Source organism: Netta rufina (genome assembly GCF_964035555.1).
Source record: "Netta rufina genome assembly, chromosome: 5".
Lineage (NCBI taxonomy): Eukaryota > Metazoa > Chordata > Aves > Anseriformes > Anatidae > Netta > Netta rufina.
The window spans coordinates 59,216,212-59,502,091 of record NC_140128.1 but is presented as its reverse complement, the minus strand read 5'-3'; the positions used below and the strand labels follow the sequence as shown (position 1 = coordinate 59,502,091).

General features: G+C 44.1%; 7 protein-coding genes and 1 long non-coding RNA gene across 10 annotated transcripts; 4 read left to right on the top strand and 4 right to left on the bottom strand.

The window, feature by feature from the left end:
• Positions 1-13,430: 13,430 nt before the first annotated feature.
• Positions 13,431-38,573, bottom strand: LOC311209788 (protein SIX6OS1; the record flags this gene model as incomplete). The annotated part of the gene is made up of 17 exons (XM_084287313.1): positions 13,431-13,633; positions 14,770-14,827; positions 16,247-16,382; positions 16,911-17,068; positions 18,125-18,195; positions 19,317-19,381; positions 19,480-19,565; positions 20,981-21,060; positions 21,540-21,679; positions 24,784-24,878; positions 25,421-25,541; positions 25,955-25,997; positions 26,446-26,633; positions 30,512-30,601; positions 35,193-35,319; positions 38,138-38,194; positions 38,525-38,573. 17 exons carry the CDS (start codon positions 38,571-38,573, stop codon positions 13,431-13,433), a joined length of 1,767 nt encoding a protein of 588 aa, XP_084143439.1.
• An 11,923-nt stretch (positions 38,574-50,496) lies between these two features.
• SIX6 (SIX homeobox 6) lies at positions 50,497-51,970 on the top strand (the record flags this gene model as incomplete). The annotated part of the gene is made up of 2 exons (XM_084287434.1): positions 50,497-51,068; positions 51,802-51,970. The coding sequence occupies 2 exons, from the start codon at positions 50,497-50,499 to the stop codon at positions 51,968-51,970; spliced, it is 741 nt and encodes a 246-aa protein (XP_084143560.1).
• Positions 51,971-80,711: 28,741 nt separating this feature from the next.
• On the bottom strand, positions 80,712-83,812 carry SIX1 (SIX homeobox 1). The gene is made up of 2 exons (XM_084288417.1): positions 82,995-83,812; positions 80,712-81,991 (listed from the first exon to the last, which is right to left on the bottom strand). Exons 1-2 carry the CDS (start codon positions 83,552-83,554, stop codon positions 81,703-81,705), a joined length of 849 nt encoding a protein of 282 aa, XP_084144543.1. The 5' UTR covers positions 83,555-83,812; the 3' UTR covers positions 80,712-81,702.
• A 3,698-nt stretch (positions 83,813-87,510) lies between these two features.
• On the top strand, positions 87,511-91,641 carry LOC311209507. Its single transcript, XR_014618423.1, has 3 exons — positions 87,511-87,541; positions 89,966-90,050; positions 90,217-91,641. It is a non-coding gene; the product is annotated as an uncharacterized lncRNA (long non-coding RNA).
• A 9,358-nt stretch (positions 91,642-100,999) lies between these two features.
• SIX4 (SIX homeobox 4) lies at positions 101,000-112,790 on the bottom strand. Its single transcript, XM_084288080.1, has 3 exons — positions 111,569-112,790; positions 109,357-110,048; positions 101,000-106,845 (listed from the first exon to the last, which is right to left on the bottom strand). The coding sequence occupies exons 1-3, from the start codon at positions 112,756-112,758 to the stop codon at positions 106,049-106,051; spliced, it is 2,679 nt and encodes an 892-aa protein (XP_084144206.1). The 5' UTR covers positions 112,759-112,790; the 3' UTR covers positions 101,000-106,048.
• A 650-nt stretch (positions 112,791-113,440) lies between these two features.
• Positions 113,441-233,623, top strand: MNAT1 (MNAT1 component of CDK activating kinase). Of its 2 annotated transcripts, none has more exons than XM_084288421.1 (8): positions 113,441-113,581; positions 147,583-147,735; positions 149,411-149,484; positions 158,505-158,608; positions 162,777-162,917; positions 168,071-168,196; positions 197,275-197,396; positions 232,395-233,623. In XM_084288421.1, exons 1-8 carry the CDS (start codon positions 113,493-113,495, stop codon positions 232,513-232,515), a joined length of 930 nt encoding a protein of 309 aa, XP_084144547.1. In that variant the 5' UTR covers positions 113,441-113,492; the 3' UTR covers positions 232,516-233,623. The 2 variants fall into 2 exon arrangements, with proteins under 2 accessions (XP_084144547.1, XP_084144546.1); XM_084288420.1 differs by lacking the exon at positions 113,441-113,581 and adding an exon at positions 147,277-147,444.
• Positions 233,624-235,025: 1,402 nt separating this feature from the next.
• On the bottom strand, positions 235,026-239,431 carry TRMT5 (tRNA methyltransferase 5). The gene is made up of 5 exons (XM_084287627.1): positions 239,402-239,431; positions 238,189-238,838; positions 237,677-237,801; positions 235,549-236,203; positions 235,026-235,243 (listed from the first exon to the last, which is right to left on the bottom strand). The coding sequence occupies exons 1-5, from the start codon at positions 239,404-239,406 to the stop codon at positions 235,179-235,181; spliced, it is 1,500 nt and encodes a 499-aa protein (XP_084143753.1). The 5' UTR covers positions 239,407-239,431; the 3' UTR covers positions 235,026-235,178.
• Positions 239,432-239,702: 271 nt separating this feature from the next.
• Positions 239,703-284,466, top strand: SLC38A6 (solute carrier family 38 member 6). Of its 2 annotated transcripts, none has more exons than XM_084288400.1 (16): positions 239,703-239,811; positions 239,929-240,044; positions 240,730-240,803; positions 244,948-245,000; positions 248,036-248,075; positions 259,025-259,103; positions 264,019-264,101; positions 264,572-264,630; positions 269,379-269,444; positions 269,662-269,715; positions 271,446-271,525; positions 272,242-272,342; positions 276,631-276,755; positions 277,620-277,764; positions 277,883-277,977; positions 279,130-284,466. In XM_084288400.1, exons 2-16 carry the CDS (start codon positions 239,971-239,973, stop codon positions 279,208-279,210), a joined length of 1,209 nt encoding a protein of 402 aa, XP_084144526.1. In that variant the 5' UTR covers positions 239,703-239,811; positions 239,929-239,970; the 3' UTR covers positions 279,211-284,466. The 2 variants fall into 2 exon arrangements, with proteins under 2 accessions (XP_084144526.1, XP_084144527.1); XM_084288401.1 differs by lacking the exon at positions 239,703-239,811 and adding an exon at positions 241,590-241,749 and having other exon boundaries at positions 239,983-240,044.
• The last annotated feature ends 1,414 nt before the right edge of the window (positions 284,467-285,880 follow it).

The window sequence follows — 285,880 nt, the reverse complement described above, 5'->3', positions numbered from 1 at the left end:
GATTTCCACCTGTAGTTCTTGGAGCAAGCAGCCTAGCTCAGCTTTGCTGTATTTCTTACCAGTAGCCTGTCCTATGAATGTTTGTGATATTTCAGGTATAGAAAAATGTGTCTCTTCAGTACCCTGATAAGGCATGAACCTTTTTTCATTCTCATTTAAAAGAAAAAGAGAAAGGTGGAAGTAGAGAAGTGCCTCTTTGCAGGATGCCAGGAGATGCACACAGCGCTTCTTTTGCTTTTGTGGAGACCCTTTTAGGCCTTCTTGAATAACTGGCCTTAAGATTAAAAAAAAAAAAAAAAAAAAAAAAAAAAAAGAAACAGAAGCCCTTGTAGTGGATGCATTCTCAGAAACACATCCCGGGCATAGCAACCCAGCACTGGCATTGAGAAGCACTTGTCATGGTGAAGTTACAGTGTCCTAAGGTGACAGGGACCGTGTCTTCCTAGCCAGGAGTAGCTGTTCCTCCTCTGCCTCTGCTGCGATTCCCAGCCGTGGTCAGAGCATCCTGTTCCTCTCGTGGAGAGCAGATGGGAGCAGCACCCAGGTCAGATGGCTCGCAGCAAGCTTCATGCTGAACTGAGCATACATATACCTGAAAAACCTAAATGTTTCTCACAATGCTTCACCAAAAAAAAAAGCTGATGGGCAAGATAGGAACTGCTTTCCTCCAACACAGGAGAAAGGTTGTACTTCAAATGTCAAACCCTGTCATAAAACCTTCCACCAGGAAGAGGAATGGAAAGAGACAAAGTCAATGACAAGGGCTGGACATGACAGTGGAAAAGGCGGGAGGTGGTGTATGGGTGTGTTTTCACTTGGAGTCACACTTATGTATTGCTAAGATCACAGAATCACAGGATGGTTTGGGTTGGCAGGGACTTTACAGCCCCCTGCCAAGGGCAGGGACCCCTCGCAGGCTGCCCCCAGCCCCATCCAGCCTGGCCTTGGGCACTGCCAGGGATGGGGCAGCCACAGCTGCTCTGGGCAGCCTGCGCCAGGGCCTCACCACCCTCAGAATGAAGAATTTCTTCCTAATATCTAATCTAAACCTACCCTCTTTTAGTTTAAAACCATTACCCTTTGTGCTGTCACTCCACCCCCTGGCACAAAGCGCCTCCCCCAGCCGTCCTTTAGCCCCTTTAGGCCCTGGCAGGCCGCTGTGAGGTCTCCCTGGAGCCTTCCCTTTTCCAGGCTGAACATCCCCAGCTCCCTCAGCCTGTCCCCACAGCAGAGGGGCTCCCTCCTCTGAACATCCTCGTGGCCTCCTCTGGACTGGTTCCAGCAGGTCCCTGTCCTTGTGCTGGGGCCCCAGAGCTGGGTGCAGGGCTCCAGGTGGGGTCTCAGGAGAGCAGAGCAGAGGGGGACAATCCCCTCCCTCCCTGCTGCCCACACTGCTGCTGGTGCAGCCCAGGACATGCGTGTCTTTCTGCAGGCACACGTTGCCGGCTCATGTTGAGCTTCTCATCCACCTCCACCCCTAGGCCCTTCTCCTCAGGGCTACTCTCAATCCATTCTCTGCCCAGCCTGGGTTTGGGTTTGGGATTGCCCCAGCCCAGGTGCAGGAGCTTGCACTTGAAAGCAAAATGTAGCTAAGTCAAATTATGATAGCTTTTTTTTTTTTTTTTTCTTTTCTGAATCATTCAGTCTAATAAAGGACATTACTTCTTCTTATAGACTTTTTAGCACATAAAAAATACTAATGACAGTAATGTCATTATTAACATGGTAATTTTGATCCATTGAGAGTAGAGACGCAGGAAAACTGACTTGCCCAGAAACGTATCCAGTTCTTCAGAGGCTTAATAAAACAAATACATTTGGAGCTTGACCATTGAATTTAATAAAATAGGACTGGCCCAGAAATGGTGAAGCTGCATTTATGGTTGCTTTAATTAGAAATGTATTTAATGGCATAGATACACAAGGATGATCGTGGCTTTCCCTTCATTCAGCAGTTTGTTTAGTCTGCACTAGTGCCAGGCTTTCCTACATCCCCATGTGCTTCAGAAAGTAAGAGGCTGACAACTGAAGTGCGTATGCAAGAGGGAATGTATTGCTGTTTGTTTGTGTACATGAGCCTGCGTCTGCACGTATTTCGTTTATGGAGATAATGTTCTTGCTGCTCATGAATGCTTGAACAGCCAGGTCTGCCAGCCACAGCAGCGTGTGAGTGCTACTTATACCATGCTATAAGTATGGGCAAGAGGAACAAAGCTGAAAAGCAGTTTGTCCTTGCTTTACTTTCCAAGGCTTTGAGAAAGTACTGGCAAGCAATGTAAACCAGACACAGCTATCACTTGGTTTATTACAGAATAAACACATCATCATGTGAAATACGATAAAAAACATTGCCACTTTTGGAGAATCCTGACAACAAACTTATTTTCTTAAATCAGTTGGTACCTCTGGAGATGGTGAAGTGAATTCTGAGTCCATGAGACTGGCTCCATCCATCACAAAACCCCAATGATGCACACATCCTCCGTAAATGATGCTCTGAGTGTCCTCACATTCCTGACAGTACATCCAAGAAGCTGGCCAGACACAAGTCCTGTTCTAACGGTGTGCAAGCAGCTCGCACACAGAAATCAATTTTAGCAGAGCCTGTCAGGCTGGAGCAGCGCCTCGATCGAGTGCAGCCCACTTCACTAACAAAGAGCAGCCACTTTGGTTTGCTCCGGTCAACTCTGCAGAGGGATGACCCTGGCATTCTGGAGCACTGAGGCACAATGTGGGGCATGAAAAGATGCTTCATGCAGTGGTCAAGCCCGGCCGTGCAGCGGGGTGTGCCAGGCCTGGCACTTGGCATGAAGAGGGGTTATGCAAGCAGAGGCACGCACAGGCTTAGGCATTTCGGCATCAGGACTTCCAAATTTCTTTGCTACTGTCCTTCTCAGCAATGGTTTTACTTTCTGAGCAGCAGACTTGAGCATCTCCCCTGATCACTGCCATCTAAGTCGATGTAATCGGCCACTGAGGTACCAACAATAAGCTCCAAAAGCAGTAAGAAAGCCGAGGGCCCTGACCAGCAGCACTCAGCCACATCCTCGCAGCACTGCCCAGCCTTCACTGGAGCCAGTGCACAGCAGGGAGGAGATGCTGATGAGGCAAGTAAAGCATTCAGGTCAAAGAAAAGTGATTCAGCTGGAATAAACAGGGCCCAGTTGGGGATCTGCTTTCCCACCCATTGTTCCTTCATTGTGCTTTGATCCTGTTCTTCTCCTGATATCCTGCCTGTTGCTTACTTCTATTTTCTTGCTTGGCTCCCCTGCCCCAGTCTCCGTTTAAATGCCCACCCTTGCACCGTGTTTGCAAATGCCCCTCGTCCTTCTCTGGATCTTACGACACCTGCAGTAGCTAACATTGCATCTGGCCAACTGATACTGCCAGCTTCTTGAGAGCTCACCACCAGTGAGACTATGGGTAGCATAAATAAGTTTAGTGGTTCACACCCACTCCCCCAACTTTTATTTTCTCACACAGGGGATGGAAAAAATGAAGAAGAGGCCCAAAGCTGCCTGTCTGCAGGTCCACTCTGCCTTCAGTCCCACTGTTGTTGAAGAGGTGATGGCAGCGTAAGAGCCTGTTTTTATCATGGTATACTGTGCACATGTGTCACTCTGGGCATAATTTAATACAAACAGAATTGGCAGGGATTAAGGTTTTGTTTCTGCTCCCACTAATAAACACCAAAATCCCCACTGACTTTACAGAAACAAAAGCAGGCCTTAGATGACCCACCACTGACATTGTAAGGATCTTCCCAAACATGGGATGCTTTGGGTACAATACACAGAGCCATATGGACGGCCTTCTTTCCACCTCCCCCAACAGCTGCCAGAAGCTGTGATGCTGACTCCAGTATGACAATAAAAATTACCCCAGCGGAGATGGCATTTACTATCTTACAATAGGCCTACACAATCTGGGGTAAGAAAGAATAAATGCATTGCGTCTGTGGTGCTAATTGCCAGTCTTTGTTTGATACCAATGATTTTTCCATAAATTTTTCTTCTGTGCTATTTGCCTCTCTTTGCCTCACCAGATTTGCTCTTTCATCATCTTTCTAGACTGACATACAATTGAAAGGACATCCAGCACTTTGAAAGCTGCTGTTCTTCAGGTTTTATAAATTTCTCCCAGATTAAGCTCTTGATGACAACTCTGCTCAGAGCATGGCTTGTCAGTAACACTGATCTAGTGGAAACAGCCCGGTTTGAATTTGGTGAACGATGCCTTCCTGAAACATCCTACAAAACACAGCCAAAGAGAGGAATTCTATTTCCCACAACCACAATTTCCAAATGCCTAGTTCTTCTTTTTCTCTTTCTTTTTCTCTTTCTTTTTCTTTTTCTTTTTCTTTTTCTTTTTCTTTTTCTTTTTCTTTTTCTTTTTCTTTTTCTTTTTCTTTTTCTTTTTCTTTTTCTTTTTCTTTTTCTTTTTCTTTTTCTTTTTCTTTTTCTTTTTCTTTTTCCTTTTTTTTTTTTCTTTAAAAAATAATAATAAAAAAGCTGATATTTTATTTTTTAATGAGTCCTACAGGCTTGATGGAGCAGTCTGACTGGTGCCGACTGGTACGGAGTTAAGCAACCTTAACCCCCATTGGCTTCCAACTGGAAACCAAAGGTGCTCAGCACGTATGGGAAGCACTCAGGATTTTATGATCCAGCCCACCATTGTCTGCCCAGTCTTTTAAAAATGTGAAATATTTAAAGTTTGGACTCTCTCAGAATGCAGCCCTAAACAAAGCTGTACCCTGTGGGCATTTCTGCAATATACATGGTAATTGCTACATACGTCTCCTAGCTATACATATGAAGTAATTCAGACCTGTGCTTGCTTTCACTGATGAAGGGAAAACAGGAAGGATTGCTCCTGAATCAATCTTTCGAGTCATAACAGCAGTGATGTGTTCCCAGCTAGGAATATTTATGCAAGGTTTACCCAGTTCTCACATACAGGGAATAAGAAAGTCAAACTAGCCATTATTTAGGAGTAGCTGAGTGTGCAAAACTAAGTTTTGATCCAATATTACACAGTTCATGGAATCTCGACCATAACATCAAAATAATTTAGCAGTAATTATGTTTTCCCTTGCCAACACCAGGGTCACACTGCTCATACTTCATAACTCCACTGCAAATGCAGCTGTATGTCTTGATACTTAACCATCATTGAGTCATATGAGTGAAGGGTTAATTATATGACTTCAGTATTTGAACTTCACCTTTCTCTCTCTTCTTAAACATGGCACATTCATTAAACTGTATATGTATTACAAGCCTCAGTGAAAGATCTTTCTGATTATATTACATTACATTACCTACATGTATGTATAGGCACTAGGTTGTAAAAGTTTTTAAGAGACATGCTCAGCATAGTATTTTTCTCTTCCCTGCTCTGTTTCTGCAGAAAACCTGTTTCCTGCAGTTATTTTGCACATCTTACAAGGATCAAGGATTTTGCCAGATGTGAATGTACACACGCGACAGACAATTCAATGGAATTAACATTATAAAAGTGGAGAGTACGTTTGTAAAAGTACATTTGCTGCTCCTAACTTCATTTAGTAATTTACAAAGACAATAAATAAGCACCGACCATCAACTGTCAGCCTTGATATGATGATAATAGCAGATAACTTAACTATTTCTGAAGCTCTGGAAGAAATCACTAACCCAGCAGCACTCCCTTGTCAAAAACATCACGGTAACTGACAATGTAAGCCACAAAAGACAGAAAACAGAAATTCGAATCATTATTTTACTTTATGCCAATACTTGCAAATGATGAAAGTGCTCTGCCCAGCCTTTGACAATCTACTTTATTCCAGCAGTGTCAGCTCAGATAAGGCTCAACAAAGGGAACTGAAATACATACGCTATCCACTGGAGCATCTTTCTTTTTTTTTTTCCTTTTCTCTGATGTAAAATGTTCTGTGTTGAAAGACTGACACCACAATATGTGAGCTAGCTGCAAGAAACAGGCAAAGTGGAGTACGCTGCTGCCAGCCTTATGCTGCTGCAAGTGTGTAATTTGCATAGTGAAAAAGCCTTAAGCCTCCGCCCTTTGCATGTGCTTTGCATCACAGAGCTGCCCAGTGTAACACTAATTGAACTTTGCCAGCACAGGAATTCTGTTTTAGATCATGCGTGCCTTCCTCTTCCTCCCAGACCAGTGCAGAGACATCAGCAGAAGGTGTGCGTGGACCTCCCATAACCCAGCAAACCCTTATTGTAAAGGCACAGGAATTGCAGAGAGCTTGGGGCAAACCCACAGGTGCTTTATGTACAAAGGTAGCTGATCTGTATCTCATCATTCTGAAGCAGTATTTCTAATTCCTCAGAAAAGATATTTCATATGGTCGTGGGTTGCTGGCACAAAAATCTCTTACCTACCATTAATATTTCTAAGTCATCATATAGATGCGTAGCCCTTGGGAATATTGACAGCCATGGAGATAAATGTTCTTTACACACCCATAGATAGTCCAGCAGTTCAGATAGAAGCAACAGATTCAGATCTGACCTACCATTCCTGCTTGTGATCCTCTTGTAGGTTTGAGGGAAGTCTGCAACAACCCAATGTCCCTTAACAATCCAACCCCAAATGCTGTTCCTCATTATGCTACTGGGGGCTGAGAGATACTCAGGGACTGGGGTAAGGGGCAGTTTCTTCAGCTAAGGACAATCCATAGTTGTAGGGCAACACAAGACAGGGAATCCAAGTGTCCCATTGATAAACACCAAGAATATCTCAGGTATATTTAAAAGAGCAGCCTGAACAATTAACCTCTTATGTGCATCTAATTGTTGGCTTTTTTAATGATTCTTCAAAAAGTCACAGGAATTGGTAATTTAGACACAACTCTGTGGACAAGTGATAACACAAAATTCTTATCACACGTGGCACCAGGCACTCAGCAGACCCCAGTCACATTACTCTGTATTTCTTTGTACGTGGTGACACTGGCAGCCCCCCAAGCCCCATAAGGGAAAGCCACTTTCGTAGCTCTCAGGTCCATGAAGTAAGGCTAAAGCAGGAAAACAAAAAACAAAACAAAACAAAAGGCCCCTGATGATGATTCACAAGTATTGGTTCAAGCTGGAAAAAACAAAACAAAACAAAACCTAAGCTATGTTCTGCACGTGTCTTCTTCTAACAGAGCAACAGCAGTGACAAGCAATGGGGATTGCAAGGACAGGTGACCAGGGCCTTGGTTTAACATCTTACCTCGTAGATCTCATCAATAATAAACTGGCATATTTTCTGTGAGCCTCTTCCAACTGTGAGGGAGAAAGAGGCAGTTACATGTGGTAACTCCTTCAATATAAGTAGCAGTGAAACACAACTGGTCAAGCATTTGGGGCAAGATTTGGAAGGCAAAAAAAAAAAAAAAAAAAAAAAAAACTTTAAAGTATGTATTTTATCAGGTGACATTTGTCAACCCATCCGGGATGTTTTGAAGCTGTGGTGAATGCCAGTCGTACTTGGGTAATGGCTGGAATGCTTCAAAGTCTTGGCATCTCCCTGAAATGTAATGGGAATATTGCTTACAAAGGATTTTGTAGCTAAATGTTAAGAAACATTTTTACTAACTTCTTCTGGACATAAGCCCTTTCCATCTGTGGCGGTGAACATCACTGATCTCAGTACCATGTATTGTGTGGAAACCATAAAATTAGCCAAAGATGAGCCTCAAGAAAAAGGAAAAATCAGCAAGAGCCCACCCTTAGCTGAAGGCAGTCCTGTTCCAGCAGAAGGGAACAGAAGGGATAAGAACTGCAAGCCCCAAACAGATTTTATGCACAGTCAACTACCAAGCTTCCCACCAGTCATAGCAGCTGCTTCCCTGCTAGACAGAACTTTTATTTACTTAACCCTGCACTTCTTTCCCCGATTTTCCCCAACCAAAATCTCAAAGTGCTATGGAATAAAGTGTGCTGTGAAATAATACCGTGACTGCTTTTTGGATTATGGTATGATATGGAAAAATACATTTATGCTATTAGAACATTTGACAGTATTTCCCCTAAGAAATCATAACGATCAATGTATTTGCCCTTTGTATATGTTTAAACATCCTCTTAACATTGAAATGTTTTGGTGTTTAACATTATTCTGTCAGGATCTGTTGATTTGAATGAAACCAAATGCAAACTACATATTATTGTGGAGGAGAAATGATTATTGAAAAGAAGAAAATCTGGGACATGGAAAGGTGGGGGAAAGATTTACCTTTTCAAAGGTAATGTGTTGCAAGTGCTAAAAAGAGCATCATCTTCACATCAAATCAAGCAAGGTACAGGATTCAAGAAACAACGTGCCAAGAGGCAATTTCTCAGCAAGATGTTAGCATCAGAACAAAAGCGATGTGTCTGGAAGCAGAACTGCTGAGCTGCAAACAACCTGGGTGTGAGTCAGAGAACATTAGGACAGTGCCTGTCCACCAGGAATACAGACTTGATTGCATGTGACTTGTGTCAACTCTGGAGACATCAAGAGCAGAACATAAAAGCAAGGCAACAGATACATTTCTAAATGAGCCATTCAGCCTCTAAGGCAATGAATCTGGCAACAACTCAAGTTCCAAGAGAAATCATCAGCATTCCAGGTTTGTGTTCCATGGTTATAGCCTTCAATCCTTTTTTTTCCTTTTTTTTTTTTTTTTCCCTTTTTTTTTTTTTTTGTTTTCTTTTTTTCAGGAAAAAGGTCACTAAATCATCCTGTTTTAAATCATTAAAAGACACAATCATCTCCTTTTAGACTAGCCCATAACTTTGAAACCAGAATCCAATTGCCTGTTCAGGCTCATTAGTGTCTTTGGATCTTAATGACCCACTCAGTTGCAGTAAATGAAAAACTAATCCTTGTTTTATGCCATTGGCCGAAAAGGATTAGCCAACTCTTGCTACTCATGCAATCAGCCTTGCACCAGGGAGATTACTACCATCTAATACTGTAAGTCTACACATTCCAATCTGTTACAATAAGTAGCACTTAAAGCTTATTTCCTTGAAATGCTTAAGCGTATTAATGCTATAGTATAAGACTGTTTTCTTATGATGCAATGATTCTTCTACTACTGTCCCGACAGTTTGCATTTAAATATATATATATATGTGCTGTGATGCCTCTTGACTTCCAACGTTGTCTTAATTATGTTCATAGTCTTGAAATGAAAATTGAAATAGATCTTTTTTTTTTTTTTTTCTGTTTAGGGCCCAAAAGTGGCAGGCAAGCATGGGATATTTTTGGCACCCTAGAGTAAGTCTTAACAGGTAGCTAAACATAGAGCTACTACTTATAGTTAATGTTCTCTACTCGATACCATGGGTTGTAACTTAGTTTTGTACTTTTTTTTTTTTTTTTGTGCAATTTTTACAGCTCATTATTCTGGTTGCTCTTCTTATATTGCTTATAAAATGAGTGGATATTTATACGAGCAGAGTCTACAGTGTGATACTATATACGATTTTTTTCTCGAAGTATTCACACGATGGTATTGTTGAAAATTTAGTATTGTGAAGAACCCATTTCATCACTATTACATGCCTCATTCATACTTGAATATTGAACATTTTTTCTGCTACAAAATGAAGGAACTCTTGTGTTTTTATCACCTTAAGAAGTATATATAATAGAACAATTTAATTTGCCCTAAAGAGTGCTATGCTGTGTGTATATGTTTTATATCGATAGACTGAGAACGAAGTTACAGAAAAGGAATAAATTTGACAATTTATTGGGAAACCTGATTTTTGAGTGGAAACAGTTCAACAAATGTGCAATTTTCTATCAAAGGTGTTGTGTGAAGCCGTAAATCAGCATTACATGAAAATAAATGATATATCCCACAGCAGCTGGAAGTCATTCCAGGTAGCCTTTACCTCCTAGTTTCTAAATTAATTTTAGCATGAAACTTGTCCAGCTGTTGCATATTTGTTAGCTAAATGTGCTCTCCAGTTTATAAGCATGTTTTACATTTGGGCATCAGTAAAATTAACAGTAAAATAGTAGATGGGCCTCTGGTCAAAGTGTTACAGAAATATCACCTTACAAACTATAATGAATATTTTTTGCTGGAAGACCACTATGCATGCCAAAGGAAAGGTGGACAAATGTTCTTTGTGTTAAATCCCATTGGGAAACTGGCATCTCGATATAGGCATTATTCCTCTGGGAGAAAGAAAAATTAGGCGTGACTGTCCTCCTCTCGGCAGCAGGAGGTAAGAGCATAATTTTTTTTTCTTCAGTGTTTAAAAATTGTACTCAACAAATTCAAAAACGGACTTATTCAAATGTTAAGATATTTCCTACAGTTATGTATTTAACCAGAACTGATCTATAGTCTTCTCTAATGCTGGCTGATGCACTAGCTGTTACGAGGAGTTTTCAGGTGACACAGTTTTCTGTGCAAATTGTAATTAAAAACTTGGAGTGGTAAAGATATCAGGCCCTAAATAAACATTTACCTTCTGATTAGAGTACACACACAAGATTGAAAGCTAACCCCCTGCTCTGTTTATTTAAAAGAGTGGGTTGGTTTTTGTTTGTTTGTTTTTACTATTATTACCTTAGGGCTCAGTTACAAACCTGAACTGTTTTACTAGGTACAGTACACGGACAGAAGAACAAGACAACCCCCACCTCCAAGGGTTCACAGCACCAGTAGCACCATATTACCACTTCGGAGACAGCTGCACAGCTTTTAAGAGATTACAGCTCCCCAGCTGCCATTGCTGGCATGCTGCTGGAGGCTACTGGTCTCCAGCTAAGCTGCAGTCACCTGTCCCTCACCCACAAGAGTCCAGAGTCAGCTAAGTTAGCTTTCCACACTTTCAGCAGTGATAGAAGTTAAATCTACCAACTCTACCTTGAGGAGTGAGAAACAACCACACATTTTTTCAACTTTATCTGCACCTCGGGACCTGTAATGGCAAATAACAAGTGGTAATGAACAAAAAAGCACGCTGTTCTCAACCAACCCCTGCTACGTTGACAAGTGGATCTCTACCTACACTTTTCGACCAGAGATGGGTGAAGTCAGGTGTTCGTGTAAAGGACAGTAAGAACAAAATCTTTCAGTGTGAGAAGTGTTCATTTCAGCAGCCCAGCAACATGACCACTATTGATTTTATATGCATAATAGCAAGGGATTATGCAGAAACTGACAGTTTCATTTACAATGAAAAATCCCAGTACATGTTTAAAAGTAGTTCATGGTTGTAAATCTCTGAAGAGTATTCCAAATACTGTGTGGTTGCCTCTTATGAAGTAGCGTGATTTTTTATTTATTGTTATTAACAAGCCTATCCTATTTCTCTAAGTAATCATCCAGAAGGATCTTGAACTGTGGTTTCTCCCACTTCAGCCAGCAGCCTTGCAGTATACTACTGCAGTATAACCAACATCTGAGACATGGATGACAAAATTCATCAGATAGCAGGAAAAGAAGGTTCAGTTATGGAATAACTGAGCCAATAAAATTGCACTTTTGGGCTTACTAAATGATCTCCGAAGATTATCTGTCAGTAGCATATCCTAACACACTACATCAAATAACACAGACAGGCTCTCAAATTCGCCTTTAGACAATTAGGTGTGCAGTAAATTAGAAAAAATATTTAAAATAGATAAGCATGGAAGCCCATATAAAGTCCACCAAACCCATATGTGTCTTATTAGCTGTATCTCTGCAGCACTTCACTTAAGCTTCCTCAATCCATCTCCACTCTGCTTAAAAAATGCCCAACTTCCACCACTGTCTAGGCACAGGTACTGAAGGAGAAGCTGGGCTGCATGAAAATGGTCCTAAGACATTTAGGGGGCTGCATGAAAATGGTCCTAAGACATTCAGGGGTTTAGTGGATAAGAAGTAGTGGCATGGATTACAGCTCTTGGTCATTTTATTGGACAGATAGTGTTAGGACAAGAGAGATGGGTTTTAAACTAAAAGAGGAGATATTTAGATTAGATTTTAGGAGCAAGTTCTTTACTCAGAGGGTGGTGAGGCACTGGCGCAGGCTGCCCAGGGAAACTGTGGATGCCCCATCCCTGAAGGTGTTCAAGGCCAGGCTGGATGGGGCTTTGAGCAGCCTGGTCTGGTGGGTGGCATCCCTAATGGGGTGGAACTAGATGGTCTTTAAGATCCCTCCCAAGCCAGGGCATTCTATGATTCAGGGCTTTGTGGGTCAGCAGAGGGAAGAGAAATGCTACTCCCCTTTGGACCTTGAAGACCTTTGATTGGTGGACTCGACAGACTATAATGGTAAGATGATTTTTGTCAGCCTTTTCACTCACTCCACATGCCCTCCTAACTAGTTTGTGCACTTGCAGTGTCTTCTGTGAAGTTCACTGAATAATACTGTCTTTCTTTTATTTCCTCTGCTTCCATTCCAGCATCGTGCTTGCCTGCTGTTACACAGAGTATTTACTTCAAAGTAAATTACCAAGAAACTGATATCCCTTATAAATTCATTAGGAGCTTCAAAAACTAGTAATAGGTGTTTCACACATAACAGAAACAAACAAAAATAAATTAATTAAAAAAAAAAAAAAAAGCAACCTTGTATCTCCTTCAAAGGCCATAAATGTGAAACTGCTGCTTTTGGAGAGGACAGTTCTGAGGCATTCACAGGGCACAGTGGTGTGGTGGCTCTGAACAGTAAGCACTCCTTGCTGAGCTACTATGGTATCATCTTCGCAACCACCCTGTCCAGAAAGCAAGCCATTTGTGGAGAGCTGGTGGATACGCTTGTATTGACCACTGTTTCACTCTGGAAACTCACTTTGTATTTTTATTTTATTTTTTTGGAAAACCTCTATAAAGTTGAAGAATTTTACTTTGCTTTCAGCGTCTCAAGTTAGACAGAAGTTTAAATGTCAAGTATTATTACAACATTATTTCACTTCAGATATTAAGAGATATCTACAAAACCTTGCACGAAATTAACAAAAATGTTTATTTCAAACATTTTATAACAGATAACCAACTTAAGAACACTGTAACTCAAATTCAGCTTTGTCTGGTACAATAAAGTTACTTTTACTAACACTTTCTTTTATTTTGTATCAGAGACTGAAAGTACTCATCTAGAAGTACTCTTTAGATGCTCTCTCACAGATATTGAATTAACTCAACATGCTATTTTAAAATGGTATTTCTGCTGCTTGTAAGTGCCAATTTAGGGACAGTGTATCATAACATTTTATGAAAACAACATATTTAGAAAATAAATAAGAAAAATGAAAGCTGCATCTCAAAGCATGTGCTTGCTGGAGATACACATGCTCTTGCAGCAATTGCAATAATGTATTCTTACATGAAATGAAAGGAGAAGATGAAATGCTTTGTACTTTAACTTAAGAAACTGAAAACATTTGTCAAGGCTAAGTAGGAAAAGAATTTAAAAGGAAGGCAAAGGTATTCAAAAGAATGTAGATGGCTTTGTATTTTGTAAGGAAGAATGAAAACCTTTCACAGTAGGAGACTGTGATGATCTCTGATCCTGTCCAAATGCAAATGGAAAACTAAAGTCATCTTTTCCATCTCCAAATGCATGAGAAGTCGAGTCCGAGGGGAAGGGAAAGGCAAATGCATCCTCACTTTCTGATTTCCCAAATAAGCTTCCTATATAGAGTGAATATTATATTATTAGATTGTTTTACTGAAAGAATACTGCATTCAGCATACTATGCTTCCTTTAATCATATTTTACTCCCAATGCCCACTGCATATCAGACTACAGTTGTGTGTTTATTTCTGCACTAGATACGGTACTTAAAGGAGGGCATTATCAGAAATTATGTAGAATGAAGCACTTGAATGATTTAGAATAACAAAACACTTTTTCAGTATATACTGGGTGAAATATTTTGAATACTAAGCAACAGTCTTTGTAAACTGACACATGTTTGTGGATTCTTTCTCCTCTGAAGAACCACTGAAATATTTGGAGAAACAAAGCTATAAACGGGAACCCCCCTAGTTTTACATTCAGTAACACAAAATTCATACCCTTTTCTCTGCAATACCTATGTATGCATATAAACTTTTGTTCATCCACTTCAAAAAAAAGTGGCTTTGCACCTGCAGGACCTCTAAAAAGAGTAGATTACAGTTCCCTTCAGAAAAATGCTTGATCAAAAGTGAATTTTGATCCTACTGTTATCACTGAAAAATTGTCCTTTCTCCTCACTAAAGCCAGGATTTCACACAGAATGTATAAATGTGTGTGGCTCACTTTGTATGGGTAGAAGATATGGTTTATGAAGTCTCATTCTCCTCTCTCACTTGTGATATTTTTACATTATGTACCTCCAATGATTTAAAGTGATGATCAAGGTTTCTTTTATCAAATGAAAACTTTGCTTTTGTTACAGATGTGGGGGGTTGGAAACAATAGATGTATTTTTCTAACACTGAGATAGTAGCCTGAAGTTAAAAAAAGTGTTTTTTACCAGGACTATAGCTTTTTACATTTAAAGAACAGAGCTCCTTTCAGGAATGAAAAGGCTTACAAAACTTTGACACTTAAATCTTTCTTTCCCCTTGCAGCCCCTCTCAGAGTTTGCTTCAAATACACCTAATACAATCCCTATTTCTGTTTCTTCTTTCTCACATTCCTTTTTTCCATGAAATTTCACACATTTGAGGTCCATAAGACAAGTATGAAGAGAAAGATTCAAGCTAGTCAAAAAAACAAACACAACAAACCACTAAACCACAATATCACAAATCGAAAACACAAGTACTTTCAGACTTACCAAAATCTTTCTGTGGGGACATGGGATTCAAGTGTCCCACAGGATAATTATCATCTGTCTGAAACAAAGCAGACATTTCATTTAACAAATTTAAAAGACAGAATGTAAGTTCTAATGCTGATATGTAATAAGCGAGAAAGACATATTCATAGAATCATAGCATGGCTTGGGTTGGAAGAGACCTTAAAGATATCTAGTTACAACCCCACTGCCATGGGCAGTGATGCCACCCACTAGATCAGGTTGCCCACCAGTGAATATTACCATTTGAATTTAAATTTATATATCAATCCCTGAGTTTGCACAATCAATTCTTTGATACATTTCATGCTTTCCTTACTTGAGGTATATACGCAGAATCCTTAGGCAAGATTTATAACAGATACTTAAGTCCATATTAAGACCTTCAAAATTCCCATCTAACTTGTTAATTGTGAAGAGTGAAGTGACTGCTAGGGGCTGGTAAATTCCTGAGCTGTTACAATATAACATGGGTTCTGAGAGTATTAGGTGACTTACCTACTCACTTACTTCACCTTACCTAGACCTACCTCATTCCTAAACAGCTCACAAACTATCCACCGGTCTATTTTCTCCTACACAGGGCTGATGATAGGAGATATCATCATCATGTATTTTGAGAAATGCAAAATAAATATTGTCCCTCTTTCCTCCTTTAGATTTCACCTAGTAACCAGAAGACTGAGCACACCCACTGAAATACGAGATACCTGGGTTCAAGTCCCTTATTTCTATAATGAGGTTTGCATCTGCATTACCAGTGAGTGGTAGCTAACCACTGTGTTACACACTGACACACATCTATCCTGAATATCCAGTTGCCTATCACTTAGCCTAGAGAGAATAAAAATTACTCTGGAACACTACAGCTAGGCAATCTGCAAAGGATAAGGAGCACTAGCTGGATTCCAGTCCCTGTTCCAATTAGTTGGCTACCTCCTCCATTTAAATATAGATGCTAAAATATATTTGCTTTTCAGTTCTCCTAATAAATAAACCTTTATTCTTTTCCTAAGTGTTTTGCATTTTGTGAAAACTGGAGGATGAAAAAAATAAAAATAAAAAAATTTAAGTGTCCGATTCCCCACTACAGCGAGACAAAACTATGCAGGATTGGCGTGTGAGTTGTGAATTCTGCCAGGGTACCTAAAATTTTGCATTTCAATGCTAAGCCAGTAACATTTTGTGAATCCTGTCACTTGTGCATCTGCACAATATCCAATCTTGCCCATACGGGTAAGATCCAATCCTTGATCAGAAGTCATCACAAGAGAATGAACAGGTAAGGAGATAAGCTTTTCCTAAAGACATCAAATGTAAAATTAAGCATGTTAGTAAAAAAAAAAATGCTTAAAAGATGATCATTCAAGAAATCTTCATTCGCAGTCAATACTATTTTTTTTTTTATCATTGTTTGCTTTGTGGAAATTCAATATTCTTATTTACTCATTTTTACCTCATCAGATGAATGTTCTGCCCCAAACACAGAAGAATCAAACAAATTAAAGCCAGGTGACTTCTGGGAGAAGTTCATGAGAGAAAAGAAAGCCGGAGATTTTGATGTTCCTTCTTCACAGCCTAAATTGTGAATACTGTAAAGACAGAAGGGAAAAACCTACATTAATAGTTTTTTAAAAGTAGCACAGATGGCTTTTTTGTTGCTGTTGTTCTATTTGTCCTTATTATGTTTTGTGACTTTCCCAAATTACTGTATCTTCCATCAGTAATTACTTCTTGCAACACAGAATGGATAATACAGCCCTTCAAATCAGACTGAAGTGTTCCTACCAATTTTACTCTCGTGTTTCAAAAAAAATGCTTAAAGATAGTAATTGATTAACAAATATTACTGCAGGAAAAGAAAACAATTTTAGCAAATGAGCTACAAAGAACCTGCCTCGCATATTTGTAAGCAAAGTCCCCCTCCGTCTTGAAAAAGCTACATTTCAAGTAGAAATGATAGTGTAAGAACAGAACCTAACTCAGAAAAAAAATAGTATTTTCAGAAGAGCTTTCTATGGAAATCTTTCTGTAGTATCTTTCAAAAAATAGCAGAAATATAAAATAAACATCATTACAAATTAACTTATGAAATCCAAATATAAAAGCTGAAATCATACAAGTCAAATGGAGGTGTTTTAGAGAACTGGGTTTTCTTCCCCTTTGAGTCAGGTGTTCCAACAAACTCAGGTGTTTCAGGTGTTCTTAGAAAATGTTCTGCACTTTCTTCTGCTGTGTCTGGATTATTTTCGTTTGACTTAAAATAGGTATGTATTTTCTGTTTAAAAGAAACATATAATAACATTTATGGCATATGTAATTTCCCCAAATATTGTTTTAAACATAGTCATCGTATGCTTTAGGCTTAGTTAGATTTTTTATTTTCATAAAAAATTAAGGGAATTCAATAAATTCTCACAGTTACATATTCTCCGCAGTTACAACTGTACCCTTAGTTTAACTAATTAAGATGGAGTACTTCTGATTGCAATTATGTATGCAAATTTTCATTCCAAAATTAAGAAACTTGTAAGCTGACTGAAAAAAAAAATGATTTGGAATAAAAGAACTCTCTCTTTCTAAAGTATCTCTTAGTTAATGCTTTAAGTCACATTGGAATCCTCGTGATATTCTAGTGAAGTAAAGGAACATCAACCATCAGAATATATTTCATCTGACTATTTCCTCTTTCTCAGAAAATGTTAATGGAGAATATACACTTGAATTCTGTAGAACAATTTCCACCAGGCTCAATATTGTTTTAAAGATATTTTTCTCCACCAGCTGCCAGCAGCCATGAACCCGTAACCAACTAGAAGAAGATGAGTATCTCAAACTTGATCTCAGTATCACCTATACATGCAAGCTGTACAAATAAGTAGCTTGAATATTACGGCATGGTGAGTTTAAACTCCCATTCAACTACAGATTGTACAAGTAGTGCAAATGGAGCCTTTTGGATTCTGTAGCCAGCACAGAGCCTATTTTCTAGAGTTTTGTGGAAGAAGTGAGTTTCCCACGCATCTTAGCTCACACAGATGAAAGTTACATGTACCAGTTCTATCTAAAAAATGCTGTGCATATGGGCATAGATGGCCCATAGTCAAGGTAGCATAAAAAACCATTAACATTGACAAGGCCAAAAGCAATGATCATTGTATTAGTAATCAGAAGACACAGATTGGCTTCTCACCTCTTGGGTGCCTTAAAGTGAGTCACTTTGCCAATTCCTGAGAAATCTAATTACCTCTTACCAATTGATTCAAATACTTCAGAATAGTTTGACTGCAGTAAATAAAATAACTATGTCTGACATAAGAAACGCTTTCCTTACTTGAGGTATATACGAAGAATCCTTAGGCTCATCTTCTGCTTCTTTATCATCACATTTGGCCTCTTGGTCTTCTATACAAAGAATACAGTACTGCTTGTATTGTAACAACATTTTAAATGGATAAGTAAAAGTTATGTTGTGGGAAAGAATCCTTGAAAAAGATCTACTAACTTGGCATTGCTATTGATAAGGAAGTGTTCCGACCGTAGTCTTCATAATAACCCACTTTGTGGCCATTTTCATAATAGTTACCTCTCGTTCTGCCACTTACTCACTAGCATTAAAGCAATGTTAAAGCTTCTTCATATTGTTTGGTGTGTTCTTCAAATCTAGCTATTGCTCCCTGAGTGCTACTTTTGTCTAATCCAGCTGTTGCGCTCTGAGAGTGCTAATACCAGTCAATAGAAACCACGTAGAAACAGCATGAAAAGCACATCCATATGAGACTGATGGAACATATCTTCAAGACCTGGGCAAAATCTAGGGTAGGAAATGAGAAGAATGCTACCCAACCTTCTGCTGAAAGCTTTAGACCATGCAACACTGTAGGCTAAGATCCTGTGTTTCAGGACATATAATTAGGATCCTATTTATAAAAAAAATAGACTATAGTTTTTGAAATGCATCTAAACTGACAGTACAATTAGGACAAAAAAAAAAAAAAAAAAAAAAAAAAAAACATTTAAGCTACAGCTCAGTGCCCTGGGACTTCAAAACTGTAGATGCATTTGCAGCTACTCTGTTTTGCTTCTGAAAGCATTTTGTGCATACTTCTTAATTTTCATTTTTTAAATCTTAATCTGATACTTCAAGTTTCCTGAATTCCTTAGTTTGCTATAGCCCTTTTCTTTGCATTTTATCATGCCTTTTGGGTAGATTTTCACACAGGTTTCCAAACAGAAACTAAGAGTGTAGATTTACAAGAAATGCTGGGAGGTGCCCTTCATTAGCAGTGGTTAATGTAGAATGCATACCACATTACTGCACAGTTCAGTCTCCATTTAAATTAGGACCCAGCCTGCCTACTGTATTCTCAATTTTAAACTAAATAATCAAGACGTAAAAGGAAAACAAATGGTGGTCCATTCACACCAGGGTGAAATTTTGGGTCCTAGAATTTTCCCTTTTATCATTTTGTGGTCTAGTTTACAGTAAGAGCACACCTGATCAGAAAATGTCTGTGGTACTTTACCTATTGCTGTATTTTCACTCTCGAACTGTTGATTAGTAGTCACTTGCTTTGGAGGAACTACCTGTCTAAAAGACAAAAGTTACACTGCTGTTTGTTTCAATGTGGATTATTTCCATAAACTTTAATCTCAAGAATGAAAGCTACTTCATTAGAGAAAAGTTACCTGAATTGCATTTGGTTTTGCAAGCTTGCTGTTGATGGAACTTGGGCAATTTGTAGATTATTAGTCCATGCAGTGTCCATAACCATCTATAATATTGCAAAAAAATCAATTGAGGCAGCATATAAAATTGTCACTTCAACAATATCATTCTGATTTCTCTTTAGGCTGTTTAAATCCATTCTGTTAATCTTTGCTAAACAATTATGCAACATATACACTTTTTTGCCTGTCTGTTTTACCTAAGATTAACATTTGTCTTCTTACAGCACGATACCCAAAAGCACTTCCATTTTTCTGATAAAGTTGCATTCACAGCATTGATAACTAAAGGTGAAAAATTAACTTCTCAGTCATAATAACATTACATAATTTACAAACTTTATACGTGTTCTCTATTACTGCAGCCAGTTTGGTCCTGATTGGCAATACAGCACGGGCTGAAGGGCCTGTCTCCATGTCCTAAGGTCAAAGAGGGCACACAAAGAGGACACAAAGAGTGTCTGCTATGTGAACAGAATAACTCTAAGTAACATGAAAACACTCCCACCTCACAGAATTTCATCAGATCAGAAGCTCTGTCTCTGACATGCAACATGTATTTGTGCCTTAAGGGAAGAGTGGCACTAAGAATTTATGCCTCAGCGTCAGCTAACACATCAGTTCACAGCGAGTTGATAGTTCTGGTTTGTTTTTAATTTGCAAAATGCTATCAAATTGAATTCAGCTTGGGGTAAGGGACAAAAGGGCCGGGTATGCAGAATCTGTCTGCCACTCACCTTCTGTAGTTTACCACACTCCTTTTCTGAAGCATAAAAACCTCCTTTCCTTCATTCTTTTTATTTTTCCCTCAGACTCCATCTTGTTGTTGCCATCAACCTTTCCTAAAATTCCCTTAACTTTGATTTACTGCTTCCCACTATTTTCTAATGCAATTCTAGGTCCCAGATTCCCATCCTCATCTTTGGATTCATGTTGTCTTGTTTCATCTTATGAAGGTCCTCCCTCCCCACATTGTGCATCACTTCTTTTGTATATTTATTTTCATTCCTATTATTATTATTATTATTATTATTATTATTATTATTATTATTATTATTATTATTATTATTATTTTATCTTCTTTTTCAGTCCTATTAAACTGCCCTTATCTCAACCCATGAGTTTTACCTTTTTTCCTATTCTCTCCCCCATCTCTTTGCAGGGAAGTGAGCGAACATCTGTGTGGTGCTCAGCTGTCTGTTGGGTTAAACCACAGCATCTACAAAGATTACTCTAAATTTTAAAAACATTTTGCAAAAGTATACATATTTTCAGTTGAATTGGAACTAGTACCACAGATTTTTATTACGGTTACCAAGTCTTCAGCGTCCTGGTTCCAGTGTTAATTTAGCTTAAGTTTTATATAAGATTAGCATTGGATATATTTGAAGTATTTTCAATTTAAACAACCACACAAAACATTATATAATCCCATGTTTTTACCAGTGGGAGAACTGCATACCTGTGACGGATTTTCTGCATGGCTGGAGGAACTGCTAGTAGCAACTGAATGTTCCATATGTTTCTCTTTTTCTTCCCTCCCTAAATTAACAAAACTTACTTAATACTGTCAATAGGAGTAAGCATCCAAAGCACTGCACTGTTAAAGTGCACTTATCAACAAAGCTTAGAAATTTTCCTGCTAATGAATAGCTAAAACAAAGGTATCAGAAAATATGAAAGTTATCAAACAAATTACAGCAAATACTATTTACAGGTTGTTTTAGTTTAGTTTTTTTTTTTTTTTTTTTTTTTACAAACACTGCAAAAAGTATGCTTCATTTTTCTCTGGCACTATGTATTAAATATACCCACCATGTCACTTTACTCATTGCATGGATGAGAGAAGAATCAGAAGGTTTTCAGAACATGAAGACAGGTATGTACTCAACTTTCGTTGAAAGCTTGGCTTCAACTATCACAGTAAAAACAGCTGAGTACATTTGTTACCATGGTTTTCATTTATTTACATAAAAATAACCTAAAATGTTCACAAAAAGATCATTGGAAACACACTGCACCTTTGTCCGTTCGCTTCATAGAGAATCTAATAGTCTGTACAGACTGGACTGATTTCCGGGGAATGCACGGGAGATGTAATGGTTTATACAGTTGATGTTTCTCATTTAACAAAGAAGGATGCTCACTCTCTTCAAATATCCTAAAAATAAAAATTAAGGCAATGATTGAAAAAGAAAGGAAATCATAAAATACAACTGCTTCAAATAAGTGGAGATTTCAAAGGAGATGCATGATTCCAGAGAGGTTCTACATCTTACAGCTCCAGCAATCAGTAAGATTTAATTTTCCCTTAAAGAATAACAGACAGAGAATACCACTGAAAGCAGGGACATGAAATAGCAATAAGATGATCATAAGAACATTGCTGACTTTAATTTTGTCAGTCTCAAAGAAAAGTATTAATAGTTTTGGTTTTACACTTTTGTAAAAGAGCTTTAATCATAACTGTAGCTCTGCAATCACACTTCCACATTTAAAAACACTTTTTCACTCCTTGAGATTGTCCAAAATACTTATACTGTAGGCAGACAAAAGACAAAACAACAGCAAACATTTTCACTTGTAGGGTAATTATCTGTGTATGGTAAATAGCCTTTTACGGAGTAGAAAGACAAAAGTTAGCAGAACAATTTGGCACAGGAACATTTACCACTTTTATTTTAATAATGTTTTATTTTATTTTATCTTTGGCATTCCTGCTTGATGCCTCTGTGCTTCTAGCTGCAACATCTGCTTTTGGCTGACTAAGCAAAACTACTCGGAATAACTGAAGATTCAAGATTGCAAGAAAGCCAGTCTTCCTGGTTCTCTTGAAATTTTTCATAAATGAAAATAAGATTAAAAATACAATGAACTTTATAAGGCAGCATGGAGTAAAGTTAGCAATACTGCTGGTTGAAACATACCAGTGCTAGAAGCACTGGTTAAGATATCAGACCTAACAACACATTAAACTCAGGTGCATGCTCAGCTGTGATCACATAAAATCAGGAATGCACCTCAGTCAAATAACAATGATGAAAAAGAAAAATCTTTACCAATGAAGTTGTATACACAGTAAGTGCTGAGCTGGACAACAACCTAACAAACTACAGAAATCACACAATATATCAAACAAACCAGAAAAAAAAAAAAAAAAAAAAAAAAAGAAAGAAAGAAAGAAAGAAAAAAACTAATATGTCTATTTCTTTTATTTACAGCAATTATAGATGTTACTTGTGTCAAGAATGAGTACTATGGGAAGTAAGATGTTTACATGACCAATTATCTTTAAGATCAGATGTGGAAATCTTTAAACCAAGGAGTGATAAAACTAGAGCTAAGCAGAGAGCCCTGGCTAAAACTGCTCACTTTGTTCAGTGTGGCTCATTTGGCCACTTTATCACAATCATCATTCAAAAATGAATTGAACAAGGCTGCTGCTGATGGTTATGATTTAGATTGCCATTAACCTTTTTTTTTTTTTTTTTTTTACACAGGTTAAGATGCCAATTGTGTTTTTACAAGTTCCTGGAATCAGTTTCTGTGTGTTTTTGTAAAACCTAGCAGACAACTCTCTATATTTCTAGAAAATTGCCATACATTAAATAAAGTTTTATTTTAAAATATATATCTATTCAGAAGAATGTATCAAATGTATCAAAACTCTCTTTCCATCCTTCTTTTGTAGCAGAAGATGAAGATACCTCCTGCTTCTTCACAAAAATCTCTTTGCCTAGGAGCCACAGTGTAGTGACTGCAGAACAACTCACAATAGACTCCTCTCCTGCCTTTAGTACCCATATTCTGCTGTTATATTTTTGTACATTGTCTTGAGTCTGCGAAGGTTTTAATTCATATGACTCATTATCTTAACACATTTTCTGTTTGATTTCTTTTTACAGTGATTATAATCACAGATTAATAAAATTCTGATTTTTAACATCAGTGGTTACTTCTATGCTTCTGTGATCGTCTTAACATTAGTTAATTCTGTGCTTCCTTTTTCTTTTAATATACTAATGCCAAATAGGGATATTTTAAAACAATTTTTACAGTTTTCCACAACCCTTTATGCTGAGGGTATCTTTGACAAGAACAAGCTTTAAAAAACAAAACCATTAATTAGTAATCAGGTTGTGGTCTGATACTATATGCTATATCTCACATACATGGAGGTTAAAGAGAAATGTGAGTTGTAATAGCACAAAATGTTTACAGAAACTTATAATCATGACATAAGCCATGGAATTATTTCTTTGATAAGAGCACCAAAAAGATCTACTTGTATGCAACCAAGACAAAACTTCCGGTGAAAGGAAAAGCACCTGAAAGATCCATGACAGAGATAAACATACAACTGGAAGGTCTAGCAATGCACCCTATGAATTTCTTTCAATTGAGTGTTTAATTGAATACTTTTTACGTCTCCACACCCCGAATATAAATCTACTTCTCCTGCCATTTTGTTTCTGCAGACTGAACATACTTGGGTGCCTCTGAAAATTCCAAGGAAGTGTTTCCAATCTTTTTCACCTAGTCTTACAACAAAGTGGATTTCTTGCTTCCCTTTGTTTCTAAGATCTTGACAATCATAAAAAGCTTAGAAGGCAGAACAGGTATAGGGCTTTAAACCATGAAAAAAATAATTCATTTGATTAATTCAGGGATATAAAAGCAGATATTAAAAACCTAAAATGTCCCTATGAAAGGAGCTTAGAGAGTTAAGATGGCACATTTCTGTACACATGGTCCACTAAATTCCAATTCCAAACTCTAAAAAACTTCTTTTTCAAGAAGACCATGATGTAAAATCACTTGGAAGACTTTTGGACTTATTTTAAGTTTAAAACAGCTTTTGGTCTAACAGGAACAGTTTTAAGGGCGATTTTTTAATACTTACAAGAACTCCAGATGAGTGCAAGATGGTCCTGATGGTGATTTCAGTCCTTGTGGTTGAGCTCAAATTAAAGTGAGTCCAAGTTGTAAATGATAACTAATTTACTAAATGATTAATCCTGTCTATGAAACTTTCACTCATTCTTCTTTTTAAGAACCAAATTAGGAGTTAAATTTCTTGAGTAATTCAGAGCTGAAGACGAATGACATTTGTAACCATGACTCCTTTTCACCAATTATGTGTTTAGTAGAGTTAATGCACTTTACTTCTGACTACAGTCACTGTAAATGTATCCAAAACCTTTAAAACTATCCACACAGATGTCTGGATTAAAGCAAGGGAAAATAAATATTTTTTAAACATACCTTTCCTTAAAACTCTTTGGCTTCTCTAGACTTTTCAGATTTTTTCCTTCAACCATTTCTGAATCATTTTGATCTTCTGTAGTCTCTTCAAATCTCTTAAAAGATAAAGAACAGATAAACATAAAAATTTGGAAAAAAAAAATGTGCTGCAATTAAAATATGTGCAGTACAATTAAAAGTTTTCTTAAGAAGGAAAGAAAAGGAATTTATGCAATTCTTACTGTAAAGCATATTTAGTTAAATACATTCAAATTAACAAAACCTTCTTAAAAATAGTAGGACCTGTGAAGGCAGTATACTCAAGCCCTGTGGCTTCCAAAGGAATAGTCCTGTTATATTTTGTTGAGTATGCTCTGGCACTGTTGAGCTAACATGAAAGTCATTGCACACAGGTCCTTGAGAGAATTATGGTGTAAACTGAGGTCAACAGAAAGCAAGCTTTAAGAGCCTTTATATTCATGGACATCTCTTCTCCAAGAAAACATATGTGATGCTATAGAAAAATAATTGCCAATTCTGATATCATCCTGTTGGTCCATGTGCTTGAAAACGTACTTTTTTTGTTTCAGCAAATGACAGTATAAACACCTACATATATAAAGCATACTTATATAAAAGAAAATTAAAATGCCATTACCTTTTTAAAATAATTTATTTTCATTTCTAATTCCTCTGCTTCTCTTTCTAGTTCAACTGATTCTTGTGTAGCAACTTCAGCAAGCTTTAACATTTCCTGTGTTTTTTGCCTCAAAGAAGCACTTTCATGTTAAGGGACAAACATGGCAACATTATTTTTTTCAAGCACTGAATACTAACAGATCCCTCACAGTTCTATGCTTTAACTGAAAATTACACAGCTACAGAAAGCTCTGACAAATCCACATTTCATAGACAAGTCTCGAAATCTAACTTCAATTAGTCTTCTCCTACTTAATGAAGCATTTTGACTGATATGTCATTAAATGAAATTTTACTTTCTTCCCTCAAAAAGCTCCCATAAAACTTAACTGAAGAATATTAATTGAGCTTCAGTTTCCTCATGGGGAAATGCCTACTAGGGCCACTCTAAATATAAATAAACAATTATTATATTTTTTTAATAAAAACATGTGAAAAGTGAATAGAAACTTTCCTCCCCATAAACTCTATAAACACTGTGCATTAAGGATACATATGCAAAGCCCAGTCATTAAAGGATTTGAAAGGAACAGGCTCTGCAGAAACAAAATTTTGTTTCAAATCATTAACAAATCTAATTTTCTTTACAAATACAAGCTAAATTAACGTTTCAGGAACACTTATCATTGCTAAGTGTACGTAACAGAAACAGCAGTAATACTGAAGGTAATGCCATTTAAAACAGAACAAAAAACATACATGAAAAATAAATGTACATTTTTGAAAGTCTAGTTCTAAAGTAATTTGGGAATGTTTTTACCCCAAGAAGCCTAATGGCAAATCAGCATGTGTATTTTAAAATCTTGTTCCAAATCTCAATTTGCTACATTTTTTTTCCCTTAAAAATGGTGTAACAAAAAGAAGAATTTTTAATCAGCTTAAGAGAAATTGTGACGAATCAGTTAGTGGATTTCTATACAGCATTTCTAATGTGCAGTACACTAGCAACAGGCTGTACAGTTTAAGCGTTGATAATAATAGTACCCAGAATGTCCGAGCAAGCGTCTTCTTTCAATTTATATTGTTCAGACTGCTTCAGAATTCTGTTTTGGATTTCTTCAATCTCTTTCTTTTTTTTGGAACACTCCTGTGCAAGAGCAGTTTCTGCATACTTTTCACGGTGTTGCTCCAAAATCTCTTTATACTGGATTATGTAATCTTGATACATTTTCCTATAAAATAAATCACAACTTTTTCCACTTATTAAGCTATTGTTTATCAGGAAAAAATGCCTAGTTTATGGAATCAGCTCAATTAGACGCTGTTGTTCTGCAACAAGTCATATTACTTTTAGCATATCACTATTTGACTCTCATTGTTCTCTTCCAGCTATTTTCATGGATCATTATACTGGACATAACAAAGAATACATTCATGATATAACAAACAGTCATTATTTTGACAGGAATGTAGACCATACCATGTCCAAAGGTAGCTCAGCAGATGACAAATGTTTCTTCCTTCTGTAATTATCATGATACTCATAGCAAGCCAAATTCTGTGCTTGTGTTCACTGGCACAACTCCAGTGTTTTCAGTGGAGCTGTATCAAACTTACACTAAAAGAGGATTTGGCCTAGCGTCCAGTCTTTACAGCAGCCTGATGCATCACTCAAGAGCTGCCTCCAAGGAAATGCTGAGCAATATGAGTCTGATTCATGGAAGCCTTAAGCATACACATTAGCGTGTGTTAGTCCTAAAACAATAGCATTATCTATGCTTAAGGTTAAGCAAACATTTAAATGTTCAATTGGCAAAGAGCCAGAATACTCTTTTTTTTTTTAGGACTGCCCTCAAAATTTAACCTACACTAATACAATTTCACTGACATCGTGTCAGTACATAGCTACAAATTACTGAAGTAAGTAGCATCAATTAAGAGGCCCCGTTAAGTAAATGTTCGTGACATCTTACAAGTTTAAATAGGCTTTGAAAAAAATTGCTATAAAAACAAATAGCATAACAAGCAATTGGATGTAATTCATCACATAAGGCTGAAAATTGATCAATATTATGCTTGGAAAAAAAGAAAAAAAGAGAAAGAAAAACACTTTTGCACACAGCAGCCATCATCTTGTGTTAAATCAATGACAGTGACTACATTGGAAAAGACTTTACTTGGTCTGTTTTCTCATTCAGACAAGGAATTTACAAAGATAGATTGCTAATGACAGATCGATATTCAACTATCTCATTGGGAAACATCTTTTGTTACACCAATAATGATGCTAAGCATAACTTTTGTTACAGGTCATTTCCAGTGCAGAAGTAGTATCTTTAGCTGAGTAATTAACAACACTGAGTAATTAACAAAAGAGCTAGTTCTAGTTCTTAATGTCACACACATTTAATGTAAGTATAAACCTACTGGAAGTCTGTATTTCCCACATGAAAAGTCTTAATTGCTTACAGTCTTTTAATAGTATGAATAACAACCATAGTCCAGTATATTTCTTTCTCTCTGCATTTGAAAGCAAAAGCTTAATAACTCTTTAAAATGAAATTAAGTCATTCATTTAAAATGTTTGTATTCGATTCAACCTCATCCTTGACCAAAAAAAAGGATGAATTTGGACATATGTAAAATACATAATAACAGTTGACAGAAATAATTTATGCTGATGGTACACATTTATAAAGACCTACCACAGCTCCAGACATATAGCACATATCATTAACACAGCCTGGTCAATTAACTGAGAAATAAATATTACACAGAGTTGAGATTTGTGTATACTGTATCAGATTTTCAAGGTATGAAAGATGGAAGATATTTAGCTCTATTGAATGTAATAGATGCTACAAACACTAGCTGAGCAACAATGAAATTTTCAGATATACAATTAAGAATGCATTACAAATAAATGCGAAAAAAATATATCAAAGTCATACAAGTTGTTGCAACTGGTACATTTCAACCTTCTAAAAATAAACCTCAAACTTTAAATATATGCCTTTCCCAAAAATGTATTTTCCACAGATAAATATTTATAGCCATATATAGAATAGTGTAATAGTCTTGAGAAATTATCACAGTTTTTAGTATTTTTCCTAAGTAATTTACATCCTCCAGTTCATGTAGCTAAACATAGGCTATCTAGAATTCAGCACTGTTCACACTAAAGTCATTAGAAAAAGTTCTAATTTAATGTCAAAAGGAAAAAAAGACAACATCCACAAAGCTCCTGAACACTACCTTGATAGTTATTTATTCCTCTTTCCTTTTTTTTTATTGTTCTTTCCATCCTGAAAATATCACTTATAAAACATGATACATAAGTGATACTTTCAAGATGAACTTCCAGTACTACGCATTCTTATATGTTCTTGAAACTAATAATAGAAAGAAAACAGAATGTTTTTAAAACCTCCACAGTATGTGCTTAATTAAATGTAAATTGATCTGCCCATCTTTTAAAAACATCTTTCAATTTAAAGCAGCATGCCTTGAATATCCACTTATGCCAGATAAGATGGGCATTTAGCACATGATGTTTTAAATATACTTATTTGTCTTCCTTATTTATATATTTAAAATTTGTTGACTGCACATCTTGCTAATTTGAGTACATAATTAAATGCTTCAATACACAGGAACTGTATTTGAAAGAAATATCTGAAGACCAATTGTGAAAAATATATAAATTAAATTCATTTCATCATTTATAGTCATGGTGTCTTATAATTAAGCTCAGGAAAATAACTTAAAAAAAAAATGGGGGGTTGGAATTGAAACTAGTTATCTAAAGAAGCAATTCAAAAGTAATGATTCTTCGGCTTGTTAGATCTAACTAGTGAAGGCCAAAATGGCTTCATCATACAATCATAGAAAGGCACTTTGGCCTTATTTTTCACCAAATATGGAGCCCTAAAAAATAAGACATCTATTTCTGCTGTCTAAAACTACTGGAAAGAAGAACACATACAAAAGAACAAAACCAACTTAACTCTAGCTATCTACAGTTACATCTCTAAATTGGTATTTAGATATGTAGATGGATCTGTCAGGATTTTTTCAGCATAAGGCTGACCAATCTCTTCCCCTTCCCAAGCACATCAGTAAAGGTGAGCAGCCTCTCTAAAATGAAGATCACTTTTATATGAGTGTTAAACAATACTTCACAGGGTTAACTTTGCACACCCCATTTTGAAAATTTCAGTGAAGATTTTCAGGAACTGTTCTTTATCCTGTTCAACATAGGCAGCTACATTCCATAACAAGCCATTTCTTTAAAATGTAGAAATTAATTAGTGAAGATGAAACTTAAAAGAAATGCCACTTACTAAACAAAATTGAACATGTAATTAATACTGACAAGAACCTTACCCACAACTGATCTTAAGATGATTATGGATCAGGCTTTCCTTAGGCACTTACCTTATTTTTCATGATTATTCATTGAATGTGTATGCTTTGTAATTATTTTGAAGAATATATAGAAATATATGATATTTTTTTTTTGCGTATTCTAATAATCATATTCAATTCATATTCACAAATAAGAAAGGCTCAAAATTATCTGAATGCATCTGTTGTCTTATTTAGTGCATATATGAAAGTAAAGGCTTAGGGTCATTTACATGATGCTTCTGAAAAAAACAGAACCTCACTATTTTCCAAAAAGTCTTCCCAAACCTGAATATCTGAAGTACACAATGTGAAGATGTGTCACAATAATGGTTAAAAAAATCTTTAGATAAAACATGTTCCTGCAAATGTGGTCAGATATTTCATATTTCTGCCAAAGCTGGAATATTAACTACCTTTATTTCACAGGCTTTTCTTGAAATTGTAGGCAATTCAACAGTGCTACGAAAATTTATGATAGGCAGTTAGGAAGCAGTTGAATTTGGAAAAAGCATATTTTATCCTCTTTCACTAGTAACTAAAAAGTAGCAGATTAACTCATAAAAATATAATTCAAATATTCTTTTATTACACTGAAAAGTTTACCACAACTTTCTGATGCAGACTGCTTTCTTTGCTGATCAGCTTAGAGAAGTTAATAGACACTACAGCTAGAAACCTCATCTCCTGTGATCACAGATACCTCTCATTTTCTGTAGCTTCTTGCAAAACTTCGAGTTCATTTTTCAAATATTCTTCATGCTTGCTAAGAATTGCATAGGTGGGCTTCCAGCTGTTAAGAAAGTAGAAAAAAGTGTATAAATGGTCTCTCCTAATAAAAAGGCATTTAAAAATGAAAACATCAACAAGTTACTTTGGGTAGCTAACTAGAACAATTAATGTTTTGAAAGTCAAACATAAATGGTTTTAATGTAGAAAGCTTTTACATGCATACATTTATTTTCTCAAGATTTTAAGTTGCAAATTCAAGAGTATATATAGGATTAGCAATGATTATAAAGCACTTTTTAAGGGATAGAGTGAGCTTCACAAGCTTTCAGGATCTATGGTGCTAAGCATTTAGGCATCAAAACACAAATTTTAGGTACTCAGAACAGTACCACCAGTAAATCCTTTAAATGTGTATGTTCTTGGAAATGCACGCTGCTTTTTCTCAGCAATATCACCAGCACCTATCTCATACTTAAATGCAAGCAGCAGCCACCAACTCAGAGCTTCTTCCATTTGCTACGCAAGTCCTGCTCAGAAAACAGCCAGAAAGAGATGTTGCCTTTCAGTATGATAACCCAGAGACTGCAAGTGCTGACCTGGAAATCTGGAGTCACAGATTCCTACAGAGCAAACTAATAGGTCCACTTTGCCTCCTCTCATGTGGTTCTCCAACAGCCTTGAAACACAAATAATCCATTTTGTGTGGGTTTTGTGTGTTTGGTTGGTTGTTTATAATTTTCAGGAGCCTCATATAATTTAAGAACTATGATGCAGCTCACCAAAGCGATGTTCCCACAGCAGGATGCTGTAGATTAGATGAAATCACAGCAACTTCAGGAATGAAAGGACTTCAGGACATGATGGACTTAAGATTCCTGAAGCTATGCCAACAGTACTTTCTCAATATCCAGGTATTAAAGATGCCTCTTCCCTGAATGTGGGCACTCTAGGAAACAGGCAGGTAAACTCTGATTCAAATGAAATTAAGATGTGATCTTTAGGAGAGGCATATAGTGGGTCTTTAAAAGGAAAACAACCTGCCTGAAAAAAAAGATAAATACAGAGCACAACCATTAGGGCCTGGATGTCTCCTACCTTCCCAGCTGAGATACCAGCTATCAGAAAAGATGTTTTCACAAAGAATTGTAACGACAGATTGCCAGGGTGGGGCTCAATTATAGACGGTGAGAAACTAACTTAGAAATCTTCAATGCATGGAGTCTTCAAACAGGGAGTAATCTTTCTTTAAGACTGAACAGACACCTAAGTGTTGTGATGTGAGGGAAGAAACAGAAAAATTAAATTTAAGCCTATGGAGCTAAATAGATTATTTTGCTACTGACATTCTTCTCATTCAGAGAGAATAATCTCTGTAGCGACAGGTTGTAAACAGCCAAATTCTGAGATGCTGGGAGCTGAGATTCAGATGATGGCTGAATCATCTGGGCTACACTGGTACAGAGATCCCATTTACAATGAAAAAGAAGCACATGTTCCCTCCAAGTGAACCTTCTACAGAAAAAGGCAGCACAATCACTCTCTCTGGTCAGGACTTATAACTATCTATAAATACAGCATTTGTCTAGAACACAAGCTACTCTAGGGCAACACAAACACCTACAATGAAATTTGCATGGAACTATCTGTCCTAGGAGATGTACACGTAAGAAACAGCTTAAGGAAGACTTACGTAGATCCTATTAAAGATGAAGATTGAAGAGAGAAGAAGAAAACTATAAGCACCTGAAGCACAGCTAGCTAGCGACCAAATAAAACTGGAACAGGAAAGATACAGGTCAAAAAAAAAGTTACATTTAAAGGGATGGAAATCAATGATGAGGAGAAGAGAAATGGCAATACAGAACAAGGTGACAACTGAACAAAGCAAGCAATTCTCTACTGGAAACTGAGAGCAACTGAGGATATATGGTACTGTTTACACCGTATATTCACAAGTACAGCACAGAAACAGCATTTTGGGATGCGAGTATAACCTGTAGTTCAAAAGCGGAGAGCTTGTAGCATGCAATCATACAAAGTAGGACTGTGCATTTGCACAAGCACTCCAAAGCTGGAATAGAACAAAGGCCTTACAATTAAATTGCTGAAGTCCAATAACCCTGAACAAAAGATAATGTACTTCAGGTGCTGAAAAAAAACAACATATAATCAACTTTTATAACAGCCTTAAAATTTGTCAACAAAAAAAAAGCTGAATGAATAAGTGCAGCATACATCCAGGAAAGTTAGCATTATTTGGCACAAATTGTTTGAAGCTACAGTGATTAAAAAGTAATTACAAAATGCTACTTCACCACACCTACCACGAATTCAGCAAAAAGCTACACTTTAAAGAGGTCAGACTTTCAAAAATAGAAACCAACAGGACATGCATAAAAGTGCACTGGCACACAAACACTTTTCTTCTTCCAGAAAACTTTGTATCTTTCTTTGGAGGAAAACAAATGAGCAATGAAAAAATGATCAATGAAAAAGTCATGGAGCTTTTGTTAACCAAAGTGCAAACCACGTTGTGTGTTACATTTCGTATTCGCATCTATTCAGCACATACACAAAAACCATGAAGTATGAAAACCCAACAGAACAATGGAAAAAGGATAGAAGTAGTCTGATCTATTAATTTGTTAAATGCATCACTGTTTCATGGAGGTTCTTGGTGGCTATCACATTTATTTGTCTTTCCTTTCATTGGCTAGGGTATAAAAGATCTTTATTCACACTAAACTGAAAGCACTAAAAATTTCCTGTGATTTAGCAAGTGGGACAAGACAGAAGTTTGTTTTCAAACTAGCAACATTCTGAGTTTATCTGCCTTTATTTCCATGAATTCTCACCATTCTTGAACCCAAATACAAACACTAGAAGAGAAATTTCAAAAACATATAAGGAAAATAAACAGTAAAATTGGAAAACATCCCATCAACTGTATTTCACCACATATTCTTGTTTTGGGATCAATATTTCGAGTCTGAATCACTCAATCAACTAAATATTTTTAAAATGCCATCGTTTTTCTAAGAATATGTATTCCGTTTTTGTCCCTGTGTGCCTTCAGTTCTTTGTTAAACAAACTAATATGGATCTTTGTAGAAAACACAGTAGTGTCCCTATATGTCTCATGTATTGTATTTTCTGTAAACTTGTTGCATGTAAGAATCCAGTATTTTGTTCAAAGTCTACTGAACGTGCTTCAGTATGTTTATGATGCCTAGTAATCCAGACAAAAATTAGTTTCTTTGAGAGCTCTATTGAGTACTACTGGCAACTAAATGTAATAATACTTGTCTTTGAATCAATCAACTGTGAGGACAATTGTGACTCGAAAACAATATCTGAATTTACAAAATCGACATTAGATCATGTTCAGTGTATATGGAGCATCAACTAGATAAATACCAGAAGTTTAAGATGATTCTAGTACATAAGGTCTTTATTTGTCTGATCTCGTAGCCAGGGCTTGATTATTGCAATTTTCAGTACGTTGTTAAACAACATTTTCAATAATATAAGACATGAAGTATCATCCTTCTGCAAGCATAGTCTTTGTATGAATAAAGTACCCATGAATGAGCCATTTCTCATTTTCAGTCTCTTTACAGTAATGCCATTGATTATTCTTTTTAGGACCTCACTCAAAGTCCTTTGAATTCAACGATTAAAAATTAGGTCAGATCCTTAATTCTACCCTTAATTTTTTGTTTCCATATTTGCATCACATAACAGTTACAATTTCAAAAAAAGAGGGAAGTAGTGTGAATAATTTCAGTAATTTACAAAAGTATTACAAGTATCTACATTGTGCTGTAAGCAAGAATTTAGTATAAAAGAACACTGAGATTTTCTTGTCAAGCTCAAATTTTTTTCCTAACTTTTCATGATAAAGCTATGAATCATTACAGAAAGGCAATCAATTCAAACAGCTACCAACTATACCCACTTCAGACACTATTGATTCCATTCTTTCTTGTTTTCAGATAGTTTGAAGTAAACCTAGAGAGGACCCTGCTCTATCTTCACTTCTTTCTTATTCTTAGAAACACACATATTCTCCATTCATATCCTGCAAATTTTTTTCAAATCTGCTATAAACATTTATTTTCAAGCACTTATCTCTAGATACAGTTTTGCAAGAAAACAAAAAGGATATACTAACAAATCACCACTTCAGCTGCCAAGAGCTAGACAGACTTTAGAAAGATGAATACTGGGATGAAAAGACAGGATTACATCATCTGTGCCAAATTTTCTGTATTGTCAGATGTCTACATTTGTCAGAACTCCAATGTATAAAAAATTAGAAAAATCATGGTTCTAATGTTCATGTTCAACCTTACGACCTGAGTTTATTAGCATGCTGCAAAGATGGTACCTGTGACCTTTGAACATTTTTATTCTAATAAAGCACTAAAACAGGCAAACTTAAACGTAGCCTGTTTTTCTCTGATTTATTTGTTCAGGGGATGGATAATACTGCAATTCTTGTGCCTGATTCACAGCCTAATAAATAATTGGAAAATACTAAAGTTTTCTTTTATATCACTCCTGTCTGAGCACACATATTCTTCTACTACTTGCTCTGTGACTTTCTTAATGCCACCTATGACTACAAGTTCAGCTTATAGTGTACTTACGCGTTACAGCTGTCCTTACTATTCTCATTTTGCTTGCGTAAATCAGCAATTGCCTCGTTGCTGGTATTTATATTTTCCTTCAACCTAGCAATTTCATTCCTTTTTTCTGTGATTTTTACAGAATACACTGAAATATAAAAAAAAACATTAATATGGGTTCTTTGTGGGTTTTTTTTTTGTTTTGTTTGTTTGTTTGTTTGTTTCTGTTTTGTTTTGTTTTTTTCTTTCAATACATCCATGAAATAAAAAATCTACATTCAGGAGGAATCAAAATTTCTTCCAAAATACTTGGACTCAATAGTGCAGATGAGCGGACAGCCTGCAATTAAACAAAGCACCAACAAAGTGAGTGAAAAGGCTTGAGCTGTGTGGTACCTTAATTTTCATTTAATATTATGAGATTGGCTTTGGAAGGAAACACTGATGCCGTTTTTGCATCCCCATCTGCATAGAACTGAAGTAATTAATAGTGGTAGAAAGTAAAGCGCTCTTATTAATAGTTAAAGCTGACCCTTGTTTTCTCTGGAGGCCACAGAAGTACATGTGTCTGCAGACACTAGAGGTAGTATACAGGAAAACTGGAGTGTAAGCCACTTTGCCTTTGCTAATGCTGGCATCTGGGGAGACTGATCGGAGTACAAAAGTTGCTTGAGATAAAGGTCTCTTTTAGACATGTTTTCTTTTACAGAAGTCCAGAAATACAAATGTTTAGAATGGGAAAGCTGACTTCAAGAAGGGAAAAATAAAAACATCGCTAACAGCGTACTAAAAGCATATACACAAATGACTGCCGAGATCAGAAACAGATAAATCCAAATAAAAAAGGAATTTGCTCAGATTGGAAACCTGTAATATAAGATAAATTGATGTATTGAGTAGCAGATAAAAGTTAATGAGGAGCATGCAATGCAATGAGCACAACTAGGTGTACGTTTTTACTCTTTGCTGTTTATTTATTCTTTCCTACAGGGTTTCAGAACTGCTTGTGCCAACTCTCCCTTGCCATCATGGCTGCCCTGATGCACTGTAAGACAGAGGCTGTGTCCCTAAGCAGAAGTCACTCAATCACAGCCATCCTACCCTCCTCATCAATTACTGTTCTAGAGCTTCAAGTCATCCTGAAGTTTGGGCCTGGTTTTGCAGTACTTGCTACATAGTCACTACGCCACCTGGGTTGAAACCAGTAAAGAACACCCATCAGAGATGAACATCAGTCAGTGAAGAGGAAAAGAATCCCAACATATTTTAATATCTTAATAACTTGGATTGCCTTGACTTAGCATGAAGCAAAACTATTGGACAAGCAACATACGCTTAATTTCTGCAGAAAAAAAGGTGTATTTGAAAATAGCCTGCAGATGACGTTTTGAGATTTACCAAGATATAACACAACTATATTTTAAAAAGTCTATTATATAATCAAAGCTACACACTTAACATTTCATTTAGAATTTTCTATAAATACGCATTTCTGAAATAAGTGAATGAGATCCATCCCACCCAAGTTTACAATACAGACATCTACATCACAACTAGACACACGTGGCACCAGCCACACTCACTATGGAATGACAGAGATTTTTTTAAACCATACTTTATCTAACCTACTTTAAACTCTTACTTTAGGATGAGACAAATCACACCCTAGAAGTGAATCTTTCTCTCCACTGATTATAGAGGGACTCCAGCCAAAAAGTCTGATGAATCCTACACCAAAAGTCAGAGGCTGAATGACACAACTGTTCTTCTGCCAAGTAATACTTACACAGAGACTAAATTAAATCAGTGGAGCTATTTCTGGGTAAGTTTTTGAACAATTTAACCCAAACATTTAGAAGTTCATGTGTTGCTTGTAAGTTCATGCCTGTATAGATATTTCTGAACAGAACAAAGCAGCTATAGTATGTTACTACATGGGCTTTGGATTTTCCCTAGAACCATCCTAATTTACAAAATCTTACATAAACTTTAAGACAAGAAACAGCTCTAAGTTTAAATCACATGACCAAAGAGTTAATACAGAATTCTAGATGTAACAGATGTAATGTTATAGATGTTTTAAAGTTTAAAATACTTCAGTTTAATATTGATAAACCTCTAAATATATAAGTACTTGCTTTGACATATCAATCAAGATTATTAGAAATACAGGAACACCAATCAGACCCAAATGCTCTCTTATTCTTCTTCTTTAAGGGTATGAACTTCAGTTTCTACTTATGGGGTACCAGTGATGAGCACTGATGTCCTCAGGTCATCTAAAGAATAGTTCCTCTACAGCCATTCCCGTAACTGAGTGATGCACATAGCAATGTGGTAAAACAAATCAGTCAAGATCTAAGATCTAATATGCTGTTTTTTAGTCCTAGGTAAAAAGAATTGCATGTGGAGCAAGACTTTCCCATTGGGATTACTGTTTTGGATTCCGAATAAAATTTCCAGCTGCTTGACTGCAGAAAAGAAGAACCAGGCTTGAGTAGGTCACAGCAACTGAGAGAACTTTCATTATTATAGGAAGACAGAAAGGGAGAAGAAGCAGTGAGGCAGAGGTCCAAATCTGGGAAGCACAAAAACCATGAAGAAAGAAAGGCAGGCAAGTGGCAGATGTATAGAGCAAGCACAGCTGAATCAAAGAACTGCCAGTTACTGTGAGGAGCCACAGAGTAAGAGCAGGAAATGGCGCAGCATGAAACTGGCTGTCCATGAGACAGCTGAACAGCATTAGCTAAGAGTCGAAAGCAAAAGCAGAGTCTGCTAGGGAGAATCACCAAGTATTGATGGCAAAAGATGAGGTAGGGTGAGAGCAGGACACTGGACAGCTTTCATTATTAAGCTTGCTTCCGCCCCTGCAACTCAGAACATGTACCAGGACTAATGAAACAAAAGCAGTGTACTCAGTGATACAAATAAAATGGTTATTAAAATGATAACTTATCACTACTCACAATTTATCTGTTGATTAACATGTTCCTTTGCATAAGAAGTTTGCTTTAGCTGGAAAACTGAAAAGAAAAATAAATGCTTGTTCACATTTACCTACAATAAACTGTGAAATAAATGTTGTGCAATATTACCTGCACACACCAATAAACAAAGATTTTAACAAGATATCTAAAATTACCCCTTCAGACAAGCAGTTTTGCCATTAAGTAATTGATAGCGCCCTGCTTCATAACCTCACAGTGAACAAAACATTATGTAGGCAATCACCCAAACCTTAATACTACAGATTTGCTTGTTTGAATTTAATGTAACTGTAAAAAGCTGAAAACGTCGCTATATGAACGGCAGTAGTAATTTTCGGTTAAAAAATACATAATATAATGACCTACCGAACTCGAGCAGAAGTTTATCCAAGTTGCTTAAGAGCCTGTCACTCATCACGTAAACTACAAAAGAGAAATGCAATTCACGGACTTACACAAGCAATCCAAAGCTTTATTGATACAATAAACAAGTCAAAATTGTAAGACAATACCACACGTTTTAAGATAAAAGGAGTAAAACAGTTTTAACCTCAAATGAATTAATTATCTAATCTATTTTAGTGGAACCAAATTTCTCACTGATTGTGGTAATGGGCTTACTGAAAGTCTAAGCCACAGTTCAGAAAAAGGAAGTGTATAATTTGGGTAAAGGTTCCTGGAGCAGCTCTAACCTTGAGAGGCTTAATGTTCTTAGGAGGCGTGGAGAATGCAAGAAAAGATGCTTGTGTACAAAATGTGTAGCCTCTACTCCAGCTGGTTTACTAAGCCTATCGACCGCAATGCTGGTAATGGAAAAGCTTCTTATCCATTCTGTACGCTCCTCCTGGAGTAATTGTGAAGAACGTCTAAATCAGAAGATGTGTATATAAGTGTGATTAAAGTCACAATTCACATGCAATGGAAAGTGGATTATTACAAATTCATTCTTCTGTTTGTGTAGTGCTGCTATGTGCAGAAGTTTAGTTATTTTTTTTTTTTTTAAATGTAGTCACATCATCTTGCAAAAAGGATGCAATCACCATCAGAACATACTGAACCCAGGTAGTTAGCTCTGACACACTTAACATTATGCCAAGTTATCTGAAACATGACTGTCCCACAATGGCTTCTTTTATATCACTGGGGGGAATACTTCCTTGGGTTGTATGTAAAAAGTAAAACCACAATCAATTGGTGATGAGGATGATATTCTAATCCAGGATAAAGAGGAATAGAAAACAACTGCAGAATTTAACTAAAGTGGCATTAAGACTACATACTATAGCACTGAGACTGTGAAATCATGGGAGGAAGGAAAGGGGGGAAGCATTTAAAGTGCTGGATGTTTGACAGAAATGAATTTGGCTAATAGTTAAGTGAGGATCAGAACACCTAATCCAAGAGACTGGATTAGAACAGGCAGTAATAAAAACTCTGAGAAAGAGATAACAGCTTTACCAAACACATTTAAAAGATTGGTACCCTAGTTCCTGGTGCCTGGAAACACTTCAGATAGCAAACAAAACTAAGAAAAAAAGTCCAGAAGTACTTCAAACCACAGGTCAATGCAAAATACTTTTGCTTTTTCAAGATGTGGAAAAAGAAGTAATTTCTTAGGATCTAAAAATTAGTTGGGAGCATATATTAAAGATCTGTTAAGTTTGCAGCATGCAAAATGAAACTATCACAGTAAACTGTTGACTGATGTGTATCTGACCCTAAATGAATTTAAGTAGACACTGCTAGTTAAATATCCTAGGGAAGTATATGAATTTCAGGAAATCTGTATTGTAAATAAATTGGGAGTCAAACAGCAAGCACCATGTAGAAAACGTTAATGGCTTGTTTATTCCTTCTCTAGAAACAGTTTAACAATGTTTTTAGTTGTTTCCCTGACAGTTCCTATAAAATCTGCAAGAAAATGGGGCATACACAGAAGTTACGCAGACGTACAAAAAAAAAAAAAAAAAAAGACTTTAAACACATAGGAGATAAGAAGTTCTACTCGTTGCTATATAAATCACAACACGAGGTCCACCCATAGAGCAGATTATGCAACTGCTAATTATTAAGATGAAACATACCATTTACTCCTTTAAAATAGTTATGATACATCTTAGTCTTTGAATGCTTTTGAAAAAGAGAGAAACAGAACTAAAGAGAGAGGGGTGTTTATTCCCTCCTCTCTGGTTTCACAATACAATTTCTTTAAAGGGTAAAATTGCAGAAAATGATAGTGCTTCTGAAAGCATGTTTATGTAAAACATTTATATTCTGGACTTTATTTAAATGAAGTATTGTAACTACAAATGACAAATGCTGTCCTGTGTTATACATTCAGAGGACACATGTCCCTGGTAGAAAGGACTAAGAGATTCAACTACCTTGGTAATCTACGGGATTACTGTAGATCTTAAAAGCAGCAGTAAGCACCAGGCTGCAACAAAAGACGTCTAGATTTTGGACAACTGATAACTTCCACGATATGACTGTCCTAAAGGATTCCTGGTGCTACTGGAGAAAAGCTGCATCAAACCATTAGCCAATATTGGATGACAAATTAAGATGTTCTCGTATGAGGCTGTTATTAAGTCTGAAAGAGGTACTAAAGAGCAGAATAATTGCTCCATCAACTTCTGCTACAGCAGAAAATCAGGCGTTTTTGGGAAAGGTTGGGATACTTACTTTTCCCAAAGCAATTAAAAATCAAAACTTTTATCAGACGTCGTGATTAAATCGATAGCTTTGGTAACAATGTATTTGTCATTTTTCTGGATCTTAATGCTAAAGTGTAAGGAATATTTAATACATATATTAAACAGTTTCAAACACTAATACTTCATTTCTAATGGATGTCTCCACTTAATGCTGCCAGTGCTATTCAGAACGCTGCCAGGAGAAAAATGTTACTGTACATCTTGCATTTTTGTACCACATTAATAAATGTAATTATATGATATTCAACTGTGGCAATAAAGTTTCATGCATTACGAGATTGCACTGACTGCAGAAATCACAAACAAATTGCCTGATTATCTGCCGGAGTATCTACCTATTATCACCATACTAACACTAATGCAGTACCTCATAGCAGACTTACAGATGTAGTTTCATATCCCACCTGACAACATTACTTGGTTTTTCATTAAAAGGTGAAAAATACCCATAAGCTAAGAGAAAAAATCCTTCCTTAAAATCAAATGCCCAGCGCTCAGATTGAACCACGAAGGCATCCTTTACAAGTATTATCTTCCTAGAATAAGCTGTGATGTATGTGTTATTTATATGACCCTTACTCCTTCGAATTCCGTTATGACGCTCAATTCTACACATTGCTGTGCAAAACCACTATTTTTTGTTAACTTTATATAAATCATTTTAACTCCACCAAGGCTTTTGAGATCGAGGCGTACCTCTCCTATGTTGTTCATTATCCCTTAACACTCTTACGTGAGTGATTGCTTCTTGAAATTTAGTTGAGTTCACATTTCTGGGCTAAATTTTATGTCTGCAAAAAGCCTGTGGCTCTCATCGTGCTGTTACCCTCCTCTGCCCCTCTTCTGCTACATCGTTTGAGGAACCCGGTAATGAGACTTGAACACCGCATTCAAGGTGACAACTGCTGCAGTTTTCACTGCTTACAACAACACCGGAGACCTTTCCTGACTGATGACAATTCTACAGCGCTAGTTACTACATCTGAGTTGGCATAATTGTACGGCTCTTCATTTCTGAATTCGCTGTTTTTAACACTTTAAACGCCTTGCCACCGTGCCTCGTGTGCCATGCCTTCATTGCGGGCGCGTCTGTCGAGTCCTCCCGGAGTTAAACACCTCGACTGACGCATTTTACCTAATCGGCCACATACAACTTAGAATCTATTGCCGTAGACGATTCTCTGAATTCCTCTAAATAAAAAAATTAAGCCGATTTTTGACTAAATTGTAGGGGAAAACCCGCCTTGCGGGGCACCTGACGGCCCGCGGCTGAGCTCCACAAAATGGCCGCGCAGCAGCGGGTGCCCCCGACGGGAGCGGGGTGACGGGGTCGGGTCGGTCAGTGGCCGCTCCGGATTTAGGGGGACATGGGCACCTGGAAGGTGACCAGGACGTGGTGGCCCTGAAGTGGTTAGAGACACTGACATTAGGGGAAGGACGAGGGGCGCCAAGACAGCTATCCAGGGCCTGAGCCCCGGCCGTCAGGTGGAGGGAGCGCGGGGCACCACCACCGCCTCGCTCTCTCAGCTTCGCCTCCGCGGCCTCGAAGGGAAAAAGAGGCCGACCCAGGGCCAACCTAACCTGGGAGAAGCCCTGCACCCGGCAAAGGGCCCGTTCTGGGGTCGACTACGAGCCTACTTCTCCCCTTTGCCTCCCAGAGAGGCTGCAAAATGGCGGGGCAGCGCCCGCCTGTCCCCGCCGCCTCCTCCCCTCAGCGCCGCCGCTACGCGACCCTCTTCGCCTCGGTGCGGGTGTCCCCCAAAAAATAACCCGTGAACGGCGAGCCGAGAGGGAAGGAGCAGCCTTCCCCTCCTCTTCGGGGAGCCACGAGCGGGTGAAAAGCGATGAGGATGCTCCACCTGCCGGGCAGAGCGAGCAGGCGGGCCGGGCGAGGCGGCTGCAAGGCCCCGGGCGTTTTCCTTGCAAACAAATAAAGGTTTTTTTTTGGTGCCACGCGTGATTCTGGCCCCACGGGTGGGGGAGCAGGTGTGTTGGAGGAGCCACCGGCCCTGAAAACGTTGAGAACACAAGTTTACTTTTTTTTTTTTTTCTTTGTTTATAGTTCAGGCCCTTCCTGCAGACCGCCTGGTTCTGTTACCTCTTTCCCTGGTGCAATCTGTAGCAACTCTGGAAAAGTCAGCGACTTCACACCAGGTTGGGCAACTGGAGGATCTGAGCCAATACCTAGTATCTGCTCGGGGTTGGTGTTTTATACATTTATTTATCGTATGCTTGGGAATGATTTCATGCTATGATTTTTCCTAGGTGCCCTCATGCTAGATGAGAGCAGGGCGCTCCGCTTTGCACCACGCTAACCCCGGAGCAAGCCGAGCAGAGATCACATAAAGCCTTCTTCACATCTACAGAGATGCAGCCCAGCCCTCCGAGGGATTGAAAACGCATTAAAGTGTCATTCTTCACATCCTGGAGCAGGGCTGGAAGGGGAAGCTGCTGGGGGACGCCACCAGCCCCGTCAGCTCCGATTCACGCCACCAGCTCCTGCCCTTGCTGACGGTCTCGCTGCTCGCCTAGAAGTTGCGCTAACAAAATTGTTTGCCTTTATTTATTGATGTACAGCACTACACGGCAGAAATGCACAGCCCAAGCTCGGAAGAGGCTAGAAGCTGATACTTGCCTCCGACCAGCTGTAGTAGCTATGGGGTTGGGTTTTATTCCCTGTCACTAAGGCAGAGGGTGGATTTAAAGCTACCAATAAACGCAAGAAAATAAGCTAGATGGGAAAGGTGAGGAGGGTATAGTGTGGAGGGATGAAAAAAAAAAAAAAAAAAAAAAAAGACATCAGCAATGAGGATGAAAGAAGAAAGGGCAGAGAAAATAGAAACAGGACAGAAGAGACAAACAGAAAACTGTTTCTGCCACCCGCAGCACGGGTGTCGGTCAGATGCGATGCTGCTTTCAGAAGAGTGAATTGAAGCAACAAAAATGCAGCTTCAAAGAGAAATAGCTGACCTACCTGGCTGCCGGTCAGAGCCGGAGGGGAATGAAAAGAGGGAGACACGTGAAAAGCAGCGTGTCCCTGTGGAAGCAGCCTCTGCGCTGTGCCCCCCTCCGCATCTCCCCGGTGTCCTGGAGGGGAGAGCAGCCTCCCTGCCTGGCTCCCAGGGACTCTTTAATTCCTGGATGCCCTTAGGGCCTCCGAAATCACTGTTTTGCAGCCCCCCCTTCACAAATCGTTAAATAAAGCCATCGAGAAATCTCTTCAAAGCTTCAATCTACCTTAAGCAAGTCTCTTAAAGACCCTTCCCTAAACGTCTAGGAAGAGTTTAACGCTGCGATGGTGTTCCTTAACACCTCTCCATGTCCCAGTGCCTTAAGCAACGATATCAAGAGAGGCTGAGGTTCCCACAGGTCCCACCCGAGCTCACCCGGAAGGGTGCCAGTCATTTCACCAGGCTTTGGATAAAGCCAGCGGGGACTTCCCGGTTAATTCCCTCTAAGGACTGTCAAGAGCTGGTCCCCACTGGGGTTCTCCGGGGCTCCTGAGCTGCTTTAACCCATTTATTTATTACAAGGACGCCCGACCCGAGGCTGTCACTGTGCATCCACCCAAAAACGGTTTCTGAAGGCTGCAGAAACGAGGGCTTTGTGTCCCGCTGGTTCCTCCTTGTTTGTTTTGCCTTGCTTCCCAACAGCATTCATCTAAAGAAACCCAAAGTCATAAACAACTACTTTCATTATCGACCGGCAAGCAGGAAGGACTCTTTCATAGTATCATCTCCAATCAATGCTGAATGGCTCGCACTCCTCTGAAAAGAGATATGGTCAATGCGGGGCTCTGAAAGGGCTCCCAAACCAGCTCCCTCCCGCCTGGCAGACCACCAGGGCTTGTGACTCCCGTCGCGGAGAGCCCTAACACTGCCTCTCTGTGGCCCCGGCTCTTGTTTTTAGGGCTTCACATGCCCCTTGCATTTCGGCCAGCTCCCCTCAGCCTCCTCCAGCTGATGCAAAGGGCTAAGGACCCCCGGTCCTTCCCCGCAGGGAGGACAGGACACCCTGTCCCCGCGTCCCCATGAACGAGCCTGGGGACATCTCTATAGGGCCAGATCCCCCAAGAGGAAAGCAGAGGAGCGTCGTTTTCTTTCGCTTCTTGGGTCTCCCATGGTTTTCCTCCCGCAGAAGGAGACTGGCCGGTATCTGCGCTCCCACGGGGTGCCGGCAGGATTTTGGAGATGCCGAGGGGGAAGCAACCCAGGCAGGTGCTCCTGACCCTATTTCCGAGCCCGGGGTGCCAGAGCTGGAGCCGGAGCTGGACTGCCCGGGGCGTGCTGCTGCTGACAGAGCCCCCAAAGCTGCCGAGATGCTCCCTCGCCAAAAAACGGGGGACCCCAGCTCTCCCTCGAGCAGCCTCCATCCGCAGCGAGCATCCTCTGTGGTCCCATATCAGCCCTGAGCCAGCTTTGCCCCATGTGCACAACTCCAGAAGACGTGTAGACACACATGTGGGCACCAAACTGTCCCAGGGTCTCTCATCCTGGTCCCTCACGCTTCCCCAAACACCTGAATTGTCCCCACTGCTGTGTTCCGTTAAATAGGTGGTTTGGTGACAGCCCCCGTCCTGGGAGAACATGCGGTATTTGAGGGATTTTCTTTCAATTTCGAAATATTTTTCCGCACGCGCACCTTCTTTTCGCAAAGGAGCTGTTCCTATGGGAAAAAAAGGTGTAAAAGAGGGAATGTTTTGGGGAGGAAATGTGTATGAGCAGAAACTTCCATATTTAATCGAGCATTTTCATTTTTTTTTCCTTTTCGTCGAATTTTCAGATAAAAACCTGACGGAAACCAGGAATTTTAAGCAGAATGAGGGTTTTAAGTGAATACACCCCAGATAAATAGGAGATTCGGTGCTGTGTGAATTTATCTGTGGGTAGAGGCAGGGGGCAAACAAATCCGGGTGCATCGGGGACCCTAAACCAGGCCCATAACCTCAAGAAAACTGAAGAGAGAGCTCGGATGTGGGAGATCCATCCTGCCTGCAGCCCTGGCCTTGGCCAGGGCCCTGTGCAAGGAGGGTCTTCACTCTCCAGGCTCCAAATAATTCCGGTTTTTGAGTTTGCAGTGTTTATTTCTAACGCGAAATACACTGCCTGTGGTCTGATGCTTCGTATTGTGGGGAACCCAAGTAATCCGCAGGACAAACTCTTGATCAATACATGGTGAGAGTGAAAAGCGAGGGACCACCCCTGTCTGTCCGGCAGCATTTTAAGGGATTCTCCAGGGTTTCCGAAGTTTTTCGGAACTTTAAGCGAGGACCCAGCCTGCAAACTCTCTAACATTGAGCAAATTACGGCTTTAAACACAGCCCTTTTTAGGGAGAAACGGAAAGACTGGTAACCGCTTTCTCAACAATCCTGGCACTCTTAACACTAAAAAATAAGAAAGGCGAGCACACGAAAACCAACGAAACCCGGGCGTTTCCCCCCACATCAGCCCAGCGGGAGCCCGAGAGACCCCCAGCCGGTCCCGCAGGGGCCAAGGGCTCCGGCCGAGCATCCCTGCTCCTCCGGGCCGGGGGGCAAAGCCACCAGGGATGCTCCCCGGATCCTGCCCGACCCGGAGCATCCCTCCGGTGCCGAGGCACAAAAACGCCGCCTGATTTCCCGGGGAGCCGCCCCAGGGGCTCTCAGCGCTGCAGACCCGGTGAGCATCACTTGGTGAGCTGCCACAGCGAGCCCGCCGAGACCTCTAAAGTGGGGCTTCTCCTTCCCAGGGGTGGGATTTTTTTATATATATATTTTTTTTAATGCAATGCTTAATGCCAATCAAAGGCTTTAAAAAAAAAAGTGTATTCGCACCTCGGCGGCGTTAGAAAACTCCTTCTGCAGAAAGGACCGCAGGAGACTGCGCTGCCGGGCTGGGGGGGTGGCACAGCTCTGCCGCTCCCAGGGCTGGGGTGCTCCGCGGTCCGCAGGCCAAAGGACGCACCGTGCAGGGCTTTCGCTTAATCTTTATTTTTAATGTGCAATTTTAACCCTCAGCCTCCAGTGGGTCTCTCTCTGCGGGGATAACCCCGCACTCTACCTGTAGCGGGGGTCGGAGCCGTGCCTTAAATTAAGGTTGTTGGTGCTGGCTCTGAATGTCACGGACGGTCCCCTGGGTATTTGGGGGAAAAAAAACCTACAGAAACACAGCGGGGACACCCCGGGGGATGCTGTTTGGGTGCTGGTGACACACAGCGAAGCCCCCCGCCGGCCAGGACCCCCTCCGGGCCGTGCCACTTCCCCAGTCCGGAGCTGGAGAGGGCGCAGAGCTGCAGGAGCTGGGCTGGTTTTCCCCCTCGGGTCACCTTTTAAATGGTGAAGGCAGGATTCCTAGGGATTTTTTTCAGTGTTGCCTTTCCTTTCTTTCACCCCCCCCGCCCTCGCAGCAGATCCTCCAGCGCTCCCCAGCCGGGCCGGTTCCTGGGGAACAAAGGCTGGGGACCGGGGGACAGCCCCTCGCCCCTGCGAGCCGCTCTCCCTCCTCTTAATGAGGATTCATTTCTTTAGCCTACAGTCCTGGCTTTCATTATGGAGCCTGTCTCGCTCTGTTCATGGTCATTAGGCTGCAGCCCAGTAACTCCCTTCGCCAGATCATGTGCACGATTTCAAAAAAAAAAAAAAAAAAAAAAGGAAAAAAAGAAAAAAAGGGGAAAAAAAAATCCTACAGTAATATTAGTAATCATCACCCTCACACGGCCAGGAGGAATTAGGCACCCAGCAGCACAGCCTTTCCACCTTTCCACCAGGGGTTTTCTGCCCCGGCCCGGCCCGGGATGCTCGAGGGGGCGGCCGGGCGGGGGCAGCGGTCGCCCCGTCCCACCCGTTCCCTTGGGAAGCCCGATGCTCACACCGAGGAGCTTGGGGTTTTTATTTTTTTACCCTTGGTTATTTGGGACCTTTCACTGAGCTGCTCAAGTTACTCTTTTTTTTTTTTTTTTCTCCCCCTCTTTTTTTTTTTTTTTTTTTTTTTTTCCCAGCGGAGAGGACATGGATGGGGTGGAAAGGGGACTCTCCATCACCCTTTGAACCTCAGCAATGTTTGCAGATATTTTCCCCTTCTCTGTTTTTTTTTTTTTTTTTTTTCTTTCCCCCCCTTTTCCCTAAGCGGAAACCTAACCTGGCTCTGTAAAGTGAAGCCGAAAAGTCCCCCTTTTTATTTATTTTTTTTCAAGTTTCTGCGGAGTGCCCCTGAACTAGTGAGTTTTGTCTGTGCTTTTCTGTCTCCCCGGCTCTGTCGGGTTTTATGAAAATGAGCAGTATTGAAAGCTTTTCCATCCCGCTAGCTGTGAGCCTCACATAAATGATGTAAATGGCTCGGAGGGTTTTTTTCAAGTGAACTGTGTAGATCTGTGAAAATAATATCAGGGTTTTCCGTCAGAATGAGCTTAGCACTGTACTGAGGCGTACCATAATCTGACCCGACACCTCCGACCATCTGCGCTATCTATCTGCCTTCTGATTTACCAAATCTTCACAAGCAAAAGACAAATTGTACTTGATACTAAAGAAAAGACGGCGAGCCCCAGCCCGGCTTCTTTCTGCGGAGAAATGATGGGAGAAAATATAAATCTGTTTAATTTCGGTCCGTGGGCAGCTAGCAAAGGGGCTTTCGGAAAGAAGGAAGGAAAGGGAAACAAAACCAACAGGAATGGTAATAATAAAAATGAAGGAATGAGAGGGGGGGGAAAAAGTCAACGGCGAGATATCAAATTAAGGAGGCATTTCTTTGACAAGTGCTCCGGAAAAAAAAAAAAAAAAAAAAAAAAAAGTGCATTGCAAAAGGCGGAGGAAAGAGCATATTGAGCTTAATTCAAAATATATGCTGCCTTTCCGAGCATGGCCCCTAATGTTCCCGGGAAGAAATTGCCACAGAGCCGCTATGTGCAGAATAAAGAGCGGCTTCTGCCTATTTGCTTTCCTTTCCCGGAGGACAACCGGGACCCTTCCCTTCCCGGCCCGGGATGCCAAAGAAACCCGCACGGAGGCTGCCTCCGAGGTGATCAATATTTCAAAAGATTCCCGAAATCTGCTTCGAGTCGCTGTCCTGACCTACAAATGACTTCTCACTCCCCGCCGCTGTTCTCGGCGGCTGGTCGGGGCCACTCAGCCGAGAACAATAAGGTTTTAAATGTTAGGGGGTGGGGGGGGGCGAAATCATAAAGCTGTGGGAGAACAGAGAGGGGCGATGAATTCCTCGTCTCGCTTATAGGGAGACGGGGGGGAGTTTTCCCGTAAACCTCGGCTCTTCCCGGAGCCCTCCGCCTGCATCCATTGTCCCAGGCACTCCCCGCCGCACCGGTGCGACCCTAAAAGCCGATTTGGGTCCGGTTCCTCGGCCCTGCCTTCCCCCCCGGTCCGACCCCACAGCGCCCCGAGCCCCGGGGGTCCCCACCGGCGACCCCTTTTGAGCCTCTCCCTCCGGTCGGGACGGGAAGGGCGGTGTGGGATGGGGGATGCGGGACGGGGAGGACGGGGAGAGGGATGGGGACATGGGGAGAGGGATGGGGATGTAGGGAGAGATATGGGGACATGGGGAGAGGGATAGGGACACGGGGAGAAGGATGGGGATATGGGAAGAGGGATGGGGATATGGGGAGAGATATGGGGACATGGGGAGAGAGTAGGGGGATATAGGGAGAGGGATGGGGATATGGGGAGAGGGATGGGGATGTAGGGAGAGATATGGGGACATGGGGAGAGGGATAGGGACACGGGGAAAAGGATGGGGATATGGGAAGAGGGATGGGGATATGGGGAGAGGGATGGAGGCATGGGGAGAGGGATGGGGACACAGAGAGGGAGGGATGGGGTTATGGGGAGAGAGATGGGGATATAGGGAGAGATATGGGGACATGGGAAGAGGGATGGGGACACGGGGAGAGGGATGGGGATATGGGGAGAAGGACGGGGACGTAGGAAGAGGGATGGGAACAGAGGGATGGAGATGGGGACCCGGAGAGAGGGATGGCGACATGGAGAGAGGGATGGGGAGTACAGGGAGAGGGATGGTGCCCCGGGCAGCGGGTCGGGGCGCAGGGCAGCGGGACGGGGACCCTCTCCGGGCGGCCCGGGGCCCCGGTTGCCGTCGGTGCCGGGGAAGGAGGCGCCGGGGCCGGGCTGCCGGTGATTGGCAGCGCGGGGCCGTGAGTGGCAGCCCCGCCATGGAAACCCGGAGCCAATCTCCCGAGCCCGGCAGCGAATCAGCCGCTCCCGCAGCAGCGCGGCGGCGGCGTGGAGCTTTTGCTTGTGCCTTTTCTATTTTTTTTTTTTTACCCTTTTCTCCTTTTTTTTTTTTTTTTTTTTCTCCCCCTCTTTCCCATCCCTCCCCCCCCCCCCTCCTCTCCTCGCCCTCCCTCCTTCCCTCCCCCCTTCTTCTTTCTCCATCCTCCTCCTCCTCTCCCCAACCCACCGCCCCCCAGTCGCCGGAGCTGCCGAGCTCTCCCCATCTCCTCTCCCTTCTTTGCAGCTTCGCCGGCTCGGGAGAAAGCAGCGGAGGGGCGAGGGGAGGCCTCGCTGGGGCGGGGGGGGGCCGCCGGCCGCTTCCCCGCCGCGGGGCCGGTGCCCGGGGGGCGCCGGGGGTGCTCGGAGAGGGGAGAGGAGCGGGGAGCCCGGCGCCGCCTCCATGTTCCAGCTGCCCATCCTCAATTTCAGCCCGCAGCAGGTGGCCGGGGTATGCGAGACCCTGGAGGAGAGCGGGGACATCGAGCGCCTGGGGCGCTTCCTCTGGTCCCTGCCCGTGGCCCCCGCGGCTTGCGAGGCTCTCAACAAGAACGAGTCGGTGCTGAGAGCCCGGGCCATCGTGGCCTTCCACACGGGGAACTACCGGGAGCTCTACCACATCCTGGAGAACCACAAGTTCACCAAGGAGTCCCACGCCAAGCTGCAAGCCCTCTGGCTGGAAGCTCACTACCAGGAGGCGGAGAAGCTGCGGGGGCGACCCCTGGGGCCGGTGGACAAGTACCGGGTGAGGAAGAAGTTCCCCCTGCCCCGCACCATCTGGGACGGCGAGCAGAAGACGCATTGCTTCAAGGAGCGGACGAGGCATTTGCTGCGGGAGTGGTACCTGCAGGACCCTTACCCCAACCCCAGCAAAAAGCGGGAACTGGCTCAGGCCACGGGACTTACCCCCACGCAGGTGGGCAACTGGTTCAAAAACCGCAGGCAAAGGGACAGGGCGGCAGCCGCCAAGAACAGGTAGGTGCTGCCCGCCCCGTCGGGGCGCCCGGCCCCGAGCCCCCCGGGCTCGCTTCTCCGCCGGGGGCCCCGCCGTGATGCTGGAGCTTCTCCCGGGGAAAAGCAGCGAGCCAAGGCAGGAGCAGAGGGGGAAAAGCCTACGGGGTTGTCTGTTCTTTTTATTTCCCTTTATTTTCATTTTTGTATTATTTTTTCCTTTTTTTTATTTTTATTTTTATTTTTTTATGATGGGACCCCCCCGGCTGGGGATGCTACCGTGACCCCAGCAGAACCTAGAGGGAGGAAAAAGGGCTTTTTGAAGCCTTCGCGGCTTCAAAACCCCCTTCAAAGTTTTCCCCGGCCATACCGAGCCCAATTTCACGTAGGGCTGCGTGGGGCAGAGCCGGCAATGCCCTTCCCCGGCGCTCCGGCCCCACGTCCCTGCTCTCCCCCCTCTCTTGCACTAAGCCTCGGAGCGTGCCTTGGGTCACTTTTTTCTTTCTTTTCTATTTTTTCCCTTCCCTTAAAGAGCGAAACAGCTGCCCACAACGCCTGGCAGCGGCACAAGCAGCGCGGGGAGCAGATCCCCCGATATTTTGGAGCCCGGGGAGGGGTCCCACTGTCCCCGCAACCCCTGCCGGAGAGGGGACGGAGCCGTCTGACTGGGGAAACTGGGTTGAACTGGAGGTTGGGGGCGGCCTGGGGGGGAGCGGGGGCCGGGCGGTGATGCTGTGTGTGTGCCCCTTCCTTGCAGGCTACAGCAGCAGGTGCTAGCGCAGGGCTCGGGGCGCTCGCTGCAAGCGGAGGAGGAGAGCGGCGGGGAGGCGCTGGGGGCCCCCTCCAGCCCCGCCGCCAGCCTCTCCAGCAAAGCGGCCACCTCCGCCATCTCCATCACATCCAGCGACAGTGAATGTGACATCTGACGCCGACATCCACGACAAAGCCGGGGATGGGGGGGGGGGAGAGCCGGCAGGTCGAGCTCTCCCCCCCCCAACAACTCGGTGCCAGCCCGTGGGGGGCACGGAGCGCGGCCCCCGCAGCGGACTGCATTCAGCAAAAAAAACACACACACACAAAAAAAAAAAAAAGAAAAAACGGGATCAAAAGTCGTCGCCGCCTTTATTTCGAAGGATTCGCAGAGTTCATGCCTAAAAAAAAAAAAAAATAGAAATACATAAGTAAATAAATCACAAAACGTAAAAAAAAAAAAAAAAAACAGAAAAAATAAGATAAAAAAAACGAATGCCAAGCTGCAAAATGTCCGAGCGCCTGCGCTTATCCCGCGGGGGTGCTTCATGGTGAAAAGACGCTGTTCTTTTGGTTGGGTTTCGCTTTACTTTAAAGGGTTTTTATATATATATATATATAATGTTTATTTACTTATTTAAGGGATTGCTATGGTAGATTTTTTCTATTATTATTATTATTAATTATTATTATTTTTCGGCTTGTTCTCTATGTGCACAGGTGACTTGTAGAGCATGTGCAGGACGAAACTGTATGAAGCAGCCTAAAACCATAATAAAATATTTGGTGAACGACCCTCGGATCTGCTTTGAAATGACGGTGTCGGTCTCCAGCCCGCCGGTTTATGCGGAGCAGATCTCGGAGGCCACGAGCATTTCAGCATCAGCTCGGCAGGAACCGAAATAGCCGGGTGCTCGCCACCGGGGGTGATGTCCGTGCAAGGCAGGGGGCTTGGGGGGTCGGGGAGGGCCGGGAAGAGGCGATGGGAGCAGGGCTGGGGTTGCTGGAGGATGCGGGTGCCCAGGGAAGGGGAGGAGAATGGGGATGGAGAAGGCATCGCCGCGGTTTTTTGTATTCCAAGGGGTGAGATTTTGGGGAGAGTCGGCGGCGAATTGCCGGGGAGGGGTGGAGGAAAAAATAATATATTAAAAAAAAAAAAAAAAAAAGGGGGAAAAAATAGGGGGAAAAATGAAAAGAAAAAAAAAAAAAAGAAAAAAGGGGGAAAAAGGGCAAGAAGCAGCTGGGTTCAGCCCAGCCGGGGACGCCAAGGGAAAGCCAGGTTTTCTCCCCGAGCCGGCAAAAGCAAAGGGAAGCCGGGGACTTACCGGGAAGGGCCGGATGGGGGGCGAGAGACCCCAAAAAACCCAGCCCGGCTCCGGGGCAGGGCTGTCCCCTCCGTCCTCCCCCCTCGCTTTGTTTCGCAGCGATTTTCCTGGAGGAGACCAAACGGCAGCTCGGAGGAGCAGGGCTAAGCATTTTCTCCCGGCAGAAGGCTTTTCTCTTATACAATTTGACGTTGATCTTTAAAGCTCCTGAGCTGTGCTTTTTTTGGCTGCCGGGTCCAGGCGTTGTTCTCCCCCCCCCTCCTCCCCGTGCCCAGGGAGCTGCCTCCCCTCTAAGCCGATTGATGGGTCCGGGGCTGCTGCAGCTTTCTGTGGGGCAGAGGTTTGCGAGGTGGGTTTTTTAGGGTTGTTTTCAAGGAGCTGGTGCCCCGGCTGGGTTTCTTTGCGGTGGCTGGAGAGGGCAAATCGTGGTGCGGTAAATCCCGATTTTTTTTGGAGGGGGAACAGAGATGGGGCTTCCCCACCTGAAAGAGGGGTCGGAGCCCTGCTTGCAGCCCGGCACCGGCTCTGTCGGCCCGAAGAAAAAACCCTAAAAGCCACCGGTTTGTCCCCAGCACACCGCGCTGGGATGCTCGGACCCAGGCACCCAGTTTGGGGCCGGATTTTGGGAACGGGCGGCACTTTCCACCGAGGAGTTTTTTGAAAAAAAAAAAAAAAAAGTAAAAAATACGATTTTTTTTTTCTCCCACCAGAAAAGGGAATGTGCTCAAATGCGCCCTATTATTTCATTTCTTTCCCGGAGACGGGTGCAGCGGGTCGAGATTTCTCCACGGGCTTTGCGGGCTTAGCGTTTGGGAATTAAAGCTCCGGGAAAGACAAGTGCAGAGGCAGACAAATACACGAACGAGGGGTTTTCACCTAAAAAAAAAAAAAAAAAAAAAAAATGGGACTGGGGCAAGGGGGGGGGGGGCGCATATTCGGAATTTCGACGGAGGCTTCGGGCGCTGCGAGCGCTGCCGTTTGGCATCTCCGCCGCAACCTGCGGAGGAAAAATCGGGTTTGGTTTTCCCCTCTGCCCCATTCCCTTCCCACCCTGGAAGGGAATGCCCTTCCCCTGGCTTTTTTTCATCCGTTTTTCTTGTTTAATAAGGTCGGCCCCAGCCGTCGCCCTCCCGAGCTTTCGGCCGTTTTAAAAATCATAATAATCATCATCGGGGGCAAGGCAGGGGGAGCCTGTATTTACATTAAACAAAACGCTCGGCACAGGGGCGCTAAAAAGTCTGCCTCGACCCCTCTCTCTCCGGTTTGACAAAGAAGGAAAATATTGTATCAGAAGTGAAGTGAATGGGGAGGGCGGGGAAGAGAAACAGCTTTTCCTCTATTCAGCTGGGGAGGGGGGGGAGAGAAATGTTTGAATATTTCCGTTTCTTTTGAGAAACGGGGCAGCCCCGGGCAGGGCTGAATGGGAAAGTCTTGTAAGCGGGCTGGGAGGCTGTCAAACTGCTCAGGGTAATCACTGCTAATGAAGGGGGCTCCAGCCCTCCCTGGGACAAAGGATGCTTACGAGTGCTCGCCGGGGCTGAATAGCTAATAAGTTTGCGAGGGGGGAAAAAGGAGTGAGCTGTCCGCAAATTGATTTTGCAAGAGGAAAAAAAAAAAAAAAAAAAAAAAAGAGGAAAGCAAAAGGCTCGCAGGTTGGGACGAGCCTGGCCCCGGTGCAGCTGGGGACAGAAGGCCCACTTAGCCCGGGCGCTTTGTCCCAGCCTGGAGCTCCGGAGGAGGGCTGCTGGGCTGCTGCTGCTTGGAAGCAGGCTTGGAGGGAGGGCTGGGGGCCGCAGGAGCCTCGGGAAGGCCACACTGGCCTTGGCAGGCCGGGAGCTGTGCCCCAGCTGCTGCCTGGCCCCGGCGATGCTCCCCGCACACCCAGCTCCGCGCTCCAGTTTGCACCAGTGCTGCCGAGCACTGTCCCTCGGTGACCTGGCTGCCCCTCACCTGAGTGTGGTGTTCCCTTGGGAGGGCAAAAAGTGGGGGTGTGTGGAGATCTGTGCAATGTTTGGCCCTCACCAGCACCCTGCTTGGCTGCTAGGATTTGGCCCGCTGGCCTGGGAGCCAGCTGGTGCTGGGGGTTGGAAAGGAGGCTGGGTGAGGCAAGGAGCTGGTGCAGCTCATGGTGGGAGGAAGCATGAGAGCTGGTTGTGTTTTGGTCCTTTCATGCATCCAATTAAAGGCTCGTGAGGATCAGACTCCATCTCAGCTCCAGGTACCCCTGGCTGGTGCGGGGACAATACCATGAAAGAACACATCACACCCCCCTGGTGATGTCCGCACCCCTCCCGCAGCAATGCCTTGCATTGGCTTTTTTATATTTTCATTCTTTATTTCTCCTCCAGAGGATCCAAATGCCTTTGCCAGAGGGGAAGATGGAGGGTGGGAGGGCACAAAGGGCACTGTGCATGGCCTGGGCCTGATCTCTCCCCGTCCTCTCTGCAAGGAGCCCCAATTCTGGGCTGACCTCGCTGTGCCTGCCCCGTAGGGGGGGTGAGACCTGGCTGGGAATCGAGGGAAGGAACAAGTCATGTCAGATCCCCTGAGGGATACAGCACTTTGCACTCTCTCGTCCTCTATTCTCAACATGGGGGTGACGGATAAAGCCCTTGGAGTTTTGTTTCCTTCTCTTTCAGGACAGGCTGCAAGGCTCCCAGCACAAGTCCAGGGAATGGCTCCCCTCCCTTCACCATTTGCTACATTCAGCCCAAGCCCTGCCGAAATGTAGAAATTCCCTGGGGAGCTCATTTTAACCCTGCTGCCTTCTGATCTGCAGCACAGACCCCTCCAGCACACACCCTCCCTGCAAGAAAAATGGTTTGGAGGGCAGTTCCCAGCTTCAAAGGTCACAAAAGCAAATAAATCCATGTTTTTGTTCCCTCTGGCTTCTCCCAGAGGCCGGGCAGAGGCACGGTGACACCATGACTTGTGCTTCATGCCTTGTCCCCTCACACCCCGCAGAGGAGGGCCTGGTGCCACCCTCCTTGGGGTCAGCCCTGGGGCCTCAGCCCACCTCTCTTGGGCCGCTTCTCTCCCAGGAAGCCTCAAAATGGTGCCAGTAGCTCCCATCCTCCCATCACAGCCCCTTGGTGCACCACGGGGTGGTCTCTCTGCCCAAACACACCTTCAGCCAGCATGGACTCCCCCTTGGAAAACCTCTAGCAGGGTTTTAGCTCAGAGAAGTCACAGTAGAGACACGTCATAGACCAGGCACCACGTCTGTGTCATTAAATGTCACATCCTGGTGGTGCTGCCCGCTGGCAGGGATGGTCTATTCCATGCTCTTCAGCCCTCTTACCCCCCCAGACAGGTGGTGGTGTTCAAAGATCAGACAGGAGACGATCTGCAGCAAGGGAGGTTGTCATAATCCAGTGGCAGGAGCAGAAAGAGAGCGTATATTTGCCCTGAGTGCCCACATCTCATCTTCAGCAGCCTCAGAAGTTCAACCCCTTGGAAAAGTTCATCTGGGCTAAATGCAGATTTCCAAGGGGTCCTGCAGGAGATACATGGCCTGTGATGCCCATGGTTTGGGGCTTTGCTAGGAAGAACATGGGGTTTTGTGCCAGCACTACATCTTCTTTTGCAAGACCCGCTGGCTGTGATGGAGAACCCTACAATGGGAGAGCAGGACATGGTTTTTCTTTTGGCTCGAAAACTTTTGCTTTCAATGACCATTAGTGGCTCCACTCAGAACAAAAACATCCAATTTCTCCTAATTTTGCCTGGTTGGGCTACCTATTGAAACCCATGTGCTTCTGCAGAGGCAATTCTTGAAATGTTTTCCGACCACGGAGCTGCAATGCCGAGGTATCAAGGCCAGAACAACAGCCCTCCTTCTGCAACATCGTACTGGAGGATAATTCCCCATTAAATGTGCAGTGAAGGCAGCCACACGTAGGGACGCACAGCCACTGTGTTTTCAGACACTTCAAAGAAACACAAGGACATGGAACTGCTCTTCTGGGAGCAAATTGCTGCGTCTGTAAGCTGAAAAACAAAAACAAAAAGAAAACAAGCTTTCTCGTAAACATCTCTATCAGGACTCCTGTACTGGAAACCGCTGTGCAGGCCGGGCAGGGTTTTTAAGTCAATTTGAAGGCTTTGTGGGTCATTCTTCAAAATTACCTTGGCTCGCAATCACTTTCCCATGCGCTTTGTGCTCTCTGCTTCTCCATAAAGGCCAGCAGCTGCTGTGGGGACAGAGAGATGTCCCCAATGCCGACGTGGAGGAGGCCGATCTCAGGTTCACGGCACGATCAGTGGGGGCGAGGCCTTCCCCGGGTAGGTGACTCTGCACACCTAATCCCACCCGGGTGCAGTAATCCAGCCCCGTCAATCTGGCTCCGTTGCCCGAGGGACAATCCCAGCCTCCTCCCCCTCAATCCCAGGCAGTAGGGAAGACCCAGGAGGCTTTAACGGAGAGCAGCTCTCTAATCAAGTTCCCCGCCTGCGAGAGCTTGCTGTCTATTGACTGCAGGGGTAGGTGAGACTCCCGAGGCCAGAGTTGAGCTTCTGTGAGTATTGTTCCCTCTCTTCCCGCGGTCTTCTTTATCCCTTGACATCCTTGAGCGTTGAAGGAGAGATGCTAACCAGTTTGATTGTTGTGCTGGAGTATTTCCCAGCAGATTTGCTTGGCGGGTCACTCGTGGGTCAGAAGTACTTCAGGGCGTCGGTGGTGGGGTGTCTCCTGCGGGGAGAGGCTCTCGAAGCAATACCAGAATCACTCTGCTACTTGTCAGCACATAGTTCATGGCTCCTTCGCTGATCTGCTTGTCTCTTTCCAACTTCTTTAAGCTGTTGTTCCCAGTAATAAATAATATTTCACTTTATTGCTATGCAATGCTAATAAAAACTCCTATTGCGATATTTTAGCTGGTCCCTGCTACTTTCTTCTGGCCTTGCTTCTGTTGGAAACTCGCTGTCTCCAGGAGCCAAGAGGTCAACAACAGGCTCCTTGCTCCCTTCCAAAAGCTCTCTGCTAAATGGAGTCATAAAAATTCACCTGAAAATCTTCCTTATGGTGGCATCCTTGGTGTGCATGGGGCTTGATGGATTTGGCTCTCCACCCTGGGCCCCTGCAGCTTCAGGTCTTGCCTTTCACCCATCCTAAGCCTTCATCACCCGTTGACTTTTAAGGGTGTCATCTCAAAACAGAGTGTTTGTAGGAGTTGGGCTTTAAACAGATGAAATATAAAAAATTAAGGTTTGTAATGCAGCCCAAGAGCAAAGCAAAGAGCTGCTCTGTCTGTGGCTTGTTTTTTTTTTTTTTGAGACAAGTATTTGTTCTATTACTTATTGATGCTGCTAATTGCCATCAGAGGGTTGGGAGGGGAGGGGGAACAGGCCGAGCTGCTGGACGTGGAGCCCTTCTGAGATAAACGAGCTCTGAGAAGTACCAAATTTGCCGTAGCAGTCCTGGAATACATTTTGCAAAGGCAGCCAGCGCTCTGCATCTCTGCGCAGAGAGAGCTGCAAGTGCTCAGCTCTTTTCATCCTACAAAATATGAACACAGTTGCTTCATTTTAAGGTCCTGAATTTGAAAATGCTGACCAAAGAACTCAGGTTTGGGGCAGGTTTGAATGGAGAGAAAAATCACTTTAGAACTGTTTTCATGTCTTCTATTTTGGAAAATCATATGTAATTCCTTTCTTTCAATGTGCTGTCAGGCCACTGCACTCAGGAACCCTTTGCTTTCCTGAATAAAAGGCAAAAACCCCTCTCGCACATCATGCACACATACACATGGAGGGAGAAGAGGGAGGAGGAGATAAGAGAGGGAGCTCTTAGTGTTCAGGCTAAAATAAATGCCCATTACAGAAATATAAAGTGCACAAAGGAGGAAAAAAAAACACACATTGCATCCACATTAGATATTTAATAGGTTATTTCTTTACATGTGCAGTATACGCCTTTTTATATAGCTGATATCTCTTGTATTGGAGTATGAGCATTAACCTCCTACAATTCACCTTGGTTTGCAAACTGTAAGAATCAATTCACCTAAGATGGATGTTCACATCTAGTTAGCTTTCTGCATTATCTCAGCTGGAGAGGTCACTAAAAATAGTTGTATAGCACTTTAAATTTTCAACAGGGAGACTTTATTATCGTTTAGATCCATCATCGTTACTTTACCTACCATGGTTCTTCCAGCTGAAATAATGCACAGAGCTGGTAGTGGCTAAGTGTTTTCAGAGTTCATGCACTGATGAGCAGGACAGCTTGGACAATATCTGAATTGCTAGCAACAGCAAACTGAGCAAGCTGTATGGACAGCGGAACACCGTTTCAGTAAATCCCCACTGCTTCAACTATTTCATCAAAAAATCCTTTTTTTTTTTTCTTTTTTTTTTTTTTTTTTTCTTCTCTCCCGCACTGCGGAAGCGGGACCGAGCTGTCACTGCGTGCAGCCCTGATCCTGCAGTGTGTAACCTTCACGAGCAGCAGTCCCTGGTGTCCCCAGTGGTCCTGCAGGAGTCGGCAGGCCTTTTGTGCCAAGAAGCATCGGGGGGTTGCAGGGTCACCTCCGCATTGTGTGAGACAGGGCGACGGGAGAAAGGCTGCTCTGAACAGGGCTGCAGCAATGGCTTTCATTTGTTATCTTTATTACTCTGAACAATTTCCTGTGCTTTGTTAGGAAGAAGTCACCTTGCCGAGGCTCTCCTGGCCTTCCAGGCATTGGAACTCGCTGTTCACATGTCACCTCTATATGTCACTGTACATACACAGATACTATTTTTTTCTGTTCAGTTTTGTTTGTGTTACTGGGCTGACTCAACCATTACAAGGTCTCTTAAGTTTCACCTTCCAAGTGCAGACGTCTGAGAGCTCAGAGAGCCCCCAGTGCCCTGGCCCAGGTGCTCACCCCGGCATTGCTGATCCCGTTTGCATTTTATGTCTCCAGTAAAGCCATGGGGACAAGGCTCAGAGCAGCTCGTGAGTGTCTGGGAGCACCAGCACTGCATCAGAAGTCACTAAAAGCTATGGAGCAGACTGACTCCTTGGTGACATTGCAAAGTGGGTGTCATCAATGAAGTGTTTCACTTATTTATTTAATAGAAGGGTAATACTTATTTGTAGCATAAACAGATGGTGAGCTCTGCATCACATCTTGATATCAACTCATCCAAACTATTTTAAGATTAGCAGAGAGGTTCCCGCTGACTTTAGTGGCCATTAGGTCAAATCCTTGATAGAACAACATGAAACTACAATTTTCAAGTGTTTAATCAGCTAGACATTAAACTTTTTAACACAATGCATAACAGAGCCTATGAGAAATCTCTTTCCACCCTTGCAATTCTACATCACCATGCCAGAAGAGGCTGTGGGCTGCCAAGCATTAAGAAAACCCAGAGAACACCTCCTTTCCCTGGAGCTGGTGAAGTGGGCAGCAGCTTCCCTATAGTGGCTGCAAGGAACCTGTCTCACACCAAGTGTCAAAACAGGTAGGTCTTTAGCTGTGTCAACAAAAAAGGATGTTGACCCAGATTTCTCAGTCCTAGTGGTATGGAAGTCAGATGAAAGTTAGCCATTAGGCTGAAGTTTGAGAATATTTTCAGCTGTTGCTGTCTTTGTGAATGATGGAAGCAGTGCACACCTTTGGAGACATACAAGGAGACATGGCTTTGACTAGATTGTAGAAACTACTGAGATACATAAAAGTTTATATGTATAGTTTCATATAGAGGTTTGTAGAAAGATTTGGGGTGTAAAAGCACTGCAAGGATTTCTCTTCCCTTCTCTCTTCTTTTCAATGTATTCCTAATGCTTGTGGTGTGCCAAACACCTGGTCTAGCCATAGGAGCTGAAGGAGCTCAGAATCTCACAGATAGCACCTATGGTGCCCAATTTCTTCAATTTATCCTCCTGAGAGCCAGCCCTTACCTGGCTTTGCCAAAACACCAGGGCATCAACAAGCTGAGGGGCTTCTAGTACATGTCCATGAAAACAAAACCAAAACCAAACCAAACCAAACCAAACCAAACCAAACCAAACCAAACCAAACCAAACCAAACCAAAAAACACTATCTGAGCAGGGAAACGGGATATGAGGTGTGTTACAGGATGAACCAAAACTTCTGAGCGCCAGATGTGAGAGAAGCCCCAGCTCACCCTGACACATCAGTTTAACAGTTTTACTATGCTACTGGAAACTGAAAATCCTTCATAATCAGTTTTTGTAATAAATCTCCCTTTTCCGTTCTTCTCACTTGAGATGAACCATGACCAAAGATTTAAGAGCTAAAGCCCACAGAACTTCTGGTGATGCTGCCAGTGGTCAAATGCTGTATGACAAGGCCAGAAGGTCTTCCAGTGAAGAGAATATGGGGTACATATGATGCAAGAGAAACAAATCACTCTTCCATCTCTGTAAAACTAGAGATGACACAGGAATTTGGAAACAGTTTAAAGACACGGAGAGGTTGCATCTTTTTCCTGTGACTTAAGAAAATATGCATTTAAAAGGTGAGATAAAGTATTTTTGTTTGTTTGTTTATTTTTAAAATGTAATTCCCTCCCATACTCTCAAAAAGAGTCGACACCAACTTGCTCTGCTACATGGATGCCTCTGCTAAGGCTACTCACCGATTTTTCACATCCCTGCCTGCCCTGACTGTACCGAGCCTGGAGGCGGGTCTGACCTGAGAGCAGCAAAAGGAAACACCAGGAAAATGCAGAAAAACATCACAGTAGTACGATGCTGCCCCTTGGTTAGGGACTTTCTGAGCCACAGGAGGATTTCTGTCCCACGAACCTCCCTTTGAATCATGGAAACTTCTACCAACCGCAGCGTCTTTTGTCAGCGTAACTGAACATGGTGCTCATATTCAGCACCATGAGTTCTTGTTTAGCTCGCACACACACACGTTATGTCTTAATGGGTCAAACTGTGCTAATTGTGGCAGCATCACCTGCCTGGGAGCTCTGCTGTGATTGCCATTTGTGCACCATGCAAAAGAAGTAAAAGTAACAAAGCTTTGTTTATCTCCTGCTGTGACAACCACCCATCTTTTAGAACCGTATAACCCCCATGAAGAGCTGAATGATAATTAAAGATTGTTTCCCTCGTTTATTAAAAATTAAAGCAGTAATTGTATGTGATCTGATGAAAATATATTTGATCTTCTTGATGAAAAATACACAAGCAAACCCAGACAAAGGCCACCGTGCATGGGAAGGATTGAGTGTTGATTAAAGCACGTTTTCCATGGATTTTGGCCCTCACATTGGACACTCTCCATGGATGATGTATTTAAATTTTAAGGGGTTTAGGGCTGCAGGTGAAAGATTTAACTAGCTGGAGGAAAGCCTAATAGCACTGAAAGAAATAGGAGTGCCTTCCAAAGGGAAGGAGAGATCCTTCTAATGAATGTGCGGTCTCTGGCTTCACTCTGAAGAAATACCCAATTTTTCTTCACTGTATCTCAGAGCATTTACACACAGAATTGCCAGCAAAGTGCCAGCCACCCCTTTACCTTTTGGGAAGAAGCGGCAGCCCTGTCCCCCATGGGATTAGGGTTAAACCGATTTGTGCTTGTAGGACCCCAGGCCTCTAATTGTTTCTTTTTCTTTCTCTCTCTCTCTCTCTCTTTTTTTTTTTTTTTTTTTTTTTTTTTTTTTTTTTTTTAATTCCTGTAATCCTGGATGATTTGGAGCAGATGCTTTGAGATTACTGCCAGGGCCCAAAGGTGCCTGCAGGAGGAAAACAGCCCGAGGTAGCCGGGTGGCAGCTCCAGCCAGAGCCCAGGGCTGGCTGCAGCTGGGTTTTGGCTCCGCACCCAGATTTTGGGGGGACCCAAAGTCACCTTTTCCCTCTTGCCAGCCCAGCCGCAGTGCCAGCCCCGAGGCACCGGTGCTGCGGATGGGAAAGAAGAAAACATATGGGGTTGCCAGGGAGAATTTGCTTTTCCTCCCTGCTCCTGAGCATGTGTGAAAATCCCCTGGGTGTTGGCAGGATCCATCGCACCTGAAACCCCGAGGGAAGGTGAGGGGGAGCTGTGACACGCTCCACCGGCCGCAGGTCCTGGGGTGAGACCCCTCTTTATAATGTGTCAGAGGACGTGGTTCCAGCTGCTGTCAGGTGCAACTTGAGGGTTTGGCTCCATCCTGTAGCTCTTCTCTGGGGCAGCCCCTGCCTGGCTTTCCTAGGAAAAAACAAGGGACTGTGTTGGCCAGAGAGACAGCGAGAGGCATGGATGGGACAAACAAGCATTGAGCTTCCTGTATGCACACTGATGGTGTCTTAAAAAACAGCCTTTGACATCTTTTCCTTCCTCCGCCCCTTCCTAGCCCAGGTGGGGTGGGCTTGGACCTGCTTTGCGTCTTTGGGAAGCGATTCCCAACCCTACACAAAAGCAAACCCCTGTTCTTCTGTGTGTTCCTGCTATGGTTTTGCAAGTCTCTAAAGCTGCAACTTCAGGCAGCCATTTAGGCTAAAATCCCTTCTCTGATCTTAAATATTTAACAAATAGCATACAAAGCTGTGTAATATCTGCAATATTCATACTCTGGGCTGCAAGCTGGAAGCACTCGGGTTTGGTATGGGGGTTATGTGAGGTTTTCCTTTGAAGACCAGTAGATTTGCATCTCTTCTTTGTCATTGAGCATTGCTATACAACATTAATAACCTGTAACTGCTAATTCATGGCCTGTTTGTGCTGCCACGGTGGCCCAGAGATGGGTGCAGTAAACAAACCATCCGCTTAAATAGCTTAAACGAGACGAGGTGTAGAGGCTGACTTGTACAAGGCGGAGATTAATGATGATTATTAATAATTCCGAGCCCCAAACCAGCACAGCATTTAAGCACAATCTCATGCCCCGTTGGCTTCCCAGTTGAGCTGCTCCATTAAAGCTGGGAGGACTCAGCGGGTGCCCATGTTCAGCACTGGCCTGGGCCGCTGGGCTTGGCGGATGGATGGCAGCAGCGTGTTCCCCTTGGGATGGGAATTGCCTTCCTCCTTTGCTAGGCGAGGAGGAGGAGAGTTCGTCTGGTAAATGTTTGGAGGCAGAAGCTGACAGCAAGGCAGTTTTATCACTTCCTGGCAAAGCCGGCTGCTTAGAGAGGCTTTGGGCTGGGCTATTTAAAGGCAGGGCTGATCCCCAGCCTCCTTCGAGCGCCTACGCATTGCCCGGCTGGAAAGGAAAGGTGCGGAGCGTGAGCAAGGATGTGCTTGGTGGTGGTGGTGGAGGTCTCCAGCAATATTGCTCTGCCTGGCTGTCCCCACACATGGTCTCTCGCTCTGCTTCTTGAGGCTGGGTTCACCTATCTGACACCAAGCTCTCAGGGTGCAGTGGTGACGGCACAGCTGAACCCAAGCATAAATTTGAGTGGGGTTTTTGGGACCCCTGTGCTTGTGCCAGTACCCTGTGCACAGTTGCCTGCACCTCTTCCTTTGCTGCTCAGCTGCAGCTCAGCAAAAATCCAGGTCTGCCAAAGCAGAGAAACTGCCAGCAGCATCCCCGTCCTGCGCGGAGCAACAGCTCCCCCTGCGCGGAGAGTGGGGTGCTGGGGCTTAGGCCTTGATGTACAACATACAAATAAAATAAAGTAAAATAAAGTAAAATAAAATAAAGTAAAAATAAAGTAAAATAAAGATAAAATAACATAAAAAAATAAAATAAAATAAAATAAAATAAAATAAAATAAAATAAAATAAAATAAAATAAAATAAAATAAAATAAAATAAAATAAAATAAAATAAAATAAAATAAAATAAAATAAAATAAAATAAAATAAAGTAAAATAAAGAAGAGCAGTAATAAGTAAAAAAGCACTGTTTAAAAGAGCCACTTCTTATCCGATTCTCCAGGAACAGGGATGCACAACCCTCTCAGGGCTGGCCAGCTGAATGCTTACCATTGCCAGAGCTGCAGCCTGCAGCTTGTCAGAGGCTGCAGTAATTCTGTGTGGGCTCCATTATTTTATTTTACCCCACATTTGAACGTTTGCAGAGGGACACAGACGCTTGCAGTTTTCCCTTTTCTCCTTCTGGGAGCACAAGGCCACAGATTTGGGGTGTGTGGGGTTGACACACGATTTGCTGCTCTGTGCCCCCCAGACCCTTGCCCACCCTTCGGCTGGGTGCCACGAGTGGCCAGGCGGGCACCCACCCTGGGCAGCCCCAGAGCAGTGCAGGACAGGATTTCCCACCCACGTAGGATGCTCCTGAGCAAGATCACAAGCAAACAAATTCTGCCTTGGGATAAAGTGCATCAAATAAAAACACGGGGCTGTGCCGGACCCACAGGAGAAGACAGCTCTCTGGGGCCAGCTAGGTTCTGTTCCCTGCTCTCTGGGGTTTCTTTTGGCTTTGTTACAGAAGCTGTGGGGCTGCTTCCCCTGGTGTCTCACCAAAAAAAAAAAAGTAAAAATTAAAAAAAAGGAGCAGCCCCTTCCCCACCAGCCCTGCGGGGAGGGGAAGCCCAGGTCCTGTGGTGCCACCTGGTGGAAAGCTGCAGGCCTGCACCCGGGCCTCTCCTCCAGGCTGTGGAGAGGAGAAGGAAAATTTGGCAAGGCCGGAGGCTGCTTCAGCCCAAATTCCTCCCCAGGCTCCTGGGGGGCGAGTCCCAGCCCTGTCCTCGCCCACAGGGAAGGGGAAAGGGGAATTCACCCTGGGAGAGAGCCCCAAGCCTGTTAATGTGTGGGCAGGATGGAGACCCAGGTGCCTCCATGCCATCAGGGACAGCCCCAGGAGGACTGCGCCTCCCAGGGGAGCATCCTTGCCACCAGGAGATTGGGCTTACTGGGGGATCAGCATATACTGGGTTTACTGGAGGTTGGATACAGGATACTGGGTTTACAGGAGAGGAGGCAAACGTCTTCCCTCCTGGTGAGCCTGGACCACAGCAACGTCAGGAATCACCAGGCCAAAAATAATAAAAAGCTCACAGTTTCCCTAGAAATGGGTGTCCCAGTCCATATAGCCTCCAGCCTCCAGCACAGGAAGATTTTGGCTAACCTGCCAGCTGTGCCCGAGTGGTGTTGCTCTGAAATATGGGCAGAGCTTATCCCTGCCTCTGCACAGCACCAGGCATCCCGCAGGTTACAAACCTTGTTTTGTCTGTGCCTAAAATCTTTCTGAATATGTTGGTATAAGCCTGTATGCCCCAATGATCTGCAGCTGGTTTTCAGCTCGTATCAGCATCTCTTGTTACCCGCTGCGAACATCTTTATGTTATTTTGACTTTGGAAATGATGGGCTATGAACAGATATCCTTAACATCTGATCACATAGGAAGATGAACATGCAGTGGTTTATTCTTGTTTGTTCCCCTGTATCTAACTACCTCGTCCCCTTATGCTGATGTGGGCTGGCTTACAGTCTGGAAACCACAGTAACTTAAAGAACAAAAAAAGCTGTGAATTAAATTACAAAAAAAAACAGGTGTCCACACTGAATAAAGCCAGTGGGATCCAGCTGATTTTCATCCAAGTCTTATTCCCAGCAATCAGATTTTTCAAGGTACCCTTGCAAACTTTTGTTTCTGCCTGGGGTATTTTGGAGGCGTACAAACTACGTATGAGGTCAGGAACTAAATATTCCTTGTTTTCCAGATGCTGAACTGGAAAGCCAGTAGCATGACCACTGTTTTGGGAGGAGAGATGCTGCTCTGTCATTTGTGTGGTCAAAAAAGGGATTTGTTGAGAGAATTAAGAAATAACCACTGAATTCTGACCTGTGTCATGAACCTGGAATAGTTTGGATACCGATGAGTGTGAAATCCCACAGAAGAAGCCATAACCAATGCCAAGCCAAAAGCTGTGAAATTCTCACCCTCTGAAAAGCCAGGCTATGATTTCTTTTAGCAGTGGTCAGCTCACAGCTTGTTGTAAACACCATCACTCGAATACCCCTTGTCCTGTGCCTTTGGGACAGCACTGAAAGGGCATGCCATGTTTTCATGCTTTTATTTCCTTTAAAAACCTTCAGAATTGGACCACAAACTGGCCTTTCTCATGAAATCCAGGTCCTCTGACCAAGAGACCACATAAGCAGTAACGAAACTTTCCTTCCCAGGCCTGCGGAAATGTGTCTGCATCCATAAATTTAAACATCTGGGTCCAGTGCAAAGTAGGTCAGAGCTCATCTGTCAAAGAAGGCTTTGTCAGGGATGCAGGGAACTGTATTTTCTCCCTCCTGTCTCACTTGTTCAGTGGCAAAACCAGAGCAACCATTCCCTCTGATGGTGCTCATTGATGGTGGCTGCCTCCCGAGTGTGGCAATATTCCCCTGCCATGGAAATATGTCCCCATGTGCATGCCAGCCCCTTGCCAGCATGTCCTGCAGAGCCCCTTTTGCATGATGCTCCTCAGACAGGTCCATGGCACCACACCAGTCTGCACCAGTCTATACCAGTCTGACCCAGGACACAGATCCAGAAGGGGACAGGATGGGAGCAGGTCCGTGCCTTGGCTGCTGCCCTGTGGCTCCTTACACAAAGGTGTCACCACCACAGCACCCTGGTCCTAGGGCCATCAGGTACCACCATGGCCAACGCTTTGCCGACCAGCTCTGGACTTCCCTCCATTTAACCTGAGCATCCTTCCAGCCTGGGAAAAAAAAAGACTTTCCAAAAAATAGTTTGTAACTAGAGAAAACGACAGAAGAACAGATTCAGGAGGTGTCATGGGATGTCGCAGCCCAAATGCACGTTTACATCCATGCCCACACAGACATCCTTCAGGCAGCTCCTTGTCTAAAGCCCCTGGGACCAAGAGCAAAGCCTGAGCCAGCCAGGGCCTTGCAGGAAGGGCCAAATGTGTAAAACAGGGGTGGTGGGCTGTGAGTGGGATGGGAGCTCAGCAAACAGCTGCTAGTGGGAGAAGAAATGGGGAAAAAGTACAGGGAAAGCGTCAGCTGTGAGATGGAAGGGGCTGTAAATAAGGGGCAGTAAATCCTCCACCTTCCCCTTTGCAATTAAGGCAGTGGATGGAGGAGATGGGGCATGGGGGTGCCCTTCTGGTGGCTTCCCCTGCAGTGGTGATGAGGAAATCAGAGGTGGGAGCCTAAAGTGTAAGAGGAGCTCTGAGAGATACCCCTGGGGATGTCTGGCCACATGTACACCCACACAGTGTGTGCCCCGCTGGCTGCCAGCAGTGTAGGCAGTGAAATCGGAGCTGCCTGCCCTGTGAGGAGCACTTTTCCACACTTGTTCTCATTTTTGGCTTGGCTTTGGCAGCGGACAAGTTGTTTGGGATTTGCAGCATCCTCCCACTTGCCAGCGCTGGCTGCTTGTGCTGAATCCTGTCCCAGAGCCCCTCTGCTGGTGGAAACACACGCTGCTGTCCCTGCTCCAGGTGCCACTTCTGTCACCGTCTGCCCTGGTGGTGTTGGCTTAGCTCAGCAATTTGTTCTCAGATCCTGTCAGTTCCCATTTCACCCCACTCAAACTCCACTGCAGTTTCTATGCCTGCATCTCCTCAAGCTTTGTTTTGCACCGAATTGTAGGCACGGCCCTTTTCTTCAGCAGCAGCATCCTTCCTGGTCAAACCATTCCCTGCTTTTGGGGGCTGGTTTTCGAGGGCAGACGGCTGATGTCTTTGTGCCTCTGAGCTTTCATGCAGGCTTCAGCTTCAGGAAACCAAAGCCCAGCTCTGAATGACAGCAACCAATTCCTTCTTTACCCAGGGATAGAGGCAAAGTCATACCCCTGGTATGCACATATGCATAGGTACGTGGATCCATATGTAAGGGTATCTAAAGGGAAGGCAGAGAAACAGGGGAGTCAGGCACATGGGCATTTTTTGCCACGAGGAAGGACAGTGGGATGTCTGTGAGCACATTTAGGGCGATGTCCTATGCTCTATGTGATTTCCCAGAGGAGGCTGAGCTCCATTTCTGAGTGCAAAAGAACCAAATTTCTCCACATTAAGCGATGAATGACATTTTTCCTGTGATTTTGCAACCTTCGCTTTCATCCCAAGCCATGAGTAGGCACCAAAACATCCATCCTCCCCGTGGAATGAAAAATCCATAAAAAACACACAAGCAGAAAACTCCAGTTTGTTGCCAGGTTCCTGGTCAGGAGGGACATGACTCGGTGCCCACAGAGCAAAACATTCCTGTTTCTTCTGATGGGTGAAATTCAGATGGGAGTGTGGTGCTCAGGACCTCCAGCACTGGCATAGACCTGCAACAAGACGGGCTTGGGACCTGGGGTCCTGCTCATGCAGAGCCAATGCTCACAGCTCTCATGAAGCCCTGTAGGATTTTGGCTTCAAACCGACCCAAAATCGCAGTGTTTTGCTTCCTTTCGGCAAACCAAAGTGCTTTTTCTTCTGACTTTTCCCCCCTCTAAGCCTAAAGGAGCCTGACAGTTTGGGCAGTTGTGTAAGCTGCCTTCTCCATCCAAAAACAATAATATTTTGATGCAAAATCCTTGGCCCGCTCTGTTTTAAATCTCCCCAGACTCCCGTAACGCTGTGTGTGTGGGGATGCCTTTGTGTCCTCTGGCACGCTTTCGCAGATGGAAAGAAGAAAGAGCTTTTCCCTACCTGCGCACTCGCTCCCGTTATTGCACCCCTTTGAAGTCGAGCAATAAAAATCCCCTATATACAGGCGCAGAGCTCCCTGCCAGCCCTTTAAAGTCTCAAATGCAAATTTCATGGGAAGAGGAACGCAGATGAACGCCGAAAGAATAAAAATAAATAAAAAATCTGCGCCCTTGGACTGGAATGAATAATTTAACAGGGGAACCCAGGGCAGCAAGCGCAGGAATGTGCTCGTGTTTAGCTGGAGTCCAGCAGCCGTGCTGGGGGAAGTGAGGTGCGTGCGGGTGCCATACAGCCAGAGCCAGCCAGGCATGGAAGGAGCAGGGGTGAACCTGGGTGTGTTTGTCCTAAAATGAGGCAAAGAGGAAACTTTGCAATTTTTTTTTTTTTTTGTCAGTGGGAGCAATGCGTGGCAGTGCTGCATTTTCTGGGTGCCACACTGGCAACCAGGTCATAGGGAGAGAGGGGAAAAGCAGGGGATGGGGACTGGTGCTCCAGGGGGTGCCCGTTTGCACTCAGTGCCCATTTCTGCCAGTTTTCCTACAAAAAGGACCTCCCCAAAAGCTCCCAATTGACTTCTGCTGAGAAAAAAAAAAAAAAATAAATGATGCTATTGAGCAAAAGTAGGATTTCACAACAAAGCGTGTGTGGACACCCAGCATCCTTCCAGCCCCGCTGCAGCCCCTGACCACGGGCACAGCAAGGGAATTGTGCTGGGAGCCCAGAACCGTGAGCTCTGACCCAACCCAAGCACGGACTCTGCCCGGCTCTGGACCGGGAGGCACCTTGGGAAAGTACAAAAACAAGCAGGGAGAATAAACATCCGGATGAGGGCTAAGGAGGGAAACCAAAACACTGGGGGAAGCCAGGAATAATACGAACCAAAAACAAATAGAAAAGAGCTAACGGGAGCAGCAGGTCTAAAAATAAAATGAAAGAACAACATCGGGGGGGAGGCAGGAAGGTGTTTGGGGGGACTGGCGAGGCAAGAGGGGCACATGGGGTTTCAGGGCTCGGTCCCACCACCGGCCTCTCCCCTCACTCTCCCATATTTTGGGGAGGATGAAGGGAGTGGGCTGGGACCCCCATGAGCTTTTTGGCCCCAGTGAGAGCCCCATTTCAGTGCCCCCCTCACCCTGGCACTGTCCCCCCATGCTCTCCTTGAGGTGGCAGGGAGTCTCCTCGGAGCTGCAGGGAGTCCAGGAGCACACTGGAATGAAATAAAATGCTTTAAGAAAATACTCTGAACATCTCCTGGCTTGGTTTTCTTGAAAGAAAGATGATTTTTGGAGCTCCGTGCTGTGTGCCAGTGCTGCCGACACCGGCCCCGCACCCGGACTTCTGCTTTCTGCTCTTGGATGCGCGCTGGCCTCACCAAGGCTGTGAGTCTGTGGGCACCTAATTAAAACCAATGGTGGATTTTAAAGAGGGGGGAAGTAAAATAATAATAATATATATATATAAAAAAAAAAAGACATCGGGCTGAGCAGGGAGCCAAGGAGGCCACGTGCCAGGAAAGTGAGCCGCCTGCCAGTTTGGCACGGAGTGAATGCTTGGCCGTGGAGATGAGACGCCGGAGCGGGGTGCGCTGAAGAGTCGCTTGGTGTGTTTGGGGGGACGGGGAGGTGGGGAAGGGGCCGGCACCATCCTCGCACCTCTGGCAGAGACCTCTGGCATGCAGCACGGGCAGATTTCCAGGATCCGGCCTCTCCCTGGCCCACTTCCCCAGCTCCCCAGGACACGGCACAGCAGCCGGTAACATGCCCGCCTCTCCGTGGGCTGCTTTCCTGTGACCCAACGCGAGGAGCCTGCGAAAGGAGCAAGCCTTGGCCAAGTTTCCCCTTGTTTTTACTTTCCCTGTTTCATTTTGGCTGAGTCCAAGCGTGGGGGGTTCACATCCAGCCAGTCCCAGCGGGACCTAAAACACGTCAGGCTGGGTGCCGGGTTGGAGAGCTGGTGGTGATGCCCCGCTGCTGCACATCTCCTTTGGGGGGGAAAAAGGGTCCCTTGGTTCATCGGGCACCTCTCAGCTCTCCAAGACAGCAGCTTTCCCACTTTTCCCTTGCAAAATCAATGTGTTTCATGCCATAACCCATACAGGTAGAAAAACAAAATAGGCACGGGCAGGGTGACCGAGCTCTGCTGGCTGCCTCCAGCCCCGCTCCGGCTGCGGCCGCTCCCCTCGGCACCGCCTGCCCAGCTGCGTGGCGTCAGGTCAGTCGGCGCGAGGGCCCGGCCAACACAGCTCTTCCATGGAAACATTTGGTCAACAAAAAATTGCAAATTTTCATGGCGAGTATCCGGTTTCCTTTCTTGTTGTTGTTTCTGAAAGCTGCTCGCCCAGTCTGGAGCTGGCTTTCGCTTGCATTTTTTTTCCCTCGGTGTTTAATTTTCAGCAGCTACAACCTCCCAACTCTTTTTTTTTTTTTTTTTTTCTTCCTTTAGGTTTTCATCATTTTTTAAATATAAATGGAGGAGCTGGCATTTCCTTCCCCCTCCTAGCTGAGAGGCTGCTGGAAGTGATGGGTGATCCAAGAAGGGATTTTGGCTTTTTAGGTTGAAACGAGCTTGAGCGAGGGACGTGTGACTGTGCTACCTGCTCTGGGCCACGTCAGCACAAGCACAGGGAAGGAAAAATAGATTATTCCTGCAGCGAGGAGCAGAGATAACTCAGGGTAACACTGCCTAAAGTCCTGCGGGGCCCACTTAAGCACAGGGACTGTCCAGAAGGAAATCAGAGTCCACATCTGCAGCGTCCTTGGGTGTGACACTGGGGGGTGGCTGCTCCTGGCTCCATCCCTCCAGCCCAACCCCAGCTTTCCCCCCGCGCCCTTTTTCTGGCTTTTTGATACTTCCCAAGCCCGGCAGGCAAATCTGCGCTGGGGAAAGGGACTGGGGAAGGGGCAGAGCCCAGGCTTCTCCCCGCCGCGTTCCCCTTGCGCAAGGAGCCAGCGGGGTCCCCGGCGAAGGGCAGCGGTGACAGCAGGTGGCACTGCAGCCCCAGAAACGCCGCTGCCGCCCGGCGAGCTGTGCTCGTGTTTGTGCACTCACACTCACACTCACACCCTCACTCACACTCATGCTCACACTCACACCCTCACTCACACTCATACTCACACTCACACCCGCACTCACACTCGCACTGGATTTCACTGAGCGGCCAGGGGGGGAATCGTGCGCTCGGTTTGGGTGCAGGGATGCTCCCCAAGGGGGCACACAGGGATTTGCCCCTCGCTTTTTGGGTGGTGGGGGTCCGGCCATGCCTGCTGCTTGTGAGGGAAGCAGGGTGAGAAACGCAGCCCAAGAAATCGGGGTACCCAGCCAGCCACAACACGACCACCAGCCACCACAAACCATGGCGATACTGGGGAGGGACCTGAATGACTGTAAATCTGGGAATCTGAACACTGAATTTATTTTATTTTTTTTTTAAAGTCACCCTTCCATGAGCTGCACTGATTTATGCCGGTGAAGGCTCTGGCTACCGACACTTCCAGTTGTGCCTGCTAAGAATATAACGCGGGCTGCATCACAGCCTCGGTTCCCATCGCACAACTGCTCGGCCAGCTCAGGCTTTATTTTTAGCCCGGCTTCCTCGGGGCTCTGTCTGATCTGATTCCTCTGGAGAGGAGATTTTCTGCTAAATGCCATCCTCCTGCTAGAAGCTCCCGTTCTCCCCAGCGCTGCCCGAGTGGTTGACCTTTTCAAGCAAATTTGGAAGATAATTGGTTCAAGTTTGGAGAGAAGTGGCAGTCGAGCAGAGGAGCGAGACCCCAACGAGTGTCCCGGGGCAAGGCGGACGAGCAGCACGCGGACATTTTGCTGCTGGTCGGGATCATGGCAAGCAGGGATCGCTGCAGGAGGAAGGAGGAAAGGCTATTTTATGTCCTTCTGCCTTTGATTTGGCTGGCACGGCGCTGTTCAGCTCTTTGTGATTTGCTTTCAAGCAGCTTGCTGCGAGCTGCAGCACCGAGGAGTCAAAACCCGAGCGGGGCTGGTTAGCCGCGCGCGGTCCCGTGATGTTGTTTCTGGCCAGCAGTTGGTTGAGCTCATGTCTTGTAATTAGTGGGTGGGCTTGAGGAGACCACTGCGGCTTCTGATCTCCCGGGGAAAAGGGAGAAAATGAGCAGGATTAAGGAATTTCAGTAAATTACAGGCATTTTCGTTTCGCATGAGCTTTGCCAGAAGCACCAAGCCCTGGAGAAGGAAGGCCACTGCAAGCTGCGTTGGCCGTGGGCAGGACTGAAGGGCTTTGTCACCCATCGCTGTCACCCCAGCGACTCCGTGTGTCCGTGTGGTGTGTTATATTTGTGTGCTGTGTGGATGTGTGTTTGCACAGCCACAGCTCTGCCTGCCCAGCAGGCCGTGTCCCTCCGTGAGACTGAAGGGAGACGTTCCACCCGCAAACACAGCTTCATATGGATTTATTTTTCGTTTTATTTTTTAATCAGGGTTGCTGCTACCAGTTCAGGGATCCAGCAGGGGCTGGGACCCCGGTCCCCCAGTCTGTCCCACGCAGCTTCCCAGTGGACATTTCACTCTGGGTGCCCACCCAGACCCATTTCAACCTCGGGAGCAGTCAGAGCTCAGTGCTCGGTGCACAAAACAAACACACATCATTTTGGGCAGGTTCTTGTGCTCTTTTTCTGCTGCAGGGTGCAGGAGCCAGCCCTCCCATTGCCACCTTGGTGGAAGCAGGTTCCCCCTCCAGCATCACCAAGCAGAACTTGCTGTGATTTTCCCCAGATAAAGGCTTTTTCCAGCCAGGGTTTGATTGCAAGCTTTGTCTCAAGAGGAGGCCAGGTCTGGTGTCCAGGGCAGAGGGGACGTGACCAGCCAAGCACCGAGGCACATGCCCAGCAGCACGCTTTCTGAACTACACCAGACACAAAACCACAACGTCTGCTTCGTAACTGCAAGCACGGATCTCATCCTGCACTTCTTGCTCGTGGGAATGCCTTATCAGATGGGTCGTTCTGGTGAGCAGCCCTATCTAGTGCATCTATCTCTACGTATCTATGTATACGTCTATGAGATGTTTATGTATTCTGCCTCCCGTTCAGTGTAGACATTAATCATAAGCTCCTTTAAAACTTTTAAAAGCACCCTACGTCTCGGTGGTGATGACCACTTCCAAGACCCCTTGCGTGATCCTTGCAGGCTTCTCACAAGCCAGCTGCAAGACCCTGAGCCTTAAAAGAAGGAGCTTTCACTGCAAAACAGCCAGCTTTTTGCAACAGCTCACTGCTTTTCCATGACAGGTGGCAATTGTCACCCCATGGGGACACCTCAGCCACGGGGTGGTGGCCGGCGTGTCCCCTGCCACCCTGCACGGAGCCAGCACCATTTGTTCCTTTACCCTTAAACAGTCGAGGGCTGTCTCTCCCTCCCTCTCTCGTGATTTCAGAAAAATAAACCCCGCGATTATTTTTCCACATGAAAGTGCCCCGGCGCTCAGGTGGACAACCTGACTCCGGCGGAGCCGCCTGGAATCCCTGCGGTTTGGATTTCCAGGGGAGAACAATCTTATCAGCGCAGATCGGAGGTGCAGATACCCGCTGGGGTAGGGTTGCGTAAGCACAGATTGCCTCAGCTCGCCATCGGGAGGAGGCTCCCGCCCCGTATTTATTTGTTTTCCCCGCCGCGGGTGTCAGGTTCTCCTGGTGACCATCACCACAGCTTTCTTTCCCCGCTCATTGTTCGAGCCTTCCTCATGGATCGCTGGGCAGGGCGCCCCGGTTAGGCCTGGCCTCAAGCACGTCTCCTCAGGGGGGGGTCCTGCACATGGGGCTGGATTTTTCTCCCCCATCCCACAGCAGCTCTCCCTGGGGTGAGGGCGGGAGCTGGGCACACTCCCCGCTCCCTCGGTGCCCCCGTTTTGGCCTCGTCCCCTCCCGCGGGCTCCTCTTTCAGCGCCGGGGCGGCTGCGTGGGCACCTTGTCTCCGGTTGCAGGGGCAGGATATACGGTTTCCCCGGAGGCCATCGGCAAGGAGCTGCGGCCACGTAGAGCCAGCAGGGAAGGGCCGGGAGGATGGAGAGGGCCTGGGGGAAGGCAAAGCACCAGGGAGCATCGGTGGGTGCATACCCACAGCGTTGGCCTCTTGGAAAATGTTTGGGGTTTTGTGTTCGGCCTACATGTGCACGCTGAGCTCCCTGGATTTGAACATTTGTTGCAGGAACACCTAATATCTCAGTCCCATCCACAGCTTTCAGGTGCTAGTGCTCATTTTTGCCTCCTCTCCTCCTGATTTAAAGGATTTTAAGAGCTCTCCCTTGTACTGATGCACTCAGACCGTGTAACATCACCTCTTTTCCAAACCCCACACACCAGGAAACCAGGAGGGACCGCAGAGCCCAGCAGGCCTCCTGCAGCTCCCTCCCCAGGCGCTGCCGGGGCCTCTTTGAACCTCATCCAAGTCACTTGTTGGACCTGGGGGCCTCGGAAGCAGATCCCACACACGGGGTAATGGATATGGGTGGTGCGGCCCAGAATGGCCTCAGCATCTTGGCCAGCTCAGTGCACCGAGCGCGCCTGTCCCTGTGTTAAGGACAGCACCACTCTCACTGACGTCCCCAAATCCTTTACCCCCCGGAAAATAATCCCTGCTCTGTAGGATGGCTGCCAGGCCCTGTCCCTGCAGCACAGCAGGAGCCCCAGCTATGGGAAGCGAAGCAGCCAGGGGCCAAGAGCTTGGGCAAGCTCTGCGGTTTCCCCATGCCCGAGCCTCTGCCCAGCCCTTGAGGGCTGAGGATGGGGAGAGCAGTGCTGAGCTGGGTGCTCCCTCTCTCGCGTGCACTCTCTCCTTCTCCACCAGCTCCAGGATATCAGGCACGGGAAGGTCTTAATTCCCTAAATAAATCTCTGATCTGTTCTAGCAGGACACGGCCCTTCTGCTGAACCAAAGGCATGGTGCTGCCCAAACCCCTCCTGTGCCCACATGGGCACGGCCTCGGGTCCTGCTGGCACCCAGCACCCAGCATCCAGAGCAGCAGAGGGGCAGCAGCATCCTCCAGGGCTCAGGAGGAACACGCTGATGGCTTGCAGATGTGATTTCATTTTCAATTGTTTCTAATTTGCTTGAGTTTGGGTTGTGTTTTTTTTTTTTTTCTTCTTTTCAGTTCCAGAAAAGGGACAATTTCTTCGGGGAGTGTTAGCCACAAGCCTCATTTGGCATTGTTTTTTATTCAATTGTTTTTGTGCTGCGTTATTAGGAATATTGCATTACATAATGATAAGCCGTGGTGACTTATTATGGGGACTGCACCGGGAGGCAGCGTGGGTGCGCTCCGGCTCCGTCCCCTGCCCTCGCCCTGCCCGTCAGCAGCTCTGTGGCCACGGGGCTCAGTTTCCCCTGCTGCGAGGCAGGGCTCGTGCACGCTCCAACTACTGGCTTTACAAGCTTTTCCATCCCAAAGCCAGAAAAGGTGCGTTTTCCCCTTTTTCTTCCCTCCTGAGGAAACCAAATGTGGGGATTTACCTACAGCCCGGCGCCCTGCAGAACTGAGCTGTAGGTAAAAAGCTGCTGTGGGCACGGGAAGGAGCCTCTGCCCATGGGGACACTTTCTGGGAGCTGCAGACAAGTGAAAACAGGAAACAGTAATTGAACTAAATCTGTCTCTTTAACCTTATTATTAGGATTGGGATTATATGCTTTGGGGAAAGTTCAGCCTCCGTGTAGGGCCAGGGTGAGGAAACGTTCCTGCACCAAGGCACCGACAAGGAGAGAGGTGAGCCGGGGAGGTGCAGCCGTGTCCCTGCCTTCCAGGCAGAGCCATGAGGCTGGTGGCTGATCCATAGGCAGCCTGGCAGTGTGCTCCCTCCCTCTTTGGTTAAACCCAAGTCCGCTCAGCTTCCATGTTTCAGGCTGTGTCCATGTCAAGGTGGGACAGATGACAGCATGACGGGTCCCTCTGCACATTCAGGATGAACCAAAGCCCCTTCAGGTGCAGCCTCTGCCCCCTCCGCTCTGCTCGCACAGCACCCGGTGCCCTCCAGGACCCCGACAGGTTTGGCCCCAGTAGGAACAGCAAAATGGAGATGGATTTGTACATCCCAGTTGGATAAACCTTGCAGTGTCTGCTCCTTCACTGCTCCTGCTGTTAACAACGCCCAGCTGCAGCGGTCAGGCTCAGGGGCTCCCCAAGGGCAGCGTGTGCGGGGATAACTCGAGCAGCTCCAGCTCTTCCCTGGCTGCAAACCCCCCGGGAGCAGGGGGGCAGCAGGCAGCCCGTGAGGCTTCCCACCTGGTCTCCACTCCGTGCTCGCTGCGGGGAAGCAGGAGCAAGAGGAAAGTGCAAAGGTGAAGCGTTATCGTGCTGCAAGTGCCAAGTTTTCTTTACAGGTCCGCAGAGCCCTAAGCTCTTCAGTAACAGTTAAACAACTGTTAAATGGGACTTTATCTTCGGGCCGGATAAGGGAGCAAGCGAGGACTGGCTGCTGGGTGACAGGCAGCACAATAAAACCCCGCTGCCTGGGGAAGGCACTCTGGATGCCTTGGCCCTGTCTGGCTGCTCGGACGCAGGGCTGCAAGGACGGCGAGCACCAAGCCCTGCCACCCACGCGCTGCAGCGAGGTGGGGAGGTTTGGTAGCAGGGCCTCAAATTGGTGCCTTGAAATCTGTCGGATATGAGATTGTGCCGTGGGCCTCATGGGGATCTGTTCGCCTGTGGCCATTCCTGCCCCTCTTTTGGGACGGGGATGGGGCTTGGGGGCGAGGAGCCGGGCAGGAGCTGGTAGCAGGGCAGGGGCAGAGCAGGCGTGCGGCTCGTGTGCGCTGCCACGGGACAGCGCTCGCTGAACGTGACCCAGGAAATGGAACGAGGAGAGAGGAGGGGGCTGGCTTTCCTGCCCAGCGTTTGTTTTCCTGCACCGAATTTCCTGCTCGGGGAATCTCAGCGAAACCCCCAGCACTTCTCAGGCGGAGGTGGGCTGGGGAGAAGCGGGCTGCCAGTCCCGCTCCGCGGGGGGACGAGGCGCTTACGGTAGAGGTGACCTTTCTAAATCCCTGCTTTGGACAGACATTTCCAATAAGTGCCGAAGAAAAGCCTGCCAGCTCCAGCTTTCTCAGCCTGCTCTCCATTTTCCTTCCATCCTCTCCAGGCTGAATTTAATCCGAGAAGGTTCCTTTGAGCTTTTGTGTGTTGCTGGGGGAGATGTGGGCGCACAAGGGATCGCGTTACAACTTTCATTTCCTGAAATGTTTGAGGGAACATCCAGGGTTTTATCCACACATCAGGCAAAGTTGAGGGCTCAGATTTCAGGTCTTGTCACTCAGCTGTCACCAAACAAATGAGCCTCTCAGAGCTGGAGACGGGGAGAGCTACCTGCTATTCATGACCCCGAAAGCAGGTGATCACTCATGGGAAAAGCAGGTAGAATTAATCATTCTGCTGTTCTCCATTTCCTCCCCTTTTTGGCTGACCTGGACACAGTGTGAAATCTGTCCTGGGGAGGGGGAAGGAGGAGGGGGGAGCGGGGAGGGAGGGGGGATTAACTCCTTCCTGCCGATGAAAATACAGCGGAGGGAGGTGAGAATCGACCCGGGGGCTGCCTCCCCAGGCTGCCTTTGCTGTGAAAAGCTTGCTGCGAGGTCAAGCCTGCCCCGAGGAGAGCCGAGCGACCTGCGCCTGGCTCCGCTCCAGGGTGTCCCCGCTCCCACCTGCCCGCCGGCCTCCCCTCCCTCCTCTTCCAGGGGCTTCCCTCAGCATCCTCCATCCCTCCCTCCCTCCTTCCCTCCCTCCCCGCCGGCCACCGCCCGCCCGTTTGCAGCCTCATCCTTCTCCCTGCCAAGGGAAGTGGAGGCTCGGGGCGCGGGCAGGGCTCTGCGGCCGGGGGCGCAGCGTGCGCGCTGCTTGCGCGCTCTTTGCGCGGCCCCGCTCGGCTGCCGTCGGGCCTGGAAGCAGGACCGAGATGGGGAGGGGGGCTTTGGGGGAGCAGGACCCCCCCGGCCACCCCTCTGGAAGCCAGCCCTGAAGATGCCTGCGCGCAGGAAGCGTCTCTGCGCTCTTTGCTTTGAAAATAGCCTCCGGCTTGCGACTCCCCGCTCTGAGCTGCGCAGCGCCGGGCTGGAGCCCCGGGCAATTTTTATCTTTCCTCTCCACCGAGCCCGTGGCTTGGGAAAAACAGGAGCTGGAGCTCAGCCGTTCTCGGAGCGCAGAGCCCGGCGGTTGCTCACCCCAAAAGCCTCCCCCATTTCCCCGTGGGCTCTCCACGTTCCGCCCGCGGGGCTTTTTTTGGGGGGACGGGGAGGCTGCGCTGCTTCTTGGCGGATCGGTCCCCTGGGAAGGGCGGTGGGGGACCTTGGGACGAGGACCTGGGTGCACGTCCCGTCCCACCAGGACCCCTCGGGGCATAAATCCAACATAAAGCGCAGGATTTGCGCCTTTCACCCTGCTCCCCTCTGCTCACGGCCACTGTCCCGCTGAAAATCGGGGCTCAGCCGTGCCCTTCCCACCCCACAGCGCGTCCTGCCGTGGGGACAAGGATCTCGCCCTGTCCCGCCCGTGTCGCACCCCCCCAGGACCCAGGCTCGGGGGGGCGCACGAAGCCGGGCGGGGTCTGGGCTGGGTTCCCCGACGGGGCGGCCGGTGCCGGGCCTCGGCAAGGAGCAGGGAGGGCCCCGAGGGTTTTTGTCCTCCCGGGACCACGGGCAGGGTCGGGGGACCGGAGGGAGCTGCGAAGAGCCCCCGGGATGCTGCGGGGAGGACGGCGGAGCTGGGAAGACCCTCCTGCAGAGGGTGACATTTCTCCACGGCCCGGGACCTCGAGAACAAACACGGCAGCGACTTAAATAAACACGGATTTAATGATGCAAAACGCTAACGGGGGAGCTCGGCACCGCCAGCGGCGGAGGCCCCGACGGGGCGGGCGGCAAGCGGCTCCCCCCGGCCGGGCTCCGCGCTCCGACGGAGCCCACCCCACGGCCAGGCACCCCGGGGTGCCCTCCCCGAGCCCTCCTTCCATCCCTCCATCCTTCGGTTGCAAAGCAAAAAGGGGCTGCGTGGAAGGAGAGAGGCTCCCCCCAAGCCCCCAGCGCCTCCGAGGCACGTCGGGGGGCTCAGCCCCGCAAAGAAGAGCGCAGCCTCGCAGTTCTGCCATCAGCGCGGTTTTAATTTAGCCTCTTTAGGTACAATAGAAAAGAAACCTGAAAGCACATGCTAGTTCTGGGAACAAATACTCGAGACAGACAGCTTCGGCCGCGGGCTCCTCGCAAGCCGAACCGGGAGGGCGGCGAGCGGGGACGGACAGGAGAAGGCAGCGTGGGGCTGGCGGAGCAGCCCGAGAAAATACTCGCTCAGGAGGAAAGGGCCGGCACCTCGCGTTATTCTTAGCTCTGTTCTCCTCGTTTTTAGCCACGTCGATGCATTGCCCCGCCGAGGAGAAGGATGCCCGGGGGGCACGGGCCCACGGGAACTCGCTAGCCCCGCACCGCCGCGTTAAGACATAGGCACTTGGTAAAACTCTAATACTGCAGCTTTTTTTTTTTCTTTCTTTTTTTTTTTTCTTTTTTCTTTTTTTTTTTTTTTTTTCTCCTCTTTTTAAATTTCAACTACATCGAAATCTTTCCTGGTAACGCTAAATATGAAAAATGTAAACGAAACTTCCCCTCCCTCCTCCCGCTAGGGCACAGCGCTCCACTCCCTCTGCCTCCGTGCAAGCTCCGCGGGGACGGGGACAGGGACAAGGGACAAGGACGGGAAGCCCCCGGCCGCCCCTGCCCCAGCACGCCTGCGGGGCTGGGATTTATTCGGGTGGAATCGGATCCAGCTGCTTTTTTTTTTTTTTTAATATATATTTTTTTGTAATTCCCGCTGGGACCAGCTCGTTTGAACTCGAAGGGACGAGGGTTTCTGCTGCTCTCTGCGTTTGGCTACGTGGAAAAAAAAATAATAATAATAAAATAACAATAATGATGGTAGTGGGAGACGCTGGGGAGGGGGGAGAACTGGACCGATGTGGGGTCGAGTGAAAAGAGCCGAGAGTCACGTTAAGAGGGCGAGCTGCGAAACCGGAGGCTGTCCGCTGAGTACGACCGAGAGTCCGTGTCCCCGGGCAAAGCCTCCTGTCCCGTGGCGGCCCTTTAGGAGCCCAGGTCCACCAGGCTGGACGTGAGGGGTCCCAGCAGCGAGTCCTGGAGCTGGTGGCCCGGCAGGCTGTGAGCGCTCTGGGGGGCGGCCAAGCCGCTCAGGGGGTAGCTGGAGCTCCTGGCGTGCCCGAGGTTCCCCTGCAAGAGCAGGACCGAGTTCTGATCGGGGCTCTGCGGCGGAGAAAACTCTTCCTCGGAGCTGGACAGGAGGGGTTTGCTCCCGTCCAGGGGCGAGAGCTGGTTGGGTTTGTTGGTGGCGGCGTTGGAGTTCTCCGTGTTCTCCCTGCGGAGGGCACAAGCAGAGCGGGGAAGTTACCGGGGGAAAAAGAGGGGAGAAAGCCGGGATGCCAGCCCCGACGGGGCCCCGCGGCCGCCCCCGGTAAACAAACAAACAAACAAACAAAAAAAATAGAAAGAAAGAAGGAAAAAAAAAAAAAAAAAAAGAAAGAAAAGAAACAAGCAAGCGAGCGCCTCGTATTTTCCTAACGGAGCGGCCCCGCAGCTGCCCCCCTGGTAAGACAGCTGCCCCGCATACCCCCGAGAGCCCGGTGAGTTAGGTGGGGAGGAGGAGTTGGGGTTCCCGAGCTTTTTTTTATTATTATTTCCCCGTCTTTTTCATTACAAAAATCGAAGCGCGGCCCCGCGGCCCGGGAAGGCTCGGAGGGGCCGGCCGGCCCTATTTCCTCCCCGGGCCTCTTTAGGGCCGCCGGCGGCCGCCCCAAAGCCGGGGGGCGATGAGAACCGGCCCCGAGCCTTCCCCCCTTTTTGGCCGTGCCGGCGGCCTCCAGCCCGAGCCGTGCCGAGCCGAGCCGAGCCGAGCCACCGCCTCGCACCGAGGCCACCCCGGGCGGGTGGGGGCGGAAGGCACCGAACAAAGGCGGGGGCGGCCTGGGGAGGCGGCCGAGGGGCTCGCTGCCCCCCGGGCAGGTGGGATCGGCACCGGGGCCGGGTGGGAACCGGCTTGCAGCCCCCCTAATCCCTTGGGTGGGTGGGGGGGGGATGCGGGATCCCCAGCTCCAGCCGGCTGCTGGAGCCGAATGGCTTGCAGGGGGGAAGCAGCGCGGCTGCGGGGGGGGGGGCTGCAAAAAGGGCGAGGGGGCTGTGAGAGAGAGGGATCGGGGGTGAGGGGGACAGGAGGTGAAGAGGGTCGGGGGTGAGGGGGGTCGCGGGCTCCTCTCCCAGCCCCAGCCCCGGCCGGGGGAGCCGGGAGCCGGGCAGCGATCGGCGGCCGCCTCCGTAGGGCCGGGAGCGGGGAGGGCCGGGGGCGCGGGGGGGGTCTCAAGTACCTTTCCTTCGCCTCGGCCGCTCGGTCCCGCTGCCTCCGGTTCTTGAACCAGTTGCTGACCTGGGTGGTGGTGAGGCCGGTGGCCTCGGCCAGCTCCCGCTTCTCCCGCGGAGAGGGGTAGGGGTTGTGCGCGTACCACTCCCGCAGCACGCCCCGGGACTTCTCCTTGAAGCAGTAGCTGGTCTCCTCGCCGTCCCAAATGGTGCGGGGCAAGGGGAATTTTCGGCGGACTCGGTACTTGCCCACGGCTCCCAGGGGTCTGCCCCGCAGCTTCTCGGCTTCCACGTAGTGCGCCTTGAGCCAGAGCTGCTGCAGCTTGGGGTGGTTGTGGGGCGAGAACTGGTGGCTCTCCAGGATCTTGTAGAGCTCGCGAAAGTTGCCCCGGTGGAAAGCCACCACCGCCTTGGCCTTGAGGACGCTCTCGTTCTTGTGCAGGTGGTCGCAGGCCGGCAGGGACCACAGGAACCGGCCCAGCCTCTCCAGGTTCCCCCCTTGCTGCAGCACCTCGCACACGCAGGCGACCTGCTCCTGCGTGAACCCAAACGACGGCAGCATCGACATGGCCGGGGCTGGGCGGCGGTGGCACGGCCGGAGGGGCTGCGAAGGGCAGGCGGTAGAGGAAGGAAAGAAGGAAGGAAAGAAAAGTGTGTGGGGGGGTCCCGGTTACCGATCCCGGCCCGGTCCCCGGAGCGGGGATGCTCGGTGCGGTGCCGGGGGGACTTTGTCCCCGCTCCGCCGCCGCCGCGCTTAAAGCGCCCGAGCCCCCGCGCCGCGCTGATTGGGCGCCCGCGGCTCGGCCCCCGGCACGGCACGGCCCGGCACGGCCCAGCCCGGCCCAGCCCAGCCCGGCCCGGCGGGCAGAGCCTCGGCACGGGCGGGCGGAGCCTGGCGGCCCCGGCTGCGCTTCCCTCCGCCGCCTCTGCGCGGGTGCGGGGTGGGGATTTCAGCCCCCCCCCCCCCCCTCCTCGGAAAAGGAGCTTGGGTTTTCCTGCCTTCCTTCCCCTTTATTTTGATCGTTTTATTTTATTTATTTATTTTTTTTTCACCCCCCTCCCTTCCTCCTCCTCGCCCGCTCGCCGTCCCCGTGCATCCAGCCCGTCTTTAATTACCTTAATGCCGGGGATGAATAAATAATGCGCAGTGAACCTCCCCGCGCCGCACTCTCCCCTTTTACCCCTCTCTCCTTTTATCCCTTCCCCTCTTACCCCCTTCCCCTTTACCCTCCCCTTTTACCCCCTCCCCTTTTACCCCGTCCTTTTACCCACCCTTTGCGCCCCCAATTTTACCCATAAGAGTCCGGGGGGGTCCGGAGAGAGCAGCCCCTGCCCGCACCCCCCCCTCGGGCAAAGCGGGAGCGCAAACTGCACCGACCGGCGGCGCTTTAATTACCCTAATCCTCATTTGCACACCTCGCTCCAAAGCAATTATTTAGGAAAAATTAGAAAACAATTAGGCTCCCTAAACAAAGATAAGCTATTGTCAGGAGCCGGGACGGGCTGGGAGAGGAGGACAATGCGCTGAGATAAGGGCAGGGGAGCGGTGGGGAGGGGGGGGTCCTCCTGCCCCTATTTCTCCGCGATCTGCGGCGTTTTAAGCACATTTCAGACCGCTTCTGGATAAGGAACCGCTTCACGGGGCTCTTTAAAACCAGATTGTCCCCGCTAAAGCCGGGCTGATTTCTTCGGTTTGAAGCGCTCCGGGTTCATTTATTCGCTTTTAAGAGCAGTTTGGGGCCGCAGTTTGCCTCTGCTCCTGTCCCTGTCCCTATCCGGGGGGACCCCCGGGACCTCTCCACCCTCCTGGCCGTGCAGGGGAAAGGCCCGTGCCCTAAGATATTTTCTCCAAGCCCCGGAGCTTGTTTTCCCCGTGTATTTCGCGTCTCGGGGCCGTTTAAAATAAGCCCCTGCCACCCCGTCTGCGCAGTGCCCATGAGCATGTGTCTGGTAATTTTCCCTTGCCATTTTATTTTAGTACTTATGATGTTTCAGATGAAGTCTTAAAGAGCTGCAATGTCCTCCCAGAAGGAATGTCTGCTTGGAACAGATCCTTATTGACAAGGCAGCTGTGTGGGGACCGGAACGGAGCCTTAAAACCCGGCTCTAAAATCAACTAATACCCTAAAGTCTGGAGCAAGTGCGCAGAATTACAGCGCATGGGCTCGCAGCCTCCCGCGGCCGCTTCCTGGACGAGCGGTGCCATGTCCAGCTGCGACCCCGGGGACGGGCTCCCCGCTCTCCTTTTGCTTTATTTCCCTTTATTTTTATCACTAGTCTCGAATAAAATAGGAAAGAGCCGAGCCACGGGTTCGTACCCTCGGGCTGAGGGTGAGGAAAACGCAAAAAAAGAGGCTGGGGAAGCCCCTAGCTTGGTTTCTATTCCCACTCGCCTTTCTCCTTTCTTTCCTTTAAAAGGCCGACCAAAATAAACACCGCGGTGGCTGGGAAGAAGCAAAAAGTCCCTTGGCGGCCGGAGGGAGGCTTCCCCGAGATTTTGGGGAGCGGAGTTTTATTCCTCCAGGCTCCCCGAAACTGGCCCGAGGAGGGGCCGGCGGCGGTCCGCTGGTGGGCTCCACCTGGGGGCTGAGTGCTCAGCCCAGAGCCGCTCGTGGGGGATGTTAATTATCGCAGGGCTTGGGTTTTTTTTTTTCCTAAAAATGGAAACCTTTCGCTTTAAACCACGGGAATGGGGTAAAATGGCACGGATTCGCGCAGCACGCCGTGCCATTCACCCCGCTTCAAAATCACGCAGAAACGGTTTCGAGCCGCAAAAAAATAAAAACAGTAATAATGAAAAAAAAAATGAAGAAATAAAACAGAAGTGGGTGCAAACACCCAAACAACAACGAGGCGGCTCGGAGGAGCCGCCAGCCCCTTTATTTCTCGGGAGGCGAGGGGCAGCAGCCCGCAGGCTGGGCACAGCCCGGGCTTTGCAGCCTCCGGAGCCTCTCCCCGCCGGCTTTGCCTCCGCCGCCGCCGGGGCGCGGATCCGCGGCGTTTGCGCTGGAAATTTTCCTATTTTTCGTGATTTTTCGATGCGGCGAGGAACTGGGGGGGAAGACGGGGCTCGTGCAAAGGCACTCGGCGGCTTTTCATCGATTTCGCCGGAAAAACAAACAGCAAAACAATGGAGAAAACAGGCAGAACGCGCGTCCCCTCTCCCCTTAGAAATAACCCTCTTCCTAAAAGAAATTCAATTTTGTTGCTTTCTCATTTTTTTGTTTTGTTTTCGTCTCGAAGTGTGGGGGCCTGGGGAAGGAAGCATCGCGACGAAATAAAAGCGGGAGCGCTTTTTTTTTTTTTTTTTCCCCCTCCTCGGAGCCGTGTCTCGGCGGTGCTAATAAGCCGTGTGCTGCCTCGGAGGCTGGGAGCCGGCAGGGCAGTAACACAACGCTGCCCATTTCCGAACCTTTCGAAGGCGAAACCCAAAACCGGCCCATTAGTCAATGAGGTTTGTGTTGTAGAGGGCTCCTTTCCCATCCACTTGCTGTTCTGAAAAATAGATCACATTTCGTTATCTTCAGTGAGAATCTGCAACGTGATACCGGATCCGTGTTGCCTTCCCTGCCGAATGCGAGGCGCAGGGGAGACAGCCAGCTTCCTTGGCGTATTTCTAAACAATAAAGGATTTGTATTTGCTTTCTCTCCCTCTCTCCCCCTTTATTATTCTATTTTTTTTAATGAGGGAGGGACAAGCCCCTCTCCATATGCATCCCTCTTGTCTCGCAGGAGCCTTTGGCCCCGAGCGCCTGCAAACCGGCGCAACCTTTAATTACGTGTTGGTAAATCGCCCTCCGGACACCTGTAAAAACAACGCCGGGGGCCGAGGGAAGGGGACCTCGGGGAGGGGACCCCGGGGAGGGGACGGGGACCCGGCTCCGGCCCGGCCCGGCCCAGCCGGGACCCCGCGGAGGGCGCAAGCGGGGCGCAAGCAGCGCGCAAGCGGGGCGCAGCGGGCCCTTTCTCCGCGCACTTACCGGCACGCTGTCCGCAGGACGGGAGGTGGCCACGAGTGGGTTTTTTCTCCGTGGGTTGACCCGGACCCGGTGTTCCCGTCCCCCCTCCCCGTCCTGGGACCCCCCCCGCAGCCCCTTTTTGCTCGCTCGTGTACCTCCGGGATGCTGATTCTTTTTAAGCTAGGAAGAATTTCCTTTTGGGAGGTGAAACCCTCCAGCTCCTCCTGTTCAGAGGAAAGTGCTAGTGATGGTAATACGGGGTGACACTAAATAAACAGTTAAAGCAGGGCTGGAAAGATGGAGTTAATTATCCAGTGAGCTGCATTTAAACCCAGACCAGGAGGGGCTGATTTGTTTTGGCGCAGGGAACCGAGAAGGAGACGAGCCGCCGAGGTCTCCTTGCTCCTCTCGGAGCCTCCTTAACTCGTCCTTGCTGCCGCCGGCCCGGGGGCGCGGGGACCCTTTCCCCGAGCCGCCCCCCGCAGCCTGCACCCCCTCGGGCGATTTTGGGGGGCCCCAGGCTCCTGTGCCACCCGCTTGTTCCCCCAGCAGCGAGGTGGCCGCCCGGGTGGCTCTCCGGTGCCCGCACTCCCCAGGTAAGTTTGTATACGAGCAGCAGCAGCAGCAGCCCTGCAATGCGATTTCTTTTCTTCTCCTTCCTCCTCCCTTCTTTTTTTCTCCTCCTTTCTTTTTTTTTTTTTTTTTTTTTTTTTTTTTTTTTCTTTAAGTCTGATATTAATAATCCCCGTATGCCCCTCTTTCCGGGTCATTACGGTACTGCTGGTCTCTAATCAATCCTAATGCGATGGCAATTGGAGTCTCTGATGAATGCATCTCAGGTTTCTTGTAATGGCTCTACCACATTTTCCTGGACCTCCTTCTTTAACCTGAGATGCCAGGGGGACGTCTCCGTTCTCAGCTGCTGATTACTTCAAGATGTTTGGGCTGGTGTGGGGAGCGAGCGAGTCAGCCTGCCCCTGAATAATCTGGAACCGAATTGGATGAGCAGTTTCCTAAAACCCAAGGACAGCGGCGGGGTTTAACTCCTCCGCTGCGCCGAAGTCGCCCCGCACCTCCCGCACCGCGACACGCGTGGCCGTGGGGACGTGTCTGGCACAAGCCCCGGGTACCCAGCCCTGGGAAGGAGCCCCCAGTTTGCCCCACGGAAAGCTCTGGGTGTCCCCCCTGAGCCACGCACGCCTCCCACCTGCACGCCCCCACTGTCCACCCGTGTGCACCCACGAACGGATGCACCTGCAGCCGTGTGCGTGTGGGCACAGCTCCTTGCATGTGCACTTTGCACACCCGTGTGCACACACCCACTGGGGCACACGCACACCTTGTGCACGCACCCCATCCCCACCCATGTGCGCACCCCACGCGTGTCTCCACGCAGAGCCACCCACTGATGCACGTGTCTGGGTCACCCCACGCGTGTCCAGGGCAAGGAGCTGGGTGCTCGGGAGAGGTGAGCCCCGAGCAGACATTGCTTATGGGGTGGCTGGGGGCAAGGGGGCGCTGGGGAAATGGTGAGAAGAAAAAGCAAAAATTCAGTACTTGCCCGAAAGAGGTATGTGGCTTTTTTTTTCTTTCTTTCTTTCTGCAAGACATGACAATATTTTTTGTGCAAGAAACGTAAAAATATGCCAAAAAAAAAAAGGGGTGAAAAATATTTTAAAAAAAATGCAAAAAAAAAAAAAAAATCCTGCAGAAAGAAAAATAATGAAAACTGAAAAAAAAAAAAAGAAAAGCCAATTTGGATGGGCACTGCCACTTTTCCCGCTGCTCCCTTTGGGGTCACCTGGGCATGCCCATGCCGTTGGGACCCACAGTCCCACCCGTAAGGGCCTCAGCAGTTTGATGGGGGGGGGGGGGGCAAACCCATCCCTTCTCAGTATTTCTCTCTCCCAGGGTGCTTTATTTACCTGCTGGCACCTACAGCTGCCCGGGCCCGCACTCCCCTCCCTTTTGGCCGTCTGAAAGCACAAACCCATATTCCCCACCCGGGCGATGCAAAGCGCATAATCTGTTCTGTACACACGGGGTTCACACGGGGCAGAATGGGTACAAGATTTACATAAATGGCTCTGTTTACCTGCACTTTTTGCATCTGGGCACTGAGCAAATATTTTCCCTGCCCGGGGACCGTGCCCGATACAGCTCAGGCTGCGGGGTTGGGCGCAGGCACAATTTTGGGAGGGCATCTGGGAGCCCGGGGGGGCCCGTCCTGCACCCGCCGCCTCGGTGGGTTTCCGAGAGCGCTGCGAGAAAGGGACCTTTCACCTCTCATTAGTGATGCCATCAGTGGCTTGGCAGAGCAGAGCTGAGGTCACGTTACATATGGCACACAGTCTGTTCAGCGCCGGCAACGCCAGCTTTGAAATTTTAGAGAGGGGGAAAGGTCACCTTGCGTAAGCCGGGTCTGGGGGTCCCCGCTCTGTCTGCACGCGGGGTGGGCGTCCATATGCCTCCGTCGTCGCCGGCCTCGCTCCGTCTGGCCCTGAGAGATGCTCAGCCCCTTTTCTCTTCCGCCCCCTAAATTCGCAGGGAGCCGCTGAAACCAAGCGGTTACTTTTGTACCGCCTCGCCTTTTCCTTCTCTTCGAGCACTGTGTTGTTTTTTTTTTGCTCCTTTCTCTTCCCAGCATAAACCTGTCTTGCATGACTGATTATTTTTTCAAGCAACGTATAAAGCAGCTTTCCAGGAGAAAATGAGTTGTATCTGTTTATCAGCAGATCTGTCCGGACGGATAAGTTTACCATTCTCAGAGCCGGGTATATAATTTCATAGACCTTCAAAAGTGCCTCGCTTCCATGGTGATTAAAACTTCTCACTCCTGAATCTTGCTGGGGTATTTCAGGTTTCATGGCACTGGATTTTAGAAAAACACATCTGTACAGTCGTATTTCTTTCATCTGAAGAGACAAAAAAAGCAAAACTAATACGTTTGTGTTTGGGAATATACCACACCTTACGTTAAATCAATGCCTGGCGTAATTCACTGCATTGAATTTTGGTAGGATCCTGTCAAGGCTTCGTCCAGAACATCTCAGAGGCAGTGGCTGCAGGGAAGTTACTGTTTTGCCATCCATGACAGCTGACACCGTAAGTCCGTGCCCCTTATCAGCCCTCCTGCAGCATCTTGGTTTGCAAACGTTTGTTTTTAAATACACAGGGCCTGATTCTTATGCTCTTAAAGTAACTTGAATGGGAGTTTCTGGCATGCAGCTGTTGCTCAGCAATCTTCAAAAGGACGTTTGCTTTTACACAGGTCATCACTAAAAACACTCCAAATGAAATAGATGCTTATCTTTAGGATCCCTGAGAAACGGGAGCTGAAGCAGCGTGCGGCGCAGATTCAGAAATTCACCTTCCTGCCTGCTCATTCGGCTCCGCCACGCACAGCAAGGCATCCGGGCACCCGCACTGAAGGGATCTCATCCTGATTTCCTACTGATACTAGTGCTTCTTGCACGTATTTTAATTTTTAAACAGGAATAGTCTTCCACTGCCTGTCAAAGGGAGGTGTCAGGAGCGGAGGTATGAGCCGGCTGATTTTCAGAAATGGAGATGCTGAGACCTGCCTACGGGTTTTGTCACGACCGACGTTTTCATAGCATGGGGCTGAATTGTGCTCTTACTTACTTGAGTGCAATTCTGCAGATTTAAATGGAGTTCGTCGTAAGAGGGGACTGGATTTAGCCATAATTTTCTGCTGCTGTCTAATCACTCTGAAGTCTGAAGAAAGCAACATATGTATAATGGTAGCCGAGATGCAGGAGGGGTAAGAAGCTTTCTACCAATGAGGATCGCATTAAATAATTAATCCCCCAATTGCCTTTCTACATTAGTGCTTTCAGCTAAAAAAGCCAGTCAGCTTTGTAAGGCCCCAGGCACTGAAACATTTGGTGCATTGTCAGTCCGAAAGTCGGGGTAATAGATACCCAGGGTGTGCTGGAAAAGTGCTGCTCTCCATCGGGCCATTTGCACATCCAGATGCACAGCCTCCTTCCTCACCCGTCCTTTTTGTTCCCAGAGTTTGACAGGACAGCAGCTCTTCCAAGGTGGCTGCTGAAGAAGCCAAAAGTGTGTTTATTTTACCCAAATCAGAGGAACTGAATGCTCGAGTCTAAAACCTGAGTATACAAAAGCAGCATGTGGGTCTCTTATCAGAAGACCAAATCTGGCCAGTTAATAAAGAAAGGAATGAATTTCCCCCTCCTTCCCCATTTGCCCCCCTTATCCCATCTGCTGGTCCCCCAAGCTCAGCCTGTAAAGTCAGGTCAAGATGGGATCTTTTGGGCTCATACATCATTCACAATAAAGATCTTGCCACAAGAAATGACTTTACAAGCCTTTTGATGTGCAAGTCATCGGAGACAGCCCAGCTCACCTTCTGAGACAGATACACGTGTGTGCGTGCGTGCATGTGTGTGTGCACAAAGCTGAAGAAGAAAAGGAAGCATTGGAATAAACTGCCTGAGGAGGTGGGAGATTCACGTTTAAAAACAGGTCTAGACAAACATCTGTCAGAAAATACCGCCATGCATTTGATCCTGTCTTGGAGTTGAGGAAAAGGCTGAATGGAGATGTCAGGTCCTCTCCAGCCCCGAGACACCGCAGTTATATTATACATACATATATGTCTGGCCATGCAAGTACATATATATTTCCAGTCTTACTGTGAAAAGCTTTTGGCTCCTATGGTATTTTCTGGCTGTGAATCCTGTAGGCTAATTATAGAGAGGTCTGCTGTCTCTTGGTTTCATTAAATTTCAGTTCCACTGAGTTTTGGTTTCGTTTCATTTAATATCCTTCGTGCCACAAGTGGACCAGATCCCAACATCCATCCAATGCCTGTAGTTCTCTCTCTTCCCCTTTTTTTCATCTCTTTTCATACCAGCTGAAGCCTCTTTAATTCTGAAGCATTTTGGCAATGCCAGTGTCTCCCAAAACATATCTGTAAGCCCTTCTCTCTGCTGTTACACTTCTTGAGGTGGGGTGGCAATGGCAGAACTTTATTACTAGATGCAACAGACGGATCCCTGAAGGAGCTGCTTGGCTGAACAGGAGGATGAAGTGTGAAAGATTTGGGGTTTGGGTTTTATTTTTATTTTTTTGTACAAATCACATTCCAAAGCATCCTGGCTGTGAAGGCAAGGTGGCCATGGCAGCTGCTGGCACCCCCATTGCTTCTTCCCAAGTCTGCAAACCTCAGCAGGATGCTGGAGCTGCGGGCTGTGCTTGGGGGGTGAGCTGGCACCTTGCTGGTATTTATGCACAGAGGACGGGGATGTACCAAGGTGTGGGACTTGTGGTCCTTTACACGGCAGCCAATTTCAAATTCTCCTTTTAAAATTCATTTGAAAGTGAGTTTTACCACCGTGAGACATGGAGGTACCACTCAGGACAGGGCCCTGTACCTGTGCACCAGTGGTGCATGCTGCGAGAAGCAAAAAAAGGCTGCAGCAAGCTGCAGGCATTAACACCAAAACTTGCAGTGGAAATTTAGCCCAGAGTTTCTGAAGCCTGACGCTGGGACTAGCCAGCCTGGAAAACCTCACTGATTTCACAAGAGCGCAGTGCATGTGCAGAGGGCCTGACACAGGGCACTCCTGTGCTGCCTCAGCATCTAAGCCACCACTTTCCGTGAGGTTAGCCTCTGCCGTGCCAGGCAGCTTTCTGGGGGAAAGGAATGAAGGAGGGGGCTCGCGGGGGGCTTCCCCCCATTTTGTTTACTGCATTCCTTCTGCTGGTGAACCGTTACCGTTGTGGCTGGGCTGGCTTGTCTGAAGCCTCTTGGGTTTGTACTGCAGCCAGCGCTTCTGATTCTGTCTGGCCACATATTGTATTTGGCTGGTCGGCTCCCTCTAAAAATTCCACTTTTTTTTTTTTCTTTTTCTTTTTCTTTTTCTTTTTCTTTTTCTTTTTATCCTCCGTGGCATTTTAACAGACACAACATGGCACAACAGGCACCTACAGAAAGAGATTGAAGATACAAAGACAAATGCCTGCTTCGCAGGCAGGCTTTAACATAGGGAACAACCACAACCCCCTTCTAAGAAGAATTTGGGGAGAAATTCTTGTGCGGGCAACGCTTTTAAAACGTTTCTTCCACTACGCTGAGGAATTATAAACAATTCCTGAGCTAATCTTCATGCAAAACAGCAGGAATTATGCGGGTCATTAAAAACAACTTAGGAGAAACTATGAGGCGGTGAAGCTGTATCTTGAGCAGATTCTACAGCGACGAGAGAAAATCTCCCCATGCCTGGAAGGGGAGTGGGGGCAGCTTGGTGGTGGCTGAGAGGGGCCAAAAACCCTTAATGTTGTCAGTGAGGCCCTCAGGGGCCCAAATTGCCATGCAGATCATAGGTGCAAGGCAAGGCCAGGGTGGTCAGCTCGGCCGGCCCTCACCACAGGCCGTTCCCAGCAGCCAGAGCCCTGATGTGAGGGCCATGGGCCTCTTCCATTAGCCAGAAGGCTATCATGAGGGCCACAGGCCACTTCCAGCAGCCAGAACCGTGGCCTGAGGGTCATGGGCTTCTTCAATCACCCAGCACCCTGGCCTGAGGGCCACAGACCACTTCCAGCAGCTTGAACACTGGTGTGAGGGTTTCCATTACCCAAAATAATGGTGTGGTGCTGTCCTTTTGCCACTGGCGGACACAAAAAGTGTTTGGACACTGGGGTAACAGTGAAACGAGGTACAGAAGGATTAGGTGGTTCATGCACAGCTCGGTTCTGAGCAAGGTGCCTGGGGCCCAGCTGGCGAGGAAGGCAGCGATGCTGCAGGGAAGGAGGGCCCAGGCTCTGCCCTTCCCCACGAAAGCCGAGCGATCCTTCCCGTAATCCCTTTAGCTTCGATGGCACCGCGGTGATTTACAGAGCTAATGCTTTGATCCAGAGCATGTTGGACCATGGGACAGGAGGAGAACTACGAGACAAGATCGTAAAGCAGAAGTTTCCATTTGTGGCCAGCCATTTCGTGAAGACACGACCACAACCAGGTGGTGACGGTCTGGCCGGACATGGGGGGAAACCAAACCAAACGCAACAGATTTGTTCGAATGTGAATGGGAGCGCAGCAGCGTAAGGGCTATTAATAGGATTTGCACCGATTAGTAAACTAATCTCTGCATTTCAGATTGGATTTCATATTATGGAAAAGAAAATTAAGCCACATACCATGCAGACTTTCCAGGCAGTGCTGTGCGAGTGCAATTTATTTGCCATGGGAAGCGGCTGCTGGAAGAGCTGAGGCAGAGCACTGTTACCACCCCCTCCTGCAGCCAGGCCGATTTTAAGAATTTATCGATGTGAGGAGCAAGTTCAATGGTATCCTAATGTTGTGTTATCCAAAAAACACGCCTATTCCATCAGCAGGATGTACCCGCAGCGTTGGAGCTGTGCTGTCACGGCTGGGTGAATCGCAGCCTGGCTGTGCCTCTCCCCTCAAGGTGAGAAGTGCTGTGACTTCCCTTGTACAGGTGGGGAAATGGAAATCCAGGTGTTTTGGAACTGGGGTTTGGGTTCCTAATGGTTAACAGCAGCTTGGGAGATAGCTACAGTTCACAGCGCCTCAGAGTCAGACTGAAAATACAGAATAATCCGTCTTTCCATCCCTGCTCCCTCTTACTTTGTAAAAAATATAAGCATTTGGAAGATTTCAACCCCCATTGTAGTCAGGGCCAGAAGAAAAACATTGCTACCCTTTCAGCCAGGTTCAAACTACTGTTTTTGGCCAAAGCTTTAAAACTGAGAGTGAGCTGAGCAGCTCAGCAATTTTTCTTCTTGCAGCACGTTGTTATGTTGCAGCAAATAGAAATCCTGGAGTCGATTAAATTCGTCTTCAGGTCTCTACCTGGGAGAACAAACGCTTCAGAGTTCTCCTAGAACAGGGTTTAAGGTGTTTGCTAATACAAGGCACATGATGAATGTCTCTCTCCTTTCCCACAACCCCTGAGGTTAGTCTTGTCTTCATTATCAGTGGTAACTCAGCTGAGAACCATTTGTTACAACTGGGAGCCATTTGCTCATGATGAACTGGTTTAAGGACAGGCACAGGATGCTCTGGAAATCCTGCCTGCTTTATACAGGGATGTAAATAGGAATTTGCTTGAGTTCCTTAAAAACAAAGCTTGTATCAGAGGTGCTGATTTGAAGAAATACATTTGTATTTTTTTTTAAATTTGTTTTTAAGCTGGTGAAATATTTGAGTTATACAGAGTTTTGTCAAAACTCATCTGGTACCTTTACTGATCAGACTACAATTGTCAAGGAAATTAACCCAGAAGTTTATTTTTAAGTTTATGTTTTTTCATTTTATTTGTAAAGTAACTGTTTGATATCCTTGTTTATTCTGTTGAAGTGCCTTGTGTCTTGTTAACAACTCAAAGGTTCAGAAAGCATGAGGCTGGCCCTAAAAACATGACAACAGCTTTGAGATAAAATGCCTACACATAGCTAGGTGAATAAATGTAATAAACCAACATGTATGTGTAATATGGTTTGGAGGCCTTCAACACCTCCAATTTTTATTTTTTAAAAACCAGGAACATAATTCTTAAGTTGAGCAGGAAGCTGTGGCTGTAAAACCCCCCTTCCTACTTCCTCTCTCTCACCAGTTACTAAATATTGCAAATCTCATAAACTGTGAAAGTTGGCAAATCAAAACATGGCTTAGGTTTGAGGCTGAGGGCCAGGAGATTGGAAAATGATATTACCTGGTTCATCAGTACCCGGTACATCAGTACCATGGAGCATCATCACTGAACGAGCTGCTGGGATTTGGTTTCTAGCAGGTACAAAGTGGGTTTCTCATATTCTGTCTTGCCACTCTCACTGTTCTTGATGGCATGCCATGCTATTTGGGAAAGGAAGAGCTGTTAGGGGTGCTACGGCTTGTCACTCATCAGCGTTTTTATACTGCTCCATGCCTAAATGCACTGTGGAAATGCAGTCTGGGCAAAGCCACTATAGGATGGGTGGGAAATTGTTCTGAAGCTGTGATGATCTCCTGGTTCCAGGTCAAAACACCAGGATCGGTGTGTTTGTATACATATATATAATCAGTATTTTCAAGAACACCCCAGACTTTGAAAGAGGGTGTGTGTGTTAAATACAGGAAATACACCCAGCTGATGGAAAACCTAGGAGGCACCAGTGTCACTGGTTGAGGACCCTGGCACTTGTTGGGGACATGCAGTGGGCACCTGGGCAGCAACAGTTGGTCACCCAAATTGCAAATGGGGAACAGCTGGCTGCAGAGGTAGAGCAATGGGTTCTTAAAGGTGGTGGCCTGTAATAACAAGTGATATTAGGCTCTTGAGAAGGAGGTCTATGCTGTTCTGCTGTTCCTAACTGCTGAGCTCACTGGGCAGGAGGCACTTCTGGATTCAGCTCTGGCAAAGCCTAAGCTGGCGTGCTGTCTCATTTTGTGCATAGGTATGGCTTTTCTATTGCCTTCTAGTCTTGTGAATCTCTGTTTATAGCAGCTGCTTTTATCCCAGCCATATTGAGTTTATCATAGCTTTTTAAAAAGATTCTGAGAATTGAAAACAGTTAAGACATGAAATGTGCTTTGTACTGTATTTCTGTCCATCTGTAATGATAATTCTTTATCTGTATGAGCATTGTTCACCTGAACAAGTGTTGCTTTTGTAGCCTGAACTGTAAAAGTCTAGATCTTTGGGAAGAAATTTGAAAGACACAGGAGCGCTGCTGAGCTATGTATACACTGGTAATAATTGCTGCTATAACCAGACAGCAAATGTAAACCAAGAGCAACTGGTTAAGGAGTCTCATGTTCTGGGATGGAGGTTTTGCAGAAATGGGGTGAAGCTAATCTGCCTCGATATTCGGGCTAGCCCTGCCTTTAGATTGCATGAAAAAAAAAGAGGGGGGGGGGGGGGGAAGGGGGCAAAAAATCACCAAAAAACCCGCAAGCACAAAACCCAGTGGCTCTAAGGAGCTATTCCTAGAAGCAGAAGCCATCCAGATTTGAGCCTGGCACTGCTCTACCCCATAAATTGCAGCTGCAGTGAGGCAGGGGCTGTTCTCCAGCGGGTGCAAGGAGCCCGTGCCCGGTATGCACAGCACGCCCTGCTCCTGGGAGTGCTTCCAGGACAGCCGGAGTGGTCTTGATAAAGCAATACCTGGAAATAGGCTGCTGTCGGCATCCGGCTTCCAGGTACCCTTGTTTTTGGAACTGCTGGGTCTCTTGCCCAGTCCTTGCCCTCCTGGACAGACTTAAGTGTGCTGTATTTCTCCAGCCTGGTGTGGGCTGCCTTTGGGACAAATCAAGGGGAGATAAAAACCTGCAGGTGATGCAGGATGCAGCAAGGCTGACTGCACACAACTAGTTTAGAAGCTCTGGGAAGAACATTATTATATCCAAGAGAGGAAAAAAGGTTATAGAAGTCTTTAGGAAGCTAATGTCATTCCTAGCATACAGGAGAAATTAAAGTGGATATATATATATATTTTAAGTCTTAATCTGGTGAATGCTGACTGCATGCATACAGCACAACAAGCACTGCTTTTTGCCATAGATGAGCTGTGCATTTGTATGTCCCTTGCAAATGTCTTTAGGTTGGTATGTGCTGTGTTGCTTTCCACAACTGCCTACGATTCCCCTGCCTGCCCTTGTTTGCTCCGAGAGTGGTGAATAGCAAAATCCCTGCACCTTCCCAGGATGTGGGTAGGCTCTTAGCAGTCATTTCTTCTTGATTTATTATTTCAACAACCACTGCAAGAGCAGGCGCAGCTGGGACCCTGGCCTAACCCACCTCACCTCCCGAGAGCATCTCTCTCTCTGCTCCTCGGGCTAGGTGGGAGATGAAGGAAGCCTTTCCCAGGCCACCCTGACGTGGAAGCAGGGAGCTCTGGAGCACGCCTCACCTCCACGGGATGATCCACGCAGGAGCAGTTGCTCAGGAGCAGTTTGCAGGCTCCGTCTCCGAGCGGTTTCAGCGATTTGGGAAGATCAGGGCCAGCCAATTTATCGCGAGGGCTTCGCTCGAGGCTTGCTGTCGGTTGGCATGGGCAGGCGGCTGTAAATAGTGAATAAATGAATGGAGCAGGCTCCGCTCTGGCATAAGCAGCAAGTCCTCCTGCTGCTTTCAGGGGGCATTGCATCAGAGCTGGATTTGGCTCCTCGGGAGGCGGCGTGAGCCAGTGGGCAAAGCAACAGGGGGAGGCAGAGACCTGGGTTTGCAACCCGCCTCTGCCACTGACTTCCAGCATCACCTTGGGCAAGTTATTTCTTCTCTCTGCCCTCGTCTCCCCTCCTCCCCAGCTTGCGTTTCTTTTGTTTCTGATTGCCGTGAGCTCCTCAGAGGAGGGGCTGCGTTTTACAGCTGCGAGCGGTGTAAGGGACACGGCTACCACGCCGAAATAATTGGATGTCAGTCTGCAGAGCAGGAAAGAAAATGGTGCTGTAGCATTCTTGGGTCCTTTTGGGTAATGTAAGATATCTCGTAAAGCACTTTGGCTGCAACAACAAAGCTTATTGATCAGCCCAGAGCATTCCAAATTGAGACTTTCTGCCCGAGAAGTAGCAGGATGAAGAATTAAAGTACTTACACAGGAGAATATTGTACATGAGTTATTGAGTAACCATCAGCCCCGCGCCAGCGCTGCTCGATTTCTCTGGACTGTGTGCAACTTCTGAACATTTTATCTTTTTCCTTCTGCTTTCGCAGGCTCGTGCCAGCTTCTGCAGCATATAAAGTAGGTGCTATTTTTATTGAATCTGGCTTTAATGTAGTAGATTTTTCACACGTGTGTTGGTTTTTATTGTTGGTCTCATTCCTGAACTTTCTGGCACCTCCGAGTGTAAAGTCAGTTATGTGCACATTGTTTGGCAGATGAATTTCTATTTCTGGGAATCATTTTCCTTCTAAAATGTATTTCTATATTAAAAATGTGATCTGTATCCATAAGTGAGATATACTGTCCTGCACCTCCAGCCCAAAGACTTCTGCAGCCAGAGGTCGCCAAGGCAGGGGGATGCAGCCTCGCGAGGAGACCTCCGCTGTCCAAGCCACAAGCACTTCTGTTAAGGTCTTGTTTTACTGACCCACTCTCTGCCTCAGAGCAGCAAAAATTCCCCTCTGATCTCGCAGGAGGGAAAACCCAGCCAGAAAGGGAGGATAAAAAGCACTGTCTTTCAGCGTTGCCTCCCTTCCCAGCTACTCTCCCTGCTAGATCAGAGCCCGTCTCGCTGAGCCCTACCGTTAGCCCGAGCACAGCTTTCTCCCAGCTGAGCTCCCTCCTGCCTTGGCAGCCCCTGGTCCTCCCTCCAGCATCCCCCGGCCCCACGTAAAAGGGTCTGGCTCGGGGAGCAGGCTGCCCACCCTTTGGAAGGTGCTGTCCCCCTTTCTCCATCTGCGCACAAGCTGCCAGGGAACAAGTAACCATGGCTGTGTGTGGTTTTCTCGCCTAGGGTGACCTGGAACACATCTGCAAAGCCCTCCAAAGTAGTAGGAATGTGCTCCGTTAGGACATGATTCATCCTGCATACCGCATGGGTGGCTGCTCAGGGAGAATTTTGACATTTGCATAGGCAGAGACTTTCCGCTTCTCACTTGCCCTCCAACTCTTGTGCTCTGCCTGCTCGAGAAGGGGGGCTGCGGAGCCAGAAGGGATTTCCCCAAGCTGGAGCCGACCCGGCAGCAGTGGTTCTGTCCCACCACCTAAAAGGACAATGGTGAGCTCCAGGGGCAAGCTTAAAGCAAGAAGCTGCTCTCTGAAGGATGGCTTCAGCCCCTTAGGTCCAAGCAAAGCCGTCCGGAGCTGCTGTCCAGGGATCGATCAGGTATTTGGGAACTGCAGCCAGCCCCTGCGGGCAGGAAAATATTATTACAGTCCTACCGCTCAGGGAAAACCTGTGCCATGCCAAAGGTAAGTGATACGGACAGGACTGAGTCACACACGCTGTGTCTGGGAAGGAAAAGGAGTTGGGCAACAGCACAGTTGTCTCTTTCTACCTTTGGGCTGCTCCCAGGTAAGTGGCTTTATCTCAGCAGCTGCAGTGTGAGCAGGCTGAACCGCAGGCCAGCAAAGGACGGTGATGCTCTCGAGTTTGGGAGGCTGCTCGCTGCCTTTCGCCACCTGACTGCGACCAGCGGTGCTTGTGGAGTGAGCAAGACGTGTGCCACTGCTGGATAAATGGGAAAGACGGAGGAATCGTGAATTAAGGTGAGGAAAGGTAACGGCTTGGTGACCGAAAATGTGATAGCTACACCCAACTGGATCTGAACTCTTGGAGGCAAAAAAATAAAAATCTTGCAGACCTCATCTTGCTTCTTGGGGTCAAATGCAATTTAAGGGGTGGAAATGTGTAATGGATCTGTAATGGGTATACGGATTCAGTGAGGGAAACAATAAGGATGTACAACTTAGTTAGCTTGAACTTTGTGCTGCTCGCTTTGGCATCAAAACACCACCTGGGCAATCCTAGCTCTTGGTGCAGGAATTATTATTTTTTAAATTATTTTTAAGATGCTTCATTTAAATCCTTAAGTGTTGAGGGTAAAGAATAAATTTCAGGCTGTTCTCTAAAGTCTGCCCAAGCCAGGTCTGGTACTAAGTGCAATGTTCTAAAGAACATTTTCAACAAATTTAGTAAATAGGGATTTACCTATCCAGAAAGAAACCCTGATATAGAAAGTGACCCACTGCCAAGAAAGCTGTGATTAAATACTGACCAGTCCTAAGCAGTGTGTGGAATTTATTGCAGTAGTATTTTCTTAATTACGGTATAAATTTGGTTTGAGACACAGATTTAATGCCTAGAAATACATTTGATTTTTAATGTAATATTTTAGAAGCAGTTAGGGTCTGAAAAAAACAACATTCAAGTCAACAGAAACCCTCATTCTAGCTTAGGGAGGCTTCAGATCAACTCTGTGAGCAGCACAAGTGTTCACAGTTGCCATCACCCTCACAGTGAGTCACCAACAGCAAAGTTGCTACTTTAGATTGCTCTTTTAACACACAATTCAAAGCCCTCAGATATTGTATCTAAAGAGAAATACTTACACAAGATGTGTATAAATATAAAGTTTATTCAGTATAGTGTTTAGAAAAATAAGTTCACATCATCTCAGAATACAAATAAAACACTTAATTGTCCAGGCACAAACCCCTATTACAGTACAACAAACATACATACTTTAGATCTCTTTGGTTGGGTAATTAAGCACAGCTACGTTTGATGATACACTCTGGGTCGGCATCATCTAACAGTGCAGTAAAGACTTCTGATTATTCCCTCCTCTAATGCGTACATTCCGCTTAAATTTCTTATTTGTTGTAAGGCACAATAAACCCATATCACAGAAATAACTGGTTAGTTCTGGACAAACAGTACATGCAGCAAAAGAACAAACATCCTCTGAACGTGAATCCCGAAAGTCAGGAGATTCACCCTCCTCCTTGAGTTCAGAAATGTAAGAAGCTAGTTTTAAATTATATGAAACATACAAGTAAGATATAAAATCCTTCAAGATAATAACTGCTAGGAGATACAGGAAGACTTCAGGTCTCCTTGCTTGTAAAATGTCATTGATTTTGTTTCTGGACTTAGTAGAATTATTATTTTTTATGATTTGAGATGCTGCTTGACCACAAACACTACAGGATTCATGCCCCTGGGAGTTCTGCACATTTGTTTCACATGAAACTGGAGGGATGCACCCTGTTGGCTGTTCGTCTGTCCTTGGTAAGAAAAGTGCACGGGCACTGGAAATCTACATACAGGAAAAATTCCTGTGCACATGGGGCCAAATTCTGCCTCGCTTAATTTAACTGACCACGGTTATTGCAGTGAATCTCCCCATTATTGTCATTAATCTTGATAATGACAACTCTAAAGATGCTTCCAGCCTTACTTCTGGGGAAAATAGCTTTCTGAACGCGTCTTCCTGAATCCACAGGCAGGGTAAAGCAATAAAGGGAAAGAGGTATACGCTTGGATAGATGGTTGCTGTTCAGTTATAACTGTCTGAGTATCAGCCTAGTGAACCGCTTCGTGCTGCCACTGCGTACCGGGCCAAATCCGTCCCTGATCCAACTCCAGTGAAATGCATGGACCACATTCTCAGCTGGGGTGAAATGACATTAGTCAGTGGAACTGTGCTCGTTAGTCCCAGCCGAGGACCTGGCCGATAGATGCCCACCGTTTATGTGGCTGAAATGTCCTTTTAGGTAAGACCACAGGAATAATGCTGCAAATAGTCCAGAGAGAGCATGTGATTCGGTACATTTCTGGTTCTCTGCAAAAGTCTGGGTGAAATAGAGGCAGCTTTAATTAAAAGTAGTAAAGAACAAAGATTTTTTTTTTTAACGTTTATGCTTTTTAGGAATTTGCTTAAACTTTAAGCATATTTTTCCAAGCTGAGTCTGGGACCAGAAAAGTAGTAGAATTTGGCAACGTTTCCTGTAAGATTTCCAGTGGACTTACAAGTTACAAACATACGTGAAGTTGAAATGATCCTTTATTCTCATCCATAACAGGGAGGGAGGAGAAGTATTTACGCAAGATAGACAGTTTTCATTTAAACAACAGAACGGGGTAATAGGGACTGTCTGTGAGATTCAGGATGCTCACTGCCATTAATGCACGTGGGAGATGAGCATCCGTATCTCCTAAACACCATGTAAAATCCTCAGTCAGGAAACAGTGGAGCAATGCCTTATTTACAGCAGCTGAAGATCTGGCCCCAGATGCTGCTCGGGGCTTTGTGTACTGTCTAGGTAGGGCCGTTAGCTTTCTTGCTTGAGGGCCACAAAACCCAACCCTTAATTTACAGTAGGAGGAAAACTACCATTTAAATATCTATTTTAGAAACACTGTACCGTGCAATGAGTCTTTATATTGTGCATATGTACCTGCAGAAAACATGAGGTTACACCTACATCATCTGGAGGGAATGACACTTATTTTCAGTGGGAGAAAGAAAGAGTAAAACCTAATAACAAAAATAAGTTACTCAATATCTGGAAGACAAATAGATTAATCTTACTTTGTCCCAAACCACTGCTTTTACGTACATCCTCCACTCCCCCAAAGGAATGGGAGGTTTCCTATTTGAAGTACCAGACACTCCAAGATACGCACCACTGTAACAACACGCACAGTTTTTACACCAACTGTGCTGCAAAGCCATGGGATTCAGAGCCTCAGTAACACAATGAATGCAAAGGAGGAAAAAAAAAAAGTAACATGTACTGGCGTAACACCACAGTCTTTTCATTAATGGGACCTGATTGCTTCAACAACTGACAGAGCACTCTGAAACATCCTCTAGATTGCCTTTAAACATAATCCGAGCTTCACAGACCAAACGTCAAGCCCTGAACAACCCCTTCAGAGCCACGCACAGCTCTTGTTCCATGCACACGTTCTCCATTAATGCGACAACACAGGGTCCTTCCAATTTTCCAAGCAGTTGATCAATTAATGCAACGCAGATATGGCTACTGTGACCATCATCATCTTGGTTTTACAGGTGAAGAAGAGGGGGGGAGCACAGTGTCCGTGCTGGAGCCCAGCAAGGTACTCAGATAAACCCCCAGAGCAGAGAGGAGTGCTCTGGACTATCCAATTCCCTGCTCAGGCAGAGATCCCCTGAGCGTCAAGGAAGTTGTGCCAGGGGAACATACAGCTCCATGTTCTGCTTGTGATAATCTCCACTTTAAAGCGCCTGCCTTGGACACCCTTTTTGCTTGGGTGCACGTGGGGACAGCCAACTGCTTATGGGCTGCTGCTGTTTGCAAGGCACCGCTGACTCCTTAGAGCTGCACAGTGCATGCCTTGCACGCTTGCTCTTCCCTTTCTCTGCACTTTTCCCTGCAACCCCCGACTCTCTGGCTCGCGGTGTAAAACTACAGCGCTCACCAGCAGAGCTCAGCTTGGAGATTTCACAAAATACCTTGCAAAACATGCTGCTTTCGATATAGTGCAAAACAACAGCCAGGATGTCCATGCCACGCTCGTGGCGCGCAGGAAAAACCTTCGGTCCTTAAAGTCTTTCCACGGAACCAGGTAAAAACCAAGACAGAAACAGACTGGGATGTGCTACCTCTGTTCTCTTTCCTTTCAGTTTTGTTTTTTTTTTTTTTGTCCTTTACGAGTGTTTTTTTGTCTTGGGCCTGATGCGGAGCCCACGGAAGTGTATGAAAAACGTTCCCATTGCCTTCCAAAAGCTCCGGACCAGGCCCCCGGTGAGGATGAATACATGCCTTAGCTACTGTATATATTCACATTAGAATAAGAGATACAAATAAAACAGAAACACAAAGACTAACAGCATGTCATTTTTATACACCTGTAGTATTATTATTATTCTCTTAAAGCTTAAGGATGTGCTTTTCCATGCTACAAAAATTCCTCTGGAGGAAAGGCGAAATGTGTTCCACCTGCCTCGAGCCTGCCTGCTCCTGCTGCCCCGGCCGAGGGGCGAAGAGGGAGGGACCTGTCGGGCAGCTGCAGCCCCCACCGTCAGCCCCCGCGCTGCTTATTCTGGAAGGATACATAAATACACGCTTAAGTGCACTCCTGGATGGGGGCCTGCTTGCTGAAGAGCAGCTGAAGCTCTCCCACACGGGCTGGTTGGCCAAGGGGGCCGTGTAAACACGGGACTCCCCTCCCTGGCCCGCCCAGCCAACCTTTCACACTCATCTGCCCGAGGCAGGAGCCAAGATCTTTCCCTCTGCACGGCTGTGCTGCCCGTGGGCCCTCCACCGACTCCTCCTGCCCGGCTTACGCGGCGCAGAGAACCTATCTTTGGCTCCCTGCACCGCTGGTAAATGTCACCCACCACGACCAAAAGACTTTAACTCTTTCTTCTTACTCGTGCAAGTAGGGGCACTGAAGTCAGCAGGTCTACTTGCAAAAGTAAGGCATCAGGATTTGGCCCTGAGGACGGATATTTGCAAGTCAGTGTTTGTATTCCTCCTGCTACTGTGCTTTAGTAACAAAGATAAGGCCACTAGGAAGAAAGGCACATGGAATTCTGTAAAAAATACACAAAAAAAAAAAGGTTCAACTAATTTGCAAATTACTAACAAAACAAACAAAAAACCCCTGAACACAAAGACAGAGGGGGTAGAGACAAGGACCTCCTGGGTTTGTGAGACTGGGAGCTCATCTTCTAGCTTCAGTGTGATTAACATTTTACTTTTACAGTCTATTGCTTGAAAAACTACAAAAAAAGTAAAACCTTGTCAGAAATAACTACGTTTACTTCCTGCTCAAACAATAAAAATAAATTAAACAGCCAGAAAACGTTTTCCTTTTCAATGCACTGTGTCTAAAGTAAAAGGGAACATAAACCATAAATAAAATCCATTGTACTAATTTAAAAAAAAAAGTCTCCTTTATAAGAACTGAAACAATATTTACATTCATACTGGAGAGAAAGCTTCTGAGTTGCATAATTAGAGTTTCAGATGACGCTTTTCTGGTGCACTGACAAAATGCTAGCTGTAGCATTTAGAAACCTGTAAGTGTTTGATGCGAGATTTTTGGTATGAACACAAGTCTGCTGGAAAAAAGCAAACACACCAGTTACAAGATTATTCATGATTTTGTTTCGTTTCTTAACCTCAGACAACAAAAAAGTGGCCTGTGAGGTATCGTCTAGAGTTCTTAAAAATTTTTCAATGCCCATGGACTAGAAGTAAACAGCGAAAATGACTGCATCGTTTCTACCTTTTCAGAGCGAGATTTTTGTTTTCTACCTAACGTTAGGAGTGTATACTTACTGTTGAGAGCATGTTGTACTATGGAGAGTCTACTTAAATTATCAGCGGAGTAGCAGTTAGCCAAACCTGTACCCATTCGTTTGGTACTTCCCCTGGCGTTTCCTTTCTCCTTTAATCTGCTTAAAAGAGAATACTGCATGCAAACCAAGTGCGGCAACCTAATTCCATTGCCGGAGATTCCTCTGTACATTAATTCAGACCATGTAAATGTTCTTCTATTTTCTTTAAATGAAAAAAAAACAAAAACAAACACAACCAAACACCCCTCTTGGTGCTTGTTAGGGCCTCAACAGGAGACTTATCTAGTGAAACAGAAAGCAAAAAAAAAATTACAAGTCTTGCATATCTTCATCCATCTGAACTGTCTGCAGTTTGGCAAGCTCCTTTTTGTCCGTTTCCAGTTCTTCACAAACCGTGTCAACCATGTTACTCATAACATATTTGGATTTTGAATCCAGCATCATTAAGTTGCCAGTTGACTTACTTTCCGAATTAGGCAAGAAATTCTCCTTGACATCGGGTACAGCTTGCAGAACCAACCTGTGCTCTCTGACAAAATCTTGATGTACTTGTGCAGACGGGTGGCTGACACGGTCTCCGGTTGCAGAAACTATTTCTCCAAGTGCGGGCTGTGCTGTAGAAATGGACAAGAGATCTTGACTGGTAATGAGCGAACAGTTCTGAAGGGTTGCATAGTTAGTGTTGCTGATAGATATCACGGTGGAGGTACTGGTTACAGGCGATGACATGGACTGGCTCTCTGAGATACCAGAGTTCAGTTCTGCAGCATTTAAAAGAGTGGGTGGTGTGAGGGAAAAATTATGTGAGGGCGTTACATTCACTAACGAGGAGGCCAGGTACTGGAGTCCTCCGCTGGATATATTTTCAGAAGACATGTTTACGTTTAGTTGCGTGTTCTGACTGACTGGCATTAACTGAGAAAACACAAGGCTTCTCTCCAGTCCTTCTTGCTTAGCAGATCCTACCGTCTGACCTGAATTGGGAACTGTATAAACGACCGCGCTCGGAGTGAGGGGGCTGAAGAAAACCTTTCCTTGTTGCACTGTTGAAGAGTCGCTCGTAAAAGTTCCCCCATCAGATGTGCTGGGATTTACTGAAACGTTACCTAGGGAAAGGGAAGCAAAAGAGAGGAAAATACAGATTACAGTTGGCAGGGAGCTTTGCAGTCATTTTCTTAAGACACTTTGGTCCTCTTATCTTTGAGGTATGTACATATGCCAATATTTCATGCAACACAGAACAGCATTGCTTATAACAGGTGAGAGAAAATTTGGTATGAAGAAATAAAAGCTTCTGTTAATAGAAACCACTTCTAGAAAGAAAAAAAAAATAGGTTCTGGTATATTAGGTCTCTTTCAGGCTCTCATTAAGGGGCAAACAGTCCCTAGCCACGTGATTAAAATGAACGTGCTTTGGCCCTCACTAGTTGCCACCACTCAATTTCTATCTAAGAATAGCAGCATGGAAAGCTATTAAAGATAGTTCGGTGACAGACTCCAACTTGTGTGTGGGAAACCGTAGACACGTCACAAAAAACACGCTATTGCTGGGCAGAATCTACCTGAGTAACCTGCAGGGAAAAGTTCAAACAACAGCTCCTACCAGGCTGCCTCTGTAGTCAGTCAGGCATTTAGATGCAGTGCCGTTCACCTCGCTTCATCGCCTATTTCTAGAAGCCTCACCCCACTCTAGCCACCAAACAGTGTAAGGCCACCCAGCGAGCAGCTACCCTGTCAGAAAGCCATGGGACTGCTCACACGATGTCCCAGCTAACCAGGGCAAGAACAGGTGGCCAGCCAAGACCTGAAGCTGGTTTCACTGAGCATGCCTTCTTGGTTGTCGTTAGGACCATTCCTAAAATAAGATATGCTGACTCTTGGGACAGGGCTTCACTTTAAACACCTCTCTTTCTCAAAAGCTCTTTAAGAATTATATTTAAGAGAGTACAATTGGAGATACCTCAATTTTTTTAACAGTGCATCTCACCAGGGGAATAGTTTAGGTCCTTGTTTATTTCCATTAATCAGTTGTGATGATTTTTTGATTTACTCATATGTGTAAACCAGGAGAATAAAGTGAGGCAACTGAAGGTTACCTGGCAATAACGTATCATTTACTGCAGTTTACTTAAAACAGTCTGCAATGCACTTCACTTGGAACATGCAGCAAGCTATCCATGCTTCTCATGTTAAAAAAAAAAAAAAAGAGAGAAATCAAAGCAGCAAACCAGCTCTCTTGACTTTTCTCTGCACCAGACTAGACATATGGTGGATCAGTCTCCGGTGGGAATTGGTATTTTCAACACTGGGGAAAAAAATCTTCAGTGCATGGCTTATTATGCCCTGATTGTCCCATATTAAGGGACAGAACTTTCTTTCTCAGCTCTGCTGACTGTCAGCTTATACCTTGGAGCATGTGGATTAAACAGCTTTTGTAATTACAGGTGGTATTCAGACCAAATGTCTGATGCTTTCTAATCTTGGTTAAACTAATTACCAGTAATTTCCAGTGACTATAAGTGCCACATTTTAGGATTTTGTAATTTTGTACCCATTTAAAGTGTGCCTGTACAGCTTCAGCATTCCTATGTTATTTTAACAGCAACAGCAATTAACTCCCTGCACACATTTGACTGAAACAAGCTAATGAGAGCACCACTTGATTTTCCTTGTAGTGCTCCTGGAACTACAGCAATTCATTCAAGTTTAATCATTTTCATAACCAAAGATACAGTGGTTAATAAGTAACAACGTTTTCCAGTTCTGCTTTATAACTGACCTGCTTCAAAATAACAATCCAGAGCTGGAGTTGCATTCCCTACGATTCTTCCTCCCTGGCCAGAAGCTTCACTCTATGGTATGTTAAGACAAACTCTAAGGCAAACTCGGGGAGGAGCCTGCACACTTGGCATGTGAACCTGCGATGACATATTTCCCTTGGACTGAGGGCAGTTCTATCCAAATACCCTTGCATTTTGTATCTACAAGCTATTACATACTCCTATTGTTTCCCTGCAGTTTAATCGTTCTTAATTATAGGACAGAAAGCGTATGAGCGTAACTGCTTGGTCTTGTTGTGTCTATAGTCATTTAAAATTTATTTATGAAATGGTTTGGTTAAAAAAAACAGCACACAAGACAACCACCACAAGAACAACAACGGTAACAGCTTCCAGCTGCAGCAGTTTTCATTTTTATAAACTTTCTCATTAAAAAAAATTCAACAGCAAATGGGGAATATTTTGAATTACTGAAACGTGTAAAATTGACAAACATTTGTAAAGATTAATACCATGGGCTTCAGAGAACACTACGAGATAAAAAGAGTGTAAAATACCAGATTTCCTTCCCTGCTCTTGGTAAAGAAGCTTGGTTCTCATGTAATATGTAATTATGCTCCTACCCAGGAGCATAATCCACAGAGAAGGATGCGGGACACATTATAAAGGAACGCAAAACAGTACTTGATGTACTGTGCGCAGCTGGGGCCAAGGTACAATGATGGTACATCAGAGGAAAAGTATTATAGGTCCTGAGTATTATAGGTCCTGAAATACGAGGTGTGCCCAACCCCCATTTTCTCTTGTAGCTTTCCCTGTAACAAACAAAACTTTTACCTTGTGAAGCTGCCACAGAAACAGGAGGCAGCTGCAGAGAAGAAAAACCGATGCTTCCGTTCAGCAGCTGGCCATTTGTTCCTGAATTAGGGATCTGGACAATGCCATACTGGTTTATTTGGACAGGAGCAGTAAAAGTAACTACAGAGCCTCCATCTTGGGAAGCAACAGTTTCTACGCTTTCCCTTTTCACTTCTGAGCTTGGTATCAATCCTGGGAATGAGACCGGTATGTTGCTGGGGCTGAACGTGGCGGCTGCTGCTGTGTTAGGGACTGAAGCCTGAAGGAGTTTGAAGTCCTTAACATCTTCTGAAGATGACGACAATATGTCAGTAATGGATACCCCGTTGCTCACAACGCTCGAAGTGGTTTTGGGTGAATTTAAAGTTACTGTTTGGGAAGCCCCCACGCTGAGTCCATTGAGAATTACACCATTGGGTCCCTGAAGAAAAGAGCTACCATTGAGAAAGACAGGAGAAGTACTGGCAGGCACAAGGTTTCCATTCAACAAGACACCAGATGAGCTCAAGGCTATTTTAGTGTTTCCAAGCTGCTGCATGTACACAGGCTCCATGTGGCTGGGAAGGCTGAGGCTGGTAACTCCATCGGACGAGCTGGAGAGCGGATGTGGAGATAAATCCTCCTGCCCCTTACTGGATTCATCTTCCGTGCTAGGGTTGCCGTCTGACTCGCTAGGGGAAGAGATGGAGAGATGACATTGCATTACCAGGGCACACCAGTGAGCTCTGGACCAAAGGAGATGCCTTGCTTCGATATGGGTCGGGGGAGTTTGTCCAAACCGCTTTTAATTTCTATGCTTTGCCTCAAAGCGTGTTTTAAAGGCAGTCTGAGATTGAGGCAAGGATTTCTTAGACCAGAACACACCAAAACCGCCCACCAGCCGGCGTGAAACTTTACAGACTGCATTACAGCCTCGTAAACAGACCCCCCCTCGGCCGCCCGCTACCCCAAACAACCTGGGGGCGACCGCCTCGGGCCCACCACCCCAAGAAAGGGGGCTGCACGTGTGAGAGCAACCCGGCGGCCCCGGGAGCAGCCATTTGGGAACTTGCTCCGTGGCAGCCTGGGGAGGTAGAGGCAGGCCAGGAAGCTCCAGCCCGACCCTCCCGAGCTCCGCAGGCAGTGCCGGAGGCCCACGGGCGGCGGGGGAGGCCCTGCCTCAGCCAAGGGGGGGAGCTGAGGGGGACCCGCAGAGCCCCTCCTGCCGGAGCAGCGCCTATTTTTTTTTTTATTTTTTTTTTTTCTGCTGACTTGTCCGCCCGGGCTCGCATTTTTTTGGCTGCTCCCTCCCTTCCCCCTCCGCCCTTTGATGTGTCCCGAGGAGAGGGGGCCGCGGCTGCACAATCGCGCCCTTGGTTGAGAAATGCCTTGGGGCCCTTCTCGCTGCTGCCGCTGCCTTTTTTTTTTTTTTTTTTGCCTTTTTTTTTTTTTCTCTCCCTTCTCTTTCCTCCTCCTTTCCCCGCTCTTTCTTACTCTTTCTCCCTCCCCTCCGAGGGAGGGCAGAGCCCCGGAGGTCACCTCCACCTGCCCGCCTCAGCCCCGGCCGCTCCGACACCGACACCGGGGAGCGGGGGGGGGGGCACCGGGATAAAAGTTTCCCCTTCCCCGAGCCGAACCGGGAGAAGCTCCCGTTCCCCAGGGGGGGCTGCTCGGAGGCCCCGAGGCCCATTTCGGTTTCTCTCAGACCGGGCCCGGCCCCGTTTTTTCCCCCCCCAACCCCCGGCTCTTGAAACCCGAGCCCGGCCCGCTCCCGAGTCAGGTTTCAAAACAGAGCGGGACCCCACACCCCCGCGCGTCAATGATTAACTCTGTCAGGCGCAATCCTTAAATAAAAACAACGAGGAAACAAATAGTGTGTGTGTTTATGTGTGTGTGTGTGTCCCTCTTCTCCTCGTCCTTCCACACCCCCCCCCCAGGGGCTGGAGGGGGGGGGGGGGGCCCGGAGGAGAAGTTCTCCTTGTGGCCGCCTCCCCTTGGGGCTGGGCGGGCGTGGGGGGGAGCGGGGAGGGGGGAAGGAGGGGAGGCCGGGGCACGGCGAAGGTAAGCGCCATGTTTGCGAAGGGAAGAAAGAGCCGGGAAAAGGGAAGGCGGCGAGATGGGGGGCGGGGAAGTGAAGGGGGAAAAAAAAAAAAAAAGAAAAAAAAATAAAGGGAAAAAAAAAAAAAGAAAGAAAAAAAAAGTTTGCGCTCACCTCTTGGACTGCGTCTCTGAAGGGTTGCGGTCCCGCTGCCTGCGGTTCTTGAACCAGTTGCTGACCTGGGTGAGGGACAGCCCGGTGATCTTGGCCAGGTTGCGCTTCTCGGCCGGCGAGGGGTAGCGGTTCTGCTTGTAGAGCTCCTTGAGCGCGTTGCGGGACTTCTCCTTGAAGCAGTACACCGTCTCCTCGCCGTCCCAGATCGTCCTGGGCAGAGGGTATTTCCTCCGCAGCCTGTACTTGTCCACCGCCCCCAGGGGTCTGCCCCGGGCTCGCTCCGCCTCGGTGTAGCGAGCTTTGTACCAGAGCTCCTGCAGCAGCGGGTGGTTGGACGAGTCGAAGTTGTGGCTCTCCAGGATGCTGTAGAGCTCGGCGTAGATGCCCTGGTGGAAAGCCACCAGCGCCCGGGCTTTCATCAGGCTCTCGTTGCCACGTAGCAGATCGCTTGGGGGCAAAGACCACAGGAACCTGGCCAGGCGGTCCAGGTTCCCACCTTGCTGCAGCGCCTCGCACACGCAGGCGACGTGGTCCGGGGAGAAAGCCAGGGGGGTCTGCGAGGAAGACGACGACGACGAGGACGAGGAGGACGAGGAGGAGGACGACGACGAGGAGGAGGAGGAGGAGGACGAGGAAGGCGAGGCGGCGGCCGCAGCGTGGTGGTTCCTGGCCAGGAGCTCGGTGTGGAGCAGGACCTGCTCGGCGGCCGCCTCCTCCCCGCCGTGCTCCATGGGGAACGGGGCGGCGGCGGCGGGGGGGGGCGGCGGCGCCGCGGGGTTCAGGGCTCCCGCCGCCGCCCCGTCGGGGGGCACGGCTTCGGAGAGCATTTCCATCACATTTTCCTGCTTGATCTCCACCGCGCTCGTGATCTCGGCCGTGGGGGAGGCAGAAGACATGGTTTGTTTTCCTTGTTTTTTTTTTTTTTTTTTTTTCTCCCCCTTTTTTTTTTTTTTTTTCCCTCTTTGCAAAGTCCACTCCTCCTCCTCCTCCTCCTCCACCTCCTCCTCCTCCTTTCGGCCGGCTGCTAGCCGATCAGGTTTCCTCCCGGCCACGCACCGACCATTAACGACCGCTGCCGTGGCCAAGCCGTGCAATCGGGCTCCGCTCCGCCGCTCCCCCCAGCGTGACTCCCGGCCCCGCCGCAACACTATATGGCCCCGCCGCCCGCTGCCCCGGCCGCGCCCGCCCATTGGCTGAGCCGCGGCCAGGGGGCGGGGCCTCCCGCGTCCCCATGGCAACCGTCAATCAAACGGCCCCGCTCCCCCCTCCCCCCTCCTCCCCCCTCCCTCCTCCTCCTCCTCCTCCTCCTCACGGGCACCTCCACCTGGAGCCCCGCGGGCGGAGCGAGGGAGAAGGCATTAAAAAGGAGCGAAAAGGGAGAAGAAGCGTAATAATAATAAATGAGTGGAAAAAATGAGAAATAAAAGAAAAAAATTCAAAATAATAAAGATGTGGAACCGCTCGCGGAGACGAAAAGCGAGGGCGCCTCAGGCGGCGCTGCCCCGCCGGGCTGGGGCTCGCCTCAGCCCGCTGCTGGCTGCAGGGCGGCGATGCCCCGAGCCCCCTTCACCCCCCCTTCACCCCTTTCACCCCCCGTTATCCCCTATTATTCCCCTCCCGCTTCACCCCCCACCCCCCCGTTACACCCGGAGCTGCCCCGCCTTGCCCCGTCCCAGCCGTGCGGGGCAGGCGCTGCCCGCGGCGGCTCGTACCTGCTCGTCCCGGCCCGGCGGGGCTGCTGGGGGCCGGGGAAGGCGAGGCAGAGCCGGGCCGAGCCGGGCCGAGCCGGGCGGAACGCGCTAGGGAGGCGGGAGGGGCCGGCGGGGCCCTTTGGTAGCGGCACCGGGCGGCGGAAGGCGGAAGGGAAGGAGCTGAGGGGGTGTGTGGGGAGGGGGGGGGGTAGGAGGGGGAGGCGGCGGCGGCCATGGACGACCAGGGCTGCCCGCGGTGTAAAACCACCAAGTACCGCAACCCGTCCCTGAAGCTCATGGTCAACGTCTGCGGACACACGCTGTGAGTGCCCGGCCGCGGGGCTGCCTCTCGGAGCGGGGCACAGCCCGTATGGGGTCCGGCTGGGAGCCGCCGCCGGGCCTGGGGGGGGGGGGGGGGGGGTTGTGAGGGGTTTGTGAGGGGCTGAGGGGGCTGTGAGGGGCTGTGGAGGGCGTTAAGGAGCTGTGGGGTTTGTGAAGGGTTTGTGGGGAACGGTGAGGTGCTGTGAGGGGCGTTGAGGGGCTGAGGGGGCTGTGAGGGGTCTGTGGGGGGCGTTGAGGAGCTGTGAGGGTTTGTGGGGGGTGTTGAGGAGCTGTGAGGAGCATTGGGGGTCTGTGAGGGGCTGTGAGGCATCTGTGGGGGGTATTGAGGGGCTGTGGGGGGCGTTGAAGAGCATTGAGGAGCCATGAGGGGTTTGTGAGGGGCGTTGAGGTGCTGTGAGGGGCTGTGAGACTCAGGAAACACTGCAGAGTGTGAGGGTGCAGGATCAAGAAAAGAAGGGAAGAGCTTCATGGTTAAACATCTAATATGTTCGGTGCTGTGCTTGAATAATTAAGAAAGCCTAATCCTAATCTACCCACCTGTGTCTTTACTGGTGCGTCAGTTCTCCTAACGAACGGTGCTCTCTCTGAAGGGTTGGTGCAGCTTTAAGTATTGGAGAAGCCTCCTCTGAGCCGGTGCCGCCTGCGTTGTTTGCTCCTTACCTTATCTTGTAGCAGCAGGGTTGGGAGCGCTTCTTTTTGCTTTTCCCCAAAGATGAGTGCTTGTATCAGCTGCAGCCAGCAGCAGGAATTAGCTCAGTAACGTGCCTGCACTCATTCACCTTTGGATCTGGAGATATTTCTGCTTTTCCGTGTAAATTGTAAAGGTGCTGTTCAAGTTCTTTCTAGGTTTATGTGATAGAAGCCTCCCCCTGCAGTAGCAGCCCTTTCTTTTTGTTGTCTCTTCGTCTTTCCCATGACATTTACGTTGAGATGCTTGTTTTTAAACCACGCGTGAATTACATTTAAAAGACAGCCTGAAACCTTTACTTAACCTTATGCTCCCATCCACTGTAAGCATGAAGGAACTGGATTGCAACAGAGGACATGCGTATGTATATATAGTTGTGAAATAAAGGGTTAGCTTTAATGCAGTTCCCCAATCCTGTCCTCTGTGGCCACGAAGCACTTGCACTGCCGCCAGGGAAGGCACGCGGGAGAGCAGCAGATGCTCCCCGGGTCGTGCTGTTGTAGGAGGGGAGCAGCAGGAGTGCCCCTTTGGTGGCAGCGGTGCTGGCTGTGTGGAAGTGCAGCGTTAGCTGGACTTCAAAAGCTAACAGCCGCGTTGGGGCAAGGCTGTGCAGTTTTAAAATGCTGTTTCTATCTTCTGTTCCAGTGAAGATCAAAGGACTAGTGGTCTTCATGATCTTCTGCTTTCAAGCTCCTCCAGAGCCACTTCCAGCAGAGGACAGCATGTTTCAGTTTGCTCTCCTTCTTTGGTTCTCAGTGTTTTCTTTTGTAGCTGAGCTTTGCTTGAGAAAATGAGTCATGTTTTGTGCTTTTCTGGGTCCAGCTGCTGACATTTTCTTAGGGACTGATGTCCCTGCCTTGCTTTCCTTGTTTCTTCCCAGCTGCTCAAGGGCTGCCTCTGCTCCCCCCAGCTTTTGTTGTTTGCACTGCGGTGTTTGGAAGTGTTTTGTCCAAGGCCAGAGCTGGCCTGAATCTCTGCTTGGGCCAGCCCAGGTATCTCTGCAGGGTGCTCGCCAGGAGAGGTCTGTGCAGGGCCAGACAGACCCTGCCTGGATCGGATGAGGTTTCTCAGTCCCACCCTCACCTCCCAGCAAAGGGGGGCTCTGCAGCAGGGAACCACAGCTTTAAAGCTCCACTTTACCCTTGAGGGTAGCGTTGAAGTCACTGCGTGAGTAGGATTTCTGTATTTCTTTACCTTCTTTGAAATCAAGGGCTCTCCGTCTTGATGTGGTTCAAGAGGGTCGCTTTCCCTCTGAAATATCCTTTTAATAACGCCTTTAACGTGTTTTTATTATTACTTCCATATGATCTTACAAAGCCTCCATACTGGAAGTCATTTCTTGGTAACGGCCAGTGTGTTCTCATAATAACCGATCTCGAAGCTGGAAGCTCAGTGGAGACATCTGCAAGTGAAGTATGAGGGGAAAAAGGAGGCAATTGGCATTTGTCCTTTCATAAATTTACCACGTTTCTGCCACAGGGAAAGAATGTCTAACTTATTTTCAAAGCAAATGAGCCAACATAAATTTCTGATGGGAATTTATCCTTTTTATTAATAGTTTGCTCTTCTTACTGTTGAAAATACTCCTCCCAATTCTTAATCTAAATTTCTTTGCTATAACTTAAGCATGTAAGAATCCTAACATGCATTTTACCTTGCGAAGTGTTTGTTATGCCTCTTTTACAGCAACATTTTGTGTGCTTTGGGGCTTTTCTCTTTGGCGTTTTCCACACTGAAGAAGTCCTGTTCCTTCAGTGATATTTCACTTACATCTGCGGCCTCAGCTTATTTCTTTTCTCGAGGCTTTTTCCACTTGGTTTGTGTTTTTCTTGGAGTGCTCGGAAATGGACATAATCCTCAGAGTCCTTAGAACCACAGGCAGAGTCAAAATTATTTCATGTGCCTTGCATCTGGTACTTGCATTTCATGCATCTCGCTAGGACAGATGAATCTATGCATATCCTTATTTTTTTCGCTGATATGTGTTGATTTATGTTTGGCTTAAACCCCAGATTCCTTAGCACCTCACCACACAGCTTATCTCCGTGCAGAGCAGCGTTTAACCTTGCTTTCCAAGTCGGTAAGCAGCTGACTGCTCCTACCTGTTTGCTTTATCAAACTGTACATTATTTCACATGAGTTTTGCACTTGCTTCACGTGACTTTAGGTTCTGAGCCCGTCCATCAAAGTGCTTGCAGTTGTCCCAGCTTTATACTGTCTGTTAACTTAAGCAAACAAACCCTTTCTGTCCTGGTGTTTTATAACACGCAATTTGTTGACAAGGTGTTGTCTGGGAGATGTTCGAGTTGTTTCTTGGAGCCATAAGAAATCAAACTGAGGCGGAGGAGAACACAGAGTTGCCAGCAGAAAGTTCCTTGTTAAATAATCTTTATTTCCTCGAGTTACTTTTTATAGTAGTGGAGACTTAAAAAAGATTAGAGCCACATTAATACACTTGCTACCTATTTTCTCTGACTGAAATAACGATAACTTATCTCTGGGCAGGGCTCCTAGCAATCTCTCAGGACTCCAGCATGTCCTGTATTTGTTCAGTTTATATGACTGTCAATTCAAGTGTCAAAAGTCCCACTAAATCAAAACTATATTGCCTCGAGTTGGCATTTCCCTATCTACATTGCTGCTCTGTCACTGCAGGAAGTTATATTCCTTTGGTACGGCTCGTTCTCGAACGGCGTGTTGGCTCCTAAGTGCTGCGTTATCTGAGGCACGCGGGAGATAGCTGCTTGTCTGATCCTATTCCAGCCTCATCCCGGGGACCGGTGGCAAGCCGGGCTGCTCTGCTCTCTTTTCCTGCTGTGTACAGGTAGGTGCTTCTGCCCTTCTTCAGACTTGATGTGGAGAGCAGAGCTGATCTTTGATAACTGCCTTTCTCAGCTTTCAAAGGGTATTTAGTGTTTTGTCTGCCAGCTTTGAGAACCTTCAAGGATTTTTTTTAATGCGGTAACCCCTGAATGTAGTCCAGAGGTGAAGTTTCACAAGGAGCCTGCAGGACTGTAGTGCCTTTATTGTGTTTTCGAGTTGAAGTTTACTGATAAATACGCGCGAGATATTGGGTCCTGGCTCTGCTCTCTTGGCTTGGGAGGTGTGAAGCACTTGCTCGAACGCGTCTCCCAGTTCTAGCTTGTGTTCCTGCTCCTTCTGTGCTGGTAGCAGCTTCGTTAGCCAGCTCCAGCTCATCTCACTGATGCAGAAAACACCCCGAGTCCTTTGGCATTATCTGTTGGAGGTTTCCTTCCTGTAGAGCTGTGGGTTAACGCGCTCCTGCTTTAACTGCTCCCTCTTTCGCCACGTGCATCCTGGAGGAATACTTTCCTGTTACCTACAGTCTTGCCTCTGTTAGTTTTTTTCCTAATGCTTTGTTGTTTTTTTTTTTTTTTTTTTTTTCCTAATGATTTTGTTGTTTGTGCTGTTCACTTCATCACCTTCAGATACTTGGAGTAGTACAAAACGGAGAAAGTGCAAAATCTGTTGAATTTCGAGTCATTAAAGGGCTTATACTTGGCTGAGATGGCTTGTCAGTACACCTCAGATCTTTCCTTTGGGTTTCAGATAGCTTGTTGTTTTACCTTTAGTTAATTTTCTTTATTTTGCCCTCCTGAAGAATGGCGAGTGGTGCCTTTTTATGCTTTCTGTCACCAAGTTGTTTCTGCTTTCATGTTCTTAGCCAACTCCCCCCCTTTGGTTGGAATAACGCTACAAGAGCCTTCCTTCTATAGCTTTCTTTTCCCACCTCTTGTATAAACAAAGTTAATCTCAAAGTGTTTGAGAACTTGTTGGGCAATGTGTGTCCTGTTTGTTCCTTCTTTTTTTTGACAGATGCCTGCAGTGAAGGTCCCTGCTGCTCTGAAGTGCTGTGCTTTGGCGATCCTGCTCCTCATTCTTCTCCCCTTCCCCGCTTTGTCCATTTAAATCTCTCAGATCTGGGGCTGTGGAGTAGGTACGATGTGTTACAGGACCTGTTTTGGCTTCCCATCTCTCTTTTACTGTACCCTAAACCCTGCCAACAAATTCATTCTGCATCTCAGGACCTATATATGCAGTCAGCATTTCTTCTTTTCCATCCTTTGCATACATTCAGGAAGCTTTACTCTGTGTCGGAGCAGCTCGGAGCCTTCCTCCTCCCTGCTGAGTTCCCAGTGGCCGGAGGGGCTGAGGAATGTGGCTGCTGGTGGCGGAGCAGGGGCCGGTGTGCTGATAAGCAGCACGGTGGAGATAAGGGGGAAGCAGATGAGTGCAGGAGGATGAGATCGGACGTGGGGTCTCTGCTGTAAACATCCTTCGAGCTGGGCCCCCGCCGCAGTTTATTCCAACGGACCCGTGCCAAGCCGTGCAACTACGGGAGTGGTTTTTGGGGGGTGGGTGTATTTTAGTATTTTTCTTAGTTTTTGCTTCTTGTCCAATATCATGAGAAGTGTAAGACCATGTGTTTTTGGCATTAGAGCAACGTTAAATAAGCCTTTTCCACTATAAATCTTCCCTGTCACCGGGAGGGAGGATGATAAATTAGCAGTTAAAAGTTGTGCTAAGATGGGACTTAGTATGGAAATGCTCGGCTCAAGAATAATGAATGTCTTTTTGAGTTTATTTTCTTAAGTCTAACAGAGGTTCAAGTCATCAGATCCTTGGCTTTAAAGAAGCTTTTGCGTGGGGGAAGGTGTGTCCAATTATGGAGCAGCGCTTGATTACAGTTTTGCAGCACGTTTGTTCCTAAGGTGCAGCCACGGCTTTGCCTTCGTTTAAAAGTTGTATTCCAGAGCCTTTGTGCACGATTTTTGGTAATTCAGATGGTTCCCAGTGTCTCTTCTGAGTGTGCAGATGCTGGGGGCGTGCTTGCTGATGGAGTTGTAATCCACCTGGCTTCGTCTGAGACCATGAATTATCTTTTTGCTTGGATTTTCATTGCCTGTGCAGAGCCTTAGGAGGCAGGGTAAGCATATCCCGGTGATTTACTTACAGAAAGAGGGAAGGAAATGCACCCACCCAAAACTGCATTAAAAGAATGTTAAGGCAGTTGCTGCAAACAGGGCTGGGTAAAGAAATTTACTGTTGGCTGTAAACTTGGACCATATGGTCCCCAACAATCAGACACAAAAGGCGTAGGTAAAAAAGGAGTTAATTGGGGCTCCTGGCTCAGCTTTGTTGTCCCACTGCCCGCTCTGGGGAGGAGGAGGAGGGAAGCTGGTGTGTAAAGCTCCTTCCTCGGGCTTGGGGGCTGCTCCAGCTACCTGTGGCCCATCCCAGCTTGAGGGAGAAAATGTGGTTGATGCCTGCAGGCTGCCAAAAGCAGAGGCACTCCCTTCCCTCCCTGGTGGCAGCCAGCTGTTGTGCTGTCTCTGCAGAGTGTTCCCAGTGCTCGCCATCTCGGGGAGGCAGGGGCACAGCACCCGAGCAGCCTCTGCACGGAACTGCTGCTCGATTTCTGCTGCTTCGGCCCCTGCGGTGTGTTTGGCATTGTTCGTGTACTGCTGCAATTGTAGGTGGTGGTTAATGAACTTGCTCGATGATAAACTTTCCTGTTGTGTCGTCTTCCTGTCCACAAGAGGCACAGAATAAGTTGTCTGGGCTCCTTATGAAAATTTAATTCTTTTTCTCCTTTTCCCAGAGGGAGATGTGTTTATTTCTCATTTAATTTTTTAATAAGGCTCCAAAATGAAGACGGCACAACAGCGCTTACGATCTCTAGGCCCGGCTTTGTGCCGCTCAGGGGAGACATCAATTCACCAGGTTGTGCTGTGGGGATTGTAATCTGCCCTGCACCCCGTTACGGCTCTTCCAGGGATTCATTAGGGGGTGAGAGCGTCCTTGGAGAACTCTAATTGCGGTGCTAACGGCTGCTAAAATGAAGAAACAGAGGTTTCATTATTTGCTTATTTATTTTAATGTTAGGAGCATTCGGAGTCTTGTGGCTGTCAGACTCTCCCGGAGTTGGAAGTAGGAGCATCCCCAGTGAGTTCAGCGCCGTGGGGTCTCCTGCCAGCACGTGGGGCTGGAGTCATTGGAAAAAAGTTTGGAGTCTTAGTGTTTAATCTCCTTCCAAGCGAAAGGATCTGTTGGCCTCCCGCTGCATTCTTCCCTGTAGTGTGGTTCAAGAAAATGCCGTTCTTTTAGGATGGGGGGGAGCCCTGGAGATTGTGGAAAAGAACATAAAGCTGTGTTTAAGCCAACCGAGTTTGAAGAAGTCTAATTAGAGGTAGGCAGTGAGGATCTGTCAATTTTTAACCTGTAGTTTTAACTCCAGTACGTGGGAATTAAGCGTTTAAATACGTGTTGGGTTCTTATTCAGCAAGCTTTTTTCTGAACAATGCATCTTAAATCAAGATACAAAGCACAGCGATGTTGTATTCGGGACTGCCAGCTGTAACCTAAAAGTTTGCTGCGTTGGATGATGGTGATGAAGATGATGATGATTTTTTTAAGGCCACCAGGTTCCCGTTCCTGGCAGAGACACCAGCGCTGTTCTTCTGCAAGGCCCAGGGAGTTCTGCTCCTGGCCACCTGCCTTCTGCTTTGCCTGGTGCTGGCCCTGGCCAGCATCTCTTGGAGCACTCGAACTTGTTACCGTAGCAGCAAACTGCCTGTCTGGGTCGTTCAGAAGCGGAGCTTCGGGCTGGGGAGCGTTAGCAGCGTGAGTAGCACTGGCTGAACCTTAGCGACGTGCGTGTGGCTGCAGGCTCTGCTGCCCCCGGGATCCGGTTTGCTAACCTGGCACAAAGCGAGCAGCTCTTTTGTTAGGTTCCTGCGGTGATGTTTGCCAGGGATTAGTGAGCTGCAGTGGCTTACGGAAGGTTAGACAGGCATCGGAGGTGGCACGAGGTAACCTGGAGGAAAAGGCGTCCACAGGCAAGGCGGGACGGGGCTGAGCAAGGTCCTGCAGCATCGGCTTGGTTTGCACCACGGCCTGAAGCTGCCTGCCTGAGTAGCTGCCTTATCTCAGAGAGCAGGTGCTCTGCTTTTTCTCCCTCAGTCTGCTTGTTTTCTTGTGACTTTCTCTATCACATCTCAAGTGAGGTTCCTGGGCGTGGATCCTCGCCTGCATGACCAAATGTAAGTGGTCTTGGTGGGCTAAAGGCCCCCAAAATCTCAAAAACATCTCAGAAGTTGAGATTTTTAGCTGTGCGTAGCCCCAGAGCAGGAACTTTGTGTGGTCCTAAAAATGCTTGCTTTGCTTTCAGGAATTCAGCAGTAAAAACTAGGTGCAGTGCTTTGTTCCAAGTGTTATGGGTGAGCTGGGAGACGCATCAGGGAGTTTTTAACTCATGTTCGTCAGACCTGCCATGGGAAATGAGGTTAACTGGCGCTGGTTTGAAATAGTTGCACGATCGTGGTCCATTTATCCTCAAAGGAAGCAGCAAATGACTTTTATTTTTTTAGCTGGATGTATTCCCTCAGAAAGCAGGCTCTTTTCCCCTGAATTCTTAGGGTATACAGATCTAGGTCATCGTTCTTCATCTTTTTGGAGTTATTCCTGTTTTTATTAATTGGGATTAGATGGTCTTTGGACTCTGATCCATCCCATTACTCTTCCCAAGTCTCTCCAGCTTAGTCATGGGAGGTAATTAAATCATTGCTGAAATACCCAAGAGGTTATTTCCTTCGGCCATTCAGCTTTGACAGTGAATATTTGCTTTTAATTTTGGCTCTGGATCACGGCCTTAATTCTCCTGTTGCAATGGCATCAGTGTTTTGGTTAGATTCTTCCTTTTGTTTTAAAACTTAAATATTTGAAAATTTTACATATATTTTTTTCTATCGAGTTCACAGCTGGGATGTCTGCTCTGTACCACTTTTTCTCCGCGCAGCAAGGCTTGCAGAGCTCCAATCTTCGTTCCTCATAAGCATTTCTGGAAATTTGAATTGTGGTTCTGCTCTGCAAGGCAACCTTGGCAAAAGGCAAGCTATTGTTTGTGTCCTGGATCTCCAGCGAGTCCATTGAAAAGTCCTTTTTTTTTTTTTTTTCCTTGATTCTGATAATTTGGTCTGGCTCAGTCTGCTGCTTGAGATCTGAAGCAGGCTAATGGATTTGATGCCCAGCTCGAGGCGTCTGCAGCCACGCTTAACCCTTTTACCCTCCTGGGTAGGTGCGTGCCGTGGTGGGTTAGAGATGAGAAATGTCCAACGTGGTAGGGGGCCGATACAGAGACACGGGAAATCCCCATGGGAAAATTACTTATCGAAAAAGAAGGCAAGCACGATAGCTTTTTAAACAATTAGATATTAGGAACTTTGTTTTTTTTGAATTGCACCTACTGCATTATCATTCAAGCTAATGATCCTGTGGGGTTGTGAGCAAGGAGGACGTTTGACTTCTGTGTGGTTGCATTAGCTCTAAAGCGCTAATAAGTGGTACACGTGGGTTTTATGTTTATGAAATTAAGCAAATATCTTCCTGAGTCCTTGCAAAAGGCTGTCTCAGATAACTGCGACTTCTTAGCGGAACAGAACCGACAGTGCCACCCTCAGAAGCTGTGTCCGTGGGCTCTTTTCTTTGTTTGAGGCATTGGTTGTTTTTTTTGCTGTTTTTTTTTTTTTTTTTTTTTTTTTTTGTCCCAAGGACGGCTGAAGGTAGAGTTCGGAGTAAAGCTGGGTCAGCAATTTGGAAATTGAATCGAGCGCTCCAGTGTTCAAATCTGGTTAGGGAATTAAGAAATAAAAAGGAGAAACCTTCCCTGAGAGTAACAGGCCATGGGACAAGCTGGTGCTGTGGGCACATCTCTCGCTGCCAGCTCCCTCGTGGGCTCATTGACGCGCTGGAGGCAGTGGGTGCTGCTCACAAGAAGGCCACTCAGGCCCTAATAAAAGTCATAAATACTTGTCCTGGGAGCAGACTGGCCTCCGTAATGACAGCTATTTGGTTTTGAATGATGAGCGAGTCATCTGCTCTGATAAATATTTTGGCTCCGAGTCGGGAAACACGCAGATGATGATTTTTGCCGTTACCACACTCCTGCTCCAATCAATGGCATGGAGGTTAAATACACCTCGAAGCATTTGCAGAAGCCTGGGCTTAATTGGAGCTCGTGGGCTTCTTTAAAATTCCCCAGGCCTGGCTTCCCAAGCCTGAAGAGCGTGCTGCTCCCTGGTTTTTATTAATGCCAGGGCTGTGAGTCTGTCCGCTGGCGTTGCAGAGATTTGCTGCCTTTCCTAGACAGCAAAAAAAAAAAGGTGAGGGAGAGGTTTGGTGGTGGAGTCACCTTGAGGTTTCTGAGCCACGCGGGAGGCGTTGGGTCTCTTGGGCAGGAGGCTGCATCACGGAGCTGCTGGCGGTGCTGGGGCGAGGAGGATGACCTCTTTTTGGCACCAGCAAGTCCAGGCAGACCTGGAAGAGTTCAGGTTCTTCTTAGAGAAGCTGTCTACAGGTTTAAGGAGACCAAAAATCAATAAATTAGTCCTTACTCACCCGGGCTGGCATCAGTGGCAGTTGTGGGACTGATCTGCTGTGACCTGGAGGTGAGAGGCTGCCCTTAAATCCCCAAGGTCCCCTGGTTTTGGGGGATCTACCGAGAGTTTGGGGATGTTGGTGAAGGGAGGTGATCCTCCCCCTCTGCTCAGCCCTGCTGGGGCCTCACCTGGAGCTTTGTGTCCAGCTCGGGGCTCCCCAGTACAGGAGGGACATGGAGCTACTGGAGCGAGTCCAGAGGAGGGCTGCGGAGATGATGAGAGGACATTTAGGATCCATTTAGGAACCTTTGCTGCCACCAGACAGATTTTGGAAAGGATCCTTCTCTCTTGCAAGGAGCATGCGACTGGGAAACACCTCATGGCTCTGGGGAAAGTGGAAAATTTGTAGTGGAGCAGAAAGGGGAGGCTGACCCCCCTCCTACCTCGTGGCAGTAAAAGAAACAGCAAAGATATAGGGGAACCTGGCTGGAGATGGGGGAATGACTGCACGGGGACCTGAGATGGCTGGGGAAGGATTGAGGAAGAGGAGGACTGAGGAAGAACTGGAGCTGCAGGTCCATGGAGGAAGGAGCAGCGAGGCTCTGGGAGGACAGATGCACTGGGGGGGTTACGGGAAGACCAGAGGTAAGGACAGAGGGGACGGGCATTTGTGGGAGGGGGATAGGTGTAGGGTTGGGTGCTGTGCCTGGATCGAGAAGTCATGGGGGAGGAAAAAAAGGAAGCACACGGGAGGGGTTGGCACTGATGTCTGGCTTTCCCACTTGGGGTCGGAGCACAGCTGGGGTTTGAGAGGTGCTCTGCAGAGCCCCAAAGTTGGCCAAATTCCTGCAGCCTGGTGTTTCCAGGGGCTCTGCTGGTCAGGCTGCCCCACAGCAGCGTGGGCTGTGCAAAAGGCTCCTGAGCTCCTCGGGAGCTGGGCTTCAGGCAGAGGAAATCCGACAGAGCGCTAACGCTGATCACTCTCAAATCAGGAATGTGAAATTTGGGCATGCTTCAGGCGTTATTGTGGCTTAGTTTCCTTATCTGGTAATGCGGGGATAACGCTGCCTCACGGCGATTTTGGAGGAGGTCGGTTACTTAACGCTCGCTCAGCACGCCAAGCAAAACTGGAGAGAAGAGAAAAAGTAAACTTGTCGAAGCAGGATTTGAACGGGGCAGAATAAACAAGGGCTGAGGATAAAATGGCACTGTCTGCGCACAAAGTCGCCTCCCCAGAGGGCTGAAAGAGGTCCTGCCAAACGGGGGAGAGCAGCCCTGAACCCCAGCTCCTGGCAAGGCCGAGTGTGTAGCTCCGAGGGGAGAAAGGCAGTGCCCAGGCGTGTTGGAGGAACAGCACCGAGGCCTGGAGGGGTTGGAAAGGTGAGTGGAAGTGAGCAGAGCTGGGGAGCAGGGCCACAGCCCGGGTGCCCACCTCCTTTTTCCGAAGGGAGAAGCTCATCTCGGAGCGCCGACCACCAGAGGGATCAGGCTTCAGTTCTCGCTTCTGAAATGGGATTCGTGTGGCTTGGTTATAGGCAAGACAGGGAGATTTTAATTGTCTGACTTATTTACGGTAGAGTTAAATAGGTCGGCTGGTGTCTAGTTTGTTCTCTGTCACTGACCTTTCTCTTGGTTTCAGTCTCTGCAGCAAGCTAAGGCTGTGTTACTGTGGTACAGCCTTACCTCTCTCCTTGCAAAGCAGTTGTGATGTCCTAGGTAAGACTTCACGTCCCACACTCCAAGTGGATAGTTCCAAAAGATAACTGCATCATTAGGTGAGAACCCACACACAGTCCGTATTTTCTACGAGCTGGATCATTCAGATCCCCTCCCTGGTGTTCTACACATTCTCTTGTTCCTGCGCATCACTGATATAATTGCAAACATCTACGAGGTCAATGCTGATCTGAAAGTAATCACTCATTGAACGTAATGGACCACAATCACTTCGTCTGACACCTAATTAGTCTGGTATTTTATTTGAAAATCACGTGGTTCTCACTGATAGTAAAAAGATGCGAAGTTGCCTGGAGGAGAATTGCCCCAACGTGGTTCTCTTCACCCCGCGTCCTTCCTTCACAAATATAGCAGCAGCTCCACCATTGAAAATTTAATGAAGCTTTCATCGATACGGCGCGGTGCCTCCCCTTTCTCTGAAACCTATTCATATTTAATGAGCTTCTAATTCTAATTTCAGGTAACAGGAACAGCTGAATATAACCATAAATCCGATTTGCTTGCGAACAGCACGTCCCGTGTCACTTCCAGTTTGTCAGGTAGCCATTGATGACCGGCGTGGTAAAGCATGGGAGCTGGCGTACGTCTCCGTGTCAAACAGCTGCTGTTCCAGTTGGCTTTTGGCTACGTTTGGTAGCTGGCTTAAAATGTTTTGTTTCAGACTTCTATTTTTTTTCTTCATAAAAACCAGCCCGAGGAAACAGAAGCAGTGACCTTAAAGCAATGAGGCCGTTGTCTGAGTGACATTTCTAAGTATTTCTGCTTCGTGGTGGCTTTTTTTTTCCTTAGCCAGCCCAAGGTTGGTTAGTTCCTTAGTTTAAAAAGTACAATAGTGGGAAAATCTTCTTGTATGTGTGGGAGAGCTGGTAATGCAGAGCAAAATATAGGATTGGGTATAATTAATTACAGAAGATGGAAATAGCCTAGGAATAACTGTGAAAATATCCTACTGCCCTCTGGACAGTCTCAGAGAAGATTTCTGTGAAGCATCAGATAATGCTGCTTTGCCCAGCCCAGCCTAGAAGCACAACAGGGCTTGTTTTGCTCACTGGGAGTGGATCATAATGTAGAAAAGATGGTATTGTTTACTGAATTTTATGCAATAACACCTATGAATGCATAATTCCGTTTTTAATTAGAATAGGAAAGCAGTAACACTAGAGCGCTGTTCTGATGACGTGCTAATACTTCATTGGTTTATCCGCATTATTTAATTTATGGTCCTTTTATTGGTTCCCATAATCATAATTGACATTTATCCATTAATATTTAATTTGTGTTTTGGAGGTTAATTGCAGAAAAAGGCCGTATATAACGTGATGCCATCGAATATAGAAACGTAAAATTTAATAACCAGAACCATCCTCCACTACATATAGTATGTATAATAATCCGAAAGGCAGCATAGAGAATGGTATTTGCTCCACCCCTTTCCCAGTGGTATGTGATTTTATATTTTATCTAGTAAAGTGTTTTGTTTTGTTTTAACTGATCTTATTTTAATACAAAGATAGATTCATGCTTGCATAGCATATATTAGTGTCCTGGTTGCTTTTGGCTGTTCTTATTTTCTTGCATTAATTTCCTGGGTGCATTACATTATCAGGGCTAATTAGGATGTTCTCCCGCATTTTCTTTAATCAACGTTTAACGCGTGTTTTAGTGGCCTCGCAGGTGGAACAGGACAGTGTCTGCTGAGTGTGTTACATGGATGTTCTGTGTGTCAGGTACGTGCAGCAGCCCCAGGATTCTCTTCAGCCTTTAGCAAGGCTTCACACCTGACCTTCACGGCTTCCCCACAGAGAAGACCAAGAAGAGTTGTCAGACTGGTGTGTCTTGGTAGGTGTAGCTCTGAGGCCGGCGTCCTCACAGCTGCTAGAGCACGGGCTTGCCAGGAGCCTCTGAGCAGTCACCTGCAGCCAGTGAGGATGGTTTTTGGCTCCTCAGCCAGCTCTGTTGTGCTGTGCTGTAAGGGGAAGCTGCAGCAAATGCATTGCAGCCCGCAGTCTCTGCAGTACCTGTCCCTGGTGGTTTCCCGGTCCCTCGAGCACATCCCTGCAAGGATTTGGGCTTTTTCACCTTCTGAATTCTGCCCTACCTGATTTTTAAGGCTTTGAGGTTCTGCCCTTAATAAAGAGGTCTGGTGTGGGCAAGTAAATCTGATGTCTCCTGAAGCAGGAAAGTGAAATCACTTGCTGTACCTCGTCTGCTTTGGGCATTTGATGGAGCTGCTGGGCAACGTCACATATGTATCAATGATGGGCACTTCCACTGAGTATAGATTTGTGTGTTTCTTGAATTTATCATGACTAATTTAAAATAAATACAAATTCCAGGTGAAAATTCTTGTTTCCTAGCCATGCAGAAAACAGTAGGACAGAGGAAAGAACTGCATAACAAGACTTGTTTGAGAAGATGGGCTCAGATCATCAGGTGCTTGAATGCCAGCATAGTCTCGCTTGTGCAGGTAGTCCATAGGAAGAGTGGCACTCCTCATGTGACAATGACTTTCGTGATCAAAACCATACTATTTATTTTCACTTTTAAAAAGTGTGCATCAGTTTTTCTGATGGTCACACTCCTGTTAAATGAACATAATGTAGTTTACTGCTATCATCTTCTCTTAAATAAGGAATTTATCTTAATAGAGTCACTTTTTGTGTTTGGCTTGGACTATTAAGAGTGGAGACCGAAGGTGCTTGAGATAGATGGGTTGGTTTTTATTTTAAAAAAATACATTACCAGCTCAAAGGTCTTAAATGACTCTCTCTCATCTCCACTTGAGTGACACCAGATATTTTAGTTGCCAGTCTGAAGCATGATCTCTTTTGTCTGGGTCAACTTTTTACTAGGGTCTGTAACAAATGTACTAATGCAGCTTAACTTCATAATGAGAAAAGTTTTTTTTTTCCAAATTTGGAAGAACGTCTTTAGTAAAACTAATATTTACTTTCCTAATTTCTGCAGGTTTTTTTTTTTTTTTCAGGTGCTTTAAGGTTGATTTGAGTGCTTTTGCCTGGAGTATCTTGAGGTATATAAAAACTGTACACAAAAGCTACATTCCACGATTTGTTACTGAGTTTTGCTCTCAGAAGTTAGAAAATGCCAGAAAAGGTTTCCTTGTTCAGTTTTAGCTTGGCTCCCCTGTATGTACAATAACACGATTATTTGCGTACAATGCTATTTTTCATCTTGCAAGGACTTGTCTTGTACTGTATTCAGGGAACATTTTCATCTTTATTTGATGAACCAGTTACTTACTGGACATTATCGAGCAGCTGTAATGAATAACAGACTCATTAATTTCTTCCTTTTTTATGGTGCTAAAGGACTCTGAATACAAACCCTTCTCTGCCCATCTATTTCTCCTGTGATGTAGAAGCGTACGTATCTGATGAGAAGAGTAATCAAGATTTTACAGGGATATCTACATTTCAGAAGTGTGCTATAAGGGGAATGTCAGAACTTTTGCCAGCTACCCTTTGTTTTCAAACAACCTGCTTCCACAGCAAACAAAAATAGCCATCTGAGAGCCTTGTAATGAAAAACGTTAAACTTAACCTGCGCCAATCCTCTGAGCAGCGATCAGGCATTCCAGAAAAGGTATTTGCGTTTGGTAAGGTAATTATATTTCACCTTTGCCCTGCAGTATAGTTTCGGAGTTTTTTAAAGGTTTTATTTTGGGTTACAGCCTTGAGCTCCGATGACGGGGAAGTTGAATAACCCAGTGTTTGGGCAGCCAACCCACAGAATCATCTCAGTGCTACTGCACGATATCAAAACTGAAGGTTTGGTCCCAGGGGAAGGGAAACTAGGTATAAAAAGAAAGAGCAGAGTTTGAAAAAGAATGAGGTTACTGGGGGCATGGTATCTCTTTTTTTCACCCCTGTTTCATTTTTCTGTTGTGCTTTATGTTCCAGTTCCCCAAACAGCTGCGATGCTAGTGCAGGTACAGGGAGGAAATGGGGTTAAACAGCATCGGGGTTGTTACCAGAAAAAACCTGCAATGTGGCCACCCCTCCGGGTATCTTTTCTGTGGGTCCTCTGTGTTTTCTGAGACGCTTTGGCAGGCCTGCTCCTTTGTGTGCAGGTTTTGTCTCAGCATTTTTAAGCTGAATCCCAAACAGAAAGGTTGCGCCTTGCCAAGCGTCTGCGATCGTGTCTTTTGAGTGGTGTTGTCCCTGCTTGCCCTCGGCTTCTAGAAGGTACGAGCTTTGTGACTGGTCTCGTTACTGTAAAATATTTTTATACGTTGTGCATGAAGACGTCATTGGCCGTGCCATGTGTGAAGGTGACAGGGAGAAAGAAAGATGAGCAGCAGCTTGTTAAAAACAAAAAATGACTGGCCACATGTGGTGACTTCCAGCTGAGTCTTCGTGGTAGCCCCAGCTAATTGCAGACCAGATGTCCCCAGTGTTACACGGCTGTCCTGTCCACATGTTCTCACCCCTTTTTTTGCCATTGAGCGGTGATCCAGTTTAGGATCTTCAACTGTTTTCAACTGGATTAGCTTCTTGTGCTGCTCCTGGACAGCTGGGCTGTTTTGGGAGCACAGTTTTAAAAGGAAAATAAGCTACTGTGGGGCTAGATCATACCTTGCAATTGTGTAGCCACATGCAATGCTGGCAAAAATAAATAAATACATCTCTATATGCAATGCTCACAGGCTTCATAGTTTCTGGTTCCAGCGCTGTGCCAGGAGAACGGCTGTCCTCGTAGCAGTCGTACAGCTTGAAGTAGCCACGGAGGTATGTGGCAGCCATGCAGAAAAAACCTTTCATCTTGGATGATCCCACGCAATTTCCCCAATACATAGTGAGGGAGTTAATGTGTTTGCTTTACTTGACAGCCTGAGCACGCAGAGGCTCCGTTTTTCTTTTGCTCAAACACCGTATAGCTTGGATTTGGATTTAGCTTAAACAAATCACAAGGAACTGTCTCTTCGTATTATGTAAAGTTTATGTTCCTGAGAATAAAAGGATCACTTGTGGATTACTAGAAGTGCTGCAATTTGAAAAGAGCTGTGCTGGGGAGGATACAACTTGTTCTCCTTGAGGTGGGATGAGAATTTTCAGGTCTCTTTGTAGTCATTTCAAAGCTTGGGCAGGGAGATTTGGTTTACCGTGGCGTTGTAGGATTGTCACTGGTGTGAATGAGGTGCCTGGCAGGAGGTGCTGCTCAGGAGGATGGTCACTGCACAGCCCATACTTCATGTGAGTGATGATTTTCATTTTGTGCATTTTTCTTCTATATGTAAACGGCAGTGAAGACGATGCAAAGCCAAATCTGTTTCGGTTATGCTGGGAATGGCCACGAAACAAGCTTGGTGTTTGGTGCATCGTAACTGTCATCACCGAGCATTATTTTTGCTTGCTTTTCTAAAGCAGCTTTCACGTTGGTAGTAGCCAAAAAAAACTTTGCAGCCCCAGCTCATGATAGTTCTGCACAGGGAAAGGAAATGTCCTGGAATTAGCTGTAGCCTGAAAAGCAAACAACTCTGGGGATGAAACATGAACAAGAAAAGCGCGGTTTCATCATGACTTGCTTAACACTGTCCCACACTAAAGTGCCTGCTCTGTTTAATGCGTTGTTTTTTCAGGAGTTGCAGCGTGGGATGGGGAGGAAAACTGGTGTTAGAGCTTCCTGGAGTGTGAGTTTAAGCAATTGCATTTGTGGTTCTTAATCTCGGTGCTGTTCTTTTTCGCCCTTGGACTAGAGTAGATGGGCTGGTGCCGGGGAACGTTTGTGCCGTATCGAAGCTCTGTAGGTCCCTCTGTGCCCCGGCCTGGGCAGCCAGCCCGCAGCTTTTGTCTGCCCTGCACGCAGGTGGAGAGAAGGACGTGGAGAAGTCAGGCTCCCATCGGCCTCCTGAAAGCACTTTGTGTCCCCGGAGTGCCAAACTTGGGGTCTCTTCAGAGGATAATAGATGCCGTGCAGGTGAGTCAGCCTTTTGTGCTGAGGTCCAGGTGCTTGACTTATTTTCAAGTTGGCATGCTCGGACATACTCTGGCATTCAGCGCGTTTGTAAACACTCCCGCGAGCTGAGGAAGGCTTTTGTCTTGTAACCGGTTTTCCTTAATGCTCTGGGAGTGACTGGCTTGACGCATTTTCCCCAGGTGGCATCAGCAGCCTGTGAAATACACAGGGAGCTTTCTGCAGCAGGGTGAGCCTCAGGTAGGGCAGGCAAGGGTGAGCGTCTTTGGGCAGGGTACCAAAAACACAAATATGCACCCTTGAGGCCCCAGGACAGGGAACGAAAGGCTCCATGTCTCCAACCAGGCCTTTGGGCCATGCGGTTCTGTTCCTTTTTCTGATCTCTGTGAATTTAATGGTCAGGAAGTCGTTCCTCCAGCACAGCACAGATGATACCTTTTGTTTCCCTAGTGGTGGAAAGACCCCTGCTAGTGGAACAGAGCAGAGCTGAAGCCTTTTGTGCTGGGTTTTATGTCAAGTTGGGGTTCTCATGTCTCTGAAAGAGTGTTCAATTTCCCTTTAATAATCTTTTACTCCTTTAGAGTCTTTCTTTTTGAACAAGAACTCAGGAATATTTATTTCTGTAGCAAAGAAGCAGTGAGAAGTAGTTCCTGGTCAGTTTTCCACAATATTCAATGTAAGTACGTGAAGAGGACAGTCCACATTGTGTTCCTGAGGAAAATAAAACCTCCACACTGACGTGGGAAATTATTCAATGCACATAACAAGAATCTCCTCAGGTGTTTGGATCTGTTTTTTTTTTTTTGATTTTTCTCCTTTCTGGGTGGGTGTTTGTGTGTTGTCAGTAGGCCCTTGTCTTGAAGGGCCTGATCTTGTGAATGGTAATGAACAGAGTAGTTTTGTGTGCTGATGATGCCCGTGGGACTGCTTCAGTGAGAAGTGTGGAGCTGAGTCCAAAACATCCTTGAAGCCCACCAGATACTGAGGTTTTGCTTCCCCGCCTTCCTTCACCTCCTCCATTCCCAGCAGGCCGTGAAGCAAGCTCTCCTCTCCAGGAGTAGTTGCCTGAAGGACTGGACCTTTTTTTTTCCCCTATAGTAAAAAAAAAGACCTGAACACATTCAACTTTTGACATGTTATGTCTGAAAAATAGTAAGCTAAAATGTGTGTATAGGCTGTAAATGGTTGCGCAGCCAGTGGTGAGGCATTGAGTTATACCATGCCTCTCTCCAGTGGGTACCCTGGGGATGGAAAAAGTGACTTAATTGTATATTGTCAAAAACAAAGAGCAACTTTTGGTGGGGTCATTTAATGGACCATTTAGCTTCACTTGAAACTGGTTTTGCTAAAAGCTGCCGTGCAGGAGTCACATGGGTTTGCCTTTCGGTGTCAACTGTTTGCTGTGTAGGTGGGGGCACGCTGCAGGTGCTTGTGACAGTTTGCTCTGTTTGACTCTGTGCCCAGAGCGAGAAGTGACTGCCTCGCTAGCAGGACCAAAACATGCCATTATCTTATTAGTGCATTCACTTCTTTAGGCAATTAACCCGCATTACGCTTAAGCTACCTTTATTATGCGCATTCCCACAGTTTTAACACTTTATCGTTTAAAGCCTAGGAGTGAGGCTTAATTCCACCTGAGGAGTCTTGATCAGAGTTCAGCGTGATTGCATCCGAGTGATTTTGGGGGACTGGCCTGAGAAATGAGGGTGAGAATCGGTATTGTCAGCTCTTGGAGCAGGTGGAGAGGCTGCCAGGAAATGCCCTTTCTGTGCTTCTTGTTGGATAAGGTCCTTCTTCCATGTGAGCACGTTCAGATCAAAGGTGGAGGTTGATCGTCTTGGTGTTCGGGTACATTACATTTACATAAGGACTGGCCATCAAGGATATTCCCTCCCTGCCCCATATTTTAAGAAGAACTACAGAAAATGAGCTTTAAAGAAAACATATTTCGCAGGTGCCTCAGTTCCATCGTTTGAAAGTTTTGCAGCCAACTGCTTGGCAGTTCTGCAGAACTGTCACACAAATTGCTACCAGGTGATATTTTTGGGAGGGAGTATTTTTTATGAGTAAGCATATAGCTCCTTAAACCACCTGAGTCATGCGTTCTATTTTTAATACAACGTCGTTTTGAAGACTCAGCGTGTCAGGACGGCGGTGATAGGGCAGGAGGCATAAAGTGACACGTGAAGGCCTCCTAAAAGGGGGGAAAAAAGAGGGGAGAACCTTGTGTACGCTGTAGGATCACTGAATTCACTTACACATGTATTTTTTCCTAATGACCACATCAATCCCTGATGGCAGGGTTGCAGTTTTGGGGCACCCCCCTCCAGCCTCCCAGGTGGGTAGATGACAAAGGGAAGGTGGTAGTGGAGGACAAGGGGCAATGGTTATGCTTCTCCAGTACGAGCAGAGGTGTGTAGCTTCCCGTTTCGAGGTCAGTCTCTCTGGCAGTGTGGCCTGCTCTCTGAATTTCCAAGACCAACCGTAGCGTGTTTTTCACTGGGGAATTTTGCTCGACTGGTTCATCTGTACGTTCGGATTCAGGGCACGCTGCAGTGGGTGTCACCGGACTTGTTTTACAGGGTTTTCCAACAAAAACATCCAGGGTGGTGTTTCCTGCCCTCCGTAGGGAGGCAGGAGGCTGCTGGTGGTTGCTTTTCCAATCCTGCCCTTGCGCAATGGCACCGGGGGTCACCAGCTGCAGCCCCAGGCTCTTGGCTTCTCCTCAGCTCTTGGCTGCTGGCTGCACCATGGCTCGTAGCCCACGTGTCACCTTCGGTGTCCACAACCTCCAGCTTTCTCACGTTTGGATCCCTTTGGCTTACATCCTTTGTGGAAGTAGGTAAGGTGATCGCTCAGCGGGGAGCGTCAAAATGTTTCTTGGGGGAAATGCTGGTGAAGGGTAGAAGCCCCTATAGCTCTACCCACAGTGGTGCCTGGGGTTTTGAGGGGTGGAAGCAGCTTGGGTGGGCATTTAGATGAAAGTTGTGATGTTACAGACGTGGCTCAGTTTCAAGGGGATCATTTCAGGGGCAGGAATATGATGCAGAGGGACAACCTCACCCAGCTGTTCTGAAAACCATTTCCAAAGTCCTTGTGGAAGGAGCTTTGTTTGTCCAGCTCGTCCCTGTGGGACATCAATGGCTGTTGGTGCGTAAAGCTGGCAGGATTGAGCCCAAAAACTCGCAGTAATATCTAATTCCCTGAAATGATGATAGTGAATAATTCACTGCCTGGGATCCCCTTAGAGATTTAATAGTCAAGAAAACTTTGTTTTGTGTGTACGAAGTCTGCTTTGGCCAAGAAGGGTAAAGGCGGTCGGTGTTAAGTGGGCACCTCTGTAGTGTTAGAAACTGGAGGGATCCTATGTTTTCTGAACAGTTTATCCTTTGGGTTTTGGGGTTTCTGTACTGGGTCACCCAGGCTGGTAGTCACCCTGGAATTTAAGGTGGCTGTTGCTTTCTTGGAGGGTCTGCAGGATCAAAAATTCCCTGGTGAAGTAGTAACTTTGATTTGGGGATGGGGAAGTGGAAGAAATAAACTTACCAACTTCTATGTTAGATTATTATTTAAATGTGTCCAGGAGCATGCAAAAAAACAAAATAAACAAAACCCACAAATTTCTGAGTTCAGAGGCTTTCAGTCTTTTTAGGGGTGCATGCACAAGGGTTTACTCCCCTGATTTGCTTTCAATTTGCTTTTAGTAGTGCTAGGTAATACCAGGCTATTATTGTGCGTTTTATATGGGTAAGGAAATACTGTCCCTGCTTGTCGGATCAGGAACAATGTTTTTAACACAGCTGTGGTGACCCTAACACAACAGCACTTTTGAGTAGGTGCACAGGTCCCGTGTCATTACAGAGCAGCGTGGTGTTTATGAGAGAACTGGCAGCGTTGTCGAGTGCTTCTCAGCTGCTGTTTGGGTGAAACAGGTAGGCTCAAATGTTGTCCAGAACTGATCAGCTGTACCTTGGGAGTTTTGTTTCCTTGTTTGTGGCTGTGGCCTGGGATAACGGTGGGTTGGGGTTGGCCGTGTGTTTCAGCTGCCTTAGAAAATGGTGCCATGTGAAGTGTGAATGGAAACTTTGAGACCTTTTTTTTTTTTTTTCAGTTGATGTTACAGAGATTGGAACGCACAAAAATATTGTGCAAAATGAGTATTTTTGCAAAATGGGCCAGCTCTACAGAGGGTGGCAGGTGGGGTTGATGCTAAAACAGACGCCTAAAAATATTTCTTCCAAGCTATTTCTGTGCATCCTAATAAGAGCCACACACGAGTGCCCAATGGATCCATGCTCTGAGCTTGGTGCCTGTGCGTGGCAGAAGCTCTGTGTAATGAAGAACAGATCTGTGGATATTTATCTTACTTCAGATTGTTAATGGTAATTCAAACACGATCAGTTTACGAATGTGGGGATGATTCAGCTGTGTGTCTTACTCCCTGTACCCTGTGTCTCTTGTCCAAGTGCCTGCATCCACTGCTGAATAACACCAGGCTGTTCTGATCTGTGTGGCTCGTGGCATAACGGGTGCAGATATAAATACAAACAAGAGTATAATATATCTTGATAAAATAGATTATTATTATTATTTTTTGCTTTTGCCTCTTTGATCATCCATATGTTGTCTTGCTTCTCCTTCCCACATTGTGCAGCCAACTCTCCTCATCTCTGCCCCTCCAGGAAGGGGATAGATGCATGGCACGAATTTTAACCATGAGCAAATAGTCTGAAACGTGCTGCCACTTTGGAAGAACAGTTTGTGTTACCTCTTTGGCAAGCAACGTATTTACTTACTTGGGGTCCTGTTGGATAACCTTTTGAAGTTACCTCCAGCTTCACTGGAATAGGGCTGGGTTTTTATTCCCTATGATCTGTAGGAAATGGTTGAGATGCCAGCGTAGCTAACAAAGCTCTGATACATCCTCCTTATTTTTGTTCAATACCTTCCTCTAGAAGTAGTTGCACTGAGTGTGACCGTAAAACTTCATTTCAGAAAGTTTGAGTAATGGTCACCAACTTATATTAAAATAGCAATATGCGATATGTTTTAAAATAGCAGTTGCTGTTTATTTTTAAGCTCAAGGAAAAAAAGGGTTTTTTTGAGTGATTAAATTTACAATGCAAAAAAATGCTTCCTCCCAGGCTTTAAGTAGGTCAGGATCAATTGCAGCCTGACCTGCTCAATGGCCAGCGTGGGATGTGGGGGAGGAGGTTTTGGTGGGCTTCCCTTTCTCCTTTTTTTTAATAAGTCAAAATATATTTGGTTTTGAGACTTGTTCCACTGGCCACATGTTGTATTTTGTAGGGTATTTCAAGACATCCCTGAAATATTTATCGTGCTGCGTCCCACTAAGAATGTAATCTTAAGGTCTCCACTGTTTATGAAGCACAGTCTATATTTTATCTCATGCTGAGTCGAGATGTGATAATGGTTGTTTAGGGATTATGTGAAAATGGAGTGAGGAATGACCCTTAAAAATCGGTAGGAAGTAGGAGATTCCCAGATGAGACTGGGGAGGGGGAGAGCTGTTGGAATTGCTACTGCGGGGATTTTCTCAAGAGTATTTCCTTTGCAGGTATACTGAGGGAAATGAAGATCGGTGAGATAAAGAAGCTTTGTGAAAAAAACACAGTAAGATCTGTTTGGTTACAGAAAGTATAAGCAAGCCTGTAACTAGTAACTTCGTAGGGCCTTGGGATGCTAACACCAGGAGCTCCAGCAGTGCCACCTCTCCTAAATCAGTGACCTGTTGCGACAGGAGATGCCTGGCTTGGTTTGGGGTTCACACTTTACATCTCCTTCAACTATTTTAGATGAGAAAAAAAAAAAAAAAAAAGATTTGCCAAAAGCCTGGTGCAGGGTTGCAGAGCTCTCTGTGTGGCCTGTGGCCCTTTCAAGGCAGACGATGTGCAGGTTTCTCTGGACAGTCGAGTGCCTGGCTGTGTGGAAGTGCAGGCAGCGACCCCAGCGGTCCCTTTCAGCCCTGTTTGTCTGTGTGGTTATTTTGAAGTGAATTTGTTCAGCAAGCTGTGAATTGTTAGATTTATTTTTATTTTTTTGATACAAATCTGGCATGTCACAGATTACCTCTTTCACTGTATGTCTACATTTTAAAAAATGGAAATAAACTTTTCACTGTTTGCAAGTGGTTTTTTTTTTTTTTTTTTCTTTTTACTGCTTGTCTTTTATTTTAAAAGATACTTGCCCAGGCTTCTGTCTTCAAGGATTAAATCTGAATGTGGGTGCAAGATAGCAATAAAAATGTTCTTGAGTCTTTCTTTTGATGAGTTTTTTCCACAGCTTAATGTTAACAATAATTTAGAGTCAGCTCTGCAAGGTATTTAAGGACTGTGCAGAGATCATTCTTCCTTCTCTGACGTTCAGCTGTTCACACTGTTTCAGTAAAGGCAACAGAGATTTAGCAAGCTGTTCTGTGCAGTGCTTTAGGTCAGGAAATTAAGAATGGCTGAATCAATTGAAATTCCAGTAGGGAATTGGGACATGATGTAAAGCTACCTACACCTGTCAGGGAAACCTGAGTGCTGTCTACAACAAAAATACTACTGAGTCCTTGCTATTCAAAGGCTGCTGGGGCCTTCGGGCTGCCTCACTGCCAGCAGTATGGGAAGCAGTTTGCTCACTAAGGCTGTGTTGGACTGATGGTAAGGAGGGAATGACAACTTGTTGAGTCACGACAACCACTTTTTGCTGCAGAGATGTCATCCCTCTAAACTTGTTTTACTTGTGAGCTAAGCCATGTCATCGCACAAGGTGTACAGAAATGTGCATCAGCTCAGACATACTTTCTACCAGATTCTTTATAACATGCTAGTAGAGTAGATATCTGTATTATGTACATATTAAATTGCACGTGCTATCTGAACTAAGATAAACAGGGAAGGTTTATTCTCTCTTTTCCTTCTGTGCTGTTGCATCAGCTGTTAAGGTCAGACAAACAGAATGGTATGATGAAAAGATGAAAAAGTTCACCCAAGTGAGTTGAATTTGGATCTCTGAGACACACGTATCGTGTTTTATGCTAGATAAGATAAATTAACTGGTTTTCAGTAGAAGAATATGAATCTGTGTAATATAAGAAAGAGCGCTTTAAGATTGAGGGTTAGGAGTTATTTCTGTTATGAGCAGAAGGAGCAGATGCTAAAACATCTGTGCCATGCACGTCGTTGTTTTGGAGGAGAAATAAATTCAATATGCAAAGATGCATGTAGTATATCTATCTTCACCAAAATTAGCTTTTTATTTTTATTTTTTTGATTTTTCTTCTTCAGTCATTTTTCTCTCTGGCTTTCAGGATTCAGAACAAGCTGCTAGGAAGATAGATAGAAGTGGAAGACCCCTTCTTGGCTATCTAGTTACCTTTTGAAGATATCCAGATCATAAAATTTTCCTCATGAGCTTACTAAACTTTATGTTGAAACTGATTTTTGCCCTGCTGCTCCTATTGGAAGTGGTTCCACACTTACTGTTGTGGCTAGTTAAATCTACAATTTCCAGTATGAATTTTTATGCTACTGGTTAGACTTGTTAGTTTTAGTTTAAGTACCTTTTTTGCGCTTTCTGCTTTGATAAGCCTATCTTCCCGATCTTGTGATCATCCTGGTTGCTCTTTTCTGCATTTCTAGGCTGAACTCATCTGTCTTGAGTGTGAGTGACCAAACCTGCAAATGTGATTTCAGCTGAAGTCTCATCAGATCCTGGTGGTCTGTCTGACAGCAGTAGTTGTTCTGATGCATCCCTGGGTTGCATGTGCCTTTTCCTGGCTGCTTTGTGCTGCAGAGGGACCATGAGTTAATTTTTAATAATTATTGTACTGGGGTGCCTTGCCTGCTCCTTGGTACTTTCTAAATGATGAACTCCCAGTAGCTTTGTGACTTTTTCACATGCATGAATTTTTGTTTGGTTGTGTTGCCTTCCGTTTCTGCTGTGGCAGTGCTTGCCTGTAAAGTGATCTGGTAGCCATTGTTTAAAAGATTTTGAAATAATTACATGCTTTTTGGCTCTTTTATTTTTAGCGATTCTGAAGAATAGTTCTAATCCTTTGTCTGCTACTGCACCTGTTCTTCTTGTATTGCTTGGCGTAACCGTGCTTTGGAGGTGGGGTGATCAGGTGGCTTAGGGTACCCTGAAATCATGAAGGACACTTCTGGGTCATGTTCTCTCTCCTTACACTTTTGGATCGAGCTGAAATAATGTCATAAAAGCTTTGTAAGAATGAAGAGGAGGACAAAATTTAATAAACAGTGTTGTTTGTTCTTGAGTTCAGAGCTTGGGAAGAGAGGACCAGCTCTTGGTGCTGTCCCACCCAGAGGCTCTCCCTGTAACTCAGTTCTGGGGTCTTGTTCAGCTTGAAAGGGCCTCCCTGAGGCCCCGGCTCTGCCGAGCACCTCCACAAGTTTGATTTGCTGTGGTTACCCATGAAGGAGCCTTCTTCTAGGGGAAGTATTTCTCTAAGGGTTGAATTGTCTTTCCTCACATGGTGTTCATGTTGCCCAGAGAGGTGGTGGGGTCTCCTTGGAGAGCTTCTGAAGCTGCCTAGCTGTGGGCCTGTGCTCCCTGCTCTGGGTGGCCCTGCTGGAGCTGGGGTCAGACCAGGTGGACCCAGAGGTCCCTGTCAACCCCAAGCAGCCCATGATCCTGTGCTGGATGCTGGGGAGGGTCTTTTATTCCCATAGGATGCGATCCCACGTCGGCCTACACCCCTGATGGCTGCCTGCTGTGGTGCTGCCCTCTCTCTGGAGCTGGTGCTTCTGTCACAGGCACGTCCACAGTCAGGGGACCCGCTGTAGTCAAAACCACGTCAAAACCACCCCCGTGTCACTGCTGTGGCAGAAGCTGCCTGAATGGGAGCGTTGTTTGCGGGATGCCTTTGCTGAAGGCTGCAGGAAGTCTGGCTGCCGGGCTTGCTGAGGCCTGCAGTTCGCTCAAGGGCTCTCCTGGTTCTGCTTCCAGACGGGATCTGCAAAGCTGCTGAGGTCCATGGCACTGCTCACAGCACTGCTGGGCACCTCGCTGCGTTGCCTGGTGCCGCACACAGCCCCTCTTCTCTTCAAGCTTCAGCTTCCAGCACGAGCGATCCTTAAACGTGTCTGGCTCTCAGGGCTCGGTGGCAGCAGCGTGATGTGCTCCCTGCCCTGACTGGGGTTTTATATTTGGCAACACGCTGCTCAAGCGTTCTCACCCTCGTCGCTCGTTCCTACGTTCACTTTGCCCTTTGCTGTGTGCTGGTGTAAGCATTTGCGAGCTATGTGGTGAACCAAATGGGAGAGTTCATCTGGCAGGAAAAGAACCCAGCGACTAACCATGTGGCTGCACAAATGTTTGTTTCTGCCCCGCAGGAGACGACAGCAGGGGAAGGAGGTCGTACAACGGCGTGAAGGGAGATGAGAGCAGCAGCAGCAGCTTTGGCACTGGTGCTGGCTTTAACCTGTACAAATACAATTTTGGTTTTCCTAGGCTGAATACACAAGCCTGAGGTCTCTAAGACTTTTGCTACTTGTGAGAATGGGAGCTGGTGTCTGACCTCTTGTTTGGTCACTCATTTCTAAGAGAAACGATGCTGTTTACCTAAAATTATTTACCTGCAAGGAAATAGTTGACTTCCTTGTATCATAAAACATGATGTGTGCTGGAGCCAGCATGCAGCACTTTTCAGGGCAGGTTGTGCTTTCACAGTCTTTTCAAACCAAGCAAACTTCATGGTTCTTCCTTACATACAGCCCTTTGTGCACTGCCAGTGTTTCCAGTGCTGTCTGGAACATGGACGATGCAGCTATTGTTCCATTAGACTGCTCTTTTTAACTTTTTAAGTGTGTGTACATGCCCCCACAGTGTCTCTCTGTGCTTGAATGGATTAAGGAAACTGGACTGTGTAGTTTTATGCTTAGGGTGAAATAGAAGGCAGTGCTCTTGGCAGAAATTTGGCTTGATTCCTCCTGAAGGCTGAGAGAGATGAGCCAACGTACACAGATCATTCAACAGGTATGTCTACAAGAGATTGGTAAAGGTTTTGATTTTGAGAGGTCATCTTGATTTTGAGCTTTAAAAAAAGCTTACATGCTTCCCACTGAGACCCCAAACCACTGCTGTCTTTATCGAAAACTGTGGTCATGTGCCTGGTTCTTTTCCAGATGTGTGTTTTATCAACTTTATCTTCTTATTTCTGAGATTAGATGTGAAATGTGGGGAGTGTTTTGTGACAAGCCCTCAGTATTGTGGTCAGGATATCCCGTCGTGCCATAAATACCGTTTAATTTTTTTCCCCCTTTTACCATACAGCCTTATTTCCTTGTCTTGATTCCACATGCCGTTGTTGCATTGCAAAATGCATTGAAGGGACAGAACAGAAGGTAGAAGCCTCAAGTGAAAGATTTGTCTTGACTATTTCGGGTCCCTAAAGCGTTTATTTTTCTGTTATCTGTGTTTTATTTTCTTTTCACGTGTGATTTCTCGTATTTGCAGGTGTTCAGTAAAACCAAGCAAGCGAATGCTCAAAATACTTGAGTTGACAAGGTCTGCAGGTTCTGGGGGCAGGTCAACCCACACAGTGGTGCACGCATTGCAAGGTCACAAATGGATATGGGACTAGAATGGGGCAACGTGTCCTATATGGAGTTTGGTGTGAGATCTTAAACTTGTTAAGGAAAAGTATGTTTGTCCTGGGTCTTGGGAGCCGATGACCAGCACTGAGCTGGACCACATCTGAAAAATGTGCAGTTCCTTGATTTAAGGCAGACGTGGAGAATTTTGTAATTGCCTCCTAGGTTCAGGTGTGCTGTAGGCAGGTACAAATCCTGGAAGCTACCAAGCTTGATGGTCGTTGAGAACCTGAAAAACTTGCAAAGGTTCTTACTGAAAGAGAATAAAACAGAATAAAAGGGTTATTGACATAGCTGGATTATTATTTTAGCGCATGTGTTTGCCCAGTAGACTGTAATGGACTTGAAGTAGTTATTCTGGTACATTGGGTAAATTCTCTATCGATTTTGGTATGCCTAGTCATTGTGAAAACTGATTTCTCAATTCCACACAGCTGCTCTTGAGTCGTCAAGAATTGGCCTGTCAAGCATTGGCCTGTCACTTCGACTCAATTGAGATAAATGTGCCACAAGATATGTTTTTATTATTGTGTGCTTAATTGAGTATGCATTAGTACCTCGTGAAGAACCACTTTAATTAAATATCTCTAAAATATTTTCTATATACTATCCTGAGTTAATATCGTAAAAGTTTTTTTTTTCTAATTTTTTGAAGGGGCATTGTGGATAAAGAAAAGGCTCGTGTACGGAGTGAGTTAAGTTTCAGCTTGCTGCAAAATCCTCTCGTCAGGTCCAAGACACTTGAAATGGTTTTGTAATGGAGATGTTGAAACACAATGGGTGGTGGGAATGTTTCTGTTTATTATTAATTCACTCAGTATGTCTTTTTTTGCTTTAAATGCCAGTCATTCAAGACTGTAGTTCAACCCCTACCTGGTCTGCTTGCTTTCTGGTAAGTGCGGTTGAGATGTACTGGTCTGTAGCGTTTGCACGATGGTCAGGGCATGTATACGGGTGTTTGGAAACCAGGGTTAACCGTGGCTGAGTGTCTTCTGAATTTTGGGGATGTCTGGGTTCATTTAACCTCCTCCTTTCTGCAATATGGAGCAGGACTCGTCTGACAGAACAGAAATGAAACAAAAGTGTGCGCGTGCATCCTTTTCCCAAAAGATATAAATAGTCTAAAGGAAAGATTGTATGCTTAGCAGCTTGGCAGATGATGCTGAGAACTGACATAATACAGATATAGACAGAGTACCGGAGCCTTTTTTTGGTTATGCTTTATTGTTTAAAGGAGAAGCTAAGATCAGCTCTCTGGAGTCTCGGTATTTCTGAAAAAAAGAATGTAAATGTTAGCAAAGTGATCTCTGAGGCTTTGTCTTGCAGTGCATGTTACTGTGGGCTGAGCAGAGAGGAGCTGCAGACTGAAGATAGCTTATAAGCAGTGTTGTGAAAAAGCTCATTTGTTGGTGGCTAGAATTGTGATTTCTGCCTGAAACCTGAAATGCCTCGCTGCTGTAACGAGCTGTAATCTCTAGATGGCACGTAAACTGCTTGTGAGAGCTGCTCGTGTGCTGGTTGAGGACAGAGCCATCATGGATTTTTCGGCCAAATAAGGTTTTGAGAGCATTTGGAAGTTGTCTCCTTACAAGGTGAGAACAGCAAAATCCTCATTCTTAGACTGCACGGAATCTGAACAGCAGAGGAAGGAAGGAGCAATGAGCATCTCCTCCAGGCACCCTCTTGAGTTTTGCAGGTGGGGAAGGGCAGAGATGACCCAAAAGACTGGGCAGCTTCTTCAGCAAGTACTTAAATGAGGATTTCTAGATTCCTGACGTTGAGCTGTGAAAAGAGACAGCTCCCTCCTCATCTGAGAGCTACTGGTCTCATAATGTCCTTTGTTCCGAGGCTCTCAGAAGTGTTTGGCATCATTGCAGTCACGCTTCTTTTTCCCCTGTTTGTGCTCCCTGTCCTGTAATGTGGAACAAAACAATTGCTTTCACTCAGATCCCATAGCTTCTTGGATCAGGGAGAGTTCATCACTGCTGCATGCTCGAGGAAGAACCTGCCTTCTAGGATGTACCAGTTAATCCCTCAGCCTGGTGTTGGAAAATAAACCAGTGATGGCCAATTGCAAATAGTAGATGAACTCTTGGCTATGCAGCAGAAACCACGGTGGGTTCTGAGTACTTGCTAAATGTACTGAAGGTTGTGAAATAAACAGGTCTGACAGCTGCTTGCTCCACGTTGGGCCATTCATATCCCAGCTGAAGAATCTGTGTGCCAGAGCAGTTGTCTAGCCCAAGCTAAGCAAAAAGCCTGCAGATGTTCTTAGAAGCATCTCTGATTTAAAAACCAAGTTGTCTTTCTACAGTAAACTTTCTTGTGTGCATTTTTTCTGTTTATTTTTCACGTTCCCTATCTATAAATCAAGGATTGTTCCGATTCTGTAAGTAAATTTCCCTCTGACATCAGAACTGAGGAACAAGTGCAAACAGATCTCTCTTGCCGACTCCTTCCCTTGCTTTTGTTTGTAGTTCGAGTCTTGGCTATATGTTGAAAGTCTGTATTATGTTTTTAATCTAAACTTTTCCACAGTAGAGAGGATCATTTGTTTTGCCCGTTACTTTAAGTAACAGAAACATCTTGGTTATAAAATCTGGAAAAGAGGGTCTTAGGGATTCTAAATGCTTGACTCTGTTTAATAATTGTATCTACTAAAAATAACCTTTGGAAAGAAGGGTAGTAACTCATTCTGTAATAATCCTAGTCAACAGCAGAAGCCATAAAGATTTTTTTTCTGGAATGATGAATGGCTGCATATTTAAGTCCTGCAATTTTGTGCTATGCTCAGCAGAATCTAAAATTTAAGAAAAAAGGTTATCTAGTGCTCCTGCCTGTGAAAACCTTCCTTTGTTTTGTTTGCTCTGTTGCCAGCCAAGCTAGAAAAGTGAGTGGGGCCATCAGGCTACGCTAATGTTGTGTGATGTTTTCATCCCTTCAGATGTCCAAGAGGCTTCCTCTTCCTCCGAGAGCATTCCTTGTCTCCCATCCTTCCTACGTGAAGTCTGCGTGTGTGTGTGGGGGGTGAGGGAATGCAGATTTGGGCACAAATCTTTTACCCTTTGGAAGCACTTTGTCCAAAACACACATGTGGTTCCCCGTAAGTGTAATTTAGTTGTTAAATATCTTATTTTTTTATGAACTTTAGAACTAATGCTTCTCTTCTGTAATGCATCAGAAGCATTTTTAGTAGGATCCTGAAGTCCTTGACCATTGAAGTGCAAATATAGCCTGTAGGGCTATTTGAGCATTGGTGCTGCCGACCATCTAGAGGCTTTATTACTTGTTTTCCTCTAAAACGTGGCGTCGTTGTAGACCGCTTAGGCAGAGCCATTCATTAAATATTTCATGTGGGTGAAAAAGAAGAAAAAGACAGATCAAGCCAACGTCCACGGAAATGGAAGTGAGTGTACTGCTATTTATCGTCCTGCTGTGGAAGACCAGGAGACTTTATTCCTGGAGATGATGTGATGGCTTTTGTTGGTGACATTGCTGATAGGCTTCCTCTGCTGTCTGCGTGTGAGTAACTCCTGGGGAATTTTTTTTATCTTCACCCAGAATAAAAAGCTAAACCTAAAAGGTAATGAGATATTTTAGTGATATTTAGAGAGATTTTAATTTTATATTCTGTGCATGGCAGGCTATTCTCTAGCCTTAAAAACACCAGGCCCTGTCTGGGAAGGCACCAAAACACTGCAGTGCTTTCGGGAGTGCTTTTGCAAGGAGGGGTGTTGTCCTTAGTCAAGTCCTGTGTAAACTTGAAATGTCTTTGATTGAGGGAAAAGGGGGAAAAAAAGCGAAACAGTTTCAGGTGCTTCTGTCTGCACTGATGTCTCGCACACGGAGCCCCAGCTCTGTTGCTCCTGAGGCAACACCACACTAAAAAACAATACAAACACCTGCGCTTGGATCCACCTGCCAAGTTCTGGAGCCTTGCACTCCCTTCTCTATAACTTAAAAATAGGAAGGAGGAGATGGGCTTTTTTTTTTTTCCCCCCAGTACTTCAGTTGCTGTGTTGAGAGAGGTACAAACAGCACTGGCTGCCAAAACGAAGGAGACAGCGAAACTGTCCTTAGGTACAGGGCTGCTGCGTGCACAGACTGGTTGGGGGAAGCAGATGAGAGCCTTTCCCTTCCTTTCCCTTCCTTTCTCTTCTTTTCCCTTCCTTTCCCTTCCTTTCTCCCTCTCACGAGGTTTTGCTTCCGCCACGATAGCGAATTAAAAAGTTTTCCTAGAGAAGGGCAGCTCCCAGGTTGATGTCCCAACGTCTTCTGGCTTTCAGATGCAGCGTGCCAAAAGGTTTGATCTCTCCCTTTGCAGATAAATCGTATTTCAATGTGTTTGTTCCTCTCACTGGAGGAATTCTGGGGCTGGAAAATGTCTAAGTAAATCCCAGGTTCGCTCTTCGGTCAGCTGCGAGATGCATTACGAAACTGCGGTTCTGCTTCTGTTGACAAAAAAAAAAAAAAAGCACTTTTTTTCTTTCTTTTTTTTTTTTTTTCTAATTGTAAGATACAATTGAATTTGCCTTGCACTTTCTAATCTTGAAAACAGAAGCTGGGCAGAACTCGCTGGCTCTGGCCAGCTCTGCTCTGCGCCCACTGGAACCAGTGGAGTTGGGAGGAGGTCGGCGGGGCGAGGGTTTTGTTTGAGATCCCTTGCAGCCCTGTCAGTATTGTTTCTCTTAACTTGTTTAGTTTTGTGCTGAGTTTGTGAAGGTGCAATGCAGCCTAGCCCTTAATGTAGGGCTGACTTGGCTTCGATGTACCGAAGTTATAAATAGACACCCTCTTGCCCCCCTAGCAGCAGGAAATGACTGCAGCAGGTGTTGTCCTCTGCTGGAAATTTGTGCTTATTAGTACCCAAATGCTCTCTTTTTATTTAAAATAACTAGCTTTCTTGTGCGTTCTCCCTTTATTTAACGCCAGATGACTTGTTACAAGCGTTGTCTTAAAGTCTGCAATCTTTATTAAGACAGAAGAAATAAAGCCAGAAAGGCGGTATTGCCTTATTTCTGTGCAGAATGGGTAAGAAGTACATTCATGTGCCATCTTAAAAGTCTTCACAGAAGGTGTAGGAGAGCTGGGCATGGGTAAAAACAGTATTGAGATTACTTTTTAAAATTCTCTTATTTGTGTTGAGCTAGAATTTAGCTCAGGTTTGCTGTAAGTTGTAAGGTGGTGGTAGCAGTGGGTGCTTGGAAGATCTGAAGATCTTGAGAAGCAGGAGCTGGTACCCCTGCTTGCACTGAGGATGGCACCGAGAACATCACTGGGGCTTTCTGTGCAGCCAGGTGGTGCAAATAAGGATATCGCCGTCTGGTCCGTGTGCGATGAATTTGGCGGTGTCCGTGGACAAACTTCCCCCTGATGCAAAGAACGTCATTGTCCATGGATTAACTTTCAGCCTGAGCAAAGAGGCCAGCTGTTTGGGCAGGGTGAATAAAGCCGTGGTGCTGCTCAGGTTGGTCGTTTCCTTCCTGCCCTGGGGGACAGCCCCTGCTGTTGCAGTTGTCGGGTGCAACAAAAAAGCGGGGACAATCCTCTGTGTCAGCTCCTGTTTAACACGTGTCTGCCTTCTTACTCTTTGTTTCTCCCTCAGATGCGAGAGCTGCGTGGAGCTGCTGTTTGTCAGAGGGGCTGGGAACTGCCACGAGTGCGACACCCCCCTGCGGAAAAGCAACTTCAGGGTACAGCTCTTTGAGGATCCGGCTGTTGACAAGGAGGTGGAAATCCGGAAGAAGGTGCTGAAAATGTGAGTGTCGCCAGTTCAAAGAATGGAACATGGATATTTCAGGGATCATCGTTTCCAAGAATTGACTTATTCCTCCAGTAGTTATTTAAAAAACTCCCCACTTCTCCCCCAAAAAACCACCACCATGTAGCTTGACTCCATTTAATATGGAGGGACTTCAGAGAATCTGACTTTATGCAACAACTGAGGAATGAAGTCTCAACGTAGACTACAGGAGTTCTTGCTTAGGAGTAGAAAACGTTGGGTGTTTCTGTGTGGTGTACTTTTCACAAAGACCTGCCTCCCAAGTGGAGATGGTTACGTGTGGAGGGCTACAGCTGCTTTCCCTTGGAGGGGGTGAACATGGGAGTAGGGCGAGAAGCAGGACCGTGATTGTTTTCTTGCCTGGGGACCTGTTCTGAGAATTGAAGGCTAGCACCCTTCCGACTGAAAATGGACAAAAGAGAAGCCATGTTCACATTGTTTCCTACTTCACACAGCAATTGTTAGTGGAAATGCTTGCTTACAAGCCTTGTGTCAGGCAGATTTAAGAGCTCTCGCAATTGAGATAAATTACATCTAAAATTACATCTCGCTCCTTGTGGCCATGAAACAACGTTTTATGAGGAAACTAAGCAGGCCAGTTGGTGCATTGTTAAAAGAAAACCTAATGGAATGTAGCAAACTTAGAGAGTTGATTGTACAAAACTAAACATACAGGTAAACTGTAAGCTTGGCAGCCTTTGTCTGAGACTTAGCATGATGCTAAATGAATCTTACGATATTGCTGAGGTGTAGGGAAATCGTTTTCTTGGATACCAAGACGCTGATGCAGAAAGTAATAATTTTCAGGTTTGATTATAAAGTCTACTGAAGTTAACAAAAGTCAAGCTGGAATGAAGTCAACTCAGTTGACTAAACAAGAAGTATATTTAAAACAGAAAATGTAAAATATTTGACCCATTTGGATTTCCAGATTAATTTTTTGTAGGCAAAAAAATCCCCCAAATTGGAACTTTGCTTGACTTCTCAGAATTGGATTTTTATACTCCTGGGTGTCATGTATCTTGGTTTGCAGAGCAGGCAGAATCTCAGCTTTATGTTTTCTTGGGAAGAAAACTTGTGTGTCTTGACTTTCAGAGCCTGTCCATGTTCTCGCCAGACTTGTTGTCCCTTCGTTTCTTTCCTTCTTCCAGCTATCAGGAGCTGGATAAATGAGTTCTGGAATGATCTATTGATAGGGAGTAAGATAATCACATAGCATTTCAGTTTGCTGCTGACATAAGCTTTCTGTGGTTGGCAAGGAGCCAAACTCCCTTTTCTGATACTTGCAGAAAAAGCTTTTCTCGTGGGCGTTACCGTTGTCTCTGCCTTTAACAGGTTTTTCATGATGAAGGGCTGGCTGGGAATTACTACGTCTTGATAGTCTCAATGCTTCTGTTTACCTGCAACACCAGAAAAAGGATCTGCAAACAGTAGGCACAGATAGCACTGACTTATATCCAACCAGCTCCTTTCCTTTATAACAAGCACTTCTGCCTGCTGTTAAAGACCGTGCGCTGGTCAGCTGTGGGAGTCACAAAGCACATTGTTGATAAAACTAGGTCAATACTTAATATGCTTGCAGCAAGAGCCTTGTTGAATTGAAATTTCATCTGTGTGTGTTATATAAATGCTTGTTTCTCTTTTCTCAAAGATACAATAAAAGAGAGGATGACTTTCCCAGTCTAAGTGAATATAATGATTTCCTGGAAGAAATAGAAGAAATTGGTAAGTATTTATGCTTGCATTTTTTGAAGTGCTGTGCTCATGAGAGGCTTTTATCTTCTGACTTGCCTGCCTATGAGCATGTCTAAGTTGAGTTTCCGTAAAAGGATTTATCATAGTGTCAGATGTTTATCTAATTATTTTTTTTCTGTACGTTTCAATCCTATTTGCTGAACTGTAGGACATCGTTAAGTAAAACGTTTTATCTGCCAGAGGACGAACATGATTCAGAGAGGAAGCAGTGCTTTATAGCTGGAAAAGAAAGGCTTGCAGGCCATTGTCAGTGCTACACTGTGAAAGATTAAACAGAAGAGAAATTCAAATTTTCATTATATGCTTCCATTAGCTTTATCTACCATGACAGAAGCCATATGGTGTCTTTTGTCATTTTTGCTTCTGCATGTTACAGTAGTTGGAGCTGCTTTGAAGCTGATGACCTTACATACCAGTGTGGTAGCATTTTCTGTTGCTGTGTAGAAGAAGGAGGTTTAGGAAGAGACATTGATTTCTTTCTCTTCGGATTAGTTGAAGTAGAACTTTGCCCTTTGGAAAGGGACTATGTTGTCAACAGAGTTTACTTTCTTCTTCTTCGTTAGGGTGACTTGTGATTTATGGTGGAGTGATGGATCTTGCTTAGGAAAACATGGATGTGTTCAAGCGGGTGACTCCTAAAGCTTTTTTTTTTTCTTGATTTATATAAGCTTCTGAGGCTTTTCTTTTTTTTTAGTCCTGGAGGAAGAAGGGGTGGCTCAGAAAGTGCAAAAGAGGCAGTGAATGCGATTTGAAGGAAAACATGGAGATGCCACTCCCTTTCAGCTTCTCAAAGAAGCCCTTGCTCATTTTTGCACTGTGCTGTTTTGTAGCAGTGTATCCAGTACGCTTACTGCTGTGAGTAATGTGTCGTGTTTTTGTTGGCATCGGAAGGCTGAGGCTGGAGAGCTAAATCGTGTGGCTGGGAAACACCAGGCACACTCATACGGGTCCAAATATCTGGAGGAGAGTGGGTGTAGTTCTGTTTGTATACTTTTTTGGATGGTGTAAGGGAAGGAGGGAGGGAGCAGAAAGAATGGTTGCAGCTTAGCCAGATGATCCTGGAAGAGGCTGTGTGCTCATGGAAAGGAAAACTGCTTTTTATTTATGTAGCATTAAATATAGGTTTCCCACTTACTGCTCTTACATGGGCTTTTGGTATCTGCAACGAGGGAATTGAAGTTTTGCCTGAAATTGCCTGAACCTCATCAGTTCGTGCAGAATGTTACGATTCTCCTGCTCTTGGGATTAGGCTGTTAAATTTCAAATGGTTCCAGAGCCTCTGATGGCAACTTGGTTTCGAAGCAGCAGAGCTCACAGCTGGTCTTCATAACCTTGAGAAGAAGAGTGAATGTATCTGTGATTGTGCCGGTCCTGCAAATGCAGAACATAGAAGCTCAATAAATGGAGTCATCAGGAATTGAAATTAGTTGCTGGAAAGTGACATCTAAAATACTAAAAGGACTAGGAAGGCCAAGTACCTCCTCATTTCTTCATGCATCGGCCAGGGTGATGAAAGGAAGGAAGAGGTGCAGTCAGAAGGCTTTAAATTTTCACAGTCTAGGGAGTTATTTATGATCTCCTAACTTTATGATCTACTGCTTAGGTAGATCCAGGAGCCGGAGGGCTGGCTAGATTCAAGAACAACACCTCTGATAAGAATTTAAGCCCTGTTCTTCTTTCTCTGGTGATAAAGGTCCTTACAGATATTTTCCTTTCAACCTTTGGTGATTGTTCCTGTTTCTCTGAACTCTTCTCCACCTGACAGTTGTCACACTACTGCTACGTACCAGACTTCTTCCAGCATCTTTGCTGTGTGTGGTGCGTGCGGCACAGCTGACCAACACATTGGAGGCATCTTCCACTCTGTGGGTATTCCGGATTTTGCTAGTAAGACTAGTAATTTCCTTTTCTTTGTGTGTGTGAATTCCCTGCTAGTTCGTGCACATGGGAAACTGTGCTGTGAGAAGGGAAAGAAAGAGGGTAGTCATGCGGAGCAAAGCTTCGCCTCGTGGGGCCAACGTGCAGCAGGTTGGCAGTGGCTGGTGGTGGTTGGTGGAGCTGCCAGTTCAGGAAGCCGGGCAGTGGAGAACCAGATTTCCCCTTGCTTCCCCCTGCTGCAAATTTCCAGTTTTCCTTTGAGAAGGTCGAAGTGATAAAAAAAAAAAAAAGTGCAGCGTTACCCCGTTTTCTCCTGGCTTGTAAGTTTTCTTATCTCGTTGTTGGGGTGTGGGGGCGGAGGGGGATCAGAATCAAGTGGTTGCTTGGCAGAGACAAAATGTAAACATCCTGTATTCGTATACTGCACGTGACCCTGGCACCGTTCTGATAGTTTTTCCAAATGTTTCAGGTAGATCAGCTCCAGTGTTTGCAGCGACTGCAGCGTCTCGTTCGATTGATGTATGGGCTCGCTTGAAACACACTTTCCCCCTTCAAATCAGGTGTATTACATCTACAGACTTTTCTGTTTAAAGGAAAGTGTTGGGTGGTACAGCAAAAGAGGTAGGGGGAAAAGGTCAAACATTAGGGTAGTCACCTCTTAAGATTTCTATTATAAAGAACACATTTTTAAGTGGTTTAGAATGTAGCCACTAAATAATGCTTTGGGCAAAAATGTGTTATACAAGGCTTTAAATAGAAACCACATTTTAAAGCAGGCTTTCCCCAGAAGAAAAATCAGTTGGACAATTTGAGAACATTGTAAACAGTTTGTTGTCATTAACACTAGGAAGAAAAATAAAGTGAAAAGGTTAAAACCTGTTTTTTGGGAAAGGTACGCGCAACATCTACTGGAGTAAGGCAGGTCTGTGTCCCTGAGAGGGATGAGGTTAAACCTTCAGGTGGTACTACAGGTTGCAGTCTCTGGACATCCTGCAAACTTTGCTTGTGTTTTCCACGAGGTTTTCTTCTTCCCCAGGGTATCTCCTCAGCCAGTTTTTCAAAACCTGGTGTGAAAGCTTTCCAGAGCGGGGCCCGCCTCCTCGCCTGTGTACACACACTGCTTGGCACCGTTCTCCTGATACCTGAGTGAGGCCTCTAGGCATTACCGCAACACGATTCCTAATAGTAATTATTGCTTTTTAAAACATTCAGTACATTCAGCTTGGAAGGAGGCTACCGTGTTTGTGCCCTTTGGATTCCCGTATCTCATCGCTTCTCTGGGCCTGTGCAATCCCAGCTGCCTGGTGGCTCGTCTTGCTCAGACCATTTGTCTTACAAGCGATCCTCGGATAGGCAGGATTTTATTATCTACGATCGCTTGTGGGTTATGTTGTTTATTCTTTGTGGTCTTTTTCCTCTGTGTGTGTGCACAAAGATGGTATTGCTGCTGCTAACAATGGGAGTAACTCAGTAGGAAAAAGGGCAGCTTTATCAAAGGTCCGTTTCAGCCATCTCATCTGACCAACGATTTCAGTGCCGCGCTGTTCCAGCCAAAATGATTTGTCTTAGACCTGGTGGGGATGAGGGATTTGAATCAGTCAGTAGCATGCCAGGGTGTTTTTCTGGAAAATTGTCGCAATAAAAGACAACTGAGGATAAACAGAAATAACTAATAATGCCTAACGAGGTTTTTCCTGGCTTAGTTTTGGGTTTTATTTTTTCCTGACAATTACTTTGTAGTAATCCCAGAAATGTTGGTTGGAAGGGACCTCTTAAGATCTAGTCCATCTCCTCTCCCTCCAGACCACTCCTTAAAAGTATGGGGTCGCAGGTAGGGCCAGACATGGAAAGCACCAACCGAAGGTGCCATGGTAGCTTTGGACTCCCTGCATGGACTGGGGACATGGTTGTCTCCTTTCATAGTGCTCTGCCCAAAGCAGTCGCTCTTCTGCCAGTCCCGGTCTCCAGCTGGCTATTTATGGAGATGGTAATGGCTGGGTTGTTTGTGGTAGGGTGGGAGGAATGCTGTTGATAAAAAATACTGAGTATCTGTTAAATTCAGGGCTGGTTCATACCAACAATGTGGATCAAACACTGTGTTTTGCAAGGTAATCACAGGCAATTTTGTTCTTTTTTTTTCCAGTTAGGTGCTCTGTAGACAAGGCGAGGGGGAGGAGGTTAGAGAAGTGTTAGTGGTTGGAAGAGAGCTGATCAACTTACTGTGGTTTATTGCTTAAGTAGCACGCATTCATTTTTTTCTCCTGAAGAAGTGAAGAAATGATCTTGACTCCATCCCAGTCGAATAACAAATTTCATAAAGCTTACAATAATTTGACTGTCACAGCAGTGTCATCCATACACTGGCACATACATTATGATTTACTGTTCTCTTTGTTCCTCTGTTTGCAATTGTAGGCATCCATAATTCATTAATTTCCCTTATAGGAGTGTTTGATGCGTGGAGTGGCCATTCCTCGTGCCCGGTCTGTGTCTCCCACCAGCTGGATTCAGCCAGAAGTAGAGAGAGTGAAAGGTGGAGGCTTTAAGTGGATTGTGCCTGAGAGGAGAAAGGATCAACATAGGAGCGGGCTTTTGAGGTCACTGGATTAATCATCTATCTTGGCAGAGAGGCAGTGTGCCTAATATTTGAAGAGGGAATATTTTAACATAGTAACATCGCTGTCTCTTAAGGAGCTAGGAGGAGAAATCTCAGAAAACTTGCAGTATCTCAGAGGAGGTTTGGGTGGGTTTAATTTGCAGTTGTGCAGCAGAGTGACGTGCACTCACACTGCTGCCTCTCTGCACAACTTATTATCCCACGTTATCCAAACTTTTGCCTCAAATGTTCTTGTTTCCTTTATAATAATTAGGAAAATGCTTTTCCGTTTATGATGGGAGCGCACAATAAAAGTTTATTTTTTTAAAGCAGCAAAAGGACTCCCTGTAAAGGCTGAATTTCAGCAGTAGGGAGTTTTACCTAAACAGAATGAAATGTTTCAGGAAAACACAATAGTCTTCCTGTTGTACTTCAACAGATGTCTCAAGGCAAGTCAATTTATAAACCAACCAGTGTGAGATGGATAAGTAGATAAATAATTGTTGCATACAAAACAGCTTCTGTTTCTTTTCCCTGAAGGGTTTCAGGCCTCTTATATCAGCTTATGCTATATTTCAACATGGACAAAAATAAGTCTGTCTTCTCTTTGAAACCTTTTCAAACTAGCCATCTGCTTTGCCAGTCATATTCAGACCTATACCAATGTTTTTTCAGGGTAGGTAGAGCATGTGAGTTTTCTTTTTTTTTTTTTTTTTAACTCTTTCTGGTTCTGCTAGTTTATGTTCTCTTTTTTAAATATGTTTATCTCTAAGAATTGCATTAAAAATAAATTTCTGGCAAAACCCAGATGAAACCAAATCAAATGCCAGGTAAATTGTGGAGGGGACACAAGAGAAGAGAAAAATAATTTTTCAGTTATCTTTCATGGCTTCTCCCCCTTACAAAATGGACTTGACAATTGTAATTGTGAGAATAGAATGGCAAGAATCTGTATTCGCTAAATATTGATGGAGAGACGTTTGAAACTCATGAAAAATAAATTAGAAAACACGTTGGCAGGTATTTTGGCTGGGTGGGTGGCCAGTGATAACTGGTGCAGCGTCAAAGAACAGGGTTCGTTTTGCTGCTAGGATGTTTATTGTAGGAGGGAAGATATTCTCTGCATTTATTCAGGGACAGCTGCTGACACTGATCTTGGGATAGAGACATCCAGGTCCTAACACTGTTGCCACAAAACATAGTTTTTCGGTATGTTAACTCTTGAAACGTGAACCACTTAGTGTTTGTTGAAGAAGAACAGCTAAGGATGTTTAGGACTGAGATGATGTTCCTCCTCTTTGCTCCTCTTCCATGGCTGCAGGTCAACATTCAATGGGAGAAATCTGCTCTGGGCTTCGAGGGTGTAGGAAACTTGAATCTTTCTGCCTGCTGCTGTCCTGCCATCTCCTCAAGTGACAGGGCAGGACCAGCATGGTGCAAGGAGATCCAGTTGCTGGGAGGATTTTATCCGGGGTTTCCAGCCACAGCAGGGGAACAGAAGGAGAAAGGAACCTTTCACCTTGCCCTGAGCAGAGCATTTAAGCACTGCCTATGCGGGTGGATGTTGAAGATTTCTTAAACACCATTTAAGAAATAAACACTTGCTATATCACGTAGCGAGATATACTCACTTTTGTAAGTAGTTCTGAATAAAGGCAGGCATCTGCCCGTGTCTAAAACTTGCCTGCTTTCCCTAGTTTAAGTTTTAAGGCTTATGCTTGGTGTTTTACAAACCGAGGTTGTGTCTTGTTGAGTAATTAATGATAACTGAGAAAGGAACAAACAAAAGGCCACGACTGGTTTCAAGCAGCAGTAGTTGCAAAAACTTAGATCATCAGCTTATTTTTTAATGCCGGATTATTTTTAGAGAAATACCCATGATATTCAGCAGCCCAAAGGCATTTGGCATCTCATCTTGTTCCTCCTCTTGCACCTGAAGGTGGCATCTGGACATCCTGCTTAGCACAGCATGTCTCATATGCTATTTCTTTCTTGTGTCGTCATTGAAGAGTTTAGGGAGCTGGTGTGTGGATTTAAGTTGTAGGAAGTGCTGACATTCCCATGCAGCTGCTGTCATTGCAGAGCCCTGGTTGTATGCCAGCATTTTCACATGACAATTCTTCTCTGCCATCATACTCAAATATGAAGCTGATTGTCAGCTGGAGACTGTAGGCTGGAAAGTTGGAGGTCAAATCTCTGCTAAAATACAACAGATTTAGGCTGAAATAATGTGTTTTATTAAAGGAAATGCTGCCATATCCAGAAAGTGTATGTGTATTAAATTGGAAAATGTTCGTATGCCTTCTGGAGAGAGACAAAAAAAAAAATGAAATGGGTGACTTCCTTCCAAAAACCAAGGAGATGTGCTGAGAGCCCTGTGACTTTCAGAGCTCGATGTCTTGGGGTTATAGTGATGCCAAGGGGCTCCACCTGAGATCAAGACACTGAGATAGGCGCTGCAGGTTTTGATCCCCCAGTCAAATGCTTACAGCACAAAACCAACCTGCTTCTCGGCTCCCTTCTGAATTCAGGGCAGTGGGGTAGGGGTTGGAGGAGCTGGGCTGTTTTGCCAGGCTGAATTAAAATGTCAGTCCTTTCGATATTGCTCATTATTTGGAAAAGAGGAAAAATAATAAATACAGCCTTTTGTTTGTTTGTTTTAAGGTTAGGAATTTCTCAGCTATATCCCACCTAACCCTTTTGCTGGGGTTCAAGGAAAGGCTGAATGCTTTTCGATAGAAATAAGATAACGCTGCATCTGTACTCCTGGAAAGAGAGCGTTCCTATTTCCCATCTGTACGCTTCTATTACTTCCCTTGCACCATCTCTGGCACTCGTCCATCCCCTCTGCTGAGCCAGTTCAGGTTACTGAGAGGTTTCTGTTGACACCGCAGAGCACCCAGAGTCCTGCAGTCGGAGCAGAGGCGAGACCTGCGCCTGGGATGGACGTGGGAGCAGGACCACCACTGCTGGGCAGTACTGAGGTGCTGTGTGGCTGCGTTGCTCTGAGCTGTACCTCATGGCTCTTGCATTTTCAGCCTTCCCTTTTCATCCCCAGTAATTGATCTCTGCTTTGATTTCTTGCTCTTTGTTTAGTTCCTCTCAGCTGCTTTGTCCAGGCTCTTTGAGGTTTCTTACTTAGAACCCTCCTGAAAGTTAATTTCTGCCGTGTTACCTGCGGAGAGGAGAAAAGAATAAGGGATGTCAATCTTTACCAAACTGGGATGTGGGCTGTTCTCATGGGTAATGACACAGACTTCATGGATATTCCTTCTATTTCTCTTTATTGGTCTTGTAGTGCTGCAAAGTTACTCCTATATTACTCCTATATCTAAGGTTCATTTGGCCCTAGTCACTTGAGAAACAAGAAATAGAGAACTAAATAAAAGTTTTCCAGGCCCTGTGCTGATGTTTTCACTAGAACCCCTTTCTATTGAGAACCCCTTTCTCTTGCTGAGAATTTGGCTTCTCACAATCCCTGTGCTATCGTTCTCTTGCAAGGAATTTATCAATGGCACTGCAAATTTCTCTGCTGCTCCTGTAACCTTACTGTAGGCACGTAACCAAAGCTCGTTGAGGTTTTGGGGGAGAATGCTGTATGTTTGTGGTCTGCAGTAGCTTTAGGGATGTGGGTGTGAGCCCAGCATCCTCTCTGGATGGCAAACACCAAGCGCCCTCGCAGTGATAATGGCTGTCAGTTGGAATTCACTTGACCCACAATTGAACCAGTGACCGGGAGGTGAAAGGCTCAGGCACTGTATCGAATTACGAGTCATCCAAACCTTCTACATCTTTCAAGCTGTTGGTTATAGAAACTGTTCAATTTCTTGAGGTATATGCCATGCCATATGTAGATAATTGGGAATGTTCTGCTAAACTATGGAGCCTGCTGGCTGACCCTGCTGGCTCGTAATCATGTGAGATACAGTCTGTCACTACCAAGAGGTATCAAAGGAATGCCATTTAACCTATTAATCTGGATGCATTTACAGATTCTTCATAATAAAGGTAATTGTACGTTGGTGCCTTTTAAGTCATCAAATTACAGGAATTTTTTGTATACCTGAAAATTCAGTCTCTGTGTTCTTTGTGCACTAGATAATCTTATGGAGTAGAATGGCTTAATTTCTAACCTTGTTTTACAATGTATGTATTTTAATCTAACTTCATTTTACAGGAATAACTGTGTTCTTAGATCTCAAAAAGGTCAGTGTTTTACTGAGAATATCATGATCATTCATGTATATCCTTACCAGTTTCACAAAATAGGATGCAAAGCTTAAATTTTCATCTGCTAGAGATGTATAAATCTAAAGGAACGTCACTGGCTTCTGTTGAAGTTTGCAGGGATTTAGCAGATTGTATCTTGCTTTACAAGGCACATTTAAGTAAATTCTATTATTGTGATGTTCATGTCTGTTTCTAAAGTGATAGAGAACATGAGTTGTATTTCTTTGTTGTAGTAGTGCATGCCGACCTAATACTGTTGTTTTCTGTCTTTCTAATATTTATGCAGTATTTAACTTGACTAACAATGTGGATTTGGAGAACACCAAAAAGAAAATGGAGCTGTACCAAAAGGATAACAAAGAAGTCATTCAGAAAAACAAGATAAAACTGGTTAGTTTAACTTCTCTCCCTTACAGTTTTTGTTCATTAGCTAAAGAATTAAAGGATGTTCAATGTGGAGCACTTCTGAAGTATCTTAAAAGCAAGTCAAAGCTGAAGGCACTACGCATGCTTCGCTTAGTATTCAAAAAAATATATAATATGCTAATATTCTGTGATACTGATACTTAGTGCTGCTTAAAGAGATGAAATTCATAGTTGAAATGCAATTATCCTTTGTTTTTGAAAGGGCTTAGAAAGAGGGCCGGGCAGTAAAGCCTGCATCTAATACATCACTACTGCACGCGTGCTGGCAGTGTCGTTGGATAATATCCAGGAGAGACCAAGTTCATTCCTACACCAGGACAATCATTCCTTTCTCATCCAAAGGGAAAAGGGAATCCAGACGCAGACATTAGGAAGCTCCCAAGAGAGAGCTGTAAAACTGAAGGAAAGCACAGGTCTGGTTTATGCAAAATTTAAAATGAAAGATGTTGAAACAAACATTCAAATTTTTGTTCAAGAGCTGGTAACAATAACATCAGGAGTACTGTGTACATGATCTGTATGCAAAACACATGGTTCTTTGAAGATATATTCATTACAATATGGCTCAGTTATCATTTTGGTCTTTAAAAATAAACTTGCAAGCATTTCTTTCTGTAAGAAAAGTTTAATCTGTTAAGTATTTTTTCAGTATAAAAATACACATTGTTATCGGTTTTTGAAGGAAAATGTCTGCCCAGAGTGTGACATAACAAGGTTTTGTGTTTGTATTCCAGTTGCACTAAGGACTTGCTTTCAAATCAGTAGGGGTGAAGTCCTCACTCCCCTGAAGTCTGTGGCAAAACTCCCAGTGATTTCTTTAGCACTAGGATTTCACAGGAGGAGATCGGAATCTGAAAAATGTTTGTTTGAACCTCTTCCTTTTAAAGGCAAGGAAATTTCCCTAGGGGTCCATCTCTGATCTGTTATTCCGTGTCTGACACTGTGCAATGTCCTGCGCTTCAGAGCTTGAAGAGACCTTCCAAATCTTTGGTTTTGTCTTGTTTTATGATGTAGGCACAACCTCCAGGGTCACTGTAATAACAGGGTGCTTTGCCTGCAGCCCACCTTCCATTCATCTACCTGACTTGCAGGCAGCCGCACTCACAGCATGATCATACCAAGCAGCACAGCAGTACGCCGTGCCCACCCAAGGCCCCTGGGTCTTTGTTTTCTGTACTGTCTTGTTGTGCTAGAGGCTGACTTGTGGAAGCTGGGCAAGCCTGCATGTCTCCAGATCTCCAGTAAATCTGGATTAATTTCTTTTTGAACAATTGAAACATAATAATAGGCTTGCCACAGTGGATATTTCAAAAACTGCATGATCTTCCCCATAAATTTACCCCTGTCCCAAAAGCTGAAGCTCTTTTTGTCAGGTTCTGGACTGTCTTTACTCCTTGAATAGTAAAAGGTGTCCTAGTTCCTAGCCTAAACTTCTTATGGTCAGTCATTATCCCTTCATTCTCGGACTGACAAGTAATTGTGTCCGCCGTAGTGGTTTGCTCCTGAGGGGAAACAGATATTCTCTGTTGCTCTTGGTGCTGTTACTATTTTTTAATAATTTGTCTGTTCCAGTTTGAATTTGGCAGGCAGAAGGGAGCAGAGTTGAAAGCAGCATTATAGCTGAGACCTTAACTGCCTCTTATGAAGTAAGATCATTTTCCCATCTCTGCTAGAAACACGTTGACACGTGTGATCCTACGGTGGTTGGTTTCTGCCATGTAGCACTGCCATACAAGAGGTTCAAAATCAGTAGTGATCAAGAAGTACATCACATTGTCTCCTCTTTTGTTTCTAACTGGTGAATTGATGTCACCAAACCCATTGCCTGTAAGTTGTTTTCACCTCTGTTCTATCACTCCTGCTGTCATGAGTGTCGTTCGTTCTTACAAATCCAAATACAAAGCTATTGAACCAGCCACCTTAGGACTTGAACGACTGCTTGTTGTTCTTTCAATACAAGCCTTCGTGATCTTGCTACTTGTGTGCTAACCCATCTGTTAGATCTCTGGGTTTGGTGCCAGACCAAGTGGAGAAAAAGTTTAAGTACACAGGTTAACGTAAAAAGCTGCAGAACTCTTGGAGAAAGGGTTCTTGTCATTCTTTTGTATTTATATATAAATAGAAAATGTTATCGTAACAAAATGATGACTAGGTATTGTGTATATTTTAAAAAAAGCCTTGCACACTGAGTTTGAAGCCCAGCTTGGCTACAGTTTTTCCAAACTTGTCTTTTCCCTTAAATGACTGCTGTTGTCCCCTCATAGCGTAACTTTGCTTTTGGCTTTGGCACTAGATCTTTAATTTCACCTGCTGTTTTGTTCAATCTTGAAATAGCTTTGTCCAGACACTGTGGTGCGAATGTGTATAAATTTTATTGATTTCACATTATTGAATGTGGCATTTTTTTCTATTTATTTCTTCTCATTTGCTGTTTTGACTTTGTTCCATGCTTCACCAAGATTACCTTCATTTCTTTAGATCTTGAAACTGTCTAGGTTACCTTTAGGCTTGACGCAACCCTTGCTGCCTATTGAGCTCACTTGTTTTTCACTGGTTTATTTGGTCTTCTGTTCAGAAAGAATTTGATCTGACTTCTGATAATTCTTCTGTTATTGCTGTGGTCTGATCTGGCTTAGGTTTGTATATCCGTTTACTTATTCCTGACTACAGTTTTTCTGGACTCTTTTTTTCATGCTAGACATGTTAGCACTTTCCTACATGTTTTCTTTTGTTTTAGTGCAAAGTTCTTTTATACATAATCATGGAAGAGACTTGAATGTCTTATAAACTCTGAGCTCTTTGTTCTGATGACTGAACTAACTAGATCCCTTAATTCTTCGAAATAACCTCGGTTAACAGCTTGAAGATTTTTGTTTGTTTCCTTTGGTTAAATGCAAAGACAGTCCAGTTTCAGTTGCTCACTGGTTGGTGACCTGTTCACCAGTGTCACTGCTACTCACAGGGTACAGGCATCTTTGGTTGACTCAGGGGCAAGTGATGAGATCTGTCAGCTCTTGCATCCAGGAATAACTGGGCCTCCCTGGGACCCACCAGCTTGATCTGCCTGTTAAAGGGATGTTTCTCAGCATATTCTGGCTTATATCACATCACTGTGCTTTCTGACATAACGTGGGGTCTTCTAGTAGCAAGAGAAAGATTTTACGAAGCTCTTGGCTGCAATATTATTTTGTTTAAGCTATGTCTATAGATCAATCATCCATTTAAATTTTGTAAAGCTTTAACAATCTGCTCTCTTATTTTGGATTTCCCTTTGTTTCAGTGTTTTTGGAGAGGATGATTTGGGAAAATGTTTTTGTATGTTATTGTCCTGTCCCATCTTACCTGCAAACTAGCATTCTTTTGGTTCTCTCTCCAGTACAAAGTTGTTCAGCTTTAATGCTTTTTTATTTTTTCCCCCATCTGTGCTTCTGTAGTCTTTGAGCCCTCCTCTTTTTTATTCTACTCAGAGCTCCAAATACAGTTGACCTGATAGTTTAGAGGTTAAAAAAGACTTCAGAAGTAAATCCTGAAACGAAACCTCAGTCACCTTGTCCTAGTAAATTGTTTCTTTTCTACTTCTGTTAGCACACAAGTATTATCCAAGTCGTAGGAAAAATACCTGATTTTTGGGGAATGTGACACATTCACAGTTCATGCTTAAACATGTTGTAGTTCATAAGCTTCTCAATATTGAAAGATATTTTCTTCTACACCAGTGATAACCACGCTGTGTGTTTTGCATACAAGATGCAACTGATCTGGGAGGGCTGATCAGGGACTGTAGCAGAATTATATTTTCTGTCACTTACTTGCAGCTCTTGGGAAATAGGATATGTGGGAGCAATGAGCTAAGATAAGGAAAATCCATTGTCATTCTCTAACGTTTAAAGAATCAAGATCTAGATGGATGCTTTTTCTATTGCAGCAAGGAAAAAAATCTAACTTTCTAACTCCTTTTATTGTCCAGCGTAATCATCATCCATAATGACCTTTAAAGGTAGAATTTGGCTGCTTTCCCATCACTTGGGCTGCCCTAGGTCCTTTGATGGGCAGTAGAGCTGTGGATAAGTAGAGCTCTGTCTGCTCAAGGAGGAAGGCTGCTGTGAGTGAATTTCTAATGTTTCCGTTTCAGACGCGGGAGCAGGAAGAGCTGGAGGAAGCTTTAGAGGTAGAACGACAAGAAAATGAACAAAGGCGACTGCTCGTACAGAAAGAAGAACAACTACAACAGATGATAAAAAGGAAGAATAAACAGGCACTCTTGGATGAACTGGTGAGTAACAAAACTGGAGGCTTTGAATGCTCTGTAGCAGGGCAAATAGCAGGTGTATTTATATTCATTTCTTCCAGTTAACTGTGTAGTTAACACATCTGCCCCTTTCTGTTTCCCTGTCTTGCCCATTTTGTACTACTCTTCTGTCACCTATCACTTACTGCAATGTTACAAAGAACTGAACAATTTTGGTAAGCCAAGAACTGGTGTGAGACTGCTTCTGGGATACCACAACTAGTTCTTTGGCTGAATGGAATCGTTGTCCAGAATGTCCAATGGTGGTTGGAAATTGTAGGGAAAAAACATTCTTGGCTGTTTCGATACATAATTACTCCAGGGTAAGGTGCAGAAAGGCTTGTTTGGATATTTAGAAGGTTTATTTCATGGTTCTACCAGTTTTATTTATTTTTTGTTTCTTTCTTTCCTTCAGCTTCCACTGAAGGCTCTTTACTTGTTGCTGTTTTACACGCAGAGGTGTATTTCTGATGTGTCTTTAGTGAGTGTAACCACCCTACAGTTTACTTAAGAGTTGATATTTCACTGAATATCTGAAGAAGAGCTAGTATAACAGTCTAGATTTCTACCATGTTTGCCAATATGAAAGCCCCAGGCTTTGACTGTGATCCAGGATGGCTTTGCCCTAGCATAGCTGATACTTTTACTGCTCTACCTCCAGCCTGATGTATAATGAATGAGTTCTGCCATGTGTTAGCCCTTGCAACTGCCTACTTCTGTTGCCTTCAGTGGATGGCGGTTGCATCAGCTGTGGTGAATGTCTGATCATGGAGTTTGAGGGGGTACAGAGGAGCTCCGAAGTTGCTTCAGGCATAATGTGAAGTTCTACCACTGTTTGCTTGGTAAGCAGCCCTGAATTGCTGTGGCCGACAGTCTGGTGCATTGAAGCAAAGCAGTAATCAGGAGCTCAATAAAAAAAAGGGACAATATTCTCAGTTAATTGGACATTAATCAACTCTTTCAGTCAGAGGACCTAAATAATAGGTTGGGTATGGAACTTAGCTACTTCTGGAAGTGGTCTTAATCTTGTTTTTGGCTTAATTTGCTACTGATTCTGCATTTGAAGTGCAATGATGTGTGGCTATAGAGAAGCCCAGTGAAGACTTGTTCTTTAAACAAGACTCATATCTCAGGCTTTTTTTGTGTGTGCATTGACATACACATGCACACATGTTCTAACACCCGCGATAGCAGTTGGTGTATAACACTGAGGCAAATCAGAACAAATTATGTGTGCATGTAGTTACACAGTGTGCAGTTTTGTCAGTATGTGGTTTAAAGCTGCATGGCAGATGTTAATTCAGAATTTCTCCTATTGCAGTTTATCTCATAACATTAATTCCTACTTTGTATTCTCAGTTGTCATTCAATTTGTAGATGCTCTCTTACTTTCCCAGGAAAAGCAGAGTTCCTCTTTGAACCACAGCAGAAGGCACTGACTTGAAGAGAGAGCATTGATGTGCGGTTCAGGAGTTTCTGGAGCTCTCCTGAAGAGCTGTCACTTTCAAAGCCAGGAGACTTGGCAACATTTCATTGGTTTTGTTGAAAGGAGCTGGTGTTACATACTTTGTAGACAGAAGCAGAGATAAGTAGAAGGGTTCCTTGAGAATCTTTCAAGTCTGTAACTTTGCATCCAGCAGTCTCTTTTCACTTTCAAGGTGCTTACAACCCACATAATTAGGAATAGTTTAAGTAATGGATCAATTCATAAAAGCTGCCCTATGAACGTGTATTTAATGTCTCAGAAAAGGGATTTTGAACTGGTTTCTGACTAACTTCAATCCTGCTCTAAAACACACTCTTAATTTACTAGAGATCAGTGTTGTTCTTTGACACAGCAGTTGGTGTTACTGGAAACCTGCTTCACCAGATGGCTTGGGGAAAGAATGGTTATAAATAATCCTTAAAACATGACCAAAATAGGTAGTTTTAACTGTGATTGCATATGTATTGCTATTAAAACATGTCTTAATATTCTAAAAATCTACAGAAAGGTGATTTTAAAGGCTGAGGAAGGAAACTGGGCAATTTTAAGTTATGTTTCTGTTTATGAAGGAGCACTGTCACCTTAGATTTGGGCCTAAACTTGTTTTGTAATACTAAAGGTTTATAAAACTAGCACTGAAGTGTTTGTACAATGACTTACAAAGTCTCTGGAAAACCAGCAGTTGTTAAACAAATAAACATTTCCTATGGTCTCTTAAATCCCTCTAATGCCGTGCTACAAATCTGAAAATGAAGCTGATTGTAAGTAAAGCTGAAATGTGTGCTCTCTTTGAGAAACGCCGCAAAAGCAAGTGCGAGAGGCAGCAATGGAAGGAATTACAGTTTAAAAATCTCCCATCTCTGCCTGCTGGTACTGTACCAAAACCACAAGGACTAAGTTCTGGCTGCAGTGGTACCATGATACCAGGGGCAAAAGCAGTGGCTTGGCAGGGTTATGGGTACAGAAGAAGGTGGGAAAGCCAACATTTCACCTTTAGATTTGAAATCATCTCTTTTGCATGCATCACCTGGTGTTTGGAACCTGCAGCCATTGTGACCAGCTCTTTGATGATTTTTTTCAATGTTTTTTTCCCCCCATACTGGGCATTAAGAGAAAAGAGAGGGGAAAAGGCGCAGAAATGTTTGGTGTTTAGGATGTCATGCAGCAGGCTGTGGATGGATAATGGGCAGCCTAGAGAAGGAGCTCAGTAGGACTTGCAGAAAGGCTTGGCCTCGAGGCCCAGGCTCCAAGAGCTTGGCTGGGAAGGAAAGGGAAGGCCAGTGGGACGTGCTGGGAAGGTGAGCAAGGCTTTCAGGCTACTGGAAGAGTGATCAGGTGCTTTGGCTCCCAGTCCTACCCTGTTACCTCTTGTCCGTTTTGCCTCCTGCTGCTCAGTTAAGCAGATTTTATGTTGCCTTCATTACAAGTGACCCCTTTTACAATATAACCTCCCACTTGAAAAGCCCGGCACCTTGTTGTAATTTAGACTCGCAGTCTCAAATGTATTTTATGTTTTACTGCAAGCGATGTGTGGTTTATTTTATTTTGTAACTCTCTAAAGGTGGGCAATAAGGGCTTAGTAAAACATTAAAGCACTTCCTTTATTTACTGTATAAACTCATCTGTATACAAAGGGTTACAGAACTGCTCTTAGGTGTCTTCTGTGCTGTGGGACTAACCTCTTTGAGAGCCTCTACTTCCCAGGTAGGAGCAAAATGGCACTGCAGCACTTGACAAAGAGGCAGCTTTTCCCTGGGCCGTGGCTTAGCTTGGGAACAAACAAAGGGCAGGGTGCCTTAAAGATGTCAAGTGTCCCCATTTTTGCCAGAACCTCAGGGTTCTTGAGAGAAATCTTTCAGAAATGTTTGTGTGTAAGTGGCTTTGTTCGTGCCGTTACACGGTTTGTTTTCCCATACCGAAAACTGCCGGTATGGATAAATGCTTACAGGATTGGATCTTTGATTTCTGTTTCTGCGTTAATAGTTAACAGAAGGACTATGTGCATATTAGAAAGGACAAACAATCGTGAATGTGGTGGCTTGCTGGCACGGTGTTGATTTCCCACAGTTGTGTAATCTGGTTGCCGACCATTGTGTTAATGCAAAACTGTTGAGAAGTTCATACAAAAACCGGCTTCCTTTAGTTATTGTGCTGGAAATGCAGTGAATGTTTAAGGAATATGAGAGGGTCAAATAAACCAGAGAATAATTCCCACTCTTCAGAGTATTAAATCTGAAATTTCAAAGAAACCAGCATCCTTAAACTGTGCTGCCAGCAGGCAGCACATAGGGTCTGCCTGGTGCTTATGGATGTGTACAGTGTTGTGAAGACACAGACTGTCAACTAACGTGTTTGTGGTCCAAACTTTCTCTCTGTTGTGCAGTAATCACATCAGTAATTTTAGGTTTTTAAACACCCTCCACGTGAGTACTGCAGAAATTTCAGTAAGATCCCGAGTCTTACACTATTGGTCATTCTGGAGCAGATCCCATGAGATTTTCTTGCTTTTTAGTGCTTGCAATCTAGTTGTGAGACAAAATGAGTGAAAAAAAACAAACAATAACATGGAAAGAGGAGTGAGAGTGTTGGGCAAAGTAGGTGTAAAGCATAACCAAGCTTTGTGATGACTCTGGGAGATTTTTCCAGGATACTATGAGAACAGCAAGGCATCTCATGGCATCAAAACTACTAACTCCTTCCTCCAAACTGTTTTAAGTTAATAAATAAATCCCAGTGCAGTATATTACAGTGTGGTTGGTTTTGGTGAGTAACAAATATGATTCATAGTTCAGTATTTGCTTGGTTTGAGTGCCTTATGACAAACTCTGCGCTACAGATCTCCGGGCATAACCATGCTGAACTTCTTTGCTCTCAACTTTACTTTTGTTCTAGCTAGGAAATCTAGAGGAATTCAGCATGCATGTGGACAGTCATGTTAGTTTATTAGCAAACTACCTGGCCAATAATTTTCTGACTCTCTCAAGAATGTAGGACGTAGATGTATGTTAATAATCATTCTGTTGTAGCCTAAACACGGGAGTTTTAGCAGTTAATTTGCTTAACTATTCATTTTATTACTTTTATATATTTTTAAAAAATTGGCTGGCTTCCCTAAAAATAAGTTGGTGAAGGAGAAAATAAATATGCTGTTGGTTGCACTTACAATAGTGCCATTGTGCAAAGCAGAGCAAGGATCATTTCCAAACGGCCTCAGGTGAAATCTAATGGGAAACAATTTCAAACTGGTCTGAGTTCATTGGTAGAAAGAATGTGTCTTAGATAAACATCTGATCCAAGTTATACTACTTTGTATTATTCCTTCTCTGATTAACTTTTAATTTCTTTTTATAATTTTAATAAATATAGTTGCGTTGGCTAGTTGGAATAAGGAGCCTGTTATATCGTCTTTAATGTGGATTCTATAAAAATGGTTGTTTGCAGGTTACTCTGATTTATGGGGTTACTGCAGCTTTTTCTTATTACTGAAAATGATCACTTTCTGTAAACTGTTTTTCATACAGAGGATACTCAGTATTACACTTCGCTGCTAGTGATGGCCTTTCAGACACAACTTACGGTTTTCAAGTAGATGCAGCATTAATTTGTGTTTAGTTTGTTTTAGCATTCAGCTTTGTTATTCGTGTGCTTACAGGAGAGCTCCAGCCTTCCTGCTTCGCTGCTTTTAGCTCAGCATAAGGACAGATCTACTCAGCTAGAAATGCAACTGGAAAAACCCAAACCTGTCAAACCAGTCACGTTTTCCACTGGCATCAAAATGGTAAGACCTGCTTCTTTCTTTTTTATTTATTTTTTTTTTTTTTTGAACGCCTTTCAAAAGAGCCAAGATTTCCTAACACGAAACTTAGAGGTTATTTAAATCTGAGTTGCATATTATGTGAAACAGATGAATTTCTAATTATATAATTGAAAGAGAACAGTCAAAATATTTCATCATTCTGCTACTTAGAATGTATGAAACCTTTTTTTTGCCCCAAAACAAGCTATACCTCTTTCCCAGCAAAGTGGTGCTGTACTTTGAATGCTTTTGTCTATCATTTGTGTTACATCTTTGGAAGCTGAAATTTTGGTAGCTCAGGACAAGAATGCACTCTTTTTACGTTTACTTTGAGCACTGAAATAGTCCGAGTGTGAGACAAACAATGTGGAAATGGTTAAGGATGCTGTTTTCATTGCCGTTGGAATCTAGGAAGCAACAAGTATTTTTTTCAAATGTGTTACTTCTGTAGTGACAGCTAAAGATCTGTCAGCTTTCCTGTTTTTTTATTGTGACATGGTACAAGTACACATCAGCTGGTGTGTGGAAATGTTTAAAAATAAAAATAATAATAAAATTCAAGTTTTGTGTGGGAAGCTGGGGCTGGGAGTGGGAATTACTAATCTTTTTTTGCACCTTACTTGTCCCCTGCTTTTTTAAAAATCCCTGTACTTTTCGTAGACTTTATATGTTAGACTTGATAATGCTAAATGGTGTCTTGAAAACGACCCACATTCCCTACCTCCCCTAACAAACCAGAAAGTAAACGAAGCAAAAACCTCTGTATCAAACCAGTCTCCCATCAATTAATCAATTTGATTTGTCAGAGATATCTGTGCTGTGTTCATTGCGTCTGTTTCCTCCAAAGAGTTTACAATATAATAGCATTTGCAGCTTGCTTTTCCAAAAGTAGTGTCAGCTCTTGCAAACTTGTGCAGATTTTTCTCTTACGTTTCTGTATTACAAACCATATCTTCTTACTTTTTTATTCTGTGACATTTACTAGACAAAAAGTGCTAGGTTTTCTGCTTAAAAATATTTGAACTGAATGCATCTACTTTATCTAACTGTTAGAATATATTCTTAGATTTTTTTAAAAGCTTTTGGTCTTTCCAGCTTAGTTTGGAGGGCTATGTTAATCTTCCATGTAGCTTATGCTGCACAATGAGGACAGTGGAAATACTTTCCATTGCATTTGTAAATGGGTTTTCAATAGTATTGTGTAGCAGCAAATACGTCAAATCTGCAGCCTGAAATAAACTTCATTCAAAAAACATAAAAGACTTGGATGAAGAGATTTCTAGCGTCGTGACATTTAAATCTTAACATTTGGAATAAGTGAAGGTACTCCAGGTAACTGATCATTGCTTTATTGGTGTTCAGAAGGTGTGAGTAAAGACCAATTTTATTTGTTCTGTCCCAGATGAACAGACAACCCTCCTCTACTGACCATGGTCTTAGATTAAAATGACAAAAAAAAAAAAAAAAAAAAATTTGAACATTTAAGGTAAGGACTATTTGAAGATTGTGACTAGTGTCTTAAGGAAGATGGATTAGCAAAATTGATTTTGCACAGATAAACTTACAGGTTTGGTTGAGAATGGCGACTCTCTCCATATTTCCTTTATAGGGTGCTTGATTTAATTATTACCTGACATTGGTTTTTAGAATTTTATAGAAATGACATTATATATTAATTACCTGGCTACCTTGTAATTCCTAAAGTAGTGGCTGGTTACTACAGGATGGGAATACTTCTGTGAGTAAGTACAGAAGGGACGCGGAAGGACACGGTTTAGTGTTTGGAAGCAGATGCTGAATTTCTCTGGATGACATGGAAGCTGGCGCTTTACAGGCCGTTTCTGAAAGGCTGGCCTCCTTTGAATGAAATGTTTTAATATGGCTAAATGCAAAATTATAAATAGAATAATAAATAATGGGCTCCGTGAGAAGGATTTGGAATTTTAGCTAAGCACGTAAATGAATTTGACCCTCAACCACAGCATGTGTGTAAGTCTTGGGTATATAAATAGTAGTGCAGCAAATAGGAAGGGACTGCTGAAGGCAGCGTTGGAGAGACTCGTGCACTGAAGCGCTTTGCTGACTGCATTTCGAAAGGGAAAAACGTAAAGACAACTAAAAGCAATGAAGGTTCATCCAAAGGTGGTAGGATAGGCTTTGTACTGCGTTCTGCCTCTGGTTCATGAGAAGGTTAAGATATGACTCAATGTACATTAAGTACCTCCTCAATGCAGAAAATGCCAGGTCTGAGCAGCACAACAGCAAATGGAGCAAGAACCAGCAACCTTAGCTAAACAAATAGGAACTGAGGGAACAAACGAGACCTTAAAGTTCACAATGTTCCAGTGGTTAGCTGGCCCCACTGTTAGAATTGACAGTGGAATGTGATGAAATCTCTAATTCTTGATGGTTTCAGATCAGGACTGGGATGCCTTTTGGAAAGTTACTGTAGTTGAATGCAAGTTGTTCAGCTCAGAACGGGGTTTTGTGAAAAGCACCAGTGCTCATCATGTAAGATTTAGTGCGGTTCCTGACCTAGTGACAGTGTTGGATGAATTCCTACCTTGAGGCTCACCTTATGAAATGCTTAATATGTTCCAACTGATTTTTTTTCTAAAATGCTGAGATGCACGGTCCCTCTGCGTTGTTTAATTGCATACATGAAATAGGTGGAGCTGGTAGAGCTTTTGTTGTGCTGCTCGTCATGGGCAGCACCTCGTGGTGCTCTAGCTTTGTTCCTCTAAGCCATGGGGTTTGCACTGCTTATTGGTGGGGCAGCTTTAGGGTAGTATTGTGATATATATATATATATAAAGTTCTAATTAATGCTCTGTTTGGCTCTACAGTTGTGCAAACAAAGCATTGTTTCTGTGCGAATTCCCTTCTGGGCTCACCAGTAAAGAGTTTTGGCATCATGCAGATGGTACACAACCACGTACATTCTTCCCCAGTGTGTTTATTTTTTCCTAGTAGTTTGGCTGCTGACCTTTTCTGGTGGATGTTGTCCTTAATTGTGTTCAGAAGAAGGGAATCCAGATAAAGTTAGCCGAGATGCTGGCAGATCCGGAGCTCGTGTTTACACAAAGGCTTTACATGCCAGTTGTGGCAGTCCTTGTTTTTTTTCAGCTTGAACACGAGTGGTTTTCCTGGGATGATCTTGGTCAGAGGTGCTCTTCTGCCTGACTGATAATTGGACAAGTTTCTCCGTTTCTGGATTAAGAGGCATGCCCATTCTAGTCTCCCCAGCAAAGCTCAAGGAAGTTGGCTCATCTGAGGTGCCGTGTGAGTGCTGTGGAGTTCCTGTGCTTACAGGGGGAGGAGGGAACGTCTGCAACTGGTAAGCTAAGCAAGAGCATCCCCTATAGCACGAGAGAGACAATTAGATCAGGGAGGTAGGGTTTCCATCTTCGTTTTTCCTTTTGTTAAACTGTTGTTTTGCTCCCTTCCAACAGGAGCTGCTTTGTCTTTGCGTTCTACTGGATCTCATTAACTTCTGAAATTTATTTCAATAAATTATGTCTTCCATGCATGAAGCGTACCCACCTAATCAGTCAGTTTGATTTAGCCTCTCTAAGTGGGGGAGAAAGCGCTTCAGAGTTTTCCGCTCATCATATTAAGGAACAGGCTTTCAGCATATTTGAATATTTAAAATATTAGTCTTATTATATGTAATCTGAGATCAGGGTAAAGCTACAAAAGAAATTATAATAACCTTAATTATACTTATTGCAATGGTGCTGAAAATGCTTCCTGTCAATGCATCTACTTTACATTTTAGTACTAGTCAAAAAGAGCAGGGGTTATAGGAAATGAATGCCATTTTTAGCGTTTCTATGGCTTACTGGGGTGGGTAAAACAAATGTAATGTCTGGGAATAGAACCATTCCTCCGTTTCTGGTGAGCATTGTGGCCAGTTCTGGTTGGGAGATGGCTTTAACTGGAAGTGAATTTTGAAGCTAAGAGGTGCTCTTATGCGTTGCACACTAATGGCAGCTTGCAAATGCAAGCAAGAATCCATTACGTTACAGTAAGTCTGGTTTTCTTTTTGTGCCCCTGGTGTTCGCAGGGCTATCGGAGCCTTTTGGTGCTTGTAGCTCTGTGCTTTACGTTACCCTTGTAGTTAAAAATTAGTGGAAGTGTGGAAGTATTCAGCTCCTCTTTAATTCACTGGAAACTGGGAACATGCACACTTTTGACTCAGTTATTTACACATTTGTGGAAGTCTGAATCCCTGAGACTGGCTCGATTGCATGCTATCTTCAGTCTCCTTCAGGCTGGATGCCCTGTTGCTTCCAGTTTTATTTTGCACTTTTGCTCCCTTCCTCCTCTTGTCTCCCAGGGGGCTTAGCCTCTAGTGATGGTATTCTTGAAGTAATTTCATGCAGTTCAAAACTCAATTACCTCTAATTGGATTGCCCAAATGTGCAGGAAAAGATCATAGGTGTCCTCTGGTCTGCTACCACTTGGGAGAGTTTTCCTTTGGCATTTTGTATCCAAATACCTCAAAATTAATCTAATGCATCATTGGCTGTTCAGTCCCTGCCGTGGGTTTTGTTTTATTACTTAACAGCAGTGGGAGTATTTATTAATAGAAGTATTAGCGCATGTAGGGCATGCTTCGTCATTACCAAGATGGTCATTACCCTGTGAATTTGCAGCTTAAATAGATGCGTTGGGGAGGGAGGGGAAGCAGATGCCCGGAGGCGATGTGCTCGCCCAGGATTAGACAGCAGACCAGCGGCGGAAGGAGGAATAGGATCCAGCCCTGCTGAATTCCTAACCTGCTGTCTCTTCCGCCGAGCCGGGCTCCATCTCCTGTCAACAGCACCCCTGAATGGCAGCAAATTAAGAGTGAAATATCTGCTTCGGCTTCTTCCCCGTCTAAATCACAGCAGCGCCGTTGCGTTTAGCTTTGCGTGTGTCTGAGCGTCGTCAGGGTTTTGTTCCAGCTCTTGTAGGCTGAGGCTAGTGGGAGCTGGAAGCCGGTGAGAGCAACTTGCAGCCTGAAGCAGCCGAAGCTTGCAGGAGGGAGCAGTCAAATCAATATTTCACCGGAATGAATCTGTGTCAGACACAGGATGTCTAGGACACCTCAGGAATGCGCGTTACTACTGAGCTGAGCAGAACACGTGTTAGGGAATAGATTTTTTGCAGCGTTACGCTTGCAGTATTATTCTAATGGGAAAGAGCGTTCTTATTTTACATTATGTGAAGCTCTTTCTTTTAAAACATTGACCTCATCAGCTCAGGTCAAATTAATTGTTCTTCGTTATTGCCTTTCCCTACAATATTGCTTCCTGTGCAAACAACTCTTCAGCAGCGGCTCCTGGTTTTCAGTCTGTTTCTTTTATAGCTTGTGGAGCAATTATCCAAAATCCTGTTCCAAACACACACACAAAAAAAGTCTTTCAAAATACTTTTTTAATCAGTTGGGCTCCTTCAGAGTTGCCTAGACATATGCCAGGTACTCGGAGGTAAGTGAAGTGAGCGCAGCACTGCTGTTGAGGCTGCGACTGTTCGGCAGCCCCAGCGAGTGCTTTGCTGCCCCATCCGTGTGACGGGGAGCGGAGCTGTTTCAGCCTCCCAGCCTTGCCTTCCCAGTTTTCGCTGCTCTGTTTTGTTTTGGGTTTCTGTTTGTTGTTTTGCTGGTTTTCCTAAAGCGCTTTTAGAATTAGCCTAAAGTTTAAGAGATAAAATAAAATCCATCCCATTTCCTTCCCTTGCTGTTAGCTCAGCTGGTATATCTTTAGGCTGAAAACCTTCAGATGGAATCGATTTCTTTGCAATCTATGCCAGCCTGACTTTAATTGCTGTTTTGTTTTTAATCTTCATCAGGCTCCTACTATGCTTGTCCTTTTTGCAGCTGGGTGGAATGAATCCCTTTTCACAAGATTATAGAGTTTAGAATCACAACGTGGATTTTCAAGAAGAGTGAAGTGTTTAGATGCATGGATTCACTCAGAAGAGACATGCTCACTTAGAGTGTGCTTGTAAAGGTAAAATTTTCAGTGACACTGAGCATTATCTAGACCTCCAGCAGGAGTCAGTGGCTGAATCTATACTACGAGGCTGCTGCATTCCCCTTGCAGTCGCGGTGCCTGCGTGCGTGATAGCTGTATCGCAGCTCAGTGCTCGGACGCACGGGGCTGGGCAGCAGTCCCACGAAGCAGCATCCCACTGCAGAGGAAATGCAGATGTGCTGGTGAGGGGATTTGTGGCGCTCAACTACGCGGAGAGAAACAGCGCTGCTGGCCAAACCGTGGAAGCTGCTTCCTCGGAGCGGAGATTTTAGGGGGATTGTACATTTGGAGGGCAGGTGCACGTGTACAGCTCTGTGACACCAGCTCTGCTGGTGGGATTCTGCAGTTCTGAGCGCTTTCTTGTCTCCCCGTGAGAATATTGCATGTTGGTTTAGCTTTGAATTTTTGTCATCATTAACAGTAGCTTGTTTTCAGCAATGAGAATTGCATTGATCTGATGAGAAGGATAGCTATTTCTGAAGAGCAAAAAGGGAGAAGAAATTGTGGCTGCTGGATCTTAAACATCTCTGACAACACAGATACAGATACGGGTAAAAGGACACCAAAACTGCTGAATGGCAGAATTCAGGTTAGAGGTAACAACCTGGGTTTAGCAGTGATGTAGTGTCCTGTGACCACATGCTGCTCACTTAAAGCTCACAGGATTGTGTACACAATATTGCTGCGATGTCTGAGTGGCATGATGGAGAATGATTAGCAACAGCAAATATATTAGCTTCACTAAATCTCTAGCCTGCTATTTAAGGATGTTGTGTTAAGATTCGAGCACATACATGCAGAACCGTGCTTAAATATTTGAACTTTGTTTTTGAAGTGTATGCCAGATACACTGCATTTAAAAGTGATCTATCATCAGAACGCTTCCTGTGCACTCCAACCTGCAGACTCAAGTCTAAAACATTTAATTGGGTTCTGGGCTTACTGTGTAATTACTATTATATCAAAGTGTGTAAACATTAAGCAAGTTATATTCACTTAATGTTTTCCCTAATGTAGGTAAGAATTTTTTGGGGAAAAAAAAGCAAGACAAATGATATTAATTGTCATTTCCCCTCATTTATACAGTGCTGACCTTGCAAAAGGAGACTGGATTTTGGAAATGCGGTTCTGCATCTCACTGTATCTCTTTGCAGGATTACTGTTTGGAATGCCTTAGGAAGGATGCCATAGTCAAAATTAAACAGTTTGGTGCACAGACATAATCAGAACCACTTGTCCCGATTCTGTTTTATGGCAGGACTCTTTTATACTGCTCCGTTAGAATAAATATTTGTACATTTGCTTTAAGGCTCCTTTACATGGCGAAGGCAGCACATGTTTATATATGCATATAGTATAAATAGGAATTGGGCCCATAAGTTTGCACAGCTGTAATGACTGGAATTCAGTAAATGAAATAGTGCCAAAGCTGTTAATTGCACAGGAGTGAGCAACGAGACAAGTGTGTATGTTAGTAAAGTTGGTGGCTGTAGCCAGCAGCGGAGCACATCTACCCTTTATCTGCTACTCCTTGCAATGGAACTGGTCTTCCTTTTATTCTTTTTTTCTCCTCCCCTGTTTGATTTATGTAGTTGCTCAAGGGCTTGCTTGCTTCTTTGCCATCAAGTTGCAGAAGCACGTCTGTGTGTCATGCAGCACGATGTCGTGGTTGCATGAGGAAGGTTATTTAGCAAGAGGCTCGCAGGGAGGAGGCTGCCAGCTCCGTTCCCCTGCCTGTCCTGGAGCAGGGACCAGGAAAGGGCGGCGAGAACTGGCCTCCAGCTCCTCCTGTAGGTGCCCAAATTCCATCCCCACTAGCGGCCAGACCTGCCACTTGCTACAATAGCACAAAGACACGTTGTAAACTGATCTAAGGCAAGTGTCATTTAAATCAGGCGGAGATCGTCCCATTTCTGAGCTGTACATAGCTCTGAAAATGCTATTGCTTGAGTAGGTGTTACTGTGAGCAATAAGGAGAGATCTGACTGAAAGAAAGAAGGTGGCTGAGAGGAGAGTCCAAAAAAACAGCTGGCAGGGAAATAAAGAATAATAAAAAATTTCTCAATCATTGTTTGTTTTGGAAAGATCATGCTTTAAGCACATGGAAATACTTTACACGTTTGAGAAGTGCTGACTTCCTACATGCCTTGTGAAGGAACAGCAAATCATTCATATAATGTAAACACATTTATAGATTGTTCCAATATAACTTTTTTGGTGCTGCTGTTCTTTTTAACAAGATACAATTTAGTACATATATGCCCTCTTGATGCTCTGCTTTGGCCGAGAGAGTTGCATACATCACGAATGTTCAATGTTAAAGTTTGTGCTAAGAGAATGGTGCAAAGTTACCGAACTACATTTTTTGAAGCAAAAAAATTGTTAAATAGTGGTGCTTGGTGCGCTGTTTAAAAGTCAACATCCCAGAAGGTAGGGATAGGCAGGAACAGAAGTAAATACCTTCCTTGTCTCAAAGCGTGAACATAACCTGCCCTGTTGTATCGTGGTAGATGTGATACTGAAAGTCAAGAAAGGCCAAAGTTCCTCTGAAAGAGTGGACTTCTAGATCAGGGAAGCAAAAATGAATAAAATAAGCAAGTTTGCCAAAATTGCAGTGGTTATTTGGGGAATTGGATAATCATAGTGTTGGGTGGGGGTCTCAAGGTCACGAGGCCTTGCCCCTGCTCTGAGGCGGCATCAGTGAGGCTTCAGCTCGTCCTGCAAGGGACTTGGCTGATCCTTTCCTAGAGGCTTCCTAAGATGGAGGCTCCCCAGCACTCTCTGGCAGTGCCTCACTGCCTTTGCTTTTACATTTTAGGGGGAGCTTTGTAACCGTGTGCTTCCTTGATGTGATGGCAGTCCATAGATGCAGAAAGCAGGTTGTTCTCTGCCTCCTTGTAGAAACTTGTTATGTTCTTGGAGATGACTAGGTAAGAGGACTTCACAGAACTAAGTATTTTAGGATTTAGATCTAGAGAAATAGGCCAGACGTCCTAATTGTTGCTTAACAATGAAAGAATTGATTTCTTCTGCAAATCTTTGATAGTCTGTCTCCAGTCTACAGACTAGATGTGGAATATATTCAACTGATAAAAGGACTCGTTGGAGTCCTTTTTTCCTAGAGAGAAAATTTCATTTAAGGAGAGAAATAAGAGTATTTAAGGAAGTGTCGTAAGAGCAAAGAAGGATTTGGAGCCATTTAAGCAAGCTAGGGGAGTGAATTGGTGTTTGTGCACAGAACGTATGATCTTCCTGCCATGATCCCATTTTCTTAGCACTTGTCTGCGTTTGTGAAAACACTACAGGTTTGCTTTTAATCTTGCCTTCTGTTGCTGCTGATCAAAGCAGTCTTGTGTCACTCCTTGATCCTCTCTGTTGTTTACCTGATGGAGGGCTGGTGGTCTGGGATGGCAGAGCTGGGCTAATGGGCTCGCAGATTCCTCCGAGTCAGCTGTCAGTTGGATTGTGTCTGGTTTTGAGATGCTCGCCTGGTAGGCACATGTGTGCAGACTTATCTCACAGACCACTTTTATTCTTGGCTACTCCATTTCTTAGTAAACCAGAACTGTCATGAAGCCTATTTGCCTTGCAGCATGGTCAGAAGATCTCCTGTAAGCCTATATTTTCTTCTTTACCTCTTCTCAGGGTCTTCTTCAGACAAGTTTTGGGTAAGTACAGCCTCCATCTGGCTTTGAAATTCTTGCCAGAGTTAAAACATCATGCGAGGAGGGCCAAGAGTAGTGATTGCAGTGGGAGAAGGTCACCAGAGGAGATGTGGTGGGGAGTTCACAACTCAGTCCTGGTGCAGTAATTCTGAGAACTGGAGAGTCCTCTTCAGCAGAGAACTGAAAAAACAAGAAGTGTGAGAACTCATGTGTTGAGACAAGGACAGGTTAATAAGGAAGAAAGGCAAAGAAAGCAAAACAAACCCAAACAAGTGATGCACAGTGCAATTGCTCGCCACCAGCTGACCAATGCTCAGCCTGTCCTTGAGAAACAGAAGCCCCCCCTGGCCAATCCCCCAAAGTTTTATTGCTGAGCACAAAAAAAAAAAAGCCATATAGTGTGGGACATCCCTTTGGCCAGTCCGTGTCAGCTGTCCTGGCTGTGTCCCCTCCCAGCTCCTTGTGCACCCCTGGCAGGCAGTATGACAAGCAGAAAAGCCCTCAGCAGTGTGTAAGCACTGCTCTGTGACAGCTAAAACAGCGTGGTATCAACATTATTTTCATCCCGAATCCAAACCATAGCCTCACACCAGCTACTATGAAGGAAATTAATTCTCAGCCGAAACCAGGACAACAAGCGTTTTGGCAGTCCTCTGGCTGGATGAGTTCCCGTGTGAGAAGTGTGGTCTCCAAGAGCAGCAGGATTGTGGGCACGCGTAGATGGTTTTGAACGCGACGCCCCATGTACTTCTTACCAAGGGTTCTGGCTGTGGGCAGGGGCGGATGTGCAGGACTTCTATTCCCCACAGCATCTTCTGTTTTGATTAAATCCCTGTTACGAGATACCCCACTGTTATTAATATATTAATCCTCTACAAGAAGGAAAAACGTTCAGCGTGTTGATTAAGGTCATGCTGGGTGTGCGTGTGTGTTAACCACCTTCTCTCCACATCCATACTTGGACCTAAATGAACACAGTGGACAGATGAGTGCTTGCTACAAGGTCTCGAAGGAGACAACTTTTAAGCTTTAAAATAGCAAATTTATGCAAATTAAAAGTACATTTAAAAATAAAGCCGTGTTTCAAAAGTGTGTTGAGGGTGTTAGTTTTCAATAGTCGGTAGTCGTCCAAGGTGCACTCATTGTACTAGGGCACTTGCAGTGAAAGATATTTTGGATCAAAGAGACAACGTTCTCTACCAAGAAGACTTCAATAAGAACTTCCCGAAGAATGTTTGTTCAGGTGCGGAGGGTGGGAGAAGGGAATATTGTTTTAGGCAATCAGTGTTGGACATGAAAAGGTGAATTTCCCCATACATACCTAGTCTGGATTCAGTGTGTCAGTCGGGTGTTGCTGGAAAGGAATATTGTCAGCAGCGGACACTAATGGAAGAAGTCATCCTCATGAAGAAGTGCACTGATCTCTGAAAGCATGGCTTGTCTTTATTCTTTTTAACTTCTAAAGAAGAAAAATGTAGATACGGAGTATATCAGAGTGGAGAATTGACTATTGGAGTTTATTGTTCCAGTTGCCTCACAGGTAACTTGGTATTTTGGGGAAACAGGAGGGCCATGCATGCCTTGTGGCACGCATTATAACTCCAGCAGGATGTGTAGCAGAGCAGTAACATCCCCTGCCTCGTGCCAAGAGGATACTATCACTGTGTAAATGTTGTCCTTTATACAGGCTCTCCTTTAGAATATAAAATCATTGGAAATGTCGTGGAAACAAAGAAACCTGCTCTGACTCCCTCAGACAAATGCGCGCAGTGGTACGGGCAGGAAGCGGAGGGACAGAGAGCACATGTGGAACCATCCATCTAAATTAGCTGGATGGAGGCCAGGACACTGGGACTTGCAACATTTGCCAGGATTACGAGGAAATGAAATGATGGGTTTGTGTAAGTAGAATGATTCGGGTGTTATTGTGGGACAATGAGGTAGATCCTGGACAAGGCAGACAGTACGTTTAAAGGTTGGGCATTGGGAATTGTTGGAAAATGATGGAAAAAGGAAGCACAGGTGAGTAGGATGGAGGAAGAAAGAGTTTAGAATGGCGGGCTGCTGACAGGAACAAAGAACCACGCATTGTTAGGTCTGAGGTCTGTTCTCCTGTTTCATCTCTTGAATGAGAGGCATCAATAAATGCAGTGGCACTCTCTTCTCCAAAGCACAGAAAGAGAACCACAGAAATGTGATCCTCTGTGAGACTGTCATAAGCAGTACTCAAGTAAACAAGACCTCGTGCTCTGTGCTGCGTAGACTTGCTGACAGATCTAACCGGGATCGATGCAGGCATCTGAGCCTCGCCATCCTTAGGCGGTCTTTGGCGCCAGGGCTCGGGGCTGCCCGTGTTTGTGTACCTGTGGGCACGTGAACGTGGCTAGCATAAAAAGAAAAGCCACGTGTGTCCCAAGGGTGTATGTAAAGATGCCCAGCTTGTAGTGCTGCCATGCACTAGGCCCTTTGAGTTTAGACGAGTGAAGTTTGGTGAATAATCAATTAGTAAATGTTCAAAGAAGCTTCTGCCTTTCCACCGAGTAAGCAGTTTCTGGGAGAGGTTGGTGGTAAGGATGCTGGAAATGGCATGCACTGGATGCTGGCAGTCTGCTTTCATTTGGAGCAGGATTTGAGCCAGCTCATGACTACAATCCAGAAAAGGGATAAGCTGAGGAGCTTTGTTGTAAGGATTTCCCACCAGCCACATGGACGCTGTAACATAGAGTTGGAGGGCTACTTTGTTGTCTGCTTGATAGAAGAGAACTTGGCATAGATCTTCAACATCTATATCCTGGTGCTTAATGTCTGTTGGCACTGTGTTGGCTGTGCCTGCATACCAAGGATTCCCTTTTGCATTTGTTCCCACTGGAGCATTATTAGGGTTTTATTCATTGTGTGGGGAGAGGAAGATGGCTTGGTTTGAGAGCTGGTTTGATGATGTTCAGGGGATTACAGTGGAAACTGTCTGCCTCCTTTATCTTCAACCATTCAGTTTTCATTTGTTCACCGTATGTATCTCTTTGTGGGATGATACTTTGAGCTTGAATACCCATTTTATCCTATGTAGGTTCTGAAGCCTAGACAGGATTAGGCCAAGAATTTCTCTCAAATAAAGCAATTCTAAAATCTGTTTGGAATAAGGGATAAAAAAACACCTTGAAGGTGCAATATATACTAAAGCACAGTGTTGTATTAGTTCAGTTTTACTGATAGCATTGTGTATAGCATTTGTTTAATGCTAATTTTTAACCTAACTTGTATGTGGTTAGTTAATTGAATTTGATATACAAAATTAAACAAATACTTCACTCTTAGAGCATCAAAAGTATTCCTGAGGAGTGTTGTATCCATTTAGCTGTAGGTTGCTTTTAAGCTCCATGTAAGCAACTTTCTTTGTAGCTGGTTTGCCAGGTACAACCTTGTCATTCATAAGTCTGTTAATCACCTGATCGAAAACCTTGGGATTTATTTATTTATTTATTTATTTTTAATGGCCAGAAATAAAATAGTGGTGGTATCTGTCCTGTTCTGTTGGTCGTGAAGAACAAGGTATAAACATAGCTGCATTTTTGTTTTTATTTATGAAGAGTACCTGGCAACTGCAGCTTTTCAAATGTGAAATTCCTTCATTAGGAAGAAGTCTTGTTAGAACTCAGGATATGTAATTGTTAAATACAACACCTCATGATCACGTTGGTTTGTCATCTTTTATTTTCAGGCCATCTCTGATCCGTCTTAGTGGTGGTATCAGGTTTAGAAACCACCGAGTGGACTGTGCTTGAGGTAGCAGCTGAGGTCCTACAGATAGGAAGTGAATTTAGATGATAAAAATTGTTGCTGTATTTTCTGTTAGGGAAACCTCTGTCTGTAGCTCTGCAACAGTGAAAATGCAATATGGACCTGGGAAAGGTGGGGTGACAATGTACTTTTTACTTATATCGGGAAGTCTTCGCTATCATGCATTGTCATTGATTTTGCTGGCAGAAAAGGAGGAGCAAGAACGCTAAGGAATGGCCAGCTGAGACTAGAGGAATGGGAGAGAGATCCTATACCTGACATAGCCCGTGGGTTAATGTGTGCGTGAGACCGGGAGAGGGATACAGCAGTTCCCTGTTTTTCCAGTCTGAGGTATGTCTGTGTGCATTGTCACTTGGCAGAGGAAAGGAGCTTTTCAGGGGAACTGAGAGATTTAGATCAGGGGGCGTTTGTTTCGATCAAAGTTCTTCATTTCCAGTGGATACCAACCGACTGTCAGATAAAGCCGGTCTGAACTTGAATTTTTGGACTAGAGTATGAATAGAAGTTTATTTGAGTGTTTTTTGTTTTGGTTTCCCTAGCTTCCCTATTACGACAACTTTTGTTGAAGAATTAATTAGGAAACCATAAGGAATGTGGATAATGTGGATGATATGGTTAATACTCTGACCGTTACAGCAGATTGATTGAATTGATAAAATCTGCCGCTCGTTATATACTTTTATATTTTTAATTCAATTAATCTTGATTTTTTTTTATTATTTTTATTTTTGATTTGCATAAGGACATGCAAAGTATTAAACTAAGGCCATGGAAAATAACTTTGACAAAGCTTTCTTACTCCTCTGGAATCTAATTAAAAATCTGCAAATGTTGTCATTCATCATTTTACTATTGGAGTGTATTTCTTAGGGAGACAGTCTAATATCCTGCAGCAACTTCATGGCATTACAAAAATAATTAATGGACCCTTTTAGGGCAGTGTATGTTGCTACAATGTGGAATAATACTTCAGTGTTGTAACTGAATGGCGTGCTAGGAAACACTAATCCCTCGTGTATAGTAACAGGAAGTATGAATATTACTTATTAATGATAATATAAAACACCTTAGCACACATGCTTTTTCTGGGCACGTCTACATTTTTGTAAATCACAGTGAATTTTAATTGCAGAAAATTGGTGAGAAGAAAGAAGGATTTGTGTAATTAAGAGGATCTGCTTATTTAAAAGCCTTTAGAAGTTGTAAAAGATAGAACTTCTCTGTATGAGAGGGATGGCTGTTGTGCAATAATGCCCCTTCATTCCCCTTTCATAATAAATCTCAGCAGAGTATTCATCTAAAGGGCTGGATGCCAAAAAGAACAGGTTCGACTTGTCTGTGAGGATTTACACCACACTAAAATGCACAACTGCTTTTGCAGAGGTCATTGTGAAGGTCACAGAGCTCGCATGCACTGCTGAATGAGAGCAGTCTACAACAATAGTGCGAGTGGTTGGACTGTGTGAAATCAATATTTAAAACCTCATATGGAATGTAGCAATAAGCTGAAATCATTAAAACACGTGACTTCAAAACACATAGATTGTTTTGCAAGAGAGGAGTGCTCTCTTCCAGGAGTTTGCATCTCATACCCTTTGCTGAATGCCACTCCTAGATGAAAGTATAAGATTTTTCTCAATTCAGTTAATGTTGAAATAACATAGTATGTCTAGTATAGGCAGTCAAACTAGTAACAATCATATCAAGAGGTTTTCTCTGTCCAGTAGAAAAAACATCATATTTGATATTGATACTGAAGTGGATCCAGTTACCTGAAACTTGCAGCACCTTGCTTTCAAATAAGGTCTGAGTTAGCCCATAGGGTCACTATGTCTTTAAATAAAAGATGATGATCATTTCAAATGGCAACCAGCCATTGGTGGGGTTTAGTGCAGAGATTAATTAGTAAACTTTGGAATGCGCTACAGCAAATGCAGCTGATTGGCAATAGCATGTGGAGCAGCAACTGGTGGAAGGCCAGTGCTTCTGAGCAGCAGAGGTATTTCCAAAAAGACTTAAGAGTGCTGTGATGTGTTATTCTTTAAATGGAACTGTACTGATTGCATTGAGCCACTGTTTTTCTGTTTATACAGTTTAGTAAATACAGAAATTAAAGAAATCTGAGGTGGATTTTGAAAGAAAGCAAGTTTTCTTCTATTGTTTTCATGTGATTAGATGCATCCCATATTGATGCCCCCAAACATCAATTTACAGAGGATTGTGGTTTGTCTGCATTGCATTTTGCAATTTTTTCTTTTACTGTAAAGGCAAATGTCAAGTGTACTGCCAAATGCTGAGATATGATTTATTCAAATAAGACACTGAAGTAAATACAATTACTTCAGTGGCTATGACAGTGAACGGCTTCTATGGTCTACTTCTTAAAATGGTATGGATCACTGAGGCAGTGTGTTTGCATGATTTATAACTGTTTGTCTTCCTTTTAATGTTTTAAAGACGTGATTAGAGAAATTTGGAAACTATCTCTGTAAATTAGCTTCTTGAGGATGGTTGATCTATTTGTTATGAGTAATGGGCCCAATTATCCATAGTCCCTGGTGGGACTATTTTCTCAGTTTGTGCAGGCCAGGGAATTGGGGCTTAGATAATAAAAATTAAGATGTTTTATGTAAAAATAAATAAATAAATATAGTATTTTTTAAAAAACTACTCTTGAGAAGAGTACTTGGAAGCCCTGTATACTTCTTTAAGTCTCCTATGTTGTATTAGTCTCTTGATGCCTACCTTTGGTTAGAGGCATGGTCAAGCATTCATTTAAATATTGTCTTTTTAAATCCTTAGGCCAATGGGTGTTTGCTTCAAAAATGGCTCAGTGATCTGGTAAAATTCATCTTACTATGCATTTCCTGAGAAAAAAATTTCCTGAACAAAAGCCTGCCCTCGTGGACTAGCTACCGTTATCACTGAGATAGCCATGTTAAAATTATGACCCCAAACTGAAAGAGGCGCTTGATCACATAGAATATAGGACTCATCCTGGCCCTGACCCAGAAATCCCTTAAGTATATGTTGTAAAACGAGGCAAGTGTGTGCTCCCTGCTCCTGTACTCGTCCTCGCCACGGCCTAGTCCCCATGGCGCGCTGAGGGACGATGGCGGCTCCGCCATGGGCTGGGCCGCGGCAGGTGCCGGTGGCCGGGCTCCGACTGCGAGCTGCCGGAGGACACGGAGCCGAGGTCGGGGTTGTCAGGGCGCCGGCTGCTTCTCCCGAGGCCTGTTTCTGCAAGCCTCTGCTTCCTAGGCCATTGTGTTTATTGCCACAGGTAATTGCAGCGAAACGGATGGGCTCGGTTTGCGCAGTCACGTTTGGGCTTGCTGGGCGTTGTCGGACCGGACTCGCCGGCCGCCATCCAGACAAAGAGACCGCTGTGGGGCTGCTCCTTTCGCCTCGAGAGGCTGCCCCGGTGCTTAAAGCTGGGTGGTTTTCGGAGCTGGATACAACGCTGCTGAGCCCGTGCCTAAGCGCCAAATAGGTGTCTGATGAAATTCCCTTATAGCAAATAGATTTGTTGGCTCGGTGTGCCTGTAAATGAAACCTGCACGTAAATCCACACACGATCGGGTGTTAGTCTTGCAAAACGTGCAGTGATGGCATTTGTTAAGAGCCGTTCAACTCTCGTGCTTGATTATTTGTGTGTGAATACATATGTAACAAACACCCGTGAGCAAAAAAGCATCTCACTTGAAAATGCCGTATCTGAGCACTGCAATCAGGTCCCTAATTACTGAGACTCGTTTTTTTTAAACTAAACCTTCTGTGTGTATGTACAGTATACACATCCAAGTACATTGCGAGGCATTGCAAATGATTAAAAGCAAACTGTAACCCTTGACAGAAACAAATGTAGGTACATTCTGTGATGCATTATCCTGGCTGGACTGCCGGTTTGCTGTGAGTCAGCTGGCTGTATGAGTTATAGGGTGCGCTTTGTATCACTGAACGCTTGCCTTTTGGTATTGGTTTAAATCTAAGATAGGAAAGAGTGAACAAAGTCTGAATTTCCTCCTCTCAATAGCACAAACAGCCGCTGCAACTCCCTGCTTCTGCTAATGGCCTGGAGCTGGCTGGCACGGCCGCTTGTGTAGCCGAGGCTGGGGATTAGGCAGCTGCGTAAGGTGAGCTGCTTTTAAGCTCTGGCAGTCTTTTTTTCCTTCCAGACCTCTAACATGCCAGGTGCCAATGCTCCATCCTAGCAATGAGTGTTTCTACAACACAGCGACGGCTGTGAAAAGGAGACAGGAGAGAAAAGTTGACGCGGTGTTGTGGTTTAACTGTGACCCGGGATTAATGTGAAACCGAAGGCAAAACCATGGTTTTCACTTTATTATTGGTTGGTAAAAGTTTATGTCCAGAGCTCTAGGACAAAGCTGTTTAGGCTGGTGGTGATTTAAGCTGTTTGAGTTCTTTTAAAAGCTTTTAGGTATGGACTTGCCATCTCTTGCTGAAAATATAATTTTTGTGAGAGTTGCACGTCTTACCTTTCTCTCTTTTGTTAAATCTTGGCCGCTTAAATCAAAAAAAAAAAAACCAAAAAACAAATAAGAAAAATCCCACCTTGTATTATCAAGCCCAACATGCTGAAAGCTTCTTGAACAGCTTGCCTTGGCATGAGAGAATTAACGTAGTTATAGCCCAGCAGTGAAGGTGGCTGGGGAGAAGGAGGAGAATACCCCCCTGACTGCCTGCACTTGGGAAAGGAAATGCAACAAAATATTATTGTTCATATGAACTCTAGGCTTTCTGATCTGCTCCCATGGACTTCACTGATACGGTATCAGTTACCCCCATGCCTGCAAGAAGGGGTTAGTGTTTCATGTAATGAAGTGGAACGGCGATGCAGATGCGCAGTAGCCCAGTGTTGCTGGATGGATGGCTTCCAGGTAGATGGAGGATTTAGGCTGACCGCTTTACGAGGCAGCTCTTCGTAGTCGGCCCAAAAGCAGCTCGTGCTGGTGAGTCCAGGAGTGTGTGCGCGTGCTTAGTCAGTCTCTTGTGTACCTGTGTGATTGTACCACTGATTAGACTCAAAAGGCTTGGCAAATCCTATTTGTGTGGGAAGCTGGAGTGCAAAAACTTGCCTAATTTACTTTATTTAAATCAATATAATCCTGCTTAAGGCATTTTGGAAAGCACATCTAAGTGAACGGTATTTTAAGTTAACACAGTGTCTTTCGTGTTCACAATAAAAGCTAGTTTCATTTGAAAAGGGTGTGCTTATGGTTACCTTACACAAACTTTTGCCATATTAAATGTGGAAGGGCTCAATTCTCCTGCATGCACGCATTGTCTTTTGTGAAATTTGTACTTAGAAGATTTAATATCTTCAAGTTTGCTTTATGATCAGCAATTCTTTGAACTCGCAAACAAAGTGTGGATAACTTCAAATAGATATTTGAAGTCTGATTCTAAGGAACGCTTATGTTGATTTTTGACCTTACAATGTGAAGTTTGATCTCTGTCTTAAAACTGAGTATTCTAGAGGAAATGTAAATACGAGCTGGACTTTGAAAGATCTATTTAAAATCTGTTCTCTTAAACTTTAGGAACGTTATTCTGGATATTGTGATGATTCAAATGATGGAAGTGTATTCCTGCTCACAGAGGCCCTGATTCAGCAGTCGATCTCTAATCAGCAAAGCTCAGTTGCAGCCTTGTACCTTAGGAAGGTGTAGATCTGTAGTGATTTAGACTTGAATATAGCATTTTTTGGGTATTGTGATGCTCCAGAGAATAGAGAAGGGCTAACGGTGGAAGCTGGCTGAGATGATTTAGAGTTTTATGTAAGCACATAAAGCTGCAAGTTGTCTTGTTGTGTTTGGTTTTGAAAAACTCTTATTAACTACTTTGACATCTCGCTTTTATTCTCAAACATCTGCTTTAGATTGTTTGCCATAAAAGTGTAAGAATTAATCTTGCCCTCATTTTTGTTATTGCTACCAGAAACCAAACTATTTTTATTACTTCTTGTATAGGGATTTGGACTTGATAATTCAGGGTTTAGGAGAAAATAAGTTCGTATTTTTTTCTCTTCTGTATGCTTAACAGGTAAAGTTAATTATATTAAAATTTTTAAGTGCATAAAGATATTAGGCATGGCTTGCTAAACCGTACTGTAAGCTCTACTTTGCTTTACTTGACCTAATATTTAGAGTTTTAAGGGAATTCAAATGATCAGCTTGGTTTGGCTTGTTTCTCAGAACAGCAGCTGTCCTGAGCCAGGGTAAGGCATTTGCATCATCTGTGGAGAGCTTCATGTTTATTTTCCTGTATGGAAATGACATATGAAAGTCAAAGAAATGAAAACTTTCCTATATGTTTAGTCCTTTGATTAACAAATGCTTTTAATGCCTGTTCTTGGGGCTTCCTTTTTCTTGGATTACAGCTCGTTTGTGTTTTTTCACCGAGAAGTAAGAAGTAACTACAGCAGCAAAACAGTAACTACGATTGCAGCAAAAAACTACAGTGCTTTTGGGCCATTTCCTTCTGCATGGTATATCACTACATTTCAGGGCATTCTGCTGATGTGGGTTCATCCAGTATTTGTCCGAGCTTATCTCCCTTTCTACAATGGAAGTGTTGTTTTTAAGGCAGAGCTGTCTTGTTACAAGCCTGTAGCAGGAAATACTCATGCAGCCTCTCTGTAACTTGCTCGAAACCTGACGTTTGTGCTGCAGTTGCTTTCACAGCAGTCTCCTCTTTCAGAATGTGTGGCGACACTTGCCTTTTTTTTTTTTTTTGTACTCGAATACAAGTGTTTTAGCAAAAGGGCTCATGAAGGAGCCAGCGAATGAGGTAAAACAGATGAAGCATCTCCTTATATTCTAAACAGATAAATAGGATTTTTTCTGGGACTAAGTGGAAAAAAATGTGCGATTATATTGCAGTTTTGCTGCCAGCTTCTATTTTTCTCTGAAGTGAGATTGTAGATTTTTCCCAGCAGGAACCGTTCCTTTTTTGCTTGTGCTATGGATGCTTTAGATGTTTCTGGTTATTGTGCTTCAAGGGGCGATGCAGCCGCAGACCCTGTAAGCACAGCGATGCGGTGGGGCCGTGGCAGGGCTTCGGTGCACGGAGGGGTCTTTCTTCAGCTCCCTGGGGATCTGCAAACAGAATTTGATCCTCTGAATTTCCAGATATCCTGTCCTGTACTGCTAAAATTCAGGTGCTGTTGGAAGGGTGCACCACTTGGAAAGCTGTCACGTGTCTGTAATTCAGGTGTGAGCATCATTTTGATGTAGGCAATTAAAACAGAGAGAAAACTTGCATGGAAGAAAACCCCTAAACCTCTCTGGAAGGACAAAAAGCATGCTTTGTGAGGATCTGTGAAAAACACAGTTGCTTCTACCCCAGGGAGTGTTTCATTTAGTTTGACAAAATTAACGTGTATTTTCAAAGCAGTGCACGAGCTGTGTTAGATTTGCAGTGTCTCTTCCTGTCACCACGATAATCAGCTCACGTTTACTTGTTCTCTCTGCATGCAAATGAGAAAAAAAGGCTAGAATTAAACTACTTTCCACCTTATTCTAGAAGTGATAATTTCTAAATATGTTGCTAACAGGTTTCAGGTTGCATTTAAATTTATAGTAAACAGTCCACAAATACTATGCAAGAAGTCTCATGTACTGCAAGTGCCTGGTGATGCTCTCTTCGTTTTTCTGGACTAGAGTTATTCTAAATGCCTCCTTTTTATCTCTTTGCCTATTCCTGTTAATTCATTCTGACTTTCTCCTTCTGTTTTTCCTATTTTCACATTTTTCTTTTCATTTGCCTTTGTTGTCCGTTTCATATTTTATTCCTTTATTTTGTCCCCATGGCTTTAAAAACGTCCATACTTCCTTCTGCCAGAGTTTTATCGCGTTTTAGCAGTCCCTCCTTAAAATCTAGCTATTCAAGGAATCTCACTTTATTTCTTTATCAGTCAGACAAGCCATTCTGGTTGGGGTGTTCTGCATCTTTATCAACATTTATCTGGGTCTAGGCTGTATGCTCAGTGAAATAGGGAATATGTCTCTGATTTTCACACAGGGAATTTCTCATCCTCTGTAGACTGAGGTCAGCTTGCTGTTCGGTTTTGTTAGTTTAAGCAGTCTTTCTTTTTTAAATCATCCATCAGACTCCACATTCCTTAAGAATTATATTGTCTAGCTGTGGATATTTGGGTTGGGGGGAGCTGCTTTAGGGGAATCCTAGGGAAGAGCAGGCAGTGGGTACAACGATGCATCATTGTTTGTCAGCTCCTGCCGGGTTCACCAATAAAGCAGTGAAGTTTTGCAAGTTCCATTGTTCTCCAGGAATTCCTAAATTATTTTCTTGCATAATCGAGGAGTCGTATCAGCATAACACCCGGCTTTCCTGCACCACGACAGGAGCACCAGCAGGTTCAGCTGTGTGAAGACTCAAACAATTGCTGCTGGTTGGTGAGCGATGCACGGCTATTGCTGTGCTCTGATCTCTGCTGGGATGCCTGTCACTCTCTAAATGTTGTTTGTTGTGATACACAAGGTGGCATTTGTCAAATTGATTTCTGTTTCACATCCCTTGAAAAATTAGGCCCCTAATGTGGGCATTTAAAACCGTATTATATTAAGGCCTATAATCCTGTAATTAGACTGGCTGCTGCAGAGCTTATGCTTCGTTGAGAGCCAAATCAAAATGATCAAGGCTCCAGAAGTCTGATGGTAGAAATGCAACAAAAGTTTCCTTAATTCTGCCTAATGCTGTAATACTGACAGAGCACGCTGGGAAACAGCACAACAAACTGAGCTGAACGTGGACTCTGAGTCACCCTTAGTGAAGCCGCTCGACAAAAAATAGAAAGAAGATGCAGGTGTACCCTGAGAAGGGCCATGTTGAGCACCGAAGCCACTGTAGGAAAAAAAAGAGGTGAGCTGATGGCGAGGTTTGCACTCACATCTGCCAGGTACCTGTGTCCCTCACAGCAGCTGGTTTGGGCATGGCTCTTCGGTCCAGCTGGGAGAGCCAACGAGGAATCGAGCAAGGCAGGGCTCTGAGGGCCAGGGCAGAAGGCTCAGAGGAGGCTGAGCTTCTGCTTGCAGCACACTGCACTGCAAACCACGGAGTAAGTGTGCAGGAGCTGAGGCCGAGTTGGGAGCAAGATTGAGAAATGAGCCCTGAAAACCAGGGGATGGCATGTGGGCTTGTTACTTGAGTGAAAATGCCGCTGTGTTTTAATTCTCTGTTTTCAGAAACGGTGCTGTCTTGTGTACGGTGCTGTCCTTTGAATGGTGCCGGAGATTTTGAGGAAAGCTTGGCAGAGCTCTGGAGTCTCTGCCGAAAACGAGCGTGTGACTCGGCCCTGCAAACATCCAGACTATGCCCTGAATCATAACCGCGCTTCGACAGCTCGCTGGGAGACGAAAGGGGCAAACAGGCAGTGTCATCCACTGATGTGAAGAAAGGGCAAAAGACTTTTCTGTAAAGAGCAGTCACTAAATCCTGCTACTGGCACCAAACCAGCTGAATTCTCTTTCAGCGTGTGTGATGGACGTAGGCTTTCTGCTGAGAGATTAGAGAAATGCGGCTTTTTGGCAGGAGCTTAAAGATAAGTCTGGTCAGGTAATTATTTATGTCAGAAAGTTGTAAAAGGAAAATTTTGGAGGCAAGTATTGCTGAGCACATGCCTAGATGTGGTTAATTTCCCAGATACAGGTTTTCGTGTAACAGACCACATATGTGACCGTCTCTTTGTTAACAACTTCTTCGCTGCTGTTGATCTCTTGCTATATTTTTGCCATTCATAAAGAAAACACATTTTTTAAATCCATTTTGGCTTTGAAAATTCAATTTACTGTGGGGGGAAAAACCCTAAACCTAGTGAGGGTGGTAAGAAGCATCTGAAATCATCTATCCCCAGGAGAAGTGGGGTGTGAATCTTTTATCTTCGCCCTGCCACATGTGGTCAGATTCTGTCACTGAGATCGATAGGCAGGCTGAAATTGATCCTGATGGTTTCTGCGTCAGATCGTTTGTTCTTTTTCTGCTTAGTTACTGGGATATTCCCGCAGTACTTTTAGTAATTGTGTAAAGAAATCAGATTTGTTGCTGGTTTTCAAAAGCAGAAGTAAGAGCAGTTGGTTTCAGATATTTAAGTGCTTGGAAAAAACCTCAGTGGCACAGGAATTTTAGGCTAGGGAATGGAATTATGCATTTTAGTTTGACATTTTTCTTGTTTATTTAAAAAAGCTGTGGAAGACAGGGAGGGTAAAGGTTAAAATAATATTAACCAAGCCCTCCAAATCTATCAGTTTCATTCTCCTTTTCCTGAGTATTACTGTAGTCAAACAAAGTAGTTAATCAGAATCAGATAGCCATATTAGCACCGCTGACACGGGTTTGTCAATAGTGAGTGGGAAGGGTGGGAACTGAGAAAACAGCTTTTGGCTCCGAGTGCTTGGGGCATTTGCATCAAGATTGTTCTCTAAGAAATTCTGTTATCACGAAGACATCTTTCTAACACCTGAATTCTGTTGTGAACTTAGAAGTAAGATGGTTTTCTAAGAGAGATTACAGTAGAAAATACAAGGCATCTGTAGTATTGTTCTAACATCCACGGGTAAGCACTGGGTAACTGCAAACCCAAGTGACAGTGTATGAGGAAGGGCCTTCGTTACCCTCCCTGCAGCAATAGAGCTGACATTTGGGATGTGTTTTAGCAGGGCTCTGTCCTGGCACTGTGCTGGGCGCAGTTTCTTCTTTTCTGGCTGTGCAGGGAGCGTGACCTGAAGGTGAAAAGCATTACCCCCAGAGACAGCACTGCTGCAAACTGGCTTTGGGAGACGTAGCACGTAAATACTACTTCTGTTATCCAGCATGTGGTGTGATCTCTTGGTGTGGTGATAGCAGACCTGGGTAAGTTCCTGAGCGCAGAGAAATGAAAAAAGCAAAAAGATCAGCCGCATCGTCTGGTCCAGCCACCTCCAGCACAGAAACAGGCATTGTCTGGGCATGTTTTAATGACCCCAATCTCTGGCTTCTGTCTCTTGCCTGGGGATGTTTTTGTGGCATAGCTGTTCCTCCTCTTTCCCCTACTAGTGCATTTTTGGTGGTGTCATTCTCCTTTCCCCTCCTCCTTGGCACTGGAGATTTCTGAGAAGGCTGCTGGTTGTTTTTCTTCTTGCTGCAGAGGGACGGGGGTGAAGGAAGGCTGTGTAGTCTTGGAGGCAGGGAAAGTGAGAGACTAAAGGATGGGAGGAAGCCTCAAAGCTTCACCTCGAGCTGGGATTTCTGCACTCTGTGCTAAAATAACCTCCTTCTGCTAGTGAGCCAGCACTGGTACACCTGGCATTCACCAAGCCTCTGTGTGAGAGGTGCACTGATACACCAGCTCTGGTGCTCCAATAGCCTGAAGTGGCTCAGATGTTTCCTAAAAGGACCTGATTGGATTTTACTGCTTTTTTGTTTAAAATAAGCTCAGTGTCACTGCAAGGGCAGCTCTTCGCATCTGTGCATATAATCCTTTTTTTTTTTTTTTTTTTTTTTTAGTTAATGCCATGTTGCATCACAGTCTGAAACAAAAATTGGCTACTTCTTACTATTTACACTGAGAGATAGCTCAAATGATGCATCTCAGGGAGAAGTAAATCAGTCCGTTTTATTCCGTCCCTTTTATTTGTAATGCAAAGACATTATCCTCCTCTCCCCCCAATTTAATCCTGTACTCCTTTAATCTAAAACCATGCAGTACATGAATGGAAAATCAGTTGCTCGCAAATCCACTGCTCTGCAGTCTTTTAAATAAACAAAGTCCTACGGGTAAGCAAATGCCTTCATTCTAATTAGCAATGTTTTTTTTTGTGGTTCCATACATTCCCAAATGCAATAGGCAGCTACAGTGCCTAAAATAATCCCAGAGAAAACACTTGTATGCCATGAAGATAGGGAGTGGGAGGGAGAAGGGGCAGGAAAATCTGTTGTCTGTGTTCTTGGAAACCTTTTCTGTCTCCATTTGGATGCTGTCAGTTTCTTTTACACAAACATTACAGCATCCAAGGGGAATTAGAAATACTTACCCGTGACCACAGCGTCAGATCTTAGGGTTGTCAGGAGAAAGTAATGCAAAAGCAGGAGCTTGGACCCGCCGCCTTCCTCTCGGTTTGAGTGTGCTAATAAACGTCTCCTAATGCTGGAAGGAGGTAGGGCTGGCTAAGAGATAAGGCCGGCTGTCTAGGTGGAATACAGAAAATTTATAAGTCTTACCTCATAGATGTGAAATGTTTTTTGGATGTGGAAAAGTGCTGTGTAAGGCCGAAGTAATAGTTATTGTCTCATGTGATGTCTCCGAATTACACAACAGCTTCCCCCGTATAGCAGCCGCTTCTGAAGTGGCTGGGGACCACAGCACAGACACAGAAGGGAGATGCTGCTGGTCAGATGGCTTTTAGCTGGACAAATCGCTCAGACTGAACCTTTTAGCTTCACCAAGGTTTGCTGGAAACGCACCTTAGCCAACCATAGGGCCAGCTCCTACCCAGAGCATCAACAGAGCTGCTGTGCTCACGGGGTTTGACCAAGATGCAGCCCCATTCATCTGGCAGCGTGTGTTGTAATTGCTCTGCTTCCACCTAGCCCTTTCCCAGCTCAAGGAAGACTAAAGGCCAGCTCGTAGGAAAAAGCCTTCACCTAAGGGCCGGACAGCTCTAGGGCAGGAGCAGCAGCCAGTCGTGTTTTTTTTCCCCCGTTGCTAAGTGGAATCTAATCCGCCTTGCCAAAGCCCATCAGCTGAAGCTGTGATTTGGGGAAAAGAAAACAAATGAGCTGTGTCCCAGCTGCGCGGCCTCCTTGAGGTGTGGATCTGCTGCTGGGCCCAAAGCACTGCGGTGGTTTTGCTGTGCAGAAGTGTGTAGAGGATCCTAATGCTTGTACCCTGGTCCAGGGTGTAACAGAGCCAAAGGAGAGAGACCCTGCTTGAGACTGAGCTCCATAAGCCAGAAACGAGCTGCCAGTGTTTAATGGCAAAAATCATTCTCTGTTGGAATAACCAACCCAGGGGATGTGCCTGGACCTTTCTGATCTGAAATCTCCCAGTCTGGATTGGATTTCTTTCAGCAGAAGGTGCTTTGCCTGAGCTGACAGTCCTGGGGCATCCTCACTGAGTGGTAAATGATAAATTTTCCCTGTAACACACACCCCAGTGCCTGCCGTGCAGTTGGCACGCTGACCAGCCAGCCTCCCAGCATCCAAACACAGCTCACATGCGTTTACCAGTTGGGCATCATGAAAGTAAATAACCATCACCATCCCTTCTGGCTTCTGGCACCTCGGGAACGCCCCAGAGGAAGACAAACGAAATATTTTCATCCTCTCCTACCAGGAGTCCGCAGACGGAGCCGGGCATCTGCAGCAACAGAGGCGGTGGTGGGGCAAGAGGCTGGCGATGAGCCCCGTGCGTTTGTCGGGAGCCCTCCTGCGTCCCTTGGCCAATGTCAGCAGAAGTTGCTCTCGTTAAAAAAGTGTGAGGAATGCATCAATGGCAACTCCGCTAACAGCGAGCAGCTGTTCTGGTGATGCCCTCCAGAGATGTGGCTCCTGCAATCTGAGCTGCTCCCTTTTTCCACACACAAGTAATTTCCAAAAATATTTATCATGGTTTTGATCTTTGCCTGAAACTGAATTTTCTTTTCTATGGCTGGAACAAAATTCCTCTGGATTTGGAAAGACTGAGGCTTTTCACTCACCAGATGAGGGTGTTCGCATATAAAATGATGAGGCATCTTTTCCCTTCGGTTCGGTCAGAGATGCGAAGTTGGTCAAAGCTTTAAATCTTATTTAAGTAAATCTAAAAGTCTTATTCAAGCATTCATCTCTTAACACTGGGTGTTGCGTGCCCACATCAGGGTAGCTACAAAGTTTAATATTTTCATGAGCGTGAATAGATTGTAAAGCTACAATGTCTAGCAATATAAAGAGACCTTTAAAATATCACGGAGCAGTATCAATGCTGAATTTTTATCCTTTCTTTCCCTACTTTTTAAAAGAGTGGTCGCCTGGTTTTAATGTTGCAGCAACAGCTTGGGGCGTAGAAGCAGCAGCGTGCTGTAGCTTTGGAAGTTGGAGTGACTCACGGCTGACTTGGGAACTTTCTCCACCGCGTTTTGCTTTTGAGGCACTGTCACTGGAGCCACCGCTAGCAGCAGCCCCTCCAGGCTCATCAGTAGCACAGAAAAAGGCCACGACTCTCTCTTCTCATCACAAACACAGAGCCTTTTCAATGGAGGACTTGAGCTGCTTCTTTTTCAGCCTAGCCCCATGATAGCACTTCTCAAGGACTTGCATCTTCAATTTTCTTACCCACTTTCTGCAGCTCTCTAAACAAAAATAGCCACGCTACTGCTTCAGGAAGGTCATTGTCCTCACCCAGAAATTTAATTAGCAGCTTTCCCTTTCTGCTGACTATTTCTCCCCCCGTTTAGTTAATTTTAACCCAGTGTCCCACACTAGGATCCTTCAGCTCCCAGTTGAGGGAGTAGATAAAGACTTCGAGTGGCCCCCGGGACCTGAAGCTGAGCAAGTGCTCACCAGTGGGAGCATTACACCATGGAAAGCTTCCGATCTCCCGCTGCAGACAAAATGTCTATGCAAACAATCCTGCTACTTTCCCAAATTCCCGCGTGTCGCAGATGTGAAGGTCAGTTGCTGGAGGGGAAGCCAGGCTGTTTTGGGGGAGATCATCGTGGTCTGTCTTTTTTGCTGCTGCTGCTAATTTTTGTGAGCACCATAGAACACAGTAGAAAATTGAAACTGTGTGAAAGATCAACAAATCAGTGTAGAATGTCATGCAGCAACATCTGTTAACTTTGGCTCTATCTCATATCCTCCTGACCCCTCCTTTCCAGCCACAAGTCTCCTGTTTTGTGAGAGCTCGGAGTGATAGGGACTTGGAGGGGGGGGGGAGAAAAAAGCCTCGCTGTTTCTCAGTGGTCTGAAGGGCTTGCAAAAGTACCATCTGGAATTAAAATCTTATGTTTGTGTGTTTCTATATTTTTAGTTATGAAACAAATGGGAATTTGCTGAATGAATTAATTGTATTGCACTGTAAAAGTCGTATCTTGAGGGCCATTATATATGGGAGTTTACAAAGCCTGCAGAGAGAAATGAAAGTGGCTTCTCTTTCTAATTAGGGCTTTCAGGAAATCATTGATTACAGAATCTAATAGCCTTGCTCAGAGACATTTGTTTGATATTACTTCTGATAAATGAAATTTTTACCTAATAATAATTTTACTAGTGGCACTGGAAGCAGCTGCTTTCTCTAACACTAAGCTTGCCTTCAGTAAAACTTTCATTTTTTTTTTCCTACCATGTCCAAATAGTTACAGCTAATGAAACATTAATTCTGAACTGTAGATCACAGTAAAAAGTTTAAATCTTGAAGAAATGAGTGGTGTAGTAGACAGCATGTCCTTAATGGGAATGGTCTTTGTCCAGACCAGCTTAATGGTGTACACTTGTTCTTGCAGTGCATCTAAAAAAGAAGTCTAAACAAAACTTTGACCTGCTCTGTAGCAATTTTTACCATATATTTTCTTTTCTTTAACAGGGTCAGCATATTTCGTTAGCTCCCATCCAAAAGCTAGAGGAAGCTTTGTACGAGTATCAGCCTCTGCAAGTGGAGACATATGGACCACAAGTTCCAGAGCTGGAAATGCTGGGAAGGCTGGGGTAAGTAACTCTGCAAGTTTTAATTCCCATTTCACAGGGCTGTAGCTGGGACTGTTACCATCTTCACTTTGCCAGGATGTAGGGGCTTTTTTTGTGTGTGTGTTTTGTTTTAAAGGATCTTAATGAAATATTAGACTTCCTGCCCAACCAACCAACATTTTGTTTGGGTGGATAAGCTAAAATTTTTGGTCCTCAAGCCTTTATAGATCTATTGAGAGCTGGACTGGATTGCATTAGTGTTTTTAAGGTTGTCCTTGGCAGTCGCAGTGAAGTAGCTGTTCATTTTCAGTTGCACGGTATTAAAAAATAAATAAATAAAAATCTGGGGCCTAATTTACCCAGCTGTAAGCCAGTAAAAATATTAAAGTTGGGCCTTTTGCCACGGAAAAGGGTAGATTTACTTGTCGACTGCTGTCGACGGTCAAACTGCGTTTGTGAGAAATGAAGCACAGAGCTTAACGTTGTCAAAAAGCATAATGCAGGGCTGGTCCAGCAGCTTGGTGGCATCACGGTGCGCAGCCGTGTTTGGAAGGGAGCCTTCCGGGCCTGAAAAATGGAGGCTGGGAAGGCCAAAAGTGACACGTCTGCTTGCTGGAGGGTGTTCACAGCTGAAAAGCCACCTGAAAATGCCCAGCCGCTGGGATAGGGAGTGTCCCTAAACCGGTTGTGGTTGGGCTTCCAAGGTCACAAGCACCTACAGCGGCTGGAAAATGATGGGGCAGAGTGAACATGCAGATTGGCAAGGCAAGAAAGAGTTTAAAAATAATAATAAATGTGTATCTTTGCCCCTGTGGGGAAAACTGAAGCCAGAAAGTACTGAAGAACATGAGACACTTGGAGGATGCAGATTCAGAGACCACTGAAATCCAAACAGGAATCCTGTTTAGTTTGGTGGCACAGGCAGAACTGCATCTCACGCAGAAAATGCTAGAGGTAGATGGACTTCTTAAAACAAACAAGCAACCTAATGGTGCTTTAGAAAATTGAAGGCTGTCTGGAATTGAGATTGTCTCCATTTTTATTGTTTCTTTGTCCTCCTGGTGCCTGTAATTTTTATTATCTGATATCAGGCTTCTGAGACCAAATATTAATTAGCAGTTTAAACTTGGGCAGAGCCAGATTCAGCCTTCACCACCTGTTTGGATGGAGCACAGCTGTGAGGGACCTCCGGGGCGATGGGAGCCTTGGGGCCCTCTCAGCCTTATCACAAGTGAAACAGCTTGAGGGGAGGAAGATGGCTTGTACCAGGAGAGTTCCCAGCCTCTGTCCCTTTGTACGTGGCCCCGTAAGGTGAGTGCTGGCACCAGGATCAGGCAGGAACCCTGCCATCCATCCGACCCGTGGCTCTGCCTCGGAGGCAGCCTTACACAGCGCTGTGCCATCGCCCTGTCTGCATGCCAGCGTCTTCGGAGCAGGGTTTGCAAACAGCACTCAGCCTGTTCCCGGAGGTTCACGTGCCTCGTTTTACCTCTCTGAGCCCGAACAGCCCCGGTTGTCTGCTCCGACCCTGCAGGTGGTGAAAGAGTTAAGAGCAGCTGGGTGGCTGTGGCGGTGAGGGGAGGCACGCGGTGCCCAGCGGAAGAGTTCTGCCGAGTCCTGAGGCTGTTTGCAATTCCAACACAAACACATCGACGCTGTGGGTTCCCAGCTGGTACGACTCTAACCCTATTCCATTGGGTGCCTGAAATACCTTAGACCATGCAAGGCTATTCATTTATATATATATTTGTGTTTCTGTGTTTATATGAACTCATGCGCATTTCCTGTTGATGAATGCTTAACTAATGTGCTTTGGTCCCTGGTTTGGGGTTTTTGCAGGCAGCTGCATACAGCTGCCTGAGAGAGGCAGAAGAGCTGGGCACAACGTTAACCACTCCCGCTGGATTTTTAGTTTCCTCTTACTTTGGACTCATAAAGACAGGTTAAATCTAAAAGACTTTGTAGTGTTCATTCCTTCTTCTTCATCATCCCCGCTTCCATCATCTTTCTGTAAGAAAGGAAGAAGTTTTCCATAGTCCCTCCAAATTTGTGAGTTTTTGCTCAGTTTGACCATGCTGTCGTTAGTTGTAAAGTACAGCAACATTTCGTGTTCTTGTTACCAATTTTGCAGAGGAAAGTTTGGCCATTTATTACTGCTAAATAGTTCCCTCAAATGCGCAGGCTGCTATCATCTGAGCTTCTGGAGCCAGACTGTTACAAAGACAATGCCAACCTGGAGACTTTCAGTAATCTGGAGACTTTGAATTCTCATCTGGCAGCATAATTCATTGACATTTTTGGTAAGATACAGTTTATCTTCAAAACACCCAACAGAATGAGCTTTCTGAATATTCAGACCTTAACCTCTTACCTTCTGCAAGACTTACTTTAGGTTGCAGCATGAACGTTGCTATTCCTTTCTTGGTAAACTGCTGCAACGGAGGAGACAGCTGGCAAGAGCAAGAAAAAGGGTGAATCCTTAGGGGATCATCAAGAACATTTGCTAGGATTTTTTTTTAATTAAAAAACTAGCTTTATAAGTTGACTTGTGTTATTTGTCCATGAGAATATTTTTTAAAAGACACTGTGTGCAGTCCAACAAGCTGATTCTGGGTCCTCCCACTGCTCTTCTATATGGATTTTGCATGTTTTGCAAATAAGGAAATTACATTCAAAATGTTTTTAGAAGCTTGTTTTCAGTTTCTCCTGGGGCTGTACATTTTATTTTATTCTGTGCACTGCAGAAAAACATTAATAGCCATATGATTTTTTTCTTGCTGTTGTGTTGCAAGTTTGATGATAATGAAGAATAATCTTTTTTCCTTTTTTTCTCCAATACAAATGAGAGGTACTGTGTGTAGGGTTTTGTATCGTTTGTGTCCCGTCCCATTCTTGTGCCCCTCCCTTCATTTTTTCTTCTTTTTTATTTGTTTCATATTTTTTGAAAAAAATATGTAACAATCCACAATTGCACTGCTTTTTAGTGCAACACACGTTGCTCCTAGCTTACTAAAGCCAGTATTTAACCTTCTGGCAGGGGGAGTGAGACTTCATCAGTGTGATAGAGGTTCCCTTGTCTGTGTCTGTGGGGTTTTGGCAAGGAAGTCCCATGATGGTCCTGCAAACACCACCGGGTGCTCTACATCCAGGTTGGTGACGATTTGCTCTTGGTGGCAAAGAGCACGTCAGGCGTGCAGCCTGTGAGGCCAGCTCGTGCCCGCCTGCACTTCTCAGATGGAAACAGGGCTTGAAAGGAAGAAGCAGAGAAGATGGCTACGAGCACCCAAACCTGTGGTGCTGTCCTTGGAGAAAAACTGGGTCCGGGATGGTGGTCTTTTGCCCATCCTGCTGGGAGGCCCTACAGCTGCTCTGTGGCCTATGATGCCCAATAGCCCTGTGTCTGTGCGACTTCTGTTGCTATCCGAAATTACCCAAATATTTGGTGACATGTTGGGAAGTCCCAGGCTTCTGGGTGGGGTTGAAGGCAACTTGCTGAGGGGGTTGTGTTCGGAGAGCCTGTCTGATTAAAGGCACTGCTGGCGCTTCTGTGGTCACCAGAAGCTGTTAGATCGGTGTCATTTGACTAAACTGGGGAACATCTTTTTGTGCTAATCAGTCCCAAGTCTGTTGAACTGCCCAAGTCATTGCAAGGCTGTTTGACCTACCACAACTTGCCAGGGAGAGGAATTGTGTGGCCGAGAAAGACCAAGAGCACCGGGATGCTCAGGCACTCACTGCCATTGCTTTACCTCAGGTTTTCGTAAAAGGAACCAAAGAAGGTCTGTCTTCTGTTTTTTTTTCTCCCCCTTTTTTGTTTTTGCTAATGTTTTAGCTGAGCACACTGAATTTGTGTGGTTAGAGGTCTGGAATAGATAGGATTTTTCTTACTGCAAAACAGAAGAAATGAAAAATAAAACAAACCCCGTCATGCCAAGTAGTGAAAGAGCAAAACAGGATGGGGGTGGAAATGAGTTGCCTTTATCCTGTGAATAGCTTTGTTGATTTAAAAATATATGCTTGTTATGTAGTTTTGATTTCAAACAAACAAACAAAAAAAACCCCAGAAGTTCAAAGTGATGTTTGTTTGAGGTCCTGAAAAATGTAAAGGCATTCTTGGGATTATTGGGACGCATGTAGAGCCAGCAGGAGCTGCCACAAAGCATTCTCACCGAGTGCTTACTGTGAATCAAAAACCTGCCTATGTGATGAACATTTTGGGAAAAGATGGGTGAATTTCATGCCTTAAAGTTTAGCAGCAGTCCTTGTAATCCACCTCTTCAGCACAGCGCCCGTCCTGCTCGCGCCATTCTCACAGCCTAGAGGTAATTCACAGGTATGAGTTAAAATTTCTGTTAGCACGCAGCATAAAAATCCTCAGCCTTAACAGAGAGCTTTTGTGCAGACCTTGTAAACAAGTCAAGCCTGCTCCGTTTAAAATAAAATAATGTTTGCCTACTTAGCTTTGTCTGCAGAGATGCCTCCCCACTATATACATCTGCATATGACAGTTGAGTTTGCTCCAAAAATATCTGCTTTTCTGTAGGGAAGAATGGGACTTCCCTTTGATGTATCGGCTTGTTTTCATCTCTCACCACATTGTTAGGAGCACCCCAGTTATTTAGCGTGTTGTTTAAGAATGATGCAAAAGTAAACGTCAGCACCAAACACTAAGGAGGGTCGGTAAAGTACCTTCTGTGTTAATTTAAAAGTTAAACCGAAGCAAAATGCCATTTTGAGAGTTAAGTTCTGGAGGAAAATCAGAGCTCTGTAGGAAGTTTCTACATAGAATGAGCATGTTTTTGCCCACTGTGCATGTTATAAGGAGCAACTGGATTGATCAGTTCCTTTTTTCCCTAGCGTAGGACAGCTCAGTCGTTTTAACTTCTGAGTCAAGATGAGGAGGCTGGATTTCATATCTGTTACAGCTTTGTTAGCATTTAATTTTTAACCTTCATTTCAAGTGGAAAATTTCTGCATATTTCTTTGTTGTACAGTGTTGTAGTGTAATTCGAACCACATGTAGAGTGCTGGCACTTAATCCAGAAACGACTAGTGCAACTTCTTCGCTGTCAATCACTGTGGCATTTTTTTTAAATGAGGAATAGTGAGGATGCTCTCCGAACTATTGAACCACTGCTGATCAGGTCTTTGGCTGGATTAGTTTTTGATAAACCCCTGTCAGTTTCTGTGTTGCAGACGATACGGTAAAATAACCGAGAATTGATTTTTGAATGGGTGACAGGAACACCGGGCTTTTAAAGTTGTAGCAGGTGATTTTTCACGTCAGCTCACTTTGTGATTGGGGTATGCTGGTATTTCTTGAATCTTGGAAAAGGAGAAAAGCCACAAATGAAGGACTTATTTGGTCCGTCTTGGCCCATTGATTCTGAACACTGAATTCATTCTGCTCCTTTAAATAGAATATAGTTTCTCAATAAGCTCAGCAGTCAGAATCAAAAGATTGAGTAAGAGCAAGGAAAGCTTGTCTTGCTTTGGAGAGCACCAAGAAGGCTGTGTTCGTTCTTACAGGAATTCTCTTGGCTACCAAGGCATATGGTCTGAATTTCCCAGTGCCTTCTGTTGCAGGGCCTGATCCTCTCTTCTTTGAAGTCAGTAGAAAGATTTCTATTGGCTTCGTTGACTTTTGAAAAAGACACTTAATGAATGAGAATTGGCAGGTAAGAAGTGGTTATTGCTTTACTGACACGATGCCATTTGCATATAGCCTGTTAAAGTCAATTCTTATTTGTTGATTATACCATAAGTAATTGATTAAAGACTTATGAATGGTGGTAATAGCACTCTGTGGGTACATTTTTTTTGAATAATGAATACGGATGAATGCGTTGTCTTTTTCAAGGGAGGATGGAACAAGGAAATAGACCTGTGTCTCTAATCTTAATGTGCTTTGATGTAGAAACTGCCTTGTATTGTTTTTGCATACAGCAATCCTGCAGGCTTCACCGTAAGATTTTGGAAGGATGCAAATTTTACATGGAGTAGGTAGATTAGCACTGATTTTTTTCCAACCGAATGGAAATTGAGCAAAGGAGCACAGCCTCTAGTAAGTCTGAGATCTTACTGTTTAAGAAATCAGCTTTCTGGCAAAAATGTCTATGAACATTTCAAACGACACCCTAAAGTATATGGTGTTTTGCATGGAGCTCTTCTGTCAAGGTCATTAGCAATTGAATATATTAAAAGTGGACTGCTTATGAAACGGAGAGTTTCACTTCCTGCCCGCCCACCTGTGGGTATAGTGTGGGTTCTGTAACTGTAAAAGGTCTCGGGAGGGTTATAAAAGCAGAGAATATGGAAAATATATAAAGAAACAAAGAAGGAAGCCTGCACACACCATGTCGTTTCTTATATTTAAAGTTGGCCGTAGCTGTATATGTACCACTAAATTAACCTCAAAAGCTGGCCATGACAGCAGAATGTCCATGGTGATTGTTTTTGTTGGCGTTTGGCTTCAAAATTAACTCATCGATCTAACATGAGGCTCTGTGCTCGGAATACTGGCCTGGTAATGTTTTTTTACTTTTTCATGCAATCATGGAAAAAATATGTTTCTGCTCGAAGCAGTTGTCAAACAAGCTTCTTTCATCGACAATCAGACACAGGGCAGCTGAGTAAGGCTGTTTAGTCTAGAATAAATACTCAAGAGATTACAAGGTCGCTGTAGGAAATGTAATTATACCATTTATTCCAGAATAGTCTTTTTGTAGTGTGGGCTTGCAGAATACTAAATCATGCTGTTTATTAAAGAACGTGCAATATTAAATATAAGTATCTCAGAGCCTTAACCTAAGGAAGAAATAATAATTGTCTGGCAAACTACTGCAGGATTAACTAGCAACTATGTAAAACTGCTTGCAAAAAATCGGGATGGTAACCTTGGTTTTATTGCTGAAGGTTGGTAGGAGGCAAACCCGGAGCCCTCTCTGCAGGTGTAGAGGCAGTGCTGCAACGCAGGCAGCTGAAACAGCGGCAGGCAAAGCTGCCTGATGATGGATCGCAATGCGGCAGGAGGCATCCTGCGAGTGTGTGGGCCAAAAGCCCTGAGTTTTGCACTCTCGTGTCTCACCAAATCAATGTCTTTTTACTGCTAGCTGCTTAAGCATACCTGATGGTCTGTGATCTGTGATAGATCTTATCTGAAAGCCTTCCTCTGCTTTCATCCTTCCCTTCAACCCCTACATTGGTATCACTTTTTATGTACGGTTCTCCTGTGACTTCATATGTCCGCAGACTTCACTCCTTCCCTGTTCTCCATCTGCTTAGAGAAGTAGACAGATAAGGTTTAGATCTCCCAATGCTTCTCTGAAGTTGTGGTAAGTTTGAGGCCAGTAATTTTTGTGCTCCGTGCTCTTCTTTACTTTGCTTTTACTTCTTTGCTTCTCCTGCCCTTCACTGTGTTGCCTTTTTGAGTCTTTCTCTGACTCCTGTGCGTTGGGAACTGTGCAGTTACTACAAGGAAAATGGTACATTTTGCACAGGCAAGCGATCTTTCCTGCTTATCCCTCACTCCAACAACAGGATGGCTTCAGTGTCCTCAGCTTTTGTGGCTCTTCCCAGACCAGAGCCACAAAATGCCTTCTCAAAGCCCAGTGATAGGCAGCCTACAGAGGGAAGAACGCCTCGGGATGAGGAGCAAGAAGAGCAAAGTCAGTTGAGTGATGGAGAGCATGGGAGGGCAGGGCTTGAAAGCTGGTGGAGGACTGCTGGCGAGAGGAAAAGCTTCTCCTCTTGATCGATATCTGAGAATCGCCCTTGCTTTTTACTCCACAGTAAGGGACTGCAGAGATGTCATGTCAAGGAGTGTGGGGCAGCCTAGGCAAACACTGTCCAGCTTTCTGAAGGGCCTGTTTGGATAGCCTGATTTTTTTAAAATTAATTATTTACTCTCAGATGTAATTGAACTACAAAGGCAAGGAACATCCTGTTTTGAATTTGCCCTCCTAAGGCATTTGTGAAAAGCCATTGAGTGGTAAAAATGCAAACATTTTTGTTTCAAGAGGGGTGAGTAATATATAATGGAAACAGTTGGACTGAATGGGACAGCCAGCAAAACAGACCCCTAAACGAGGAAAAGAAAGCCAGAAATGATGCATCTTCTTGACGCTGACGCTGATAAACAGAGCCGTAATGCAGCCCTCCGCGTTCATGTACTAAATGGCTAAAAAGATGATTAATTACAAGCTTCCTGAAATGGCAGAGAGAAACACGGGAGAGCCTTGCATAAAGCTTCAAACAGCTTTTCAAGCTGTTGCTCGTGATTCTTCTTCAACCCCCTTCAGATAGCTTTGTTCAGCTTTATTCCTAGCGGGTGCAGTTTCTCACAGCGATCACAAGTCAACAATGTTTAAAGTTTGCCTGAAGAGCACAAAGTGGTTGGAGTGAGGGGGATCCTCCCAGAGGAGGATGCCATTCAACAATTCAGTAACCTCATTCATAAATTCGATTCTATGTATGTAACTGATTGCACACCCGATACGATGGAAGGCAAGATTTTTAAGGGTTGTGTTGGTAGTCTCAGCTTCTTAGAAATCAACCTGGTGATCCCGAGTACATCACACCAGAGAAACATTTTGGAAAAGTGGAACTGGAGGACTTTCCTGAGAGTTAATGGTATCTGACCACATCTGTTCACGTCTTTATTTTTTTTAAGATTACCTTAAAAAAAAATAAAAAAAATTAAACCAAGTCTTACAAACCTATCTGAGATGGGGGACGCAGTTTGTGTCTCCCTCCATTCAGCAGTTTTTGCATCTGTTCACTGATTTTGGTCACAGTGCAGCAGCAGAAATTTCAGGGCCATAAGCCTGTAGATGCTGCGTGAAGAGGAGTGATTGGGTCTGGAGGGGGACCCTAAAAGTGCCTTGGCTGACAAAAAGGCTGGACGGCAAGTGTAGAACCTACTGACTGCCAGAGAAGCTGCATGGGAGTGAGATACCTCCTAAATGTCCTGCCTGACGAAGAAAAGCTTCAGTCCGAGCTTGCAAGCACCCACAGGACCAAGCTGTCGGAAGCCAGGCCAAATTAGTTGTGTATGGCACCACTTAAAAAGAAAGGAGAGGAAAACTGAAGCTCTTTGGATCTTTGAAATTGGAAGCTGTCCAAGGACAGGTAGAAGGTTAATAGCTCAGGCGTGTTTTGTGTTTAGAGATTCGAGTGTGTTGGGGGCAAGGGGACAAAAGAGAGGCACCCGAGGCTTTGAAAAAACACCCACCCAAACACAGACCTCACAGCTGTTCGTAGCTTCGTGTGTCCCAGAGACCTTTTATTCATCACGGACGCTAATGACACGAGGTGCTTTGAATTCAGAGCCAGTGCTCGCAGGATGGGTGTCTGATCATTGGGAACTCTACATATTAGTCGTTTCTAAGCACCTTCTGCTTTCATTTCAAATCGGTGTTATGTTAAATGAGTGAGATGTCACTGGGTTACTCGACACCCATTTGTATGCAGTGTTATGCAGAAAGCTCACCGGGATGCCGAAGCTGCCTCGTGGTGCAGTTGCAGCGCTTTGCCTTGGCCAGCAAACCCCACAGCACAGGCAGTGAAGGTGCCTGCTGCCGTCCCGGGGCATTCAGCAGCACCCACTCGGGCTGAAAAAGGGAGGATTGACCCCCGAGCGCACAGCAGAAGATTGGTGCCACTAAACATCCACTACAGAAGCGATCATTACCTCAGCATTTTTGAAAATCCACCTTTTCTTTTTCTCTCTAGGGCTATGTGTTTTGTGTCATGCTCTGTGGCTTTGATTTTTGTTTACCCTTTTCTTTTTTTTTGGAGTGGGGCTACTTGCAGTGGGTTGAGGAAAGTACCCGCAATTAAGTCGGTTGGCTGCAGTTTGTGTATACACATTTAGGAACTGATCTTCATCATTTTGTTTTTAAAAGCTTTGGTAATGGTAAGTTGAAAACTGTTCTAGGTAAACAAACCGCGTTGTGCCAGGCTTCCAGAAAGGCCTGAGTTGTTCGCTTCTCGCTCTTCAAAACTGAGGCATTCGTGTTAGGCCGTGTCTGTAATAACGAAACAGCAGCTTGAGCATAATCGTGCTTCACAGATGAGCTATTGCTCGGGCTTCAAGGCAACGCCACCATGTTTTTGTTTCTTTGCCTAACTGGTATTAAATGTAAAAACATAAATCCTTTCCAGCGAGAGGAGAGGGGGAGATGGTTTTCATTTGGCATAATTTCCTGTGAGACGTGGTTCTAAACAAGGCCCATATTTACACAAGACAATACGGTTTTACATGTACTGGGATATCCAGCACACTTTAAAATTGTTTAGCCAGCCCTGGGTATTAAATACCTTCACAATAAATGTGTTTAATAAAAGTAGATGAAGTTTGAAATAATTTTTGAATAATTTTACAGTAGAAACACCAGTTAAATCAACCCCATTGCAGTAATAAATGTCACAAAAACAATTAATTATACTTGCTTGCCACTGCAAAATCAATTGTGTAACTGTTCTTTTAAAACTGACTTTTACATTACTAAATCCTAAACACTACACTTCTGTAACTTGTCAGAATCAGGTTTTGGTTAATAGATATTTTCAGTGATGTAATGGGAACTTCTGGCATGGAGTCAGAATATAATGGACTGTGATTAATGTTTTAATAAGCACTTTTCTTCTACTTATGATGCAGCAGTGAAATGGTTTCCTGCTTAGATTGATAGAACAGCAGGTGTGCGTACTTTTTTTTTCTTTAAGAAAGAATAAGTTTTTCAATTCTTCGCCTTGAAAATATTTAATGTTTTTCCTTGAGTCAAACGCCGCTGATTTGGGTTTTGCAGTTTGTTTATTTTAGATCCAGCTATTGCTGATATTTGTCTTCTGGAAGCGGAGGGTGCCTTGGAAACCTTTTCAGTGCTTGAAATAATTGCTTTGCAAAAGAGGAAGCTCATTAGTTTAAAAAATAGTTTTGATATATTGATATTTTCTTCACTGAATGGATTTATTTAGAAATAGTGTTAGAGTAATTCAAAAGTGTGTGAGAACAGAGTATGGTGTTGAAAATATTAGCAGGTTAGATTTATTATTTCAGTTGATGTAACACGCTTGCTTCATTCTTGGTTACTTTTGCACTGGAATGAGTTGTGTTTCTCTGTATTTTAAATATTTCTGGAAAAAAATAGTCTATTTTGGACATTCTTTTAATGACCCAGCAGTTCAGATTTGTTTGCCTGGACAGGGTGTTGTGCTCAGGGATCCGATATGCAGCTGTCCTGGTGGAGAGGCGGTGCTGCTCCTAAGATGCTGCATCGGGTGAGCACATCCTCTGGGCTCTTCTTGATGTCGGGGGGTGGTTGCTCACTTCTGTCTGCTCTTCCCGTTTGTAATTACCTTCTGTTGGAAACGAAGCAGTCTCAGTTCTTTCCTTCTCTGCCCTTGCAGGTAGCTGCTGACACGACAGACAGCTCTTTGAGAGGCATAGGGCAGCTAACTAAGATTTATGTTAGCTACACAGAGGGCAGCCACGTCGGGCTGCCTCTGCTGACAGCCCCGAATAGCTTCTGTCCTAAATCACAGCGTGGCTGCTGCTCGCAAGGTGAGCAGGGTCGTGGGCAGCATGTTGTGGTGTCAGGCTGGCAGCAGGGATGCTCATTCCTTGCTCCTTGCCTCCTGACTCCTCTCCAGCTTCCCAAGTACAGATGCTTGGGCAAGGCAGCCCTGGGGCCGGGCTGCAGAGAGCTGTGCAGGGACGTGCTAAGGGAAAAGGGCCGGTGACTTTCCCTCCTGGGAACGGGGCTGAGAAATGCTCACAGCAGAGAGAGAGGTACAAACGTACCAGTGGTGAGGAGTCAGGAGCATCCTTGGAGATCTTCAGAAGCCATCTGGGCACGGTCCTGGGCAACCTGCGCCGGGTGGCCCTGCTTGAGCAGCACGGTTCGACCAGGCAGCCTCCAGAGCTGCCTTCCAACGTGAGCCATTCTGTGAACTCTGTGGAAAGAGGAGGTCCCATCTCTTGGGTACTGCTGGCATTGGTCCCGTAGGCACCACTCCAGGCACCTCTGCTCCTGTTTCAAAATAGCAAGTGAGCCTTTCTGGAGGGATAGAAGTGGAGCTGTGGTCCTGACTCTAGTGCAGTGACTCTTCTCTTTGCTCTGCAGTCTGTTAACATTAATTGAGATTCATAAGAGGGAGTTCCTCCATCTCTTCATTCTTTCACCCCACAGACATGGGAATCTTACTGATCCCTCTGTTCTCAGAGGCATCAACCTATGCTTTAATTTTTCTATCAGCTTTGGAAAAAAATAGTGGATATTACCATATTCACATTTTTTGTACTTACTGGGAATTTCCCAAAGAACCTCTATACCTTGGTTTTATGCCAGCTCCGTGTACTGGGGTAGCATCTGCCTTGCACCAAGTATTTGTATTTCCTTTATTTGCTACCACTGTGTTTTAGCTCTCCCTTAAAACGATTCAGAAGGTGAGTGCTGGCTGCTATCTTTATTCCCTGACGCTTTTCCAGAATTCATGAGGACATGCTTGTGCATAAAGCCAAAAAAAATCTACACCTCTTCTCCCCTTCCTGTCGTTAGAAGGTTCCCTGTCTCCTCCTCCTCTTTTCACATCGAGGCAGTGATCGATTGGGCAGACTTCTTTGCTCTGTGGTCGCTGATTCCGTTAGTTGTCAAAAAGTATTCCAGAAATGAGAGAGAAGGGGAGATCTGGACTCTGAGGCCATCTCAAAACTTGGAAACATAAAGGCTTTGCTGTTCCAGACTCTTCAGAGCGCAGTTAATTTTGGAATGAAAAGTCCTGCAGATACCGAGCCTGCAAACAAATCTGAAATAGGCAAAGAAAATCTTGCCTTCTTTTTTTTTTTTTTTTTTTCCTTATTCCATGGGTTTGAAAAATTTACACTGAACTTCCTTGTGTGCTGAGGGTGAGAGGTTTAAAAATAAGTGTATGAATAAAAGTCTGACATGGGTCTGGCGGAGGGCATTTGTAGTGGTGTCGGGGGGAGCAATTAGGCTGATCATCGGGGTAAGAGGCTGGCCAAGTTACCAGGGACGGGGCTTTTCTGGGAGCTGTTGCTAGTTGACTTTCTTGCATTTCAAAACAGAAATGCTGAAAAATCATCTGGAGCTATCTGGTAAGATCAACTGCCCGCATGTACTGTGGTAACAGGATTTACAGGCTGTTTGCCCTGAGATATTTAGATCAGAATCTGTCCCTAAGAAGAAAATCAGTGGCTCTTAATGCTATTTTTATCCCCTTAGAAAAATAATCTGTGAATGAGGGTAAAGTATGTGGAGATGCCAGTACTATTTCATACCTTCCTCGTGCACGTGCACACCTCTTGTTTCAGTGGGAGCGATGGGGGGGGGGATATGGTAGTGGAAATGGCATTTTTGCAGCAAGAGGCTGTGGTGCAGACCTCAGGAGAGGCAGCAGGTGCTGTAAGTGTGAGAAGGCTACCATAAGGAGCAGAATCATTAAGGTTGGAAAAGACCTTCAAAATCATCTGGTCCAACCATCCCCCTACCACCAATGTCACCCCCTAAACCCTGTCCCCAAGCACCAGGCCCAACCTTCCCTTGAACACCCCCAGGGACGGGGACTCCCCCACCTCCCTGGGCAACCCGTCCCAACGCCTGCCTGCTCTCTGAGCAGAAATGTCTCCTCATTTCCCACCTCAACCTCCCCTGGCACAACTCGAGGCCATTCCCTGGTCCCATCACCGGTTACCTGTGAGCAGAGGCCGACCCCCAGCTCCCCACCCCTTCCAGGTACCTGCAGACAGCACCGAGCTCTGCCCTGAGCCTCCTCTTCCCCAGACCAAACAACCCCTCAGTCTTCCCTCACAGGACTTGTGCTCCAGGCCCTTCCCCAGCTCTGCTGCCCTTCTCTGGACATGCCCCAGGGCCTCCATGTCCTTCTTGTAGTGAGGGCCCAAAACTGAACACAGTACTCAAGGTGCGGTCAAATCTTCACCAAATTACACATCTGAGCTCCTTAGGGACCTTGGTGCTTTGGTTCATTATCTGTAAAATGACAGGGAATGTCTGCTTTGAAATGCCACCGTTTGGCACAGGGAAGTGCCTGCTCAGTCCAGAGGAGGGGATCACGTAAGCTGCCATGGCTGGGTGGAGGTGGTAACAGGCTACTGGTGTTTTCAAAGAATAGCACATGCTGTATTTTGGCCTGCTTTGAGGGATGGTTATATGCGACAAACCCCAGCGTTTTGTTGATTCATGACTTATATTTTGTTTTTATTCAGCATTTTTTGCCCTTTCTGAGGGCTCCAGCAGCTGAAACAGCACAGTCTTGCCACACAGCAGTTTCAGCTGAGTCTGGTGTTTGAAATGGCAACACTGCTAAATGTTTGGGACTTGTTTTTAAAACAGCGTTTGAGCTGCCAGTTTCCTTAAGAAAGCAAAAACAATATGTAAAGCAAGAAATACAAATAAAGGAGAGGCTTTAAAATACTTTTGATGTTTGAAACAAAACAAAAAAATAAACAAGCTAAACAAAAAGGGTTCCGAAAACATGCTAAATTTAGTGCGTTTTTAAAGTAAAGAGCAAATGTCATCTAAATAAGTGTGTGTACACCTACCTTCCCTTCACCTTCTTTCCTCCCTCCTTTTTCCCAACCCGCATCCGAATTAATAGTTTACATTTTCTTTTAATGAACTGTTTCTAAAAATTTTGCTTTTCCTCTGGCAAAGGGCTTGGATGCTCCCAATGGAATAGCTACCACGTGCTGGGGGGGAATGAGAGCCCCCCAAAACTCGCCGCTTCCCTGCAAAGTGCTGAAGGCACAGTAGTGGCACTGTTGGTTTCCCTCAAGAAGAGGGTGATGAAGAACAACCGCCCTGGAGGCATGCTCCATGCACCCAGAAAAGCTGTAATTCCTGCTGGAATTACTTGTGTGCGTGTGCATGCATACATGTACATCTGTATATCATTTTACATCTACAAAATAACTCATTGCTATTATTGCTGTTGTGTTATTAGGTGTTCCTGTAGGCATGTCAACGCGTTGACTGTTTTAGCAGCTACAGATTAAGATAGGTGTTTTGCCCCAGAAGACAGAAGGGGCTGCTCGGAGAACTTACTACAGCAAAACGGTTTGAGCACTGAACAGATGAAAGTGACACTTTCTGGGGCAGCTAGTTGAATGAGGAGTTTGTCTTGCTGGTTTTAATGAAATTTAGGCCCTAACTTGATTTGAAAAACATACTAGCTAAGGATAATAAGAGCAGAGGAGGAAAGGTGTTGGGAACGTGGTGTATAAAAGGATACATCAGTGCATGGGGCACAGCAGCAAAGGCACGGTAGGCAGAATAGATGGAACATGCAGGGAGGGGGATCAGATCTGTTCCTATCACAATTCCTATATAACTTCTGTTAAATCAGGTAAGCTAAAATCCTCAAAGGCAGCTAAGTACCAAATACCTTTGGAATTTGGCATCAGTCCATAAGTAAATCCTTCTTTCTCTACTCCCCGTTCCCCCGCTTGGCACTATTTTGTGTACATACCCACCTCCCAGGCTGCAGAAGCAACTGGAGCTCGTTTTGTAAGTTGGCCACTGTCATCTCTGTTGTTTCCATTATTAATTCATTTATGTAGAGCTGTGTCTTGTGTGACCTCTGTTCTTTGCTCCTGGCTGCATGACCTTTGCTATTAAGCTGTCTGTAGTAGGAAGAAGTCAGTGTTGGTAAGTGCTACGGATTAGTCTGAATAATTTATCTGTTTTGCCAGCCCCCTCAGATTTTGTGACAGCTGCACGCTTTACAAGCAGCAATTTTTATATCTTCTTTCAAATAGTAGATGAAAGTTGTTGAGTATCACTGAGATAAAATGAGATCCCTGCAGGGAAAATAGCTCATCGGGTAACAAATGTCCATTTATGCTTATTTTTTGTGATCTATCAGTGCAAAATGTGCTTAAATATATTTGAGTAGCACCTATGAAGTAATTCTGAATATGGCATGTTCAGGAAAAAAAACAAAAGCTGACCTGTTTTTGGTACAAACCTAAAGGTGAGCTTTATCTTTCGTTTTCGTTGAGGTGTGTCACAGAGATATGTTGGGTCTTGGGAGGAAGAAATTCGAGACTGGTGTTGGCTAAACAAATGTGTGGGGCAGCGTGGAACAGATTCGCCAGCAGTGCATTAAATGGACAGGGCATGGAGTGGGAGCTTTGGCACTCTAGTGGGGTTAAAGGACAATAACTCAGAAAAGATATCTAAATCAGGAAGAAGACTTAACAGCATTCCTATTGAAATCTTACTAAATATTGTTTTTCTTGGAAAAAAAAAAGAATATTTTTTTTGCAAAAGTGTGGAATTTGCTTAGATTCAGGTTTAAACCCTCTTGTAAAGAGTTACAAGGAAATAGTCTAAATAGTCTTACTCATGGTAGAGTGTGGGGCTGTGTTTGAGACAGCTTCCAGGGCAGCTTGGACTTGTCTGAGCTCCTGCATATGTTGGAATAACGCAGAGGTGGTCTGGCAGAGCCAGCTCGGCTGTGTTTTTTTGTTCTTCTGTGGCTCCAGCTCACAGAACCAATGCAGCACGAGAAGTTCTTCGTCACGGGTGGGATTGAGTGCCAGCATCACATTAGTCTACAGCAGGTTTGTGCGCCAAACTATTACTTAAGTCTTAGAAAACCTCCATAGCAGTTGTGTGGCAGATAATGCAGTACTTCTATGTAGCTGCTTTAAGTAAACTTACTAGCGGGCTCATTCTCCCGATGAGGTAAATCATTGCTGTCCTTTGCTCCCTTCCCTTAAACCACATTAGCAAACTGTCAGATGTGATGGTCTGCGCTACCTTGACCCACCCACTAGAAATTATTTGTTTTCTTTCTCTAGTAAACTGACTTTATTCAACCCCTTTTTTTCCTCCAGAACTTCAGAGGGGTTTTGGTGAGTAGAATACAGCTTCTAATTTCAGAATAGACGTGTGCTCAAAGAGAAGTGACCATTTTTCTCCGATGAGGCACTCTTCTTCTGCTCAGGGACTTCAGAACCGCGAGGCGTGGGTCTGCACAGCCCCTGATGCTGTTCCCAGTTATATATCCAGTGAGAGCTCCCAGTTGCTGCTGGGGAGAGCTCAGCTTTTAACAGCCCATTCTCAGTGGAAATTTGTTTCCTCGTTAAGTTTTTTCAACACCTGTATCTACCTACCGTGCTGCCATCTATTCATTGGTGTTTTAACTGAAGAAATGCAGTAAGCACACTGTATGTGTTACCTTTCCCTGCTCTGCTGCCTTTAATTAGGAGGGTTGTACATTGCTGTATGACAAACGCAAACATTAGGTTGGGGCTAATGGGAAATGAGTCTGGACTTGAGGAACAGTGGCCATAAAATGTGAAGTGATCTGGCACTTGGTTTAAGAATGCCAAAGGGTGGCATGACCTGTAATCTAATGACATCGTGTTGTATGGTGCTGCATAAAGCACTAATATTTTGTGTTCTTCTTTTTTTAAAAAGCTTGGTGTACCATCCAGTGCCTATTTATGTAAAAGCATGGATATATCTGTTTATGGCTGCATGTCAAAGCAGTGAGCCACACCTTTTCTTATATTCCTCCCTATAAGTTTTTATATCTCATATTACTGAGAAATTAAGCACTTTGAGAACATGAAGTAGGGAAATCACCTTATTTAAAACTACCTTACTTAATTTTATACAGATGTTTATGATGATTGAAGACAAAATGATTTTCATAATGAAATAGCAAATTGCATTAAAAAGTTGAAACGATCTCAAGTAGTAAGATGCATTTTAATATTCCAGGGGAATGTACCATACTAATATAATAACCACTTGCAAAAGTCTTGCAGCTTTTTGGGTTAATGTAGCCATGGAACTTCCCTTTAAAGCACAGCAATTTCTTTAAAACCTGTTTGATCTGTCAAGTAGGTGTAGAAGCTTGTGTCAGGCGCTAAAAAGATAGCAGATTCGGCTCTGACAGATTATACAAATACAGTGAAGGTAATTGACTTAGCCAGGGGAGAAAATTCTTCCTCCCAATTATGTCAAATGCCAGACAGCCTTTCAGAGGTGGGGAGAGAAACATGCCTTAAGGACAATACTGACATAGTGCTTTTCCAGTAGGTGCTTTCTGTGCTTTTTATTTACTTCTTTTTGAATTTAAGCTTTCAGGGATCAAACAATAAAAGGAGCTAGCTCAGCTGCATCTTTGCTTTGGGAGTCCCTGGCTTCATGTACCCCTCACCCGTCTGTGGTCCTCTAGGACTTTCTGCCTGTGTGTGTGAAGATATGAACTTCCAGGACACTGTGAGGCAACGAAGTCCTGAACTTCTTGTTTTTCTTCTGGTTTTAGTTGTTCTTCTGCTTCTTTGACTTCACATTGGTATGATTTAAACCCCTTCAGATGCTACAGATTTCTGTCACAGTCTGAGCTTTTAGTATATGAAAGGCAAAGGAAAGGACTGGGCTGCTTATTTTGCTCTTTAATCCCTGCTCAGGACTATAGTTTGTCTCATATATGAAACTCTACAGTTTTTCTGTTCCAGCACCACATGATTCTTTAACAGAAGTTTCCTGTCAATGGAGGAGGAGCCAGAAAGGCTGCCACGGTAGGGGTTATTGTTTGAAGGATAAAACTCAATTCTCTCCACTCTGACACCTTTTCCTCCCTCAATTCAGTTTTTGAGGGAGGAAACCAGTGGCAGGTTTTACCACTGCAACTCATGATAAGTGGTGTTGCCCAGAAGTGATGAAGCCAATGCATGTTTTTATGTACAAACACATGGCACATCCGAAAAGGTATCTGCAGTGCAATTAAAAGTATCTATGTCTCTATGATATAAAGCTCGTGGGTAGTCACTGGGTGACCAGACTGCATTCCCTCTCTCCAGTTAGTACTACAGGTGGCTGCATGTTGCAGCAGAACAAAGATAAAACTGTTGCAGGAATTGAAGTTCTTACAGGCTAGGAAGATACGTGACTGTCTGCTTTGTGTTAGGTTTCTGTCCACTGGGTAGATTTCTTTCTGACTGCGTGAGCCCCTCAAGTCATCAGGGCTGAGGGTGGTTGCATTTATTAAAGTTGCAAGGTGATCAGCATTTTTCTGAGTATGCTGGTAAATCTGTTTATATTTTATGAGGTTGGTTTTTTTTCATACCAGACTCCGTACGGTGATTGAAAGGTGTGTGGCAGAAAAGTCCATACTGCAAACTGCCTAGAAGTGGAGGATGACATCTTTAAAAAGAAAAAAAAAAAAAAAATAAGACGTAAAAGCAACAAGCTGCTCAAACTGGCTTATTTTTTTCTTCTGCACTTGACTCTCTTCTTGCTAACTGTGGCAACACTATCACAGCTTTTCATTGTTTTGGTTTCTCCCTGTCAGTATAATGGTTCCAGCCCTTTCAGTGGCAAGGATCTCCATGCACTCTGTGGATTCCAACTTTTTACTCATCCTTTCATCTGGTTTTCTTGCCTTAAAAGTACAGATATTTTCAGATTGACACAATATTGATCACAGTTGTATTTGTTTAAATTTGAGGTTAGTTTACACAAGTCAGCAATGAAATTTAATGTGGCACTCTTTTGAACATCAGGCATTCATTATCTTTAAAATCATTTTTTGCGAACTTTATTCTGCCACTAAATGTGTTTTTATTAAAACAAGCCCCTTAGTATGCATAATTTACATTTGAAATAATGGTAAGTTTATTTTTTCACGTTTCTTGGAATGTGCTTTCACTTTAGCTAAACATTCTATTTAGGGCATAATTTTAAGAATTTTTCTAATTATGACAGCAAATGTTGTAACATTATAATTATGCCATAAGCATTCAATATTTTTCCATCATAAACTGGCTGTAATCCCAGTTCTGGAGTACAGCTTTCTCGTTGCTCTCATCTCAAGTGAAGCTGAAATTTTGTCCGCAGAAATGGTTCGATAATAAAGTCCGTCATTTGGGTTAGTTACATATCAAAGCAGTTCAAAAAGAAAAGTTTATTTTTCCCTCTGAAGTCACAATTTTTTATTTTTTTAAAGAAAATTTGCTTTAAGAATTATATAAGCCAGCAGACATTTGTTTAGAAATAGTCTTGGTTCTTGTCTTCATTAAAGTAGCGCTCTCATTTAACTATCTTAAACAGGAGCTAAAGAAACCAAGACAATATATAAAAGTTAATGTACCTGCTGTGGTGTGGATTTCAAAACAGGACCTAGAGGTGTACCCAGGGGACATACCAGCACCCACACGACTCAGCCTCTCCAGTGCTGCCTGGCTGATGGGAGCGAGGGCGCCCACAGCAAATTTGCAGGTGATGTGAAATTCAGGGGAGCAGCTCGTCACCAGGAGGCTGTGCTGCCCTTCAAAGGGACTGCACCAGGTTGGAGAAACGGGCCAGCAGCCATCTCGTGAAGTTCAGCCAAGGGAAATGCAAAGTCCTGCACCCGGGGAGGAACAACAGCTTTGCAGAGAAGGCCTCGGGGCACGCCAAGCTGACCGTGAGCTGGTAACGTGTCCTTGTGGGCCAGGCCAGCAGCCTCCTGGGCTGAGTTGGGCAGAGCAGGATGAGGAAGGTGGTCCTTCTCCTCAAGAGGGACATGGAAACAAACAGTGGAGCCATCAAGGACTTAGGGCGCTATGAGGAGAGGCACTATATGAGGGGAGGATAAGGGAGCTGGGCCTGTTCAGGTTCTTTCACATCAAGGACTTCTAAGTTGGAATCTTCCAGAAAGTGTCTGTCAGCAGAGAAGCTTCATCTTCTTAGTTAATTTTTGCAGAGGACTCGGTGATTGTCCATGGAAGAAGTCCACAAGTTTCTAAAGTGGTGTTTTGGATGCTATAAGGCATGAGTCGCCATCAGGTGTGGCCTTGCTGACGTGAAGCTGGTGGATTTGTGCATAATGAGTAATGCAGCTGAGTCAACCTGAGGTTTCAGAGATAATGCAGTTTTGAATTGGCTTTCTGTTCGTTTACCACACGGTCGGTTTTGTATTTTCTCTATTGAGTTTGAACATTCCAGGGAGAAAAAAGTGCTGACCTAAAAAGATACATCTGCTTGTAAAATGGGAGCAAATTGTCCTGCTGGTGTCCCCGTCCCCTGTCTCTGCTCCTGGACAGGGACTGCTGGGGTGGAGGGAGCCCTGGTGTCAGCCATTACAGCTCTTTGTGTCTGAAGCACCTTCCTCTAGTTCATGTTCCGGGTACAGTACTGAACTTGGATAATGCATACCAGGCAATTAATCCAGTTGTGCTGTCTGTAGCAAAGTAAACGGTCTTTGTAGCAAAAAGCAAGAGTTTGTTGTGCCTTTGATCTATACAAAGTGCTCTGATGTGATGAGATCACGCTGATGAAGCACTGGCTGGTCTTCCCTTGAACTTTGTGTTCAACTTGATGTAAAAGGAAGGAAAACCAAAATTGAATATTTGATTATTGTGATAGTGAATTTCAGTCAACAATTAGCTTGTTCTTCAAAGATCCTTAACAGGACTTGGTATTGCAATGAGATATCGATGAATTACTTCATTAGTTTTCACTGAAAGTTGATGTCTGTCAGCTTTTCAGTATGGGGCAAGTTTTGCTTTCCAGATCAGCAATATAGACCACTGGCTTCCTTTTCAAAACTAATTCTCTTTATTGGTGTATTTGCCCACGTGTCTTGATTACCCTTCCAGTTACTACTTAAGAAGATGTGGGAAGGAGAACAACACTTGTTCCCTGAAGGTTGCTCTAAAACAGTCATTGCTTGTATGATCCTCGATGAATGAAGTATTTCCATACACCATAAAACTTTATCTGAAAGAAAGACTCGAGAAGTTAAAATAATGGTAAATATTCTGTAGACTAACTCATGCAAGGGCTAAATAGCCTGGCCTTGATCCAGGAAGGCACTTAACAATGTGCTTAACTTTAAGCGCATTGAATATTCTTACTGGCATGAGTGAAAAATCAGTGAGACTGCTCACATGCTTAAAATAAGATATGTGCTTAAGTGTCTTCCTGGATCTCAGCCAGAGCATTCGGCAGGCAAGATGTGCTGAACTCTAATTGTGGGCAAAAGCTAGTAGTGTTTCATTTTGCTTGTCTTGTGTGTTTCTGAAGAATTCATTGATATTGTCTGTGTTTATTTTAATTGGCCTCCATTTCCCATCTAAGCCCTACCAACTCCAAAGCACCGGGAGTAAAATAGATGTGCAACTTAGGGTTGTCAAACAGCTTGTCAGGGATAGTACTTAGACTGTATATATTGCTATAGAGCAGGAACTGAACTTCAGAAAAGCTGGGAAAAGATGAGGTGAAACATGATTGTTTTCTTTGGTAGCCAAGGTTTTAATATAGAAAGAAAATGAAGAGGAGAGAAGAGAAGGGCTGGTGACACATCGCACCTTTTCAGTTAACATAGTTGCTTCTTAGGAAACATTAAAGAATGCAGACAGATGCATTAATAATCTGCTGGCAGTGGCTGTAGCCTTGACAAGTAGGCTTTCCTACCTACTATTGATTTTTCTGACTATCAGACAGCAATTTGCCATGGGTGGCTTGATCCTTTACCCTCGCAATGGGCAGTCAGATGAGTCGTCACAGCCAAAACCATTTTTACTTTCTAACCAACCCCTCCTGTTTCTTCAACAGCATCTTTTACTGCTTAGATGACAATTTCCACTGCTGACAACTGCGAATGATATTTAACTATATTTGCACTATATTTAAGCACAAAGAGCCTCCATGCCTAGAGGTGCAGAACAACCCACCGCAACGCTACCGAGCTCTTCACTGGCACCAGCTGCGTTTGCCGAACCCGCTCCTCAAAAGCACTGTAAATCTGGGAAGTTACTGGTTGGCAAATGTAAAAGCAGTGGAGCCACGGTGATCTGGAACAAATCTTTGCTGTCAACTCTAACTTTTCTAACATTTTTTCCCCATCTCTTTTTGGTTTTGAACATCTAGACGTTGCCTGTCTTCCAGTTTGCCTTGCTGTGTTCACAGCTTCCTCCTCATATCTCATATTGATGTTTGCTTTTTTTTCTATCCAGGTTGCCAAAGTAATTTCTTCTTTATGTACTGCCTTTGAGTTGTGATTGCTGATGCTTCTTGACCTTTTTTTTTTTTAGTACTAGAAATTTAACTTTTTGTTTCCATACTTTAAATTGATTTAGACTAGAAGAGAGAGAAACTTAGAGTAGATGAAAAGAAAGTGGCCAGAGCAGAAGAAAATCAAGCATAAGCATTTTTCAAAGGGACAAATACATAAAAATAGAAGAAACCAGTTACACCATGGAAGATTATATGTAATTACAGAAGTATCTCCTGAAAATGTTTCTCCGTGAATGAGCAACTGCTATTTTTAGGAGAGCCCCTTTGCAGTGAGTCTTGAGCAGTTTGAAAGGATTTTGTAGGTTGTTGGTTTTCTTTCAGCTGCAGAAGTGTATTTTGCTATACATCAAGCTTGGCTTCAAGTTGTCTTTCAAGGTAACTAGCCATATAGTTTTATTGTCCAGTTCTTCTTGAGGCCATTTGTCTTTAAACTTGAATTCTTCTTTTACTTAAATTGAAGCTTGTCTGTCATGTACAGAATTTCACCTGAATTGAGTAAGATGTGATCCAAGCTTCAAGTTCAGAAAGGGTTTTCAGATTCAGGGATAACCAGTAATCTTTTAAACAGTGAAATGATATGCAGTAAAGATGTCAGAGCCATAATTAGAACAAAAAGAGTGGATGGAAAACAGAGTCTTATTTAGGTGTTTTGTTTTCAACTGTTTTTCACTTGGCTTTTCTAAAATCTGCTGTCAAGTTTAAGTCTAGGTCCATGAGTGTATGTGCTTGCAGGTGTCTACAATGTGACAGAGCCTTCTGCCACCTAGTGTTAATGCGAGTTCTTTCCTCAGTAGGGTATCACTAGCTAATTTATTAACTGCCATTATTTATTAATGATAATCCCCCCCACAATTACCAAGCGCTCCCTGCAAACATTTAGCGATGCAGTTTCTTCACCAGAGGGTTTCGGAATCAATCCGATCACCGTGCACAGCTTCTTTTGATATGTTTATGGGGGATGCAGTTGGCAAGGTAGGTCAAACTGTTACACAAATAATCCACGGAGTATTTCAGTAACTCTGAATGTCACTCCTGTGTAACAACTGCGCTAGCACTTTTCTCCCCCAGGTGAAGCTGATGGGTTCTGCCTAACTCAGCACACTCCTGCTTTGATGTCCGTGCTCCTGCTGGTTCAGGAAATTGTATTAGACTGAAAATAGCAGCGGAGAATAAAAAAATAATTCAACAGAAATTATATAAAATAAAGAACGGTTTCGTTTAGACACTTAACTCATTGTCTTTTTAGAAGAGTAAAATGAAAATCTCCCATCATCACAGCTCTTTCCCCTCTAGAAATTCCGCCAGGGCACAGTAAAGAAGGACAATAAAATCCAGAGAATTGCACCCAGATTTCACAATTGAAATGTCAAACTTAAAATAGAAAAATAGGCTTAATGAAGTTTTATATTTAAGCCAAAGACTAATGGCTCCTACCCTATGTTGACAGATAGAAAGAAACTGCTTAGGATTGAAGGGGTGTGGGTTTAATTTTTTTCTCCTTCATTCCCCTGTAAAAATCTTCCCAAGAGAACAGAGCAGCTCCTTCCCCTTCTCCCCTGCACCTCTGCGAGCTGTGTTTGAGTGCTGTGTGATGCAGGCTGGGGCTGGGAGCTCCTTTGCAGGTTGTCGTTTCAGAGAGCTCAGTCAAAAGGGTGCACGTGGCTTACGCAGATGCTTCTAATCCTTGCTCCAGCCATAGCTTGGAGGACAAGCCCTCACTCCTAGCTCCTGCTCTCCTCTTTTCTCTCTCCCTCATCTTCCAGGCCTTCCTGAGGAGCAAATGCTGGCACGGCAGGGAGCTGTAAACTCGATCCTTGCCATCAGTTTGAAATTGTGACCTGATCACAGCAAAGAGAACAAGAAGCAGAGGGTCTGATGCAGTAGAGCTCCAGTCAGCTGCGATACCAGGCAGGCTCTTCTTTCTCACCTTGTTTTGACCTGAACGGTCTGAACTTCTTTAAATAGTGTCATTCAAAGTACAGTCTGTTTGCTTTTGACATCTATGCTTTTTAAATACTGCCTAAAGAAAATAACATTGGGTTCTCCTTTAGCTTGTTCTATGCTTGTAGTTACTCATTCCAGATAATTATTAGGTTTGGCTGCTTACTTATCTGATCAGTATCAGAGGTTAGAAAAACGTCTAGAAATTCTTGCGCATCTTGTGCTGTTTTGTTTCTGAGTCATATTGAGCTGGAAATACCATGCTACGTGAATTCACTGCTGCTCTGCCAGGGCAGAGGATGCCGCATCGCAGCAAAGACAGAACAAACCAGCTGACCCAGGGAGGCAATATTTTCAAAGTTGAGCTCATACACATTTTTGTCTTTGTTCAGATGATTTTATTTTCCATCAGAAGTGATCTGGGGGCAAATCTTGTCGCTGGGGTAAATGCATTTCCTGTGTCATTTTCGTTCACTCCATCCTTTGTGTTGATGAGGGGAAGAAGGTGATGGTTCTTACCTGCTGAAGCCCAGCTTTCTCTTTCCTATACCAGATCAGTGTCCTGCAGCACCATCTCAGGACAGGTTGGTGGAGGAGGCAAACAGGAGGAGGGCTCAGGGCGAGGAGGCTGCTGGCCCCTGTCACTCTTCAGCTCACTTCCTTCCCTCCTCTTGCAAAGCTGGCATGTGTCACCCAGGGGCTCTGTCCCACCCTGCTGGGACTCAACATGAAAGGACTCAACTGAGTCCTTCAACATGAAAAGGGGCTCTAGAAGTGTGCCAGCCAGTCCGTTTTCCAATCCTTGGCAAAATCTTGTCCCTTCTGCTTGTGGCAGGCTGTCCTTTGCAGTGTGGCAGGGCCACGGCCATCCTTGCATCCTTACAGAACCATGCAGCAAGCAAAAGGCGCCAAAAGCAGAGGAAAAAAGGTTTCCATACATCCCCATCCTCTTTCTGGAGGTGTTCCTGACTGAGCGCTCTGTTTGGAAAGGGCTCCGTCTGCTTCATAGCTGCATAATTTGCACGGGGCTGGTTCGGGAGGAATCTCTTTCATGTCACTTACTCAAAGCCCCGGTTCATCAATATGGATTGCTCGTCGGGCACGGGGGGATTTATGGCACGCGGTGGGGTGTGAGGAAGTCAGAGAAAAAGGCAGAGAGGGAGGAACAGCGGGGAGTTTTGATCCTGGAAGGAGAACTCGTGTGTCCAGAAAGAACTTTCTTTCAGAATAAAAGCTGCCATCTCTGTCCTTGCCTGCAGAGGAGCTGCCAGGAGGTGAACCCACGGAGGTGGTCCTGTGGAAGACATGGTGATGGATTTTGGGCTGAACATACCCTGCCCTTAAAAACAAGATAAGTCTGTGGAAACGATGCTGACTCGGGCAGCAAGTTTGAAAACAATGGTTAGCTTCCTCAGAGCAATAATTATTATTTAAATATATCCATGTTCTTCTGGTGCCCTTTGTCCTACACGTAGCCTGCAGGAGAAAAAGCGGAGTTGATGGGCAGGGGAGGGGAATGAAAAATCTGCAGCCCGAGCCGTGCCGAAACATTTCCACAAGGCGTTAAAACGAGTGGCTTTGCGATCACAGAAACGACGGCTCATCGGTGTTTTTAGCCTTCGAAGAGGAAAATCTGAAATGCTAGCTGAGCAGAGTCCCCTGCGTTCAATGACATTCTTCTCAGGGTCAAGCATGAGCGGAGCCTGATTTAGTCATAGCCTAAATGTAGCTGCAGCCCTGCAGTCCCCGCGTGTAATCCACACCAGCCATGCAGAGCGAGCGCTTCGCTGGATTCCAGCGAGGGCTGCAGTGTCCTTGTTACGCAGCGGGGCTGCTCAAGGGTGTCCAAACGCTTGCTTGCAGTTGTCTGAGGAGTTTCTGCGCCGGCCGAGTGATTTACTGGATCTGGAAGTTCAGACCTGGAAACCTGAGCGAGGGAGAATGCCTCGGCGGCGGTGGCGAGGCTGGGTGTTGAGAGGACAGACAGCTGGCGGGTGACCTCGGGGGGATGACAAATGGGGCACCAGGTGCCCCGCTCATCCCGGGGCGCTCCTCGCCCAGGCAGAAGTTACGGAAGTAATTCATGCGAGGGGAAGGCTCCCAGCGAGCAGCGCTGCCCTTTCTAGAAAGAAACGCCAACCTTTTGTTGCCAGCGAAGTCTGTGGGGATAATTAACTCAGGTGGCTGTTCGGGAGGGAATTTTAGCACGAGTCCCTTCAGTTCGAAGGGGAAAAATGATCATCCAAATGGCCATGGTTGTGTGTTATTTGGAGGTGGTGTTGGGTGCTGGCAAGGGATGGGTGGTGAGCAACAAGGAGCAAACTACTTACACGGTGTAATCAGTGCAGGTTCTTGACCAGCACATCTAGAGCCTTTAAAAACAACTAAATACATTATAGAGAAGAATGTGGGATGTGAGGAAGCCCCCAAACAATTACAGAAGGGAAAGTTAGCGTACAACGTCTATAAAATATCCTTTACAGAGTCAAAGCGTGTGGACAAACAGAAACTGGGAGAGCTTTGGTTTTTCTCTTTGCAAAGGCTGCAATGGTTTGCAGGTTCTGCTTTCCGTTTCCCATTTTTATTTTAAAGCATGTAGCTGCATGCTAAAATGGGAGAACTTCAATAATTGCCTTGAATTTGCCCCGTAACAGCACAGGTATCTGTACACAATGCCAACTTTCACCAGGTGAGCTGGTGAAATGGCTCCAGGTGAGCTGCTGATATGGCTCCTTTCTCTAAAATCTGATAATCGGTGATTGCCGTGTACTCTGGCTGCTTCCAGTTCTCTTGTTGTTTGCTTTAAAAAACCACAAACACAGTATGGCTTCAGTCATACCTTTAACTTCTGAAAGTGCTTCCCAGTTTCCTTACATTAGGAAATAGAGTTCATAGTCTTTCAGCCTATAGTCCATAGTGCTTCATGTCCACAGTGTCTGCATGAAATAATGGCACCGAGGCTGCTGCCTTCTTGGTAGGACCCTGCAGTGGGACTGGAGGTGCCTAAAACCAGCAGCAAGGGCAGCACCTGCACAAACCTCCGTGCGCAGCTATCCCAGGGCTGCCGTTCAGCCGGCAGCGTAGAAAATGCATATTAGGGCAGAGTAATGCAGAGCTTTCTTTATTCAATAAACCCGTTTTCATCGTTAGTTTCCTGTCTTTCTACTTGAAAGCATCCACTTCTTTTAAAATTACATCAGATAGTTTCTGTGGGTCAGAAGGCATTTCTCCCTGTTTCTTTGATCTTCGTTTCTCCCTGGTTTTTCATCGTACCTCCAGGCAAGAGCATTGGCTTCTCAGTTACTCCAAAGGCAAATGTTTATCTGCGTGTTAAATAAATGGGAGTACCTGATTATGGTCCTGTATCTGTTTAAAACCCAGAGCACCGCTACAATTGCAGTGCTCTGAAAATGCAGGAGACCCAGGTGCTCTCTGAAATTGTTCTTTTTAAACCTCTCCTAGTAGAAGTGATTTATTTTTTTTTTTTCTTATCAGGATGCACTCTGTTATGAGTACTGCAGATTTCTTCTGAGATAGCTGTCCCAGGAAGATGTTTCCTCCATCCCATCCCCCCATACATTAGCTTTTCAGTGGAAATGTTTGGTCTCGGGAGCCTGGATTTCATCACAAAAAGAGGAAGTTTTCAGGGAAAGCAATACAGGAAAATTTGATTCTGTTCTCTTCTCCCTCCCCCCCCCAGGCTTTCGTGTCTCAATGTCTAAAAGAGGATGGCTTCTTTGACTTTGTCTTTGAATTTAAAGATACTTCTACTGCCAAGTTCACAGTTACACTCACCAATGTCATAGGTAATTTGTAATAAAACCTCAGATAGAGGTAATTAGCTATCTCTTACAGCTTATATACGTGCTTTGCCATTAAAAGAGGAAACAGTTTATGCGAAACATCAAATAAAAGTGCCTCACTTCTGATGTTAAACACTCCAGAGATCCCTTTATGGGCCGCTGCAGCAGCTGACCGGGAAGGACAGTAGAGCCGGGAGCTCCGAGAGCCTGCACGGGGCTGCCAGCATCCGAAACGTCTGCCCTTTGATGTAAGGGAGTGGAGGAAGAGAGGGAGGATTTCTACCTTTGGGATCAGAACCGCCTTTATCAGAGGCAGCTGTTCCACGGCTAATATTACTTTTCTCTAGGCTTTGCCTTCCCTGCTCGTGTCCGGTAGCAGACCCCTGCGCTGCTCCACGTTAGCTGTGGCAGGGCTGTGTGATTTTAATTTTAAAGAACTGTGTTTCACCACACGCTGCTGGGGTGCAGCTCCTGTCCAGAAACACCGACAGCATTGGTAGCAATTTGATATTCAGAAAAAGCAGATGGAAGAGGGGAAAAAAATAAACACACAACTTGAGGACCCAGATTTCTTTTATTGATTTGGTAGGTGGTTTTTTGGCATCTCTACTGGGAAGAATTATTTCAGGTAGGAGGGAGTTCTTCTCTTTGAAGACCAAAAACTGAGGATTAAAAGTTCGAGGAGCCAAGAACTCAAACTCCCAACTGAGAGGATTTTTTCTTAAACCTTCCTTACAACAAACAGGGAGACACTCGGGTCAGCAGGCATCTGACTCTGAAGGGTTTGTTGCAAGGTGAGGTCTCCAACTTCTCCTTGTTCCAGTTGTTTGAAGTTTCCCTCTAAGGGGATAAAAAAAAAATCATCGCCTAGCTATAGATCTGTTTATTTCAAAGCAATTCAGAGGAGCCCCTTGAAATGTCATCAAAGGTAACCTCTGCTGGAGCCGGCTGTCTTGCCCGCAATTTGAGCAGGGCATTCAGCAGTGAATTCAGCACCCTTTGTGCTGGGTCTGCCACTCAGCTGACACCTAGGTAAGCAATTTCAGCTCCCCAAGCCTGCAGAAAACTAGCTTAGGTAAACAATATTATTAATAATCAAAACCCAGGCTGGCTTACCAAGCTGAATCTGAGCTGGTGGAGCTGCTGCCTGCAAATGGGATTGAAATCTTGCTGGGGTTTCCAGGCTGCGAGGGGGGTGTTTATGGTAGCCCTGTGTTATTGTCTTCAGCAGATTTTTTTCTGGAGCCCAAACCGTCCTGGGGTATTTACATGGACTTTTCCTTGCAGCCCTGTCTTATGGGCTCTATTTGGTCCTGTCCTGTTGCAAGACTAGCAGGTGACATAACCTGGTTAAAAACACGTATTTTTAATGATCTGAGATCTGTCATGCTGGGACCTCCTCGTGCTCAGCAGATTTTTGACGTTCACTCTGCTGGCTGCAGTTGTGTGCGCAGAGCTATCCAGGGGCACTAAAAGAGACGAAAAAGCCGTCAGCTCTGCCTGTTTGCTGCTGCTTGCAGCAAACCCCACGCCACGGAAATTTGTTGTCCATTTTGTTGACTTCCTAGCCACATTCAAACCGAAGCAATGAAAAGTGTTACGCCGCATTCATCAACCAAATGGCATCTGGGTTCCTTGAGACAGCCCCGGACCTGCTTCTCTCCAGAGCACAATCTCCCAGTTTGGCTGTACCCCACACTGCTGCCCTTCGGTCCTTGTTGTCCCGGGGGACCCAGAAGAGGAGCAGCCGATGGGGGTGCCTCCAGGACTGCTTTTTGACTTGGGAGGGTTTGGGATCAGGTCTGCAGCGAGTCTGTGGAAGGATGAGTTGCTATTGTGGGCTGCTGCTTGGAGCAGCAGCTTTGTGCGTTGTGGTTTTGTGCTCAGGCACTGCAGCCTTTGAGGCAGAGGTGCATTTGAATAGCACCTAGCAAAGGCCCGTTCCTGAGTGGATTTCCCAGGGTTATTAAACGAAGAACAACAATGAACTCGGTTTGTTTTACCAACACGCTTTGTTTGGGCTGCGTGGACTGACCGTGCCACAGGACTGGTTCAAACCAAAGCGGAGGTGAGCGGAGAGCCCGGTTCTTACCAGCTCAGGGGCTGCCGAGTAACCCAGGCCGTGCATTCCTCACCAACAAACATCCCACAGAGAAAATCCGGCTTCTGGTGTGCATCCCCCACCCGATAAAACCAGCGTCTGCAAGGATTCTGTGAGTAATGCATCAGCAGCTCATCGCAGAGACCAGGTAAAGGGAACGAAAACTCTGCCTTCAGAAAGAGGCAGGAGTGCAGCGTGTGCTGCTGCCTTGTTAATGCTCCACACTTTTCCAGGCTGGAGGTATTCTGCTTGCTTTCATGCACCCAGTGTGCATTATGCAAATGCTCCGTCTGGAAAACAGCCCAGATCTCATGTCTGCCCCAGCGCTTTCTCTCTCGGATGCTGCAGATAATCAGATGAACAGTAAATCTGCTCCGTGGAACAGAATTACATTATTGTTTCTTCCTCAAACAACTTGTCAGCGATTTTTCTTTTCTTCACCTCCTTGAAGTGCCTAACAGATCAAAAAAAAAGTGAAATCTGGGTGCCAAACACAGTGCTCTGTGTGTACCTTCAGCAACGCATCAGCGGATACACCACTGGGAGTGTATTTGTCTTGGAAAGATTGGGGATGATTGTGTGAAATGGTCCCGAATACTGATCCACTAAAGGGGTTTGGGTGTGTGGGTGGAGGGAAGTACGCTGGGGGTTTGGGCTTGTCCTTTGGATGTTTTTTAGCTCGGTTTTCTTACTTGATTGTGCTGTCTCCGTCCTCCTTTGGTGATTTTGGGAGCCTTTCCCGAGTTTCAGTAAGACTGGCAAATGGAAGAGCCCCGGAGATGTGCCCGAGGACTCCCTCTGGGGAGAGTGCCACCAGGGTGGAGGAAGGAGAGCAGAGAAGTGCAGCCCCACAGAGAGCAACGCCGGCAGAGCGCAGCCGTCCCTTTCCTTCCCTCGGCACGTGGCATGTTCCAGGTGAACCCCGGGCATCCCTGCATGGCTTAAAGCATCTGGGATCACAGCGAGGCCGGAGGAGATGGCGAGGAAGAGGAGAGACCCCCAAAGGAGCAGGGAGGACGCCGGTGATCTCAGGTGTTGCTGTGTGGCTCTGGGGCCCCGGCTTCCCGACACGGCCGCGCTGAGCGGTGCCGAGGCCGCCTGTGCGGCGGTGGAGTCGTAGGGATTGCAGCTCCACGGAGCTCTCCAGCAGCTCCAGTCATTCCTGATGAAGTGCCGGTGACACGGCCCTTGGAAAAGGGAAAAGGTGAAGGAAACCCACCCCCAGGAATGGCCGGCTCGGTTCTGAGGCTCCGCACCCAGGGTAAATTACACCTCTTTTCCCTTGAAAACAGGAGGCTTTCTTTCGCACGGCGATGAGAAGCCAGAGGTCCGGAGTGAACCCCCTTAAGGCTCATGAAGAACAAAAATACGACGTGTTTTAAGCCACGTGAAAGGTTAATGGGGAAGATCAACACGGAGTGGCTGCAGCGAGGGAGAGGGGCAGGCTCCGCGCCGGTCGGGGAGTGTGAAGCTGTGGGGCAGGGAACACACAGCTCTTCAGCCTGGTTCAAAAATAATAGTGCAGGCTTTTCTGAGCTGCAGTTTAGTCTGCCCTCAGTAAAAACAAGTCATGTTAAAAAAAAAAAAAAGCGTGCACCAGAAAAGCAAACCTCTTTTTCCTGGGTTCTGCTTATAAGATTTACAGGTACTTAAAATAAACCTATGAAAAACAGACCCAGTGTGCTGGAATTTGCTAACTAGTCAGAGCAATTACCTCCAGGTCCCGAGACCTAACCGAGCCTGCCTTTTGGAAGGAGGCCTTGGCACGAGCTTCTTCCTGGGGCTGCTCTGAAGGTGAGCATGAAAAGCCGTGCTGACCTCTGCCAGAAACCCCAGGAATCCAGCTCCGAGATGCTGCAGCCCTGGCACGGTAGGCGCCGGGCAGCACAGGCGGGGAGCTGCGTGGAGAAGCCGCCGAAAAATCCATTCCCTTCTCGTTGTGTGGCTTCAGCCTCGTGGATTCTTGCCATTGCCTGGTGTGCCACGGTCATTAAATGAGCTGGGAGCATTAATTAAGGATATTTAACAAGAAGAGCTCACTTGACAGCCAGCGGCGCATCGTGCTTGTTGGGCAGGAGCAAGGAGAATTAACGCGTGTCGTCGTAGTAGAAGTTGGTCTGAGCCTTTTTGGCCATAAGGACTTTGTGCTGCTTCAGAGATCACATGTGAAGTAACCAGAGGTGCTGTAATATCTGCACATCAGGCCTTGCTACAAACCTAATGCCTCCATCCTTTCAGATGACCTCAAAAGGGTAAACAATAGGCTCTGCCTTTCTCCTCCTTTTAGTGATATATAAGAAAAACAGCAAAAAGCACACAACCAGCCTTAGTTAATATAGGAACGCAAACTAATCCCCTGTTTTCTCTGGGCTATTCCACGCGTGAGTGGAAAACGAAGCTTGTACGATGAAATAAACATGACAGCAGTAAGATCGGGCTGTGATGGGAATTGATTTTATAAGGCTCTATGGCTTGGAGGGTGGAGGTAATTTCACACCAGTGTTTGGAAGGAAATTATTTGTTATAGTCAGTATCCCTGCATCGTTCCTGGCTGGGGGAAAAAGCTCCCGTTTCCCACAGCAGTTGTAAAAGGCCGTTGGGAAGGGTGAGATTTTCCTCCTAAAATACTAGAGGACAAGTAACAGGAATGCGGAATGTTCTTTTTTAAAAAAAATCTATTAAATGCATTCTCCCACAGAACGGGAGCTCCCTGCAGGCTGTCTGTCCTTACAGACTGAGATGCCGACAGCTTTGCTGTTAGGTTTGTAGCTCCCTTTGCTCTCAACGCTGTCAGAAGAGGGTTTCTTCCCCCGGTGTCTGTGTCCACACAGAGCAGAAGCAGCGCTCCGGTAAGGACCCTGCTCCATCCCCAGGTGGGACCGGGCAGCAGGGCTCACATACGCTCAGCCACAGGAGGCAAATTGTGTCTGAGCTTCAGCATCCTCCTCACAGGAACTCAGAAACGCTGCTCGTGTCTGCGCGTTGCGTTTATTAGGTTCATGAAATAGTTTTGAAAGTGTAATTAATCATTTTTAAGTAACCTCTTTCTCTACACATTTATGGCATCAATAGGTATGACTGTTTATTATGTCTTACCTATAAAATCTGACCTGGTTTATATACTCTTTATGGAAACAATGTATAGTCATAAATTAAAAGATGCAACTGTTTTGGATATTTTACTGGTGGTCCTGTATTTTCCTGCCAGAAGTGCAGCTGGTTTAGGTTTCTTGGGATAACATTATAAAAGGCTGTATGCATTTTGCAAGTTTATGCTTGAATTGCCAAGCCAGAGGTGGAATGACTCAACCTTCCCAGGAGCAACATGTACCAAGTGATGAATCAAAACAGCCAGCTGAAGCTCGGTGCCTTGCACTGCAACTGTGACAAGCAGTTCGTGTTTGTGGCATTTTCTCTGGTGCTTGAAGCTTGAGGCATCGAGTTGGTAGTGCTAAGCACAGCCTGTGCTTTTTGGGGTTTAACCATTTTTGCTGGAGTTTTGGTGCAAAACTAGCTGAGAATCCGTTTTGACGCTTGTCTTATGTGGGATGCAAGAACTGTAGGATGACAACACTGAAGCCCCACTGAGCAGACACCTTTAAAGGGAGCTCTCAGCGTGCAGCGACTGCATTTGGGCCCAGGGAGCCCAGGGCCTGGGGGAGCAGCAGTGTGGGTGCCATGTTCCAGTTCACATCGTTGGTCTGGCTGGGTTGGGGGAAATCAGACAGCTCTGAGAGCTGGTCCTGATGCTAAATGAGTTAATGATGGGATTTTGAGGGGTTTTATAGCCAAAATGTTGACGACAAACTCGTACTGATGTAATTGCCTGGTGTCGGTGGACTTACTGCAGATACCGATGGGCCTGGGAACAGAAAGTTTGGCCCCATTTTTTTCAGTGCCATGGCCGTGCAGCTCGCCCAAAAGTCAGCTGTCAGCCCCAGCACTTCTGTGGGACTAAGGAAAGCTCAGTACTGATACGTCCAGAGGTGCCTCGCAGCTTCTGTCTCCGTGCTTTCTCCCAAAAAACAGCCTCAGCCTCGCCGCACTGGAACCATGCAGGTGTCTGGTGTATTTATTCCTGTGCTAAAGTAAAGCTTCTCTTTATTTTTTTTAGATACCTCAACCACGTACGAGCCGCCTCTCCGCAGGATCTTGCTGGAGGCTACACTTCTTCTCTGGCGTGTCACCGAGCCCTACAGGATGCTTTCAGTGGCCTCTTCTGGCACCCCAGTTAGCCAGCGTCCGCCAGCCTGCGAGGAAGGGACACTGAACGGAGTGGGAAGCAAGTCAAGCCAGCAAAGGTTGGGTAAAATTGCTGCCATCTGCACAATGGCTAAGCTGCAATCACTTTTCTGTGTAAAACCGGCTGTGTTTTAAGTGTTAAAGGCAAAAAAAAAAAAAAAAAAAAAAAAAACTCCACGCGAGAGCTTTGTAAAATGGTAGATACATTTTTGCGGAGGGGGAAGCTCGTTAGTCATGTGGCACTTTGCTGAGGGAGGCTGAGGCAATAAGCCACATCTAATGGAAGATGTGAATAACTCAGCTGTGTATGTTTGAGGTTTAAAAAAACACACTTGTAAATTTTTTTTAAATAAAGCCAGACTTTTTTATTAAAGTTCGTGGTTTTATTCTTATTGCAGGGTTTTATTTGCACAAGCATTTAAATGCCATTTTGATTATAACATTTAGTGTCAATATTCAAGCCTGCATTTTCTTCCCATAAAACTCGTTTCCCCAGTTCAGGCAAGTGGGTTTTTCCTCCTGCCAGCTGGATGAGACGAGAAACCCTGGAACTGTGCTGACACAAGTGTTATGTAGGCTCCCTCCTGATGTCACTTGGTTGTTACCTTTGACTGGAAAACGAGCAAAACCTTTAGGTGCAAGCCTTGCAACTGTGTTCCTCCAAAGCAATCTCAGAGGCCTTAAATAAGGCTAGTTCATTAAAGTAGTCAGAATTGGTTTATTTTTTCCCTGTTTAGCCCCGTTTGCTACTTTGCTGTCAAGTGTTTGGGATCTTCCTTTGGCAGGGGCATCCCTTTGTCTGGTGTTTGGGATAATCCTTCCCACTTGAGCTGCTGTTTTTGTACATCCCCTCGCCTCACTTTGTGGCGGAACGAATCCTGATGGCAGCAGAAGCGGGGTTCCTGTCTCGGGATGTTTTTTCCATGAATATGTACAAATTGCAGGAGACTGGAAACCACTCAGGACAACGAGCACTGCTAGAGTAAAGCCTGGGCCGCGTTTTGTAGGTCATCCATTAATGGTTGTTGAATACTGCTCTGAGGAGTGTACTAAATGAATGTATTTTTTGCTCTGTTGTAATAAAGAGAAGAATGAGCTCTATTCCAGACTCGGTGCTTCTTTTATTAAGGAAGGGGGAGAGAGGTGCCAAACTTCACATTTCCCTTTCTCTGAAATCCTGTTGGGTTGTGCCCAGAGCAGCCGCTGACAGGAATTGCTGCACCCAAGGCTGAGAGGTGTTGAAAATGCCGTGCGTAGCCTGCGGAGCGCAGCTCCCCGCTGGGGAGACACCCTGACCTGAGGCACAAAACCTTTGGGAGCTCCCTGCCTCCATCCTGGGGCAGGGCACTGGGGGGCTGCATCGCTCCCGGGTGGGCAGGGGCTTTGTCACTGCTGCCGTGTTCGGGGAGGGCTCTGAGGAACAGCAGCAGCTTTGGAAACGTGTGTGAGAAGTGCAAGGGGCAGCTGGAGGCAGGCACGCCGCGGTGTTAGGGAATGTAACGGGCAGCGGAGAGAGCTCCATGGGCTGGAGGCGAGGTAGGACGTGGTGTGATCGTCACTGACAGGAAGGCCACGCAGGTTAAAGCTGCTGGGATGCAGCAGCAGGGCCGGGGAGGGAGGTGGGCACGTGGTGATGTTGCTAGGCGGGAGCGCTGAGCTGGGGCTGAAGGAAAATATCTGAAAGCGAGGGCGATGGGAGCTCTCCGGCCACATCAATTCTTTGTGGTTGACGTTGCCCAACAATAGCTTGGATGGGGAAGAAAACCAAATCAAAGGCAGAGGCTTTTCAACTCCCGGCGGAACGCAAGCAGCCAGGCAGCGAGATCATGCGGGGACCGATCAGAGGAGCAGCCAGAGGTGGGGCAGAGCTCGGAGAGAGGCTCAAAAGTCAAAGGAGGAAAAGGTCTGAGCGTGAGAGGCCCCATCAGCCACCTGCTGGTTTTCAGCCTGGTGCTTTAACGGGTGTGTGCCTACCCTGCAAGTGTGCAAATGGCATCAGAGCCTTTCCTGCGCTACCTGTGGGCAAGCACTAAGCTAGGAGCCAACTAATCCGCAGCTCAATCCCTTCTTGTAAAAACCAGTTATTGCTCCAAAAGCCCAGGGGTGAGCATACGCAGCTACTTGCGCCTCTTTCTACCTGAGGTCAAGTTTTTGAGAGGTTACCTGGCTTACACAAGAGCTGTTTGTGCATCTGCCAACGGTAACCCAATACCCTTAACCACCAAAACTGTTTGTCAAAGAGAATCCTCTTCTCAACTGTAAATGCAGAGCCCACGTAAGTCATCTTGCCAGGCCCTATGAAATATAAATACCTGTTTGCATGACAAATTGCACTTTTTCAAACTAGCACTGCTAAAAACGATCCCAGTCAGTGTCACTGAATTGCCACAGAGTGTGAAACAGGGGAGTACCAAAACAGTGTTAAAGAAACGCTGTTTTATTTTTTTGAACAATATTGATCTGGTTACTGGTCCCACGATTACAAACAGTAAATGCAGGAAGCCACGCTCACCAAGGGGAGTTGCGACACGCGCTGTGCATCACTGCACCTCAGGCAGGTAACACAGGGGGTCGTCAAACAATTCAAGGGGTAGACCAGGCGTAACGTAGGTGTACCTTACACAAACCAGTACGGTTGCTACCCAAACTCTGGTCTTCAACTCACGACGTTTTCTTCAGTGAAATCTTTGCCAGTACACAGCCGCTTAGAGGCTGGTTTTTCTGGAAGAAAGTTAGAAACATTCAGTTAGTTACATACGGTAAACAGACGGACCTGAACCACAAGCCACACGACGCTTGAGGGATTTAACAAGTGATGAGACTTGAGATCAGCATTAATGGCCACAAAGAAAACTGCTACAGCAGTAAGGGAGGTCTTTTCTTTACCAAGTGCCAAAGAGGACTTGCAAAAGACCTGCACCAAGCGACATTTTGACCTGCACCTCAGTGCCACGCAGTAACAGCATTGATACACAGCAGGAGCAGCCTGAAAGAGCAAAAGGTGCAGCGGGAGGGCTGCTCCTCACCTTCAGCAGGGCAGGGCCTCTTGTACAGCACATCTGCTGGAACCTGGAAGCTAATGCACAGCATCTCCTTGTTGGGGGCAACGTTCCTCACCAGGTACGTAGCACAGCGCCCGTCCAGGGAGGCTCCCAGCGAAGCCTCGGCCCGTTCTTGAATCTCTTTGGCTGGGTTTTCGTGCTTGGAGAAGCCGTAGCAGTGCACTGTGGGAAGGACAGCAGTGCTGCAGGGCTCTCCGACCAAGAGATGCCTAAAAACATCCAGAAATTCGAGAGCTGATGCTGGCAAATTCATGACTATATGGACAGCAGGTTTCTGCGCCTCTTTTTCAAGCGCGAGTGCTTTACTAAGTTCCTCTCTTACTGGCCCCAGGAGGAAGTCTCTGCCATCCAGGTTGAATGCTTTGATTTTGTTGTCTACTTTGTTTAGCTTGCAGTTGTGCAGAAGCCATTTGTAGGATTCAGGGTTGAGATCGTTCGCAAATACGACGCACTTCTTCTTTGCTGCTGGGATAGCGAAAGGTCCGATCCCAGCAAAGACATCGAAAAGGACATCACCGGGCTTTAAAAGCTCAACGATACGGCCGTGCTCTGTGGAAAGGCGGGGGTTCCAGTAGACCTTAGCAAAGTCCAACTCATATGAGATATTATTTTCTTTGACCTGAAAGTCCAAAACATTTGGTTAAGTCTCTGCGTTCAAATTCCAAACAGGCTAAAGTAATGCCAGTAATTAAGACAGCTAAAAACCAAGGAGCTTTATCAGAAGGTGATGTGTACATTGACATTTGTCCCATTAGCAGTGTACAGAAATCTTGGATAAACAGCCCTGCTCCTCACAAATAGCCATCAGGAACGTTCCAACTGTCAATCCACATGACTGGCTTACGCACGTCTTAATCACCAGGTGGAAATAAAGCAGCAACTTCGAATGGCCATAAAATAAAAATCTGAGGCTTTTCAAATGCTTTGTGGCTGTCTGAAAACTCCTTTATTGAAAGCAGATCTTGGGAAGATGCCTCAAACCTTAGCACAGCGTCTACACAGTCAGTAAGTGCCTGAGAGCGCTGCAGCACGAGAACGGCAGCACTCAGCCAAACTCAAAGCCGCTGGGAGCCAATTGTGCAGCCTGAAAAAATGCTGCGCTTTCTCCCGGGGTGATGGAGTCTGGAAACGGTGCCAAACCCAGGCTTTGCGATGGCCGCTGCCCTATGAACAGACCTACAGAGAAATGGTGCCTGTTCAGATGGGAGAGGGATGCAGGATAACACCCACTTTGCTCTACCACACCCGCACGGTGTGACCCAGATCACCGCAGCGTTTGCTCTGCCAGCAGGGAACACGCTGAGGTGGACCTGGTAGCCCAGTGGTGTGCCAGATGTGTGCGTAACGAGCCAGTATCATCTGCAAAATATTTGATCGTCCCTTCTGACCTGATGGTTCAAATGCCTTCTGTGTCCATGTGCAGGCTGTTCTTTGCCACCGAGCTATTCAACTTCTTACTTTGCTAACCTCGTATTTTCTCTCCTAAAAGAATAAAACTGCCAACAGCTATGAAAGATATTTTTTGGTCAAGCCAGCCGCCAAGGTTCCAGCTAAAGACAAGAACCCCAAGGGAAGAATACTTAGCAGTTTAATAATGCTTTTCACATGAAAGATCTCAAAATAAATGAGATGAGGCTTGTCCTCTAGCTGTCAGAAAAAGAATTAAGATCAGGCAAACTCTTGCCTAAGCTGCAAAGACGGAGAGATTTAAGTACAAGGACTGGTAAAATTAAGAAACTTTTTTTTGATCAAATCCACTAAATGTTTTGGCCTCGGAGTGAGAAATACCCCCAAGTTTGTAACTAGTATCTCGGTAAGAAACCCCTACTTCAGCTTTTTTTCCACATTATTGGAAATAGGCTGTGAGCTGGGGAGAACCCTTACCTGCCTGATCCCTACAGCTGTGAGTTTGCTCGTGGCAGAGCAGGACAAAACGAGACAGCAGTAACTGCCAACTCTCACACTCCAGAAGAGGTGTGAGGGGCATCGTGCAAATAAATGGTGTTATCAGTGTCTCTTCCTCACCGCTTTTTGGTACGCCTTTGGGTTTTAGCACATTAAATTTAAAATAAAAGGGGAAAAAATCCTGTACCTTAGTGACCAGGTTGCTCTCTCCAGCGAGCACTTCCATTTCAAAGTTTCTGTACGTGCTGTCAATAATGCTGGTTTTATTCACCACACAGGTGATGCCTGGATTCTTGTCGATTATAACCTGTCCTGAAAGAAAGGGCAGAAGATACACTGGTTGAGGGACTGCAGCCTCTTAATGTTCTAAGAGATACAAACTCGACAGCCTACAGTCACATTTATAAAAGTGTGTATAATAGAACAACCTCCCTCCAACGATTGCAGATGTTACGGGATCTTACTAAAGCACATACTTTACCCTGATCCAGTGCTCGGCAAAGTGTGACTGCATAAGAGGAAAAAGCTGCACTTTGTGTACAGGTAAGGGTCTGCACAAAGCTATTTAAAGCCAAAACGTAAAGCAATGAAGAGTGCTTTGAAGTTTTCTTTGTACAGGGAATAACTTATAGGTAGAATAATTCTAAAAATATATTTTGAAGTGAAGAATTACTTTTATGATCAGAGTTTTTTACCTACCAATCAAATGTTTGTAAGGGAGCTGATGGTCCCTAAGATTGAAGTGAGCTATGTGACCGACGCGGCTAAAACCAGAGGTGACATCCTGGCCTTCGGGAAGGACCGCTCGGAGGATCTCCTCTGACTTGAAATTCTCATAAGTCAGCTCCAAGTTATACCTGGACACCTCAGGAGGAATGTTAAGCTGCTTTAATACCTCCTGCTCTGCCTGTCCCAGCGAGAATTCGGGTACTTGATGAGGATCCAGTATAACAAGCTTACTGCCCTCATCTTCTGGATCCTCAATCACTCGCTTTAGCCCAGGACGCTGCAGTACCGTGTGCTTCAGGGCCTTCAGCAACGCGTGGACAATTTCTTTCTTTACTTTAAGAACCGGAACAACGACCGTCCTTTTGAAAGCTTCTCTGTTGAGCAGGGTCATCCCTCGCACTTCGGGATGCGGCGAGTACAGTTCTGGGCTGCCGTTCTCCTCCACGGTTTCACGCATTGTACAGAAATTGGCTTTCTGAGCCGCTACAAAGAGGCCAGGTATTCTGCCAGAATGTTGCGCCAACAGCATCCAAACTGCTGGAAATGATGTATTTGGTGCAGCTGTCCTGGAATGATTAGTTTTCAGTAGTCTGGCAGAGCATCCAAATCTCCATAGCGTCCTAGAAGAGAAATCATTCATTTTATAGACATTATGTAATCATTCCATTAAAAAGGCTGCAAATCACATGGATTTGCTGGTCTCTTAAACCAGAATTTCCATTTGTACCGAAGAACCCACAATAGTTTTGTAAAAGCCCTTTATTACGAATTATACCCTACGAATTTCTGTCCCTCTGCAAACGCGTTTTTAAACTTTTAACTAACTCGAAGCAGCGAGATAAGCCTCTCCTGCCAAAACTCCGCGGCCTCTCTCTATTCCAATAAACGCAATATTAATCCCAGCAAGCCAAATAAAAGAAATAATAAAAAAATCCCTGCCCCGCCGGCTCACCACCACACTCCACATTCCCCGTGGAGCACCGGGGGTGCCCGGGGAGGGCCTGGCGAGGCCCCACGGGGGGGCTGAGACCCCCAGACAGGGCCCGGGCCCGGCCGCGGCCTAGGCCCAGGCGGGCGCGAGGCAGCCCCGCGGGTAGGCCGCGCGGTTGCCATGGCAACCGGGGGGGGGGGAGCGGTAGCCATGGCAACCGCGCGCGCGCCACCCCCCCACCCCCGCCCTCACCTCATACCGAGCCGCGCCGCGCGCGCCGGCGCCCCCGTGACGTCATCGCCGCCGCGCGCGCCGTGACGTTGAAGCCGCTCCGCCTGGCGGTGAGGGGGCGTGGTTTACGTGGAGACCACGCCCCCTCTGTCTATAACCACGCCCCCTCCGACTATAGCCACGCCCTCCTCCTATAGCCACGCCCCCTCGGTGCGGCTCGGCCCCGCCCCTCCCGGAGCCGCGGCACGGGCGGGGCCATGGAGGAGCCGCGGGGGGCGCGGGGCTGGGAGGGGGGCGCGGGGCCCGGGGACGGGAACCGGGATCGGGACCGGGATCGGGACCGGGATTGGGAATGGGACCGGGATCAGGATCAGGATCAGGACCGGGACTGGGACGAGTCCGCCCCGCTGCTGCCGCCGCCGCCCAGCAGCGTGCGTGAGAGGGGGGCACCGGGAGGGGGCTCGGGGCAGGGGTTTGGGGTTTGGAGTCGGGGTTTGGGGTCCGGGGTCTCGCCTCACTTCGCCCTGCCCGCCCTTCCGTCCCCACAGCCGCCCCCCGGCTCCTCGTTCGGCTGCGCGGTGCTCAACCTGATGAACGCGATCATGGGCAGCGGGGCGCTGGGCTTGTCCTTCGCCATGGCCAGCACCGGCGTCCTGGGCTTCAGGTGAGCGAGAGGGGAATTAATTAATTACAATTAATTACTGGGGGTGTGATTAATTACAGGGGACGGGGAGCCAAGGAGCAGTGAGTGCTGCATCCTGCGGGCATCCTTGGTGAGCGCTGCCACCTCTGCTGTGGTTGCTCACATGTGAGCACTGGTATTGCTGCTCGGTGGTGATTTTGGGGCATTTCTCCCACTGCACCCATATATTTACACCCCCCTGCACCCATATATTTACACCCCCCTGCACCCATATATTTATGTCTGAGTGCTGCTTTGCTGCAGAAATGGGCCTTTGGGAGCAGGGTGCCTGCACATCCCCAATGCATGAACCCACCGGGTGCGTGCACCGAGCTGGGACTGGGCCAAGGCTGCCAGCTCGTACTGCTCTCTGGCCACAAACCCGGCTTTATTTCACATTAATCTTTGTGTTTCTGTGTTATGGCCTTGCTGTGATTCACGTCTTCACCCCACGCAGCGGTGCGTGATACGAGAAGCTGTGGTTTTAGCAGGGGTTGGGACAGTCAGTGACCAAGTGAACCACAGTCAGCAAAGAGAAAAGCCATAAAATGAGGAAATTGGGTCCTGTGATACGCTGTGTGCAATGGAATCTTTTTTTTTGTTGTTTAAGAAAGAAACTGCATTGACCTGTAAAAATGCCTTAAATTTAAACCTCTTGTATTTTCAGCATCTTGCTGCTGATTGTTGCCAGCCTTGCCTCTTACTCTGTGTTTCTTCTGCTCAGTATGTGCATTCAGACTGGTAAGTGGAAAGGATTTATCTAACACTGATCTCTGAAACTTTGCCTTGCCTGTAGTAAAAAGACATGAACCCGTATAATTATTTTAATTAACAACATGTTAACATAGTGCCATGTTTCGCTGCTGTTGAAATATGTTAGATCTCTTAATGATTGCTAATTGCCATAGAATTGTCAATTCAAAATGCATTATAAAAAGGAAGTGCAAAACGATCTGGTTTCTAGATTTTCAGTTTTACTTTTTCTCAGAATGCATCTCTCATCTTTCTAAAAGATGTGTCTTTTCTGTGCGTCTGTAGCAAAATTGTTTTGGTGCCAATTGGACCACACCACTTTAGTGTGTGGTTGCCTCCATACGTAGTCTCACTGTTGCTTTCAGTAAAGGCTTAAGAACCACAAACAGCCAACTTTCACTACTCTACTTGTATAGACTTATTGACTGTTCAGAATGGATACCTGTCAGGTTTTGTAATCAAACTGAGTTGTTACAATTCCCATGGCACTCTACGGATGTGTGTTATTACAGCATTTTTGATACTGAGCGTGAAGTCACGTTGCAGCCCTTAGTTAGAAATTATACTGCTTTGAGAATGTCTAGAGAGTAGATTCTAACATCTGATTTCTAATCTGCTGCTAATGTTTTAATTCTTGCTTTTTAAAAATTATTACTGAAATAACTGGCTGGTTTCTTGAGTTCTAGTATACAGAGATGTTACAGGAAGATGTCTCCATCTCTTCCAGTCACCTGGTTATTGTTTCATCTCATCTGTTTTCCCCTCTTTTCAAAGGTGGTGGGAGAAAGCTTCCATTTCTTCCTTCTTGGCTGTGCTTTCTATAGCTAGCTTTGGTCTCTGAGATGATTGCTTCCTGATTCTTCTTAGATCTGCTGCTCCTGTCTTCACCTGTTGAGTGATCTTCTTCATACGTTCTTTAAAAAAGTCTTCAGAGGTAGGGCTGCTTTTATGTGTGGTACTGTTGGCTGTTTGATGATTTGGGACCAAGTCTCTGGCATTCTTTTTTTTCCCCGCTTGGAGCTCTGCTTGTTAGAAAGGACTGAAGATCTGAAATAAATAGCTAGAAAGATACGTTTAAAAAAAGGGAGTTTGAGATAAGAGGAGAACAAATATCACAAAAAATGATCGGAGGTTCTGTATTACTTAAGCCCTTGATGGTATTGCGTTGTTATCTGGTAAAATAAGAAGATATCCTTGCAAAAGAACTGCTGGGGATAGTGCAAAGGAAGGAGAGGGGAAAAACTGAACTTAGAGAGCTAATACACAAGAATGGTTTAACTCTTCATTTATTGTCTAAAGGCAAAATTCTGCCTCCAGGAAGAATTTTTGAAATGCGTATATCCAAAAGCAAAGAATAATGGTGAACAACAGGGCAAAGTATTTTTCTTGTCTGAAACTAGCATTTTATGGTTAATAATTGGTTATCAGTTAACGTTGACAGGTCATACTAGCACTAGAATTATTTCTAGATATCTGCTGGCTTTATGGCTCTCTCTGTGCTTTTTTTTTTTTTTTTTTCCTTTGTTCTTTTTTTTTGGAGGGGAGAGATTTTATTGTAAATTATTGAACTAATTTCATGTTAAATACCATTCCAGAATTATGACCAGTTGTGCCTTTGCAAAGTAAAATCAGTATAAATGCTTGCTTCCAAAGTAGATAACTGAGCATTTTTTTTAGTATGTAAAATATGCAGATGTTTGTGAACAGTATTACAATATTGAGCCTAACTCATGGCAAGGAATTAGGGATTTTAGTAGTTTTCTTTCAAAAATGAGCTTGGAAAATTTGATGGGTGGAAGGTAAAAAAAAAAAAAAATAAAAACAGTTTGGGGAGTTTGTAAGCTATTCATTCAGGTATTCAAGTCATAAAAGTAATCCTAGGAAAGAGTTGACATATAAAATACCTTCCAAAACGGAAGCCTTAATTCCATTTTAAACAGAGACCGAAATTTATTAAGCTCAAGCATTTTAGTTGTAGTTTAAAAACAAAGAAGTGCCTTCAGTTTGAAAGTGATGTTGATCTAGAGTGACTTTGTCAAAGTCAAATGATTTGTGTAGACCAAAAGAATTAGAAAGCTGATATTGCCATGTGTAAAGTGTTGGGTTTGGATTAGTCAGTGTTTTCTCCCAGTGTTAATTCAGTCCTACATAAATTGTTTTAGGGTTTGGGCTGACAAAAGCTAAACCCATTCAGTAAAGTAGAGGAATTGGGAATTTAAGTGGATATACTTCGAAGTTTTGTGGCTTTGTTTTTTCCATTTTGGAGTTAGTCATGAGTATTGTTAGTGCTATTCTTTCCAATTTCACTTTGGGATTAAATCAATAATTTCTTTATGGCGTTAATAACATATTAGGAATTAAGCCAATCAGGCAGAGTGTGTTTCTGTCCATAGTGCCTAATATTTTGTTCCATGTGTTTTTGAAGTTACAAAAGTAATGTGATTAAGGCTTCCTCAGTGTTCACAGAACTAAATTGATTACAAAAACAGTAACTACAGAAAATTCTCTCCTAAGGTTTCATTTTGCTCTTGTGGAATCGCGTGGAAACTTTGTTCTCTCTTTATTGGTAACTCCCTGTTTGTCTGTATTTGTTCATATGCGGTAAAAGCAGCTCTTTTCTAAACACATTTAAAAGTTTGCTGATACTTGATGCCATTGGGAATGGCCTTCTAAAATGCTATTTTTATTTTTTCTTGTGATCAACTGCTTTGTAAATATAAACAAAGAAAGACACAGGGTAAAATCTGGTAACACATCCGTTGTTTCATTGTATCTGTATATAACTAACTTAGTGTAACAGCAGACATACGAGAATTTTCCAGGTTTTTGCTGTGAGCAGACTCTGGCTTATTTAATTTTGTCACTTAATTTGCTGTTTCATAGCGTATTAATGTTAGTCGTAGAGCAGAATGTGGAACGTCGTCCTTGACAAAGCCGTGTGAGAAGATGAAGTTTTATTTTTTCGGTAGTGCATTGAGCCGATGTGTGCAGTACCTAACGAAGGGACAATGCAACGGCTGGTAGTGCAAGGCTCCAGTCCTGCCATCTGATCCTGGTCCTTGCCTAGCTCTCCCAGGTCTCATTTCATTTATTTCAGAGCAGCTTCGCTCAGGTGTGAAGGTCTGCCCCGAGCAGCTCGAGTTGCAGGGCTGCGCCCTCAGTTAGGACGCGATGGGAGCAGGAACGGTCGTGTACCAGGTAGAAACCAGGGAGGGAAAGCAAACGTTATGACAATACAACTATGTGGTTTGGGGATTAATTTTACCCTGTGAGGCATTTACAACTCTGGACCGCTTTATTATATACTGAGAAAGGGAGGGGTGTTTCTCGGGGAGCTTTCATCTTCTTGCTATCGCTGGAGCTCCTCATAACAAAACGCAGCACAACAATGGAGGGCTTTAACAGGACTTCCTCCCTTCTGAGGAGGGATTGTTTTGAGTTACCAGCAATATTAGAAGTGAGCTTCAGCTAAAGCTCAACAAAAGAGTACAGGAAACCACAGCTTATTTCCATGTAATTATTTAAGTGAGGTGCAAGTAAGGGCAGGCATTTTGTTTTCTTCTGTTTTTGTCTTTGCTATGGTGTGCTGTGTTTTGTTTGTTTTCTCTAACTGATTTCAAGGCAGGAAGGTGTTTACCTTCAGCTGCCTTGGAAATGAGTAGAGTTTTTAAAAGCTGGCAACGTGATAATTGATGTTTGTATTCACAGAGAGATGAAAACAGATTTTCTGTTATCGTCTTCATTTAAAAGCAAGTGCATACTTAACAAATGATAGCTTACAACTAATTGTTGAGACTAATTTCAAAATTCTTCATCTGTAGTATCACTTGCAAAAGTTGTTGGGAGAAGGTAATTTGCTGCCAGCATAGTAGTAGTAAAAAAATAATACTATTTCTAATATTAAATTGAATTTCTGGAAAATCTGTGAATGATTTAACATCTAGTTGTATTTTTTTAGTTGGAATACAGGTGTATATAAAAACTATTCAGTGAATAATATAAAATACTCTCTAAATTTTATCCTGAACTGTGTTAATTTAAAAAGGAAAAAAAGGCAAAACTGGAGCTCTTAGGTGATTTTGGAGTTAGAAATATTTTTGGTTTTGTTTTGTTTTTTTTTTCTCGTTAACAGCTGTCATGTCTTATGAAGACCTTGGCCTGTTTGCATTTGGATCAACTGGAAAGGTAAGTGTCTGGTTTTATCTGTGTATTTTTCTTATCATTCCCGTACTTCCAATATATACAACTGTTCATTGCACAGTCAAGATATACAGGTGAAATATGTAGTACAATTAGTCCTAATATAATTAAAAAAACAAATCCATTAGTTCCTGAAAACAACTCTTTGTTACCATTCAGTTAGTGTTTGTGGTCTATGGAAGCCTGAAGATTAGTTAACTGTAAAATAGACGTTTCTTGAATGCAAGGTTTTGTGCTACTTTCCTGTTGGTGTGTTCACTTTTTAATTGTATTCATAAATGCGTGCCCACTGGCTTTAACATCAAATTGGCTCAGCGATCCATTTCAAGTTGGTTGTAGTCCCGTTGTACTGTTGTTATAAGTTGTTAAGAGACACTTAAGTGATTTACTGGTGTTGTTTTAGTGTTTAATAGAGATCTAAGATAAGTGTTTGCCTTTCGTGTACTTGTTACAAAATAAATAAGAATATATCTTATGCATGTTTATTTTTTCTTTTGTTAACAAACAGATGAACATTTCTTGTTACTTTATCTTATGATTAAAAAAAAATTATGAACCATTTTTGGTATAAGAGCATGTAAGCCAAGCCTTTTTAATAGTTTTACTTGATCTGTTATTCTTAATAGACAACGTTATTCACTAATAGTGGGTACGCAGGAAATACTGATAATGAATACAATGCATATAATAATAAAACTACTATGCTCTCTGTTTCAGTTGAACGATCCTAAAAGTAGGCTTACCATGCAGAAATGCGATTTTAGTGGTTTTCTAAAAAAAATAAAAATGAGTTCTGCTTAACAGACCAGTTTATTCTATTTTAATGTAACTGAGAATTAAATCTAAGCTACTAGGTGTAGGACTTCCATTAGCATTAATAAGCAGATAATGAGCTTAGTCTGTGTGGATCAATATTTATCGATCAGAGTTAAGATGTGATCAACATCAAGAGAAGATAAATCTTGATATTAGCAACGTATTGAGTTTTTTTTTTTTTTTTGGAGGGTCTGTTCTGTACATGGCAACCACAAGCCACTTGATGCAGAAGCCATAGAAATGTAGAGCTTAAGGAAGTATTAAAATGTGACCAAGTCTGCCCCTTCTCTGAAGTAGGGCTAAACATATATAAGCTGTTCTTGGCAGGCATTTGTTGAATCTGTTACTCAGTGAATATTCAATGTTATTCAATGAAAGAGGTTTCACAGCTTTACCGTGTAGACAAAGTTGAAGATTATTCTCACCAATATTACTGTTTAGTAGTTCTGTTTTAAGAACTACCAAGTCATTTCTTCTAAAAATATTGGCTGGTTTTCTATTTTCTGTGTCTACGGAGAGCAGTCCATCACTGGAATATATCTAGGTTGAGAAGTTGTTTCGATTAAATAATAAAACAAAGCTCGCCAAGCTTTCCCGATGAACTGATGTTTTTTCTCTCTTGAAATATCTTTCATTTTTATACATTTATCTTAAAACATGTCTGCAAAAGGGAACGCAGTTAGCTGGCTAACAACTTGACAGCAACAGCAAATGCAATTACCTATATTTTAGATCAAGCATGCCCGTTACTGCATCCTAAAACAAGATTTGTCATTACTGTGGCTGCTGCTGATAGTTTTATCTCAGCCTATTTTCTCTACTTGCAATCTAATAACTGTAAGTCACATATGTGATCTCTGCTTCCCAAATGCATTGCTTTTAACTGGCTCTATTGATTTTTTTTTTTTTTTTTTTTTTTTTTTACTCTCCTAGTTTATCACAATAATTCTGAATTACAGTCCTGACCCTGAACTTTCTTCAGCTTAGTTAGGTACAGATGGCATTTAAAATAAATAAATAAATAAATAAAAATTGTTCTTATTCTCTCATCCAAGTCATTTGCTAATAATACAGCCAGATCGCTACAGGACCTTGCTTGAGCTGGCATCCTAGATTGACAGCAAACTCCTGGTAACTGCTCTTGAAGTAAAGCAGTTATTCAACCTTATGGTGATTTAATGTCAAAAATATTTCTCTGTGATTTGTGAGACTAGAGATTTTCTGTCACTGGAATATTGCTGATTCTCCTTCTCCAAAGGCATGAAGTATTTCTTTCCATCTATGGCAAATGACAAGATTATATATATTTTTTTTTCTGATTTGTGAGCTTTCAATTCATTACAAATCTGATATGTTTTTCTAACTGATCAATTGAAAAAATGGCAATTTTCCCTTCAGATTTTATTCAAAAGTAACAATTTTGTTTTTCTTCTCATAGCTGTGGCTTGATTTCTTCCAAGCTGCCTTCTGGTAGCGCTCTTGTAGGAAGGTCCTGTTACATAATGAAGAACAGTGCGTACAGAAAGAAAAACTCTGCTATTCTAGATGATGCTGCTATTTTAGAACTGAAATGAAAACAACACTGGGAAAACTTTAGACACCACTTCTAGGGTTTTCAGTTGGGAGTTGACAATTGCAGAGATTCAGACAAATATCTTTAATGGCCTATGGTCACTTCTACTTTCCTATCAGTCCAATATGAATAATCGCAAACACCAAAGAAAAAGCAATGTCTATCTAGTTCACAACTTTAAAAGAATAATTCATGATAGAATAAAAGAAAAATTCATAACATTCATGATAGTTAAATATTCATAGTTTCTCAGTGAGGAAGTAGTTTGTATAAATCTCTGCTGATTGCCATTTCAGAGGTGAACATCAATTAGAATGCACTTGTGTGTTTTCAGTGATTTCAAACCTCATTTGCAAAACAAGCTTCACCCTGTGGCTACTGTTGTTTTGTCATCTTGGAATGCAAATGTGGTATTTCAGGAAGGTTTTTTTTTGCTTTTATATTCATTTTAGATTGCATTGCTTTATGTGTGTTATAAACTCTTCATTAAACAGAAGATGCCTTTCCTTTCAATACCAGTTATCACTTCTACATCTGGGCTGTTCAAGATGATACATGTGTTTTATGACTGCGGTAGACATATGACTTCAGTTATCCTTACCTTTTCTAAAGAAAACTTGTTTTTTTATAGGTCCTTGTTGCAGTTACAATAATTATCCAGAATATAGGAGGTAAGAAACTTCATACTCTCAATTTTAACTGAATGGAATATAATTTCCGCAGTCTGCAAAACTCCACAAACGTCCAAGGTGCTAATTAAATTCAAGTGTTTTTAAGAGTTTGATTAAGAAGATGGAAGGCTTGCAGAAAAGGCTTATGTGATCATGCTAAGCTCAAGCACTGCAGTCATGGGGTAGATGGGGAACTTGGTGGGGGCTGGTTTGTATGCCTGGTGCTGACTGCATCGCGTGACATGGAGCATATCCATCAGAGCTGGTGTTGCTAATCGGAGGGGGTTGATGAGGCATAATCTCCTCCCTGCTCTTCTGTACATTTGAATCTCATAGCTGCATTTCTTCGTGTCATCTGTTTTGTTTGTTTCTTTTGTAAAGCACTAATTTGTTTTAGTGATTTGAGCAATAACAGAGTGCTTAGCTGTGGAATTCCAAATCTGCTTTATTATGGTGGCTTTCCTTTTTGGTTTAGCTCAATACATTGGGCTTTTGAGGCGGGGAGGTGTGTGCTTTGGTTTGCTCACTTTTGTCATGTGGGCTGATAATCTACAACATCATATGCCAGGTTCTCCAACTCTACTCTTATATTGTCTTCCTTTGTGCATAACAATAAAATAACACCAGCTGTGTGTTCATTAAAACAATCATCCAAGCATTTGAACTGTTACTCAGGTATGTTTGCACAGAATGCTTGAGTTACTGCATAGTAGTGTCCTTAGAAATTAATTGTCTGTAAGCAGACGATGTTTAACAGGACAATTTATAATTCCTTTCGCTATTTCCTTCTGATCTCTTGGATTCTTTCTTCAGATGAGGAAGCTGTGTGAAAACTCCCTTTTCCGTTCCCCGCCACCACCCCCAAGATACACGTATTCACCTACGATGCCAAAAGGAAACAGCCTTCCAGAATTGTTCTTTCCTTCAGCATTACCTATCAAGTCCAGACAATTCAGCAATCACTATTTGTTGTCACTACATAGCGACCTACAACTAGACCAAGTTACTGCTTGTAGGATAAAATTGGAATCCTTTGTTATACAGCAATAAAAACTGCTTACTTTAAATGGCTGTTAAAAACCCTAGCGTTAACTTCAGGCAGGAGTGAACAGACTAATTCCAAGGTTAAGGATTATTTATTCATATGGGTTTTAGAGGTTGTTCTGTAGCAAGAACAAATTTTTTCATTTCCTTTCCTGTTAGAGTGGACCTCTAAATAAACAGTACTAGACAAGGAGGGATACACAGTGCAGGTTCTGGAGACTCTGGGATCGTGCACAAGACTCTGTGGTCAAAGGAAATATGACTCTCATTTCTTCTTCATAGCAGTTCATAACCTTCTTGGTGTCATTTTTAATAAAATTCACTAAATGCAGAGGCCCAAGCTAGTGTCTGCTGGATATTATCAAACTACTTACTCTGTCTTCTACAGCAGGCTTCTCTGCCAACAAGTAGAGCCTGTTTTGCCAACCAGTGGTTTTCTGTTTAACTAGTTAAGGAGGAGATTTCTGCAAGTTGAAACTTCTCTTTCAGATATTTTTAAGTGACCTCATTTTGATGGAAGCATTCAAAACTCTTTTGCTTCTTTTGTTTCTAAGGGCAGTGTCTTCCATGTAAGGGAATGGTAGCACTTTATGCATCCTCTATGCTCATTTGCAGAATCACTTGGTTTCGAATGCACTGAAATGAGAAAGGTGACTTTCCTTCTTTGAACTGGTTAGAGTTGGTAAAACAAAACCATGCCCAAGTCTATCATGAAGCATACTCAGTGAAAACATGGGTTTTCACATGCAACTTCAGCTTCCTTGGCACCATTCTCCATACAGGAGATCAATTGTGCTATCATTGCAGGGAGCTGTCACAGCTTCTGTTTGGTATTTAGGTTTCTGTCTGGGGTCAGAGCACCCAGCTATGGTGTTTCTCTCCTTAACAATTTCCATTTTCACTTCAGCAGAGTCCCAAGTTAGCAGAGCAGCACCATGGCAGGAATGATCATTGCAGAATAGTCATTTTCAGCGTCACAGGCTCTTAAAGATAGGAGAGATGAAGAGCTCATCTCACAGTGAGCCTGGACTGTAGAAGAAATGCATAGAAAGAAAGGAAATTTTTCTTGTTCTTCTGGCTCCTTCTACAGATTTTAAATGGGAATGGTGAAATCATGGAGTGTAGTTTGTCCTGAATGGAAGCTGTGCTGGAATTAAGTATAAAACTTACGTTCTTTGCTTTTTCCGTAGCACAGTTAGGCATTCACCTCTTTTTTTGTTGTTGTTTTATGTCTGTTTGAAGGAACTAGCAGCACCGTGTCTGTTGGGCAGACTTCCAGACTCTGTCAACATCTTTAATTTCAGAGTAAGGCTAAAAATAAAATTGTTTTCTGTTACCTCCTCCATCATCAGACCTGGGTACATTGCATCATATAGTATCTTATTTCAAAAGTGATTGGAGAACATGAAATAATGAATGATGATTTATGATTAAAATAAACGACTTTACTAGGGTTATTGTCACTAGCAGCATCTAGTCTTGGCAGTTTTAAAGTTTGGTCTGATCACTTCTAAAATTTTTGTGTGGAAGTGATTTGCATTTATTTGTGCCGGAGAGAGCTTTTTAACAATCTCTTTAATACGGTTATGCTTTCTAATTTGTCATCTTTGCTTTCTTAAAAAGAAAACTTGAATTGCGGGTTTGCATTTGACATCCTAATTGCCCACACTTACAGCTTTGTGTAGATAGAAGCTGATTTTTCTACTAGCAGGATACCCAAAGGGGGGAAAAAAAACACATTGATTTTGTACAGCTACAGGAAAGCAGTAGTTGTCCAAACTTAGAATAAATTGTAAAATACCTCTGTGGTTTTTGTTTTGTTTTTTAAATAATTCAAGTTAATTGCCTGGAAATTTCAACATGTATGTCTCATATGATCACTCAACTTTCATGCAGATTTTCAGCTGTGCTGGAACACTTTTTAATTTGTGTTACTTAGATAAACATAACACATACCAAAATCTATTTAAGTACCAAAGGTTAACTGAGGATGTATCCAGAGAATGTGTTGACTTTGCAATATCCAAATGTGAACTGAGGTCATCTTCAAAAATACTGTGATTTAAAGACTTCACAGAATTCATAAAGATTCTTAGCTTAGAGTTTAGAGAGATTAAACTTTGAGAATAATTGTCTAACTCTCCTTATGTCCATATGTACTTGTTCTTGCAGTATGGATATTTGTTAATAAGAGGAAAGGTTGAATGGGATGGCCAAAATTACTCGTTTTATATTGTTCTATTTGTCAGTATTTTGGCCCAGGCCAGCAGCCCATTTGTCTAAATAACTAGTGATGAGTTCCGTGACCTGTCTTTTTCTCCTATGAGCTGGTTAGTGTGACTGTGGGATTACAAATAGGACACTAAAAGGATTACTGCCAAACTGCTCTGTAAGTGGAGTGATCTTCTAAATGTCCACTTGTTGCCTGCCATGCAGAAGATCTTGCAGGATTTTGGATCTTGTCATGCGGCTCCTGAGCTCAGAGAGGGCCCTTGGTGCAGCTGCACGCCTGGAAGCGTAGAAGGAGCAAGGGAGGCTGCTATGGAAAACACTCCGGTCCATGGCTCTGCGCCTCTTTTATGTAATCCTTCCCAGGAGCAACCGGATTTGGACCGAGTCCCTGCTATTGTCCTAACAGCGCTGTGCTTCTAGGAAGTGATGGATGAGGCTCAGCGGGCCAAAGCCGTGGCCTGGCACCATGCAGGCCTTCCCCTGGCCTGGTCAGGGAGGATCTGGGAGCTCGGTGGATGCTCTCCTAAGGAGCAAGGAGGGGAGTTTTTCCTCCTAGAGCTGTCACTGCTGATCTGACTGAGAAGCAGGGCAGTCTGCACCGCCGTACCCTGGAGAAAATCATTAGGAATCTCAAAACGCAATGTAATGAAGTTGGAGCAGGAATTATTTCAGCGAGGCTGGTGGAAAACGGAGACAAACACAATAAAGCGTTGCACAAGAGCAGCTCACAATCTATTGCCAACACTAACAAATCTTCAGCACCGAGGTCTAGCAGGAAGTCTGTGGAGAGTTTTTACAGCATAGTTCTCTGGGCTGCGGGCTGGTATTAGCTGAAGGTCGCCGCTGTCGGGAGATGCGGCTCGTCACAGAGCGCCAGGTACTGGTGATGCACGGAAACATAAATTGAAACTGCTGAGAACATGAGTTTAATTATTTAAAATTTATTAGCAGTGGGATTGAGTGCAACAGCAGAACATGTGGTGCAGCCATGTAGCATAGGTGGTCTGTAGTAGGATTATTTTTTTTTTGCACGGGGCTTTCTTTTTTCAATTTCTAGCAGTAGGCTGAGGTACACAGAGCTCTTCTGCTGAGGATCAGTGCGCGTAACCAGCCTGCTTTGGCCTGTACCCAAATGAGCCTTACAGCCTCTCTTTGGATCCACGCTTTCCAGATAGCAGCCCTAATTTTACAAAGAATTGTAGGGTTTCTAGTATAAATAGGGTTCAATTAAGTGTAATTTCTCTAACTGGTGCTTCCAGATTTCCTTTCAATATTCAGCTATTAGCATGTACTCGAAGGTACATGATTTTCCTCTTCGTAATAGTCAGTCATGAGGAGAAATGCTTGTGCTGTACCCCTCAAGCACTGCTGTGCTGTGGCTCTGCCTGAGCTCTGCAGGCAGTAATAGAAGCTCTGGGATTAGCCCTGATGGGAGACGCAGTTCTTAAGCTGGATTTTACGGCCCATTAATACACTCAACACGACGGACAGCACATGGAAACCCTGCTCTGAACGTAATCAATCCTATCTATATTGCATCCTTAAGCCTGGCGAGCTCATACCCATCGCAAGGGGCCTCGCTGGGTGCCTGCAGCGCTCCCGCACCACCACCTGCTGGCCTTGCCCGGTGCCTCCGACCCTGCGGGCTGCTTTTTGCTGTTTTTTCTTGCTTTTTCTGTTTTGGAGATGGACATTGAAGTGTTTGACTCCTGAATTTGCTTCATGGGTGTGTGTGTGTGTGCTCCCTGTGTCAGTACTTGCAAATGCTCTGCACATATTTAAAAACAACACCAAAACAAACAAAATCAAATGTAACCAGTGACCTTGTTTTACCAAGTTAACTGGGCATTTTTGTTTTGCCAGCTTTTTTTTTTTTTTTTTTTCCCCTCAGCGTTCCTCAGGTCTGCAATTCAATTTTAAATGTATTTACAAGATTTGTCCCAAATGTAACCGGAGCAAATATTTTGAGGGAATGAGGGCTATGTTGGAAAACCCTTCTTTTTCTAACCAGAGTACAGTACTCTATGGACTTTGAAAATAATTGGAAAGTGCAAATTATGAAAGAATAAAATACAGTTCTCAGCATGTAACAAGCTGTATCATTAATACCTTAAGAAATTACTGAGCTTCCATTAAGTATGGAAAGTCTAATTCTGTTTTCAAACTCAGTGTTTGTTTTCACAATGCAGTTTGCTTTTAACCTGAAAGCCTAATTATCCTTGCTGTTTCACAGTGAGGATTTCCAGTGCAGAGCTGCCTTAATTAAGGGCAGGTTTGTCTGCTCCCGTACTAATTTAACAATTAATGACCCGTGCTGTTACATTTCCATATTGCAGTGAATAGTTGTTGGAAAGGCTTGGTATTGTAGAGAATATTAACCCTGCTTTAAAAACAAAACAAACAAAATAATAACAGAAATCCCAACCTGAAGCTATACTTTGAAATATGAAGAGCTATGTGGCAGCTAAATTAGCATAACTGTGCAAATACAATTAAACTAGTGAAATTTTACTAAAATAAATCTGCTGTCTATGAGTTCCCTGGGGAATAACTTTTTCTTTCTTTTTTTTTTTTTTTTTTTTTTTTTTTTAAGCCAGTATAATTTCCAGTATAATTCAGATGAAAGCTAAACTTAAAAGGAAGAGGGAAGTAGGGGAGAAAAAATCCAGCAGGATGGGTGTCATAAAGTGCAGATCAGCAAAGTTGATGACCTCTTTCTGTTGTCAGAACTTGCTATATGAACAAGCATTCCGTCTTTTTTTCACACATTGAAGTCTGCATTTCCCTTCTATATTAAAAAAAAAAAAAAAAAAAAAAAAGACAAATGTTAAGCTTCCGCTAAGAGGAAATCCTAAGAACAATGCATAACGTAATTGGGAAACTTCTTAAAATTGAATATGTGGGGGATTCATTGCGAAACAAAAACAGAAGAGCATGCTCCTAAGGATATATGATGTGGGGGCCAAAATAATTGATGGTTTTAAATGGCATCCATGCATCATTCCTGATGTTGTTGTAGTTTGAATTACTTACAAGGAGCTTGATGCAATATTCAAATGCCTCTGACCTTGCTATTCTGTTCTCATTCTTTGACTGGAGGGAAAGAAAATCAACAACTTGCCCAGAATCCAGTATTTTGCTCTCTAGTTTCACTTTCTTTCTTGAAATCCTTTCCTGTTGTCCTTTTTGTCACCCTGTCTGGATCAGGGCATATTCAAGTTTAAACAGCCTCCGTTACCAACAAAGGGAGGCACAAGCCCAAATGGATTTGTCACAAGCGGTTGCTATGAAGGATCCAGCTCTCCTTGGCTCGAGCGTGCTGTGACCGATAATGTTTATTCTAGTGCTATTTCTGTCTCTCGGCCTCTAGTCTTTTCAGTATTTGGGGGAAAAGCACGGATCTTATTGCCAGAACTCTTCAGAGAGTTAGACGGTGAGCATTTTAATTTATCTTAATGATCTGTAGGCATTTGTGAAGAATCTCCGTCTTACCCAGTGCTCCCCCAAGGTAAAAACCAAGATTGCTCTGTCTACTTGTCCCGACTCCCAGATCAGTGCACCTTTTTTTTAGTAGAAGCTGAAGAGGCAGTGTAGTTGTATTGATAAAGCCTATTTTTACCCAGCCCCTTGCCTTCTTCTCCTGCGTTTGGAGGGCAGCCTGGTTCCATTTTTGCACAGTGCTTAATAGCAGGAGACGTATCTGCAGTGATTTAACAAGATCAGCTAGAGAGGTAGATTAGGAAAAAATAACCGGAAGAGTTAGATTCAGTCCCTCTAATGAAATGAAGGGATTTATCACCAGCCATTTTCTAAGAAAGGAATAACTTACATCTTTATGCATAGGTTTGATATAGACATTCTCTTATATCATCACTGTGGATTTCAGCAACTGATCATTTTTGGGGCAGGATAGTAAGGAAAAACTGCAATTATTTTCCTGGTAACAAAAAAGCCAATCACATGTTTGATTTAAGATTGGGGCTATGTTATAAGAGGTGTTTTGGGGAGTAATTTAAAAACAACCCTGGCTTCTCTTTTCTCTAGCAGCTAAAGGTGTGTTTGTTTTGTTTTGTTTTGTTTTGTTTTTTTATTTATCCAGGTGGGGGCCCATATAGTTAGTGTGAAACAATTTTATAGTACAAAAAGGACATTTTGAATAATGCATGCAAGGTACATATATTTATAGAGAGCCATATCTGCCGATGGCAAAAACAAGCTATAAAAGTTTAATGCAAGTACCCTATTTTATATTTCACTTTTTTTTTTTTTTCTCATTAGAGTTAACACTATGTTTTTGGAACATAGTAAGGTGATAACTGTTTTAAGAATGTAATTTCTCACTGCTTTCAAGACAGTGGTAAACCTCTATTTAGTAATAAAGTAGTAGTAATATTTGGATTTCTGCTGAATACTGTTTTAGTATCTGAATATTGGCTTCTACTAAATGCAGAAGTTTAGACGTGCAAAGTTTTCTATCAAATAGCTCTTGGTGCGTGCTGTCAATATGTAAAGTCAGGATGGAAAAATTAGAAAGCAACCGTATTAAAGTTGCTCACGTAGTTGGAGTCTGCACTCGTTGCATCTGCATGTTGCTAAAATCTCAAGTTACATCACTGTACGCCTTTCATTTTGCAGGAAACCTATCTCATTCAGTGATAAAGATAGGTGTCTCATCTTGGAAAGAGTAGGTGACATGAAGAAAAGCTATCGTTTTTGAGTTTAGGGGATGAAATGGAATGCAAAAGCAGTAAGTGTTGCTCTCACGTTACGTATGTGAAAGGTGAGCAAACTGAAGGGAATGTTACTCCTGACATTTGCTAATTTCTTTGAACGCTTCTAAAGAACAATATACATCTAATGTAGTTTTTGTTTGCTTGTTTGTTTTTAAACGTGATAAAAGGTGCCTTAAAAGTTAGCGTTTAAAATGTTACAGCTATTTTGCAAGTGACACGAAGTCAGTATTTCAAAAGTGGAATAAATCAAAGCCCAAGATAGGTTTTTTGTTGTGTTCACTTGTGCCACAGTTTAGCCTTGTGACTGTGTAATCTCTTCCTTCCGTTTTACATCAGGACTGCCAAGGGTAGTTGACATTTAATTTTTACGATATAACTTGACATGCTTTTGGTCATGGTGGGCATCTGGGAAGTTACGTAAAGTTTATTTTTTGCAGTGGAAGAAATGATTTTTTTATCTGGCATATTGTAAGCACTTTATTCCTACTGGAGATAATATTTCAGTTGCTGCGTCCTTTTTCAAGATACTTCTCTGTTTTGGTTTCAACTTTAAAAACAATCAATGTTCTGCACTCACTTTGTAGTGAAATGTATAATTTATAATGTATAATTTATTATGTATTATTTATTCATAGTTTATAGAGTGTCATAAAGTGGTTAGTGTCTTTTACTTCTTTCATGCTGAGCAAAATTTCAAGGATCTGTTTCTCATGAGAGGTACAGCTGCATTTGTAAATTAAAAAGAAAAAAAAAAGCAGGATTTGACTTTTTCAACTGTATTTAGTGAGGGCATCCTGCCCCAGTTTATTTAAGAGATTCGTGTCTTATCTGAGCATCAAGCTATAAATTACTTTTTTATTTATTGTCTTCGTCTTATAGAACAAACAGGAGAAGATAAACTGGCAACAAAAAAAAATCCTACTATGTGAGATTGTTTCCCATATGCACAGAGAGAGGAAGAAAGATGCATACAAATGTTTAGCATGTGCAAGTTTCTTAGTGCATGATTGGTTCCCTACTTCGGAGTGGAATTCAGTGAAATAGGACTCCTCTTTTAAAAACAAAGAGTAAGTGCACAACAAAGGATAAGTGATCAAATGATTAGCCAGAGGCTAATAGGAATGCAAGGGAAGAGTGACAGATTGCATATTAGGAGGAAATCTGATCTGGAAATTAAATTGAAGCTTTCTGCAGCTGAGCCTGCAAAAGAACTAATTTTAAAATCTTCCTGAAGTACATAAATATATCAAAGTTCTGAACTACTTGTGTAAAAGCATTGTAGAATGCAAGAAAGAAGGCTAAAGTTGAATTAAAATTTAGAGGATTTTTTCTCTTTTTCACACACAGTATTATGAAAATACATCTTTGCTTAGGGTGAAATATGCTTCTGTCTGTATCGTAGCATGAAAAAGTGTGATGATTTTCTTACAAATTCTGGTGATGTAGAAGTGCACACGCTGCAAAGATCGGTGTGGTTGAATCTTCATTCTCCAGTATGCAAATAGCAGAGTAAAATCGGGACAGCAGATAAATACCTCACCACCACCAAGCAACAGCTACATGTCAACAGGGGGATATACTCAAATACGAGAAAAATCAGAGCTTTTAATTATAAAGAAGTGAATATTTCCTTATTTAGTGACCTAGCAACTGTTTTTAATTTAACCTTGCGGTAGGTAGATGTCACTCTGTATTAATACAGTTCCCTTACTTTATGGGGACTGCAGTCCCTTTCTTCAGATTTAATGTTAACTGCTGTGGTACAGCAATGTCAGAGTCCACATATTTTCCAGGGTTCAAAACACTCGTTTAAAAAAAAAAAAAAAGCACTCTTAAAAAATTAGTTTATGGAGGTTTACTGTCTTACCTCTTAAAAATTTATGTTATTATTTTAATGCGTTAGTAAATGCAACACAGTAAAATTCTTAAGAATTACTGAATGCAAAACAGTAAAATTTGAGTGCAACAGATTAATTTTTGTCAAGCTTTAAACATAACTGAAGGCATTTGTAGGCACGTTACTAAAATTGCTTGCTTTTGACAGATGGAAGTTTCAAGGAGGCTTTGATATTTGTTGAATCTGTTTGTAAAACTTGATGCTTTGAGTGTTTCTTTGCTGGTTTCTGGGTCATATAAATGCTTGATGTTTATGTAAAAGCAAAAAGTGACATGAGCAGTATGTGAAGGTATCAGGTTAGTATCAGTCGTAATAAAAGTATAAGAACTCTTACTTAGGCCTTAGATCATTTTATGGAGTAAAAGAGAAAATTGATACTGTGAATTAGCTTTTGGATTTATTTATATGCATCATTGCTTTCTTATGAGTAGAAATATCAGCAATCGTCATTCCCTTAAGAGTAGCTAACAGTTTCTCTTCATGTTCACAGTTCCTGCAAATCTATGCATGCAGTATAAGAAGAACCTTTCAAGTCCCATTCTTGTGTTTAACCTTGTCATATATTTTTTCAGTGCAGCATGAACTGAACAACAATAAAAACCGAGTCTTCATGAAAAATCTATTTTATTGATAAACAAATCTCACGATTTACTCTCATCATTGTTAACATCTAATAAAGAGTAGGGAAGGAGAAGTGCTGCAGCCTTCAAGTCTGTCTCTGGCTTGTAGATCTGTACCCCTAGGTAAAGGGCCTGTCGTGTGTTGTGTTGTTTTGTTAGTCCCTTGTCTTCTATTTTCCTTGTTTCAAGGCTCACATCGTAACAGCCTCTTTGGAGGCATTAGCTATCGTCAGTACAATACTCGGGGATTTGCAGCTATTTTTAAAGGAAGCACAAGAGAAAATAAATTTTGACCCTGGTGCCATGGTGTCTAATATGTGGCTGAGATGTTCCAGTCGTGACCATGCTGGTTAAGCCATGCTAATTGTTACAAACAGAGATACTGGTATTCCTCTACTAAATCTGCTCTGCTTCTGTTTCCAGCTATGTCATCTTATCTTTTAATTGTTAAGACTGAACTTCCTGGTGCTGTCGCGGGCTTCTTAAGTGGAGACGAGAGCGGGTAAGGAAAAGTGCTTCAAACCTTATGTATTTATCTTGAAGAAGAAAGTGGTTCAGGACTGCTGAAGGAGATGGGTACTGACACTTCCCTCTGATCTCACATGCCAAAAAAATTAGTCGTTTACAGGAGTTCTTGGAATAAGAAATGTATTTGGCATGTGTAAACCTTCTGCCGCGCGCACACAGAGAGCCTATTTCTTTCCTCGTAGTGATTTCCCATCAGACGACCTTAAAGTCAGTGGCAAAACTCCATCTAAAGAAATCTCCCTTCTGTAAAAATTTAAAAGGGGAAGCAGAGGGGGACAGGAGGGAGAGGAGGAGAAACATTTAAACTGCTGTCATGTTATCACTTAAAATATTTCAAAACCACAGTACAAAATCCAGCAGACATTTAAATTTAAATATTTTGTTGTCTTGCTCCAGTAATTGGACTTGCCTTGGGAAAAATGCCAGGTTTCCAGACTCGGTTTATAATTCCTTAACTTGGCTCTCAGTAAAGAAATTATTCTTCGCAACTGAGCTATAAAGCTGTATGTAATGAGTGCGTCCCTCAGATTTCTATTAGAGCTGTTGCAAGGAATCTGTGCCTGCGCTAAAACAAACATTGCAGCTTCAGCACTGAAATATCTTGTTCAAGTTGTTCCAGTGCTGCTGTCACTCATAACAGTGTATCTTGCACTGTGTCACTGCAGTTTTTCCAAGCTGCTATTTTCAGATGTTTTGAACTCAAAACTTTCCCTGGATTGAAATTTGCTGAAGTTCTGTAACGGTTGTGTGATGTTTGTACTGTACTTGAATGTTTTGTTTGAATTTTTAAGTTGAAATTCGTTTTTAAAAGTTACTTTAGTTCAAATTATATGTTTCATTTATATTTTTTCAATTTTATAAGGTATGCTTTGAAAAATCATGTGGTGGTAATCTTCCTGCCCTCCTTATACCCTCACAATAATATATATTTAGTAGAGGGCTTTAATAAACGATTATGTTTCATGTGTAAATGTCATTTTAGTCTGTTAATGGATCTTTTCCAGCTGTGATAGTCATTAGCATTTCATTTGGGTTTTATCACCTACTCCTTCAAAATTGCGCTTTCAACTCCCTTGTTCATACACAGTGGTGTTGAGTCAGCTACTGTATCTGCTGGCTGTGTGTTCCCATCTGACCATTTCTGTACTTTTAGCAGAAAACATCACTTACTGCTCTTCCTTTGAATTTGCTGTCAGCCTTGTTAATGCAAAGTGACTTTTCCCAACAAAAATACACCTTTAAACAGCTTACGAGCACTCTAAACAGGTAGAATTTGGAGGTCCCACATGCATACATATTGGCCAAAATACTGTTCAGTCTAAAAAAGGCAGTGTAAAAGACTCTTTTATTAAACTACCTATTAGATAATGCTCCCACCAGCGTTTGATGTTATCAGGGTCCTGATGCAGATCTTTGAGAGGAGAGCACTGGTGAACACGCAGACAGGTTGCAGTGGCTGAGCCAGTTACTACAAATGATATGAGCCACAGTAATTCTCACTGCGCTGTCAGCACTACCACCACCCATACTTCTTCCTTAGCTGAAATTACAGTTTGGGAATGAACTTCAATTTTGCATTTAGAAAGAGCTGAGATTGTCCATAGGAATACTAACCACAGCTCAAATAGTAAGTTAATTTTCAGCCAAGGTCTTGTACTGTTTCTGCGTCTGTTACTAGGAGTTATTCCATTGATTGATGTTCTTTGGACACATTTTGACTCCTCTATTCTTTGCCCTAGCAAATAATTCAAATGCAGTGGTCAGCTGGTATTCCAGCCGCAAGGACATAGCTGACTGTCTGTGTATGCCCACGTCCATATTTCATATATTATGTTGCCACATTTGTTGTCATGATGAATCATAATCTTTTGTCTCCATGCATTTCTTAATATGGAATATCAATTCTAATATCAGATATGGAATATCAATTCTAATATCACTTTCATGGTATTAGAGTATCTATTCGCTAAGAGATCTTAAATTGTACAAAATTTTCCAACACAAATAGGTAATCAGCAAGCCAAAGCAGCAGCTTATGTATGCAAAGGGCATAAATATTGCCTGCTTTGATTAAACTGTTTTAGCTGGCCTACTTGTTTCCAGATGTGGTTACACAACTGCTCTGGTTTTAAGTCAGTGTGGCATCTGATAGGCATTCATTTGGGTGCAGAATTTGTCTTTAACCATAGTTAGAATTTATCAGATGCGTCAGTTAAACTATCTGTGAAAAATGTTTCATACTCATATGCCATCCCGAAGCATACTTTGAGGAAAGTCACCTAAATAATATTTTGCAAATTGAATTACTTCTCTAGCTAAAGGTAAGCAGGTGTGCATGTGTTTGAAAGGATCAGACCCAGTGTGTAATATACCTTTATGTCTTAATTAAAAAACAAAAACACACAATTTAAACACTTGTTAATTGAAGCTGAGATGTTTCACTCTGTCTGCATAACAAGAATTGTGCATAGTTTTAATGACATGAACATAGTTTCAAATGAGGATTGTGTTAAAAAAGTTGTAATTTGTGAGCCCTCTGTTAACATTTAATGACCCCGTCAGGGGGATATGATTGATGCAATTAAGTTGTCTTGCTTGTGTGTTATATAATTGATATGGACTGAGAGTAAGATCCTAATTTAGAACATATGAATCTCTTGTCCTGTTGCATTCAGGAATGAAATTAAAGCAATTTATAAATGTCTGCTTTTAGTTAAAATATGGGGGAGGGAGAAGGAACATCTGCATGCCAAAGTATTTTCAGTAGAGGCAAGGATTTATATTCTGAATTTCATACTTGGAATGCGTTTATCATGTAGGATTATATCTGCAGATTAAACTGATTGTAAAGGAAATATAAACACATTTATTCTGCCTTTGGAAAATAAATATATTTCTACAATGGTATTTTGGGAGAAAATAGACACATTTTTTGATAACCAATAGCTGGCCCGCTGTTCTGGGTGGATTTTTTGTCATTGTTTTTTTTTGGGGGGTGGGGGGTAGAGGAGTAGGTTGAGCTCTTATAAATAAAAGAATTGGATATTTGAAAAGTAAACACAAATTTTTTTTTTCTCCTTCACATCACCTCACTGAAATTTTACTCTTTCTTCTTTCCCTTCCACCATAAGTGCTTTTGTTTTCATTTACCATAAAGTAACCCAAATCATTTTTTTTCCTTGGGCCTGTTGAGCTTGTGAGCAAGTATGGATCTGCTGCATGTCTTGAATTGGGTGACTTAAAATAGAAGCCCGATGTGTACATATTTGAGGCATTTTAGTTACCATTAAGCATAATTTTTTGTTACCTTTAAGCATAATTCTTTATACTTTGCCTGCTCTCCTGTTGCTCCTAATGTGCACATCCACCGTACTAGGAAGAAGGAAAAAGTTTAAAACTGTGACCTGTAAGTGTCAACAGTATTACTTTCAACAATATTAACAATACTACAGCAAGCAGTTGATCTTGGCAAAGCTGCTTTTTAACTGTAGCAGTAGCACATGTAGACTAGTAATACATTTTTTGAAGAGTGATGTATTTTGAATTATTTTTAATACAGATATTGTCACTTAAGAGTTACTTTGATACAGAGAGGGGCAAGATTTCTTCAGCCTTGAAATTCCTCTGTTCATTTACATTACATGTATTTTTTTAAACAAGTGACACAAGTGGTTGGCCACCGTGTATGACAGTCATTCATATGTGTAAATGGTAATTTTCCTTTAACACAGGTGTTACACTACTCTCCTTATGATAACTTGAGGTGCTGCCTGTTTATTAGGTGCTAACCATATCCTGGACTAAATAAACTTGAAGGTCAAAGGCCAAGGTGTTTATAGGTAGTAAAGTCGGAGGCTGATGTGCAAGATGTTTATCAGTACAGGATATGGTGGTTACCAAGTTTGGGGGAGCCACCCTCAAGATGTTTCTGTTTCTTAACAGCTTACACATCTGTACTTTCCTCTGTCTGAAGATGAGATTTCCACTGCATTAAGACTTCACATGCCTCTATGGTGCTTTTTATATGTATGTCTTTATGTATAAGCATTGTAGCAAATCTCATTATAATAATTTCCATCTCTTTTGTCTCCCAGTTGTTGCAAAAAATGAAGGATCACTGTGCAAAATTAAAAATAAGGAAGTCTTTTTTTTTTATTGCTGCTCTTTCTCATTTTACCTCTGGACAGGAAACATTTCGAATTAACTTAAAGCTGATTTTCTTGTAGTTTTCCTCTATTATTTGAACCCTGTAGGGATAGGAATAATGAAACTTGGGCAGAACGGAAAGTTACCGTGTTTAGAAAATGTAATGGAATTTTTAAACCAATGGGTTGACTTTTGGTTTGTTAGCTTTATACTTCATACCTCTTGGAAATGTTGAGGAACTAAGTCATGCAGGAGTGATAAACTGAAGGGAGGTTTTGCAGTGAGTGGTATTTAAAGTTGACACTTCTTCTAGGAGTGGAAGTAGACAACTTAATGTAATCCAACTTGAGATACGTGTAGCATGTTGTGTAATCGCTTCTTTTGGAAATCCGTAGAGCATGCAATACTCATGGCACTCTGATCATTGCTTTGAATAAAGGCAGGGATTCACATACTGTGCTGCTGAGAAATAATTTGTACACATCAGAGCCCTGCTCCATGCAGACCTTTGCCCACAGAACATGGCCTGCCGTGCCGCTTCGTTATGGGACGGTGCTCCGCTTCCTTACTGTCTGGGAGCTCTATTTTATATCACAGTACAGACACTGGGGGTAAAAACCCTGAAACTGGAAATTATTTATTTTTATCCTAGAAAATATTTTGTCCAAGTTCACAGTTTTAAAGAAAACATGATTTTTAGGACTCATGAACTTCTGATCAGTCCTAAGTAGCTTTTCCAACAGGTCCTGGTACCTTGATGGGAGACTGCTGCTACTCATTACTTCGGTCTGCATTGTTTTTCCCCTTGCACTTCTTCCTAAAATTGGTGAGTAATTAAAGGAGATAAGCGAATATTATTCTACTTTAGTAGCAATTACAATTGAGGACTTTAAAACCTTAATGGGTTATTTATTTATTTTAACTGGCAGGGGGCTGGTGATGGCGGGGACTACTTAAGTTGTTGTAGTATGTTCTGCCTTCCAGCCCTGCCTAGTTAACCTATTACTTGGGTTGCAGTAGTATTTTGTCTGCAATACTAAAATAAAATCTTTACAGCAGAACATTAAAGAGCTGCATTTACTTACAGCATGCCATTAGTGGTAAGCCAGTTCTAATTCTGCCCTACAAAACTACATAAATGATCTGTGACAGGCAGTTGGAATGTTGTTATTCTGAGTCCTAAGCCCCAGATACCAAGCACTGTAATAGAAAACATGCCTAAAATGTAAAGCTTTAGCTGTACATTAGGATCACTTTCCTTATAAATTCTCTTTTATTTTTACTGTTATTTTACAGGCTTTCTTGGCTACACAAGTAGTTTATCATTTTTCTTTATGGTGTACTTTGCTCTTGTGGTAAGTTAAAAATCAGTGCACAGCTTATCTATTTTTTTTCTCTTATTGTTTAAATGTTTTCATAAGTCTGTTTTGAAATGAATTGTCTTCCCTTCCCCCCGTTACATTTTATGTAGAATTCAGAGTTTTCTTTGAGTTCAGTATGTGCCTGCTTGGACAGATTACATTTGTTTTGCTGAGGCATGGAAATGTGTATGAACTTTCAAGCATGTGAAAAGATTTAAAATAATTATATTTTGGACTGGTAAATGTAACAATATTTTTGTTTTGCTGACAGTGCAGTGAAGGGAGCTGGCACACGTACTTTTGTTTCCCTACTAGTAATGGAATAGAGTTCTGTTTTCTTAGCTTCTAACTATTACTTACTTCAACTAGCGTAGAAGAAAATTTAATATACTCCAAATAAATTAAATTTACATGTACAATGGAGTGACAGAGTTCAAAAAAAGGCAAGGAAAACTAGAACTTCATTAAGGCAGTTTACAAGATTCATTAATACGTCAATGACCTTATTCTTCTTTCCTGCTGAAAGGAAAAGTTCTTTTCTCTGAGCCATATGGGATTTTTGACCCTGATATTCACCTTTTCAAGGCCCCTGTGAGGTAGATGTTTCCAAATATCTGAAGTGAGACCTACTAGGCAGATCTAAGAGGAAAAATATTGCACCCTTTCTGCTTTTTACAGGGAAGGAGTATGTTAATGCACGTGTGTTATATGTAGTACGACCATGCAACTCACACTGTCATCAAGGTAGAGAATCAAGAATCTTTTTGGGAGCCTGGAAAAATGTTCCCCCTCTCGCCTGTCATTCTGGCCTGCATTGACTTGCATTTAATACCTGTTTTACAAAGGGATAAACAGAGTTGAAGGCAAGTTGAACAAACATGCCATCCAGGAGACCAAGGCAATCCATTAGGAACTAAACCATGTGATAAAACCAAACTTCAAAGCTGTCAAAACATCTCCCTAGGGTATCCCTGGAGAGCTGCAGTGTTTGCAGGACCTTGGGAAGTATTCTTCCGAAGTTTAACATTGAGGAGCAGCCACAACCTCTCCAGAGCTAATGGAAATTCATTTGTAATATTTATAAATTACTTTAACTTTTGACCTCTTTCCTAAAATTTATCTTAAAAAAAAAATACACAAAAAACATCACCAACAGCAACAACAGAGTTCTAACTGTAATGTTGAAATAAGTCTTGGGCTGAAGCTATTTGCAAGAGTTTTTAAACGAGTCCAGTTCTTATATTTCTTTGTGAATTTGCACAGATGTCTGAAGAAAGCTGTTCTAGTTCATGGATGCATTTGAAAGTAATTTTGGGCTCAGAGAAAGCATGTCTGTAAACAAGGCTTGCATGTAGACATGACAAGCCGTGATGATTCGAGCTAGGGTTTAGACTTGATTCTCTGTAACAGAAAAGCATGCAGGGAGTTCTAACAAAGGAGGGCACATTTCTTATGAAATGGTAAAAATTGTATGGTTGATCTTTGTTGTCAAATGACAAAGAAAGAGCCACCGAAAATCTAACTGAGGTAAAAAAAAATAAAATAATAATAATTAAAAGCTGTTACAGATATTTAACGAAAACTAATGCTCTTCAGAATATTTTATCTGACTTCTTCAGATACTGAAACTCAAAGGAATTAACTGTGGTTTAGTTTTCATATCTAATTGCTTTGAAGTGGGTGATACGTGCTGTTGAAATGGTGTTTTAGTTTACACAATGTTAATTTCTGTACGGCAGATATGCTTTAACTTATTCCAGAAGAAAGCCGGGTTAGTCATATGGAAGTAATACAATCATATTTTGCATATACAATAATTCTATGCATTTTCAAGTGCATACCATCTGTTAAGCTTTTTGCCAGCAAGCCACAGTTTTAATACAGCATGCAGAAAAGGTAGGTGCTATAGACAGCATGTCTTGGTCCCTATGGTCTGGTGAGTGCACTGAGTCAAAGGGCTGGAGACAGTTCTTGTGCTCTGCTATGGGACTTTGGCAGGTCACAGATCTCCTGTCTGGGCTTCAGCATCTTTTTCTGTAAAGTTAATACACTGTTTATAGTCGTCATTTGGAAAAAAATGAAAACACTGAGATGAACTGATGAGGAAGAAAAAACACGTATGTATGTAACTATTAATTGAAAGCCAGATTCTGTGAGGTCCTGAGCACTTTCTCTTGTTTCTGATTGTTGAATACCTTCCTGATGTGAATCCTAACTGAAGAGGAATGAAATGTGAGCATTGCACTTTTTTTATTGCCTTCCCCCTTGCTGCATTGAATATTGGTGAAGAGTAAAGACAGATTTATTTATTTATTTATTTTATGGAGACAGCCCTATTGGTAGCTTGTTCAACAAAGGTGTTAATGATTCCTGGTGGTATTTTCCTAAATCTGTTGTTTACGTTCCCAGAACAAAATGTGAGGCAGATTGGGAACCTGCCATATGTAACGAATGATGTTATACACAGAGAGCTCCTCTTTGCTGAATGCTGTTAGAACTGCTGAAATAAAGGGGTTCCTGTTCTCCCTCCATATGATACAAAAAAGCAACATCCCCTGAGAACGTTAGAACATTTTGAGACCTCTGACTTTATTTTTAGCAGTGGTTTTGGTGTGGGTTGAAAATACCCTATTTCCATTAGAATCTGTCTTTAGGTTTTGCCTCTTTTTAAGTTAAAACCAAATGTTTGTTATACTCAAAAGACAATGTTTATATGGAATAGGCTTAAAGTTCCAGAGGAGGATTGTCTGTGCTGCCTGCACGCCTGCTCAGCTCACTGAGCTGTGCTGCCAGCTTAACAACCTCTTCCTGTTGGCAACTTCATTAGAAATAAGGAGCATACTGCAATCTGGAATCCAAACAGATTTGAATAATTAAGCAGGTAGGCAAATAAAGTTACAGATTTGAAATGCATCTAGTGCATTGTCGTCTTTTGTTTCCATTTCAGTTTGTTCTTAATCCGTATCCATTTCATTTTAGAGGAATGTGCTCCAGCTTTTATGGTTGGCTTTTCTCGTCACCCTCTGACCTCTGCAATATTTATATGTAAGGTTGCTCGTTGGCTTGCTGGAAGCCCTGCACCCACACCCACCACTGCCAAGCACAGCTTATTTCCCCCCTCAGCTCCATGCAGCTTTTCATTGCTTAGGAAGCCTATTCAACCCTTAGCCAGAGCTCTGACAAAGCCTTTTACTTTGGAGCCTTCAAAATCTCTCCCTTATTTTCCCTATCTGGCTACCTTTTAAATATACAGATCTCCTTGAAAAACTATTTTGCTGTCTCATTCAGTCTCATAAATGCCTTCAGCTAGCCAAGAGCCTTGGGCATCCTGGGGAAGTATCCAGGGCTGTGGTGCAGCAGTCTGCATCTGTGTCCGAGCTCATCGCTTCTGCTCACTGCCTGAAAGGAAGAGATGGAGCAGGGGTGGCCCACATCACAGAGGCATCCGTGTATGTAAAGGCCCAAGTCGTGTTTTGGTGTTAGGTCCTTTTCTTTTTCCTGTGCTCACTCTTTGGTTGAACTTCTGGATGTACCAGCAGCATCATCTCCCTTCTTCCACCTTTCCTCGGGTGGCATTGCAGTTGACATTGCACACAGGGAGGCAGTTTGGCCGGTCAGGAAGCAAAGAAGAACAGACCTGATATGAAGCACTGCCAGTTTAATGTCAGAAACATGCTTGGAGGAATCCCATTTTTACTTTTAATCCTTTTTCACAAAGTTTACGGAGTGCTGTTGTGCAAGCTGCTTCCTGGTTCCGTTCCTTGAGTTGCAATTTGTTTGAATCCATGCAATTTAAGTTGTGTGTTATTGCCACAACACTCGGCATGTTGTGTACCTGCTATTTCCTTGCCCCCCAGTTTCTCCCGAGGTAGCATTCCCTTGCTTCTCTTGGCACTGGTGGCAAGAGAGAGCACCTAATCCTCGCTCTCTGGGGAGCACCACTTGGCTGCAAGCAAAAAGCAGATTGAGCCAGAAGAAACACTGCCTTCCATGTTATTCTTCTTGTGAATCTGAGTCTTTAATTAAGTTTTTAATTATTTGCTCTAGGCTTCAAAAGAATTATAACCTCTAAAGCCAGGCAACTACAATAGGAAATTAATTAGGGTGACGAGAGCAATATAACTATCATTTCAAACTAACCTCCTGAAAAAAGAGGTAACGTTTCTTACTTTAATTTCCCTTTGATTTTCAGCACTGTTACTTGGCAGTCCCTAAACCAGCAGGGTGTAGCTAAAGCCCCAATGACATTCTGGGACAATAATTGCATTTATTGTTTTTCCTTTGCTTTCTAGTCCAAACCATATGTTTCTGCCTTTTAAGATTAGCCCTAGGCTCTGCTCTATCTCTGTTAAGGGCTTGTCTACTTAGCGAAAGAGCCTGGGATAGCTAACACAGCAGCTATTCTGTATGGGAGGCAGTTAGTGTGGAGCACAGAGAGTGAATGCGGAGCACTGGCTGTATTTCTGTTAATGTCATAGCTCATTTCGGTACAGCACCTCCAGACAGGCAAGCCATAAGGCTGCCAGCTGTGCTTAGTGAGCAGCTGGATGGAATGGCACGGACAGGCTTTTCCTTCGAGCCCCCCTTTCTGTAGCCCAACTATCCACTAGTCAAACTAGTTGATTTACTGAGGGTGTAGCTGCCTGCTTTGTACGCCAACTGTCCATTATTATCTCTATGTATATCTAAACGTAACCTGATTTTTAGGATATCATTTGTACATTAAATATGGTGTTTTGCAGGTTATGATAAAAAAGTGGTCCATCCCTTGTCCTCTACCTCTGAAGAGTGCAATAGGACCTTTACAGGTAAGGTACATGCTGTTTTGAAGTTCTTCTAATTTTATTAATAACTGGAATACTATTTTTTTTTTTTTTACATTAACACTTTCAGAATTACTTGTGATTTAAATTCCTTCTTTTCTTAGCCATCGCAGTTTTACTGTCGAGAAACCAAAAAGTTTCACGTCTGTGGTTTGGGCTCGTTCTTTCATTATGTCATGTTTTTTGCATGTATGTCTTACAGGTTTCAAATTCTACTGCGGATTGTAAAGCAAAGCTCTTTCATCTTTCAAAGGAGGTAATCTCTACTAACAATAAGCTAACTAAAGGGGAGGGTGTTAAAGAATTGGGTTTTAATCTCTATCCAGGGTAAGCTAAACTTCTGTAAAACTAGTTATAGGCTGCTGAAATATTTCCTATACCTACTGCCAAGCGTTATCCAGTCTCTCTTTCTTTTTTTATATGAAGGCTGGGTGTCCAAGTTAGTGTTTAATGAAAACATTTTGCAAATGTGACTGAAGTATTAAGTATAACAGATTCAGCGGTGGTCAGCCTCATGATGCAGTCAGATCAAGCCAACTTCATGTGCTGGAAGTCAGTGCTGCTTGACTGTATGCACACTTTTAGTTCCTTGAAGAACAGGTTTACTGAAACTGCCTGGACCTAATCTTTGTTTTTGCTTTCCTGAAGCTAATTCTTCAGGCCTAATGCAATCTTGTGCATTTCATTGGATGCCAGCTTGGGTATTTGTTAATTATTCTGGCATTTAAATTGTGTCACCACCCACTATGTCTTGCAGGAGAGGAAGTATTATAGGATCATGGAATCATTTAGGTTGGAAAATACCTCTAAGATCATCAAGTCCAACCGTTCACCTGGCACTGCCAAGCCTACCATTAAACCACGTCCCTAAGCACCACATCTGCACGTCTTCTAAATACCTCCAAGGGTCGGTGACTCAGCCTGGGCAGCCTGTTCCAACAATTCACCACGCTTTCAATGAAGAATTTTTTCATAATATCCAACCTAAACCTTTCCCTTGGCACTCTAATCTCTGCTGGTTGAAGAGGAAGGGGAAAAGAGAAGACTAAGTTTGGGAAAGGCCTATAGCGTATTGGAACTCAAGAGGGCTGCAGTTGGTTGCATTTGTCTGAAAGAACAAAATCTGCCCCCCACCCCAAAAAAAAAAAAAAAAAAAAAAAAAAAAAAAAGAAAGCTTGGGCAATGCAAACATCAGACAAATGTAAATGTAGAACAAAGAAGAAATTCTGTTTTGACCAGAAGCGTCTACCATGATGTTACAGCTTTTGGTCTGGCCTTTTGTACTTTGTAGAATCTATACTGGGTTTTGCCTTTTTAATTTTATCAATTGAAAGTGGCATATTTTTTACCAGTATGGACCTTGTTGTAGTTCAGGTTATTTTATACTTTAATTGCTACTTGGCAATTAAAGTAAGCTACAGGAGATGATTCATCTCTGCTAGTACAAGTTTTTGAAATAACATACCACTAATTGTGTGGTTACAACTTTAATTATGTAACTCTTTTAAAACTTCAGATGCTAAACCATGTTATGTTTGCTGGATGCTGTATCCATTTTTTAATGAAATGATGAGAAAATAGTGAAGTCAGGGTTAAGGGAGTCAATAATTTGATAGGTAGCTATGGATATTGAAATTTAGAAAACTTAGAAAATGTCATGGTTGATACACTGACTCGGGGGCGAATCCTACTCTTACGTAAGGTCTTGGCCTCTCAGTTGTTAGCTTGTTGACATGCTGTCTGATGACCTCTCCTGATCATGAAATAGTAAGCTGGGAACAGCATCTGAAGAAATACCAGTTGAAAAGGTCCAGTTCTGTGGAACGATTCAGAGGCACCATTCTGCATTGTGAAGATTTATCTTGAAGCATTAATATGGAAAGATTTTGTCTTCCAAGACTTGCACTGAACTCTGAATTAATTCAGATAATTTTCCAACCATCCGTAATAACAAACAACCTAAAGTATGTTCTTCTTCTATTTTAGAGTGCTTATGCAATACCAACTATGGCCTTCTCTTTTCTCTGCCATACCTCCGTCTTGCCGATTTACTGTGAGCTCCAGAGGTAATATATGAAAACACAGGCAACATTAAAATATAATGGTAGCTTTCCTGCTATATTTTCCCTAAATCAATCAATCCTGAATGTTTTAGTCAGTGTTGTCAAGCAATGCAAAGTCAGTAGCCTTCATGTTTTTGGGAGGTGTACAGCTCTAGTCTGTACTGGCTTTTCCTCTCTTACAGGAGAGAAAAGTAGCAAATATGGTTCCATCAGCAATGTCAGTACATTGTCCTGGCCATCTGGAGAAAAAAGGTCATTTGCTAAGGTACTTACTAGTTAGTTTTTATTGCTGTAACTGAATCTGCATTTCACCAGATTCAGTGGATTTTGGCCCAAATTCCCTTCCTGTCTCTGGATATATATCATCTTTTATAAATCAAAACTTTGATTTAAATAAATAAAATAAATTATATATATATACACTCACATATATCACTCTGGCATGTCTAAATTCCCTACCACAGGGGGACAGTGTTTGTTGTCTGCATGGAAAGTGCACTTTAATTGCAAGATTAAAAATACTTTAAGAAAAACAAGTGTTACTAAGAACATAGACTCAGCAAATAACCGTGGCCATAAATTAAGAATATGGTTTCTTATGAAAGGCTAAATACTATGTTTTTTTTAATAATGTAGATTGCATGTTGTCAATGGTTCACATTAAACAACACTCATTTTCTTTTTTTTTTTTTTTTCTTTTTTTTTTTTTTTCATTTTAGTCCATCCAAAAGTAGAATGCAGAATGTAACTGTCACAGGAATTGGCCTGAGTTTCCTAATTTACTTTATGTCTGCTTTGTTTGGGTATCTGACATTTTATGGTAAGTATGTTCTCCAAGTATTCTCTAGAATGCAGGCTAATAATAAATGATGCATGCATTGTCTGGAGAACTTCAGACTTGTTTATGCATTGATACACTTAAATCCTCAGAAATCTTGGTCCTGTGAAGACTTAAGGATATGCCTAATACTGCAAAGTGCTACAATCTTACTGACTTCTCAGAGTATAAGTGAAAGTCATGGACTGTGAGAGAAATTTTGAGATCTGGTGGCAGAGTCTGCTGGTCCAGCAAGTTTGAAACCTCTTTTCTAAGGCTGTATCTTCAAGCAAAATTCAAAATGTCTATTAACCCTGTGATATCCCCACTTGTTTTGTGGTCTCAAAGTAGCGCTGAGGCTGCTGCCTTTTATGTAAGGGTTGTGACCTTCAGCAAGCTAGCCCTGATGTCAGGGAGACGTCAAGGTTTGTAGTCATGTTTGCCTTGTCTGATACAGCTTGGGTACAAAGCATGTATTGCTTCCTTGTTTTGTTTCTGTCTTTTTACAAATTTATCAGAACTAGCACTAGCTATTTCACTCAGAATCTGCTGGAAGTTTAGTTCCTTTCCTAAAATAACAGGAAGTTTTATTTTAAAGGATTGCACAAAGCGACTTCTTTGTGTTACCTTTTCTTCATGCACAAGGTAAAGATAACCCAGAGGACTCCAGAAAAAATAAGCAAGGAAGATGAGAAAATTAAAAGGGCTGAATCAGACGAAAGGTCCATCTAATTTTGTGGCTTGACTTCAGTGGAGGGCAATGATGAAAGGCTAGGGAAGAAAAAATTTTAAGCGTAAGATTTGAGTTGGTCTTCCTCGTACATGCTTCCCATCTTCAATAATTTGTGTTCCATGTGGGTCCTGAGCTGGAGGTGGTATCTGTTTGATAGGTGTTCTGAACCAAGAAACACACATTTCTTAGAGATGTTTTCGACATAATACCTGATAAAGTAAATATACCTTTTTATTATCAAACAGAAAAGTGGCAATGAAACTGTCCCTGCTAAATTCTACGGATATCTTCCAGTTCCATTTGCTATATAGAGCTTACATGACAATGTACTTGAGTATCAATTTAATAACCCTGTGTTTGGACTCTTGTATACTTCTGGGCATAGTTTTTCAGTTGAGTTAAAAGACAGGTGACTGCTATTCTTGTGTTTTGCAAATACTCAGATTTCCAAACTCGTAGATAGTGACTTTTTTTTTTTAAGGTCCGTCAGAATCTTGGCAGAAGTAGGTGTGCGTCTGTTTCATAAAGCAATTTTAGCAGTCTTATGTAACAGAGCTAGCAGCTGTTTTGTCATCTTCTGAACGGTTAGCAGTTTGAGAGTGTTTTCATTATTGTCATATAATGTCACAATGGTGCCATTTCTAGGAAATGTCATTTATCTCCCAAGCATCCTGCTTTAAATTTGTTATGCTGTGTTTTGCTTAATGTAGTACACGTTTTCAGATTGGGTTGCCTCTGCTTAGTGATCTGTCTTCTGCAGTTGTATCATGCAAATGACATCATGTAAGTGCATCACAGTCACCTATATGGATTCTTCTAATCTATTCTGAAAACTCACCCTTTATATGGGATGATCACATGCTAGCCTGTCTGGATTGGAATGAATAAAAATTCTTATAAGGACAGTAAGACAATTACACTGAAGTATTCTGATTAGGATTCCCCTCTCCTTTTCAGAGTGTTTTACATTTCTTGGTCATGGCTTTGAGATAGTGCTTGACAAAGCAGCAAGAATGTTGGCTTTCAGCAGCTAGCAATTCCAAATTTCTAGGAAGTTTTGCACCTTGTTTTCCAAGTATTAGTGTATGTCTGACCTTAACTGTCTAAAAATGTTCCCCTGATACTCAGAATCCTTACATCCTCAGAAAAATTACATGGGGAGTCTTGAAACCCCTAAAAGAGTATAGGCCACTGTTAACATTTCCTTATTTAATTAACTGTCTCCATATGATTTGTAGGAAAATATAATTTTAAGTGCCACTGTGATTCAGGAGTCAGTGCAGGATAACCATCTGTCTCCGGATGAGATCTCAACAAGAAGATCAAAGAAAAAATAGTGTCCTAGAGACAGTCCCAATTCCCATCACCTTCAGTGTCATGGTTTCTCTGGGGCAAGGCCTTTTGACTGCAGATTTCTAGTCTGCCTCACTGTGACCATTTCTGGTTTTCTGCAAGCCTGATTTGTTTTAGTAACTGACTCAAGAGCCTAAAACACCAGAACCAATAGTAAATGTCTGTAAGATATTACTTTTTTCCCTTGCAAGCTTCTGCTCCTTTTTTAACTTTCTGGTTGTCTTGTTTAATTAACTTACTTCTTTAAATAGAGAGAATCTGTTCTCTGTTCCTAAAACACTAGTCCAAGAAAATGCAAACCATTTTATTTTAAATTGAAAACAATAACAACAACAACAAAAAAAGACTTTGAAATGAGACATATTTCATTTTTTTGTGGTTCAGAAGTTTTATAGTGTTTTCTGCAGCTTTGAAATTTCATACACTGACTGGACATTGGTGAAAACGTGGTCTATTCTGAACTCCAAAAGTGCATACGTGGTCAAAGGAGCAGGCTGCTTTCTGGACTCTGACTTTTGCTGTCAGTTTAGCAGTAGTGAAGCTTTTCAGGTTAAAAGGGCAAATGTCTTAGACAAAGGTGAAGGATGCAGGTAGTGCATGATACTGTAGTAATTCTGCAGTAGACTGGTGTTGCAAAGTTAAATATGCACATGATGGAGATCACAGAAGATTCACACTCTGAAGAAAGTAGAGCTGTGATATGAAAGCTTTTGGTGTCGGTTGTTACCAACACAGTCCTCTGTTGTTCTTTGAGTGCTATAGGAAACCAAACTGTCAGCCTTTAGGTGTCATTATTTTGCACTTTGCCTCTGTTTGGCGTGAAGGAAAATCAGTCTCAAGTGTCAATATATATATATATTTTTGTTGTTAGAAATTCCATTTAAAAGTATACCTGACGCTAAATATTCTTCTCCATGTCATGCAGCAGTACACCAGTGTTCTGGTGTATGTGTATATATATATGTGTGTGTGTATATATATATAGAGAGAGGCAGCGGATAAGAAAAGCACATACCCTAGTATAGTTCTTAACATTTCTTCCTTTAAATTAAATTGCAGCTTTTATTTCAAATCGTGAAATTTTACCTCACATATCACTTAATGTTTCTGGAAAAATAAAAAAGGGAAAATGCATTTCAGTCAGTTTAGCAAAGTGAATTTGTTCCTGGTTTCTAGTAGAAGAAAAGTAATCTGGTGTTGTCTGTTTCATACAAACAGAACAAGTTTTACAGTACTGTATGCTTGGCTTCGTTTCACATATCCCTTTTCTTTACTCAGCAGACTGAGCAAAACTAATACAATTTGTATTTCACACTACTGAAGATTTTTTACTTTTCAAAAGGTATTTGTGAACAGGTTTGTACAGCATCTGTACCAAACTAGGTCCTAACCGAAACGAGTCTGCAAATTGAACTGTAGCAGCCTCCATGCAGGTATTTGGAGCCTAGAAAAGTAAATCTAGATGTTACAGTATTGCTGACGTGTTAGGATTGGAAGAGTTGTGTGACGACTTAATCAGTCAAGTTGCATTTTCTTTGTTTATTAGTGAAATGAAGCCCCTGCTTAAGTTTCAGGCCCTTTGTCGAGTGTCAGTGTATCTGGTAGACCAGACTTAGACTAAACCCACATTTTAATTTATGAATGGTACTTTTTGTTATCTGTTCAAAATATTCCTATTGAAAAGATTTAAGACTTGTGGATACCAGTATCTGTACATTTTCTTCAGTTCTATGTGAGATATTTTCAGGAGTTTTCTAGACTTAACCTGTGTTGTTAGCTCACTAAAACTTGTCTTTTATTTTAAGCCTAGCTAATGTGGCAAAATTCAGGTAAGTTTAAACATTGTGTGAATAGTGAGTGGACTGCAAGTTTCAGAAAATGTATCTACAAGGTTGGAATATCTTTTTAATCCTTCCTCCTCCATATTTGTATCTTCTCTTAGATGGCTTTGGTTTCAGCAAAGGTTCTATAGGGTCTTGTAGGGTCTTGCGTTTTGAAGGTTTTATTATTATTATTTTTAAGTTTTCTCTGGGTTATGTATCAATTAGAGCTGGTATATCAGCGAAGCTTCTGTGTACCCCCTCCCGCTCTGCATTACTTTCATGCAAAATGATCAATTTGAACGTAAGCTTAATATGCGTTGCTAATTATTTCACTGTTAGATCTCAGCCAATTAAGAAAATAATTCATTTTTCTGTTTTTCAGACAAAGTGGACTCTGAATTGCTGCAAAGTTACAACAAGTACCTGCCACATGATACTGTCATCCTGACTGTTAAATTAGCCATACTGTTTGCTGTGCTTTTGACAGTCCCTCTAATCCACTTCCCTGTAAGTACTCCTAAAAATTTTTAAGCTGGCATAAGCAATGGTAACACTAACGCTTTGCAGACTGCAATATTTGAGTCACATCTAGTCTTGTGTATCTTATTCACTTGTCAAGTGATTGATCAAAGACCACATATTTGCATATGTTCCATGAGAGCTCCAAAATAACAACTAACCACTAAGCTAATTTGTGCTCTTGAGACAGATTTCAGATTAAAACTAGCCCACAGCATTGTTTTTAATTTAGAGAATTCAGAACTTCTAAAGTTTATTTAGTTTGATTTTTTTTTTTTCCTCTTAAATTGAGTTTTGCTGACTTGGATTTTCCTTTCTACATGCACGCACACAAACATACTTACACTTGAAAACTCAATTTCATTGTAAATTGAAAACACATATTGACTTATTTCACCACTGGAAAAAAAATACTTTAGCTTATCAATACCACGGTAGGTTTAAGAGAATTCATTCAGTTATGACAAAAAATAAAACCAAAAAACAACAGTTAAAACTATGTATATATAATTGATGTGTAGATTACATACAAGTTGGCAGCTGTGTTACTTCCTAACAGGCATGCTCAAAGAGAGACAAAAGATTATCCCCCAAACCTTTTATTGTCCATGCAAATAAGGAATTGTTCCTTAAGACTAAGGGCCCACATGATAAATATTGCCTCAATACTTCAGTTATTTCCATGCTACAGAAAGACAAAACTTAATTTAACTCTTAGCAAATTATTTTTGCATTTTGATTTAAAATGTTCTTTCACATCTGAAATGATAAAATTCTTGTTTATGAAATTGAAATAAGATTAAAATAAATGCATTTATTTACAGATGCAATGTTTCTCTTCCTTTTATGCAGGCAAGGAAAGCAGTATTGATGCTATTTTTCTCTCATCTTCCTGTGTCATGGATTTGCCATATCTTTGTCACTTTAGCACTGAATACAATCGTTGTGTTGTTTGCAATGTATGTGCCAGACATTAAAAATATGTTTGGAGTAGTTGGTAAGTTGTGTTGTGTTTTTTTTTTTTAAATTATTTTTATTCAATAAATTCAGTATTATGATGAGCTAGTATATTTGAATCTTGCTCCAAGTAAAATCTTACTTTCTGTTTTTTAAAGGTTCAACCACATCAACATGTTTGCTTTTTGTATATCCTGGACTATTTTATCTGAAGCTTAGCAGAGAGGACTTTCTATCTCCACAGAAACTTGGGGTATGCTTTATTCCACTTGTGCTAATTATATTTAAAGAGGCTTATTCTAGATACATCTTAATGCACTGTAGAGCATGTAATCCAAGGGGCAAAGTTCCTGTTTTCATTGCAGTTCGCAAAATCTGTGAGCGTTTTCTTTTATCTTTCATGTTAGCTCTGCTGTTTCTGAAACTCCGTTTTTTACAAGACCTCTTAGAGTAGCAGTATGTCTGTGGGCTGGACCACTGATCCGAATACATGCTTTTCCCTGTAGTTTTCAGATGTCAACTTTTAATCCAGTTTCTCCTTGTTTTTTACGCATTACTCTGATGTTATTTGGGCAGCTGGGACAAAGCCAAACTGCATTTAAGTGAAACAGTGTTTATGCTTGTTTTCAGTGTAAGCCTTCTGGAAAACATGGTGATTTTTTTTTTCTTTATGGTTTCTCTTTTGGCACAGTATGTTAAGCTCAAGTTGGAATTTGTGCAGCAGCCTGCTTTTTGTGCTGTTACTCTGCTTCTCTTCTTTTTAACCACTGATCAGCAGAACAACTCTGTGACAGTGTCTAAAATGCCAACAAACTGCTTATATGTAGACTATCTGATACTCCTATGATTCACAGGGCTGCTCTTTTGTTGATAAAATAGAGAACCTGGAAGAAAATCTTGTGATGAGGCTCTTCTGACCATTTAAAGTCTTGATTAGTTACAAAAAAACTGGGGCCTTGTTAGAAATTCACAATCTGTTTTGAACTGTGGTTTTCTTATGGTGAATTGGCTGTTCAGAAATAAAGAATCCATTGTCATTTAAATTTTGGTAAAATACAAATTCAGTTTCTTAACTCATTCAGAGCTCTAAAGGGCTAAATGTTTGTTTGTCTTTGTTTGTTTGTTTTGTTTTGTTTGCAAACAGGTCCATCTATGCAGTTTTCATACTGATACTGTGAGCAAACTAAACTGTTCTGGGAGTTTCAAGTGAAACTGTCTCAGAGCAGACTTAGTTCCATTTTACCCTAAGCAGACACCTTGTATTTGAAGACTGAATAATTGCAGCATAAAAAAATTATTTGAAAAGACCTGTCCTTACAGGTTTTTTCATCATCAGTCATAAGCTTTAGAAATGTAAAATGCTTTCTTCAGTAAAACATTAATTTTTCTCTTTCTTTCTTCACAGGCATGTGCACTGGTTATTTTTGGCATTTGTGTTGGTCTTCTCAGTTTAGTTCTAATAATTTTCAATTGGATTAATCAGTAACAGCATATTGTTACTGTCTGAAGTGGGCTTCAGGAGGACATCAAGAACCAGAGATATGTCAAAACTACTGAAATGAATGTTGAACATCCCAAAGAAATCACTGTCGAAGAAATAATCCTCTTTTTTTAGTCCATTAGTAATGTTCCTTCTTTAATCTTGAGAAGGAACTCTCCAGTTATTGCACAATAAGTCTTTGCCATTCTAAAATATTAGTTTTTAATGATGTAATCATGACAGGTAAAAAGATCTCTTGAGAATTTCTGCAATGCAAAAACAGTTTAGCGCACATGGTGAACAAAAGCAGAACCTTGAAATAACTTTTCTTTTAGAGAGAATGATATGGACAGATTTTATATCAATCATGATGTGCATGCCACACATTATCCTAACAGTGAAAGACTTCTGTTGCTTGAATAATTTCCAAAACTTCAGCCAGTTCATATTAAGAACTTCCTGATTCCAAATGTTTACCCTAATTTATCCAAATATGGATTCAGAAACCCAAGAGCCTTAGCCCAGTTTAATGGGCACATCGTGGTAATTGTTTTCTTGAATACAGTTTTATACCTCTGTGTACTTGAATCTTATTGAAGTAATTTTTAAATTAGATGCTTTTTCCCGTCTAGCTTAATAGGTTTTAGTAGCATTAGGAAGTCTCAAAAGTCTCAATTTTCAAGTTAAAAATAGATATCTTTCAATTAATGTCTGCTTTTGAATGTTATTCAATTTACCTCAGTATTCCTGATGGTGGAAAATGTTTTTTTTTCTCTCTTACTCCCATTTCTACTAGTGTTTCATGTTTGAAATAGAGCATATCTAAATGTTATTTACTGCTGTGTGTCAGAGGAGGCTTGGGCTTGAAATGTGAAATTCTGCCTGTGTCAAAGTCAAAGGAAATTTTACGTTTATGGAACCTTAGTTTTACCCCAGATCTCTAAACTTTAATGTAGCCTTCTGTAATTCTTTCTTGGCCTAAATGGAATGTGACTGCAATTTTCAACACCAACTGGGCTCTGCCATGTGTGGTATTGGGTGCCCACCACAAAAGTTCCTCATATCTTCCACTGCTTTCATTCTACTAACATCATGGTAAACCTTCTTAAATTTGTTACTATCAGGTGGAATAGGATGGCTTTAAAATACCCTAATCTCTTTAGAGACTGTGTGCCCTAAAGAAGTTAAGCCTCCACAGGAATGGCTTGTGTAAAGTTAAGAAATTAGACCTCAGACTCAAATGGCTTGATTTAGAGAGTGGGAAAGTTCTTCATTATTTCCAGATGCAGTATTTCTTTTAATTTAGGTTAGCACTTCTACATCTGAGAATTGGTATAAGACACAAACAAAACACAGCAAAGTAATTTATCTATGTCATTTGGAAGCAGCTAGTAAGCGCCATTTATATATATTTTTTCTGTCCGTAAAGTGCACAGCTAGTGCACCTTTCTCTAGCTAGAAAATCCCGCTGAAACAATTCTGTTTATATGTTGATGTATGTTTTATCATTTGGAATAGGGAAGATGCCCCAGTAAAATGGCATTCCTAACTTCTTAGCAGTGGGTCTGTGCTATTGAGCTGCAGTGCAAACAGATCACTCAACTTTCGGGATTTCACTTCTGATAGATGGCCTGAAGGCATCCAGGTGGTGTTGGTTGTGCAGCTTGGTACTGCTTCAGGAATCCTTTGTGCCTGGGGAATTTAATTCTGCTTAGGAGTTTAATACAGAAATAGACTTGATTGGTGAGGCACAGGCATTAACTCAGAAGTTTTGTTAGAATCCCCATTCTGTAGGAATTGGTACGCTATATTCTGGAAAAGATTGCAGTCATTTTTATCACAGAGCTTCTAGAAGAGGTCTCACGATGCAAGGTGAGCCATCTAAGAGTTTGTCACTACCAGAAACAGCGTGTTCACTCTTGGCCAGAAGGTCACAGCTACTTCTACAGCATCAGCACTGGTGGTGGCTCAAGCGGGTAGAGGGAGTGGGACTGCCTTTTTGAGCAGCAGCAGCTGTTAGATGAGAATATTTTTCTCAGAAATCTCATACTTGACCTCCTGAAGCAAGCTGTGTACGCAGAGCATGTCTCCAACTTGAGAGGTCTCTGGCCTCCTGGGATCCGAGGGGTCAATCAGACAGCTTCTCAATGTTGTGTGAGTATTAGGGACAGAGGCTCTACAGCTTGCCTTTGTTCTTGCAGTTCTTTTTCAACTCTGCATAACCAGGTATAGCCACCTTACTGGCTGTGGCTACCCTGTAATTGCTGATGACAGGCTTTGGGGTTCACTATAGGGGTGAACTATAGGGGTTCAGCCACGCTGGGTATCCCTGGCAGCAGTGTAAGAAGCTAAAAATCTACTTTATTAAAGTGTATCTTGAGAAATCAATGATAGCAGTAGATCAAGAAATTATTTTCTGACTGAACCAAAACTTTTTAGGAAACAGGAGACGTGTCAATGAAGTACAGATTACTTTTTTTTTCCAGACACTAGGAATTAGGAGGAATATTTCTTAGAATTGGGAGGTTTTATGGAAATTGTTTCTCATTTATTATATGCTCATGTAGCAAGTGGAAGTTGTTAGACATCATTGCAGTCACTTTATTTTAAACTCTAAACAGCAGGACTTAACAAAGAAGATTTATATCATCTGTGAAGGTGCTGAAAGTTGACAAAGTTTTGTTAAGCCTTTGCTCTTACTTTCTGCCCCTGAAAAAGCTGAGTCTTGCCCTGCACTGCAATCCTCTGCTCATACATAGACAGCTGGGTTTGTGTGCATCTTGTTAAAAAACGGGGACTCACAGAATACCTGAAATAAGGTGTCAGTTTTACAGTTGATCCCTGTAACGCTATGGAAATCACTACATGATTGTTTTTAATCCATGGGTACGCAAGCCTGGCTATTAACTAACTGTCCTGGTAGGTAGGCTCTGGAATGATGAATACCAGTGTGTGAAGTTAATACACCGTGAGGATGAAGGGAAGCAATTTGCACCTCTGCTGGAGCTCTGTTACTACATTTTGACTGCAGTGCAGGAAGGATAGGAGCACATTGCTGTGCAGAATGCGTGTTATCTTCTACTTGAAAAGAGCTGGAAATACTGCTGCTTTTAAGAAGCTTGGATGATACGTAACTTAAAATGTGGGGAGAGGGGCAGAAAGAGAAAGGACTTCGAAAAAGGTGCAAGCGTTTTCCGCTATGAAAAAACAGAGTAACTATTTTTAACCTCTGAATCTCTCTCTGTCTTCTGTTCATTATGGCTGTGTAAGGCTTTCACTACAGTTGTACACAAGCGTGAGGTTTTTTGAGCTAAATGTATACCCACTCTGGAGCTTTCTGCTGACTCATGTGCTGCTAAATATATTTTTCTTCTTGTGTACGGACTTTTTTTGGCTATATTTCCACATTTCTAAATTTTAGTGGTTCTACTTTATTATCTGTAGCTACCATTTCTGAACTCACTTGGCAAAGTTGCCTTTCCCCAGCTGAACAAGAAGAACAATGTAGAGATGAAAATTATTTGGTAGCCTTTGATTTGTTTTCACTCGCTCTCCTATTTCGATACCTTGCCAGTTTAAAAGCTGCTCACACTTCAGATAGACTGTTATAAGCTGGATGTGGAAGGTGTGTCAACAGTATTACAGAAATGAGCGCTGCTAATCAAGAGTGTTCTTAACCTGTCTTTGTATTGTGACAAACACTTGTGTTTTACTCCCATGTTTCTAAGCAGTTTGCATCTTCATGCTCGTTTTCATTGCAGCAAGTTTGTTTAAAATTCTCTCATGGCCCTGTGTAGTGAAAACTGAGACACTGAAGCCATCCTGCCCTCTCTCCATTGCTCCTTTCCCCTTCCCCTCCATTTCAGTTTTGCATTAATGCCAGTTCTGTGGCACTGGGCAGGAGCGTGCCATTAGTTGAGCACTCCACATGGTTATTAATGGGGAGTGCAGTGTGGGTGAAAGGTCTGCCTTTAGTCATGCCTTGTGGCTCTGGTTTTCACTAGGTGTCCACAGGGGGTCATTGCCAAAGGCCAGGACTAGATGCAGGCAGGGCTTTTTGGTGTGTGCCCGTCATGTCTGTCCTTGTAAGAATTTCTTTTTTTGGAACATGGAGACATGTTAACTTTGTAACGGGAAGCCTGTGCTGATCTGGAGTTCTTAAATCATTTTTGTCACACGGAGCGTACTCAAGGTGCTGTATTTCCTGCCCCTACAATCCTCCTAATGAGGACGAAAACGTGATGGTCCAAGTGAGCTGCTAGGGCAAGTGCTAAATCCTACCCAGCTTGTAAACACATTGTTTCCATGAGAGAGGATATGGGCTTGTACTTCATTACTGTGTTACTGGTGCTGCACAAATTACCACTTTGGTGTGGATCTGGAAGTCAGTGCTCCAAACGTGTTCCAGTCTCATTTAAAATAAATTCCTAAAATTAATTTTAGGATTAATTGTAAAGAACATGAAGTATTTTCATTAGCATCTGCTGGTGCTCTTTCAGTATTACATAGGATACGTGAGGACAGAATCGTGCCTGTTTTGGATACAAACAATTAATTGCTTCACCATCAATGCAGATGTGTACCTTTCTCGTAAGCCAGCTCCTAAGCTCTTACTGAGCCAAAGTGAGGTTCAAAATTCTGAATCCTGCTAATTCAGCAGCCTGGGATCTTTATTTGGCTTACATTGGTAATTGTATAAACAATAGAAAGGGATGGGCGTTTTACCACTGCATCACTTGCAAATGCTTGAGGATAATCAAGTTGTTTCCAAATGTCCCTACGGAGATGGAGATTAGTGTTACCTCTGTAGTGGGCATCCTAATGTGCTCTCAGAGATTCAACTTCCAATCAGACCAGGAGCTAAAGTAACATTGATTGCTGCAGAACTCCTTTCCTAATTAGATTTAACACTTAGCCCAAAATTGTTGTTTTACAGTTGACTTCAATGTTGAAAGCATTCATTATAGTTGTTCTGCGTACTGAGAAACCTTGAGGCACATCACTGCCTAATGACTGCCAGTGGCAGAACGTTTTCAGTGTTAAAAAAGAGCTGCCTAACTTCCACAGTTTGTGGTGATGTTTTTTGTGTTTGTTTTTCAGTTGTGCTCATTCAACCGTGCTTAATGTGGAGCTGAAATTCTGTTGAAAATAAAAAATAATCATCTGTATGTAAAAAATGCCTAGCTGATGTCTGACCTGTGTGTTGTGCAACATGTTTCCTATTCTGAATTCCCTGTGGAACAGCTCGGGTATGTTCCGAAAAAGCAGAAAATAAAGAACAGTATTTGCATAACTCATTTGTTTGTCATCTTTCTTTCCCCGTGCCATGTGTGTAGCCTGCCCACTTAGCAAAGCAAACCCAGTGCTGGGTTCTCTGCCCTCGGTTCCTGAAGTGTTGCTGTTAGCCCCAGCTCAGGCTGTAACATTTCTCTAGCCAGGGCAGGGAGATTTCCTTAAAATCATTCCAGCAGTGCCTCGTTTGGTGTGTTCTCCCGTGTAATCTTGTGTGATCCCCTCTCTGAGTGCTGATGTCTTGCAGCACCCAGCTCGCAATGAATGTGAGACGTGCTCCAGGAGGCTGCTGCTCATTGATCCTCTAGGACCTGTCAGCTCTCAGCAGAGTTTGAGCTATGCTCTCCAAAATGTAAAGGGTGAGAGAAATGCAGTAGGCTTCCTCACAGGTATTGGTTTCAGCCACAGCAACCCTGACTCTGCTTTGCTCCTGTGAAATGAGAACCAGCAGAAGAGATGTGAGCAGCCACAGCCACACAGCGTGCCCTGTGCCAGTGCTGCCTCCAGGCATGGATGGTGGGAGCTGGGCAGGGCAAAGCAGGTGGAAAACTGGAAAACTGCTCATGGAAACTTGCACTGGAAGGGCCTTGTTGTGTGGCAAGGTGAGGGGTGGTTGGCAAAGGCAGAACATTTCTCTAAGGAGCGGTAGCAAGAGGGGTGGTGGCTGTGCTGGAAGGGCTCTGGGGCAGGGCCCTGCTTTGAGGCTGTAAATCACAGAGCTCTCTGATTGTTGTCCAGGTTGACAAGCTGCGAGCACAACCCCAAGCACCCTGCAAAGTCTAAGGGAGTCCTGAACTGAATAGGAGAGAAAAATGGACAAACCTCATCACTGTACTACTGGCTCAATTCCAGAGCTGTATGAATGCGACTGTGCTCGTCACATGGAAATGAGCATCAGCAAATTTGTGTTTACTTAATAACATTTGCCCCAACTAGAATTGGTACCAAATAGCCCCAGAGCTGCGTTTTTCAAGTGCAATGCTTTCTTTTGTCCTGCACCACAACAGCTGCTTATACCTGTTTCTGTTGCTGAGTGGGTCCTGTCCGGGCTTGGCATTTCACTTGCCTCCAGCATAGCTGCTCGCATGTTAGTGGTTTACACAGCAGCCCTAAGACGCCAGGCAGCTCGCTGCACCTGGTTTAAATTTAAAGCTCGTTTGCACATGATGTCACACTTTTATTGTCAGCATGGTGAAGGTCAAGACAGTTCATTTTGGGAAGGTTTGCATTGTTGAGTCTTTACAGCGCAGCCATTAATGCCTTAACCATCTGAGTTATATTTCAGTTTTCTGCCATGATGTAATCAAAGGCACTAGATTTATACGAAGAACAGGAGGTTGGTGTGGTAGCTAATCAGCCTGGGTTGCAGAACTACCTTTCTGGA

Coding starts and splice junctions, on each gene's coding strand:
- SIX1 (XM_084288417.1), bottom strand. CDS start 83,554: ATGTCGATGCTGCCGTCGTTTGGGTTCACGCAGGAGCAGGTCGCCTGC. Junction 81,992..82,994: donor GCGGCCGAGGCGAAGGAAAG/GTACTTGAGACC, acceptor TGCCCTCCGCAG/GGAGAACACGGAGAACTCCA.
- SIX4 (XM_084288080.1), bottom strand. CDS start 112,758: ATGGGCGGGCGCGGCCGGGGCAGCGGGCGGCGGGGCCATATAGTGTTG. Junction 110,049..111,568: donor TCAGAGACGCAGTCCAAGAG/GTGAGCGCAAAC, acceptor CTCTTCCCCTAG/CGAGTCAGACGGCAACCCTA. Junction 106,846..109,356: donor TTCTGTGGCAGCTTCACAAG/GTAAAAGTTTTG, acceptor CCCTTTCCCTAG/GTAACGTTTCAGTAAATCCC.
- MNAT1 (XM_084288420.1), top strand. CDS start 147,314: ATGAATTTGGCGGTGTCCGTGGACAAACTTCCCCCTGATGCAAAGAAC. Junction 149,485..158,504: donor GGAAGAAATAGAAGAAATTG/GTAAGTATTTAT, acceptor ATATTTATGCAG/TATTTAACTTGACTAACAAT. Junction 168,197..197,274: donor TTTCCACTGGCATCAAAATG/GTAAGACCTGCT, acceptor TTTCTTTAACAG/GGTCAGCATATTTCGTTAGC.
- TRMT5 (XM_084287627.1), bottom strand. Junction 236,204..237,676: donor AGAGCAACCTGGTCACTAAG/GTACAGGATTTT, acceptor TTGGACTTTCAG/GTCAAAGAAAATAATATCTC. Junction 235,244..235,548: donor GAGGCCCTGCCCTGCTGAAG/GTGAGGAGCAGC, acceptor ACTTTCTTCCAG/AAAAACCAGCCTCTAAGCGG.
- SLC38A6 (XM_084288400.1), top strand. CDS start 239,971: ATGAACGCGATCATGGGCAGCGGGGCGCTGGGCTTGTCCTTCGCCATG. Junction 269,716..271,445: donor TCTTTCATCTTTCAAAGGAG/GTAATCTCTACT, acceptor CTTCTATTTTAG/AGTGCTTATGCAATACCAAC. Junction 272,343..276,630: donor TGGGTATCTGACATTTTATG/GTAAGTATGTTC, acceptor TCTGTTTTTCAG/ACAAAGTGGACTCTGAATTG.